Here is a 288,358-nt window from a genome sequence, read left to right as displayed (position 1 = left end):
ACTTAAATGTTGTTCCTGGTTTCGGTATAATAATAAATCAAATTATCCTCTGAGGAACCAGGGATGTGCCTTCTAGAGCAGGTAATGCTCTTATTAGGGAAAGGCAGGCAAGGAAGGGGTGAGCGTCCCTTGCGCTCGGCTGCTGTGTGAACTGCTTCTCAGTCGACCATTTCTGCTGCCACGTTGCTGATCCTGTCCATCTCCGCCACCCCTGCTCCCCTGGAAGCGGCCTTTTCTGTCGGTGGCGGTGGGACACGTTGCCTCTGAGACGCCAGAAAACCAGCACCAAGACTGTGGCAAGGTCCTCTCAGCAGCTCGGCACGTAACAGCCAGGCTGACAGAAAAAAAAAACCCTAAATATACTACTAGAATAATAATATTTGACAGGCAGCAGATACTAACCGAGACCATCATAACCGTATAAAGTCTAATATTCTTTTAAAGCATATTCTTATTTGCTAAAATATGACTCCAGCTTCCCTCTGCCACCAGGCCTGCTGGCTGCCCGCCATGGCGAGGAGGGAGCCGTGGCCCCAGGGCTCCCATCGATGATTTACCTTGTTGGGGCTGCGCAGTGGGCAAGAGGGGCAGCTGGACACTGGTTTTGGGCCCCCTGGCGGGGCAAGGCCCCAGGGCTGCAGGTGAGGCCTTCCCAGCCAGGGCTGGAGCCAGCACCACACCTGTGGCACATTTCCCCGTCAGCTTTTAATGCCAGACAGGAGGGCTCTGGCTGTTTGCTAGCCAAAACTGGGAGCTTTTTGTGAGGGTGTGTGGAGCATGGCTGTAGTCCTCTGCAGCACCTCTTCTTTTTCACCATCTCCTGTCCCCACTGAGACACAGGAAGGGCATGAGCGGGCAGTGTTTTGGAGGTAAGTGTGTGAGAAATTTTACGGTGTTTCTGAAATAAGGCTAGGGTGGGGAGGAATAAGTAAAAGTTATTTGTCAACAAATAAAATGTGGGAGCCAGATCCTGTGGCCATCTTCTTAAGTGCAAATAGCAAGGTCCACAAGGTGTTTTCTGAGACTGAGCTGTATGCAGAGCTATGGTGGCTGTTGCATGGCAGTTCTGCCTTCCCTGGTGTGCTTGGCCTCCCCTTGAGGGCAGAAAGTCTTTTCCTGAGGTGTTACTTTTATAAATGGCCTAGGAAAACAGCCTGCCTTGCAGAGCTTGATAAACCCCGTGTAAAATGTGTGTGTGTGTGGCTCAGAAGTGTTTTTTTTGTGAGTGGGAGAATGGAGTCAGTGAGTCTTAGCAGTAAGAAGAGATTAAACTTATTAAAACTCTTCTTAAAATCCTTAAAGAGGTAAAGGCTAGTCAGAAGGCGTGAATTGCACTCTCCTGAAAATGTAAGCGTTGTTGGTTTAGAAGCCAAAGGATTTTTCATAGCAGCACCTGGTTGGTGCTGTTTTCTCAGAGCTAAAACTGTTGCTTTGGGAACGAGCCAGGTAGCACTCCCTTCTCAGTTGTTACATGTTTATTTTCTGGGTTTGTTCAGGAAACAAAAACCTACGGCTCCTACAAATGGGGAGAGAAGCACTAGTTCAGCTCTTAAGAATACTGAAAATTTTAATGTGAAAATAGTTCAAAACTGTCCATACTTAGCTATGTAAGAACATAAAAACTTTAATATGGTTGGATGTAGATAAAGAACAGTACTGAATGGAAGAAAAATGCTTGTGACTAAGATAATGCATACACATTTATCCTACTTGCTTGGGCACTATTCCGGATTAAGTGGGTGGAATTAAGCTGTTGTTTAAATGTGAAGAGAGTTCCATACATTTATAGCAAAAGCAATGAGGGTTTGAACTATGTGATGAAACATCATGTATAAATAGTGTACACTTTCCCATCAGCAGCTGTCTTCAATGTCAAAAAACATCAGCAAGACCTGAACAATAACAATGGCTTTTGAACTGTGACAAAATAACTGGTATTTAGTTAACTTTTCAGATCTGAATATCCAGTGTTTGGGTAAGAACTGAAGGGCTCATACGGTATACTCATAGTGAAAGGAAGCTGAATTCAGCTCTCTGTGCTCAAATATTCTGTCAGGTTTTATGTTAGGCAGGGAGGAGACTAGGAAATGTAGCTAATGTGGAGGAAAATTGGCCACTGTAGTCACTGTTGCCAGTTTGCAGGAACTGACCTACAAAAATGTTTTGATATTTTCAAAGAAAGAATGCCAGAGCAAGTAGACTAAGAGTTGACCACCCCTACAGCTAGCTGTCAGGTGAAAAGAGTTAGGAAGCATAAAAATTTGGGCTAATTTGTAATATACTGCTGTAATTCCACCTAAGATTAAGGAACACCTTTTATTTATATCAGCTGCAACAGTGACCTCTTGAAGTTTTGCTGAAGTGCTTGCTGCAGTTTTTCCTCAAGTTTTTCTGCTTATGCTTTGCAGCATGTATCATTGCAATGTACTACAAGGCTATGCTGACTTTAGAGGGAGTAAATGCAGTAGCTATAGTTCAAGACTGAAAATCTTTTTTTCTTTTTTTAGAAGACAAAACAGTAGTTCTGCCCCATCCCACCAAAAAGATCCCTATGTAATTGTAGTGAATATAGAGCTGTATGCTTATTGTCACAAATAATTGAAATTTGTTGTTAATGTCCAGTGTTCAAATGTCATTCTGACATTATAATGGCTAAATACAAAGAAACAAATTGTGTACATGAAACACCGTACTTAAATTTTACATCAATGTTAGCTTGTATAAATTTAGTTTTGAACCGAAAAGCACATTTTAAACTTTGTTACAATTTTGCTTGAATAAGTTGGATTGTTTTTATAAGCCTGTAATTACAGAATTCTACCCAAGCAAATGATGGTGTATTTTGCTAGCACACTCCTAAAATTATTACTGTGGTCCTGTCTCTAGCATCTGCGAGTCACATTTTGAGAAGTATTGTAGCATATATCCAGGGGTCCAGCTGGCACTGGTGCTCTCCATGTGATCCCATTGGTTCTATCTGCAAGCAGACTGCAGCATGGCATGCTAAGGTTTGCTGCAGTAAAAGAAAAAATATTATTAAAAAAAGGAAATTGTTTGTGATTTTTTTGTTAAGTGAGCTACACAAACAACATGTGCTCTGGGACTTCCTTGTATTAAAATAATTGTGTTGCGTTTATGTGGTACTTGCAACTAAATTTCTAAGTTCTGAATAATAGAGAAGAAAAAGATTTAGTGCAGTCTAACAACTCGAGAAATAACACCAACGAAGAAATCCTTTTATCAACTACTCCTACACACAATACATAAAGGCTCTGAAAGCAAATGACTGTGTAAAGCAGTCCTAGTTGAATGGGCTACTGCCTCTCTAAGATATCCTACAGAGAAAGCTGCTTTTACAGCATGCTGCAAGTACAGCTTAATTGCCTCAGTTACAGTTCACTCCTGTTTCAGATGGAAAGCATCTGACATGCCAATTCCTAGTGTGGATTGCTTATGAGCTGGATGGATGTTTGGGAAGGGAAGTAGTAAGGTGTTTTGCCTCTTCTGCTGGCTGGGTCACCTGTTGTAGTGCCTGTTATTTGCTTCTCTATTTTTAATGTACATTATTAACAGAAAAGCTGTCTATAGAAGTGTGACTGCAGGCTTCTTGTGTCTTTCTCTGTATTTCAAATCAGATTTTAGCCCTGGTCTCTTGAGATTTGTCAGCAATGCTAGAAAACTTCAGCCAACAAAGAGCAGGAGACGCTGAAAGAATTGCTGCTTAAGTTCCCCACAAAAGGCCAACAGAAAGTCTGTTGTTGGTTTTGCCTCCTAGTGGGGAAAGAAATACTTTAAAAAAACTTTTATTTTAAAGTTATGGCATAATATGGTTAGTATCTGTACCTGTGGTGACACAAAGCAATGTGAGGAAGGCAGGATTCAGTGGGTCACACAGATATTTTAGTCCTCTGTGTTTAGTATGGTTATTTTTTAAAGCACAGGTTGCAGAATGTGGCCAGCATGAAACAGCCCTGGGAGTTCTTTCAGCTGGTTTTCAAGGTAATGCAAGTCTGAACGTGTGAATATTATTTAACGGTGGCCGCAAGTAGAGCATGTTGCAGCCGTATAACCTAGAGGTCACAAGCAAGGCAGTTCCAAAGTGAAGCAGTGTCACAAAATATGTTCAGAAAGACAGTCCTGAAGGCTTAAATTATCTAGTGGCTGTCCATAGCAGTGACCTCTGAAAGGAGCTATGTGTGGTAATACCATGGTAGATAGCTGTAGCCATTCAGTGAAGCACTTCTGCATCTATGATAGAGAACATCAAAGAGTTTCTTGCAGCTTTCAAGGTCTTTGTAGAGCAGATGTGAGTCTTCAGACAGTCTGTTTAGTTTAATAACCCCAGCACATCTTTCACCTAATCATTCCTTGACTGGCTTTTAGCTCCACTCAGCTAATTTAAATTGCTACAGTTTAAGGGCACAGCCTTGTAGTCTCCATTAAATAAGGCGGCTGCTAGCTGAGGATCTGGAGCTAGCAGATACATTATCCTAATTAGCAAGTGAGCAAATTTATAAAATCTAATCAACTCCACTGCATCTGCTATTGCAGATGATCAACTCACTGTAAACAAATATGTTTTTGGCAAATTGCTGTAGGCAGAAAAGGTACCAGTGTGTGTATATATACATAATATTCTTTGGGAGGGGGGGTGGTGGTGTGTGAACTGTTCCTGTGTGCTGATTCCACTTACTCTGTGGCCAGCTAGTTGATACTTGTATTACACCTTGCAGAATCTTTTTTTTTAAAAAAAGCAGCCCATTTTAGAGCCATTATTTCATTACAACTGTCATTAGTTTATAAGGTAACTTGCATATGAAGCACAGTCATGGCTGTAACTGCATTGCATACTGGAATGAAAGTGGACTGCTTCACAGTGCCGGGTCATGCATTCTGCTGCTTCTCTCTGAACATGCCATTTTTACTAAGCTTCTAGTGTGATTTTTTTTTTCTTGACAAAGAAAAACCCTTCCTAAGAGTAGTTGAGTGTGAAGTCTTAAAATGTTCTGGATTTTCTATGAACAGCTCTATTACACTTTTGGGGGGTTAGTGTGGTTAACGAGAAGGAAGAGCTTTGGTAACTAGATATCACTAAATATTTGCTGTTATTTACCCATACAAAATACATTCAAATCCCTCGGCAGTGGTGAAAATTGTTACTATGAACATAGGGTAGAAACTGTCATGAGAAGCAGAACAGGAACTAATACTTTAATGGGGAAGGGTCTAAAAGGAGACCATGCAGCCTTAGCCATATATGTTTAACCAAGTGAATGTTGTGAAGCACATGTTTTAAATCCTCAGAGTTTCCCTTTGTTATTTTAAAATGTATATATTTCCACCTACCTAGCTGTGTAGCAAATAAAACATGTTTAGGAAATATCACTCTAATTTTAGAAAAATGGTCTGGGAAAATAATGACGTGTACAATGTTCTTTTATTTAGGCCAGTGTCACAGTGGGGTGGAAAAGCATCGTAACGCAGCATACGTGCTGATAGGAAGATCAAATTTGGCAAAAATCTTTCTCCAAGGTTCTTCAGTTTTGGTAAAGTACCCTGCTTTGTGATTGCTTCAAATTATCTATCATCCAAATCTTAGTGTTAAATAAAAATATATGATTTTTGTGAGGCTTATGCCAAGTTCTTTTTGCATGGAAGGATTTCCATGTGATCCACTTCCTGGCTGTTGGAGCCGAAATAACTCTGTATTGGCATCTACAAAGAAAAAAAAGCGTATAATGTGTAAAGAAATTGTATTATATAATGCACCCTTTTAGCAAAGGTGGCTAAAAGGTATTCTAGGCTGCATCAGGAGGAGCATTGCCAGCAGGCTGAAAGAAGTGATTTTTTTCCCCTCTACTCAGACTGCAAATGCTGAGTATTATGTCTGGTTCTGGGCTCCCCAATACAGGAGACACGTGGGGCTGCTGTAGAGTCTCTAGTGAAGTGCTACCAACACGATGGAGGGACTGGAGCCTCTCTCGTATGAGGAAAGGCCCAGAGCGAGCTGGGACTGTTTAGCCTAGAGAAGAGGACGGAGTCTCATCAATGCGTACATACATGTGAAGGGAGTGCGTAAAGAAGATGGAGCTGGGTCAGTTCAACTAGAACAACTTGATAAAGCCAGTAGTTTCAGGTACAATCTAACTCTGGCTGAAAGTTCAGCAATGCCCTGAGATGAGTACTCTTCAGAGAAAGTCATAGGATCACTAATGAAAATGGCCAATACCTCTTTTTATATGAAAAAAATCTTTACTGGTAGCAGACTAATCATTAATGTCCTCTAGATAATTGGCTAATGAGTCTCAAGGGGAAGGAGAGTGAGACTTCACTGACACAAAATGCAATCTAAACTTTGATGTTTCCCACACGATTCTTAGTTTGAAAGCTGTACAGGATCATGCTGTTGCTGTGTTGCTGCAGCTGATTCTGATGCATTTTTTCTGTCCAAAATGTCTGAGAAGTTTTCCTAATACCTGAAAAATCTTTTCCCTAGACCTCAGGAATAGATGTAAACAAAACATATGAAACAAATAAAACAAGGTCATACTTGCTGGATATTTCTTGAATGTAGCTTCAGGAAGATAAAGAACATTAGCTCCTGTGAAGAGCTAAAATTTTTGCAGAGTAGACTTTCTTTTTGGAGAAAAATGAACAAGAGCAAGTGCATGGTTTCATGAAAGAATGAACTTCTGTGTTACATAGAACATTATAATACAGAATAGGATTAAAATAAAATTTAATTGGCCCACCAACATGGGATGGAAGTCAGTAAGACTTTAGTCATAGTGGCCATTCAGTGACAAGGTTTGTAGACCACTGATGCTTTGTCCTGAAGGTATGAGATTATTTTATTTTTTAGCAAGCTAAACCACAACAGGATGAAAGCCATCTTAGACTACAAAAAAGAATGCAATTGGTTGATCTAATGTTGTGGTTTAACTCAGCAGGCAGCTAAAACAACCACACAGCCATTCACTCTGCTCCCCCTCCCCCCAGTGGGATGGGGGAGAGAATCAGAAAGGAAAAGGTAAAACTTGTGGGTTGAGATAAAGACAGTTTAGTAGGTCAGAAAAGGAAGATAATAATGATAAAAGAATATAAAAGTGAAGCACAGCACGATTGCTCACTATTAAAACCTTCAGCAGCCCCACAACAGAAGAGTCCTCCAAGAGATCTGATGCGCAGCACAATTGTTCACCACCCAGAACTGATGCTGAGCTAGTTCCTGAATGATGGTGCCTCCTGGCTCACTTCCCCAGTTACATACGGAGCATGACATCATATGGTATAGAATATCCATCTGGCCAGTTTGGGTCAGCTGTCCCAGCTGTGCCCCCTCCCATCTTCTTGGGCACCCCCCCACCTTTTCGTTGGCAGGGCAGTATGAGAAGCTGAAGAGTCCTTGGCTGCTTGGCAACAACTGAAATATCAGTGTGTTATCAACATTATTCTAAATCCAAAACATGGCGCTGTACCAGCTGCTAGGAAGAAAATTAACTCTATGCCAGCCGAAACCAGGACATCTTGTGCAGAAACATTGCTAAAAATTTGTTTTCACAAGTGGCTCCTTGGCCACTGCTTGGATTGGGCCTTGGCACAACAATTGCCAGCTCTGCTGTATGAATCCCTTTTATGTTATACAGGTCAGTTTTAGTGTGAATATGAAAGTGTATGAGCCCTACCTTTTTCTCTTCTATCAGAATTACTTATGTTCACTTACCACTCAAATTATAAAGGGACAAAAGCTCAGCTAGCGTTATTTAACTGTTAAAATTTGATGAAAGGCTTGAGAAAAGTATGCTTTACTCCCAGCTCTGTGGGGAGATAAAAAGACCTGGGGCTGCTGCTGCACTGTGTTTTGCATCGAGTCTTTTGAAGTCTATGGTCTTGCTGAAGGAATAAAGCCCCTTAGCCAAAGCTGGGGCTGTCATGATTGCGAGCCCCCTCTTTTTCAGCTCCTCAGACTACTGAGCAGATGGTGCCTGGGAGGAAACCCACTGATAGGGCAGGGCTTGATCTCTAAAAGGACACTGGCGAGCTCTTACCCTGCTCCTCCTTGTGAGAGCGTATCTAAAAGCAGCTTATGGCCAAACTGAGCGAGATGGCAAGCTTCATCCTTTCAAAATTGTTACGCATGTGTACATACATACACCCCCACCCCAAGATCCAAGGATCAAAAGACAAATGGTGTTCTGTTTAGGGTTAAAAACAGGGCATGGGATATGAGTTCATGGAGAGCTAGAAAATAAGTAAATCCTTGTAACGGAAGGACTTTGTATATGTTTCTATTACTTTAAGTAGGGAGGGTGTGTAAATTTTCCTGAAGTCTCTTATGCAATACACCTATTAGTGTTATTACAGGCAATGTTCCTTTGCAGCCAGGTGCGGTGTGATTTTTTTTTTTAGGGTTAGTTCCTCCTTCTTCCAATACAGAAGAAGCACTGTGATGTTTGGATTGAACGGCTGAGTGCTCAGAGTGTCTTCCTTGCTATGCTTAAGTCTGAGTTACTTCCTAAATACGTACTGGCATGGTAAAATCAGTTACAGTTTTGACATTATGTGTGTGCCCTGTGGTACTTTATTTAGATCCTGTGAGTAGAATTATATACTTCAGTAAAATATACTGAAAATGTTTTCTTTGTTTCTTCAAGTGAAGAAAGTGCCTGTTGTTCTAGAAGGAATTAAAATACAGAGTTAAACACTTCCTCGGTGCTTAATGACAAATTGAAACTACTGCTCATAGAATCATAGAATCTGTAAGATTGGAAAAGACCTCTAAGATCATCTAGTCCAACGGTCAACCCAACACCACCATGTCTACTAAATAATGCAGCACCTATCCATTCCACTTTTGACTAGAGTTTATCAGGCATCCTTTTATTGCTATTGACTCTGATATAAATCAAAAGTGCTGTCTTTTGAGTTTTTTTGTTTCGGTTGGGTTTTTTTTCACTGGCTGACTTCAGAAGGCAAATTCTTAAACATCAAAATACCAGCATATGGAACCAAAATAAGGATGAAAATCTTTGTGCTTCTTATCAGATTAGGAAATGAGAAAATTACTATTTGTGGAACCTCCCTTATGATGAAATATCAAAATAGACAGTTTCTGAAATACAGTGCTGCTTCAGTAAGAAAAAAATATTGTTCAAGAACGCCATGTCAAAAAGCTCCATCTGCAGCCAGTTTTTTATTGAATGTAAATCAGTAAGATGGTTTTGAGATCAGGAAGTCATGCTTTTTCATGCCAGCTAAGAAAGCAGCTCAAGATGCCTTCAAAATACCATTGTATTTCATTTTGGCACCTAAATGAAATTTTCTGGGTATAGTGTGCTTATAAAGATAAGTGTACTCTGTAGTTTACAGCTTCTGCACATATCTTGAGGTTTTTTTTGTCTCTGAAAGCTGTGTTTGCCTGTGGCATGTTTGGCAAGCAGCAATGCTCCTGAAGTTGCAACTTGGTATAGAGTTCTCCCTCATTTCTTTCCCTGTAGGCATTTAGCAGTACATGACAGCACTACTGGGTGCCTGCTTAAAGGAAGCTCTGCTAAGTCTCATTGGTATAATTTTAATATAAACAGGATTAAGGGGGTTTTTTTTTTGGTATTTTAGTACTGAATATGTTTTGCAAGTTGTGAGAATTTTTTTTATAAACCGGAACTTAGCAGAAAATTTATTACATGGGACTCAGGATGGTGCTAAGTAGAACTCTGCATATATGGTGGTTTTACTTGTTGAACAACTAATGTCTGATCATGGGAAGGAGTTAACAGGATGTTTGCTATGAAGATTATATCCTTACTAGGCACCTCTTTTGTTGTACTTGCTTGTAGGATGTTGATTGTATAGCTTCTCCCTGCTCTGTAGTTGCTTGAGTAGGTAGTTTATGGTCAGTAGAATAAAATGATATAAGAAGAATGCTAAAAGTCATAATCTGTGATGCAATTTAAGCAGCAGAGTAGAAATCTTTGCTTGTGTTTTTGACATCTCAAATTTTAAGGGATCTTGTACCGAAACAAAATTCCAGGATCATTTTTCTTTCAATAGAGGTAGTGCAATAATATTGGCAAAAAAAAAAAAAATAAATAAATTGGGGTAATCAGAAATGAGCTATACAACCTTAGTTTTAAATGTTTTTGTGCACCTCTTGGTTGGGAGGTAGCTTAGGTTACTATAGAAAGAAAGATCTCGAGCCTGGAAGGAATTCCACAGCAAGAAAAGGGAACGTGACTAGATAAGCTCGTATCATCCACAAAGTTTAGGATAAAGTTCATATGACCACATAGCTATATTAGGTGAGGATGATGACTAGAATTGTTCATATCAAGTAATAACTGAGGACAACCGGAGTGTTCAGGAAGGAAAGTGGAGACAGTGGGAGTAAGAAGTGGGGAAAAACCTACTGCAGTTGGAGAGAGTGTGCTAAGGAACACCCCAGGAAGCTGAAAAGTGTATACAGTCTTTCTTGTACACTGAAGGCACATCACTTGAGCTATGATCCTATTAGTGTTCATAAACAAAGCACATCTCCAAGTATCAATTTCCTTTATTAGGCATGGGGATGCTCAAGGAATATATAAAAGTGGCTTGCAGGAAATTGAAATAGTGTTTTTCTAGATGGTGCTCCTTGACCTTGCTTTTTGTTATATGAAAGCCCTGATAGGGGATTAGGGAGTACTCTGATACCGGAGAACGCATATGATTATACTTAATCAGAGACAGGATTTTTCTTCCACTCTTTCTTTTTTCCGCATTGTCTGAATTAAGTATGAATATGTGAGTTACCAGACCTGTAATTCACATAGAAGAAGGGGGAGTTTCTCAATGGCAGAAATGGTTGCTTAAGCTTGAACTGCAAGGGACCTGAATCAAAATTGTAACATGCTAATTGGACAAGCTGGAAATTCCTGGGATGTGCAAGTGGATCAATTGAAAATGCATGGGGTGATAATTGAAGGCAAATTAACAATTTGGACACCAGGTGTTCTGAATTTGATCAACAAAGGAGAGGAGACAAACACCTTTCTGTTCAGAAAAAAGTAGTTAGAAAATGCCACACTACAAAACTCTACCACAGATGAAGTTTACTTGTGATGTGTCTTAAATTAATGAAGAAAACTTGCTCACTGGGTAGAATAGGACCTAGTGTTTGCATTGAAACAGTAGTTCTGAAAGATTTTCTTTTGTTAAGCCTTTGCGGTAGCAGCACCCATAAATACTATGCTATTGACCAACCTGCACATAAACTGCTTTTGGTTTTTAGACCACCTGCAGAAGAAATACGAACCAACATGCTTTTTCCTTGTTATTCAGTTACATGGCTATATACAAGGGCTAATACAAAAGAACCTACTTAGTTGAAGATTTTTTTTTCCACAAAATTTCTTTCTTAAAATTATGGCTGAGCTGTCTTTTGCAGAACACTGTAGCAAACAATAGAACAATGTAGTCTTAAGAGGCTCTTGCGCTCTTAACTTCTGGAAGGCCTGTTGCTTTATTCAAGTGGCTTTTATATGTCTTTGTTCAAAAGATGTATAGCTTTTGATCTTTTTCTTTTTGTGATAAAGTCAATGTTTTCGTGAAGAACAAGAGAAAGAATGGGTCATAGACCCCATAGATTTACTGGTTTGTGGGTTTTGATTATATACTAGATGCTTCAGTGTAGTTAGTTGTGGTTTAGTTCTAAACATTGTCAAGTCTCCTTCAATATACCTAAAATGTTGTTGAAGTTCTTTGATTGAGTCCCCAGATCCTGAGCTTTAACAGTCTAAGTGCATTTCCATCTGTATAATTTCGAATGCCACTTGGCATGCTTGCAAGGAATATATTAGGAGTTTGAAGAACACAAATACTTTAGTTTTATTAAATTGTTTTTGTTTGTGCCTTTATTTCCCTTCTATATAGATCAAAATGAAGTCAGTGATTGTCATGAGTTTGAATCTTATTTGGGGACTTTTTCTTAAATGTTGAGAGCCAAAACTAAGAGATATGTTGTTGGTTTTAAACTGTTTCATAACAAACCAGATGATTCTTGTAGCATTGCTTTATGAATAGCAATTGTGAATTAGGGCAAAGCATAAATCTGCTAATGTGCATTTAATTACAAAAAGATGCTGAACTGTATTCTGTAATGTTCATGTGATGGTGCCCATTGAATGCAAATTAAACAGAAGGAAGATGATCATCCGTGGAGCTCCTCTGGTTCTGGTTAAGCTAAAACCTTATTTGTGACACAGCGGCTGGCTGTCCTCTGACTGCTGCAACGCTCAAACTTTGGCTCTTCTGCTGTTCTAATATCTATTAATGGCATTCTGTTATCAGAAAAATAGCATTTGACCTTGGCTGGTTTCACAATCTGACTGTATGAACCATATGCAGTTTGATTTCTTTTAAAATATCTCAACATTTTTCTCAGATTATCTTTAAGTGGACACATTGATCGAGGAATGTGTGTTAATGCAGAACTGGCATTGCCACTGAATATTCTTTCGGTCTGTTTCTAAGCCATTTGTTAAGCAAATTGTACAAGTAGCTCATGTGCAGGAGCCCATCTCTGTGATCAGCATAGGCATTGCTTATTTCCCTCCCCACTCTAAATTTTGGTAATTTGAAAGTTTATTCATATGTTTAGGAACACCCAAGGAAAGTCAGTTAGCAAATCTTGAAACTGTTTGAAAGCAGAGGACAGCTGATTTACTTCTTGGTTTTAAATTCAATGGTCTTTGGATAGATACCTCTTGAAATCCTCTTAATATCTGTATAGCGATACTGGCAGAATGTGGTCATTGGATCTCAGAATACTACTTCTGTGTAATTTGATTCAGATTCATTGTTAATTTTGCTCCTTTCCAGACTTCAGGTGTGCTTTTTTCTTTCTTTTTTTTTTTCATCTTTTTTCTTTCTGTTTTGTTTCAACACATCTTTGTTTTACTGTCTGTCCTCTGAGGAGCGTGGTCTGTAGTTTCCTAAGCTCGGCAACATTCTTGCAGGGTGCTGTGTTTCCACGTATGTCGTGTTACGTGCCTTTGTGCCATACACATCCTGCTCATCCCGTGAAGGCATTTTTCTGAGCCTTTTTTATCAGGATTCATTTTCCAATTTTCTAAAAGTTTTCATAAAAATTGTCTGGTTTTCCTTGTTGTCTTCAAGTTATATTTCACGTTGGGTAAGCACTTTTTCTGCCTGAAAACTATCATAGACAGATCTTGCAGATTTGGGTACTTTTGAAGCTTGTATTACTACCTTCTTCAGTGGGTGTAATGGCTGTACCAATTTGTTTAGAGTAACATGGCAGTTCATAGTTTTTAATTATCTATTCATACATTTAATAGTAATTTTAATTTTCATAATCATGTCTGAAATGCCAAGAAACTTAATTCTCCTTTATTTTTGGTAATGCTTAAATCTGTTATGAATGAGATGCAACTTATATTTCCATGGATAATAAATAATAATTGGAGGGAAAATGAAGTTGGTGTTTTAACAGCAACATTTCAAAACTAAATGAAGGCAAATTAGCTTGCTTCAGATGAAAATTTTAATAGGAATTCTTGCTGATTTTTTTGTTGTTGTTGTTATCTTATCTTTTGACATTGACCGTCTAGCATTTTGGAATGAAGCTTTCTACATGTTTTGCATGAGTTTTACCCAAGATGATGTAATTTTGCAACAATTGTGTTATGAGATAATAGAGAGATGCTGAGAGGGGTGGACAGTTTGGAGGTAATTATTTCTGAGGCTCAGCATGCTTTGGGGTAATAATTATCTCTTATGTTTGTAACATGCTGAAAACTTGCTAGGCTGAGATAGGTATTCTTTCTAACTTTTGCTTGATTTCCAGCAGATACTTGGCTTGTAGAGATGGGAGAGATACAAATAGGGGAGAGGAAGAGGAGAGGGGAGGAGATGGCACAGTGTGAGTCAGATTTTTCACCTGCTCTAAAAACTTCTTAGTGAGAAGGGAAGAAAAGACTCTAGATAAGGCACTGACAGAGCAAAGTAACCTAGCTGTACAGACTGCTAACATTTATTTGTAGAATAAAAAAAAGACACTCTGACCTGGGCTTCAACTGTTTATTTAGCCCTTTGTTACTGAAGTACCTAAGGGTTTGGGCAAGCTTTGTTAAAGCGTCCATCTGAATGTGCAAATTCATCCTATTGTCTTTAGCAAGATGATTTATTGTAGGTCATTAGGGAAAACTTTTTGATTCCTCAGTAGCATATGACTACTTAGTATTGGAACTGTTACATATAAAATGAACAAGCAATAGAGTAGTAGAAATACTGACTCTCTAAACTAGAAGTCGAAAGGAAGAATAACAACATAGAAAGACCTTTTGATGTGAACATCTCTACTGTTAGGGAGTTTGAAGATGTATTTTAACTCTTGCTGTGTTTTCAGCTGGCTAGTTCTCTATGGGGGCATTCATGACAGGAGGTCAAACTGCCCTTTATGTTTGGAAGTCTGCACAGATCTAATTGTACAAGGCAGAATCGTGTAGCATAATTTTCCTAATCAAAATATTACCCCTTTCCTCCTTGAATGTATTGATGTCCAAAAAAATTTCTGATTGTCTTGCGCTTAAAGAATGACGCTACTCTTTGTATATCCTTTGAAGACTGGCTAGTTATGAAAATAACCGATGAAAATTTTGAACTTTAACCCTGTATTATGGTCTGTCTCTTTGGACTTATGGACTCATATGTGTCAATATGCAGAACTAGAGAAAGGTTGAAGTTTTAAAATTTTTTTACGTAGCCCAAAGTTTAAGCACACCTGTCTCGAACTTTTTCCAACTAGCTTTGCTCTCAGCTAAGATCAAATATTGATCGTGCTTTAGTAAAGAATTTTAGGAAAAGGCATGAAATAATCCCCAGATGGCATTTCCATTATAAATCCCTATAGCCATGTCAAGTAACAGAATTGACAGCAAATATCCTACTATAAAACAAGGAATAGTGTGCTAATGTATATGCAAGTATTTAAACTCAAACTTCAATTTAAAGGGTATATTTAAACCTCAGAAGACTTCTTTAAGTACCATTGACCCTTATGTAATAAGTGCTTCCAAAACTGGGAATGTGCTAAAATGGTCACTTTATGCATAGCTTGCATATTGCTCATTAGTTCTAGTTAATGTGCTTAAGGCATATTGGTGTGTTCACTTATTAGCTTGAATTGCTTGATCTGTTTCAAGGGCCTTTAAGCAAATAAACCTTTTATCTTGTAATAGAAATATTCATCTTCTAATGCATAAAGAATTTACCAGTCTATGAAATATGTTCACCTTTGTGATTCGAATGGTATCAAACCAGGCTTTCATAAAGTATCTTTATAGTGAACTTTCAATAAGTGTTCCTGACTATTGAAGTCAAACATCTTGCTGCAGCATTGACATCCTTTACATGGAATATACTTTTGTGAATCATAAAAGCACCATAAAAAAAAAAGTTGCTGAATTCTCAGATAATTTTTCAAATAATAAATAAAAATCAGCATACGTCATCTGAGTTCCTTGTAGCTGCAAACCGTTTTTGCAGACCAAGAATGTGCGCTCTGTGTTTTCATCAGGTATGACTGTCTGAGGAATCTAGCCTACTTGCTCTCAGCGTATTGATAAACTGCACTGTTGTACTGAAGGAATTTGCTTTGTTGGTTTGAGTGCTGCTCTAATAAATGATTGTTCCTCATTTCAATTCCTTTTTGCTTTAATTAAAAAACACCAACACCACCCTTCCCCCCCCCCCCCCCCCCCCCCCCCAAATCCAAACAGCAGAAACATTCAAGCTTAGTAATTGTATTCCATAGTAAAAGACTGAGCTGGTTATAAAAGCAGAATGCAGTATATTAATTTTTTTTGTAGTGACCATGATTGCAGCTTGTCCTGTAACAGTGAAGCTGTGTTGAATTCCCACCCTTCTACACCGTGTTTTGTCCTCTCTGCTATCATGATACAACTCTTTGTGGGCTCAGCCTTATTCACCAAAATGAACTTGATTCTCCATGATTTCTCTGAAGTAGTTTAGCTGTGCTGACACAACTAATTTCTTGAATTGTTCTACAGCTGTTACCTGCAGAACAGGGCAAGAAAGAGGGATTTCTCTAGCTTTGCTGTCAAAGAAATCACGTCATGGATCTACTGGAGTCTGTCCCTCTTAATAATTTCCACTTTATCATTAGACTTGGGAGTGAATCTATATCCATGCCCAGTTCCAAAACAAATTGGATAAATTTGACATTTTCTCATTGTCTAGATATTATACTAATTTTGTACAAATGGAGTCTCTTTGGTTACTGTGCAAAGGGAAATGTTTTTGTCCCCAGATGACAACTGGGTTAACATGCAATTTAAATGTCATTTGCAGCCGCTAATGAGATCATTTAAATTGCACTTGTGTATATAAATTGCTGCTATATCTGTGGGGAAAGAGGGGAAGTCACGGGGAAAGCTGACTAAAAGACAATATTTTTTCCTGAAGAAACTTTAACTTTTCAGTATCTCTTCACAGATCAGAATAAGAAGCTACTGTGTTATAGCTAAATGATGAGAAATTTAAAATATCACAGGAAAAAAAAAAATATTTACAAGGAAAGGAGGAAGAGTTGGAAGTGTCAAACTGTTGTGAGAAATGCTGTAGCTGCAGAGCAGCCTTTCCTAAGAGATAAGGAACAGCTGTAGGGTTAGGGCTGCCAGGGTGGAATGGGAGCCACAAAATGCCAGAAATAGACTTTCATGAAGCATCGGGTGGATTTGATGCAGTGTTTACCTGACAGCCTGTGTTTCCTTGGAGAGGATTTTCCCCTCCCCAGTCTCAAAAACTGGTATATTTTCCTGAATCCATTTTGCTTGGTGTGTTGGGTTTTGGTGTTTTGTTTTGTTGGGTGTTTTTGGAGGTGGGGTGGGTTGGGTTTTTCGTTTGTTGTTTTGTTTTTTTAATCTGCTGGGAAAGCCATTAAAGACTATTTCCACTGAATTGACATTTGGGATAGAGAGTACATGAGCTATGCAAGAGGTGTTATAGGATGCTTCCAAAAGCTGATTTCAAACACTGAAACAATCAACACTTTACAGATTTAGTAGAAAGAAATGTTCTTTATCAATGGAAGTGAGTATCTGTGTTCTCTCTTCTAAGAGAAGGTGTGTGGAGCAGGTCTTGCTGCTGCTGCTGAGAGTTCAGAAAAGGGGCTTAATGTGGTTTTTCTGCTGTGTGCACGTTCTCAGAGCTGTTCTGTGAAATGAGGCTTTCTGTTCTGTTCTACTCCTTTCCCAACTCCCCAGCCCTTTTGCTGCTGCAGTGGAGAGGGGATATAGCACACTCAGTAAGGTATTAATTCATGCTCTGACATCACATTTCGGTAACCAGGTTTGTTGTTTTGGTTTTTTTTTTTTTTACAAGAGTAGGAATTGTTAAAAGTAATTTTTGAATATTTAGAATACTTAGGTTTAAAATATTTCATTATACCACAAATCCACCAGAAAATGTTTCAGCTAATTTGAGACTAAACCTAGGTTTATGTTAAATGTGCTTGTTCTTCTTCCCACAGAACCTTTGAGTAATATGACCAGCTTGGTTGAAGATTTATGTGAAAAATAGAAATGTGTGTGCAATGTACAGATGATGTCGAAATACATACGCTTACTACAGCCCATTCTTCTAAAGCAGGATGGTTGTTTCTTGATACATAAAGAATTAAGTAGTACGAAAGCAGCCAGCTGTTGTAAACTCACTTAAAAAATTGTTGTTATACCATAGGAAACTGGGTGAGTATTTGGTTAAATCCATATTTGCACAAGGCTGATAACATTAGTGGTTGTTCAAATCTGCAGCTGTTTGTCAAGTATGATGGGTGGTTTTGTTGTTTCAAAACAGAAGATGAAAGTAAGTTGAGGCTGCTACTGAGTAGTCTAGTTTATTCCATCTGTCTTCAGACGAAAGTATGAGGTGTGTGTTATCTTGCTCAATCTATCTTTAGTTTGAAGCTACAGACCTGCAATATGTTGTTTTCAAGGCAATTAACAAGTAATTCTAGAGTATCGTAGTCTGCTTTTTGAGCATGCTTTCTATTGACAGCAAATGTCACTAGTTGTCTTAAATGTAAAGTGTTTTTTAAATGATAGCCTAAATGCCTTTACCTTAATTTCAGGGTTTGACTGCACTGTAAATCTGAAAGATTTCTGGTTTCTGTTGGACACTTTTTCAGTAATAAATGGAGAGGCAGTTTTGCAGAAAGGTGGGAGGTTGAGGGGACTGGGAAGAGGAACAGGAAAACAGGACTACTTGAATTGTGGCACTTGGTCCTTAATTTGACAGAGCCTGTATTTCAAGTTCAACAATAAGTTATAAAACACATCTTCCTCCTTTTCACCTTTTCAGTGCTGACTGAAGCGCTCACCTCAGCTTCCCTTTTGACTCTCATCAAATACACATTTGATAGCTGGATTATCTCAGAGTTGTGAGGATAACATTTCTTGTGACCCTTCTCCTTTTTTTATTAATGAGAATTTTATAGCTCCATGACATTGTTGCTGAGCTAGAAATAAGCAATGTGAATCGCAACTGGCATGGGAATGTTTTTCAGTTTAAAGACATAAATTGTTGGGTTTTGGCAATGATAATATTTTGCTGTTCTTCCCTTCTTCTGATAACAGAAAGCACAGAAGTGCAGCATCTGTATTTGTACTTTGCTTTTGCTTTAGAAGCTAATGTTTTCCTGATGTAAAAGTTTATAGGGAAGGAAGGGGCAGTGGAAGAGATTTCACTGGCTTTTCTTTTTTGTTTGCTTCAGGTTCTGTTTTCAGTTAAAGACCAAAATATACACCTTTCAGTGATACAAAAAGAATTATAGTTGTAGACATCCTATTTTCACTGCTAAGCATTCTGAGGCACGGTGCTAATTTCTGCCTTGAGTCTCAGTTACCTGGGTAGAGAGAGCAAACTCTTGTGCTGCAGCTGCTGATGCATGGCTGAGATTGTGCAAGTAGGGCTGCAAGTTCTGAGTGTCTGCTATTAGAGCTGACTTAGAACCTTTTCTAAGCTCTTGCACAGCGTATGTATACAATACCCATATTGGTGACTGAAGGGTAATGCCAAAGCAGCTAAGGATTGAGAAGCTGCCAGGGAAAGAAATTTCAGCTGAAAAGAGGTTCCCATGTGTGGATTTCCCAACAGCGAAGATTAAGATTTCCATTGCAGGGATCACACAAATCTGTGGTCAAGGATCTAGTTAAGGGTGTTCCCCAAAAAGACTTGAAACATTATCAGTTCAGCTAACTTAGTTTTACATCAGTCCTTTACAGATGACTGAGCATCAACAACTTTCACTTCTCAAAGGACTGGAAGAATGAAGAACAAGCTTCCTCTGCAGTCACAAACTAGCAGAATGGTATTATGGACACATAAACTTGACTTTCCCTTCTGTGATTTGATTACAGTTTGCCATTGTAGCATAAACTTATCTTTGAGAATCAGTTGAATGTAAAGTACCATTTAAAAAGTGAAAGTTCACCGTTTGAACAGTGAAAGACACAAGGTGTTGTGTATATTAATTTCTAGAGTCTATTTGTACTAAGACTTGTCAAGCTAATAGTTAGGCATCTGCTTGATTTACTGAGAAGACCTAGCCATGTTGTACGTGTATATCATGTAAAATTTCAAAGCAGCAAGGAAATGTGTGCACTGTCTGCAGCTTCTTACCAGGAGTAATTTGCAAGCAAATGTAGAAACACTATAGTATATTGTAGGTTTTTTATAAATAGTTTTCCAATTTTTTTAATGTATTGAAATGTAGTACCGTGCCAAAAAGCTGCTTTCACTGAATATCAGATTTAGTCTTTCTAAATATCTAGAAATGTAAATGTGCAGTTAGAAGCTTTGTTCTATGCACCTGCTTAAGTCACTTCATGTTTACTCATAAATTTTGTAGCTTCTTAATCTTGTTCATTTGCCAATGAAACTGGGATTGTTCTAGGGTATCTAACTTGCTTTTAAAACTTGAGTGTTGGCTCTTGGATTTCAACATGTGTGACAAAACTGGTTCTTTCCCTACTCTTGCCTAGGTGTGGGCAAGCTTGACTGTCTTTAAGATCTGGTTAAATCCAAGCTGAAAGAGTTTCAGCTGCAGCATAATGGTGTTTTGGCTTTCTTTTTTCCTGATTAGCCAATGATGAACACCATCCTTAGAGTTTTCCAAAGACAACATTGCATGTTCTTAAGATAGAAAGCTTCTAAATGGCTACAAAGCTATCAAATATCTACGGTAAGAAGTGATATAATAGAATAAATTTACTTGCAGGGAAGACTCCTGGAATCCTACTGCTGATGTATGCATGCAGAGCATCATAGCTCAGTTAAATACAGAAAAAAACCCAAAAAGCAACCCCTGGCACTCACACGCTTTCTAGTGTGGGACTCTAGCTGAACAAACGCTAAGATACAGGATCCACCTATAAGAACTTTTGAGTCTTTGTTAGAAGCAGGACTAAGGTAAAATAAAATGCCGAAGTTAATTACTTGCCCAAGCTATTTATGCAGTGAGGAGAGTTTCACACAAAGGTAATGAGATTTTTTTTTTAGTAGGTGTTCATTATTTTAGGAGGAGTATAAATACCAGCATTGAATAGTCTTGAGAACTGGTGGATTAGAATGCTGTTTAGCTGGAGAAAACTTCAGGTATTTGCTGCATCTTTAAACAAAAAAAACCTCCTAACATCTGTTTAGGAAAAATAAGGAAATTTTACTTGTGCTACTGATTAGATGAAGTGCTAGAAGAAGAAAACAAGGTTCTTGTATGCATCCTTTGAACCAGAGCTACAAGATGAACAAAGGAAACTCATGGATGGAAAAAAGCTGTTCAGCAAAATTAAGCAATTGACAGAAGCTATTAGCCAACTTCTGGCCTCAGTTTCAAAAAGTTTAAAACAGCATACCTGAGGTTATATAATTGAGTGCGAGGAGCGGAGTACGTTTGAGGATATGACAGATACAGGTTTTAAATCTTAAAGGTTCATTTCAGGTGCCTTTTTTTGGTAAGCCTTGTTAAGCAATGTTTGCAGTGTGTCTAACAAACGAATAGTGAGTTCTCATTGAAACTAATGGGTGGAATTTTTGCGCTTACTCTGGAAATCCAGTTTGTGATGAAGACCATTCTAAACTAGATTTGGAGCTGTGACACTGAGTGCTGTGTATCCTAACAATTCAGCCTTATATGACATAATACTCATTAGCATGACTTGGAAGTCATTGCTTGAGAACCTGACATGAGTAGACATTATTGTGTATTTCTTCAGCTTCTAGGAGTTTAGCTAATCTGTAAATACATGTTAAAATGCTCTTGCAGTATCCTTGCTTAATTTTTTAAATATTTCATAATCTTCTGGCTAAAAGTTTAGCTCTTGGCTGCTGGATTTTCTATGTATCGCCAGTTGAGTAGGAAATTACTTTTGTGGCTGAACAGCAATGCAGGTTTCCTTGATAGTCGATGAGCTAATTAAATTGGTTACTTCATAGTGACTCTCCTTTCAAATACAATGTAAAGAAAGAACGATGGTGCAGAAATCCATAAAATTTGTGCGAGTTATTGTAGGAACCAAGCCTCTCCATCAAAAAAAAAAAAAAAAAGGGATGTTCTGACTGTGCTTCTATACTACAACATCACCTCATTTGCATCAGGAAAGCATCTCTGGTTTCTGGCTTTCCTCGGTACTCGGGTCTTTTCTCAACCTGTTCGTTACTCAGCACTCTGCACTTCTCCACAGGCGATTACAGCTGCAACAACAGAGGAGCAGACTACATTGTGGGAACTTTGATCTCTGAACATGGGGTATCTTTTTTTCTATATTCCATCTTATAATTTTTTTGGTGGGGCAATATAAAGCTGTAATAAGTAAATGATATGATTAGTACCTGGTTCCCCTCCCAATCAGTTATACCATTAGTTCCCCTTTTCCATTTAGTAAGTTTGACAGTTTTCAAGGCAAACTTCTGATTATGCAAACTGTTTTCCGGTAAATATATCAAGATGTCTGAGATTAGTGGCAGTTTGATGGAGAGTCTAGACTTAAAGGAAAAAAAACAAACAAACAAAACACCACCACCCCCTCAAAACAAACAAAAATTAGCTGTGACAGAATATTTTGAGTTGATTTCATACTAATGCTTGACTTGTGAGTGAATTGGGATGAAAATAAAGGTAGCAAGGGGCGTGCAGCTGAAATCCTTCAGATATGGGAATCTTTTATTTAGCGTAGCTGGCTTATGTGCTGTCAAATGCACGCAGACCTAGAGACAGTGAACTGTATTTCAGCTTTGACCCTCAACTTCACCTTCACTGTGTGAGGGGTTTTCTAGGCTGGCAGTGCTATCCAGAGCTCTGTGATGGAGATGGAAAAATGGACGGGGAGCAAGTAGCAGGTTTCTCTCAGAAGTTGGAATTAAGGGGGAGGTATGTGAACCAAGACGCCCCTAGCACAGTTGCATTTTTCTCTTGTAGAAACCCTTTTACAGTGTACAAGGAGAACTGCTTAGATTTCCTTTTTTTGGCAGGTTTATTCTGAGCTCTTGTGAAGGTCCTGGATGCCCTCACATACTTCCTGTGCAACCATATTGATGGTTTTCCAACTGGATAGAACTTAATGAAATGCTGAAGAGGGTGTTTGGGTCAGTACATGCTGTATAACAGGAAATAATGGGAAACAAAGGAATGTTGGGTTTTTTTGACTAGAAGAAAACCTTTTTTGTGTGTGTTATAGAGCCCTCTTGAGAAATACAGGACCCATTTGGGGAATTATAAATAAGACTAAACAGTCAATAGAAGGTATTATTTAAAGAGAAGTTGGAAATGACCATCACTTAAGTACTTTCTTTGGTTAATTCTTAGATTGATTTTTTTAATTGCATTTAATTTTGACATTTAGAAGTAAATTGTACTGTTGATTTGTACATTTAGGAAAAATACTACGTTAGCTTACCATGGTTCTCAGTCTCAGTGGTGCCCCATATTTAACCAAAGAGTATGTTGTGATCTCGTATATCTGATTAATATATATCAGGTATCTGAATAAAGTTAACAAGATGGTAATTAACGTGATTAATGTGCAAGGATGAACTCTGTAACATGTCAGATGCAGATAGGGTTTACCAGATATGTAAACATACAGCAGATGTGTAACTATTTTACCGGACCTGCTCAAAATAGATTCCTCAAAAAGTAAGGTTCTTCAGTTAAAGAAATATGCAATGTCAAGCGACACAAGTTCAGTGGCGCTTCAGAGGTTTTTGAGAGGTTAAGGGTGTAGAGAAACGTGAGCATACATCTCCTGACTCTGAATCCTGAACTTGAACTACCGTCAAAGCCCTGATTCAATATAAATCTGGGCATGCATCTTCAGCAGATGAGTTAAACCTGATCCTTAATTGCCCTGTAGGCTTTTGTGAACTGACACCATATTTGCTCTTGGGTTTTTTTTTTATTTTTTAAAGTCTGGGTCCTTTCTTTTCCTTGGCTTAAGATCTTCAAGCTAGTGAGAAGAATCCAGTCAACTAAAACATGGTTGGAAAACCAAAACAAAACCCAGGAGCTTTTATACCTGGATCACCTCCTCCTTTTATCAGCTGTCTTCATGATAGCTTTATCTTTCCTGTAGAAATGATGTTTATTGTGCTCTTGTGCATTTTATGTTATGCATACCCTACTATAATCTTATTTGCAAAAATCACTTAATATACATAAACAGTGCATATTATTTCAACCTATATACTTCATTATAAAAAGTAAGAATTGAAAAACTCCCAGTGAAATATTTTTGCAGCTGTTCAAACTGTCATTTTCTCTGTAGTAACTGAAAATTTATTGCTGGAATAGCTGATTCTTGTCAGGGCAGCTGTGTGAGAGACAAAGGAAAAGAAATGCAGTTTTATCTTTTGAGGGGGAAGAGGGGTAGCTATTTTATTTCAACTTAAAACTAGTCTTGCTGTCATTATGCTAATAAGCAGGGCAATGCTAAATTACAGCTTTATTCAGTTTCTCTGAAACATTGTTGGTGTTACTTAAGTCAATATTAAAGATACATAGATGAGGTCATGTAAAATACCAGTCCTAATTCTTAAGGCCTTGACATCATTTTTTATGTCTAATTGTGTAAGATGTAAAAATGGCTTATCCTACTTGTGCTAGTTATCCGAGATTGTATTCAGGTCAGTTGCTGCCTCTCATACAGGACTGAACTCGAACCACATGTGCAGCAGATCAAAAGGTGGAGATTATAGTAGAAAGCTTTTGTATCTGTCCCAGAAATGTCTTTGCACAGTGGGTAGCTCTTGGGTGGATTGTATAAAGGTGTATCTACATAAATCGTGAAGTTTAACGTAGTTGCTGCTGCCTGGTTGTATGGTCGTTGGGGTCTCTCTTCTGTGAAAACACAAAGTACGGTAAGCTTCTAAATGCATAAAACTGACATGCTTGGCCAAGTGTTCTTTTTTTGGTTAATCAGTACTTGTCTCTGTGACCACAGCTATGAAAGCTATGGAGCTGGTCACTGCTCACAAGTTGCATCATCTGTCTATGGGGTTGTTGGGTTTTTTGATTTTATTTTTTTTTTAAACACAGGTAAGGGTGGTGGTGATAACCCCTTAAAGAAAAAGGGTGGGGCCCTCAATTCTGCTAGATTGCAGTTGAAACTTGAGGTTTGTTCTGTAACAATTTTCAGGCCTTTCTGTCTTTTGACAGTTGATACTGGAAAAATTCCGATGTTTAATATCTATTAAGTGTATAGATAATCAGTTATTTGTGTGCAAGACAAGTCCTGAATGTAACAGGGCCCAAATTAAAAAAAAAATAATAAAAAGAACCAACAGTGGAATATCATATGCAATCACCACTGAGAGAAATGTGTGCCGGTAAACTGGGACTATGAGAGCAGATTTATCTAGGAGTTGCATTGTGTAGATTAAATAGGACATAAAGGTACACTGGTATGGAAAGAAGGAATAACTGTAGAAGAAAATGATCTTGCAGAGTCATATTTTTGACAGAAATGCATCCAGATGACACAGCACACAAACATTTACCAATGAATGAGAGAACAACTATATATTGCAAAGATAGGTGACTGTTGTTGTTGATCCTGAGCTGTATAGATCTATCTGGCTGTGGTAGCTGTCTATTTTTTTCCCTATTTTTTAGCATGTTTGAGTCAAACATCATCTTACCACAACTCGTGGCAAAGGAAAATTACTTGTGTTTATCTGTGAAAAGTTAAATAAAAGAGCTGAAAATGCAATATTTTAGACTGTATGGGCAACGGCAGGCTTTGGTTTCATTACATGCGCTTTATTGCTTGTGTTTGGAAGATATTTTAGATGGCTGCATGGTTTTATGGATCTTCTCGGACCTTGTGACAGGTATACGGTTGCCAGCAACTGTGAGGGATTCCATGCAGTTGTAACTCAGACTGTTCTAGTTTTGTGCTTCTGTTCTCCTGTAGGTGACTGCCAACTTATGAACAGTGCTAATAGCTGTCAAGAAAAATAGTAGGCTTAACTATCAACAGCAGAACTGATTTTTACGTGGAAGGCTAGTGCTGTTTTCATGCTATTTCTGCATTAGAACATATTTTTGAATAATACCATAGACTGAATTCCCAATTTGTCATAGAATTTCAACTTCAATGTAAAACTTGAATGTGTCATCTTTTTGACCACAGTTTGAGGCACTAAAATGCTCTGGAGTGTGCTGTGTTGGGATGCAACAGAATTATTGAATGTAAAAGCACCCTTGACCAGAAACAAATTTCAGTTGTGATTAAAACATATTTTGCCCTTTACTCTTGGTCAGTGTATTGTTGTGCTCTGAGCTTTCAAGTTGAGCTGAGCAAGTAATAAATTATATATGTGTATGTGTGCATGTAAGGAAAAAAAAAACAAAAACAACATGTCAAAGGAATCAAATGGATGGTATAAAAGAGCAACTAAAGAGGACTTAAAAATATTGCACACTCAGAAGACTCTAAGGGAGAATAAAAATACAGAAAGCAAAGGTGAAAGATGAAAGGAAGATTGCAGAAAAGGTTATGGTAAATAATAAGAAATTTATAAGCAGCAAAAGGTCAGTGAAGGAGACAGCCAGGCCTCTGTTCAATAGCAGTAGTAATTTATTGACAAAAGAAAGAGTGCTGAGAAATTAAATGAATTCTGTTTCAGTGGTTGCAAAGGAGAATCAGAGTGAGATGCCAGAACCAGTCATAAACTCCCCCAGAGCAAAGAGGAGTAGTGAATAAAATAGGGGTTGTGCCAAAACAAGTGCTCTAGAAATTAGAGGATCTGAACCCGAGAGCTAACTAGACTGCATAGCTAAAGCTTGTGAGTCTACTTCTGAGCTGTGCTTAGCACAGCTAAGGGAACCTTTGTCTGTTTCTTGATGATTTTTATTTATTTTTCTCCCCCTCTGGAGGCAGCATCACTCTGGATGGAGAGGAGGTTCTGCAGGGTCCTCTCTGTCTCTTTGAGTGGAGCAGAGGGAAGGAATGCTTTTATTTTTTCCCCTGTTTTCTGTCAAAAGTTGATCCCCGCCCCGTCCCGAATCACTACTTATTAGTGACTAGAACAAGCCAAGTACTATCATGGAGACTAAGGATAGTTGTAGGGACAGTGATGGAAAAGTGAAAGTACGGGAAAACCTTGGCAAATGGGAAACTGAGGAACAGTCAGCATTAGGGAAGACATTTTTAGAAAATTGTACGAAATTCTGGAGATATTCTAGAAACTGCTGGGATGAAGATGTTGAAGGACAAGCATGGGCATCATCTTTGCTTAGTGTCTTGGCTGGGCTTAGCTTAGGAGAACATCAAATGGACAGTGTAAGACCATCTTGCAGAAAAAAAGGTTTGATTACAGAATGTGCAAGTTGCCCTTTTTTAAGCAATTGCCCTAATCAATGCCTTTACTGTATTTGGGGAGCCTCACAGCTGAGGGAAGGATACTTTCAGTCTATGTAGTCATTTATTTTGAGGCAGAATATGGGTAGTTCTCAACACTACTGAATAGGCTCTAATATGAGGGTATTTCATATAAAGATTATCACGTGTGGTCTTTTTACTACAGTAATTGTGACAAATGTGTTATTGCTATAGACTTGCCATACTTGGTGGGTGCTTTGGACTTTGTGTTCTTCGTGGCAGTTACAGAACAGAGTGATGTCTCCAGGGAAGTAAAGGAAATGTGAGACCCTATGTCTGAGAGAGAAATAAGGAGTGGGGAGCATGAGTCTATGTTGAATACAGAACAAGAAAGCTGGAGTAAAAATGAAGTAGAATTTCAGAGGCGGAAAATGTGTTGACAAGTTAGGGGAAGGTAAAAGAGTTTTCCAGGATAAATGGCTTTAAGAGGGAGGAAACGTGTGGAATGCTTTAAGAATGTGTTATAGGCTGCCTGCTGCAAGTTCAGATGCAGGTTCTTCGCTACCGTTAGTTTTCACCGTTCTTGTTCTTGAACTGAAATGGAACTGCTTGGGCTTAGGAAAGATTCTAGTGATCTGAAGCTGTTCATCAACAGCCTTTCCAAATCTTCTACTTTCCATGATTAGCTGTGGAGAAGTGCAACGAATCTTGCAGCATTGGCTTTAAAAGTGGTGCACTACAAACTGTGGTGGAAAGGACTTGCCAAAGGACTAAGTACACTCGTCAGCACTGGGTTTGTGGAGTAAGCCATCCTAATTCACCTTGTGTTCTTGTAGTTTTAAATTGTTTCCCACATGAGTGACAATATACAAATTTATTAATAAAACTTGTGATCAAATACGATAGCTTTGAAAAACTGCATAATTTTGACTCTGGGCCAGACACAGCTTCATCTAAATAAGTTGATTCAAGCTGTGAGAAAACATTTAGAGGGGAAAACATTATCCAAATTATTTGGCATTTGACTGCACTAAGGAGCTTCCAAAACTTATCTTATGAAATTTCAAGTTACAATTTGCTATATATGGAATTAAAATTAAATCTCTATATATCTTTGTCTGAAATTATTGGATGGCTCCCGATGCCCGACAGCTGTATTCAGTTAGGGAACTCACAAAGGAAACATAGTTAGCTTTTTGGGTGTGTAAGTGTGTGTGATGGGAAAGGGGGTGTCACTTTTTTTTTACCAAGAGACCTCTGAATTCATTGCAACATTGGAAATGTAAGCTATGGCCAGATAAAACCTCTTCCCACAGAATATTAATTAAAACATGTAAAGATGGGTGGATTTCCATTATAAGTTTTCTTTGACAAAGCAGCCTCATGGGATTGTTAAGCACTTCAAACTGTATCACTGGACAGTCTAGGGTAGTGTGCATCATTAGCACATGCATCAACGTTATCAACATCTTGTTCAAGTTTTGTGTCTTTTCACATTAGAATCACAGGGTGTGAATATTTTATATACGTAAAAAATAAAATGTGTGTACATAGATATGTCAAACCTCTCTTGTTTGGTTTTTTTTTTTTTTAACAAGAACAGTGTCAATCTCTGGTTAAACACCCTGGGCAATACTGGTTCTTGTTACCTATTATTTTGTTTGGTAATACAAACACTGTTCTTCAGTGAATTATATCTGACCTTATGTTGGAAAGCTGAACTTGATGGCAACTCAGTATTCTGTCTCGCTGATGCTGAACTGCTTTTTTTTTTTAAAGTTGCCAAAGTTTAAACTTTTGACCTCTGCAATGTGGAGAACTGTGTTCGTACCAGTCATCTAGAGTTGATTATACCTGATGCAGGGCTAGGGATACTCCAGAAAACAAAACATCTTGTCCTAAGTCAGTGTAGTATGTGCAAAATTAGGTATCCTCTATAGATGCTTATTTCCGTTGACTGTACTAATTACAAGGAGGGTTTAGACTCACCTTTAGGTGCCTAGAGTATAGATGTCTCCATTGAAATAAGATGAATCTTGCAATAATAGCTTTCCTCTTTGGAATAAGAGGAACATAGTTGACCTTGCCATTATAACTGAGACTTTCCTGATGGCTACCTCCTTTCACATTGGTAGTGTTTAATGACTGCTAAATAGATATGGAAGACTACACTGGACAAGGATTAGTAAATGGGTGGTTTTTTTCTTTATGATCAGTAGCACTTAATTTTTTTCCTCTCATTATGAAAGAAATTTTTTTCTTCATTCACTGTTCTGTTTCCTTCCTTGGATTTTTTTCATATGACTTGGTTTTCTTCCTTCATTGCTCTTTTCTGCCTTTACCCTTTCTTCTCCCCCCCCCCCCCCCCCCCCCCCCCATTTTTTTGGTTCTGCTCGCTGGAAGGTCTAAATCTGTGTTTTAATCAGTGAAGAACTGCTAGGTAAAACATGGAATTTCCTGTGCAAAATTAGGGATATGTATGCATGTTTGTGCCATGAAGGAGAATGCTGGGAAGACTGTGGTTATGTTTCAGTTGCTGTTTAATAAATGCAACTATGTGTGCAGCTCACAAATGCTCGGGTTTCCTTCTGGGCATCGAGAGGAAGGGAAGTCTATCGTGCAGCGTTTCCTTCCCCAGGAACAGCTGGAAGATCACGGTATTTAATATTTCAATTTTCCCGGCACAGATGCCTAAAAGCTCTTCTATTGGCGTTATGTTATTTTTGGACATTATTTTCTATGTAGAGAGATTTATTCCATCTCTGTTTTCTGATACTTTTTTTTTTAGTTTTGGCAACTGAGCTTGTAGCTTCAATTTTCTTTTCACAACATTGATTGGGAAGCTGCTGCCTCTACCACATACTAATGTCTGTCAAACACTTGATTCATTCTGTAGCCTGAAAAAGTTTGAACTCCACAGTCTGCCAGCATTACCAGAGTGCTGCGGACTTCCGTTCCAAGGAACTGTCACGCCGTATATCACTCGCAGCTCTTGTACATCCAGCTGCTTCCCATGTGATCCTCTCCTTAGAGAGGGCTTCCAGTTGGCAGCACCTGGTCTTTAGCACCAGAGACTCCACTGAAAGAAAGCAGGCAGTGAAACATTTGCCAAAAGTTTTAAATAAGGAAACCATAACTGAATTGAACAGTAAAGCTATGCTTGGGTAATGAATAAACTGTTTCATTCAAATGCAAAATTTTTTGCCTTTCTCTATTTGTTTATGAAGGTGATGGATGCTACTTAACTCAATTGAAATGAAGTATGGGATACGTCAGTTGAAATAGAAGAACTGGGAGCATGGCTGTAATTTTGCAGTTACATGTGAAATTGTCTGATATGTAACCAGGATATACGCTTGAGGGGGCTGAGCAGTCAGAAAGAAGAAATGACCTCAACAGCAGCCAAAATCCATGATATTGTGATGTAAACTCTTCATCGTTCGAACTGGAACTGATCCACCCAGAGGTTCCTGATGTTAATATATTTTAAATTGTCATAGGGTAGGGTATTGTTCATGTAGTACGTTGTTTTTGTGTTGCCAGATTTTTTCAGAGGTTGTATTCACTGGTGAATAGAATAATCCCTCTAGCATTTTCATCTTTAATGCATTTTTGTGAGGCTTAATTATTTTAAGGCCTGATCCCTTGCAATAATTAATATTTTGATGATTCAGGTGTTGAGCATGTTAGTGGATAATGTCCTTAGCCTTTGTGAAGACTATCTTAATAGTTTTCTCAGTAAAGACATTGCAAAAGTGTTAAAAATATTGTTGCATAATAATGGAAACATTCTTAAAATTAATTCTATATTTGAGGTCTTCAGTAAAGATATTTTCTACCTATGTAATGAGGGACTTCAAGTCCATTTATCTCTAAAATTTGCATTTTAATGACAGTAAGCAGAAGAGCAGGGAAGGAATATTAAGGAAAAATCCCAGCTTGGGACAACATAGCCAATAAAAGAGTCTTTTTAAAGCTGGTGATAGCTACTCCTTTTGTTCACTGGTGCCAAACAAGAAAATTGAGATACTGATTAACGATTTGGCAAGGTTGTACGGAGTAATGCACTGTGCTGGAATTTTATATGCATGCCAGTTCCTTTTTGAATCTGGTTAAAGAAAAAGCATTGATTAATGAACAAATATTTTTTTTTATTAATTTAATAAAGGGTTCATCCCTTCTGCCCTCTCTTCCTTTAGCAGTCATTGGCCTCAGTTTGCCTTTGATTGGCATGTTGTGAGCTGATAGCGTTGAGCGAGTACAGAAGAGAAATTTGTGGAAACCGTACATCAAAATTGTCAACAGTTTCTGGATAAGCCCTTAAGGGGACTCTTTTCCAAATTACTTTCGGTGACAAAGAGGGATATTTTGTTTCCCACAATTTATTTTCCTACTATAATGACTTAAATAAGCTGCAGAAGTCAAAATACGTAGGGCCAATCTGTCTGGTATGAATTGGTTATGTATGTCTTTCAAAAGACTTGAAATATGCCATCTCTATTTTGTTTGACATCTTGGATAAAATAGGTCTAAAAATAGTCCTTATGCTGCCAGACTATGTCTGGAAGGACATGACTCGTTTTTAAAAAAGAAAAAGTTTCCAAGGGTGTCAAGTTGAGGAAGAACTTAGTGGGTAAAAGTCAGGCATTTCAATGTCATTAGGACAGTGGGTTTTTGTCTCTGTATATGGACTTAAAGGAAGAATGTGTCCTGGGAGTCGATTTGAGCTTAGGGTGTGCTTAGCCTCTGAACATGGATGTGGCAAAAAGTCCATCTTCAGCGTTTATAGAACATAAGAGTCTAAATATGAATGTAATAAATATGATGTTCTGATGATTGTTGAGTAAAGTGCTAGATGAGCTGAGATCTTGAGAAATAGTCCTAGATTTAGGTGGCCTAATTTTCATCTTGCTGTTGACATTTGTCTCTAACTAGATCTGCCCTCCATCTATTAGAGGGCTACATCTATTAATTGGAATTAGGCCTATTTATTTCTTTGAAATAGTCTTTGAACTATCCCAAACAACTCTGAGAATATCAGTTAAATGAGAGCTTTCTTCAACTATAATTTGTACTAATCATATTATTCACACTGAAACTATATCAGTATGCAGCTGGCTGGTTGAGGGGTTTGCTAGTTGTATGTGTCAAGCTTTTCTTCTGTCGGTTAATTCTAAGAACTGTACAACAGAGAAGTACTGCATTGTTGTTCGTCCCACATAATAAAATAATAATATCTAAGAGTTATGTGCTGCCTTCCAGCATCTTTGATTTACAATCTTTTCTCAGCAGGTTTATCCCAAGTGGGCTAGGACTAGGAATACCAGTATGCTTAGGAGGCATTGTTTGATTAATGAACACCTATTCTGAGTTATGCATTAGACTTCCTGCCTTTGAGACTGTCTTAATTAGCTAAATTCAAAGGCTTCCCTATCAGTACACGGGCAGATTGTACTATTTTAAAAACAAAAATATCATAAAAAGGATGTTAATCATGCTTCATGTAGCGAAAGGATGACAGATTGTTCAGGGCGTTATTCTTTGGGGACTTTTTGTTCCACATAGCTCTGCTTTCTTGCATAGCTTATATGTAAGGGTGCTTAGACGTGGTGTATGTTTGATGTGTTTGAAGCATGTCCTAGAAGGCTGGTGGAAAAAATGTGGTGTACTTGAAATGCATGTGAGACTCCCAAAGGTGGGACCAAATCTGAAGTCCTAACCTAAGGACAGACAGGTGAATCTGATGGTGAGTATGTAGTATTACTGTATTTTTTGATATTGTCAGTAGGGTGAAGGAAATGAAAAAATCATTCTAGCTGGTAATAACTTTAACTTTATGAGAAATATCAGAGCTACTTTGGCATTAGACTTAATTTCATTAGCTAGCTTAGTTTGATTATGAATCTAGTCTCCAGTTCTCTTAAATAAAACAGAATAAAGTACCTTTTATTCTATATTAACTGCTCTGCACTCCTCATGTTGAGGGCAGAAGTTAATTGTCTTTCCTAATGCACAAGTGAAATCTGCAGGCATTTCAAAGCATCCCAGCATTTCTAGAGTTATCCTGCACAATTCTGGTGGCAAACCAAAGAGTATTTGAGCAGCAATTCATGCCAAACCACTCTCCAGGCATTCACAAGAATGGGCACATCTTCATGTAAGCCTTCATATGCTGGAACTATTGACCTTGACTCTGGGGTGGTTTTGCTTTGTTTTGTTATGCCTACCTGTATTATGAATAGTCTCTTTATTGAAGAATCTTTAGTTCACTGCAGCTCATACATTGCTTACTGCTCCTTCTGTCACACTTCATTTTTCTGATATATCAGTTTTGAGCTTCATCAAAGTGGCATGGAAATTTCAAACACATCCAGTATTTTAGTAGTTGCTAAAATTGGTACGAAGCATAAATATTCCTCTCTACTCAAATTAGGTTTCTGTCGTGAATGTAAGTATACCAGAAACTTGAATAATGCTTCTGGTAAGCTAACAATTTATAACTGCCGTTGATCGCTTTTTCTGAAATCAAAGCCTTTGAAATGATTATTGTCAGAATTGAGAGCTAAGCACTTGCTGCTTTGCTCTCATTAGACTGAAGAAGCTAATCTCCTTTTAATGACTTATGTCCTTGGTTTGATCTCTGTTTAAAGCTGGAAGACAGCTGAGCTGTTAGATTTTTGAGGTGTTATTCACCACCTTCCTACCAGTAATGTTGCAAAAATAGTATGGTTCTTGGCTATACTAAGCATGGTTAGAAGAAAAGTATTTAAATATTTAAATTGCTCGTAAAGACTGTAATATTTTTAGTTCATGACTTTTCTGGGGTACGACTTTGAGGAAGTACTTTTTTATGATGTGTTGCTTTTTCTGTTAGGTATGGCTGCTTCTTTTAGGATTATCGAAAACACAGAACAGTGGGTACAATGGGCTTATCTACGTGCAAAGCACAGTGCAGTAAATGTAGTCCAGGCTTGATTATTGGAATTTCAAGTTTGGTCTATACTGGATTTTGGGTTATCTAAATGAAAAAAAAATATTAATTGGAGTCTCTTTATCTTGTTGTGGGTTTTTTCAGCATTGAAGAACTGATGAAACAACCCAAACCCTAACCTCAGAACTCTTTTACAGAAATTTTGAATGTTTATCAGTATAATAATGCTAATTATGCGCTGCTGATAGCTGCCCTTGGTGACCACAGTAACTGTTAGGCAGTCAGGGTAAGCTGTTTTCTGGGTCTCTCACTGTGTGAGGAAAGATGACACAAATAATGAACTGCATTGCACCTTTCCTGTCTTATTTTGTAGCATGGGTTTTGATCTGCTACAGTTAAGAGCATAAAGAGTCTGTGGTGTGTTAATTTGGAAATCTAGGAATACTTCAGGTGAACAACAGTAGCTCTGAACCTTTTTTTAAAGTGTACTCTTAAAAGAGAAAACATATGTCAAGCCCTTTAAATTTTTATGTCATTCTTATTACATAATAGGGACAGAAATGTTTTGGATGGGTTATTGAATTAATCTGCTATTAAAAATCCTGATCATAAATACTTTATAATGTTCTCGCTGTTTGAGAAGTGGAAGAAAATCTTCCATTTCTGAGATTCATGATGTATTTGTACGCTTTACACTGTAATGGATCTGTTACCCTTAAGTATTAATTTGCAATCAGAAACCTGGCTACGTCTTATTTTTGTTTTCCTTTGATGCAGTACATTGCTAATGAAAATCAGATCGCTAGTTGGATTTATGGACCAACAGTCCTGTCTCTTAAGGCCAGAAATAAAACTTTTCACTTGCTCTTTTGAAACTGATTCTCTCGGAGCAATTTGAGCAACTCGGCTAACACTAGCAATGGAGATAACTGGTCATCAAGCTTCTGTTTTAATTTTGGAGGCTGTTACTGAAGTAGTTAAAACACTGATACATGAGAAACCATTTCAGTACTCTATTGCTAACACAGCAGGTAAGTAAAATTTTATGGTGGTAGCTTTCTATAAATGAATGACTCTTATGTTTTTATTTTAAGTGAATTGAAGGTCTTGTGCAAACACAAAACAAGCTTCCTTTTCTGAAACTTGTTTTCCCCATCTGTAGTTAGTCCTCGGCATGTCATGGGTAACAAACCAAAATTTTTTTACTCTTACTACAGGAGTAAAGATGCTAGTGTTTAGGAAGACTACATGCTGAAAATGAATCCTTCAAATGTGTCATAGGAAGGACCTTACTGTAAGAAGGAAAAAAATAAAATCATCTTGCCCACTTGCATGCATTTGTCAGTGGAACAGCTGAAAGAAGAGTTCATAAGGAGCTCCCCTACAAGACTGTTCTGTTCATCATTCTGGTGGGATGTTACTGAAGAGCTGCTTGTTTTAGTAGTTGTCAACAGCATAAGCTAGCCCAAAGTTGATGCAATTCTGAATAAATAGCTGCATAAATTAGGCACTGATCTAGCTGTATACAGATAGCAAAGGATACTGGAGACATGATATTTTTGCTATGGATGGTGGTTCTTGGACAATCTGGATTCACGTGCAGTCAGCCATGAAGACAAAATTAGGGTTTTCTTAATTTCTTCAACATTAAGATTGATTTTTGTATTTCTTGAAAGGCAACAGATACACATGCCAAAATAAACTTTATTTAGATGTTCTAGAGGAAATGTAGGATTGAAATGAGGTGTTGATCTGTACACAATAAGCAGCAACAGTGGTTCATGGCTTAAGCTGTCAGGGGTCATTGATCTCTCAGCTGGATTGTTAACCTCTGTGTAGCAGGATGATGATAATGCTTTTGAAATATTGTCTTTTCTACTAATAAAATGTATTGCCAACGTCAAGTTTTCCACACACAAGAATAGATAGATTTGTGCAATAATTTGGAAAAAAAAAAAAAGTAATGTTGGCCGTAGACAGACTGAAAAAGCTCCTAGTATCCTTATACATGTGATTTTTGAGGAGAATAGCAACAGTTGTCTAGGCTGTAAGAAAGTTAAGTGACTGGGGTTGTCTGTCTGCTTTTTGCTTACCGATGCATTTAAAGAAGTAACTACATGATGAAGATAATTGGATGGCATGGCAATGGTATTCATATAGACACCTAGATCAGAACACATAGTAAATCATACTGACCTGATAGTCATCATCTGGTCTGGTAAGCAGATCACTGACTCTTCTGAGCACTATTCTGATTTAACATGAGCATTACTATAAATAAGATGAGGCTAGAATTATTACCACCACCAACTTAAAAGATACATCTTGAACTATCATAGCTGTCTATGTTGTTTTGGGTTTTTTTCTATATTCTGAGTTACAGATGCTGAAAATCTTAATTTATTTCAAAATTCAGCCAAACTGAAAATATATGCTAACATCAGTCCAAGGTGTGTTAATGGACTTATATCATTGTATGTCTATAAGGAAGGCAGATATGCAGTATGATATGAGACAGAACTAAATATTAATGATGGAATTATTCTATATTAAAACCTGTTGCTTCTATCTAGACAGACTGTGTACCTGAATAAGGCAAATGACTCCCACTGACATTGCAAGAAATCTATGCCTAATCAAACATTAAAAAACCCCCTAAAACCTGGATATGCCAGTTTTGGCATGTAGAAGAGAATGGCTTTTGTAAAAAGATCTTTACAAGGTCTGAGAAATTATTAAATTACAACCTGGATGTTATAAAGGTCTATTCTCAAGGTATTAACAGTTATAATATTACACAAGGAAAATAGCCATATGCCTTATTGTATCACTTTAGTCTCTGTGTAATGCACCAGCATGTATTCTGGTGCTTCTTGCAAAATCTGGTGCAAATCCATGCAGAAGTAGTGAAAATTGGTGCAAAAATGGGAAAGTCTGTTTATTGGGTTAATTTAAAATAATGCAGGATTGATGTATAGGAGGTATAGAACTTTTTTTTTGGAAGCGAAATGCTGTTATTAATAAAATAATGGACAAAGAATGGAGGGTCCAAACAGTTGAAAGGAATTTGTGAGAACCACTATTTTGTGATGCATCTTTAATGCATGAGCATTATGAACCACATTATTGATGTGGTAACTAACAGCAAATGGCAGAAAGCTGCTTAGAGCATAAGGTGAAGTGATGTTCCGAGTAACATCAAGTGTCTCCTGAGTTCTTCAAAAACATTTTCATTGTTTCTCCAACATGTAAATAACTATGCTCCAATAAGATTGAAGGAGGAAAGCAGAACTAAGTGATGAATCCACTTCACAGATGGATAGGCAGAGCACTGAAGAGTCAGTGATGTGCCAGAGACCCCTGCACAATCTGGTACCCGGACAGATTCTTGGTAATTATGCTTGGGTTGCTAAACATGCTGCATCTCAGAACTACTTGTTCCCAGCATGGAGTGTGGGTTGGTTCTTTGCACATTTTTCTTTTAGAAGTCATACAGTCTTCCGGTCTTTTCTAAATAGTTATAGCAGGATTATATTCTCTAACTTTTCTTCACGGTGACTCATTATCTGTGTACACTAGGAATCTGGCATAGTGTAGGAACTTTAGATCTCACTATTTTTTTTCCTGTAGTAGGTAGACTTGTTGTCATGTACTGTTCTTAATATTTATTATTGACTGTCTTAAAACCTCCTGAAATTATGCTCTCATAATCTGTATTACTAAATATAAAAGACTGCATTAAAATTTGAGTGTACTAAAACCTGGCAATCTAAAATTTTCTTTCTTCAGAATTGAAATACTTTCTCAAATTATCTGTAAGAGATAAATATCATCATCTTGTTACCTCACAGTGTAGTGAGGGGGAGTAATGACCGAAACTGGGAATGTCTGAGTGTTTTTTTCCAGCACACAGTACTCATTTGCTGCAATTGTAGCTACTGCATGCAGTGTGAGGTACTTGAAAGAAACAATAAGAAATGTACTTACTATACAGTGCTGTATAAGTTTTTGCTCTCAGAAGCAACTGGATGATTCTTAGGGAACAGCACTATAAAAGTGGCTTCTGTCAAGAGAGATGAAGTGAAGGTGAGGGACAAATGTGGGCTCAAGCAAAATCGAGCAAAGGGCCTGGCTATAGCTCAAAGTAGCATAAGGTCTTGTGCCTAACTGCTGTGCTTTTCTTTTTTGATGGATAGTCATAGGTTGGTCTTGCAATAGGTGACTGCAGCAGAACTACCGTAAATGGAGGCGTGAGCAGTATCTGTCTTGTTGCAAAATTGATCCATCTAGGATGAAAGTCTGTGGGTTCAAGAAAGCCCTGGGAAAGTTGTTGAAAGAGAAATCCAGTGAGGGCTGTATAAAGACCTAGGAAGTCTGTTCTTCCCAGCTTTCAGTGGCTTGCCCTTCAACTGGGGGGAAGTTCTTAAGTGGTCCTTCTTCAGGTGTCTGTTTCGAGCTGCTGTCAGAAGCAGGGATGGGCTCTGTGTCTGTGGAACGATTCTGATGTCCTCAGGGCTTGTTTCATATGCTGGATTGCTGTGCTGCTTAACAAAAAATGAAAGCAAAACCCAGTCCCTCTAATACTGAATAGAATAAGTCATGGAAATGTAGAAGCGATTTAAATCTAAAGTTAGTCTAGCGACGGCAGTACTGAAGTAGGAGTGAGATTACCTTTGGATTTAATGGAAGGTAAACTAATATTTTTTTTTTACTCAGTGTAATGAAGTGATTTGGTAGTTGTCATCTGCTGTGTTGTACACTAAGGGTTTGTTGGGGTTTTTTTTGAAAATGAGTAAATCCTTGATAGCGTATATTTAACTACACATCAACTATGTATATTTAACTTGATTTACACTGAAAACACTCCATACAAATGTGTTGAGTAGTCATGCTCTCTATTGATAAGTTTCTTTGCTTTATCTTCATCTTTAATAAAGTGAAGTCCTCCATACATTTCTCTGACACATTTTGCCAAGTTCTGATCTTAAATGACACCGTGAGTAAATCAGACATTTCTCTATAGCAAAGAACAATTTGGCTTTTTTTGACAACAGAAAAAAATACTTCCTCTGAATTGGGGGAAAAAGTCATTAATGTTGTATCTGTGCACTATAGAATCAGCTAGGACAGATTTGATCTAGGGACACTCTAATCAGCTGACATAGTGTACAACAGATGAGTTGAACAATACAGGGGTTGATTTTTCTTTTTCTGTAGGAGGTTTTTTTTTGAACTTTTTCTTTCTTTTTTTTTATATGATTGTATATATAAGTCTTTTTGCCTTATTTTGCTGGGGTTTTAACTAAGTCAAATTTAATTAGCTTTGACTAAGAGATATGACTAGACTATTCACACTTTTAAAAAAATTGTCAATGGAGATTTATAATTTCTTTCTGGGCTAGTGGAAAATTTTTGTTATGGACTGAAATAGTGAAGGAAAGACATTTAAATTCTTCCTGTTGTATTAAGGATGGGAAATTTTTTTCCAAGCCAGCTGTACTGAAGTATTCTGTAATAATATTTCTCAGAAGTATGAGTAAAAGAATGACTGAAGTGGTAAAATTATACCACTTTTAATGCTTAGATCTCAATTTTCTATAAAGAAATCAGTTTTGAAAGAAATTAAATGTAAAGCAAAGCTTGTTCAAAGATGTACAGGAAGAAAATTCTCTGCTATTCTCAGTCTCAAGAAACCGCACCTAGGGAGTCTCTGTTGAATTAACTCTCTAAAGGACTTGATTCAGTACACAGATTCTAATTACACCAAGATACTGCCTGCTAATTTGAATTAAGCCTGATCCCTATTATATGCAAGTTTGCCACTTACACGTCTGAGTCATCTACACTACATGTAATGATGTATCTGATGATGCATGCATCTGATGACTTAGCCACATCACTTGAGTGTCTCCATTGTGCACTAGCAGTCTTCATCTGAATGCCTCCAGCTGTAGAATTTTGGAGCTGCAAATTCCCTAAGCATCCTGGTGATGATTCATGCAGTTACTGTTTGTACCCTCTTATAGAACTTAATTTCTAGTTTCTAGCTGACTAATATATTTCACGGGGGGGGGGGGGGGGGGGCGCGGATAAAAATGCAACACCTTTTTTTTTTATATCAAGTGTTCTAACATAAAGAATAGTCCTTTCTTGAAAACTTGACATATATGTAAGGAAAGTTTTTGATTTTTATGTCAATCTTGGCTCTCTCAAGGCAAGCTCATCTTTGTTTTATTTGTGGATTAGTTGGCAGAGACTTTTATTCAAGATCTGCCACCTAGTTACATTAAATAAAAGATATAAAGTGCCATAACAGAGGAAAAAATGTTCTGCTCTTCCCTTCTCTGTGGAAATTGTAAAGGCATTAAGGCTATGAGGTAAAGAGAACATACCGAAACTAGCATTTAATTTTTTCCCATTTTTTTTCTTGTGAAAAAGCTGACTACTGTACCTTTAAATTGCAGTTTGCAGAGCTTTAAGTTATAGAAAGCTTATGAGGTTTGGACAGGAAGTTAGCATTGTCACAGATGGTTCACACTGTTGTAAATTAAATAGACTTCAGGTTTGTAGTCATCAGCAATTTGATCTAGATCCTGTGGAAGGGCACGAGCAGATCTTCAAAGCATTTTTGTTGGCACTACTTCAATCTGATCCTGAATGATAACTTTAACAAAAAATAAGATACTGAAACAAAGTCTCAGGAAGTATCAGTCTGGAGTGGGTGCTCCCTTAAGCAAGGAGACTGTTTTGAACAATTCCCCATGCCCCCCACCTTTTTTAAGAAGGCAATTGAAAAATTTCAAAATGTTCGAACCCACTTTGTAGCTTTAGGTTCTCTCCTACCTTTTGGAATATAAATATCTTGAGCAGCAACCACTTCTGCAAGTCTCTAACTGCTTGTGATTTCCTTAGGCTGATTGCAGTCCAGTGATTTTTTTTTTTAATTTTATTTTTTTTTTTTTTACCTGATGACTGGGATTGCTCCCCCCCAGAAGAGGGATATGTAGATGGAGGAAGAGGAAGAGCTTACTCAGAGCAAAGAGATTTCTCTGTGGTGTTTTAGGTTACATGATAATTGAACCAGCAATGTGTATTTATTTTCAGGTGTAGTTGATCTACCAATTATCCATCCTGAATATTGGGGAACAATTCCAAGTTTGCAATACTTTCTGGCATCTTATTCAGCTTTTGTTAGCTGTTCGCAAGAGATTGACAACTGACAACAGTTGAGAGCCTGTTCCTTAATTGCTCTAGACTGCACATGAGAAAAATTCATCACTAACTTGAACAAACTGCTTTTGGAAGAGAAGCTGCTTATTTTGTCTTGTTGTGCAACAACAGAGCAGCTCTAAGAGTAATCAATAGTGAAATACACTGTTAAATAAAGCCAATTACAACCCATTAAAATATCATTTTACAAAGAAAATCCTATCAGTATTTAAGTGCTAATTGGAGGTTTCTTAACTGGAGCATTAGAATTCAGAAGGAACAGAAATGTATGAACGTTGTTCCCTTTAGAGCCTTCAACATGTGCACGCACAAAACATTCGCCTGTGTTGGAATGGAGATGTAGAGTTTTACACATTAATCTACTAAACGTTCTATTATAGAGATACCCAATAGTACCATATAAATGAACCTGTGCAAAACCAAGGAATCTAGAACGGAGACATGTTTCTAAGAGTGGTATGTGCTCCTATAGCAAGACAGATTTTTAGAGCCAGATCTTGCTTACACAGAGTGCTCTGCAGGTGGATCTGCATAGATTTGATATTGAAGCTTGTTAAAGGTGAAGTCTGTGGAAATTGTGAAATGTGATTTGTTATGTTTGTGTATGTTCTAAAAAGCAAAACTTCCCGCAGACATTAGAAGAAAATCTCAGTTTTGGGAGCGGAGTGTCTCTACTGCGATCCAAAGCTGTAATGGTCTTGTTTATCCACTCCTCAACAACATATCATTGAGAATCTTTTGGTTGCAGATAGTGTGTAGTTTGTCTTCTACTCTCTTCTCCATGAGGACATGAGTAACACATACATTTGTCACGGAGTATAATCTAGTAATTGTAGAGGCTAAGTAGCTGAATATTTTAGCCATTGACTGTTGCTTCAAGATAAGGTAACTGAGATGCATGCAATTTCCTCCTGTGGATAAAATTTAGTCAGTGTTTTTGTGATGCTATGGCTTTATTCTGAACAAATTATTTAGAAAACTGAGTACCCTTTCTAGTAAACATTAGTGATTCCATCAGACAGACATAAACACCCATCTGTAAAGAATAAAAAAAAAAAAATTAAAGAATAAATTATCCAACCTGATAATGAGAGGCAGTCATTACCTTGTTACTTATTTTTCTGTTGTTGTTGTGCCTGGGTTGTGGTTGACTGGAGGTGTAACACTTACCTGTTTTGACAGGTAGACCTGAAATTACCTTCTCAAATGGTGAAAATGAGGAATAAGAATGTATTTTTGCTCCCGAGTACTGCGAACAAATAGAGATGAGGCAAAATCCAGTGCGCTGTTACTACCACTGTAAGGCATGATGAAGCAGTAATCCCTGAAATAAAATTTGTACCTATCACATAGAATAAAATTTCTTAGATCAATATCAGAAACTATCAAAAACAGAAGACATGATCACTTATAATAATGGGGCTATTGCTCTCCTTTTATAGTGAGAAGAAGCCTTATTCTTAGTTTTTGTTGCCTTTGCCAAAATGATACCTTGGGTATTTTGTCAGTTAAATTTTAGCAAGAATCAACATGGGGACAGAATAGCCTGAGATCAGCCAATTCTGCCTCCAGAACTTCCTATCAGCAGCTGGTAACTGTGCAAGTGCTTAGTCTACCTTGTGATTGCTCTTCTAGCACAACAAATGTATTTGGCTAGTCTATTGAAAAAAAAAAAAAAAAAAAAATTGTTCCTCCTTCCATTCAAGGAGCACCAATTAGTTTTAGTCATGTTGACAATATATGCAAACTGGAGATTAAAAAAAAAGGGGGGGGTCTGGTCTTCTTTAAAAGGAAGAACAGACATGAGGAAAAAGTCATCACATCTATGTAGGTGAGAGAAATAAAAGGAGAAGGAAGAGGCATGGTGAGAGAAGGAGGATAGATGGAGAAATTGGTTCTCCAAAACACTTTTGTTAGAACGGAATAAAGTTACTTGTAAGTTTGCACTCCGAACTTGAAGGAGGTATTAGATTTGGGAGTATTGGAAGGATGAGGGCTGAGTTATCTTGCAAAAATGTCTCAAAGATACAATATAATTTACATTTCTCTCCTAATCAGAAAATGAGTCCACATGGACTTGATTAGAAGCAGACTGTAAGGTCCTTCTTTTACTTAACAATCCACAATGAGCAACAGCTCTTCTGTCACCTTTTGATGCCATCATGCATGTCTATATATGCATGCATTTCTATTTACAGATAAAAATGTAGACATATTAAGAAAAACTTGGAGATATTACCCAACTATTCTTTCTTTCAAAGTAATTCCATTTTCTTAGGGTTAAAAGGCATATGTTGCAACACCTCAAAGCAAAATACAAGCTAGAAAATGTTTTCATATACCTATAACAGATTAGTAAGTTGTTGAATTAAAGGATAGTTGCAACAGAAAGTATTTTAATAATCAGAGCAATTGTTATTACTAATTGACCTTAGAATTGTAATTTCTTAACACCATTTGGTAAAGATTTTATGAATTAACTCTTGAGCACCAGACAGATTGGTGGTCTCAGTTAACCAAAGAAATTGGAAATTATAAGTGTTTTTTTTTTTTTGCTCAAGATGTCTGAGAGTGATAAAGCACGAAGGAACAAATATATCCCTAGGTGTCAAAGGACTTAAAAATTAATGAAGATGAAATAAAAAATACAAAAATGATAATGCACTGAAACTGAAGCATGACAGCAAACCCACAATGGTTCATGTAACCATGAAAGAAATATGCTGGCTATGAGAATCCACATTTCTTTAGGGAAAAAATGTGGTATGAAATAGACCTAGCTAATAAGCTAGGAAGTTTGTAATTGTTTTCCATCTGCCTTTGTCGAGTCCACTTGGTTTCTATATAGGAATTTAGAGTAATTTCCTCTATAGAATGGATGTTGGGTTACTGTATTATTTTTGGCTGTGTAGGTATGTAATGTAGACTAAGTCAATGATATTCGCATTTATTATAATTCTGGCTCACAGTAGCTTTTCTCCCTCGGTTATCAGAGAAGCCAACGCAGTGTACACACAGGGCCTTTCAATTCTGTAAGAAAATCCAAAGTGAGGATGAATTAAATTGATGGAGTAGTATTGATGAACTTAGTCTCAAGTTTCCTACGCTTAATCTAATGAATAGGTAGCAGAAAGTATTTTTTGAGAGCAAGGACAAACGTTTGAAAACTATAGAAAAATGATCTTTGATCTCTAGAGACTTTTTCCCCTTCAAGTTCCCTTTGGGTTTTGAGCACAAGTTCTCTATTAATTTCAGTAGGCTTAGGTTCTTAGGACTGCCTTCTGTCTTCTTTTCCTTTTTAGTAGCTTCCTGGCGAAGAAATACTAGACTCATTGGTTACCATTTGCTCAAAAACACCCCTCACTTGAGATCCTGGCATTAGTAATTTATTTAAAAAGATGACTTTACTGAAAATCGTATTTAAAAAAATCTTTACAAAACATTTTGATTTGACTAAAGCTACTGAAATATTATGACGAAGAATTTTCTCCTTTCCCAGGAAATTCGTAGTTGAAAGAAATAAAGGTTCAGTATTTCAAGTGAGCTTTAAGGTACTTCCCTTAAACTTTAGTATGATCGGAGCAATGAACTCCTCTAAAGTGCTAGCAATGTCCTAGCATAAACATATAAACGATGAGACTTTTAAGCCCTCAAAGTCTGCTCTGGACTGGGACTATAGATTTTCAGGGATAGTGTGAAGCCAGCTCCTTTGACGTGAGCAACATGGAGTGCAATAGGACGGTAACAAAAAACCCACTATACCTATTTTCCTGAAATTGTTTCTTGTAAGGCCAAGCGCTATGTTGGTCCAAGCTTCCTAAATTACGGTTATTGTAAATGTGTCCTTTAAAAGCATTCACTGACTACGCATAGCAGTCTGGCTACCTTCCCAGCTGCAGGCATTCCAAAAAAATAAGTGGATGCAACAGAACCTAAACCAGAAATTTTGGTCCAAAGTATTCTACAGTGTTTGAGGGGCAGCATCCTTTCCCTTCTCTCTTTGAAATTCAAGATGAAATTTTTTCACACATAAATGGCTAGTTTCTGCTTCCTGTTATTATCTTCTCATAAGCACATAAAATGAGGCTGTCTACCAGCAGAAGATGAGAGCGATGTGGGGGTTTTTTGTTTGGTTTTTTTTTGTGGTTTTGTTTGTAATTTTTTTTTCTTCCCTTACTTTTGGCAAATCCATGGGAACAATTCACTAGCATTCCTCTTCGCAGCATGATGGTAATAGGTACAAATAAGACCTATCAAATGGTAATCTAAGTTATACTTTGAATACCTTAAATCCATAACATTCTCTGTAGTGTGCCAGTCGGTGCTTGAAAAACACATACCTAATCATTAAATGGGATAAAATATGCAATGGTTATGTTTGTATTGTGTGACAAGGATCAAACTAGCCTGTGAATGTGTGAGCCTGCCAGAAATAATAACCAACTGCCAGAAATAATAACCAATTAAATTCTCTATAAAGTCTTGTAGATGACACATGTTGAACTAATAATAAAATTAAGTTAATAAAAGAAGGCTGCCTAGTTCAAAAATGCTGGAGATCTTTCTCTGTAAACATAAGTCGTATTAACCTTGTAATTCAAATGCTGTGGATCACTGATCTTTTGTCCCTGTATCTAAGAATGGGAAAATAATTTTATTATTGGGTTTGAGAATTGCTAGAATAATGAAGAAAATACCTTTTCCCATCTCTTGATGACTTAAGGTGGACTGAGAATCAAGGTTGCAGAAATGTCAGGGACAAACTCATCCTACTCTGCTTTCACTGAGTAGCTGTGGCTCATGAATACAGATGTGACTTACACTACTGGAATCTTACCTTGTGAAGCGCAATATCCAGCACTGCTGCTAGGTACTGCAGCTTCATGAAATCCTTCTACAAAGAAGAATGCCCTTAAACACAAAGGCTGTGTTTTGAATTAATTTTCAGGGGTTTTCAGTATTGGAAAGTTAGAGATGTTCTATAATTAGGGATTTTTTCGGCTTGCATTGTAGGAAGACACTTGCAAATCCTGGTATGATAATTCATGCTGGGGTTCAAGGGTGAAACTTTGTATGGTAGTCAGTCTAGGAATTTGAAGTTGTGTCAGCTTTTGGGGGTTATTTTTCTTATGCAGTTGGAGGACCTGGATCCTTGAGGGTCCAATATAAAAGTTGAACATCTCCAGAAGCACTTTGAAGACTTAGAGGCAGATTTTTGTCTTCCTTCCAGCATCTCTTGTGGCTGATGCAGAGGACATGGCTGTGAGGGTCTGCCTCAGCTCTAGCTCTCAAGTTCCTTTAAAATAAGCTGATTGAGCCTCAGGATCAGTAAGCTGAGAAGCTGTCTTGGTACTCTCCTCCTGTCCTGGGCCATTCTGTGTATTGCTCAGCCACAGCATTAAGTGAGTATCTCTTTCAACAACAACAACAAAAAAATCCTAAAAGTGTTTGGCAAAATCCTTCTATGTGGCTTTAAGGGGGGTGGGGGGAGGGTGGCAAGAGAGAATAATTGGCATTACGTCAGTGGTAGGTAACTTTCATGGATCAAAAAGCTAAGAGAAAAAGACATTACAAAAAAATACAAATGGTTACAACATGGGAAAAAATATTTTGGAATAGGACTTAGAGCACAAAGATTTATTAATGATTTAGGAAGGTGTATTAATGGGTGGTAGAAAAAATTGTTACAGCAGGTAGGAGACCATTTGGAAAGAACAGGGAACCTATTCCAGAAGAACTCAACAGAAGCAGATGTCTGGCAGATTTAGAGTTGACAAACAGAGATCAAAATCTGCACAGTAAAACTTTATAAACTCATAACTGGTAGGTCTGAAACTAACTAGAGGAAAAGGACTTACTGCTGCTGTAAGAGGCAGTAATCATCTTGACTACCTAGCAATGCCCCCAGAAAACAACGAATGGACACAAATAATAATAAAAAATCATTTAAATCATTAAAATTGCTTTATAAGAATTATAGTGGGAGTACACCTATGCTACTCCTTGACATAGCATAAGAATAGTAAATCAAATAAATTGGAAATTAATGAGTTTGAGATGAATTTTAATAGTCATTTAATGAGACTTTTTTCTTATGCAATCTCTTTTAATGGAACCGATTTCATCAGAATGTCAGATTTTAAGAAATTGATTAGGAAAACAAAAAAGAAGTTTGAGCATGAATGAATGTAGCTGTTATTAAAACAGGTTAAGAAAAATAAATACAGGTTTTCAAGTTTGTTTTACATGGGCATAAACAGTAAGCCCCAGAAAGAAAATTAACTGTTAACTGAAATTAACCTGCCTAGGAATCCTACCTGGGGATTCCTGGATGTTCCTCTGAAATAATCCAAAGAAGCAACTGTCCAAAGATTATTCTATACCAGTCTTACTGAAACAATGTTTTTTGTTTTCATGTATTAGGAACTAGTTTCTGGCTTTAAGAATACGTATGAAAGACGAAACTTGGAAGTGAAGTGTATCGCCTCTGGGACTAGTCCGTTATTTGAGGCTAAGCATGTTTCTAAATATATGCTGCAGTGATACCTATGTTTTTAAGTTCTATTACAACAGATTATGCTCTACTACAATTTCAAGCTTGCAAAATCCTGGAATAATTGGTTCAATTTGATTTTTCATATTGCATGTTTTAATGTTTGACCATTGTGAGGTGCTGAAGCAGAAATGTGTATAGCATTAGATCTTCTAGATTTATATATGGAATATATATGCATATGCAAGTCTCACTAATGGTTACTTTCTGTGTTTTTACAAAGTAACAAAGGCTTTCTGTACATCTTACAAGATTATCAAGGAAATGTGTACTTTGCAAAAGTCTTCCTGGGAATTATTTATCTGCTGGGGAAGGGGGCATGGGTGGGTGGAACAGGATACATGGACAGAATGAATGGAAGAGGAGGAGGAAAGAAGAATTGACAGGCAATTACATTGACATTTGGAGCTGTATCTGTGTTATTACAGCCTAAGAAGGCTAAATTGGAGGTGGGAGGGAACAAAACCTGTGTGCTACCCTGATAGTCTAGTTACACTAAAACATCTGTTGCTTACTGAGATGCTATTTACAATGAGATTTTTGTGCAGATGACTAGTACAGAGCTATGCCTCTTCTGAGAAAGTTACACAGCAGTGTTTATTCATCACCACCTGCTGCTTTGTGAGTAACAAGACATAAAGCTGGTACATGGATGAGGAGAATAAATGTCTGTAAAAGAGAATGACTAAAGAAAGGTGGTGGCGGTGGGAAGCGTAAATCGCATAGACAGAATTACCTTGCCTCATCAGTAACATGTGAGTTGGATTTGGAAGGTATGCTGCAAGGCTGTATGGAAAATATAAGCAGTAACACCTTGTTCAAAATTAAGTTCTGTTAACTTTGGCAATCTTCATTTCTATAAAGAGCTAATAAGTTAAGGCAAAAACTGCCAAGGTTTTAACGTATAATTTAACAATGGTTGCATGTGGAGATCACTGTGCTTCTCCACAGATTGTTTTGTCATCTTTGTGTGTGTGTGTGTGTGTTTTGGTTTGGGTTTTTTGGGTTTTTTTTCAGATCTTACTTCCCCTTCCCCTTACTTAAATAGCTTCTGATCTTTGAAAAAGTTGATACGCTCTTATTACAAGAGAGATAGTGTTAGAATTGCTCATGAGTCTGATATATGGCATAATCCAGCCAATTGTTTTGTTTGGAATTGGTGCTGCTGCTTCAGCAGAAAAACAGTACGGTGTGGCATCCAAAAGAACATGTAGGTATGCAGCATCTAAAGCAGGTATTAAACTCTGGATAAGCAGCCCTGTCTGCTTCTAGCAAAAGCTATAAACTGAAACGCAGCCTGAGTACCTCAGGTATGACAAGGTACCCTTCCGCATAAGACTGAAAAAAGTGTTTAGAAAAATCTCAATTTGTAGAAGCTTGAGCCAAGTGGATAGATGATTTCAGAAAGGACTTTCAAACTGGGTGAAAGTATGCAGGGATATCAAATCTAAATTACAAACACTTGGGTTATAAGCAGCGTTCATCTGTGTGTTCTGTGTCACTATAGCTAGGCTTCAAAGTTACAAATAGTCGAACTACTCAGGAGATCAAAGAGCTACCCAATGGACCTTAGTTTATTGCATTTTTACATTAATTTATTTTTCTCGCATCATAAGAAAAATAGTGAGTTTAATGCAAAAAATGTCACTCTTCATTGGAGTGGAATTAAGTGCTTCTCTAAAGTAGAATAGCATAATAGCAGGGTTGAGCTGGTTTTGTTTTTAAGACATTGTAATTACCCTTAGCGTGAATATATTTTAATAGATAGAATGGAAAAATGGAATGAGTACGCTAGTTCTGTCTCCTGTTCTATAAAAGCCACCGTGGTTACCTAAGCTATCTAATATTTACTTGCCTTGGAGAGTTTCTGCAATCAGGCTCCGCAAAGCCTACGGAAATTATGGTCCTAAAGGCTTACCAAGGTTGGGGAGAAACAATAACATAGTATTGCATATTGAAGATCATATGTAACTGTAAAAATGTGGTTTGGAGGCTTTTGTGTTCAGTGTTATCAATGCTTCTGAAGCAGGCTGAGTAGTTCCTTGTGTGGAAGGATGCAGATGGGGAGAAGTCTGTGATGGCTTTGAGGAGTTTAAAGGGTCAGTGCAGTGGTATTTGGAAGACTTTTGGTAAAGGAAGGCATCTTTCCCAAAGGATGGCAAACAACAAAACAGAAGCTAACTACCCTCAATCCTATGTATTATGGTTCTCACTCATGTAGTCAGTTATCAAACTAACTTTTTGGTGGGCTTCACCTTGTCACTGAGAGTGCTACACCAGATTGTGCAATTAACATTTTTGTGTGACAGGCAGTTGCCAGACAGCTGGGGGTGGTAGGGAAAAGCAGATAATCATATGCCTGGTTTGTGACCTGCAAAACCTCTTATTTCTGTTAAAATCTATGACAGAATCAAGCTTAAATTAAGGAACCACAATAGGAAAGTCTTTAACCATCAAACAGTAAAGGTCATTCAGTACAACAGTGTAAAGGCCAAAGAAAACACAGGAAAGTTGGTTGGAGAGGATTTAACTGCTTAATGTGGAATGTTTTCAGTTTTGATTTTTCGTAGGGAAAGGAGCAAACTAAAGAACACAAAGTATTAATTTGCATTTTATATGTACATATCAATGTTTAAAGTTATTCCTAGCATTTCTAGAACTTTACATAGTTAAATATTGATTTTAAAAAATTAACACTTTTAACATTAGCTTTCACTAGCTAATGAAAAGTGATTAGCTGAAGGATTATATAAAAAAAATCTTCATAAACTAAGATGTAATTTAATAGCTTTCAGAGGGTAGCCAGGGTGAAGATTTAAAATGTCGTGGTTTGTCCTAGATTAATAACAAATCTCAGTAGAGATGCTCAAATAATGTATTGAGTGAGTTAATCTTTCAGTCACGCCTCTTCTGCTATGGGTAAAAATCACCAGCCAAGAAAGTCTCTGTATGGTATGAATTACATGCTGATAATTCTTTTACACTTCAGCAATGGTAAACAAACCCTTTCATCACTTCCTATCCCTTGGAATAGGACAATATTAAATACTAATATATTGCTACATACTTTGATTTGCATAGAGGTTAAGAGGCTTACCCTTTGGAGAGTCACAAAATAAAAATCTGTATTGATGACAGTTTAGCTATGAGTTTGGTATTTGAGAAGGGATACAAAGACTGTACTGTTTAAGACTACAGCAAGATGATACTCTCCAAGAATCTCAATCATCTCCTTCCCTAACTGCTGCTTTATGTTTTTTTTGAAAAAAGCCCAAACAAAAAAACCCCTGCTCCATTATGTCTTCCAGCATAGCATACAAGACTAGAAGATGAGCAGAAATATGTCACAATAGGTTTGTAGACAATGTGATCTTCTACTTAAAGATGTTATTTAAAAAAAAAAAAAAATTATGTTGCTATTGGAGTGTTTTTTCTACTTAATTTAATTTTCCCAGTTCAGTCCTCTTTATATAGGCCAACCTTATGCTGGGTGCCATGGCTAAAAGAAAATGAGCCCCGTTTGAAGTATGCCTCTCGCTTTACCAGTCTCAGCAGCTTATTTAAAAATATGAAACATCCTGCCTTAAATTCAGAAGGATCTGCCCTCTGAAAAAAACACAGAATACAACTTCAGAAAGATGAAGCTAGAAATGTCAGAGAAATGGTTGGCTTCTTTTGGTGTCTTTTTAGTGAAAGCACTATTAAAAAGTGAATATAACACAAATTCAGGTGAGAATATAGGAGCGGATTGTTCTGAATACATGATTTCATAATTGTATATTATGCAATTAAGATCTGCAGAAGCTGACGTGTCTTCAAGCACACCTTGAGGAAGCTCAGTATGAGTGGGTTTAGCAATGTATCGTCACCTTTGAAGTTCTGTCTGAACGTGTTTGGTCTCCATTTTGGAAATGGCTTAATGTCTCAAGTGCCCTTAATGTGTAGTTAAGGGCACTTAAGCACTATACTGCTCTATATCATGACAGGTGCTCACTGGGTTTTCTCAGCTTAGGCCAGAACGAAGACTCAGTTTTTTCTAGTGAATTACACTGTAAAGCGCTTTTTCTAGAGAGTTTTATTGAAATGCCAGTGTACTTAGGGCCAAATCATCCTACCTCATGCAGAGTTCAAATAAATGACTTTTCCACAGAACCTGTTGTGGTTAAAGAATGGGATCTGAAAGCTGCATAGTTATGTGTGTAGATGCCATGTTGCATGCTGTGCTTTAATGCCGACTTCTTTTGCGTGAGCTTTTTGTGACCCAGTTCATTGCTATGATAAAAAAAGTCATATCCTGTCTCCAACCTTTTAGCCAGTGGTTTTTCAACAAGAATAGTTGTTAGATGTATTCCCTATTGCAAGAATCCACGTTTCTTGAAAGAAAAGCAGCAACGTGCTGAGCCGTAAGGTTGATTTGTAGCTCTGTGTCCTGCGAGACAGTCCCTTGTGTTCTTTGTTTCTCCAGTTGAGTTTTCCAGCCATTAGTACTGGTACATCTTCCTTTTACTTCTGCTAGTAGACAACTAGAGAGGAGAGATGGGAATGGACAAAAGATCTATAGAGTTAAGTGTTGTTCCTGTGTTACTGTTCAGTGATTCATGCATGGCTAATTGGATAGGTATTTCTCCTAAAGTCTGAAAGCATGGCTCATGAATGAGCGAAAACTCATATTTATGAATGAAAGTAATAAAGCAAAATGTTCCTTTAGAAAGAAAATGTATCTAGCTAGGAAAAAAAATATCTACCTAGTTGGTTATCATAAGATTTACGTTGCAGTCATTTTAGCATCCACTTAAGCACAGGAATTCCAGCTGAGCTTTGGAATATATGTCTGAACTCTGCTTTTTGATATCTTGCCTGCTTTGCTTTTGTTTGAATTTTCACAAATTGAGGCTGTATGGGATGGTGCCCTTCAGGCTCCTGAATGTGTTTCCTTTCTGTCCTGCAGCAGCCTCTGTGTGGCAGGAGTGGGCTCTTCTCTTTGCCTCTTTCATTATGTTTGTCCATGTTAGTCTCAGGTTTTTTCAGCTTCCTTCAAAGCGGACTTATGAAATCTTCTTTTTAAATTAGTTTTTTGCGTTTATAACAGCTCTTGAATTTATGTGAACATAATCTTACATTCTACTCCATCTAAAGAAAAGAAATTATGGAAATCGTTGAAAAATTGCACTAGCGGAAGATTGCTAAACAGTTTTTATGTTGTTTGAAATTGAGCAATGTTAATTAATGTTATCTTTTAAAATTTTTTTGTATTAAAATTTTTTTTTGTACTAGTACTTTTTAGATATCGTTAATGCTTGCCACTGAGGTGTCTAATTTGATATACATACTGGCTTTAATTTGAAACTGCAGATCAGTAAAGAGAATATGAGATAATTCTTGAGCGTTATGAAACCTTTTTAGGCCGTATTTTGAGAAAATATAAAATAGTGGTTTCTCTGAAGTTAGTGGAACCATGAGGGTTGTCATGAGCTCAGTATCTCAGCTCTGAGCTTACTTTTTACAGCATGTTTCAGCTTTCACTGTAGACGGGATCACAGATGGCTGTGGTGAAGTACAGATGCTGTTTTCCTACTGTGATTCCCAGCACTGTATGGGGAGACAAAAGCAATGAGTTAACATCTGAAGTTTTTCAGGTAAACAGAACAAGAGTGTCCCAGTCATACATGTGTTTCCTCTGCTTGGCTGATGCTTTACTCTGTTACCATGCATTTGGGTGGACTGTATGTTTTAGACCACTAATGAGATGCGTGCTAAGTGTGTATACAATTAATCTGAAAAATAAATGTAGTGACACGGTAGTCTGACACAACTGCTTCAGACTGTAGTTACTTTGTGTTTTTTAAAAAAAAAAAAGTGCAATTGTTCCATTATAATGCAGAGATCTGCAAGATTTTTTTCACTGTGCAATTATAATATTAGTGTGACAATCTCACTGTTGATAAATGTAGCAATTTTCACTGAGTTCCCATTAATTCTGTATTAATGACATTTTGATATGATCTTGATAGCATAATCTTAATGTATGTCGTATCTAATAAATGTTGAATTAGAGCTGCACTTCTGCTTGCTTTTCAAAAATCAGGTTTTTAATAAGGTATAACAGAAAACAGTTCAAAATATTAGGAAATTTTCATTATTTCATCAAGGAAACCTAGTTAGTCTTGCATTGCTGCTGTATTAAGAGAAGTTATGCAGACTTCTTTATGCAGAGGGGCAGGCATATATATATATCACTGCTGTGAATAAGTTCTTGCAGCTTTGTAAAGAAACTGTGGCACATTCTCCTTTGCTCACGTCTCTTACGGTAACTTCTGTTTGGCCATAAAAACACTGTAACAACTTGTATATTATGAAGCAATGCAGTAAAGCAAACCAAGTATAGAATGAAGTGGAAAATATATTTATGACCATAATAAATAGCTATAGCAGTTTCAGAATGACACGATATAGGTATGGTGTATGTGCGTATCTTCTGTGTTGCTAGTCATTATATTGCATGTTATCTGAATCTCCATTTATACTTTTGGGAGACTACTTTTGATGTTATTTATCATGAAGTCAGAAATACTTATAATAAGGCAAGATTCCTTATGAGAAGTTTATCAACAGTAGCTTCTCTGTGTGATTTCCCCATATCCCCATATCTCTCAAATTATTTCGCACCATAGGTTCCCAACAGGTAAATGGTGATCAAATTGTATGTGAATTTATCAAAAATGCTTAAGTACTTTGGGTATAGGAGCCTGAGTAGCATGGATTCCAGCTCTGATATTTGGATCATCTGGATTGGGATGTTTGTGAAGTTCGAGACTGAAATATCTTAATGACTTTGTTGTAATAATTCTCTCTTGGATCACATTCAATCTCATTATAGCTGTAGAAGACCAAATTGACTTAATTGGATTTAATTTCTTTCTACACATGGCTCCTTTTTATTTTTTTTCTGTTGGGGTTTTTGGGTGGTTTTGTTTTTGGTTATTTTTGGTTTTAAAACTGATTGTCTGTTAGGATCCAAGTATCCTGTGAGAGATTATCTGCCCTACATCTAAGCATAGGTACCAGCCTACCTTTATTGTTTTAACTTAAGGAGGGGGTGGGTGGGAGGGGAAGCAGGGAACAAAGTTTTAAATAACTATAAATGTTTTGAAGAGAAACTTTTTTCAGCTTTTTCAAGGGACCTCTAATTGGTGTTTCAATTTCGAAGTGATAATTCTTGGATGCTCTAATGAATTGATGCTGAAAGAATTGGTGCTAAATATGCTATATTCTGATGAAGAGGAGACAGTTATTTAAAGACTTTTCTTCCACAATAAAAAATACTGTTACCAGACAACTTCAGCCTTATTTGATGTACAAAAAACCCTGTTAGAAAAGTCCTCTGGAACTCCAAACTGATTTAAAAATAAAAACCAGACATAATTTTAAATGGAAACAAGTCCTTAAAGCACTTTTTAGCATACTCCAAAGTCTGTTGAATCTCATACCCAGATTCAGTCCATCCATTGTGAAACCAGTAAAAATGATTCCTGACCTCTCCAGGGCTACTCAGATGTGACTGAAATTTGATATTCTTTCCTTGTTTTGTTAAAAATGTTACTAAAATACTGTTGCCTACCCTTTGCAGTTTTCAAACAGAATAGTCTCACAGTAATGGGGGAAAAAAAAAAATCTTTTCTGAGACTTTTTTTTTGGTCTGGAAGTATTATCAAGTAGCTTTTGTTTTATAGAAGTCAAATGTAGCCAACTTAACACAATAGTTATTAAATTAAACAATAAATTATTTCAGAGTTAAACAATAAATAATTTTTTAATGGACCTGCATAGAGATTGTCAAACTACCTTGGTATGCACATATTTTTATTTTTTTTTCTGTCTTCAGTTTGAATGAATGCTAACTAGACCAGAGTTGAGTTTTGGTATAAGAAGGCAGGTTTGCCCTGAGGTGTCTGCTGAATATAAGCAAACCTCAGCTCTGAGATGCTAAAAAAAGAGTTTTAATGTCAATGACTGCTGACTGAAATACTGTTTGTGAAGATGTCCTAATTCCTTTTTTTCAGTGACCTTGGTGAAACCTGGTGGTGCGTTTGATTTAAGTCTCGGTTCCTGTAACTACAAAATGAAAGAGATCTCTCTGAAACCTCGGACTCCAAGTGCTTGGTAGAATGGAGTCTAAATAAACACCACCACATGTGATAGCATCTACAAGTTATCAGGGTTGACTTGTTTTACATGTATAGAGACATTTATAACAGCTTCTGAAGCGATCACTTCAACAAAAAAAATTTGTTTCAAGCTTTCTAATACCAAGTAATATACTGCAGGTCGTTTGTAGTTGCTGAGGGTTGATCCTACTTCTTGTATTTGCAATGTTTATGCAGTAAGAAGTAGAGGAATGGATTTATCTCGTACTGTTATCTTCTCTTCCTCCCTTCCCTTTACCATGTACAATTTTAAAGGTAAATTTACGGATGAAGAGGTTCAGCACTGCTGATTCTATGGTCAACGTAGGGAAGTCCAGAAATTCTTGAGTCAGTTGATTTTGCTGTGTTTTCTGAGGTCCTAGAACTGCTTCTTACCACGTATATAGCGGTTGGATCAAGTCTTGTTGTCTCTAGCAGAATTACTGCAGTTGTAATATTACCTAAAATTTATGCTTTCGTTCCACACTGAAGGTAGGCAGTCCAGATATATTAAATATTAAATACATAATTATTGCTGGTTTGGACAGTGGAAAAAAGTGTTTCAGAGAATGAAATAAAACTTTTTTTCTGTAATCACATGCTCATGATATTGCTCATTTCTTTGTACTTAAACAGTGTGCTGCATATATTTGCTAATGGTTCAAATGATAATTTGAATTGGAAGTCCAACCTGCTAAAAGTAGGGTTAACAAGGAGGTTAAATTTACTTATTTACTAAATTTTTATTATTTTAATGAACTTCCTTCTGAATTGGCTGGTTCTGAGATTTGAAAGGGGTTACCTTGAAAATCTCTTACGAAGTTTAAATGACCTTCAAAGGGACCTTTGTAGCAGCTTTTACTCAATTCTACTTAAGCTGTAATTCCAGCAGTGTTAGCCAGGAATTTTTTTCCCCTTTTTTCATAGTACTGAAGTTGGTGAGGCACTATTCTTGGGCAGTTGCTTTTTTGGGGTGTTGAGTTTTTGGGTTTTTTTTTTTTTAGTTGAATACTGTTGTGGTTTAACCTGGAAGGCAGCTAAAACAACTGCACAGCCATTTGCTCACTCCCCTCTGCCCACTGGGGAGGTAGAACTCATGGGTTGAGATACACAGTTTAATATGACACAAAAGGAAGAGAATGATAATAAAAATGATAAAAGAACATACAAACCAAGTGATGCACAGCACAAATTTTCACCACCCGTAGACCACTGATGGCCAGCTCGTTCCTGATCTGTGGTCCCAAGCCCCAGCCGGCTTCCCCCAGGTTATATATTGAGCATGATGCCATATAGTATGGCATATCCCTTTGGCCAGTTGGGATCAGTTGTCCTGGCCGTGTGTCTCCCCAGTTTCATGTGCACCCTGAGCTTCCTTGCTGGTGGGGCAGTATGAGAAGTTGAAAAATCCTTGACTTGGTGTAAGTGTTGCCTAGCAACAACCAAAACATCAGTGTGTTATCACCATTATTCTCATCCTAAATCCAAAGCACAGCTCTATACCAGCTACTGGGAAGAAAATTAACTCTACCCCAGCTGAAACCAGGACAATACAAGTGGTGATGATGTATTAATGTGTTGGGAGCTAGTATTCTAACACTGTTTTGTTATGTCATACAGTATTTAAACATACTGCTAGAAATTTATTTTTAATACTTCAAATAATTGAGATAACTGCATGTCAGACTCCCTTCTGAGATGCTGTGAAAGCTGGATTAGCTAACTAAGTGATTCTCGTAGGATACTTGTAAGAGGTAATGATAAATATCCTGTCTCACCTTAAATACATACTTCTAAATGGAAGTGTAATACACACTCCTAAAGAAGAAACTGCTAGAAACTCTTCCACACTTCTTGCACGGTTCTGTCACTTGTGTATGTTCCTTTGCCACGCAAGCAAGTCTCCAGGGCTTCACCATTCAGAGCAAGTGGATTCCCACAGCGTTTTTAGAAGCATGTATGTTGAAGACTGAGCTGGGAATCAGTCACCCCAAACCTGTTATCTCACAAAGTGGTATTGTTAATGTCTCAGGTTTCAGTCAAGGGCAGTAATAAGCTGCATGCATTAATTATATGTAAGTGTTTATGCTGATTGTGTTTGTACATGTGGATATGAAATATTAGGCGCAGTACATTGAAATACTTCACCCTGAGATTTGTGCTTTGCCTTCTGATTTGGCAAGAATGTTTTGCCATTCGGTAGCTTAAAAGAGTTTAGTCAAATCAAGGAGCATTTCCAAGGGCAGAGAAAGTTTACACTGGGGTGGGGGGGGAAGAATGAGAAAATAGAGTGGGAAAAGGAGGAGAAAAAATGGGAAAAGTGATGCTGAATCTATTTTCAAAGTTAAACTGAAATCTTCTGTTGAGAAGAGAGAAATGTGAATGGCAGCTGAAGAAAGGAGGCTGAGCTTAAAAAAACCCAACCAACCAAAAAGAAAAAAAATCCCACAAGAATTTTCTGGCAGTGTTTTTCAGGTATAACTTTTCAAATGAGAAGAATCTCCCCACCCCTCCTTAGGCTGAATAAGTGTTATGATCTTGGTAGCTGACTACCCATAAAATCCAGAAGTTGTATTTAATTTTGGTTGAGCAAGATTAAACAATGCTTTGTTTCAATCACCTCTCTTATAAATGTTTGTAATTTTATTCTGTAATTAGGATTTCATAAATAGGACTTTGGGGTTTTTTGTTGTTATTGTTCAATTGATTTAGACTGGTTTGAATTTGCTGGCTCTTGCTCTTCCATCCTTACAGGAGGAGCAGCTCTTAGGAGCAAGCTTCGGGATCACTTAGATGCAAAGGTCAGTGCTCTTGAGATATTTTTCAAAAACATCAAAAATCTACCTACTGCAGGAGCTACTAACACAAGAGGCAGAGAGAGAAAGGCTTCTGCTGGCAACATTAGCCAACCCTTCAGTAATGTGGTGGGGGCATAGCAGAATGAGGAGACACTGGTTTAGTTTTTCAGTCTTCTGCAAAGAAGAGAAAGTGTCTCCTGCAAGTCACTTATCCTTTCTGCTCCTGCTCAGCCAGTGCTGTTGTCTCAGCAATTATACTTGCAGTCATCTTGCACCACTGAGGTCCGCAAACTTAACTAGCTCACAACAACTGTCCTTAAGAACAAAGTACTAATGTCTCTGGGTTTGTACTTCCTCCGTTATTTAAGATGCTATTTATCATACTGTATTTCAGAGATTATGTTATTACTTGGGAATTCAGTGTGTCTAGCTAGTCTTTTTAGGACATAGAAATGGAGTATGCTGTATAGAATGTAAAAAATGTATCAAGTTACTGTTCTAGTTATCTAAACTAGCGTTTCAGTTCAACCACAATATACATACATGTGCATTTGTATGTGTATCTGTATATGTGTGTACACACATGTATAAAGGTACATGAAAAAGTTGTCATTCTCTACACTGCAGCGATGATACGATATCTACATCATAATGTAGTCTGCTTCACAGAGCACTGGACATGAAATTGGGATAGTTGAGTTCTACCTGTAGCTTTGTCTCATTTGTAGGGTTTTTTGGTTTGGTTTTTGGGGTTTTTTGTATCATGGGTTTTGTTGTTGTCCGTGTCAGTTGTGTCCCTGTTTCACACACCCAACCCCACCCCCCAATAAAAATGTACCAATTGCATTTGTAAAGCACCCTGAAATGAAATGCCTTATATTTTTTCCAGTGGTTGTACCCTTATTCTGAAAGACTTTTCTGCAATCTTGAAGTCTTCAATGTTTAGAATGTTAGTATTTGACAGGAAGATACATTAATGGTCTGCTTTGTTCAAGATATTTAGAGAATTTTCTCTATTAACACATATGCATTCCAAACAACTGAATATAATACATGCCAACATTTCATGATTCTTTTTATTACCATTATTTCCAAAAAATGAAAATAAAATTAGGACCCCTGCTATAGTAGTTACTACATAAATATAGGCATAAGTGGATGTCTTTCTGTTCTGGCAAGCATGAGCTTGTGCTGTATTTTGCAAAGGGAGACAGCTGATTGATTTTCCTCTCTAAAGCAGGCAATGATATTCCTACACTATCTGTACTTAGCCAAACTTGCAAGAAACTGTGTGACAAGCAGTGTTTGAAATGCCTTGGAACTTTGCGGTAATAGTTCCATTGTTTTCTTCTTGTTTATGTTTTCTGTGTATGGTTATTTGTGAAAGAGCATATATAAACACCTTACTTATGCTTGCTAAGCTAGGGGTAATTATTTATTCAGTAAGACTGTCAATAAGTTTGAGCCAAGAAATGGAAAGCCTTTAATTATAAGAGTGAAAATAAGATATTTCTTAAGTTCCGCATTTTTAATACGTTTATATGGAATATTTCTATCCAAGGTCTTTGAAGTTGTTATACATTAATATTTGATCTTGCTTTAAGTCTACGCAGCACTAAACAAATTGACTATGCGGTCCAAGTCTAAGAAAATCTGCAAACAATTCTCTCCCAGTTTTTGGTACGAATATATTACTCTTAAGATGTACATTATGCTGTTAAAATACATCTCCTCTGAAAAACAAAACAAAATAAAAAAACCCCAAACCCTTCAAAACAATAGAAAGCTCCAGATCAAGGTCAGTTAGTTGAATATGAGAGGGGAAAAAAAGGATGCTTTTTTATGTCTTCAGGCAAACAGCTTGAACACAATGAAGTCTGACAAGAGTAGCATTTGAGATTCAGCGCTCAGCCCTTAATTATAGAAGTTTGCCTTGAAAAATGCAGGCTTTTCTTTTGTCCTACCTGCATTCACTGCTGAGCGTTTCTCTTCACGGTAACGCAGTTTTATCTGAGCATATCTCAATATTTAGGGTTGCAATTGCTGCAATCCCTGTTCAGCCACTGCTGCCATCTCCTAGGGGCCCGGCTCTGTGCAGGCTGTGCCCAAGCAGAGTGAGAGCCCCTGCTCCCATGTCCTGACCTGAGATGATGGGAAAGCTTGCCGCAAATCCTTTACGCTGAACCCTTGAGGGGTTCATAGACTGTCCCAACTCTGTTTCAGCCTATAGGATATTTGCATCAGAGCAGGGCTAAAGCAGCAATGTTGGTAAGCAGGAAGGCTTCCTAATTGTTCAATCAATTCTGTTCAGGATGGAGAAATTATGCAAAGAATGGTAATGTGATATAGCACTAGATAGCTGCAGAGAACCTGTTCTGGAGCCACTAAACCGCTTGTGGAGATGTTTTCCCGTGCAAGCATGGTAAAACCCTTGAGCTGAAACCAAGACCTAGCAGCAGGCCTCTGTATTACATCACCCACGCCTCCTGAAAAAAGAGGCAGAGCAGTAGTAGAACTAAAAAACAATTCCTCAAGTTGCAAAATTTCACAAGTTTCCTTAAACTCATTCAGCGTCATCAGGCATAATTTACTCCCCTGATGCACCAGTACCTTCCCCTCCGTTGCACCCTGCGTGTGTGCACGCATAAAGGGAAGGTGGCAGGAGTATTAGCTGCTGATACATGACTGTGAAGTGGCTGGTAGCCTGGGAAGGTGGGCTTTCTCTGGGAGAGAAAATGACAAGCTGACTGCACTTTTTATGACCTTTTTACTATTCTATCATAAGTATCCATGGTAACATGGCTGTTCTTTCATGCTGGTATGTAGCATCAAAATAACAATAAATGCTGATTTAAATTAATGTGGTTGAATGGAACTTGCTGCCAGGCATGCTGAAAAAAAGATACTAGAGTTGGGATACAAGGAAAAGGAGTCAGCAATACATTATTTTATTCCTTTTTGGCTATGTACAATTCCTTTTCTTTTTTCTCTTTTCTCTCCTTCCTTCTCAGTTTGCTACTGAAGAATGTAAACAATAATTTAATGTATTATTGCTATTTGTATGCCATGTTGAATGCCTTATTAAGGGTCAATACTAATTTCAAAAAGGCTTCCATTCATTTCAAACAGTGAATTTCTATTTGTGTTGATGGGATCCAAGATTACTCTTCGATAAACAGTTGACTGCAGTGACACGCATAGTTTAAACTATGGAAAGTTTTATTTTATGCTTGTGATGTATCACGTAGTTTCTGGATGTTTTCATATGACCGGGGAAGCACATAGCTGACCTAAAACTTCTTGTAATGATCACACTTCATTCACTTGTAGACAGGTTTGGGGTTTTTGTATTGCATAGAAAGATGATTCTTGTTTAAATGTTATACTGTCATATGATTTGCTATCGGATGAACTTCGCTTGTGTCAAGGTAGGGAAGGAAACACTTAGATACTTAAAACATCTTTATTTAAATCAAGATTAAGATCAGGTGAAATACAAGCATGGAGAGCAGGAAAAACAGTCTTAATGGCTCTGTAGCTCTTAACCAGTTGTTTCAGGTGACGAAGGGCTTTTAGAGACGACATGGGTGTTTCAAAATACCATTTTTGGAAGCTATTTCTGCTCTTACCTTGAACTTGGTGCGGTACCGGGTTGAAGGAATACCTGATTGAAGTAGTAACTTGTGATTCTTGCTCTGTAGAACTGACACCTTTCCGGAGGTAGTGGCAGGCTGCCCTCTAACTTGACACCTGCTGGAAACAATTCCTGCATCCTCTGTGTCCTCTCTCCTGTCTAGATTCACTTCAAATCAAGGCTCTAATTACAAAATATGGGCGGTGTTTTTCTTATAGTTTTCTCTTTTTTTTTGTTCTTTTTGTTTCCAGGAAGAATTTTTCAGCTATGTTCCCCCGTAACCTTAGAGCGAAGTGCCAGGCACCGAGTGCTCATCCCTCCGCGGCCGCCACTTCTGCGGCGAGTACCACCAGCACATCCTTCAGGAAGCGGCTGGAGCCGGCGGCCGGAGGGCTCGCAGGCGGCCGGAGGGCTCGCAGGCGGGCCGGGCTCTGGGCTGGCAGCGGTGGCGGCAGCTCGCCGTGCCTCGTGACATCACTCCCGGAGCTCACATCCCACTCCGAGCTCCCTTCCTTACTCCGTCTGTCTGCTCTGGCGGAGCTAGGACCCTCCCGCGGCAGGGCGGGCAGCTCTCCGGGCAAGGCGAGGCTCAGGAGCTGCTGGAGGAGAAGACGGAGAGAGGGGGAAAGAGTCCGTGCGAAGAGGGTAGAGAGGAACGGAACAAAAAGAGGAGCTCCAGCATGAAATTCATCTCTGCTTATTACTTGCTGCCTCTTTTTCCTGCACTAGTCTTCAGCACTAGGTGAGTACCGAGAGCTATTTTGCTTCGAGTTCTGTTTTGGTGGCTGTTTGCTCTTTTAGATTCAGTGCTCTCGAGAGAAATAATACAGATTTCAGCTTTTACTGAAGCAGTAAGTTTAGAGCAGATATTTTCTCTGATTCTTACCTCTCCCTTCCGATCCTCTGGAAGATACTGAGTATTGCCTTGGTCTTTCCAGGCTTTTTTAAATGATGTTAAAGCTCCTCCTGTATAAGTTGATCCACAGCTCCTGTGATGTAGCAAGACAGTAACAAATATCAGCTTTATATATACAGCAGTAATAGCAGATAGACTCTCCTTCATTGGAAATGAGGAAGCCAAACAGCTGAAACTGAGAACGTGCTAACGTTTTCCCTTCTAGAGTGCCAAAAATAAACATTTGAACAATGTCATCTCAGTTTAGGTTTCTCTATCTGAATGTAGACCTATGGCTTACCTTTTTTTTTTTTTTTTTTTACCATGAAATGCAGGTGAGATGTTGCAGTGTGATCTCAATGCCAGGAAACGTGTTAAAAAGTTGCTGCAATCTAGAAACATTCCTTTCTGTGCCAGTATAATAAATCACTGAGGAAAATATGAACAAAAGCTATTGCAGCTTAAAAATAAAACCTGTTCCGACCATGCAGTGTTCTGATAAGATAATGTGTGCTGCTCAGTTGTTCAGAGATAGTATATTCTCTATGCTGTAGACAGAACATGTTCAGCACAGCAAAGATAAAGCTGAGACACTCTATCCCGTTGTCTTGATGTGCACAGATGGAAAGTTAATGCTGGGTACAGAGCAGATCTGTTATAATGATGCTGCTCTCAGTTCACACTTCTTAACTTGCAGTTCCTTATCAGAAAATCAAGCCCAAATTCTGACTGATATTTCTCTGCTGTGTTGGAAATTTATACGGTACTTATTACTAAGTCCGTAAAGCATGTCATCAGAGGATATAATGCATGTACGTTGATCATGGAAATGTGTCTTTTCCCTTATGCTTGATCTCTTCCTGTAAAATCAGCATTGAAGCAGCTTTTTGCAGAAGTACTGCCTGTTTTAAGCCTTACTTGTTCAGTGAGACCTAAAAAAAAAAAAGTGTGTGCCTGCTAAGTACTTGATCAGGAACAGCAGGAGCACATCTTTGTATATACTCAAACACAGGCAAATGATAACTGTGAAAATCTCTGATTGGGAAAAGGCCTGAATGCAGGGAGAAATCAGGAATATCAAAATGCTTCAGTTATTCAGTTACTTCAGTCCTTTGGAGGAGGCTGTTACTGGCGAGGGAAGGGTACTTTTTTTTTGGTAACGCTTCTCATTTAGGGACTCTACAGTGCTAGTCCATACGAACCACTCCGATGCTTTTTGAAATATAAAACTTGGCAGAAAATTGAAATATATTGTGATTCAATAATTATCCCTTCTGAATTAATGAGTGATCAAAGGAAATATTCACTAGCAGTCAAATGTGAAAGTGCTTGTCAATTCAGATTAATAGTTTTACACTCGCTTGAGAGTGATACGTTCTTGGCTAAATTATGCCAGACTTAAAAAGAGGAGGAAGCACCAAGCCAGCTTTTGCAGATACAGGTTTGTATCTTGGATGAGTTTGTGCAGATTAAGCTGTAGTGAAGAGAAATGTGCAAAACTATTCTAAATTTTTGTATTTTATTGCTTTTATGAAGCGTCTTACAAACTACTTGAACTTTCAGAGAACTAAACTTGGACAAGTTATCTAGCTAGTGTAAAGCCATAAAAGTAGGTGCCTCATCTTCTGGAGAAAATACTACCTGTATGAAAAATGTACTATAGCTCATTCTTGATAACTGTAAAAAAAAAAAAAAAAAAAAAAAAAAAATTAAAGTCCCTCCCACCTTTCAAAAAATAATTGGACAGAATGTGAAGAAGTTGAAGCTGGCATGTGAATACTAATTATGAACAGTATGCCTCTGAGGAGTGGATATACTTTCATGAGAGGATAATTTTGTAGTGCATGATGATTTATGTAACTGAGGAATGAAAGTGATCAATGTGAGAGTAATTCCAGTGAAATTCCACCCAAGTACAGTATATATTGCAAAGTAAATTCTGCCTTTGATACCAGACTGGTCACCCTGTTAAAAAGGAGGCTGAAGCTCTGCTGTGGAATTGGAGAATGATAAAAGTCCTGGACGACTCTGTTCAGCGACTGCTTTCAGTCACTTGATTTTTAACTGGCTGTGTAGAACAGAAAGTAATTTTTCAACAGCACATGATGGAAGTGTAAAAAAATGATACAGTGCTATCAATATGCCATCTACTGGAAAGAGATTATGCTTTAATCTCCTTCAGCAGAAGGCATTTCTGTCTGTGGCAGTTAGTATTTCTTGTAAACGTATGGTTAATTCATTGGTTGGACCCAAACAGAGAAGGCTTGCAGGACTAGTTGTGTTTGCAAAAAGCAGGGTCTAATTTCCTGCTGTGTGAAATTGCTTAGCTAAGGCAAAGCATCAGCCATGCAGGGCAGAACATTTTCCATCATGAGGATTTATTTTTTTAGAAGTTTGTACAAAAGCACAATACCTCCATTTCATACACCGGTGCTGAAATCAGTGAGCACTGTACTTGCTGCAGCGGTGGACAGATGCTGCTTCTCATTCCTTGTCATGTGGTGATGCCATCTTCTTTGCATCGTGTCATGGTGACAGTTTTGGAAGACCTCAGCATATCTCGAAGCCTAATTGTAAACAAATATGAATTGAGGAGTTCAACTATGTTAACACAGCATATTGAGTTTTTTGTATTTTATAATATTTTTAAAAAGAGGAAAATAGATAGCTATCACTTTTAAGATTGCATTAATAACTAACTTTTGATTTTCAGAACTGTATGCAACTAACTTCTCAGCATACTCTAAAACCATATGCATGAACCAAATGCCTGTCAAATTACAGAAATGTTCATGTTTTTGAAATGAATGATCTTTTCTGTATTACCTAAACTGAGATTTGGTGCGGCTTTGAGACACGATAATTGCTCCTAATCATATTTTCAGTTGGTTGTAGTGCCGAAGAGGTAACCAGATTGAGGTATATTTGCCTGTCCAGTTACCTACGTATGTTGTAATGGAATAAGTGAAAAATACTACTCTAAAATCAGTCTCATAAAAAGTTTAGGGGAACGGATTTTTGGCAGGGAATTTAACTTGGTAAAACTATTCTGAAGTTCGTGTTTTCCTGTCCACTTTTTATATTTCCTTGGACTACTTGGTTTGGCAGATCTAATGAGATGATCATGCATCTGTTACTTTTTCATCCTTTCTGAAGAGATCTTCAGAAATGAGTCCCACTGTACCGAGTGCTCAGTGAGTGCACGTAGTGTATAATAGGCTCAGGGTCTGATTCTGCAGCTGCCTGGGTGCTTTTATGACCCCAGACACCTAAATGATCTGACTGGAAAACTATTTGTAGAAGGGGAATGCTTGCATGAAGTCAGTCATTGGCATCAGTAACTAAGATCTTCAATCCAGATTACCTTGTCTAATGCCACTTGCTGGCTTTTAGCTAAAAGGAGGGTTTTCAGAATTGTACTTCAGTGTTACTATGGAACAGCTGGATACTTTATTCTCTGCTCACTGACAAATTTTTTTTTTGGTCCAAATGACAAAAATTTGACTCCTTAGAAAAAGCTTGATGTGAAACAAAGATTTACTTTTTTTTTCCTATGATAGTGAATGCCTTTTGTGCACACATGAAATACAACGAAGATGCAAGACATGGAATAACTTGATTGAAGTAGAATACTTCATAGCTGAGACCAGGGCCATAAACCCAACAAGATACACTTTAATAACAACAATAATATTACTGCTATAGCAACTCATTAAACGGATGTACAAACAACAGGGTTGTAAAGGCAGAGTTTATATTATTTTAATGATGGAGAAACGGCTGGTGGTTGATTTTCCTAAAAGTGCAGTTCACTGGCAATCTTATGATGTTACAAAGCAATCTGTAAATCATTGGCTTCACAAGAATGCCACCTCTGTGTTGTATAGCAGAATAAAAATGGTGTGCTCATTTCCGGTAGGTGGATGTTGCCTAACGAAGGTATGGGTTTTGATCTGGTGTATGTCTGTTGTTGGAAGTGATAGAAATAAATAGAAATAAATTCATTTACCTTATTAAACATGAGAGCCTGGCTTAAGTGCTTGCTATTTCCCTGGACGTATTTTCAAGGTTGACTATTTTCTTTACATTTGTTGGGTTTGGTAATGATTTTTTTAAGGAATAAGAAAATACTAATATCTTTCCCTGCTCTGATAAAGATTTGTGAAGGGGACTCTTGTCTGAGACGTGAGGAAAGACAAAGGGAGAAAGTCTTTGATGCTATTGTACTGGGGTGAGGAGAATGTTGAACATCCTTGTTTCTAGTTCTTAAGCTCTTTCTCAACATAGAAACACTGTTTGGGCTATAATCAGATGTTGAAAGTAACTGTTTTTCACTTAGACATGTGGAAGTAGAGGGAACCCTGGTCCTTTGTAGATTTTGAGGTGGAAGAACAAGGCTCTTTGTGTGCTTATACCCTCTGCGGTGGCCACAGACACGCCAGCGGGTAGCTGATAGTGCTTCCCGCTTTTGAGCTCTCAGGCTGAGGTCCAGCAGTGTCTGTCCTTTTCCCCATGATTGAAGGTGAACTCTGCAGAGTGTTAGTAAATGACTTCTTTAGCGGAAAAGATGATGCATTTTTGCTGCAGGTTTGGCGGATAACGGAGGCTGTCTTAATATTGTGCTTTCTGAATTCTTCCAGAAATGCAGGGGCATTAACTCTATCATTTGTCTCCTGTTTAGAATTCCTTTCACACTTACTTTTGCTGTCTGGGTTTTCTGGGCCGTGAAAGCTTTCTGATTTCTATCAATGTGGATGATGATGCATGTTTGGTTAATGGCTTGTAAGGACTTATGTCTGAGGTACAGAAGTGGCATTTAGCATATGGCTTGTGACCTTACTATACCTGAAGAAGCATGCGCTTTGTTGCGGACTATGTTTAAACATAATGAGACAAATTTACCAGTGGCACAGCTCCATTATTTCAAGGAAAGTATTTAGCTTGATGGCTTTATTTTGATGACTTATAAGCAAGTGCCTAATACAGCAAACTAGACGTTACTTGAGGAAACAAACCACTTCCTTCTTCTGGGAAAAAAAGTTTTGAGCTCCAGTGATATATTTAAAAAAAACAACCAACCAACCAAATGTAAAAAAACAAAAAAAAACCCCAAAGAAACCAACAACCACCATTCCCACAAACAAACAAAAACCCTCAAAAACCAAACCAACCAACAACACAAACCCAAAAAGCCAGATGTGTGGACAGAAGGAACTGCTACTTCTCCCCCCTGCCCGAAGCCCATGGCCTCAGCGGTGCAGATGCCGGACTACGAAACCGGCAATGGCAAAACGCAACACCCTTTTCTTGGCACGAGTGCGGTCGCCAACTGTACTGCCTTAGTGTGCGCGGCCACGTCGAATCTGCAGGCTGTGGTATAGTGCAGAGATATTTCAGGGTAGTTTTTAAACAAGGTAAATCATAAAATCGTTTTGGTTGGGAAAGACTTCTAAGATCATCGAGTCCAATCATTAACCTAACACTGCCAAGTCCACCACTAAACCACATCCCTCAGCACCACATCTACGCATCTTTTAAATACCTCCAGGGATGGTGACTCAACCGCTTCCCTGGGCGTCCTGTTCCAGCACTTAGTAATCCTTTTGGTGAAGAAGTATTTCCTAATATCCAATCTAAACCTCTCCTGGCGCAACTTGAGGCAGTGTCCTCTTGTCCTATCGCTTCTTGCCTGGGAAAAGAGACCAAGCTCCACCTGGCTACAGCCTCCTGTCAGGTAGTTGTAGACAGCGATGAGGTCTCCCCTCAGCCTCCTTTTTTTCCAGGCTAAACAGAGTGTCCTCAGCCACTCCTCATCAGACTCGTGCTCTGGACTCTCTAGACGTAGCGGTAGGGTACCTCTATCTTGTGTAGAAAAGTAAACAAGAACCTGCTGTAGGTGGATGACTTTGGCATTAGAATGAGCTTGATTAAAGCTAATTTGGGAATTCCTGGACTTTAACCACACTGTATGTGTATGTAAGAATATGTGTGTGTATGTATGAGTATTTTCTTAATGCTCTCCTTATGTAATATACTTGCTTCTCCATGTTTGCAGCCCTTCTACAGTAAAGCAATCACACATTTTTTTTCTATCTATCTATTATTTCCACTGGGAGGGAAGAGTGGGATGAGAATTTGGGAGGGGTGGTCAAAATTTTTAAATTTTGTGGGATTTTCTGCTGTTATGATATGGCTAACTTTTGGTTAAGAATGGTGCCCTTGGAAGTAGTATGCTTGCGATGTTATTTTATTATCTGGGCTAAAACATTTAAAAGTGCTCCACAAAATTAAGCTTAGCAACATAAATTAGAAATGCAGAAAGTTCTCAGTTTCACCAGAAATACTAAAACTAGATTCTTTTATGATGGTTTTTCAGTTATGTTTTTGACTTCCGGAATCTATAAGGAAGAAGGAAAAAAAAAAAGGAGGGGAAGAAAGGATACTGCTAAAAACTTTTGTAACCTTCAGGAAAGACTGATTTTTAGATTTGATCTAATCTAAAATATTCTTGAAGGTCCATATGATCTCAGGTAAATCTTAAGGATCTCTAGAATTCAGTCTTAATGTAATAGAACAGTTGGAATTGTGTTACACTATGTATAATGCATTTCTGCCCAGGAGACTTGCTGTGGAGCTACTTTTGACATTTTAATGTATTTTTTGTGTTTAGAGAAATTACAATGCTGCCACATTCCTGTTTCTTTCTCATTTATTAATTTATAGCTAGGGTAGAATATAAGGATATCTTAACCTAAACTTGTAATCCCTCTTTCTGTGAGATTGTGGGTTCGACATTATTTTCTATATTTAACGAAACCTTTTCACGTGATAGTAATCCTTATGATGTACCACTCTGCAGACAAATAAATCTCATTTATGCCACTTGTCAAAAAACAGTGTTGCTTCTCATTGTCTAGTTTTGCACAGTGGGGGTGCCAGCTGTCTTGTAAGGGTCAGATCTGTAAATATTTTCTGTAGGGAAGACAAGTAATACATTTGTCAGAATAAAGATATTTCATACCATCCTTCAATCTTAATATTGTGCAAAAGTTTAAGATGTGTGGTGTTATATTTGCTATTTCAAACACATCTGAGTGGCAAGTACCTTCTAGAAATACTGAAGAATAAATATGACATTGCACCAAATAGCAGGTTTTGTGTGCTACTGTAGATTTTTCTCCCTTTCCTTCTTGTGCTATTACTTAGTCATCTTAGCCCTTACCCCATATCACTCCTGTGTTTATTAATCTTCACTTTTACTGAGTATTATCTTAGCAATACTTTTTGTAGTGTTCCCTCTGAAATCTCTGCTGTATTTGTTGAAACAAACAATACTTCAGTGAGTCACGAGAGAAATCAATGGGTAAGGCTCTTAGAAGCTGAAGAAATAGGTGTGTATGGTATTTCTCAATATCTTACTCATTGATATTGATTGATAGCCTCTCTGGGAAGAAGTAGAGAAATGTCAAAAATTCTTGTGTGTTTTGTCTCCGCATGCTATCTTAAGAAGATAAGGCTAGTGTGTTGCCAGTTGATGTATTTTACCCAAATTGTTAATTTTTCCAGCTATTTACATCTTCTTATTGTCATTTATGAATGCTTGTATTTTGGTCACAATTTGTTGTGGGAAATACAGATTTGCTCCTCGTTTGCTGAGTAGGAAAGTCGAAGCTGGATAAAAAAACGGATTTACCTGCCATCGGACAAATTGCAGCATTTAAAACTGAGCACATATTTGCTGAATCCTATCTAATTGCAGAACTAACACCTTGCCCTTTTAGTTGGAGATGGAGCTGTAGCAGAACATCCCTCTACCTTAACCGCATGAACTTTTTCCAGGCCGCCACACTTTTACCAAACAATATGTTATCACTGGCTTTGCTACTATCTTTTCACCTAGAGAGCGTCAAAACACCTTCTATGAAAGGCCAGGCAAACAGGGGTTTATGATGGGATATGGTCTCTGTTGTTTCCCTATAATATAACCCGTTAATTTCAGTATTTATTTTCAGTAGCTGTTATGGGTCTTTGTAAAACTTGGTTTGGTAGTGGGAGGGGAGGAAGACAAATTTACCTAGTGCTGTAAGTAGTAAACAAAATGTGGTTGTTTACTAGTGTCATGTAGCTGTTGGATTCTCAGTACTTGACACTGCTTTTCAGGTGTCTGTGGTTTTTGTTGACGTGAATGATTACAGGAATAGGAGCTGTGACTTTGTACCTCAGAATTGCTTGGCAAACCAGGGGGACCTAGAGTGACAATAACCCTAGTAATACACTTTATCTATCTGATGTATGCTATCCTCATCGTGTCTGAATGATTTTGCAGTCGTGTTTGTTTCAGACTAGCCTGTGGAAGCAAACAAGGGGAAAAAAAGAAGTGAGATTCTACTGAAATGTGGAAAAGAAAAAAAAATGTGCAGAAAAATTGAACTGACAAGACTGAAAAGCAGCCGTGTTCTGGGTGGCATTAGATTGTCTGTTGAGGAAGTTTCTTCCTCCTGATGCAGCGTAATGAAATGTGTGCTCAATGTACAAAGAGAGAATGTCTCTCTTGAAAATGGAGAAATAAGATCAATTTTAGTACTGCTTTGCTTATAGCGTTTTTTTGTAGAGAAATATTTTTCAGGATGGGGTGAAGCTCAGCCAGGGTGCAGATCTAACAAGTGTGTTTAGTAAGTAGCTGAACCTTTGAGCTGCTTTGCTGAAACCGATCAGTTGATGATTAATTCTTATTTTCTGTGCTGAAATATGCAATATAGCCATTGTATTCTTAGTACTTATTAGTGACTGGCAGAGTCCATCAGTCTCCCTGCAGATCTACCCTTCTATTCTACAGAGAGTACAGAAGCTCCGGGCATGCGCTCCTCTGAAAATAGGCACTGTAGCTTTTTTGTTGGTTTTGTTTTGTTTTCTTCTTCCTTCCATGAAGGGAGCCAAAGTTTGCCAAGGGACCAGACATTTTAGAAAGGCTTAATACCTATAATCTGCAGTGGATTTTCTTTAAGTGAGCCGAATGAGTCTAATCTGATGCCTTTTGAATTTCAAAAGGGGACAGCATGTTGGCTGCACTAACCTTGTGAAAATCTGAACATAAGCCAGAGCTATATGCTTTGAAAATTAGACTGTTGTTTAGCTGCTGATGTGTACGGGGGATACCAAATAGTCGTGATTGTTAGCAATCCATCGTGACCTCTTTTAGAAAGTCTAGCCTTGGAGCTTTCTTTATTTCACTCCCAGTTGAGGAATTAAGGTTATTTGGCTTAATGCAAATGGTAAGGCTTGGGAAATGAATCTGTAACCATGGTGCCTAGATGACAATGGGGTGAGCGGGGGGTGTGTGTGTCAGAAACCACGGTGGCATTTCTGCCTTCCCTTCAGTTTCCTTCATTAAACATCTCTAACTTAGCAATCAGTGCAGCCTGTGCTATTTAATTTGGTGAAAAATCACTCAGATACTGCTTTCTGCAAAATCTCTGCATTCATACATGAATGATGTATGAAAAAAAACCCCACTCCTCAAGTGCACAGATAGTGAATAGGGACTTCTCTGCAGTTGCTTTTTTATTTACTTGTAAAACAACTATCTGCTGTTCAGTATACACAGATGTGTGCTGTATTTGGCTCGGGAAAGCTTATGAAAGCAGGCATTTAATTTAATGTTTTTTCTTTAACTCATACCTCTCTCTTTGTCCCTGTTTCAAATACCCTAGTTCCTTCCCTAATTTCTACTCAGCTGGAGCTCTTTTGGCTCAAGGGAAGATTGTTATCTGTTCCTGGAAACAGAAAGAATTAAATTGCTGTAAAAACTAAATAATAAAATTTGTTTTAAAGAAATACTAATCATTTCTTCAAATGGACTCAGAAAAACTTGCATTTCTATCTGTTTTAAAATGATAGCATGTGGTATTGCCTGTTTCATACGTACCTAACTGACAAAATTTAAATAGCTTCTGAAATGGCTAGGAAGAAATACAGGACATCCATACTGGAACTAAGTGTTTAAGGAATATATGTTCCCTTTGTATGAGATGAATCCCCCATCACTGGCTTGTGCAATGTAATCTTGAAAGGCTTAACCCGCTTCCGTCAAATAGGTGATGTACAGAAGTTGGTACTGCAATCAGAGTTAAATATTATAGCTTTCACTCTACCATAGGGACATGTTTCTTTACTGCTTAAGTTTGATGTTTATATCACATATTAAAATTGTACTTTCATGGATAATGGAAAACCTTTCCCAATAACATTCAGTAATTACAGGAACATGAGGTTTTTGTCGCACGGGATTAAACCTGTAGAACAACATGTGGTTGACAGGAGTGGTTGCTATCAGAGGAAGGTGAAAAAACCTTGGAAGCAGTATGGAGTAATTTCATCTGCCTTAAATCTTTCCATGTTCTAGGGAAGGAAATGGTCCTTAAGTCAGCTTGAGCCATTCCTGTAGAAGAATATTTAGACAGGCAACAGAATCTTTGTTCTTGTGAATATTTGCAAGGACCGATCTGGAGAAATAAGTAGATGTGTTTTCAGCAATTCAGTTGGTGACTAAGCTGGAAACAAACATACATGTCCAAGCAATCCTCCCGACCTCCTGATTTGCAGGGAAAATGTTGGGAAGTTACACTATACAAAGTCAGAAGTGAGAAATCACTGTAGGCATTCTGTGACCTAATAGAATGAAATAAGATATAAAAGGGAGGGGTGGGGGGTGTGATGGGAAAAACGGGCTAATGTTGATATCTGTTAGGAGGGAGATAAAAAGAGGACATTAAGTAGTGAATGAATAATTTGGAGTATTGATACTATTCTGGAGATACTCTATTTACTTGTATCTTACCAGAGGCTAGCTGCATCCAGGTGTTACTCTTTTGATACAAAGATAAAAAAAAAAAAAAGCTATTTACAGTGCGAGAAAGCATTGGAGGAAGGAGAGTTGTTCTGCTTTGCTTGTTACTGCTCATGACTTGGAAATTATGTTATTGGTGTAGGTTTCATTCTTTAAAATAAAAGCTTAAAAAGATGATTTAAAAATCTGTCTCCTAATAAGCAAAGTAGTAAAAAACCTAGCACTTTCACCTCAATTCTAGGGCAATAGAGCAGACTCCTCTTGTGCTACAGACACGTATGCTCCATATACTTTAAACCTCATAAATGATGTACACCTAATGTTAACTTAAGGGTAAATCTTTCAGTGTTTACAGATAACACTGTTTTATAGAGAGTGTGTGTATGTGGAAATCTCCTTAGTGCTCATTATTTACCACACACTAATGAGGATGGAGAGAATTCTTACCTGTTTCTTGTTAATTTAATGAAAAAGAATGGCAGTGGGAAAGTCTTCTCATCTAGAATAGATGCCAAAACATCATTGTGGATACTGATAAAAAGAAACTAAAGATTGCAAAATTGTATCCAATTCCATTAGTGTATTTTTTGAATGTAAAAAGATACCTTTTGCTCAAGGGAAAATACACAAATATGTGTAGTGTGTGTGCCTCTCTGTAAAGGATTTCTAGTTGTAGACACATAATGAAGTATGAAAAATTGATTTTTTGGCTATCTTTTCTCAGTGGCTTGAATAGATATATATGCTTGTGCTTGTATAGAATGAAATGCTTCAGAACAGCCGAATCTTTTTTTTTTAACAGCTAAGGCATCAAATTTGGATGCACCTTTTGCAGGAAAAAAAAATAATCAAATTATTTCTACAGATAACATTGGGCTTTAATTTCTTTATATCTTGCCACTTGCTTCAAATGCAGGAAATGATCCTGGAGACAAGCATCGTTTCTGGCAAACACGTTAATCTGGAATTATTCTGTTAACTTCCACTTTTGCAGTCTTTCAGTTGGACAGTCTTGCACGTCAGTGTGAAAAAGAGAAAAACTTTCTGTAGTTCCCTGTATTTCAACAGACTCTTATATTTATTCTGGTAATGCCGTTATGACATGGGTCTCACACTACTGGAAAAGTAACTTCAGAAATGGCCATTGTGTTAAGTGCTTGCTCAGCAGTCTGCTGTCTCGGTGGGTTTTTCCTAGCTAGGCTGGGCTATCAGCGCAGTCTCCTGTTGCAGCAGCATCTGACCCATCCTGAGGGTTGTTCCAAACAACTCCCTTGGGGTGTGTGAAACAGTGGGTGCTGTTGCATATACTCTTTTCTCGACTAGCTCTGAAGCTTTCACAAAGTTTGCATGCCAGGTACCCCTCCAAATCTACTTTAGAGAAAGATCTGAGTCTTTTCAGGCCTCAAATCCTTTTATGAACTGGCAGCATTTCACATAACCTCTAAATCCATGCAAAAAATGTTAGTTGTGCTTTTGAAAATGACTAGGCTTGTAAAATTGGATTTCAAGCATCGTTGGACCAATAGATGGGATGAGCAGAATCTTGCATCTGCTTTTGAGTAAAAATAAAAAGACATAAACTGAGGCAAAAGATAAAAAGAAAAAATGCTTACGCTACTTGGGGTAGTTGGACTTCAAAGCATCTCTATTACCTGTGATAATGAAAGAAAATGTCAGGCTTCATTCATACCATTCTTACATACAGAGATGACAAGGCATTCAAAAAGTGATCTGTGATTGCAGATATGGAACTACATTGCCATGTTATTTATGGTATTATGGAAAAAGATTTATTAATAAAATTTAGGCAATCTATTCTCCTTTGGACAGATGTTAGTTGTTATAGACTGGTAGGTTTGCATTTAATCAATATGCATTACCTTACTTATTTACCATCTTGAGTGCTGCTGCTCTTACTGTACTGTAATCATACTATAATTATAGAAATAGTAGAAATAGTGACCTCCTATGATTAATATGTTTGTATTTATGCTGGTTTACAATGACTGAGGATTTAACACTGTCTTTGAATGGATGTTGTAATGATTGTTTTCTCCTTCCAGTACTTAAGCCTCTTGACCCCGTTATACTTTCTTCAAAGGAGGAAAGTAGAGGAAGCGTTCTGTCAACGATTTGGATACATACCTACAGAAACAGATGGGATTAGAAGATGCTGATTTATAAAATTCTATCAAACAATACTAGTACGAACTTCTGCAAGACAGGTGACTGGAGCCAAGATCAGTGTTCATTCTTTTACCACGATTACTTTGCCATGCAACATCATTTTCAATTAAGGTAATTTGGAATTGATGAAGTAGTCTGTGTTAGGTTTCCAAATTTTTATTTGTGTGGAGGGAGAAAGGTGGGAAGATTTCTTTTTCTATTTGCTTTCCTTGATTCTCTTCCTCCAAAAGCCTGTATGGGAATTAGGATGTAAAACCTAAGTGGAAAAATGGATGAAATCTTGCTTTTGTAAAAAGCAGCTGTGGGTGGTTTTGGACATGCTTAGGCTCACTACTGCTTCATTTGATGTGGGTTTTCAGCTTGGCACTAGTTCAAGGATCCTTCTTAATATGCTCATGTAAATACCTGTTCCTTAAAATACTCAGAAGATCCAGATTTCCGTTACACCTTCATTTGGAGTATTGGAAAAAACTCAAATACTACAAAAACAAATGAATTGGTGGTTTTGGTACATTTCTGGATAATCTAAACTGAAATTCTCCCTGGTTAAACCTGTATAATGAATGTCTGTTGCTACAACTTAGGATATGTTTAAGGAGTGGAGGTTGGTATTGGAGGTTCAGTTGTCTTCCTGATGTTGAAACAGGAATAATAGAAGAGAATAACTTTCAGTAATATATGAAAGCATATGTATGTATCTTTATACTGAACATCAAGATTAATCTTTAAAAAACAAACCAAACCCCCAAATAAAACCAAAAACCCCCAACAACTCACAAACCCTTTAAAAATGAAGTGATTACTTAAATGCATATGGCAGTGTTAGAAATGTGTTGTGCCTGACCCTTAATCTTTGTTTGCTTAACAATTGCTTAGACATTTTAAAACTTCAGGCCGTGTTCACAGCTATAGACCTCTTCCCATGTGACTATGGGATACTTCAATGAAATCGATTTCAGAGTAAATAAACTTACAGCCTTAAGTGAATCCATTTATAGACTCTCACACCGCACCAGTCCTTTGCCCACTTCTGGTTTGAATTACTATTTTTGTGATACTGAGTAAAGGACTTCCTTTTATATACAGAAACCATTTTTGGCAGCTAAAGTGCCTGTATTATAGTGTATGTGACACCAAGTTTGATATCTGGTTTCAAAATATTAGTGGAATAAACAATATAGAACTTTGTTACACGAAATAGCAACAGATTTATAAGTGCATCTTACCAATGAGGGAGGACCATGGGCTAAGATCTCTTAGCTTTAATTAAAAACAAACAAACAAATCCTTACTGTTTTGCGGTCTCTATAGGTCAAGGTCATGGAAGTTTGTGTTGTTCAGCAGACATGTAGCCCTGGGAATATTGACTGGTGAGGCAGGATTCTACGGGAGTAAAACTTGTAACAGACCGTAGCTTTAAATCAATTATTTGATCACCTTCAGTAATTACTAGCAAAAACACCCATTTGACACCTTTGGGGTCATTGTGCCATTCACCGTGTTCACTGAATCACCATGACTCTTAGAATAATATAAAGTTTCCAGTGGGATCCTCCTAGCATGTACGGAAAGAGAATAAGAAATTGGCACTCAGCTTAGCAAAGACCGAACCAAGAGAACACTCAATTTTTGGATGGAGAAATCTTCTCTTATAGATGAGATAGTTACAGATTATTTTTCAATTTGGCCTTTGATATTTAACTCTAAGTTTTCTAAAATAGAAATCTAACTGGGTTAAGGCTTCTTGTGCGAAAGATGGTTGGCTTTTTCATTCTTCTTGTTTACAATTATCCCCCAACAGAAGAATATAAGCATCAGGTTTTACTTAAATTTACTTCATGATTTAGATCCTTGAAATACTGACATACAGTGAATCCTAGTTTTTATTTCTTTCTCTAAAGCCTTTTTTTGCTAATGCGCACCTGATTTACTACTCACTTTAAAGTCTATGGAACCGCAGTAAATGCGGAATGCATAATATACAGATTTGTTTCCTTATTTGTTCAAGTTTCTTGTTTTACAGCCTGCTAGCTATTTACTTTGCCATTCTTGGTCTAGGATCTGTTCTGGGACAATGAGGAGACAAGGCAGACTCTTGATATAGGTCAGAGTGACTATCACTTGTGTTATAGGAGTAATCTTTCAGGGTTTGCCCACTCCACTTTGACTTTTGACATGCCTGGGATCCTGAAGGATACTGTTCTTCAGCAGTTTTATAACTTTCTATTTGAATATGGGAATTAACTGTGTGTTCTCAGTGTCCTAACTTTATGGCATCCTGCTGCCAAACACACGAGGGTGCTCGGGTATACTAAGCTATCTGACTTGACTTCCTTTTATCTTGCTCTGAGAGCCATCTCATTCTGTGAAATAAAAGGCATTCTGCTTTCAAGTCTGTGGTGTTTCTTTTTATTTTCTGATTGATATTTATGACTATCTGAAATTATTGCCCTTAATAGGTATTGAATGGGTATTATAGTAGTTGTGATGTGTCCCAGATACATCTTTAACAACTCTAGTTTGTTTGTCACTTGAGTATTTTAAGCCTTTGATGCTTTAAAAGTTGTTTTCCCTTTGTTTTTTTTAACATTTTCTACTGGGAATTGTTCATGGGGTATTGTTAGTCCTCTGTGAGCAGTGAAAACAATGACTGAGAGAATGTTCCAGCACTCATCAAATTAGTACCGATCAACTTAATGTGCCTTCTAATGTGCAAAAGTGAAGAATACAGGCATGGCATAGGCTGTACTTGAATTTATCTTGGAATTTAATAGGCAACTCAAAAGAAAAAAGTGTGTATCTGTAAGAAATCGGACATTGCACATCAACAGGAAGAGCTGTACATCATAGCTGAAGGATGGCTCTGTTGAAAACAGAATCTGGATATTCTAATGTTTAAATTGTGGCTGGATCTGCGCCACTCAGAAAAGAAGAAAATGCTACTCCTCGTTTAAGAGCCAGTATCTGAGGTCAGTGACTACTCTGCAATGTAAGAATCACTGTAGTCCCTTTCAATGTATAAGAAAGAAACACAGTACTGTGTTTCAGAGTGGAACTGGCTCAGATCATCAGCTGGCATCTGCAACTTTATTCCAGCTACGGATCTGGCCACTAACCAAATGGACACATCTTTTAATTGTGAGCATTGTATCTTTGCCAGTTCAATTAGCACTTTCAATGTTTTTGATCCAAATTGGTATTTAAGGCTTGATTCTTAGGCTGAGCTGTGTAAGAACAGCCAGTGTTTAACGTCAAATATGAAAAATAATAATGTTGGATGACCTCTTGTTTCCAAAACTAAACTGGCCCCTTTGATATAACTGCAGCATGCAAAACAGAGCTCCCTCCAGACTCCTCGTGCAGGAATATGTTCTAGCCTAGTGCGGAGTTTTCCACCCTTCCAGACTGTATTCATTTTGTTTGATACTGATCAGTCTAGTGCCTACCTGCCTTGTTTCTTACTCACCTGCACAGCTACTTCCAAAAAGGTCTATATTTCTTCTGTAGCAGGCAGAAGACATGGAGAGATGGAGAAGGGAAAATCGGGTGTTTATATGGGATATAATGATATCTAATACATCTCTTTCTAGTCACTCACTATCTTCCACTAATAGAGAAAATTTGTTCTAGGAGTAGGCTGTTAGTTTAAATAAACTGTAGTTTATTTACTAACAATCTACTTTGGTGGGTGATGCTTTTTTGCCTTTTTCTGCTTAAGTATTTGCAAAATATGGCAACATGATTAGGCTGTCAGTATTATTCCCTGATGTTAAATCAGTGGTGAAGATGGTGGAAGAGACCTAGGAGCAAGTATTTCTCCTGACAACTTTCAGGTGATTTGTGGCAGAAATCCATTTCAGTTTATCCCAGCAAATGGTATGAAGCCTCTGAACTAGAGTAATTTACTTAATCGTCGTCTTTTGCTGTTGCTGGTTTCAATATATTGAGCACTAAAGTATATTCTTTATTGTTTTCTGAACCTACTCTACGTGTTGTATAGAATGCTTAAGGTTTGCTAGTAATGAAGCAGTGACTAAACAAGCAGGGCTGGAGGGGTCTTCATAGTGTGAAGCTATAAGCGAGGCTGTTTTACCGCATACTGTTTTGCACCCATACTCTGGTGACCACTAAGATCTCTCTTAGATTTATAGCTTTTAGGCTTCCTGTCTTTTTTCCTTTGTGTTCACTTAGTTCCTGCTTAAAGGAGCTACTAGTGTTTCATTCTTTTTGAGTAAATTGTTGTTGTGGTTTAGCCCCAGCCAGTAACTAAGTACCATGGGGCTGCTTGCTCACTCCTTGCCCCCCTCACCCCCTTCTCCAGTAGGATGGGGAGGAGAATCAGAAGAAAAAGCTAAAACTTGTGGGTTGGGATAAGAGCAGTTTAACAGGACAGCAAAGGGAGAGGGAAATAACATCAGTACTTAGAATATACAAAGCGGATGATACACACTGTCATTAGCTGACCCCTGGATCCTATGCCCAGCCCCTCCCCAAGCAGTGATCCCTCCTCCCTGGCCAGCCCCCTGCACCACCCCCCCCCCCCCCCCCCCCCCCCCAAATATACTGAGCATGACATCATATGGTATCAAATATCCCTTTAGCTAGTTGGAGTCAGCTGTCCTGGCTGTGTCCCCTCCCAGCTTTTTGTGAACATTAACTCTGTCCCAGCTGAAAACTAGGACAATTACGCATGCTTAAGTTTATAGGTATTGTTATCAGTTGGCTTGTGCCATCTCTTTCTTTTTCTTTTTTTTTTTATTGGTAATGTTATGATTCCTGTGTTAGTTTTTAGTCTGATGTAATTGTCACTATGCCTGCCCTTTGAGCATCAGGAAAGAGAGCATACTCTTCTAACAGAAAACATTGTTTTGTGTTGCCATGTGAAAATAACAAGTCTCAGATTTCCTCTACCAGTGTTGCAGTGCATACAGATATGTTGGGTATAGTGGCATGTAGATCTAAGATGCAGCGCTTGAGGGAAAATATAAAGTAGGATGGAGGTAGCTGAGATACAGTAAAAATGTTACAGTACTGCACTACCACCTCTGTGCTACCTTGCAGTCCTTGCCCCAGCTCCATTCTATATCACTCAGGTTCATTGTACATGCCTTTACCTTCAAACCTGGCTTTGGCTGGGAGGAAAGCTTTTTTTTAATGGCTTTTTGTGTGTGTGTGTGCCCGTCTCCCCCTGCCTCCCCCAGGTAGCAGATGGTATTCTACGCTTCAAGTGTACTTTCAACTTGGAAATGTATGGGACAGAACTGTGTCATTAAATTATGTTACATTCAGGGAACAGAGTTGAAAATATTTCTGGCTTAGCTTTCATTGTAGGATGAAAGGAATAGGGATAGAAAATCAGTTCAGCTTCAGGAAAGAGGAGGAGAGATGGCAGGTAATGGAGTGAGAAAGAGAAATAAATAGACTTTCAATCTCAGTCTATGAGTGCTATGATACTTAGTGATGTCATTATGTATTAAATACTAACGTCAGGGAAGATTCGCATGATTTCACTAGATGACTAACATACGTTGGACACACTGCAGTAAGAGAGAAACAAATGTTTCTTTCTCTGAAGGCAAGACTATAACTTTGGATTTTAATTCTGGCATGAGCCGAAGCATGAATTGTTGAAGAACTTGGTAAATGAAGCACAACTGAAACAATGGGGATGCAAAGGAATGTGTCCTCTTTGTTGCTCTCCTATGGCTTAAGCTTGACGGTTTATGCAGCTCTGAAGAGAAGCAGCATGTCTAGGACCTCTGCATTTGGAGATTCTCACGGTGGCTGTGAAAGACCTGCTCAGATACTGCCTAGAGAAGGAAGTGGTGCTGAAAATGTGACTTGTAGAAATACAACTGTCTTCATTCAGTGAAATAATTTCCAAAATGTAACAGGGACAAATTGTGGTAGCACTTCTGGAGGAACTGCTAAGTGGTGAATGATAAAGAAGAACTTTGCTTGACAGAAAAATAGACAGCTGGAAACAAGTGACTTTGTAAAAGACTGAGTTATAGTATTGGAGTTTCCTTTGAGACTGACCTTAACATTTATAGAAAGAGTTGTAGAAATAAGATAGAGGAAGAATTGAAACATGAAGCTATAGAATCGTTTAGGTTGGAAAAGACCCTTAAGGTCATCACGTCCAACAATGAACCTAGCACTGCCACGTCTACCACTAAGCTATGTCCCTAAGCGCCACATCTACGCATCTTTAAAATATCTCCAGGGATGGTGACTGAACCACCTCCCTGTGCAGACTGTTCCAGTGCTTGATAACCGTTCGTTTGGTGTAGAAATTTTTTGTAATATCCAATCTAAACCTCCCCTGGTGCAACTTGAGGCCATTTCCTCTTGCCATATCACTTGTTACTTGGGAGAAGAGACTGACACCCACCTTGCTACCTGTGCACGCATTTCTCTAATTCAAATAGTGAAGGAATATAAATCCCTTGAGTCTTCCAGTAAAATGACAGAAGAGCCACTTTACTGCTTGTACCTTACCTTACTAGTGTTCAAACATTAGGTCAGAAATTTACTTGTCTTAGCTATAGAGCATTGTCTGGATGAATTTCAACCCAGGATCAGAGTAATGCAAATAGGACTCATCTAAGGGAACTGGATCTTGTACCTATACATTTGTTTTGCTGTGCTCCAGCTTGTCAGATGGTCTGAAGTTTGTCTGTCTGCACTAGAATAGCTGTTATCCTTATGACATTTAATGTCCTTCTGCTATTTTTCCCTCAAAAAAGAACTTATGGAAAGAGGATGAGAGAGAAAGATTTTTGGATGAGCAGAATGTGCGATGGAAATGGACTCTACAAAAAAAAAATGCTTAAAGGGACATGCTGATGAAAAAGAATCCTTGTTTTCTTGGATTATTCCACTGGCCTGAGGAAATGACCTTTCTAAATGTTTTCAGTAACTGCTCAGATTATTCTGTCCGCATTTTCATTAAAGCTGTGCTTTGAAGGATAATGAGCAAGGCTTGTAGAGAGCAAAGCATCAAAAGTTATGCTATTTAGAAGCAGAAAAAAAAGACAATTACACCCTTGTCTTTTGAGAGAAAAACATTAGGGAGATATGATCTGCAGAAATTAACTGAGGACCAGAAAGATGCTGTATTTTAAATGGACTGTGAATCAAACCTACACAAAATACCATTTTGGGGTGGTTGTTACTCCGTGACGCTTTCAACAGTTGGCAGTACTGTCCAAATAATGCCTGCCTGGGTGAAATTGGGAGAAGTGATTTGCTTTGTCAAAGGCGGTCAGTGTGTATTTGCCTGCCTGTTGCTTTTCTCAGCATTATGCTAAAGTCAAAACCCTTTCCAACTGTACTGGAGTCACTCCCCCTTGCCCCTCAAAAATCCAACTCCATCAGAATCCTATGGTGACAAAATGGTAAAAAAGCTATTATGCTTCAATGACTTTGTCATGAAAGCCTGTGCTATAACTGAAGGACATAGTTCTACCATGGATGCAGCCTTTTTTAGAAAGTCTTTGCACCAGTTGAATCAGCATTTTTTTTTTTTGAGAGTCTTGTAGGGGAAATGGTGTGGCTGTAATGGTGCCTTTCAGGTACTGATGTGTCTTTGTAGGACACGCTGAATATATTGAAAGCTGGAGCGGGCCTGTTTACAAGGACATATAGTGATAAGATGAGGGGTAATGGCTTTAAACTGAAGGAGGCTAGACTTAGGTTAGATATTAGGAAGAAATTCTTCACTGTGAGAGTGGTGAGGCTGGTTGCTCGGAGAAGCTGTGGGTGCCCCATCCCTGTAAGTGTTCAAGGCCAGGTTGGACGGGTCACTTTGGTGTCCCTGTCTATGTCAGGGAGGTTGGAACTAGATGGTCTTTAACGTCCTTTCCAACCCAAACTATTCTGATTTCCGTGAAAACCTGTTTCTCCATCTTTATAATGCCTTAACTATGCTCAACTGAAGTTATAGAATCATCTAGTTCCAACCCCGAAATAATGGAAAGTGTTGCTGTTGACACTGATGGAAGTACAATCGGTTACCAGATGCTTAAGAGCTTTCCTGTTGAAGGCCTGAGCATGTTGAAGTTAATACTTGTATCATATAAAGTAAAAAAATTGCAGACTCTATTGGTTGCAGACCAGTTTCTTTTCAAAGTTTTAAATACTAGACAGTTAAAACTTATTCTAGGAGGGAGAAGTCTTACTATTACTATTTTAGAAATTTTAACAGTATTAGCAATCTTTTGTTTTGCAAGTATAGAATGTAGTATGACTATAGTCATTAGCTATTCCTTAAAAGCAGCATTCCTCAAGGACTGTTTCCTTTGAGTTACAACAGAGAATCATAGGAGAGAACTGAAATATGTCTTAAGTTGTCCTTGTTCTTCCTGAAGAACGTTAGTAGACTTTAAATTGAAGGTATGTGGATCTTTCTGAAATACACTCCTTACCTCATCTTTGTCTCTTTATGTCACTTTAAATATACACAAGATAGTGTAGGACTTGAAGCTTTGGATCATAATTTATGTTGCAGGGTTATGATGTTTAACTCTGAGTAACCAGAGGGTTTTTTAAAATGAAAAAACAATGGCTGGCTTTTCCAAATTTTGATAATCTGATTCTACTGTGTAGGTGACAATGCGAGAGCAGCTAATTTACATTTCAAAATAAAAAGCTTTTTTCCTTCAGCCCTAAGGGGTTTTGGTTTTTTTTTTTTTTCTCTAGAGGTATTTCTTTTTAGAGATTCAATAGGAAGTTGAGGCATGAAGACATACAGAGATTTGCAGCCTGGTGGAAAAAAATGACACCTCTTCTTCTAATCAATCACAGATGTTTTGATTGTTCACTTGTTCGTTCCTGCAGATGAATGAAAAGGTAAATATTTCTTACAGAGGAAGTAATTTTGCATCATTTAACATGCGATGACATCGTGTAAGTTTTCTGTACCTCATCACTTGGAATTTAGAGACTTTTTAAATTTAGCATTTCCTTTTTAGGACAAAAAATATCGTGTTAGAAAGAATCCTGTTGTGAGTGAAAATTACATAATTATTTTTACTTAGCTGGTGTATTTGTAGAAATTGGTAAAGTATTAGCTACTGCTTAAATTACTTCAAAATTATCTCTAGAGTTTTGTAGTTCAAAATCATATTTCTTTTAAGCTGTTATGAGTCTGTTAAAAAAATCTTCTTGTCAAACTATGGTACTGAATTGCTAACTATTCAATATTTCATTAAACAAGAGATATATAGAATTATTTCATGCACTTTATAGCAGAAAATGTTTGAAAAGTTCATAGGTGGGGTCTCAAATAATTATGTAGTAGAAAATTGGAAATAAAAAATAAAGGTGGTTAAGAAAGTCTAAGAAAAAGTGGGACCTGATCCTGTATTGAGCATGGCTTTGTTCTTCTTAGTTTGTTGAAGATAATCCTTTGGACTTTAAAGCAGGTGTTGCAGTTGCGGTACACCTTTTTATTTTCTCTTTATAGGCCCTATGGTGAAACATTTATGTTGCTACTACAGAAACAGAAGATCATGAAGTAGTAAACTACTGCATTGGTACATCTTCTAAGACTTCATTGCTTGTTTCTTTTCTGTCGTACAATTACTTGAGTCGGTAGCAGTGGGCACAGTACTTCCTGAAAAAATGAAAACCTAAACAAACTCTCACCCCACCCCCATCCCCACCCCCCACCCCCCCCAAAAAAAAAAAAACAAACCAAAACAACAACGAAACAAAAACCCCAAAACCCAAACTGAAAACTTTGGAAGAGCAATAACCAGTAATGTTTTGAATTTGGCAGATTAATATTTTTAGAGAGATTTTTAAGCCTCTGATATAAGCCTCCATATATACATAAGTAAAAAATAGCAAAACTACACTATTACAGTAATACTTAGTTTTTATGTTTTGTGGACTGAATGTTGGTCTTGCTTGAAATCTGAAAGCCACCATGCTATTTGCTTGACTGAAAGCAAAACTTGTTTCTGTTATTAAGAACTGTGGGTAAACACTTATTGGATGAATCCTTCCTGACAACAGTTGAGAGTAATAGCAAAGTAGAAGTGTGTTTCTTGTTTTATTGAAGACAAAACAAGGTTTCAGTTTCTGTGATCGAGTTGCATTTCAGACAGTGAAATTAGACTTCTCCATTACATCCAGATGTGAACTAACATCCAGATGTTTTCCAGGTGTTTAACATCCAGGTATTTTCTACATAAGTTATCTCTAAGGGAATGTTCAAATATGTTTTAAAATGTGCTTTCAAAAACAGAAGTAGGGTTATGTTTGATGTTAACAGAAAATCAAGCATCTATGTAAGAAGCAGAAGTACCACTATGCAAATTAATGTTATCTGTGTTCTGATGCAAGTCAGGAGGAAAGTTGAAATGTAAACTTTATCATACTTAAGAGTCCTGATGCAGGAAAACAGAGCGATGATAGTAGAGTTCAAAACTGAAGAGGATTTGCAACTAGTCCTAGTGAAAATGCTCTGTGTGTGGAAATCTTTACCCATTATTGGTAGTTCAAGTAGCCCGGCGACCCTTGAGCGCAAGCATTAGAAAGGTGCCATCAGCCTTGATAACCCTCGACATGAGGTGCGAGTGTTACCTACAAAGTGTGAGCATCTCTGATTCAGACAGAGAATCAGCCAACTGACTCAAAAAGAGAGGTACAGCAGGCTGCCTAATTCAACTTGTTTGAATAACTTGTACCTTAAACAGCAGTAGGCTTAGATCGAAGGTCCGTACTGACTATTATTGTCTCATAAGATAGCTCATGAGATGTTTTCTGAAGGTGATGGCATCAAGAGAAATAGCAGCTCTTTGGAGTCTTGCTGGGTTTTTTTGGCTACTAGTTGTATGTAGTCTCTGAACAGGCCGAGATGTAAATAAAGGCCTATTTTAATTCACGGTATTGAGAAAATGGTGATGTTTCTGAACTGGCGAAAGTTATCCAGGCTCCTTTGTCTGTTCTGTCTGTAGGATGTAGCAACCTCTGATTGTTTCCAGGCTTATCTGAGTAATCCTCTGCTAAAAAAACCCAACCAAACTTAATTTTTCCTTTTTAAGATATTCCATCTATGACTGTGGGCAAATTTAGCTGCTCTGTTACTCTGTTTTCAGACAGTAAAATGATGGTAGGAAGTCCCTCACTTTCTTTGTATCTTTTAAATAATAAAATCTGTGCCTAGTAAACTCTTTGGAAACTGGTGTTTATTCTGGTTGGATAGGGGAGAGATCAAGAACTTTCATATTGCATGTAGTTCTGTGTACTGTAGAATGATGTCAAATATGTTTGTAAAGTGTTGCTTAGAATGCTTACAGTTAAAAAAAAAAAAACACAAATCTTTTTTTCACTATAATTTGATACTATGAAGATAAGCCAAATGGTTGATGGTCACGTAGCGTAGCCTTTGTGACTTAATACATACCTCCCTCTGGTAGAAGTACAACATTTATTTTAGTCTTTTATAACTGTAATCTCTACCATGTTGTAGTTTGGCTACAAATCTTTTACAGTTATTTCTTTAAAAAAAAAAAAAAACACCAGTGAATATACTTCAGAAATCAGTGTTAGATGAGAGACCTTACTGTTTGAAAGAATAAAAAATAATTGACAACATACTAGCAAAGTCTGCAGATGCAATTGTCAAAAGTCTGCCTTTTAAACTCAAGAATCCAACAATTTTTAAGTAGCACACTGTCCTGGTTGATTTTAATGCAGATACATTGCAGCAAAATAGCCAGCAGTCAGAAAGGATAAATTTTCAAGCTCAATTACTATTAATATTACATATGCAACAGCACACATTAAACAGCTTCTCCTACAACAAGTAAATGGAAAGACCGAGTGACAAAAGCAGAATTATGCACTGTGAATTTTCAGGCTGCTATCAATCGGAAGAATAGTTCAGAGCTGCTTTTTCAGGTTTTCAGCATTAATTAGGAGCCCTTTGGTTTTGGACATGGCGTATGGTTAATGATCTTTGATGTTAGCAAATTAGCTTTGGATCTACTATGTGCAGCACAAGTAATTGGAAATTTTTTCTAATGAGTGGAATAATTCCTTTTCTTACAAATTTAAAATTATGACATAGATGTCTGTCCAATGGAAATAAAGGAACGACTAAATATGAGTCATTTGTTCCCTCTGTTACTTTCTAATATAACTTCAAAGCTATTTTTCATCCCTTTTTTTCCAGATGTAAGTCAGAGCTGTAGTTAAATTCGGCTTGAAAGAACCATTAAGGAAAATGTATTTGTACTTTCTTGAGTAAAATGCCATTAGATCGATGAGTTATATTTGTTCAGTAGAAATATATAGTTACTATTTAAAGGACTGTATGAATCAGCCTTTGTTGTTTCTTTCCATGTCTGTGCAGACTTAAATGATACTGTACGATATAGTATGTGTTACAGACAAACCTCTTTGGTCACGAGGCTATCCAGATGATAATTGGGCAAAGGTTTGGCTCTAAAATTGAAGTTAAATTGAAGTAAGACTTCAGGTTAAGAATTCATGGTGAAGAAAAGTGTTTGATTGTTGTTTCGACTTTCTTTTCTGATAGAAAATAAAATACAGCAGAATACTCTGTTTTGTTATTTTTACTTGGTATTTTAAAAGTCTGTGCCCAAATTTATTATATCCACCTGTATGATTATAACAAATTGGTTTGTTTTCTCCTTTTTAGAAACAGCATTCCCATTTTGGGGAAAAAAATTGTTTAGACCAATTGAAAGTAATAACTTTTCTGTGCTGATTGAGATTGTAAAGTATGTCTATTGTGAATGGTCTAATATGAATGTTTAGTGAATTAGGAAACATAAAACAATTAAAGCTAGTATAGATTGTTCCTACGTCTTTTAAAATTTGCACAGTTCTTATTTTTAAAAATAATGTTTTGGATGCAAGTATACTAGATGACAGTTCTAAAAGGATTGCTTCTTATTGATTGCCTGGAACACTAGGAAGTAAAACAAATAGTAAGCCCAATTTTATTGGCCTTTTTTACTTCTATGAAACCCCATTATTGTAGCTTTAGAAAACAGGTTAGACACTGATAGTAACATCCCATACCAGTGACAGTTTGCTTGGTTTTATCTACTGAAAAACACTAACTTCAAGGAAGACTAATTTTAGTGAGTGATAAATGACCTTAAAAATAAACTTTCTGCTTGGGACCTCACCACAGTCTTCTGTGTCTGCTCTTTAGGAATTTAGTCGCATGTAACAGCTTTAGTGGCTCGTGCAGTTAAAGAAGAAAAGATTGCTTTCTCTTTCTTTCAGTGCATTATTCTCTGTGGCCTCTTCTACTGTCAGTTGAAGCATTTGAAAGGACGTTTCCTAGCTGCAATTGCAAAGTCACCTATATTGTGATCAAAGGTGTTCAAACCATGTCATTGAGACTGATTTGGCCTCACACGCTTCTGTCCAAGATTCATAATAGGCTTTGGGGAACACTGGGAGGAAGATCTAACTTGATTTCAGCTCCCGCCAGGAGAACTTGATTGGTGCCTGAAATATATCAAATAAGAATACTCCTCCTTCACATCAGTAAGAAAGGATAAATGATAAATACAGAAATTTGCAATGTGACTTTTACTTCCTTGGTCACAATTACTGATGATGTCCTTCTTATTTTTTTTTTAATTATTTTTACTAGTACTATTGCTTTAAAACCAAATTCACAGAGGAAGTAAATATAAAAGGTATTCTCTGTGAGCATTTGCAACAGAGAATAAGAGTAAGAATTATTCTAATGTGGTCAGAAGGAAAAAAGCCGTAACATGATTGAGTTTTCTCTTGTCTGAACTGTAAATATACTTGTGCATTTACTGCATGGAGAGAAGTGGAGTGATGGTGGTGTGTTAAATAAACGGGTCTGACTACCTCTGCGAAATAAATGGACATTGTGGAAACAAGCTTTCAGCTCTCCCTGAGGGTCCTCTCATGTGCCTATGACCGTGAAGGAGAAGGTAAAAGTGAGAAAAGTGAGAGATGGTTGGAGCACGCAGGACTGCTCTAGACAGCGCTGGAGGTTGTTGGTGTGAAAGTGTGCATTACGAGGGATCCCAAGAGATCTGAATTAGGCTGGAGACTTGTAGTTTGTGGAAGATGACTAATTAGGGAACGTAGGAAAACAGCTTTGGCGCATGGTACCTTCCCTCCCACAGCCCGTGATTCTTAAAATTGCAGCACAGACATGTTTAAATCATTTATGTTGTTCAAACACATTTCAGTACCAGGCTTCAAATCATATAATGTAGAATTTAGCGTATATACAAGTACGAAACAAAGCAAGCTAACTTTTATTAATGAAAGGAATGATGATAAGATTGCTTTTTTCCACAGAAGAACAGAATAGTCACTAAAAAAAAAAAAAAAAATTATGCATAGAGATTTAGGTCGGGTTCCTGTATTCTAAACTATAATGAATATTCTCATGATGTGAGTATTGATGGGATTCTGTGATACCTCAGAGAGATACTGGTGCTTGTGTGCTGCTGATGTCTAATGATGGTTGTCTTTTGTTGCTACTTTTTATATCAGATAAAGGTTTGTTCAGTCTCTTGTTATTTTCACTGCATGTTTCTTTTTCCTAAAAACCTAACTGCTTTCCCCTTCTTCCACTTGTCTGCTTCATTTGCAATGCCTCTGTTAAGTTATTCACTAGACAGGCATAATAAGGAAAGCCTGCTTTTGAAATCTTAGTCAACTCCTTTGAAGGACTCATAAAAGACATAAGACAGAGGTCCAGGCAGGACCAAAGTTACATGTAGGAAAAAAACTTAGCACAGATAAAGCAACTGGCAGATTGGATAGTTTTGATAAAAATAATTCATAAGATCATTAATCAAAATGATTAATCATAAAACATCAATTAGATGGTTTTTTGGTTTTTTTTTTCCCTGGGCTTGGCCTTGCATAGTTGATTTGGACTTTTATAGAGAGCAAGAGGTTTGCTTCTGTAGAAACTATGGCAGGAATTAACATCCTTCTGTTTTTCTAATGTCTAAGTTGTCTTGTAAACCATAATTCCAGAATCATAAAATGTGTTACAAGCTATTTATATGGTCTTAGGTGACTTGATAAGCTGCAGTGGAGATCAAATTAATTAGAACTTTTTTCTACAACTATTTCAACATCAACTGAGTTTTGTTTGACTCTTGTTCTATTCATGCTCTTGCATAGGAATGTTATGTGATGTACACTTGCAGTTCCTCTAGACTGCTGAAAGTAAATATAACCAATAAAAGATATGAAAAAGCAAAGTGCAAAAATATGTTCCTTATGCTTCATAAGACTCCCTTGCATTAAGGACGCTTTAAGAGTACTATCAATATTATCTGAGAATCAGGAAATTATTAAAAGTGTTATTAGTGTGCATTTTATTACGATCTAGATAAGATTTTAAGATCTAGACTTATTAAGTTCTATCTAGAACAGCTTTATGTAGATCCATTCTCACACAAATATGTATTTACCATAAACATCTGCCTGGAGCTGTGGTATCTTTCTTCAGCCCTGCTCTGTACTGCCTCGCACCTACTAGTATTATGTACTGTGAGTACTGGTAGGTCACATAAATGTTACATGAGGGTTGCAAATGAACGTGCCTAAATGTGTCGCTACTTTTTCTACTCGAACTGTTAACTGCCCGAGAGCCAGGGAGAACAAATCTTCAGAACATTTATATGCATTTATCATTGTGCCATTTAATATAGATCACCGTGCTTTTAGCTTGTGTGCACAAGGATAAATGAAGCCTCGGGTTTAAAGTCACGTCACTGCCATACTATATTTAGCATTGACTGAGCAGTTACATTGCCTGCCTCTTCAGCATCAAGCAAAACCAACATGCTAGACTTAAATGTCTGTATCTCAGTGAATTTTTGTTTAATAATTTTTGATTATTAAGCAATTATCAAGATTGTAGTCTTTGAAGTCTACCATGAGAGCGTGCTTTACTTTGAAATTTGATTTAGACTGGTAAGCAAGGCCAGGTTGGATGGGGCTTTGATCAACCTGGTCTAGTGGAGAGTGTCCACTAGTAGACTCCTATCTTCAAGCCTTTGTGTCAGAGGCAACAGAACAACGGATGATTTTTGTCACTTCTAGGAATGTTTTGCTAAATGTATTTGTATCTAGAGGAGAAAGGATTAAATACGTGCAAATTCTTGAAGAGAAATCATGGAGAACGCTTAAAAGTTGGAGAGAGAAAACACGAAAGTAGTACTGCGTAAAGGTTTGCAGTTCTATTTGTTGCTGTTGAATGCAACATTATTTTGTGCCCCACTTGTCTCAAGTCAAAACGTTGCTCTTTCTGCTCTGAGGTGTATTTGGCTGCCGCCTTTTAATAATCACTTCTGAGGGGGTTTTATTAATTTTTCTCCTACTGTGGAATAAAAATTTATTTTTTTCTATAAAAAAATGTCCATATGAAAACATTTGTGTTGAGAATTTAAAAAAAAGTAATATATGACCTATTTGAACAGTTGACAACTATATTGATTAGCTCCCCTTGCCAGGCTTTGTTAATGCTCTTGTCGTTAACGGGAGTAGAGATACTGACCTAAAAGCAAGAATACATGTGCAGCAGTTTTGTATGCATTAAAAAGCATTTTTATTATTCATATATTAATAAGACTATTAACTTTCAATGGGTACTTGATATTCTTTGTGTTCTTTCATAAGTAGGTAATGCAGATTATGGTTGCCATGGTGTAGAAATGTATCAGTGCTGCTTTCCTTCATTGCAAAAATGGGTCAGCTCTAATCCTTTTCCCGTCAAAGTTGTAGAACAGATTGACTCTTGCAAATAACATGCATCATATTATTCTGTTCCTATGTTTCTTAAATAATCAACCAGTTTTGGAGGAGAGGGCTCAATTGTCAAAGTAGCTGTGTCCAGATATATTCTATGAGGCTAATAAAAGTTTAAATGGGAATTCTGACTTGGCATGAGAGGCATGCTGTAGATAAACAGCTTTTTGCAGGACATCTTCCTCCATTCCACTTAGTGCTTAGTCATTTGTTTGAATAAGTCTTGCTTCTTTTCACAAAAGTGTTTCCTAGTTACAATTAAGGTATTTTTTCCTAAACAAAGGAAGGGACTATTTGCTGGGTTAATGAACTTTCTTGGAATGAAAATGCAATCACTTCAGAATAGGGACACCCCCCCCCCAACAAAACTCCAAAAGAAAACCACCCCCCCACACACACTCCCCTCTCCCCCAAACTTGGCAAAATCTTATTTTATGGTGGCTGAGTGAGGTTATTTTTTGGCAGGTTTGCAGGGAGCATTTTTTTGTTTGGTTTGGTAGTAGTTTGAATTTTTTTTTTTTTGAGGGGGGAGTTTGGGGTTTTATTGTTTTGGGTTTGGGGGGGGGGGGGGTAGTTTTCCTCTTCTCCCCCCCCCTCCCCCCCCCCCCTCCCCCCCGGAGGATGATTGTGTTTTTTCCAGCGCTTTTGGGTTTCTGTGGAGGGAAGAAAGATGGATCCTTGCAAACTGAATGTTGTTTGTGGGGTTTGGTTTTTTTCTTCCTTCCTTTTCAAAGGTATTAATACAAGTGGTTTCTGCAAGTAATGTAGTTCTCTGAAAGTATGTTTGTGAGTTAGTAAAGGCCCAGTATAATTAGAGCCATCGCTGAAACCTTAAGCAACTTGACTCTCTTGGGTCAGTGAAATTGAGCTAGAAGATTGAATTGGAACGGTTCAGGTACTTGTTTTGGTATGCTGGAAGTACTGGAAGTGCTCAGCAGTATGTCTGCTGGGATTCTCTGGTGGCACCTCCTGTTTCTTTGGCTTTCCATGTGTGATTTCATCCTGTTTGTCTTCCACGTTAGCTTTAATTATACTGAAATAATACTCTATTGATGTAAAATGTGCTAAGGCTTTCAAATTCATATATGAGAAATAATAGAAGGCCAGCCAGTCAGTTTTGCTTTTATCTGTTTCATTCTGGCTGCTTTTCTGTACTTCCTTTCAGAAAACCACCCTGGATAAAATTAACTTCATACAGGACTGCAGGCATTTTAATGTCTTGAGAGAATAATACAGTACAGGAAAAATATCAAATAGTACACAAAACAAGAATTCAAACAATGCAGGATTTATTCCCTATTCTACAGGGTTTTTCTAAGATCTTAGTAATGTCACTTTTGTTTATGTTGTATTTCTGCTCTCCTTTCTTCAATCCTTTAGACTATATTTCTGAAAAATGCTTGAGGGATCAATAGTATTAATAAACTAGACAAAGTGCTTCACAGAGCATCACAGGACATCTGTGTTTTTGAGGTAAAATGTGAGCTTAGCAGGTCAGTTGAAAATTGAACTGTAAAACTACCTGAAAGATAGTAGGCTAATCGCAGATCTAGAATCAAGTTGCTCTTTAGGTCGAGGTTAATCTGAAATCTCTATATTCTAAATAGTGAAGAATAGTAGTTTCTGGTCCAGATTCCGTTCCCGGTCCTTCTAGGTTATGTTTGGATTGAAATAATAGTGAGAACATAGTGCACTTGAGCAGAATGATCAGTTGTTCTCTTCATACAGAATAAAGTAAGAAAGCAAATGCCAAGAGGCTTGATGGTGATTTCTATGCACAATTACCTTGCACAAAGCTCCCAATTATGGTAGCACTTTATTTTAAAGATGAGTCCTATAGTATTTTTCATACAAATGTGTTTTAAATACCTTCATAAAAACAGTTTGCTGAGTAGGTAGAATTATTGCTCAACACTGTATTGAGACTTAAAATTTAGACGTAATTTTATACTCGAGAAACTTCAAAAATTCAGTTCTGAAACCCAAAGTGATTTTGGTTAAACATGCAAAGTGAAGTTTTACTTTTTTTTATAATGAATGTTAGTAGGCAAATTACTTATGCTTTCTTAGGGAAGTACTCAAAGCCATACCACAATTGCTTTACTTTGTATATGTATATTTTATACATCTCTGATAAATGAAAACATCAAGTCTCCAGAAACATTTCACTCTGTCCATAACAGCTGGTGCAATGTTTTTTACGTGAATAGAAATACATGACAAATCCAAATTTAAAACCTGAAATGAGAAAGACTTTGGATTTTTTTGTTTGAAAATTTGCATATGGAGTACAAATTTGATTGTGGAAGCCAGTGAAAAGAGTTGAGTCAAAAAACCCCAAACCAAACAAAAATAAAAAATCCCAGAAAAAAACTCTTATGCTTTACCATCAGCTTAGAAGAAAAAGAAATTCCTAAAAATGATGTATCCAAGAACGAGATTTTCTGTCAGACTGAAGGTTTCGCCAAAGCAGTCATAGCTGATGTGTGCTAGCAGGGATTTATCTTGGCACTGTCCCCAATCAGTGCACGTGGTCAAGAGATTAAGGCAGAATGAGGAGACATGAAGATCATCAATGCAGGCAGCAGAAGAGTAGTAAGTATGTCCTCAGTCTCAAGGTGAAGCATGCATTAATTTGACTAGTAAAAGCTATTTCTGGCTCTAGACAAGCCAGTTCCATTTCCTGGTCTTTATTTGTTGAAACTGCATAGTGAAGCTGTTAGAAATCTTTAGAATATGGAACGGTACTGCTGTCAAAACTAATGGATATCACCAAACCATCCCATGAAATATGCACATTGCAAGCTTTCTTCCACAGTTCTACCGGCTGAAGGATATTCGGTTAGTTTATATGTCATATGAATAATGTATCCCCCCTGTGTTAGAAAAAACGTTAAAGCATAGCAAAATTGGTTAATTATAAGTGACAGTGCAGCAATCAAAGTAGAAATAGCTTCTTGCGCAGTTGTTGCTGTTGACAGCAGGACGTCTTGATGAAATAGAGCAGACTGCTTTCTAAACTCCTCTTGAATAGTATAAATTCTGTAGTAGAGTCAAACAAGTATGTTGGACAATACAAGAATAAGATTTATGTGGCAATATTTGGCAATGACTCTCTGAAGTGCAAAAAATATAAAGTGTAAAACTATGACAGTTTCAGGGAGAAAAAAGTAATCAACTATCTAAAATCAATAATGCAACGGATAGTTTCATTTATTGATGAGTGCATCAAGCCAGATGGCATGAGTAATGACTACAAATGTAAGTGTGTTGGTCAGAGAAGCTAAATTAGCAACATTCACCTTGAATATTTTGTTTGATTATGATTTCAAAAAGTGAAAAGCCAGTGATGTTTAAGATTCAGTGTACACTCGAGATTTTTGAGAAAAGAAATCAGCAGATGAAGCTAAAAGTACTTAGCAAGACTAAAAATCTTGAGGATGTGTACTGTAGAACATAGTAACTTGTTGAATGTTTATACTTGGATGATTAATGCAAAGTAAAAACAAAACCCCAATGCTCCTCAAAAGTCCAAATCCATTAATTGTTTTAATCGTTGAATTGCTGTTGCAATTCAATTTAATTGTTGAATTTCAAGTTGCATTCTGAAATCTTCACTTTATGAAACCTCAGCTAATGCAGAAAACTAATTAGAAATGTGATTCGTGTAAGTGTGCAAAAGCCCTGCTTTAGTCTGATCATTGCTCTTCAAGCAGAAATTTTGTACCTGTACATTTTATAAATGTTTAGTGTAGACAAATGTTAAGTTTCAACTTTTACTTTCTGGAACTAGACGTGAATGACTGAAGATGAATTTGAAAGGTGATTTTGACAGGTTAATCAGTGTGTATTTGTAAGAAATTGAAAAAAGAATTTTGGAAATACAGAGATTTTTTGTAATAACTTGATTCTATACATGAAATGGACTGGATTTGCTCTGATTTATGTATATACGGTCAGTGGGCCTACAGCTTTTTGAAATGGACTATTTGGCTCTAAAAAAAAAATTGAAGCATGCTGTATATTGTAGCAATGTACTTCTAAAGTGATGTTTAAGCTTTAATGTGCAAATGGATTACATTATAAACTGGTTTCCTGAAAGGCAGAAATCACTTGGTTTGCTGCACGATGACCTGTCTATGTGCATGATACCTGTCTCGGTGGTACAGTTGACTATCGCTTCTGCTGATATCTCTCCAATAAGAAAGTATACTTACTTACAAGATGCACAAATACTTTCTGTCTCTCTTTCCCCTTTCTCCTCAATAAGCAATTAAAAAAACTATATGTGTACGTTAAATGGAGCAAACGTTTTAGAGAAATGTGCTCTGGGTCACAGGTCTGTACGCTGCAGAAAGCATTTATTCGAGCCTTTCAGCCAGCTTATCTAGAAGCTGCAGCCAGTCCAGAATCTGGAAAATAGCCAGGATTTTGTGCTTTGGTCTGAGCTAAAACAGTAACTTCATTTTTTTTTTTTTTTTTTTTTTTTTTTGTCTAGCATAGTTTTTAGTTAGAACTTCTGAAAAGTGCAAGTTACTTTCTGATTTAGAGATCTACAGCGAGGGCATGTTTGACCCTTGAGCAATTGTTGTTCATAAACTATTCAGGCGGGGGGAAAACAACAAGAACAAACCTGTACAAAACCTAACTCAAAACAAACAAAAAAAGCAGAGGACTTAATAAAAAGTAGACTTTTTTTTCCTCTCCTGGAGGAAACTAAACTTGTCTGTTAATTTTAAGATATAAGCTTGTTTTTCAAGTGCAATATTAAAAATATTGTGGTCTGACTCGTGATTTCAAACATCTCATCTTTTGGAAAGGCATCTTTTATATACCTTACTGTTAATTCTTTAATTTTCTTTTTCTACCCAGAAGATGTCAGATGTCATGATTGTACTTTAGTAGCAGCTTAATTAGGACCACACACATATATATATGTACTAGATGAGTTTTTGATTACATGTATTGGTTTCCAGCTCTTTATGGCTTCTGTGGTTCATTTTACTGGTAAATCATATTGCTTGGTCTAGCCAATAAGGAGGATTTTTTTTTTCATGTGTTACCAATTTTTCTGACAATGGAAAGTCGCGAATGAGAAGGATGTACTGATTGGAGAAATCATTAGGAAAATGACTTGAGGACCTTATCTACTTGTGGAATTTCCTGTGCTCGTGCTTTTGATTCCTGTATGAGGGTGCCAGAGATTAGTGAACAGTGAAGAATTCAAAGTAAATTATATGCAAATGCTTGCCTGGTGAGCCACTCTATAACCCTATTTTGGGGACCAGTACCTTCAGATTGTGAGACCCTGTACAAAACATGCAACTGTGGCAGATTTTTTAGCAGAATTATTTTATATCTATGCAGTAGCTGCACAGGTATTATCTTTGTCTACCAATGTAAGTAGACCTTTAAACTAAGTTGAGCACAACTCATCAGGAAAGAACTGGGTGTGGACGGCCTGTGGAGTGACTGAACTAGAAAAGTCCTATGCTAGCTATTTCTGCAGCGAGGTGGAGGAGTAGAAATATCTTGTATCTTTAGAGCGCACGTGTAGTAAGATTGTGTAGCTGTAAGCAAATGTGTATCGTAAACACACACAAAAATCGCAACCTGCTCGTCTACAAGCACATATCAAATGATGGGGTTTTTTTTTTGGTCTTCGTGCTGACAGAGGCTGCCAGGGGTTACAAGAATTGTACTCTGTATTTTAATAATAATAGTAAAAAAAGTATTCTGGTTCTAATAGTGCTACTTAAAGAAGTGAAAGTGCTTTGCATCCAAATGACTCTCTAGCACACAGGTAAGCGAGCATCACTGAAACGGGCAGACAAATGGTAGAAAAAGCTACACGAGCAGTCTGCCTATTCAGTGCTGCTCTGTTAAAAGGAATGAATAATGATTGATTATTTGGCATAATCAAGTAGGTTCCTAAATCATGTGCTATTTAGGAAAGCAGACAAAATAAGAACTCTAGAGGAGAAATATAATTTTAAGAAAAAAACAGTAGTTGTGTGAGTTGAGACTAAGGGGGTTTACTTTAAAGAAGTCTGCACTGGCTTTGTAAGCGATTGAGTTTTTTAAAATTTGCTCTTTCCTGACAGGCATTCTCAAAGGAAAAGATAATCTGTTATTTCATCAATTACAGTGAGAAATCTGGGTGGTGTGATTTAACAAACATGAACCTGTAATTAAGTAGAAGAGAAAATACTTTTCATGGTAGAATAAGATAGGAAATAAAGAATGGTCTGACTCTGCCTTCCTTTGCTCAAGTTTGCTCTTATTGACGTCAGCAGAATTGTCCTCATCTACCGGGATCTGCATCTGTCTCTCTCTAGTACCTGCGTTATAGACATGACGTACCATGTGAAGAAACATCAGAGTAGGACTTTTAATTTTTTTATTCGAGGCTCAGTGAAGTGGAGGGAGGAATACCTTTACAAGTACAAATAACAATTAAGAGAATGTAATGTAAAAACCTATACATAATGTTTGCACATCCATTTTTCACTTTGTTTCAACCTTTGTTGGGGGAATAGATTCTAGGTAGTGCTACAAATCAAACAAGGGCTAGGGAAGAACATTCTCAGAAATGGTCAAAATTTCAGAATCTATTTTGAGATGACTCTAAAGCAGTTGTCAAGACATCCCTTACTCCTAGATTATATAGCTTCTACACATAAAAGCTCAGTGTTTTGCGCAAAGGGCGTTTAGGTATCCGTATAGGCGGACAACAAAATCTCTTTTTGGGTAGGTGTTGAGACTTGTAAAGGTACAGCTTATCCCACTATAGAAATGTGTCCTCTTAACTATGAAGTTGGCTGCGTCATACATAAATTACAATTTTGTGCTAGTGTAGAGGATTTCTCTAAGTACCTTACACTGGTAAAACTGCTGAGCAAGCAGCTATGCTGGCTGAGACACAATACCTAATTTCACCTGAATATCTTCTAGTAGAACAGCAATATAGGTAATACGGGCTTCAGAGAGCTTGCCCAGATTATCTTTATCTTCTTTCTCCATGTTTGCCTCAACTGTCCTGTCTCAGATAAAACCTGAGTAACAATCAATACAAATATTAGCTTTCAGGCAGGCAGTACAACTGTACAGCTGAGGTAATTTCTTCTTCTGTTTTTAGCCTGTGATCTCAATGGAGTAGCAATATTCTTAGGCACTAGTACAACATCTGGGGAAACCCTGATCCTGGGTATAACAGCATGCAAGATTTCCGTAAATAATAGTAGTAAGATGTGGGGTTGAGAGAGAGAAAAAAATAGTTGTGGATGGAACTTGACTTTTATAGATAATTATATTTTTTTGTTTAGAATTGACACGCACTCAAAGAGGTCAATTTAACTTCCCTTTATAACACTAAGGTCTAATTCATACAAATCCTCCAAATAAAACATTTGGTTCAGAACAGAATACTAATTTCCTTAGCAAGACATTTTCTTTGAAGACTACTAATAGAGATGGGACAGCCCCACGTTTTCATAACCCTCTATATTTCTTTGGGATAGAACTTCAGTTGTAGCTATATGTTATGTACACTATGTAGGAAAGAAAAGTACTTTGTAGGTCTAAATCCTCTAATGGAGAGCAATTGGGGCCAATCTTTTTGAAAACAGAAGCGCAGCACGCTGTATTCTGAGGTGGAATACGCTTCACAGTGGTAAGATAAAACCATAGCACAAAATGTGTATGTGTGTGTATAACTGTAATGCAAATCAAAATTTCCTTATGCAGCTGTAAACCTGCAAGTCTCTTTAGAATCTGTTCTAGTCTGATAATTTTAAATGAGAATACCCCAGTTGTTTGACAGCTCATAATTTCTGTTAGAGGGTTCTCAATGATTTCTCATGGCTGTGGTTTACAAGGCTTGTTGTTGTGGTTTTGGTTGTTTGGGGGTTTTTTTGTTTGTTTGTTTTTGTTGTTTGTTTTTTTTAAAAAAAAAAACCTAACACCTAACAAAAATGAAGGCCGCTTTTATGTTTTGAATTGTTATTATACTGAGGTAACATCCTCTACTGAAAAGTACTAGAAATGTTAGTTTATCAAAACAGTGTCCCCTATAACACTGGCATACAGGAAGATATAAAGCCTGAGAATTTAGGAGTGCCATTCAGTAAGAACAATGCATGGTTTCTTGGTGGCCAAAGTTACAAATTAGTCATCTTCCTCACTGAAATTATGTTAGAAGTCAATGGCCTTTCCTATGCAAGGGAACTGTAATTTTTATACCTGCTTTATGAATAAGACTTCTTATCTAGCGGAGCTGCTGTTGTGCCATCAGCTTTCAAATGCTGCAGAAAGAATGATTACTAATCATAAATATACTGTTGAAATGTTTATCTACTTATTAATAATTTCATTGTAAAAAGAACACATCCTTTTTATCACATTTGATCAGTTTATTTTAGGAAATAGGCTATTCCAGTTGATATCAAGAGGCCTGATTTCTATTCTTGGCTCTACTATGGACCTGCTATCTGACCTTGAGCAAGTCGCTGCGCTTGTGTATGCCTCTCTTGCCCTGCTTTTAATTTGTCTGTTAAGCAATGTAGGGTAGAAATAGTTATTTTTCATAATATTTGGATTGTGCCTTTCACATAGGAGCCTCAATATCAGTGTCAGTATTTCAGTCCTCTGGGCACTACTGTTTATCTGCACGCCATGATTATAGGAAAAACAAAATCAGAAATTAATAGCTGTAATCTCTAAGGCTTTGAAACAACAGTACATTTATCAATGGGACATCTTATTCCATTGATGATTGCGCTGCATTTGTCCGATTAAATTTTGCTTATCTTCTGAAACAGTATAAACTTTGCTTATCTTAAATCATAGACTAGACAGGCTCAGCCATAGTTATAACTGCTGCTTTTTCTCAGCTTTATGAAACACAAACTCATTAACAGAGAGTAAAACTCAGAATATCTTTTCAGCATACACTCAATGTTTTCTTGCTCTATGTGTCTTCAACAGAGTATCTTGAAAACTCTTTGACTTACTTCCAGCAAGTGCTCATTTTCAATACAAAATGTTTGGTTGGTAAGAGTAATGCAATAACAGTAGTGTGAAGTAGTTAACCATGGTATTTCTTTAGTAACAAATTTGAATAGCCTTACATAGCTTACAAATTAAATGTGGTTTCTTTGTGGATTTGTCCCGATTAAGTTCCACCCCTATTTTTCTGGTATCTAAAAGTCTGAGTGTTACTACAGGTGATGCTGTTGTCCAAACAGTAGAATAACACTGATTCAGTCACAGTTATAAAAATATATTTAGTTCTACAGGTGTAGATTAATTCAGAATAATTCAGAATTATACTGTAAAGTCTTCTTAAACTCAAGGCCTGTCCTATTTCCTGTTCATTCTACTGCATGTTCTACACTGCCTGCATCGTATTATTCATTCAAAAATTTCTTGGAAAAAGCAATTGGTGAGTGACAGAAGGTTCTTGGTTACTTTGAGGTGCTCTCTGATGTGTATTGTCTCTCTGCAGGATATCATTAGACACTGCCTGCATGAGCACACCAAGACTGTGAAGTCTTTGATGTTCTTGAGTGAGAACAGAAGGAAATAACATGAACTAAATACAACATGGTGCTGAAGAGTCTAAGTTTGTGCTACCTGTCACATAGGTGACAGAAAACTTCAGGTGAATCTAGTTGAAGCAAAACCCATGCAACACAAAGAAAAGATTTTCTTTCATGATCTTAATAGATGAATGAGAATGCTGTATGGTTTTTGTCCAGCATGGACTTTAAAATGAGGGGGGGGAAAAAAAAAACAGAAAGGCAGAAAGTAAAAGTTATGCTATTGCATCCTGAGTCCCAGGCCTGAAACACTGCAAACATCAATAAAGTTCGGAAGTTAAGACCGATGCTCTCAGTAGCAGAGGTGAAAAAAAAGAGATGAAGATGAGAGCTCAGACTGCAGTGTTTCATGACCAGTAAGCAATTAATGAGCCTGATGGGCTTTTAAGAAAAAAAGCTACCTGAAAAAGTCATGAGGATGTCAGAATAGCGCTTCCGGGACTAGACACTGCCAGAAGTGACGAATGCAGGAGATTAACTGCGTTAGCCATCTGAAGAAGGTGTGTCGAAAGAGAAATTACAGTTCTTATACCATCAACTTCTAATGGAAGAGAGAAGGCATCAGTTTATTACTGTTAAAGGGAACTACAGATCTGTTGTGTATTATTTAATAGAGGTAATATATTTAGTTAGGCATAATAACGGGAAATCCCTGAAAGGTGGTCACTTGCTGAAAGTCAGACAATCTGGATTTAAAAGCATATTGCTTTTTTCTTTTTTTTCTGAAGGATAACAAAATTAAATTTGAGCAAAAGTTAGTAGTACACTAACATTATTAGTGTCTTAATTTATCTTTGTTTAAGAATATTTAAAGTGAATAACATGAGGAGAGGAAAAAAACAAAGTGAAAGGAGAAGTCTGTTCTAGTAATAATCAGGCACTTCTGTAAACAAGGATCAGGAAAATTGATATTGTGGAAAGAGAGGATAAAACTGTAAGTGTAAATGCATGGTGGTGAAGAACTATAAAAAAAGTGCAAAGATTACTAGGGAATTTATACCAAGCTACTGAGTAGATATCATAGTGGGTTTTCCTTTCAGTCTGAAGACTTCTGTGTTGTGGATGTCTGATTTTTTTTGTTCGTTTGTTTTGTTTGTTTGCTCTTTTGCCTTCGTAGGTTAAGGTCCCCTATGTGGGATTTTGTCTGATGCCAGTCTTTGTGCATGCCCATATTTTCAAAACTTTAATGATTATGTCATGTGTTGTTTCATTTGGCATGATAAACCTTTAAGATTTCTTCAAGGGAGAAATTTTCTCTAAACTTCCAGCAGAAGAATGACATATAGGGATAGTGCCAGTTTTAGCCTATGTAGTATCAAATTTGAAAATTTTGCATGAATGTTTACTAATCTCTGAAAAACACCACTTATTAGGTGAAATCCAACAATAACATTTGAATCACTTTGCAAATTATAACGGGTTGTCAGCTTTCTGTACATGCGTACCGCAAAATGCAGCTTACGGTGAGTAGGCAAATCAGAACTTGTGAACTATTTCTGTAAATGCTGGGTCTCTTCCAAAGGTCCAATTAATTTAATTTCAAGGCATGTTTGAGGATCTCTTCTTACAGGAATGCCTTAGCATCCTCTAAAAGTTATTCTAAGAAAAGGTTTGGACACCCTATCCAACCATGTATGATGTATGATAAACTATTTCTGTGGCTGGTGTAAAAGGGAGAGGAAGCTTTGGGAGATTTTCCAGGCTAACAACATTTTCCCAAGGCCTAGTGTTTTGCTCCTACTCCATTTGAAAGCTGGAATCGCTGTCGTCTTGTAGCGAGTTTGCACAAAGCCCACAAAATCTTAATAATTTTGTCGTTTCATGTAGAGGGGGTGTGTGAGAGAAAGACAGTAAGTGCATTCATGTGCAATTAACATTTAGCTGATATTGAGTTAGTTTATTTTGAAAGGAGGGGAGGACTGATCTGGTTGGGAGATATTTTCATTAGTGAGGTTGGCTTTGAAGTATTGTCCAGCTGATAGCAATAACAATGAATTATTGCTAGATGAATCAATTAACCAAGACACTAGTTGTAAGTATTTATAAACCTGAAAACCAGGCAAGCAGCAGTTCATCCCTGGGTATTAGAGTTTCAGGAAGCATAAATTCTCAAGTTTAGCACAATAATATATTTTTATTTTAATCATGAGTCTTGTTTTGAAAAGGTCTCTGACCTTTCTTGAAAATCTATACTGCATTCTTAGCCAAATAACCTTTTTTTTTCCTTGCTTATAAGCAAACATGCAATTATTTTACCTTCTGCTGCTAACTCTCCTTGGAGTATATTGGTATATTGGCAGCAGCTCATCTTTAACTATGGAAGCTTAATAATTCAGAAGTATGCAGGCCTTCTGTATTGACTACATATGTAGTTGATTGAGCAAATGTATATGAGATTACACTTGGCATCAGTATCATAAAATGTAGGCAAAAATTAAGTATTATTCATTTCAGATCCAGTTTCTTAGCTAATTTTTAGACTTAATTATATGATATTGATATCCTTACTAATCTGTATTGTCAATCGAAGAGCACTGATGGGCTTTTGCTCTCCTTTTCCTTCCAGTCATTTGGGAGGAGACTGAGGAGAGGAACAGATTTTATTATACAAAAACTTCACCATTTTTTATATATTGATGGCTCTTGTTTTATCTGATTTATTTTTTTTTTTGGTGAGAGGAGGAGTTGATTTCTCAAGTGGAAGGACAGCTATTTGAAATTACTTAGGTAGGAGCAGTGCTACTCTTTTGAGTCAGCAATTTTGTGAGCAGCCAGCACTTAATCTGATATCAAAATACTGTCATGCTTCTCCTGTTTTCAGATGTGCATTTCCTTCTATGCATTAGTGTACTTGCTTCGGCGGTGTATTGAGGAAGTGATCATGCTGAAGTGTTATCCAAACGTGATCCTCTCTCTGTGTGACTGTGCATAACCACTGGTGCTGGCATGAACAAAAGAGAGGGTCACGTGGTGACAGTCTGTCTTAAACTTCCTACAGGGCAAAAAGGAAAGGATAAGATGCTCCTTGATTTAATTCATGAAGCTAACCAATTTGACATTAAGGTCCATGTATGGACCTGGCAAATCAATTCCAACTATATTTCCCGTGCTATGTGTTGTGAAGTATTTTATCTCAACTGAGAGGGGCAAAAACTTTTGAGATATGTTTAGTGTGTTGTAGCTAGTGGGGCATGCTTGTGAGTAGTATGACCTTCCTCTCTTCTGCACCTGCTGCCGTGTTCATATGTGGGATCACTGTGTGCGGCAGTACAATGCCTGCTGCTCTCCGAGTCTTACGGAGTTACCCCTTTGCATCTGTGCACGTGATTCAGTCTGAAACCAGGTCTGTGCTGTTGGCTACCGCTCCACGTGGCCATAGCTAAACTGTGGTGTTGGGGTGGTTCCTGCTGGTGTGATGATCATGAGCGTCTCCGGTGGCTCTGCTCAATGACAATAAAGGGTGTTGGCAATGTGCGCTGATGAAGAAGTCTTACTGGATATCTCTGTATTTGGGATTTGGAGTTCCAGTGGAGAAATCTCAGTAGAATTTCTAGACCTATATTATTAATTCACTTCAGAATTATTTTTTTTTATTGATAACTTTGAAAACAGTGTGATATGGCCATTTGGCGGTGCCAAGAATCTTTGAAAACTAAAGGAACTTGCAACTGAGTTCATGAAACTTGTACACTTCACGCTAACTGAATACCACTATCTAGATGATAATGCCCAGATAATAAAGATTCATGTAGAGAAGATACTATACAGCCAATTTCTTTAGTTTTATTAAGACTCTCCAGTCCAAGGTTTCTAAACCTAAATGGATTTTTCTGAGGTTTCTTACTCACAGCTTATCAAAACTGATATATGTTCATATCGTTGGACTGATACAGTCACATAAGCGAAGTGTTACTGAGGGATTTTATTCTCATTTCAAACAGAAAGCAACATTATTAAAATTCTTTTTAATTGTTCAGAAACCTGTAAAGCTACAATTAGTAGTAAAAGAGCTGTGTATCTATTACACACAATAGTGTAAAGATTCATTTTCCTACTCCATTATCTGTCAGCTCAAATTAACAACCTGTTAGCTTATCTGTGATAAATGCACTATATTTAATGCAATGGGACAGTCCCTTAATTTGAGCACCTAGCATGGTGTCAGCCTACATCTCCTTCAGCTGATTTAATTAACAAAGCTCCATGTTAATCAATTTGCAATTAAACTTTCAGACTTGTGCTAGGAAAAGAGAATCCCTTCACAAAACAAAAAATTAGAATTAGGCCAGTGATAAAAGTAACTTACATGGGGTTTTTTAGTAAATGTGTTAAACAGTTGATGAATTATTCAACACTAGGTGTCTGTAACAGATTTGCAGATTTTAATGAGCTTTTCTAATTTGACTTCCCATACTGAATTGTACTATTTCTTGCATATTTATTAATTGAAAAGGGTTCATTAGCAAAATATATTCATCGATATATTATCTCTTACTAATAATGGTACTATTTTTTTCCATATTCAATGATTTATTACCTCAGTTATGCAGAAAACCCCCCCCTTTTTTTTTCTGCGGGCCAAAAGTATTGAACTAGTTTGCTGATTTCTTTGTGAGGAGTAAAAATGGGATTAGTTTGACTCCTGTTTTCAAAGTTCTCATCTGGATGTGTGTAGTGTTCAGGAATATGGGAGCCAGTTGGAAGGGCTTCCTCTTGGTTGCTGCTCTTCCAGCTTGAAAATCCCAAGTTCCTCATATTGCTGCATTGAATGATAAATTTATTAGGGGACAGAAGTCCTTTGCTGCAATGCTACCTCCCCAACGTAGCAGAAGCTCCCCATTTTCTCAAAATCTGCCTTGACTTTCTCAGCAAGATGCTCTGGGCCCTTATTGTAGCATGTAATATCTAGGGACTACAAAGTGTGTGTTCACAGGGTGGATTTATGTTCCTGCACAATATTCAGCCGAGTTGGTGCTTTATTCTGCCCCAGGCAAGTTCCCTGGCAGACTGGAAATGGTATTTGCTGGCTTATTGCCTTTTTTCTCTTTATTCTCTTTGCAAATTCCTCCACAGGGTGGGGGGTTTGTTGCTTTTTGTTTTGGGGGTGGTGGCGGGGGGGTGGACGTTGATGCCTAGTGACTGACTTGAGTTTTTCTTGGCTTAAGTGTGTAAAGGAAACTCACTACATTGTTTTCACAGAGCTTCTTTTCTTTTGCTCTTCAGAGATATAGTGTGTAAGTCATATATGTTCCTATATAGTCCACATTGGAAAGTGGCCATTTTAAAATGTAAATTATTTGGAACGTTGGAAAAGTTACTGTTACTTTAATCCTAAAGTGAATCTACCTTTTATGCTTCTATCAGCTTCACTAGAACTTAATTCGAGAAACCTGCTCCAACTACTACCTCTAAAAGACGACAAACTGCAAAGTCCTTGTGTTGCATGTAGTTATACTTGTTCGTGGAAAGATGAAATATCAAACTTATTTTAATAATATAATGTAGCTTTTCCAAGTTCCACTTTGATGTTCCATTTAAAGTGAACATCTGAAATAATCCAGCCCATATATTATTGCATAAATTTGTCTCGGTAAATTAGTTAGATTTTGTAAACACTCCATATATTTGTAAATGATAGGAAAGGACGTAAGAAAATAACTCATAGGAAAAAATATAAAGAGGTGGGAGCAGAACTCCATTTCCTCTGACTGTTCCACATACTCTATCTGATGTAGCCTGTCTTTCAAGCGTATGTTTCTCTAACATAAGGGCAGTCGTAATTACTAGGATGCGCTACACAGGACATGTGAGTTAAGGCAAGCTTGTTGTGTGTAAAGAGCCCTGATATTTGGAAAGAGTAGAACTAAGCATGTGCTAAACTGGGATGTTATGACAGATTAGCCATATGTTTATTCTTTTGCTGATCTGAGATTTAGTGTGAATTGTTTAATTGGGAATTTGAACATAACTTAGTTTACAGTCAAAATAAATCCACTCTTGTTGAAGAACTACCTGAGATTTTTTTATTTCCATAAAGGATGACTGTCTATATTTATTTGAACTGTGAACAACTAGGGTAAGTGTGTACAGGTGTGGAAAAAATAAGATAATTTGTGTAGCTCATACAGCTGTACTTGCTCAGATTGCTTTCATTGGGTGTATGCAAATCAAACTAGGAGCTTGCTTGTGAATCAGTACTGAGAATCACAATCCAATTAAACTACTACTAAGACTTCCTGTTATCTCACATTTCATTGCATCACTCAGGCAGAATATTTCCACATTTAGGGTTTATTTTTCTGTTTTCTGGTTATTCTAGGTGCAGGGTTCTCTGTATGGTGAACAGTCTTTCCTTGTGAGTTTCCATTATCCTTGTCCCCTTCCACAGATTTTTTTTATTTTCTTGTTCTTTTTTCTTTTTCCATTTTGTCAGGGGAGGTCTTAGGTACACAAATATCCTGGTAATATTAAGCAATGCCTTCAAAATAGCTTATTCATACAAATTTAGGGCGAAAGAAGAGGAGGTCAATGTTTTTCTGAAGAGTAGAGACCCTGTTTAGAAACACCTTTCTAGCCTTTTGTAGCCACATAGGTATTTCAGGGGCATCTTTCCTCCTCCCATTCGCCCTCCGCCCCGCTTCTTTCTGTCGATTGTCTCATAACTGTTATCACAACTGAGGATTTTCTCAATTTGCAAAATACTTAAGATTCTTCCTTTTTCTGCAACTTAATGGTTTTACTCAATAGCATGGGTGGATGGGGAAGGGGAACGGTAGGCTAAACATGGATTTTAAAAATTGAAGCACTGTGGGTGCAGATTCCTAAAAATTCCATCCCGTATTCTTTCTGTATTGAATTTAATCATTATCTGAAGTTATTGTTCCTTCTTATACATTTCTTAAAGACTACCAGGGCTGTTTAAATTTTTTTATTCTGTTTGTATGGCATTGAGATTCGATGTTTTCTTCACTGAACACCTAACTTCAAGCTTTGTTGTAAGAACCAATGATTTCCTGTCTTTTTTTTTTTAAATAAAATTCAAAAGATCCAAACATCTCCTACAATATTCTCATCAAGGTGACTTGCTTCATTCTATTCCCAGTATTGTGCCTGTAGTTCAAGAAGTTTTGTTCATTAGAATTACAGCTGCTTCTGAAATACTCCCAAACCAGTTCCAGTTCTTGTCTGTGAAGAGATGTTATGTATTCACAGAATTATTCACATATTTTTTATGTGAAATGCACATCAACAGTCCCAGTGCTACATTTACAATGCTCAAACTGTAATGCTTTATTAGTTTGAGCACTTGTCTTTCCAAGAAGTGCATCTACTTGCTGATTCTAAAAGGACCTGAGAAGTTAGGACTTCCTATGTTCTTTGTGTTGTCTATTTTTTTCCATTTATGTGACCGTTTATTTAAACCGTATTGGTTTTGTTCCCAGATGGCACGGCATTTTCAGGGTCAAGATTAGAATAATTAACTGTGACTAACAAATGACAGAATTTTCTATACAAATTTTGAAATACATGATGATCTGTTTCCAAATAGTGCTTCATTTCAGAAAACTTTGTTCTTCAAAAATATTTATACCTGTAGGCTCCAGATAAACAGGTGTTTAGAAAAGGAAATTATATAAGCTTTAGCAAGAGATTAAATATACCATCTTAAAATGGGAAATGAATGAAATCCCCCAAATCATTGTGTAGCAAAACAATCAAAACATGTCTCCCTTTCTTCAGCTGAATATATACTACTTTTCCTTTCTTGAAAATATACTCCAGTGCTTTGAAACTCTATTTTGTTAACATAAGTCCTTCTACATAGAACAGTAGTAGTTTTCAAGGCCACTTGCCTGTGGTTTGGTAGGAAACTTTAGACAACCTGAGCCTGTTTTCAAAGCTCAGCTTTTTTTTTTTTAAGCTAACAGATGAATGATGCACTCTTACACCAAGAGAAAACCTCTTACTACACCTCAGTGCAGTCCTTCAAAGAAGGAGATGGATGCTTGAATGTACTGCGGAGTGTGGTGGGTTGACCCTGGCTGAGGCCCAGGTGCCCACCAGAGCTGCTCTATCACTCCCCTCTTTCATTAGACAGGGGAGAAAAGGTACAATGAAAAAAAAACAAAACAAAAAACTTACGGGTCGAGATAAGGACAGGGAGAGATCATTCTCTAATTATCATCACGAGCAAAACAGACTGAACTTAGAGAGGGAATTCATCTTATTTATTACTAAGCAAAACAGAGTAGAGGAATGAGAAATAAAACCAAATCTTAAAACACCTCCCCCCACCCCTCCCATCTTCCCGGGCTCAACTTCACTCTTGGCTTCAACCTCCGCCCCCCCAGCGGCACAGGGGGATGGGGATGGGGGTTATGGTCAGTTCATCACGCGGTGTTTCTGCTGCTTCTTCATCCTCAGGGGGAGGACTCATTGTTCCCCCGCTCCAGCGTGGGGTCCCTCTCACAGGAGACAGTCCTTCACGAACTTCTCCAACGTGAGTCTCCTCCACGGGGTGCAGACCTTCAGGAGCAAACTGCTCCAGTGTGGGTCCCCCACGGGGTCACAAGTCCTGTCAGCAAACCTGCTCTGGCGTGGGCTCCTCTCTCCACGGATCCACAGGTCCTGCCAGGAGCTTGCTCCAGCGCGGGCTTCCCACGGGGCCACAGCCTCCTTCAGGTGTCTCCACCTGCTCTGGCATGGGGTCCTCCATGGGCTGCAGGTGGAATCGCTACACCCCCTCATCCTCCCTCCATGGGTTGCAGGGGGACAGCCTGCTTCACCATGGTCTTCACCACGGGCTGCAGGGGAATCTCTGCTCCGGTGTCTGGAGCACCTCCTGCCCTTCCTTCTGCACTGACCTTGGTGTCTGCAGAGTTTCTTACATCTTCTCACTCCTCTCTCTGGCTGCAAAAGCGCTCTCTAACTGTTTTTCTCTTTCTTAAATATGTTATCACAGAGGCGCTGATTGGCTTGGCCTTGGCCAGCGTTGGGTCCGTCTTGGAGCTGGCTGGCATTGGCTCTATCAGACACAGGGGAAGCTTCTAGCAGCTTCTCACAGAAGCCACCCCTGTAGCCCCCCCGCTACCAAAACCTTGCCACGCAAAACAAACACAGGAGGATCTGCTTTCATGTTTTCTTGAAAGTTATGGGGCAATCAACTTCACAAAAGCATATAGAAGATAATATTTAGGAGAAGGAACACTTTTCCCTGGACTTAATCACTTGGAAAGGATAAAATCCAAGCTGAATATAGAGCTGTACCTACTTCAGCAAAACTTGAAGTTCTACTGGGTGTTCTGGAACACCTGAGATAAATACACAGGTTCAAAGCATTGAGTGAAAATAGTGCAGGCCATTTCTCTTTAATGCAGACCCATTGTCCTGTTCAGAGGGCATCATTATTTCCTTTTCCTCCTTGAATTTACTCTCACTTTTCCATGTTTCATTCACTTGCATGCCATCAGACAAAAAATGAAAGCAAAATTCTGAAACCAAAACTCCTATAAAAATTGCTTTTTCCTGAGATTAAAAGCACTAACTTTTGAGTAAGCTTGCTCTTATGCAGTTCACAGAATGGAAAAAAAAAATTTATGAAAAATAAATGCCTGGGAATCAGAATGTAACTAGTTCTTGCATAATCATAATGAATCCTGTTCAGTTCTGAGCACAGCGGTGGCCTGACTGTGCAGAATTTGCATTGAGGACACAGGGAACTTCCAGTCCTGTCTTTGTTCTCCTCAGAATTCAGAGCACACGCTGAGGCATCTCTTATTTCTAATGCTCTTTAGATAGTAGCTATATAGGAGAAGCCTGTGGATTTGCTTCGAGTCATCACAGTTTGCTGGTTAATATAATTTTTTTTGCCCACACTGTGTATTACTTGGATGAGAAAATGATACAGTTTAGTCACCAATGTGTTTTCCAGTCTTTTTCACACAGTTCAGTTTCCTCAGAGTCAGTTTTTCAGAGGAGCACAGACCTATCTGTCTGTTCAGTAATGCTCAGTAGGCAGCAGCTACAGTTCTATAGGAAAAAAGCTGTTGGATGTTGAAAAATAAAACGGGAGGAAAAAAAGATTCCAAATATTGATTCTGAGACTCCTCTTGCAGTGGGTAGGAAGGTATGCTTTCTCCTATAGTAGGCTTGCACGGTGAACTAAAAGCATTGACCATACTCTGTTGTTTGCACCTATCTAGTAATACATATCACACATTGCTGGAACTTTATTACAAAGTCATCACTAAACCCAGATGATAAAGGCTGGAAACACCATAAGTGACCTTTTTGGTTATTTATCTGTCATGCTCGTAGAAATATTGACTTTCATGGATGTTTGTATGTTAGAGGCTAATATTCTGACCAGGTTCTTCTAGATACTCCAAGTGTATTGTAGATAGTCCAAGGGTGTATTGTTTAATATTACTTGTGCCAAGATATGTCTGGTTTAGCAGAGCGATACAGCAATATTCTGAGATCCCAAGGCAGATATAAGTTATACTTAGTAAAATACAGCAATTCCAATATACAGATTAATCACAATATCGGCATAATCTCTATTACTACTCTTTATAATATGCTCTCTGTCACAATGCTGGGCATCCCCAGTCGCCATGAAGGAATATGTCAGTCGAAACCAGCTCAAGCCCATTGCACTCTGAAATTTTATTTGCTTAGTTTTTATACTGTGTGTTGGGCTGAGCCACGTATTTGTTCCCCCTGTGCTGGTCTGGTTAACTCAGGGAGGCACACTCTTTTAATGAACTCAGGGAGAAACATTTATAGCACCAGCTATCCACTCAACTGTGCTACGGTCAGCTGGTCCATTCAACTGTTGATAGCTCTTTATCTAAAACAAAAGGCCACTCTCTGGTCCCCTTTAGCTATGATAGCTCTCCTTGTAACAGCTGTGGTCAGTCATACCCTGTATTATTCCCTGGGCTCCAGGGGTGCATCACCCTTTCCCATCTCCTCTGGGCCTTCTCTCATTGTGGGGGTTTACTGGCCAGTCATGCTGGGTCAAGAACTATTTTCAACCTGCGCTCTTAAACCTTATTAATGACAAGTAGTACATATTTTCCTCTGCTTGTTTGTTTTATCTATAGTGGGTTTAATGAATGCTAATGATCGAAGAAGTTGATTCCATGTTTTACATAGTGTTTCTGTTGTTCTCTAGCAGAAAAGGGAAATTCTACTTTCATTTATATGGTTGGTAATATAGGTGAGATTGAGCTCTGTTGGTAAAACTTGATTTGAAATTTCCCTAGACTGTAACTTCTCATTTAAATAAATTGAGCCCTGAAAAGCCACAGCCCTTTGCTCCTCTAAATTATATTAATGTAACTGAAGAAAAGGCATTCATTTTCTCAAAAGGTTTTAAAACCTATCTTCCTTTGTACTTTATACACTTAATGTACTTTAATTATTTGTTATTACTGTTTTAAATTCACTTAGAATTTTCAAAATGACCTAGGTATTGTGTAATTGCGTTACTTTTCCATCTCTTTGAAGAAGGTTATACTTAGATGATAATACAATTTTTTCCAAACTGTTCAGGAAAAAAAGCTCCTTAAATAGTACAATGAAACGTAGGTTAGCGTGTAAAGTTTACAACACTGATGCACTATTCAATTTTTTCCCGCTCGTGGTAAATGGCACTGGGAGAACATTAAAGGAGGTGCCTAAAGTCATTGTAGCTTTCATGCTGCAAAGTGTCTTTGGGACTTCTTTGTGCGGAGGGAAGTAGACCTGTTCCATCCAAGTGGCTTCTGCAGATGAAAAGACTTTGAATCTCCTGGAGTTTTGGGCGGGGGGGGGGGGGGGGGGGGGGAGGAGTTTACTAATAGTACCTAGAGACTAATTACATCAAGTGAGCCAATGCTTCTGAGCACATTTTCCCATTCTTATTCACTTGTACACTGTTGACTGGCCTTAGATGATATCAAAATTAATTAGATTTTTATTTATCTGCACTTTAACTTGAATAGCTTGCAAATGTTAATGGAAACATGCCATGTTGGAGTAAAGGCTACATGCAAATTACTATCACTGATAAAGCACTTGCTATAGAACAGTAAGTTGCCAAAGTAGTATACCAGTAGAGACTCTTCTTCAGTTTGGTTTGTTTTTTTTTTTCCTGTCTTTATTTTTGAACACATCTTTCATTAAGATTTGACCTTTTTTAATCATTCCTCTCTTTCTGTAATTTTTTCCTGTTTCATTTTGAGTCAGTTATATTTGTATCATCATAATCTGTTTTGGTAGCCAACCAAAAAAAGGGGTGTGATTAGTAAGAGAGGAGTGTTGCACAATTGCTGCCTGGAAGAAAGAATAATATTCAGTAATTTCAGGGTGCTCAGGACCTTTTCTGAGCTGCTTTTCTTCTATGCTTCTCTTCCTTTATGTTTTTTTTTTTCCACATAGTTTAGTATCTATAGCAGAAATTAACCAACTAATGTCCATTGTTCATGCCTATTTTCACTGTAAAAATGTGTAGAAATGAGAATAACTCTTCATTTTGGCTTATGCAGTAGCTTTTCTTCTTTCATTCTTTTTGTAGTGTTCCTACTGTTTCTTTACCTCTCAGTCTTTTCTCCAGGGACATGTAGGTCATGTTACCATCCAACACCATGCTCTGTGTTCCTAGCATCAGGGCCGTATCCTTTTGGCATACCTGGGTATCGTGTGTTCTGTGTCCGAGGACTCATGGGAGCGTTGTTACTGGTTTAGAGACAGGTACCCGAGGAGGTACCCAGCTCATAGGTCTAAAGGCTTGGACAATCCCATTCCAGAGCAATATAATCAAATTACTTTTTCTTTGATCAAGTAGCTGATAACTGGCATGTATATATTTGCATCTTGATGCTTACAGGAACTATTATATAAACATTGAGGGGACACCCTGTCTGAGTTTGAGAGGAACACTGAGTTGCTTCCTACTTTAAATATTTTTATTCATGTCAATCAAACACAAGCCATTTAAATCTGGAAATTTGCCAGAAACTGCACACGAGAGTACTTGTTAAATGCAGGAGCATGAACAAATCAAACCTCCCTCCCTCATTTTGTTCATTTGACTCTAAAACATATGAAGATCCATCACTCATGTAAATCAAAAAGTGTCTTTAAAACCTATGATTTGCATACACTGGGCAGCTCTGTATTTGTTTTAGCTTTGTCACCATTTCTGGAACAAAAATGAATCAAACTATACTAATTGTACTAAAGTGTCACAAAATGCTGAATCAGAAATGCAAAAAATTTTACTTTAGTATTTTTGATCAAAATTAAACGCTTCATTCAGGTGAGATTAATGTTTAATATGTGCGGCTTTGAGAAATGAGGTTTTGGAGTTTTTTTCTTTTAAGCGCTATTTTCCTGTTAGCTCATTTAGCTACTCACCCAGAACTATTAATTCGGGGATAGTTGAGGGCAGCAGAGTGCATGAGATGTCTCATTTCATCTGTTGATGCTGGTATTACACTTTAGCTGTTGTTTTCTGGAGGAAACTGCAGTTATTGGTTTAGTTTTAAATGAATTGGAGAAAAATGTCCATTATCTCTAGCATCTCTGCTACTATATGTTGCTCCAAGGCCCTGCCTGCATTAATTTTATATGAAAAGGGTCAAACACACATACACCCACCCAAACAAAAAAGCCCCAAACCCCACACAAACCAGAAAAATCTACTCCACAGGTCATATGTAAGGTTGATAGCTAATATGTTGGAAGAAAGGCAATACTGCTATGCTTGGACAAATATTACTCTTGCTATGCTTCTAGTCTGAGATAAAACAGTAGTTATGAGCTCCTCAGATAAAAAATTTTAAGTGAAGATCTTATCTAGATGATAGATTATTGTAATAATTATTTTCCCCCCACTTTTTTTATGGTGCTGCTTATTGAAACGAGTAATGATAAAGTTGTAAAGAAAAAGAACAAGTAATTCAGGAAAGCATTTTTTTTTTTACTTGCACGATGCAATGAAGTAAAGAATATCATGGAGAGAAAATGTCTGTATCTTCAGTTACTTGGAAAACTTGGATCTTTGATTTTATGTTGATTTTTTTTTTTCCTGGGGTTTGTTTTCATTGTATTCCCTTGATTAAAATGAAAGATGGATTCAAGACAAAGTGAACCTGTGGAAGAGGGAGACTTTTTTGCATCTGTGGCTTTATATATAATAACGTTAGCCACAGTTCTTGAGTTTTGTGTCAACTCAAAATAAGTATAAATACAGGCTGATTAAAAATAATTTAAGTTCTCCTTGTACAGGTGTGTAACTGTTTACAGAAAGTAGACAACAGTGTGGAGATTGTCTTCCTTCTCACTTCTTTCCTAGTGATTTATTCAGACCTTTTTAGTAACCTTTTCTGTTTCCAATATGGCATCCCAGTTCTGCAGAAGAGATGCCTATCTGCAAAAGACATGTAAGCTGTTTCAGACTCATAACCAAGGAACTTTTCCTGAGTCTCTTCAGAAGATAAAAGGCACAGCGCTGTGCATTCCTATCACTTAGCTTTGAAAAGCATGGCCAAGTATGCCTTCTGTTAAAGTTCACGTTGAGGCTATATACCTTCAGAGTGGGAGCAAATTATTACAAACCAAAAAGCCTTTCATGAAGCATTTAAGCAGAGTTAAAATGTCTACCAATTTTCAGTGATGTGTTGTATTGGGTTTGTGTGGCAAGATTTTGGTAGCGGGGGGGGTTACAGGGGCAGCTTCTATGAGAAGCTGCCAGAAGCTTCCCCTGTGTCTGATAGAGCCAATGCCAGCCGGCTCCAAGACGGACCCGCCACCGGCCAAGGCCAAGCCAACGAGTGCCTCTGTGATAACATATTTAAGAAGGGAAAAAAGACAAGTTAGAGCTTTTGCAGCCAGAGAGAGGAGTGAGAAGATGTAAGAAACTCTGCAGACACCAAGGTCAGTGCAGAAGGAGGGGCAGGAGATGCTCCAGGCGCGGGAGCAGAGATCGCCCTGCAGCCTGTGGTGAAGACCATGGTGAAGCAGGCTGTCCCCCTGCAGCCCATGGAGGGAGGATGAGGGGGTGTAGAGGTTCCACCTGCACCCTGTGGAGGACCCCATGCCGGAGCAGGTGGAGGCACCTGGAGGAGGCTGTGGCCCTGTGGGAAGCCCGCGCTGGAGCAAGCTCCTGGCAGGACCTGTGGATCCGTGGAGAGAGGAGCCCATGCCAGAGCAGGTTTTCTGACAGGACTTGTGACCCCGTGGGGGACCCATGCTGGAGCAGTTTGGTCCTGAAGGTCTGCACCCCGTGGAGGAGACTCATGTTGGAGAAGGTCATGAAGGACTGTCTCCTGTGAGAGGGACTCCATGCTGGAGCAGGGGAACGATGAGAGGAGTCCTCCCCCTGAGGATGAAGAAGCAGCAGAAACACCGCGTGATGAACTGACCATAACCCCCACTCCCCGTCCCCCTGTGCCGCTGGGGGGGGCGGAGGTTGCAGCTGGGAGTGAAGTTGAGCCCGGGAAGATGGGAGGGGTGGGGGGAGGTGTTTTAAAATTTGATTTTATTTCTCATTCCTCTACTGTGTTTTGCTTAGTAATAAATTAGATGAATTTCCTCTCTAAGTTCAGTCTGTTTTGCTAGTGATGATTAGTGAGTGATCTCTCCCTGTCCTTATCTTGATCCATAAGTTTTTTGTTATACTCTTTCTCCCCTGTCTAGTGAGCGAGGGGAGTGATAGAGCAGCTCTGGTGGGCACCTGACCCCCAGCTAGGGTCAACCCACCACATAGGTGAAAACAAATTCATTGTCAGTCTGTTTACTTCCAGTGTTTTCCTTTTTTATCCTGTTCTGTGGAAAGGTTTCTCAGAAGGAAGCTCAGAGATGTGAGTGTTCTCTGAGAGGAGAAATAAAAATACAGCACTATGGAATATTTTCAAAGCTTTCCATTTGAATCAGGAACATTGTTTTCTTGATTTATTTTCCTATCCCAGTATTCGGACTTGTGTATTTTCTGGAATGACTAAATGTCAAAGATGGCTATTTTTGAGCCAAGCTCTATACTGTAGTCATAAAACCAAGCCTTTTAAAGTTCCAAGGTATTTAATGACTAAAATCAATTCAAGTGACTTGCAATTCTTTTCCACTCTAGTTGATAGGTTATTTCTCAATTCTACTGCAAATTCTGGAAAATGCTGATCAACAGGACAGTAAATGAAATATTTGTTTCCCGAGGTATTACTTTCCCATTTCTAAATTGATGAGAGATACGTGCTTGCATAGGACAATAGGTTTCAAGCCCCTAAAAATCACCAGAACCCTCAGATGTGTCCTCTAGAATGGAGCACAATGCCTGTGTCTGTGTTCTTACCCTCCTCTAGCACTCTTTGGCATTGCTGTACTGCTCGATCTGTTACCGTATCTGTATTGACTCACTGGCTGTCTTTTAACTTTTAAATGGCAATCCTAATCAAAGACGAGGTTGAATTTTTATAGCTTCTGAAAGGTACGATGTCTGTTTTTGTGGAGGTGAGGTCTGTACTTATAGACTCACCTTCTTTTATACTTCTGGTTACAGACTGGTCAAGTCTATCAGTGTATTTAACTTCTACTTATTTGTGTACCAAACATCTGGTTCTTTACAGCTCTGACCTACATTTTTGATACTGGGTCATGGATTGTTGCTGCAACTGTGCAGCTCATGCATATGTATGATCTAAATATAGTTGTGAGATATTGCCAGTTATGTCATTTTCTTGCACTGGGAAGAATAGCGTTCCCCACGTGTTATTGTTGTTCATTAACTTGGGTGTAGAAGATCTTTATCTGACAGACAAAGAATGTCAAAGATCTCCTCTGTTTCTCCAGGTGATCATTTGACACGGTTTTTATTTTCCTGTATGTATATTAATTTCAACAGTAATTTAATAAATATTGTTATGAAGTTGTCAATTATGATTAAAAAGTTAAATAACCAATTACAACAAAAGAAACCCAGGAAGCTTTTTTCTTTTCTTTTTTAAAGGTAATTCTGTGGGTATATATATATATATATATTTTTTTTTTTGCATGTAGGAAGATTACTGGTATTTTCAATATGGTCCTGGAACTTAAAAAAAGACAGGACAGCATTGTGTTTCTATTTTATTTAGTATAACCACAGATATTCTGACTCTAGTTCTTCATAAAATGTATCAAAGTGTTTGAATTCCACTGTACTGCTTTCTATTGCACGTACTCCTAGATGGTGCTATTTTTAATTCCTTTTAAAAATAATATGAAAATATGCAACCATCACCATTGGCTGAAGGACATCTGTATACATGTATCTGAATACTTACAAAGTCAATATCCAGCTTTTAATTTAACAAACCTTATAAAAGCTCTTCACGTAGCAGACTTTTCATTATTCTGTTTCTCAGATGCCCACCAATATGCAAATAACGTGCAGGGCAATTCCTGTTTTGGCCAATAGACTTATTTTTATTAGGAGTAACTTCTAATTAATATTCAGGGTAGGCATGCCACTAGAAGTGAAAACACTGTCCTCTGTAAGGTGGTATTTTGCTCTGCTGTTATTGAAGCTCTGTCGAGACCAACATGAGAAGACTATGATGTGTCAGAGCAGTAATTGATTACATTAGTACTTCTGAAATCATATCATGTACAACCTGACATAAATCTGGCAGGACTAGATGCAGAGTTAGACCTTAAGTTACAGAAATTCAGAGATGTAGGCATTAATCTAGACATTTTCACTATACCATCACTGAGCAGCTCACTATAGGTCTTTACTGAAGTGATGAGAGTAATTCCATACAGCGATCTCGTGTGTCTAGAGAGAGCAAATAGATTCAGTTCACGGGATTTCACAGTAACCAGAGCTTTACAATTTAATACTTCCTTTAAAATGGATGCTCAGGTTAAAAACAAGGAAAATTTAAACAAAAAAAATCCAATGCTTGTGATACTTAGTGATATTTTCCTAAAAGCTGTGCTGCTGATGTGAAGCTTAGAACAACACTGTTGTGATAACATTGTCCATTTACACAATTAAAGAGCTTCAAAAAAGGGATCTGTTAGGCTGTCAAGTGCACTAAACTAGTAGCAGCAAAACATTCTTTAACGTACTTTCATTTTATTTCATTTAAATGTTACATATACAGGGGTTTTTTTACAGAAATTTCTTTTGAAACAAAATATTGTGTGAAAGCCAAAATCATTTAATCATTACTAAAGTCACAGACTTGGAACACTTGCATTTTGTTTTTATTGTAAATAGTGTTTACTGTTAAAAATGTATATGTAACTTGATTACGTATATGTTGTTATACATGTTTTCTTTGCTGCAGTTTGTATTTAAAGTGATGGCAAATACGCTCTAATGCTGGTACTTCAGTTATGTATGTGGGATGCTTCATGTACTTTTTAATACATGCAAATCCACAGCAGTGAAATCTAAGTAGGGTTTTGTGGCTGTTTGGGAATGCCGTTAAAAAACAAAAGGAATTAATTCCGTTCTATTCTTGAAGTTTTATCTGTGCCATTACTTCCATCTTTGCTCTTCTGTTGACCCATTGAACTTTTATTAAAATGGGAGGAACATAATTTCTGTCTTAACATAGCCTACAGAGTCACTATTCTTTTATGTCTGTAACAGTTTTTGATGGAAATTCCTCAGAGCATAACCTTATTTCCTGGTAGTGTCAAATATTTTCACTACTTTTGCATTGTACAAATAATAAATAGCTTGATGCTGCGCTTGAACATGAAAGGAAACCGACTTAGAGCCTGTTTTGTGCTTCAATAGCCCTGACTATGCTCCCCAATTGCATTGTCACTGCTAATAGAGCAGCACTAAGATATGTAAAATTAGAGTCACAAGTTGTAACTGCTTAGAGTAATATTTTCATATAGGAATTTACTCTCACAAGAGTTAAAGATTTTCACCTACTTTTTTATTTAAATGGAAAAGGGTTATTTTTTCAGAGGTTATTAATTTTCATGAACTTATGGGTGAATGCATCTAACCTAATGGGATAATATCACAGATTGAAAATAACCAGCCAGAATGTTAAAGTAATTACTTTGGTTTATAAGGAATTTAAATAAATGTCTGGAGTGTAGCATTCTCTGGACTTGTTACATAGTAAATTTATATTTTGCAATACAGTTTACGTGATGTTCTCAAGCATTTTGACAGATCTTTACCCCAGAGTGTTACAAGCTACGTAGGATGTTGTACACCGAGTGGCATGCATTGAGATCATCTATAAGCTTAGCAAGGTTAAAGTCTGATCAAATGCCTGCTAAAAGTCTGAAAAGTAACCCACTGAGCACTGAAACCCTGGCTAGTCTACTGTGTGGCTTGAAGTATCTTAATAATTAACAAAGAATATAATTTAAACTTTTCTTGAGTGTTAAAAGGAAAACTATCAAAGCATTCTCACTTCAGGCGACTCTTTTTGTTTGCTTTATCCAGCATGTGTTCAAACGTGTATTGCTGATTTCAGAAGCAGCATTAAGAAATGAATAGTGCCAACTAGCAAATGATGCAGTTTTGGGTTTGTGCTGTGGCAGTTCATAGTGCAGGAGTGAGACAGGAGCCAAAATGATTAACTTTCAAAGCAGACGTGGCTTTCTACTGACTATGTTTGTGTAATGGAAATAATGAAATCCTAGCTAACAGATGAAGTAGCTGCATTTTAGATAAAATGTTAAGTACAGCAGGAAATATGTCTACTATTGACTTCCACACTTCTGGAAGAATATGGACTTGAGCCTAATACACAGTACTAGTTCTCTTTTTAATTTATGAAAAGGTGGACATTATGATTGCTTAGATTTGTGTATCTGGGAAAAATGTAAAATACTCCATTAAATATGGAGGTGTAGCGAGGACTTAAGTGCATGTTAGCAGACCTTGTAAATGTGAAAACTATAGGGACTTGAGAAGCTCCAAAGTTTGCAACCTTTATGGGTATTCATTGTGTTGATATTTGGAAATGTTTGTTTAAAACTAAGAAAAATATCTAAGTTCTTAACAGGAGACAAAAAAAGGAAGCTGATGAAACTTCCATTTGAAAGATAATCTACTCTGTATCTGTTGCATTTCATTATAAGAGTAAAAGAAGTTTAACTTTGCAGAGGACTTGCCAGTTATGAAAGCAATGTCATTAAGCTGTTGAGAGCCATCTGCCATTTAACAAAAAACAGCAGAAACTTCTTGAGGAATCATCTGCATCATATTTTTAGAGAAAGTCTATTTTTCAGAGTGAGACAAGACTAGGAAATTGGAGACAAGCTTACAGGCTGTAGGGTCTGTATGTGGAAAAGTGTGCATTTAGGTATGTACAAGCTCTAAGATAATCAAATGACCTGAGTGAAATTCTCAATGCACTTTGCCTCTTGGTCATTTAGGTATTTTTTTAAATAATAAAAGTATCCTTTCCTCTTTTATGATAAAGTTGCTCTAAGAATTAGTCTGAATTCATACAACTCTTTAATTTGTCAGACCACGCTAGATCTTTATTTGCTTAAAATGAGTCATTGACTTTTAGGGTGTCAGGATGTTCTGGCTGACTTTGGTTGTTTCCTGAGTAACAGGCACCAGCAAGCTCGAATATGACCTTGGCAAGGAGCTTGAGAGCATGCTACAGCTCGGTAATGTGCTTGATGAGCATTCTAGGAAAGAATCACAGTTTATAAATAGTTCCAGATATATTCAGCACACCTTTGCTTCCCTAAGAGGAGGGAGTAGAAGCAGCGTGAAGTCATCTTGTTGGTTGTGTGGTCTAAGGCTTGGTCTGTTGAAGTTGCCACTGGCCAAAGTGTCAAAGAAAAATATTGGAATCATATAAAAGTTGTCCTATATATCCTACCTTTTGAGACTTATGAGGAGTATTAGGTTGGACAGCTGTACTGAAACATGTGTGAGGATGTAGACTATTATCTCTAGGAAAAAAAAAAACCACCACCACCCCCAAAAAACAACCCAACAAAACAACCAAAACAAAACACAAGAAACCAATTACACCACCTTTTGGGAGCTCTTAGTTTAGTTCCTGGTTTTGGTTTAGTCCCTTTATTCTCTTTTCTTTCATTTCTATTTATCTTTTGGACAAATAATTTTCTTATTGAGGTTTTCATGATACAGAGCTTGGCTGAACTGTAGTAATGTTGTTAAAAGTAATTCACAGGCCTTTCTCTTTTACTTGCCCTTAGTGAGTCCTTTAAAACTTAGAAAGTATGAATTCCCGTCTGATCAAATCTGAAATGTCATGTGCAACTTCATAAATCATGCTTCTAAAAGACTATAAAGGGGACAAAACCTTGAAGAAATCAAAATCAGTAACTCTAGTTATACGTATTTGCAATTTGTTTCTCTACATACATGTCAGAATTGTTTGAGGATTTAAGAGGCGGCTATAAATAGTTGCAAATGCTCTGTGCAAGGAAGTCTGTCTTTCTCATAGTCGCATTATTTATTAATTGCTATTGAAGAGACTAAGGAGTAATGTGCATCTGGAGAAAGACTGGATCCAGCACAAAACGTCTTATTTGGAAATAGTTGTAGCTTTGCTTAGCTGGCTTGAAGGGTTTGAATAGTGAGGATGATATTTCCAATGAACAGTACGATTTTCTTAGACCCTTTTTGAAAGAGGCATACTGAGCCAAAGCAGACCTTTGTCAAAGTTACCTTAATGTATTTGATGGTGGTTTTATCTGAGGAGTAAGCAAAGTCAATTAAAACACACATGAAATTTCTGACTTCGTAAAAGTCAATGATCTGTTTAAATAGCTGAAAATGCAGTGCACTAGGACAATTTCTCTGAAGAATTATGTAAATGTAATACTTATTGTGACTGTATCATGAAGGAAGAAAAGATATTGTCATTATTGTTTGAATAGTATGGAATAAATTAGTACATTGATTTATAACAGTGTGTGTATTATAGGTGATAACTGCAGGCAATTATACGAACATGATTGGCTTATAGTTGCAGTAAAGTCAGTTATTGATGGAAAATCACTTTCAAATGACCAAGGACTAGCATTTCTGTATATTTTAATTACGCCAAGTGTTTCAGGAAGATTAATGTATCCTCTATTAACTAAATTGTCATATTTAAGAAAGTGTCATATTTTTTTCTTCTCCAAATGAGGAAAATTGCCAAGGATTTTTTCAACATTTTCTGCGAAATTAATTTTGTTCCTTTAGGTCAGGAAAGTGTTTCTTTACTTTTTTTGTTTTGTTTTAGGTTGGTTTTTTTCTCTTCTTCCTTAAGTATCTAATTGCTTTCTCTGTATTTTGTGTTTCATGCCCTGGCTCTGGGTTTGGTGTTGTTTTGGGGTTTCTTTTTTGTTTGGTGTGTTTTTTAATATACAAGTAAAAAATCAAGAAATGAAGTGTGGATCTCCTAGTATCAATAAATTCCATCAAAGTTAGTTGTGTGAGAAACTGGTTTCCCACTGCAGTAGAAATACATTTTTCATCAAGTGCCTTAAGCCTGTTTCACTTGTCTTTTGTGAAAGTATGTCTGCTTAGTGAAACTATGCATAAAAATGAAATGAGTGTGGGAGCCCTCAAAGACAGACGCTGGGCATTGAAATTTATGGAGGAGGGAACGTAGTCTGTGAGCACTATTTTAAACTCTGCACCTGTGGAGAAAAAAAAAACCCACAGAAGGTGCATGGAGGTAGAAAATCCCTTGAATTTGTCTGATGAGATGCTGTGATGAATTCTATTACATCTTATAAAAGCTAATAAAATCTTGGTCTCTTCTTGAGAGTATTTACAGAATCACAGAGTGGCTGAGGTTGGAAGGGACCTCTGGTGATGGCCTTAGTCCAGCCTCCTGCTTAAAGCAAGGGCAACTGGTGGAGCAGGTTGCTCAGTGCTGGTGTGAATATCTCCAAGGATGGAGACTTCACAAGCTCTCTGGCAGACTGATCTCTCCCTTACTTAAAAAGCCTTTACTTATGTTCAGTTGGAATTTTGTGTATTTCGATCTGTTCGTGTAGCCACTTGTCCTGTCACAGGATACCAATGAGAAAAATGTGGCTCTGTCTTCCTTACGCCCTTCCATCAGGTATTTACACGTTGGTCAGATGAGCCTTCTCCAGGCTAGACAGTCCAGCTCTCAGCTTCTCCTTCTATGAAAGATGCTCCAACCCAGCGGAACCGTTCTGTGGATGTTCTTTAGCATGTCCATGTCACTCCCGTACTGGGGAGCCCAGAATTGGGCCCAGCACTCCAGTTGCATCTCACCAGTGCAGAGTAGCATCATCCTGCTGGCGTGACGCTCTTCCTAACGCTGCCCAGGACACTGTTAGCCATCTTTGCCTCAAGGGCACGTTGCTGGCTTGTGATCAGCTCGGTGTCCATCAGGACCCCCAGGTCTTGTTCTGCAAAGCTGCTTTCCAGCTGGCTACTTTTCAACATTCTTCATAAAAGACAGAAAATTCTAAATTTTGATGTTCCCTCTTCATGTAACTTTTTCCCTCCCTTTGTTTTTTTAAGGATGAATTGAATGTGCTATGAGATTATTAAAGTGCTGCGTATCAAATCTTGAGGAGGCTGTTTCTCTAGTCAGAGCCACACAGGCCCAGGTTCTTCAGCAGATTCCTTTGCAGAACTGATGACATTTGCTTTGAGTTAACCTTAGCTGGCAGTTCTGCAGATCAGACTTTTCAGAAGAGCAGTACAAATGTTAAAATTATCAGCAAGTCTTAGGAGGAGTCAGGAATTGTGAAAGGAAGTTGAAGTTTTATTACATAATTTCCAACATTAAGTACAATGGCTGAATTTCTAGATTATTATGTATAACAAATCCAGTTGATTATTGCATTATTTGAAATGTGTTTAGAAAACATTTGAAATGTTTTCTAAAATCTGTCCTCAAAATAATTAATTTTTATCCATTTTCTTGTTATAATTGACATATAGTTGCTGATCTGCATTCTTCTGAGTGAAAAATAATTCCTGCAAAAGGGCTTAAATAATACCAAGTCTCATTTTAGTCAGCATTAATAAACATGCCTTGTATGCTGTATACTTGTCAGAGGTGCACCTTTTAATACAGCAGCTGATGACTGTCAATTATGATTACCTCCTCAAGAGAGTCATATGTAAGTCACGTAAGTGGTGACTCTGAATCCTGAAGTACTTGCCTTCAGAGTTTTAGACCTGCCCCTGGTATGTGTGCTCTACTAGGTCTTGTGGTAGTGTTTCCTATTTTCAGCTCTTTATGTAGAGAATCAAAGAAGATCCCATCCAAAGTTTGTTCACAGATATCTAACCACCTCTTTTTCTGAATATCATTTGTACATGATTATGCATCCTTGAATTTAAGGTTATATTTAAAAAAAATAATCATGATTATTATCCAGATATCTCGATTACATTTGGATACTTTGTTGATAATTTATAGCGCTTTATTTAGGGAATGCAAGTATTAAATGCACTTCCATTCTTAATTCAATATAAGCAAGAAATTAAATCAGATGCCGGTAAATCAGTTGTTTGAAAAAACAGCTAAGCATGTTCTATAAATTCTTGACCTGTTGTGCCCTTGCTGCAACTCTTGCTAAGTTATAACTGCAGTGACACAGATAATGCGTGTTATGTATTGACATATTAGGAAATGTTAATTGCTAATTTTTAATTGATTTAATTTTTAATCAGTGGAATAATTATACCCTCAATCTGGAGCTGATCATCATTAAGTGAATATACCTATAGGAAATACAAAACAATTACGGACCTAAGCATCTGCTCGAGTGTCACCTTGCAGTCTCCTCTACAATTCTGGCCAGAAGTCCCAGATGCTTCTGAATTCTTCTCTAGCACAAGAAGGTAGAAATTGCCATCCTGTCACGATGCAGAGACATGTCTAGTCCTATGTTCTTGGTTGCGGCCACTTCAGACGAAGGACTATCTGTGCAAATAAGGAGAATAAAATAATTGTAATCATCACTATTATTTTGAATTCAGATGTTCTAATCCATTTATTTATCTGCTTTTTTGCCATTCACCGACCTTTTAGGAACATCATAAAATGTGAGATAAAGAATATGACAAAAATGCACGTAAGGGATGTTGAGATGAGGTGCAGGGGAAGGAAGGTGTTTGCTGTAGGATTGATGTGGGGCAGAGGAAGGAAGAGTATTTACTGAAGTAGTTCATATTTTTCATGCTCCCCTCTTTTCCCAATACCCAAATCAGTGATCAGAAGTTGGTGCTGATTAGCAATAAATTAAATTAAGTAAAAATTTCCTAAGCTGAGACAGTTTTGTTCATGACAACCCCTAGCAAAAGAAATAGCAACTCTCCGATTACTTCAGAAGTAGAGTTTCCAGATTCTCTGCTGAATGTGCAGATATTCCTGACTTAAACTTATATCTAAGCAAGAAAATTATTGATAGTATGGAATCTTTGAGAGCTGTAGAAAAGCCAACTTCAAGGTTAAGCTTTCAGTTCACTTTCTGATTCAATTTATTTATTTAACCTGAAGAAAACTCATGAGATGTAAAACATTTGACTTGTAACATGATTCTTGAAAGAGGTAATACATTTATACATGTACAAAAATATTCAATATAAAGGGCAGCTGTCAAAAAACTATTATATAATGAAACCAGGTTTAAAAGGAAAATCATGAGTTCAAATCCAAGATTCCAGTCCAGTTAAATGATAAATACCCTTGAAATCAATGTGGGTTTTTTCAGTTAAGTTGCCTTTCTGGAAGTTCTTAATTCCATGATGAAACACAAATGTGTGAAGTGATGCTCAAAAGTACAAAACAATTTTGCGTAATTAAATTTTTTTCCATTCAATGTATGTAATATTTTTTTCATTGTGCATGCATTTTTATTCTTGTGTTATGGCAAGTGTCTTTTCAGAAGTGGTAGATCAATAAAAACACTGGAGTTTTTTCCAATTTTTTTTCTATATTGAAAGGGAGGCTGTTTGCAGGAATTTGCCTTTCATTTCAGAATTGCAAACAGAACAGCTGAAAGAAGTGTTTGCAGCTAATAGGAAAATCAGTCACATTCAGGTCTCTCAAAATATTTATTTTTGGAAGTAAAACTCTATTGGCTATATTCAGTCTAGATGCTTGTTAAGTTGTTTACCACATCATTTTAAGGCAAATATTTAAGAAACAGATTTCACTCAAATAGGTAACATCAGTGGAAAATCTGGTCCATTGCTTGTTTCCACCCTTCCTAGAAGTTTCATGAACAAGGTAATGTTTTATAAATTGTGATTTCAAGGAAGGAGCGAGCCATCAGAGCTTGTGAGAGCATTTTCTTGTGCACGAGGAGGTTCATATATGTCTGAAAGTAAGTGCACAGAAATAACTGTTTAATGTAAGCAAATGCTGAATGGTCTGAAATTGCCTGAATTGCTGAATTGCCTGAAACTGTCGATGTGGTAGATTCTCTATATATTTTTTTAAACTGTAAATATATGTAAAGGTATAATAGGGTTATAGAAAACCCATTAGCAGTGCCTGATCTTCTCTGGCAGAAGATGGGGAACTAATTTTTCTGATATCTGCAGGTACACAGCTAAAATGTTTCTACTTTGACTTGTTTCTGCTTTAAAGACTATGGAATGCTTCCTCAAATACTGTAGTGTGTTTTCTTCTTTTTTTTTTTTTTTTTTTTAAATGCAGAATGAGTGTTTAAAATCCAGGTCTTGTATTCCTGTCAGCAAAATATGAACTAAGAATACTCATGAGGTGAGTAGCAGGGTAGTAACTGAAACCATCAAAACTTTATAAAAACTGATTTAGTAAAAATGCAAAAAGCTCTGAGGGGTTCTGTGATGTACCTAAAAATCAATGCAGATAAAAGACAAATATTTAAGACAGCTGGATGGGAAGTATGTGATAGCAACGATGACACTTCAAAAACACTTAAATATCTTTTGACATAAACGTACATGTACAGTGTGTGGTTTTGTCTGTATGTATACACATACATATATATATTATATGTGTCCCTTGGTAGGGGAAAAAATTAGGAATTATAGGAAACATGAGTGTTTTTAAAGAGGCTATGTGAAATACCATGCGTTAGATGTTCAGAAAATGTACTAGCTGATGTATGGATGAGCCAGTTCAGAATAAAAATAAGTTGGATTTTTTTTTGTATATATCTTTATGAGCAAACCCCAATCATCTGCTATTTATGGAACACTTGGAAACACTTTTTGTGTTCACTTCCAGATATTGTTCGAGGCCAGCTTTTCGGCTTGTGAAGACGATTATCTTTTTTTTTTTTTTTTTTTTTTTTTTGGTGCCATATTGAAGTTTAGTCCCTTGAAATTATTATTCAAGGTTTTGAGTGATCACTTATTTATGAGAGTTTGATCTTTAAACCCTTCAAAAGTTTGCCCAATGTAGGTTTTTGTTATTGAATTTCAAAGAGGGCTTAAAGGTGGGATTACAGCATTCGAAGGGAATGCTGGCATGACTGTAGGGTCACACTGGGGCTATTTTAGTGACTCCAGGGGGGCACAGGATTTTATAGCACGCAACAATTTTCTGAGATTCTATGGCAGAAAAAAGCTTATTAATTTTTTTTTTTTATTATGTCCTTGACACTCAATAAATTTGAGTGGTGTCATTTTATATTTTTGGGTTTTACTGGGAAAGCATTTCCTACTTTCAGAAAATAGGTATCACTTTTACATTTTGTAAGAAATAAGTGTGTCCTAGCAAAAATGTAAGTGTCGTAAATACATACCAGTGCCTGATCGTTTATTAGTCTTAGTAGCCATATGGAATTCAGTGAAGGTAAGTCACAGCTATATATATATATCAGATGAAATTTTGGTGGTGGTGAACTCAGTCAACGCTTGATATCAGCAAATTTTAGCATCCACCGTGTGAAAGAAAAGTTATTCCAATCAGAATTACGGGATATTTATAACAGTGTAACTAACATTTATGGCACGCTGCCTTCTGTTAACTGTGGTGACATGGTTCCAGGAGTTTGAGAGATGGATGAGAGTCCCTGTTGTAAAGTGTTTGCCTTTTATGCAACCCTATCAGGTAATGGCCGAGTGTCAGGGCAGCCTTTCTAAAGCCTTGTTTAAGAAAAAGTATTTTGTTAACATTTGTAATTGATGATGTCTGACTGACTTCATCTTGTTTTGTTTCTGTGCTAGATTGTGTAAGTGTTCTTAAGTAGGGGTGGAAGATGCTGTTCCTTTATGTGGCGGTGATGAGAGCGGAAGTCCACAAGACAAATGGAACTTTTGAGGGGCGAAGACAGACACACATGTAATTTGGTATTTAGTGACAGCTTTTTTCCCCTCATTGGTTAATTGAGAGCAACCAGGAATATAGGTGATCTCATATGGGTATTATAAGCATCCAATTGATTTTCAGTGATAAATGTTAGGAAAATAAATTATTAGTGTTTTGGGGAGAATTTTCAAACAAAAACATTTTCAATAAGCGAAAGGTGAAAAATACAGTAGTGGGAGGGGGAAATTAATAGAGTTCGTTAGAATTCATGAAGTGAAACTTTGTGTATGTCTGCTCTGTAAAATTCCTGGACCAATTGAATTTAGAAGCTAACAAAAATCTGTTCATTTGGTCTAACGGTTCTAGTGTGCAGTCCATGAGGGTTGGGGCAGCGTATAGTGCTGGATGTCAAACTTGGTACACCTCGTCTGATTCTTTTTGAGGTTTATCGTATCATTGATAATAAGACCTACTCATTAGGATTGGAAAAAGTAGGTAGTATTTGAAAGACATTGATAAAATCTTGTGTTTGTAAAGGCAACTTCTTACTGTGGCATCTGACAAGTCCTTGAAAAGATTGACAAGTTAAGTTGCTTCATCTAATTCTAATGAACTTCTTGAGTTGACTAATCAAACCTGAGTGTGCTCTATGTTGTGGGTTTTGGGGTTTTGGGTTGGGTGTTTTTCAGTTTCTATTTTAGATTTTCTGTCCTTTCTTCTGCATGTGAATTCCTGCCATAGGAATTTTAGTGTCTCGTTAGAGGTTGGAGAGCGTGCAAGGAAAGCCTGACAGCAGGCAGCAGAGTGCTCTTGAACAGAGTTTGCCGTAACACTGCCAGTAGTCTCCTTAGGTATTTTAGTAAACAAGGCTTTCCTGGGTCTTGCTCAAATACGAGGATGAAAGTACTATAAATAAGGGGGATATTTGTACTCTACTTTACAAATATTCTTTAGTTAGGAGACTTTGCAATAAATTGGAATGTTTGGGGGAGGAGATGAAACACTTTTCCTTTTAACTAGGTGTTAAACCTGTTGTTCTGCTCCTGCTTCTCTCTTCTTTTAGTTTGCTTTCTTTTATTTGACTACATGACAGATGCTGCTCCTCTTTCCAGTTAATAAGTACTATGTGTATTCAGTGTGGAGTAGAAAATAAAAGTTAGATTGGAGGATAGCAGGTACTTAGAATAAATGCTTCTAGGTCAGTACTGGGAAGGAGATGGTTTTTGTTACAGGTTATGGATCTATAACAGAGTAATTGACAAATCTACTCTCTCCTTAGTTCAGAGTTTAGGTGTGCCTTAGAAATCTGCTCTATTTCAGTAAAATTTGTGTTTTCCTTGATCAGTGCAAGTGCTGAGTATGACTGTCATTTTAGTGGTGCTTGCCATTGTCTGTGTTAGATCTTGCTTCATTTTTATTTGGAAACAAACAGGTTACACCATTGTTTTTTGAGACTGAAATAATACTGCCTACATTTCTTCCTGCTGCCAATCTACAGTTTTCTAAGTTTAAAAAAAAAAAAAAAGAGATTGCGAACGATACAGATTTATGTCATACCTTTGTCCCAACCATAATCGTTTGATCTTAAAGCAGGCTTATAGATTCATAATTTGCATAGTGTCATATTAGTCTCCTCAATTATGTTTGATATTTCTCTGAAGGTATGATTCATTACCATGGAAATGACAACATAGTCTGTTTTCAGGCTAATTGTTGTATAGAACATAAAAATAAGTTCCTTGAGGTTTAAAGTGCTCATACAATTAATATCGGATGTCAATCTATGTTTGCCCAGTGTATCTGGAATACTAATCATAACAGTAATAAAAACGGTCTCCTGTACCTTAGGAGACAAGCTGCTTGACTACTAAGAACCTACAGGCTGAGAACGTCTGGAGTAGGTTTACATACAAAATACTAGACAACCAGGGTCTGGATAATGAGATAACACCTTATAGCATCAAATTAGTCTTTGAGCCTTTCAGCATAAAGCTAATGATAATAAATTCCTAGCTCCTGGGTAGAGCATATTTGTATTTTCTGTTCAACTGCTGGAACCCTGAGGACGACTAATTTCTGTATACATTCCTTGATAGTGTTTAGTACCTTCATGAGTGGGCTGTGGGCAGCAGAGCACGTGTATGAACTGAGTACAACAAAAAGAAAGTACAGAAAACCTGCTTAGCATAATACTAGATCATCTATCAGTCTTTAAACGTATCTTTCGGATTGACAGCAGCATTGCACTCTGGGGATTATAGAAGTAAAATGGACCACGTTTGCTAAAAAGAGCCAGACATTGCATTGTTTTTTTAAATCAGGGTTCATTTTTCTGTTTCTTCCATGGTGTTTACATCAGGGATTTGCCTGGGTACTCCTAGTTCTGCTCCACTGGTGTGTAAAGAGAGTAGCTGCAGAAAAGGCCCCCAGGCCTTAGAATTCCACTTTCTGTATGTATCCTCCTTCTGTGCACTTTAAATATGATGCTTTCCCTATCACTTGGCAGTTTTGAACAACCAGAGAAAGCATTTGAAAAGGAGAGCACAGGAAAGCACCGTGGATGGACTTAGTTGGCACAGGCTGCTTCACTGGATTTGGACTACTGTGCAGGTCCTGTGAGTTAAATTTTGTAGGAAAAAAATGTATCTTGTAAGCTTAACAAGAGATTATAGGACCGGGGATAGGTTCTGTCTTGCATTGAATATCTATATATGACAGAGCAAAGGAAGCTCACTCTGAGTTTGTTTCACTAAACAAAAACAACTTCCTTGAAAGAGATTCCATGTTAAGATTTCACTATTAAAGTAATCAGATCCAGATGCTTCTTTTTTCCACTCAGTTTTGTCTGCTTAATGTAAATATTTTTCATTCTCTTTTAATTAAAACCTACACTCCATAAGGTAAATATACAGCTTTGCCAAAGATAGCTTAAGCATAAGTTGTAAACAGGCTTTACAGGGCAAAGCTTAAAGATGTAGAGGAGGATACTGCAGTCACCAGGGAGACTTTCAGTTAACGAGACAACTAGACTGGGTTTTGCTAGGAACAATTTAAAATGTAGCTCCCCACCTCTCCCCACCAAAAAAAAAAAAAGAACTATGCAAATACTGTTTTTCCCTTTCCCTTTCCCCTGAACTATGTTTGCTGAAGAGCCTTGGCTTCACAGGTTATTTCAGAGTATGCACTAGAAAATGATGAATTAGACATCAGGTTTTGAACACCAAGGGTCTGGTAATCATATTTTTTTCAGTTTGGCTGTATTTAAAATAGTAGCATAAAAATACTTCAACTAGGCTGTATGAACTTCATACTGGACTTTAAAAACTCACTTTAATGTGAATGATAATGGATGAGAATTTAATATATCCTTGGAAACTGGCAGGAGGGAACTATTCAAAGCTCTCTCAGGGAACTATATAAGCTTTCTGAATACAGCATTAAAGCAAAGGTGATAAGACTTGGAAAAAATACACATAAAGCTAAAATAGAAATTAACTCCTTTACAGCTGTCTTCCTCTTAAAAACAAGACGCTCTCCTGCACCCCTTCCCTAATTCTGAGCTGTGTGATAGTAGCCGAAGATACCTTGGAAGTGCTAACCTATGAAAATTTGATAATAGCGCACCCCCTTTGTACAATCTTTATTTAAAAATGCTAGTATATCACTGGGAGCAGGGTGCTTATGACAGTTAGTGTCAGCCCTTCTTTCCCCAAAGAAATCTGTATGCTGTATAAATTACGTTGGAGGAGCTATCTAAGAAAACACATGTGAGGGACTCATTCAGAATCTTTTACAGAAGGTGAAGGTTACTGTTTTATGGCCAATTCTGAACTGTACCAAAATCCAGATTGCAGATTTTATGACAGACATCAGCTTCAAATATTGCTCTCCTGTAGCTGTTAATTAATGAAACATAGCAATTTGCTTGTTGGTTGTAGATCTGAGTATAGAATAGTGCCTTTTGAGCCTAAACAGTTTCTTTCCTGATGTAGGGGAGAACTGTATTTCACGGGGAACCTTAGCAGAAGCTGGAGGTGTTGCACAATTGAAATCCAGACATAAAGAATACTGGTTTGCATTTGGTTTATTCTCAGGATCCCCTTGTGTGTTAGGGGTAAATGCATACCTGGAACATCTTCACTATGGAGCTCTTCAGTGCCTCCAACTGTTGGGCATAAAATACTAATTAACATTGAAGAGAAGATGGTCAGAAAAATAATTTTTATTAATTTTCTTTTAAATTTGTTATCAATATTTGATTGTTTTGCAAAGGTTTGTCATAGTAATGATGGGTAATTAGAAATCTTTGCAAGTGACCCCAGAAAAGCAGTGCGTACCAAGAGATCAGCTGAAGTTAGGGAAGAATTCTTGCTTCAGGCTCATGAGCATAGATAGACATTAGGCTGCAAACACAAAATAATTGACCGCTCCCAGTCCACCTGTCCTATAGCTAAGCAGCAAAGGGGAACTCACTTGAAAATAACCTGAAAAAAGATTTATCTTCGACAAAGAACTTTTAACCAAATTAAAAATGTGCCTGCAGACGAGCAGATATGCTGCGTGCCAAATGCGTTGCCTTCAACAGAACTGTGCCATCTTATGCCAGTGGACAGTCAAGCCTTAGGGCTGATGTAAAACACGAGCACAAAATGCCCCAACTGTCGTTCTCCCAGTGGTATGCCTAGTGAGGTTCCTGAGGAGGAATTAGTATTACTACTACACGTGTTTCTCAAAGCAATGTCAGCGGGGCCTTGCGTGCCAATACTGACTGCCATTGTAGCAAGTCTGGTTTCCGGGAGATAAGATTTCTTTGTCCTTTCCTCAGAAGTATTGTGCAGAGTCTATTGTGAATTGGCTGTTGATTTCATAAAACTTTTTTCCCAGTCTTACTTGCCTAAAGAGAGAAAAGTAATTGAACCCAATTATTTATCAACCAAAAAGTGACATTCATTTTTCTTACCCTAAAGGTATATTGGACTCTTCACATTATCACATGCAATGAAATGAATGTGTCAAAACAAAGTAAACAGTCTCAAGAGCCAGAAAGGAAACTCTTCCTCCTTTCTAGGGTTAGTTTTTTATACAACTAATAAGCTGTATTAAATATCTCCCTTTCCCTTCCAAAAATTCATCACAAAAAAGCGTAAACATAAGAATTCCAAAGTTTTATTATAATACATACAAAAGATAGTAAGATAAGCAGCAGAGTTGTGTAATGCCTATGTGACTTTGCTACCAAGTTTATATTGTAAACACTAAATGTTATGCTACCAAACATTTGAATCTGTTTCCTTGATGTAGATTTCAAAAGGTACTGTCCTTTCAAGTCTACAAGATGTGTATATAAAGTTCAATTTGTCTGATTTTGTAACTGGAGAGTTTGCTACTGGAGAAATACAGGCTTTTATATATAGTCTATTAAATATTTAGAATCCTGTTGCTCATATTGTGCTGAATTATCTGAGACTTCTTACGAGAATGGAAGCTCTTGACTCATATCAAAGAGTTTCTGTTACAATGATTGCCACAACATATTTATTATGAGAGTGTAGTGCCTGAGCAACTTTGACTTGTGTTGTGGTTTAGCCCCAGCCAGCAGCTCAGCCCCACACAGCCACTTACTCCCGGGTCGGAGAGACAACCTAAAGAGTAAAAGTGAGAAAACTCGTGGGCTGAGATAAAGGCAGTCTAATAGGTAAAGCAAAAGCCGCGCACGCAAGCAAATCAAAACAAGGAATTCATTCACCGCTTCCCATGGGCAGGCAGGTGTTCAGCCATCTCCAGGAAAGCAGGGCTCCAACACACCTAACGGTTACTTGGGAAGACAAATGCCATCACTCCGAATGTCCCTCCCTTCCTTCCTGTTCCCCTAGCCCCTTTATGCTAGGCATGATGTCATGTGGTACAGAATATCCCTTTGGGCAGTCTGGGTCAGCTGTCCCGGCTGTGTCCCCTCCCAACTCCTTGTGCACACCCAGCTTTTTTGCTGGTGGGGTGGTGCGAGGAGCAGAAAAGGCCTTGGCTCTGTGCAAGCCCTGCTCAGCAGGAATGAAACCATCCCTGTGTTATCAACGCTGTTTTCAGCACAAATCCAAACCATGGCCCCATACCAGCTACTATGGAGAAAATTAACTCTATCCCAGCCAAAACCAGCACGACTTTAAAGCCTTACTTTCGATATTAATTGATGACTACTTTTGATATTAAGTGAGCTTGAATTTTTGACGTGTAAGTATTCATCCAGACGGAAAGACATAGATCGTTTTATGGCTTCTACTGAGGTCAATGCCAACCACTTGGTTGACGTAATAGTCAAGTTGGCCTCTTTGCTGTAATTGATGTGCTGCTACTCCCTCTCCTAGTTTCACATTTGCATAGCCTGACATATGGATAAGGATGTACTGCATGCAAATAAAAATAATCTCTGTTTGTCCAGAGAATAGTCTTGCTGGGCCGAGACGGTCTGCCACCTCTTTTTGCTACTGTTGTGCTTCAGTCATTTGATCTTAATAACGGTCTCAGTAATTGAACTGCATGCCATAAATACTCTCTGGCAGACAAGCATGATGATTACTTCCTGAAAAATGTGGGTGTTGGCCAAGTCTTGCAACAAGCACTGGGAACAAAAAAATACAGGGGAAAGATGTGTTGGGGCTGTGAGCAAGCCTGTAAGAATTGGATTTGTCAAGTTTGGATCTTAATAATGCTTTTGAGTTCATGGCTCCTAACTGGCATTTTTGTGCATGAGGACACGATTGTGCTGGTTGTAGCTTGTAGCATAAATGGATGTGTGAAGGCATAGGAGTTGGAAGTATGACTATCCAAAGTCTTTTATCAGAAATATCGATTTTGATTTTTAAGCTACATAGGAATGTGTAATTTTGTATGTGCAGGCATTTTTTGCTCAATTCTCCCAACCAGGAGTATGTAAATGTATCATCAAGGCTCTACATCACCTCTGCTTCTCCTAAGTTACTGAAATAAATACAAGATTCTTCCCATTATAATGAATAGTACATGTAAGTAGCAAAACATGTTTTCGTAAGATTTCAAGTGTTTTCAATTTGGTCTCCAAGAAAAAGAAATATAGAGGAAAATACGTTATATTTTGGCTCAGTCCATTTTTAGATATAAATCTGTACATACAAAGGCTTTTTTCCTGTGTACAATTCCTTTCGTGGTTTTGTGTAAGAATGTGCACCAGGTGGAAGGAGCAATTGGTCTGAAATTGCAGCTGTTACCTTCTGGGTTTGTTTTTTTTTTTTTTTTTTTTTTTTGAATAGTGAACTGTTCACTGAGGGAGGGAGCAAACGATGATAGAATTATCAGAAAGCCAATACCCAGATTTTGTAGTCAGCACAAATCACAAAATGGATATGTTAAATACAACTTTCACCCCGTAAGCAACTAATCCTTTCTCATATCTAATAATACCATAATTCAGTATAATTAAAATCCTTCATGCATATTAGCTTTAGTTAAATATCTGGATATAAATACTACAAGGCAAAATATATCACTATGAAAGAGTGGACTTGTCCTTGATAAGTGATCTCATATTGTAATTCCCCTTGAGAAAACCATTCTACAGTTCAGGTACAAGCTAAATCAATAAACGCTTTAAATTGCTGTTGGGTTATATAGGTTACACTCATTTTTGAACGTTCTTGGAACGTGTAGTGGTAAATAGAAGTGTCTCCTTTACAGCCTCCTGAAAGACTGACTACTGTTCACTTTGATTGTGGGAATTTGTAACTAATCTCTGCTAAAGCTTGGATTGTTTCTCACGGTCAGGCTGTTCTTCAGCGATACTTCCAAGTGCAGTAGGAAAGGTTTTTCTAAACCAGGTGCTTATACTGGGGGACAGGATCTTCCCCAGGACTCTGTCTGCATTATTTGAGGTCCAGCAGCAGCAAAAAAAGCTCAGTTTTTTTAAGTTCGCAGTGTTTCCAGAAAAGTGATTGTTTTTATCTCCCTCAAGACTAAGTCATTATCAGGGAGAAGTTGAGTATAGGTTCAAACTAACAGATTTAAGTTATTTAGGTTACTTAACTGACAAGAGATATTCAAGTGCAGTTTGACCTTCACCTTTTTTTCCTAATGTTGGTAAATCCTTGCACCCTTACTGCACTTGGTAAATCTCTAGCACGCTTAGTGCTAGAGACTACTCTTTCCAATTTTGCTGTGGTTGTTTTTGAGATCGCTTGCATGTGGATCACAAAAGACAATACCAAACTTACCAAAATGTGTGGAAGTCATGCTAAGAAGAATTACAAATATAGACAATTTCATAAAGTTGTATCTGGCTCAGTTCTGATCTAGTAAAAATGGGCTGAATACAGAATGGAGGAAGAAGCTCTTCTGTTTCTGGAGAGAAATGCTACCCAATACACTGAACCGTCCTCCTTGGTTGGCATACGTGAGGAATTTCAGGCATGTGCATGTACGATTCTTGGAAAGAAACTGTTGATCTCACAAAGTGTATTGATGAAGAAGTTAGCTATGTAGCATTTTCTTCCGTTGAATCTGCGATGGAGATGTCATTCAAAGCAGAGATGGAACGAAAGGAAAAAACAAATGTATGGTCACAGCTGTTCTATGTCAATTAGACATTCTCTGAGCAGCTTTAGCTCACCTAGTTCTTGATGCAGCTGAAGAAGTGCTTATATCCTGGGAACCTGATAAAAATAAAAACTTTGTGGAGTGAAGTTAGGAGGTACATTTTGTTCCATCTACAAGACATACCAGGTGCTGGCTGCTGATGCGGGCATATGCTGAGGGAAGAGTTAGTGTTTGAGAAAAGGAAAGTCTGTAGGAAGTGAGATGGACATTTGTTTTAAGCATTTGCTTTTTTTATCTGCTTATTAACATAGCTGCATTTCAGCAATCCAGAAGGATTTTCTCAAGAGCAAATGCAAATTTGCATGAAACTTAATAAGAACGTTGTTCCTTACCACTTGATTTGCATTCTGTATGCGGTAAATTTAGCTGTTTCTTCTCTCCTCATGTAATTGTCAATATGATGTATTCAGAAAATAAGTATTTTCAATGAATTAAAAAGTTTCTAGTGGGAAGAGATAGAAACATTTATATTTGCACTTGATAATACTTTCTATTATGTATATCTTTCTATATATCACTATGCTGTGACCTTTGAAAATCTTCTCGAATATCTCTAGTTCCCACGGAGTCTCTAAAAAGCAAAGGGAAAAGTTGTAAAGTTAGTGATATTTTTTTGCTGTTCCAAGTCAATTAAAGATTAATCTGCTATGGAATCAGCATCCAATTGAAAGTATCGTCATTCCCCTGTAGTTTCTTTAGATTTTTTTCCTTCCTCCTCGTCACGTGAGCATCGTGACCTTTTCTTGATCAAGAGTTGAGTAACTGAGTGTAGTAAGCCCTGGCAATCAAGAACTGAGTGTGGTGAGCCTTGGCATGCTCTGTGGATCAACAAACGACAGCAGGTGATACCTGAAACTGCTGGAAGGTATACTCACAGTACCATCCAGGCCTGATGTGACTGTAGGCTTGTACTGACACCTGGTTATAAAACCACCCAGTAGCGGAGATTGCAGGGACAGGCAATTTAAAAAGGAGGGGGGAGCCATCGTGCGATGGTGCCTATCTGCCCTTTGGAGAAAGTGCTGCGTTTCCCCCGGTTTGACTGTGCCAACTCGTTGGAGTGGCAGTTGGGGTGCATCTCAGGCACATGCATGGGGCATAGGTGGGGCTGTGAGCGTGAAGCTTGTCCTGACGCAGTCGGTCTCTTGCTTAGTCCATTTTATAAATTGAGTTTAGCGGAGGCTCATTACCTGGTGTTCGTTTTCTTCCCGTGTCATTCTTGCCTGTTCACTAAGGATGCTTACTCCCGTGAAAAAAATGACCCAGTTATGATTCTGGATCATTTGGATACTAAAATGATAGATGAAAGTCCACCAAAATCAAATTGCGTTTTTGAAGTGCTTTAGGCACTGGACAAGTAAATGCAGTGGGAACACTGATGGAAAGAAGGGAGAAAATGGCCTGAATGCTTTCTGAGAGAGAGATGTTAAATGAAAACCACCAAAGATTTTATTAAGAATTGATTCAAATCTCATCAAAGTCCTCCACGCTCGTAAGCCATGTTTTAGAATGGATGGGCGACAAGATGATTAATAAGTGTAATTCCTACTAACCTAAAATTTCTATTAAACATAAAATTTTATATCCAAGTTTTTGGAAATACAAATTTTTCTTAGAAAAAAATCTATAAATAAACCTAATGTAAAAAAGTAAAACATGCGTGTTTTGCTGATCTATTCTATTATGATATCCATTGGAGTCCATCCATTCCCCCATTATTCTGTTTTTTTCAGATATATTACTGGTGAATCGTCAAGCTATAAATATCACAGGCAGTTTTTATTAGACAATTACATTTTATTAAGCTTAATTGTATGAAGACTAACTTCATACTGACTTTATAAAGAGAAAAAATCAATATGGTTTTAGGTATTGGTCCAATGGGAATAGCAGCTGTTACTTAACTTTTTATGTATCGCTTTTTTTTTTCAACTTGAGTTTCCATGCATTTTTGAGGGAAACAGAAAAGCATTTCACAGGATAAAGAAGCGTTAAAAAAAATTTGCATTTCTCTGTATATCATCTGTTGGCAGGAGAGCCACAAAGTAGATAGATATTGTGATATATTGCAATGTTTTCTGCATAAAGCTATTTCTGGATAACTTTCTGTGGCTGAATTTGATAGGACTATATCTCTATTGTACAAATGTGCAATATTTTGGCAAGCATTAGACAGAGAAATAATTTTGGTTTTATGTCCCTTTTATTTTGCATTTCTTGTTCTTTAAAATCTACCTGATTTCTTTGTTTGTTTGTTTGTTTTCAGCTTTCTCTTTAACGTTTTGGAAGTTAACATCTTTTTTAAATTGGCAGTTCTTTTGCTTCCCAGGTACTTGTGTCTATTCCTCATAATTTCTGTTCACTGATTGTTTTACATATTGGTACTCCAAATCTCCCTGATGTAAATTATGCTGACAGCAGCATTTTTTTGTTAAGGAGTCAGAGACACTGCAGTGGACCTCCAGTTCTTTATTTAGCCATTGTAATTGCTTACCCAGGGCTTGCCAGTTCTTTTGAGCTGTTCACATATTTCTGACTCTCATTTAGGTTTCAGTTTGCTCCTGAGAACTTCATATTTATTTTCTGCTGCTTCTATATCTTCTTTTCCACTTGATGACTTTTGTCCTGTTTCTGTCTTTCTGCAATCCATGTTCTCTCCCATGGGACTGTACCTTGATCCTTAGCAGATACAGCTGTGTTTTTCTCTTCAGCTTGCCTTTTTTCTTTACTTTCTTTTTTACCTGATGATCATATCACATTGAGAAACACAAATGAAGTGACATTATGGCTAAAGTCAAGAAAACTGTTTTGGTTGGTTGGCCAATATATGACCCTAACAAACAATGCATTTTGGAGCTACTATTGAATTCTATTAAAAATAGAAATGTAGTACATCTGTACAATTCAAGAAAAATGCCTAATATAGTAGCAACAAAACCAAATTCAATTGTTCTCAATAGACTAGGGGCCTCCAGTTAAGTACAGCGTATAAGAACATGAATTTTTATCCAGACCAGCACTTATGTATAACTATGCTTTTTGAGTGTTTTAGGCAAGCGTTGGAAGTCTAGTGAGGACACAGTTCAGGATGTGGAAAATAATTTTTATGAATTATTTAATCAGAAGTGGAGAAAACATTCTGGATGAGTCAGTGGAACTTCATGGTTGTGCCAGTACAAACAAAAAAGTAGCGGAGTAATTTCCATTATTTTTGGATATATCAAAGAGCCAGAAGAAATGAGTTGCAGAATGCATGGCCCTGTGTTTTGTACAAGCACAGGATACTAGTATCTTGAGATAATCTGTTTTCACAGTGGAGTGAGCAAAGTGAAAGGTGGTTTGACACCATGAAGACAAATGTAATGGCAAATTGTTCAAAGTTGTCCTCGCTGGCCAAAAATTAACTATGCAATTGCTTTTGTCTATTCTGCTTATTGTTCCGATGCCACTATAAAGGGGTGAAGGGCAGGTGCAAGAACAGAGCTGCTAAGAGAGTTCCTGAGCAGGTGACTTACGCATTATAAGGAGCTTGGGTTTCACTTTTTTCATTTCATGCCAGATTCAGTAAAACCAGTGCCTAGAAATCTTCCGCCTGGGTAGAACAAAGTATTCCTACTGTGTTTCCTTTAAAAACTAGTCTTCTGAAGTGATTTGCATTATTTTTCTTTTGTATAATTACCTAGCAGATGGATTGAAAAAAAAAAAAAAAAAAAGAAAAAGAGGAGGTTTACTGCAGGCATGCTACCCCCAGATAGTTTTGAAAAGTTTACCAAAAGTCCAAGACAGATTCTGTTATTCCCTTGGTTGAGGCTTTAATATTGTAAGACCAAGGATGCAATGTCAGAAGAGTCACCTAAAACTGACAAATTTTCTACTGATGTCTAGGAGACAGCATAAGAACTTTTATATATTTCTTATATTATGTGGCTTTTGTAACAATTTCTATACGGAAAGAAAAAGTTGTTTTTATCAGGTTATCGATATTGCCTTTTTCAGACAGACATGTGCTTGCTCTGCTACCATTCTAAGCTAGTCAGAAGACAATTTAACATAGTGCTGACTGCCAGGGAATATGAGAAGAGCTTGGGCTCAATGCTGTACTATGATGCCTTTTTTATTTTTTTTTATTTGCCGATGTGTTGATAATATCTACGCTAATTTTATCCTTTATTTTATCCTGTTAATTTAGTAGCGCTATAATATGTGACAAGTTCACCTCATGTTCTTGAGGCTTATTTTCTATTTAATTTTTTTTTTACTACTTTCTATTACAGTTGTGGGACATCTACAATGTAGCACATTTTACGCCCTATCATTTGGGAATCATATAATCAATATGCAATTATTTAGTTAATGTCTTGTGGTAATAATAGTTTGGCTTGGTGATATATTGATATATTGAAGTAGTATGTTGGAGTGAGATGTCCCAATTGATCTGAAAATTGCATGAAAAGTAAGAAGTATTTATCCTCAAAGAAGCAATATGCAGACTTACCATTCTCTCATTATAACTGAATACGCTCAGTCATTCAAGGTCAGCCAAGTTCAGTAGCAGATAGCACTGTGGTACTGGTGATGTTCCTTAATCTCAGACATCAAAGTGCATAAATGAAAATCTAGGTATTAGACTAGAAAATAAGTTGCTTACATTTGATGCCTTTCCAGCCATGAGGTTGTCCTTACTCTTTACGTGCCTAGGATATTTTAATTCATAGCACCATGAGGGGAAAAAAAAGGAGACAGTAAAATTGGATGCAATAGATTTGTTGGCAAGTTTCCATGATTCATGGAATAAAAAGTTAAAAAAGAGAAAAAATAGGCTGAATTTTTTTTAGTATTCTGATTTTGGTAGACTGTGGAAATACCTCCCAGACATGACGGCAGAAGTTCCAAGGCTTTGAGCTATTTTGAAACTTAAAAGGGCTGTACAACAGAGAACAGTAAGGTCTTAGCAGAAGATGATTGAATATTCAATAAATTTTTTTCATTTTTGAATTTCTAAGTTTCTGTAAGAATATCTGGAAGAATTTTAATCAAATGGAGGGGGGTTTAATTTCTTCAGCTGAAAAATATTAATGTTTGGTTTTTGTAATGATCATGGGTGAATCACATTAACACCAGAGCATGTGAAAGGAGAGAGGAAGAATTATAGTGAACAGACTGTTTTCTTCACTTTTGAGCAGAACTAATGTAAAAATTGGGATACAACAGCAGTTTTAAGTACTCAGAAATTGGAAAATTAAAATAATTTGGAAATTGGGAATATTTGGGGAAAAAAAAAAAAGAAATTTGTTAATGCAGTGTAAACCTAATATATTTTTGTAATGGTAGGACTTTAAACAGCAAGGATATTTCTTTCTTCCAGCACTAACATATACATCTCTGTTGCTAGTAACCTGATTATTTAGTTAGTACCTGCTATCTCAAACATGCGAGACAGATGAACTAGAAATGGAGATATGGATACATCTCAAAATTCTTAAGCGGAGTAAAGATTTTGGAAATCTCTAACTAAAGTTATGTCCGAAGGCGATGCCTTTTTAACAAGTCACTAGGGTTTGGCAGGGGAGACTGCTGTGTTGGCAGCCCTGGTGTGAGTGGGCAGCCTGCCAGTCTTTATCAGGATCGCTGCTTTCAGCTAGACAACAGTGTTTGTTGGTTTACTGTTGTAACCTGGTAGTAAATTAAGGGTCGGTCAAGCACCGGAGTTCCCTAACTACTTGTATAACCTTTATCCTGACTTCTTAAGATGCTAATTTTAAAAATTATTTACTCATATATTTAAAAATACCTCATATATATTAAAAGATTAACATGATTTACTCATGTATTTATAAAAACCATGGTATGGTTTAGTAATGCAATAAATCTAACTTAGTAGTATTAGATTTTTGAGAAGTGCCACATGACACAAGGTGGGTAGCTTATCACTAGGACAAGTCATGTTTATTTTCAGAAATAGAAGGAAGTTAAATTAACTAGCTAACCTTATACAGTGTTGTTTGCCTTTCCAAAGCCAGTAGAAAGCCAGAGTGGACTTTGGCAAATCTGGATCATACTGCCAGCTGATCTCACTATGCACGTTCTTAGCGTGGTTATAGGATTCCAGCTGGAATTTAAATGGAATACCTCCGTGGCACGTCTCTGCCCTATGTTTATACATCTCATTTGTGTGCATATTTATATGTGTATACCTTGTGTGTGTGCGTCCATGGTAATGTATATAGAATCAAATGATCTGGGATTAATTTCTCATCTCGTTGCCTCTGGGTTATTAAAAAGAAGTTTTACAAGTTCCATTTCCAAGACTTGATTATAGCTGATCAGTGAACTTTACTAAAATAAGTTATTAAGCAGGGAAATAGACTTTCAGAGGATACCCATTGACAGTTTTGTCAGGTAAGGTAGAAATATTTCGAATTTATATCAACTGAGGTAACAGCTTAGAGAGAGTGACATTTCCTATAGATGTCATGATGTTGGTAGGTTTTTTTTACTAAACAGCAGAATTTAAATGTAAAATACCAAAACAATTGCGAGATTACATTATACAGCTAGCTGAGACAGAAATGTTAACCTGACTGTATTGTGAGAGATGTTGGAAAAAACATTGCTGGTTGTCTGAGGGGACTGATGTAACAGTACTATATTTAAGGGTAATAACATTGAGGTTGTAGTCAAAAGTTTTAGATGTGCAGTAGAAAGTCAGACCAAAGGCAGTATTATGGATGTGAATGAGGAAGAATATCAGAACTGAAAAGGGTCTTTTCAGCTATCAGAAAAAGAACGGGTTTGGTGTGAACAGATTACCTATTAAAGACTAAATCCTGTAGAACTGATGTGAAAAGTCAAGTCTACGTACAGAGGACAAGTCCATATTTATGCAGCCTATATTTGAATAGCTGTAAAGCCTTTATTAACTTCCTTTTCAGAATATGTCTGTTGTGTATTACAACTGTATAAATCCAGCAAGGATTCATTGCTGTAGGAAAAGTGCCTACTGAATGACAGCTTGAAAGGAAAAAAGGCTCAACCCATGCATCTGTATGTTTCGGAGGAGGAGTTCTTTTTTCGGTGGGGTCAGTCACACAGTTCTGTGCAGTCCTTCCTCAGGATGTTAACTCTGCTTTTGTGGCCTGTGCGCTTTTCAGTGGATGAATACGAGATGGTTTTTTCTTTGGCTCATTATTTTCAGTATCACGTTATTCACGATGATTCAACTCGCTGTGTCGTTTCCTGGGGCCAGGTATCTACGCCAGCTGTGAGTTCTCAGAAATCTCCTTTTGCTCCTTTACTCATTGATGGGGACTGGCAGTTGCATCTTTTCCCTGATGAGTCATTGATTCTACACAGCCAAGAGTCTGCCAAAAAGATGCTAGATTGTTTTGGTTTATTTATGATGAATGCGTTAAAAAATAAGAAGAAAGAGATGCAAAGGGCCTGATTCTGTAGCTGCTAGATGTGTAGAAACCAAATAAAATGCACCAGAACTGTTACTATTTTTGGGGCTATTAAAGTTAGAATAGGTCAGGCACTTAAGTCTCCTTAAGCTGTCATAACCTGCTATAAGTACTGACAATAGGATTTTTATTTGAACTGTTAATAAATCAAGCCTGGACCACAGGATCATACATTATTATAGTAAGTAGGTTTGAAACATTCCAACCAAATATTTTGCACAAATTATGAAGGTCAGATAAATAGAAGTTTTCCTTGGCTCATCCTAAATCCCCAGGTGGTTGTGCTCATGTTTCTTCCTTCTCCCTGCCCCCAAGTCTGAAACACAGTGTTTAGATAATGCCCAAATAGAAAACATATAACGTAAATGCTGTTTGAGTATGGAGAACAGTTGTATCTGACAAAGGCTGGATTTCCCCAAGAGATTATCTGCTGATCAACTTAATGCTTATTAATTCAGAGTTGACTGAAAAGTAAGATAAAAGTAGGTTAGATGCTATTATAGTATATTTTATATATATACACACTGTAATTAGATATAGTGTATATAGCATACTTTATTTAGATATCCTGCTTATTCTGTTTGTTGATCATTAATAAATGACTTCCCTCCCACTGAATTTCTAGATAAAAAATGCTCATATTTAGAGAGAGAGAAAAAGGAGCATTGCAGTGCTCTGTTATCGGTATCAACAATTTATGTCTCATTTGCCTATTTTAAAATTTTAAAGATTATTAACTTCAAGATATGTTGATTAAGAATTGTGATGAATATAGACCACATTCATGTGTACACATCTGCTACCAAGAATATCTTTAACAGATTGTGTTAGAAACACCTGGGCAATCATGCACTTTGCAAGTGTACTTTGTAAGCAGTATTTACCTTTTATGATGCATGAAAAGGAATACAGTCTACTCTTTCTTAACTATTGCTGCTTTAAAAAATATAGCCAAACCCATGAGGCTGTGACCTTCTCATCATCTCACCTGATTTTCTTGGAATTTACAGTAGGATGCCCTAATATATTAACTGCAATTATAGAAGGAAAGCTTTAAAAAAAAAAAAAAAAAAAGAGTGGATTGAGGAATATAACAAATTTGCCAAAAAAGACATCTATCTAAGTTTGTCTTAAGCTGCAGACTGTATTTCAATTTTCTCTTCTGTTTTAAGGGTTGAGTTTTTTTCAGTTAGGGACATTTATGTACCATAAATAATACAAAACTTTATAAAAGTTTTATTTCCAAGACAGGCTTTGTAAACCTAGTGGGAAAACAAAATCAATTTTACTTTGGCCTGACATAGTGCATATTATTCAGTGAGAAATAAACTCAATCCTTATTTTGAAGACTAAAAGCTTAACTTCTAATATTTAAGGAAATAACAGTCAGAGGTGACGTGATCTCTGGGGCGCCAGTCTTTGTAGTGACTAGGCATTTGTCTCTGTTGCATACTGAAAATTAAAATCTGTTGAAATGTTTACCATAATCTATTAAATCATGTCAGTAAGAATAATAGAAGAGTCAAACCAGCTGACTAAGCTTAAAACTATAAATGAATATAATTCCCTGAAAACAAATTGGATTGGAATTTACACTGACACTACATCAATAGGCTGATGGTAAAAGCAAAACCAGTTGCAACTAGAGTACTACAGATGACCTTAACATGCAGAGTATTGCTATATTGTTCTGTTTCATAATGAATGTTTTCTAAAAGCACATTCGGGTGCTAAAATTATAAATATACACTTTAATCTGAGGTGGATATGCTGATAATGACACTTTATTTCGCAGACTGGTGTAACTGGTGTAACCTAATATTTGAAGAACAGATTTAATCTGTGTATAATTACTTAGCGGAGTTTTCTAGGAATGGCTTTAACTTATATTGGCCACATATAATTATACTGCAAAATGAGCAGAGAACCCTGACGGTTTTTGAGGATTGGAAGATTTGAGAAAGTCACTGGGATTTCAGGGTGTTTGTGGCAGGGTGGTACAGTGGTGACACATCGCGTTCACTGAGTCAACTTCTTCCAGAATTGTACTGTAGTACAGCACTGGCATTCAGAGTAAATTGTTCAGTTTAGAGCTTATTTTTCTGGCTGCAAGAATCCACTCTCTTTCCACACCCACGTAATCTGTCATGCAGTTCAACATTTCACTGTTTTCCTACTAAAATTCCTTCTCTTACTTTCTCCTACATGGTAAGGGATGATGGCATCCTTTTTAAACAGCCATATCTTTCATTCAGATACCTAGATATAGATTAGGTGTTCCTTCAGTTTAAATCTTCTCTGAATTCAGAGGAATTATGCTGATTAAGTCTTGTTGATATCTGGTCCAATTGCTTTACATCTTGCAGTTTTTTCTTAATTAGATGAATAATCTCCTTGTTAGCTAATCAAATTCAGAGGAGTTTGCTGACATTCACCAGGACAAAATTCTGTATTTGTGATTATATATATTGTGATTGCTGTGTTTTCAAATAGGAAAGAAATGTTATTAAGTTATGGCAGAAATATTTTTTTTTAACCTAACATTAACTTCAGGAAAAAACCACTATACTTTTCACATAATAGCACAGCTGCAGGGTATGGGCATGCTGGTGTGAAAAGTGAATTTACTTCCTCTAGAATGGCCTGCCTATCCATACTTAGAGTTATGTTGCATATATGTGTGTGAAACCTTCCAAAGAGTGCTTATTAAATATGTGGGAGACTAAAATTTGGTTATTTGAAATTCAAGAAGGGAAGAATAAGAAAACCAGTTGACCATGGATCTTCACTTAAACCCAATCCTGAGAATTTTGTTAATATTAAAGAAGTGTAAAAGGGAAGGTCTATTCAGTTTTGTGGAAGAATATAGAAATTCTTGAATAATCAAAATGATTAATGATTAGACCACTCTATTTACAAATTTACCTATTTTCACTTGAATTGCCCTTCGTTGGTCTAAATGACACAAGTTTGCAATGTAGAAATTGGAGCCATCAAAATAGATGGGCTAACCTGAGGGTTTGTTGGCTATCACACAGGTGCAGAGTTGAATTTTACTGTCTTCAGATACATGGGCACTGTTCTTGGGCACAATGCTAAGAGTAGAAGCTTGGTATCAGAGATAATTTTGTCCAGAATTTAAAACCTTTGAGGATCTAATAGTCAGTAGGTCTGATAGGTATGTCTTGTATCTTCACTCTTCCTTCCTTTTTTAAAATTATTTTCTAAGAATTCTGAAGGTTTAGTTTGTTTTGTAACTCACTGTGGTAAGTTGTTGGCTTTTGGTTTCCTCCTCCCTTCCTAGTGTGTCATAAAAGGAAGGAAAATATAAATGCATGCATAGTTTATATTAAATATAATTTTAAAATTTGTAAAATGTTTTAGTTTATGCAAATTGGTATGTGTCAGTATATACAAGACAATAGAGTGCAACCTGTGCCCATGGGGCAGTGTAATTGGCTGCTAGGGACAGACGGCCTTCAAATGCTCAAGCTAAACTAGAATTAGGGATGGTGGTGGTACTTTAAAGTGATCCTTAAGACAGTGTTACCACTTGCAGGTCATTTTTTTTAACTGCGGGGTTTAACTTTAAACAAAAATACCACATTTCAAGGGCAAAAGAGACCATCAAGCCTAATGCACTTTTTGTGATGCATAAAGGAATGGAAGTGATGACCTTATTGAAACTACTTGATTACTTTAGCAGGAGGAAAGTCCTCCTTGATCTCTGTTCAGCAAATTAAAATGGGAGCATTCGCTGAAGCTTGTCAGGCTGATTACACATAATGTTGTTACAGCTAAGGGGAGCCAGCTCTTTTACTAATGATGTATACCTTGTATAAAATCACACGTAGCCAGAGCGGTAACAAAAAAACCCTATAGGTGTTTCCATATAAAACTTGATGCAGAAGGTTTTATTTACATTGCTTGTAAAGACTAGAATATTAATATTTAGCAGGCATTCTAGAACTAGCTAGATGTAATTCATGCAGATTCTTTCATTCAATTTGATAGAAAAATTTGAACCGAGCCCTCCATCTAAATGATGCTAAATTCTGGAAGGTTCATAATCTTGGCATATAGATTTTCCTGTAAACCCATGATGCGTTTGACTCTGTGACTTCTATTTGAGATAATTTGTTTTTGATAACATTTGTTATCTGTGTCAAGGACAACCAGATTACTTATGAGTGCTGTTTGGTTAGAAGTAGTTAAGCATAGCTGAGTCTTGGCGTTGTCTTACTACACTGACTGAAATGAACACCGTGTGTTCGCAGAGGTACTTCTTGTTGCCCCACTAGATCTGCAGTTTTTCCTTTCCTCTGGTAGACGAACATACTCGAAATGATCTGAAACCACAGTTTCTTGAAATAAAGTTTATCCAGATATTAAAAGAAAAAGTGAACTTATCAAGAGAATAAAACATTTTACTGACAGCTGGGCTTTTTATCTACCAGCTATGGTACGTATTAGAAAGATTGTAGCTTCTATTTTACCATCCTGTGAAAACTTAACAATTTTTCTTGGGGGTGTAGGGGAAGGAAGAGAATCTCTTCCCTCTTTTGTATTTCAACTCTCCTGAAAAAGAGAACTTCTACTGTAAAATTAAACAGTTGACCTAGCAATTCTGCTAAAGATCTTCACTGAAAGTGTTGAGTGCTACGTTGCAGACCAAAACATATCTCAGTTCTTATTTTGCAGCAGTAAGCAGAAATTGGAGATGTTTTTGTGTTTCGTTAGTGATCATACTCAAAGAACTCTATGCTTTTTAATTGGCAACATTCTGTCAAAGCCAAATATGATTATTGCTGAAACTTCAATATACTGTTAAGATTCTTTGCCTAAAGTCTCGTGTTGATGAAAGAGATGTTTTATTCACTTTCATCTCTTCTAGGTATCCACAGTATCATTTAATATAAAATAATTTTCTTTTTTCATAAATCTGTTCTATTTCGTGAGCTGTCTATTCCTGAAATTAATAAGACTGATATTAGATAGTATATTTAATTTGCTTTACTGAGTTTCATTGCTAAAATGTGTATTCGAAATCCATTAAAGGAGCATTAAGATTCCTGTTTAACTTCAAGGTCTTGGATCTGATAATAAAATAGTATTGATGTGTTGCCCAGCTGAGGTGGTTCTTTTCCCCTTCTTAGAAAAAGAGGTACAGCAAGGAGGAAAAATATAAAATAAAAATTAAGTTGTGGAAGGAATGGATGTTTCAGTTCAGTCATCAGCCTTCCTCAAAACAACAATTTTAAATGAAAAACTATGGGGTTTTAGAATTAACTGTAATGTTTGCTTTATCCTGAAATGGAGTATGAGAGTTGGATCTGTATTTCATTCAACCTAAAACAATATGCATTGGATTTATTTCTTTGTGGATTTTATAAACACTTTAAAATTTACAGTTACATTCCAAGTAAAAATTACCATTTGTAAAAGGGTAGATTATTCTGTTTATCCATTAATTAATAATTAGGTTTGACTCCGCTTAGCATATTAGTCAGTTCTAGTTTATACTGTAAGGAGGTTTAAGTAAGGAGAAATTGTGGAATGAAATAAATTTTACAGAGTTAAAATAGATCTGAATCATCCTTCCCTCAAATTACCAGGTGTCACAAAACTTCGTACTAGAAAGTTTTGCTTGGTTTCTTGCATGGAATATCTTTTAAAACAAAAATCTCACGCTACATACCATCACTCATGTTAAATACATCCTTTCTGTCTCCTCTTCATCACAGACGATACACTATTTGCAGTGTTTCGGTCTGATAATTTGCACACTCAGATGTGGCACATCGTTTTGATGTATAAAACATCTATGTTAGGAGAAATCAAGTTGTTATATAGGTGAACAGGGGTACACACCCCAATTTGAAATCTATAAAGAATGTTGGAATTAATTCAATTTGGATGAACTAAGACTGTTTTCAAATGCATTGAGTAATGTTTTGAGAAGATCTCATGCTTTTCTTTTCTGCGTTAGACAGGGCTATGAAGAACTGGAAAGACAGCTGAAAGAAGTCTTTAAGGAAAGGAGCAATATCCTTCGTCAACTGTCGAAGACTTCTAAAGAACTTGAGGGAATTAAAGTAAACCTCCAGGTTAGGTTCCATCTTGGTCTCTGTAGGATTATTTACATTGACTTTTTTTATATTGGTATCTCTTTATTACAAAAAAATCTGGGGTTTTTTGGTGGTTTGTTTTTTGGGTTTTTTTTAAATGTGAATAATTATTATTTTGTGGTTTTGTACTTAACGTAAACCCAATGTTTTTATGGAACACGTACTACTACTGTGTAATGCTACTCATTTGGGCCCTTTCCACTTACTGGGGGAAAAAAAAAAAAAAAAAAGAAAATATGAAAATAGAGCATGGTAGAACAAAAAAGGGAGGAAAGGAAAAGAATAAGCTCTCTTAGTGGAGTTATCACGCATTTGTCCTGGCAGCTACTATAAAAGGATTTCCTTTGCTGTTGCAGGTTGCATCTTTGCTGATAGATACTCAGCCTAGTTTAGTTGCTTGCTTTACCTTCCTGACATGCCCTCTACATGAGCTGACCAGCTTTACCACAGGGCGTTACTTCACAAGTTTAGCTGACAAATTGTACTAGATGAGGCTGCTGCTAGAGCTGAGACACCTCTGCATTTAACTTGGGAGGTTTTGGGGTATCACGGGTAGACCAAAGGGCCAATAGTCACATTAACTCTGGAGTCAAATCAGGTCCTCAGAGTGGAAAGTAAATGAAAAATCCTGCTCTGGATTTGAGATCCTGAAATCACCAGATGGTCACTTAAGAGCATGCCTGTCTTTTCCAGATATAGTCTGTTGGTCTGGTAAAAACCTTCAGACTCATTATCAGTTGAGATTTGTCTCTATATGCTGTACTGTTTTAAAGGATAGTCTTTTCCTGACATTGTATTTTGATCGTCAGGTTGATGTAAGCTAGATGGGAAATATATAAGGAATAGAATCCCTATATCTGTTAACAGGAGAATGCTGGTGCTGTGTCTCAATACTGTGCTATATGATATTGTATTTCAGACTTCTCTGATTCTAATTAATCTCAACTATGGCCTATTGAACCTTTTCTTTCTTCTTTTTTTTTTTTTTTTAAGTGGTTTAGCATTTTATTATTTAGGTGTCGTCTTGTTTTTAGAGAAATATGCTTCTCCTTGTAACAAAGTTATTTGAGAATGGGATTTCTCATGCGGTGTGGTTGACGGTAGTACTCGACAAAATGTTATGAGATATTTTAGACTCACTGCAGAGACCTTGGATATAGGCAAAGAGCTGTTAGTATTATCTTCTGTATTTGCACACTTATCTTTGTCATACAATTCTAATGCTTTTAGTCATTTGTTTGTTTCTAAATCTAATTATTTTATTTGATCAGCTGTCATTTAATATTTGAAAAACAGCTGCGTACAGTTAGCTGTGCTGAGTTACGGTAAAAGAAAAGTCAGACCGTTCCTTCGTTTCTCACAAGTGGTAATATTTGTAATTTACCGGGAGCATTTTATGAAAGAAGACCAAATTAATAATTTCACAGATGAATAATGTTGAAGATCTCTTTGGTAATAGAGTTCTTCCTTTGCTATCAGTCTTTGAAAAATGATGAAGCATCGGCCAAAAGTGATGTGCAGAAACTTCTGGAACTGGGTCAAAAGCAAAGGTAAGGCCCCACCTTCTCCCCTTCTCTTTCCGTTTCCAGACCGAAAACTGTCAGATTAGGAAATTCCACCTTTCCTTTTACTTTATAAATACTACTGTATTCCACAGCCTGCTGATTGTAACAGTAAAATAAGGGCAGGGAATGCTATTTTGAGAAGTTTTTAAAACAAATGAGGTATGACCTGATATTGGACCTAGGTTGGGAAAAGGTATTAAAATGCTATAGTGAGATATCTGCTAAAGAAAGGGATTTTGAATTTCTCAGGACGGTTTAGTCATGCAATGTTCTCTTAAAAAGAGTAAAATTAGAAGTTTTAGAAAATTACTAGTGGATGGTAATGCCCAGTTAATGAAATTATTAAAGTATCTCAATCTCTGAATTTGGAGTTGATGATATATATTTATTCAGGCCTCTTAAATATTCATGCATGTCGACACTCAAAATCACTAGTCACTGTGCAAATGTAGGAATACTGGCACTGGGTATCTATGAGGAAGGCAGCTAGGAGAGAGAAGTACTCACTTCAAATTATTCATTGAGCGCTTAAGAAATAATGAGCTTCCATGGCTGGGAATGCAAGTTCCCAGCCTAGTCCTTAGTTTCAAGTCCCCTAGTGCTTTATCTCAAGCAACTCTCGTCATTCTACTTATCTTAATTCTTGGAATTCAGACCAACAAATAACATCATCAGTACAGTTTTAATAATAAGAAAATGTAACTAATATAGCGATCACTTTCACTGAAACAGTATCATACAATAAAGGCATCTATAATTTATCTTTTTCCTTAGGAAAAAAAATATAATAATGAAGTTTGTACTCCTTTAATTGTTAGAAATGCAATACTTAAATCCCATGGCTATCTTATTGCTGATATTGTATTTAGTAGAAGTACATATGAAATTGCATTGCTATAGAGAAGGCTTGTGATAAAATGAGTTCCACTTCTTCGATAGACAACAAATAAGATCCATAATACAATAGCCATAGAAGTTCTCATTTTTAATTTGATAGAGAAGAATCAGATATGTAAAAATGTTTCAGGTATTCCGGACAAATCTATGAAATGACAAAAGCAAGACTTCAGCTGATGTCCTATTTAAACACTTACATGTTATGTGGCTTGCTTGGTGCAACTGAAGGTATACATCTCAGCATCATAGCTGTCCTCGTCATGGACTCCATCCTTCATACGTGAATGTATTTTTCCAGTGGTTTGATCGTTGTGCAGTTTTTATGAAACAAGGAGATTAGTTGATTGAAAGTATTAATGGACTATTTAGTAAATAGATCTTAGTTGCAAATGGGAAAATTGAGTCTGCAAAGGAAAAATTTTACTACATACTACAAGTGTTTTTCTTAATCTCCTTCTAAATCACCCCTTAAAGTCTCTCAAGGTCCACCCAAAAGTACATGTTGACTTTTGCTTTTAAGAGATTGAGCTATTGAGTATACTGCACAACAGCAGTTGCCAGGAATAGACCCTGGATCCTGCAATGGTGCAATATGCTGCTAGGCAGCCCTCACCCTCTTTCAGAAAATAAAAGGCTTTTACAATATACTCCAAGAAAATGCCTTGGAGCTACTGTGGGTACTTGACAGCTGTTTACAGGCTTACTGGATTTCACTTCCAGAGAGGTGTAGAAGTTCAGCGTAAGAAGCAGGTGTTAAAAATGTGCCAGGGAATCTCCCTCATAGAATTTCGCTAAGGAAGGGTCACAGTTTATTTGCCAAGAGCATCAGGCTGTACTTCATCTGGAGTAACTGAAAAACCGTGAACATACGGATCTGCTTAAATCTATTGTATTTGAACCAAAATTCAAAATATAACCCAATATTAATCTTATGATCTACTTTCTTTGGACAAATGTGAGCTGCATCTGGTCTGTGAGGACTGCTTTGATTATTGTCTGCAATGATGATGATGCAGTAAAGTTTAGAGTGCTAGAATCTCAGCTTGTGTAAGTAGATGTAGTTCTGCTGACTTCAATTTAGATTTATTTTTTTATCCCTTTTGTGTGAATTCTTCAGTACTTCCCAAGTTGCAAGTTGGTCACTTACTATGAAGGCTCAAGTTTTATTCTTTCTATGCACCATCAGCACTTTGAAATGATCGCATCTGTCTATACCATAAGGAAGTTGTATTATGCTGATGACTCATTCATTTCATGTTGCTCAATCACTATTTCAATTAAATCTGTTCTGTACTAGTGTTCCCAAAATTCCCAAAAGTAGTAGAGTTATCTGCTAACAAGAAAGACGATCCAGTGGCTCAAAAGTTCTGTTCTTGTATGAACTATGGTTTTCAGTTTAGTTTTCACTGGGCTAAATTATTATCTGTGTGTAAACCCAGTTTTGTGTTGGTCTTCTGTTGAGGTTTATCCATGCAAGCAATAGCCCTGGAAAAGCTCTGCAGCTGAAACGTCATTCTTCTACTTTGCCACAGCTCTGAAGTGTGTCGTATCCTGTGGGTAGAAAGACATGGCCAGCAAAGGATCTCTCAGCCCATTGCAATTTAGGGAAATTCTTACTGCATCAGCAAGGCAAAGGTTTTTTGATTCAAATAAAACAAATTCCAAACAATTAATCTCTTGTTTTTTTTCTTGTATGCTAGAATCTTCTACTGAATTTTGTGTTGCTTATCTCTAGAAAGAGCCAGGTGACAGCTGAATTTTATCAGAGCATTATTTATTTAGCTATTGATTCCAAAATTGGTGTAAACAAGTTCTTATTGATAATAGCGTAGTTCCATTTGGGTGTGTTTTCAGTAGCCCACTTTGCTCACTCTTTTGGTGCCAATCCTTTTTGCTAGAAATTATACACTGGCAGATGTTTTCCACAGCAGGCTACTCAGTACATGTAAAAGGTGGCCAATTTCCATCACAGATAATTTTTGTCTTGTGTTGGCACTATAGTTCATGGGGTCGTCATGATTTTATTAGCGAGAGACATAGACACAATGCATCTGTTTGTTACTCTGAATAATTAAAGGTGCCTTTTCTTGAGTCTGAAGAATTATTTCTAACGGACACTTGTGATGAAGTTTGTGTTCTGTGTTTTCAACAAACTAGGGAAGAAATGAAATCTCTCCAGGAGGCCTTTCAAAAGCAGCTTAATGAGGCAGCTGAGAAAGCAGAAAAGCAGCAGGCTACTGTGAGTGATTCCCTGTCCCTCTTTCATTATTTTTGTTTGTTTCTTCTGTCTTTTTTTTTTTAATCCTCATGCCTTGAGAATTTGTTTTTATCTTAAATAACTTTGCATGTAAAAAAAAAAAGTATGTGTTAGTACTCTACAATCTTCAGAAGAAAGGAGCTGAAAAAAGTTTGTATGTTCAAAAGTGCTGAGATCCCAGTCTTCACTAATTTACGTGGGATTTAGGTTTGCGTGTACACTTTTGGAGATTTGGGCCTGGAGACTTGGGCCTAAGTCCTTTTCCTGATGAGGTTATCTTTATGGACCCTCATGTCTCATCTATACCAAAGTATGCTGTCATACGTTCATTGACTTTTTTGGAATCGCTAGCAATTTTCAGCAACAAAATAGGTAGTAGTGTGTCCAATTTTGACCATAGTAGATCTAAGTATCACTAATAGGAAGGTATTAAGTCCCATTAAGATTTAATGCTTTAGTGAAATTCTGCTTCTGGATAAATTGCACAATTGGTTGGATTTTTGTGTGGCACTGTAATGTTGTGGGGCATAAATAGCCCATTTTGCTATTTCAGAAGAAAAAAGTAGAATCATGTTTTCTGTTTAATTCTAAGATATAAGAAGGAAATTTTTCCTATATTGGTTAGTAGTATTCCTCTGAGTATAAGTTGACTTAGATGATCTGCAGAGGTCCCTTCAAACTCGAAGTGTTCTGTGATTCTAACTCTGGACTGGAAAGCATGCTGCTAGAAGGGCTTATAGATCTATTTTTAGTTTCATATTGGATAACTACTGGTTTATTTAGTAAGATTTTACCGTCATCCAGACTCACAAAACCAGGGTTCCTCCAAGAAAGAGGTTTAAAATTAATTATTAAATTGAGCAAATATTTACAAATGCCTTCTTTTGTAATAATGTGATTTTTATGTGGCTTTATGCCCTCGGTGAACAAGATGTGAGAGTGTATGTTTTACATGCTACCTTCTGATTAGAAACAGTGTAGATTTTAAACTAAAGTATGGCTTTTTCGGGTTTCTTTCAATTAACGTGATTTTTGAAAACACTTTTTTTCCCCCTCTTTGTTGCTCAAAAGTCTGAAGGGTGAAGATACTGTTTTACCTATTCTTGAGTCCCTCACAATGTATACTTAGTGGATTTTTGGTACTTGTATTTTTCTATAGAGAACAAAAATCTTCTTTTGTTCTTAGGGGAGAAAAGAAGTAAACAATGTTGTATTGAAATGGAAAAGAATAACATATTTTTCGGTTCTTTCTCAATAGCCAGGGCAGCATACACCCAGGAAAAAAAAAAAAAAAATCTGTACTTCTTTTAAGATGGTTTTGTACTGATGCAAGATATATAGTCCTGAAATAAGAAAATGAGAACCTAGTTGTTTCTGCTAAGTACTCAGAACATGCAGGTAAAAAGTTGTGTTTTTTTCAGGTGCAGGACACATTCCCTCTAGCTTTATCAGCACAGTGAATTCTAGTCCTACAAATTAAAGGTAGAAAACATATTTTGTTATTTAATCTCTATATTAGATTTTGATATTGAAGGCTAATTCGGCTGTAGGTTAAATAAATCTCAGAGGTAGCGAATGGATTATTTGCTCTGTTGTTCTTTGCGATATAGTGCTTTTTTAACTTGAGTAACCATGCCTGTGTAAGTGAAGTCCGCAGCCTAGCACTGGGGAAGAGTACAAGATTTGTTCTATACAAGTGAAACAAAATCTACTGTAAACTTTAAGCAAAAATATTACCTCATGCAGAAACCGGGGAAAAAACCATTTGAGTTCATAACAGAACTTGACTTGGAGTGTTGTCAGCTGGTTAGAAAAACTGAGTTCTTGAGCTGTATTCTAAAACTTGCTAATAATAGAATATTAAATTTGCCACTGATTTTAAGGAAAGCAGAACTGTGTCCTTGGTTTGTGACATTTATTACTTTATGCCTCGGGGTACAATGTACATAATGAAGCTCGCCAATACAGTGAGACTGAATTAATATTCAAAAAGTGCTTCAGGATCCCCAGATGAAAGCTGCAATAGAAATGGAAATAAATATTATTACTGTCACACAGGGTTACTTTGCACCTGGTTTCTCCATGTGTTTGGCGTTTTTCTGAAAGCAATATGAATGCTATGAAAGAAGGTCTAGGTACTTTGAGGCAAGCTTAGCTAGAGGATGGGAGCTTGAATTTAATTCTAATTTAATGAATTGTGAGTCTTGTTTCGAATCCAATTTAAGCACGTTTTATTCTACAGGATTTGGCGAAGTAAATCTTGATTTTCATCAGAGTAAATAAGAATAGAATTACATTTCTCAAAGCCACATGAATAAAACACTGGAAGGGGGTTGGAAATACATATTTCTTTTCTGCACTTGCCAAGGGGCATAGTACAATCCCTAGTGTATGTTAATTTGCTCTATATATTCAACTGGGAACATGTGCCTGAAGGTGTTGTTTATTAGGTAAACGCAAAAGTGTAAGTAAGACTTTACGAGAATTAAGTCAAATTACATGAAAAATAACCTGGAAAGTATTCAAGGACTCTGACCAAACCAAAAGAGCAAAAGAGTCGCCACAGCAATACATTACACTTTGCAACCAAGTCTTCTGCAATATATGGCAAGACTCTTCACTATCAGTTGCATAAATGATTAATCAGAAACCACGTGATCAAAGTTGTTATGCATGCTTATCCATTTTTTGGGAGGGGCTTTAATGTAGGGCAGCTAAAAGGTTGCCATTCGGAGGATCTGCTGAAGTGTTGGAGTACAGTCTCTCAGAGGGCAGCCCACAGAGCTGCTGCTAGGTAATAGCAACTTTCTCAGGATAGAAGCAGCAACTCAGGCTTGAGGAAACAAAAATGAGGTGTGAAGACATTCCTGTCCTTCAGAGTACTAATCACACTGAGGATTGACCTGGGGGCCCTCAGCAGAAGTGAGCGCTCCCTTTCTGGGTCCTTTGTCTTCTGCATCTGTAGCACTAACATGTGAAGAATGGCAGTAGTCCCTCTTGGGACAGGTCTTTTCTAGAAAATATATGGCAGACCTCAGATAAATTTATGCCTCTTGTCTCAGCTGTCCTATCCAGGACAGTAAAATGTGCCAAGGAAGGCTAGTTATGATAAGGGTGGTTTAAAGTTTAGAGTAGTCCTATGTTGCAAGTTTCAAGGTCAAATACAGTCTTCCAGCAAGACTTGGCTTGTGAGGGAGCTTCTCTACAGACCGTCTTACACTAGAACTAGGGATTATTTGTAGGTCAAAAAGCATTTCTCAATTAGAGAAATCTTGTTAGTCAGAAGCACCATAGTGGGTTTAGTCATACAACACGCATATAAAATGTGTAAGATGTCATTCCGAATAACCTGTTGTCCTCTTTAACAATTGATGAAGGTCACCAGAGCTTTTCAGTCTGCATTTGATATCAAATACCTAAGTAATTTATAATAAGTTGTTATGCAGTGAAAACATTTATTAATAACGTCAAGCTATATCTCTAAATGTGAAGTGGAACCATTTCTTCCACAAACAGGATTAGGGATCATAGACTAATTTTCACGTTTGTTAGCAAAAAGTCAGAGGGCAAATGGCATTTGTGTAACTTGAAAGTGGGGGGGGGTTTCCAGTGAATCTGAATAAGTAGGGTAAGTAGTGATTCTGTATCTCCGTGATAGGTTAACAGGCTCTTAGGTATTTTTGGAGAAGAGCTCTTCACTTTACTGTGTTTCAGGCTAACTGCTTGCATCTTAAGAAACAGTTATTTTTTTAGGAAGTGACCTTGAGGTTTGCAAAGTTTTTTCCCATTAGCTGCAATTAAAGTGTACGAAAAGAGATGGGTAACTCTGGATGCGGGGAGAAAATAAAGAATGAAACAGGGAAATATTCAAAAATAGTTTGGCTAAGTAGAATAAGCTTAGTCTGCCTTTTATACTTTGTTCCTCTTGGTCTTTTATATCATGCTAACAATTTTTAAAAAGACATGGTGATGGAATTGTTTGACAATACAATTATTGTACTGTCTGTCAAAATAAAAGGAGAAAATATGTCTGTGTAAATTCCTTTTTCCCAGTTGCTCAGTGTTCACTATGAAAAATAACATTTAAGTAACACATTATCATGACTTATAAAAACAAACAATAAACAATATGGTTATTTTGAAATCAGTAGGGTTTTTCTTAGTCATAAAAAACTAAAAGAATATGGGGAATTTAATTCAGAGATATCCACCACCAAACAAGAATCTTAAGAACCATCACAAAGTCATGCCTGCAATATTTTTACTAAAAAGATCAGGTGTTCGTGCCACTTCAAAATTATTTATTTTTTCAGTAACAGCCCTTATGACAGGTCCAAAAGCCCTAACTGTGTCTGACAGAAAACTGTTTCATTAATTAAAATGTAACTAAGAGCTTAAAAGTTGCATTTATCTAAGAAAACCTAGTAGGTAAAAATATATTTATCTTTGCTTTTAGAAGTATTTAACACTTTGTAGAACATTTTTTTCCCAAAGGAAATAATGTTTCCTGGTTTATATAATAGCCTGAACAGTTCCCTGTGGCTTTTGGAGTCAATTCCTACACTATAACTTGAGAATTAGACCATGAAAACTAATATTGAGCACGTTAGGATTTCCAGATATTGCCAAAATAGTTAGGTGTTAATGAATGTATTCCAATCCCATCTTAATTGCTCATGTCTTAGTCCTGAGCAAGATACAAGAAGTCTGGCGGTAAGCAAATAAGCGTACAGCTGAGCTTTGACTGTGTGGTAATGATGCTATATTGGTATTCTTCCATCCTTCGTCTGTAGTGAATAACTAACTATTGTCTGACTCTTAGAATTAGATCACTGCCATCTGCTAAAGCATTCTGTATTTCGATGGGGGAAAATTTAATTTGAGCATTTCAAGGTCACAAACTGCTGTGAGTAAAGGCCACTGGATGGAAGCTGTTGCCTTTAATAAACGTAATGAGCTCTGAAACGCACAAAGCTCTGAGTACCTTGGATGTCTGTCTCCAGGAGACAGAAGCAGCGTCCTTGCTTAATATTGCAAAGTTCAGCCTTACAACACCAATGTATTTCATTATGTATTGTCATAACTGCATCGAGATAGTAATTAAAGGCAGTCATCATTTGGAAAGAGGTGAATGTCAAACAAGAACAAAGAGTGGGTAGAAAGGAGGAAAAGATGTAGAAAGTTTCTTAGTTACAATTTTTCAGTTTCTGTGTCTTAATTTAGAGCGAAGTATAAATGTTTATTATGCACTCCCGATCTGGTGACTGAAAGTAGAATTTTTACATCTCTTCTGGAAAATGGTATTATGCCTTGTCCTTGGGACTGACTAAAAGCGTCATGCAAATGGTCTGATACAGACTGATGTGCCTTAAAACATGAAATTATAGACATAAATGTACTTAAATGGATAGGGTTATCTCTATTAGCTCCAGTAGCCAAGCTGTATAAATCCCTCCTTTGCAGCTCTCTATAGCTATGCTTTATGACTAAATGACTTTTCAGCTGTTAGAGATTTAGTAGAAGAGCCTTAAAAATGCTTTTATAATATGAAAGCAAAAATGAATTACTTTCTAATTAATACTGGTATCATTTAAAAAAAAAAAAATCATAGAATTATAGAATTGTTTAGGTTGGAAAAGACTCTTAAGATCATCAAATCCAACCGTTAACCCAGCATTGCCAAGTCCATCACTAAATCATGTCCCTGGGCACCACATCTGCATGTCTTTTAAATGCCTGCATGGACGGTGACTCAGCCACTTGCCTGGGCAAACTGTTCCAGTGCTTGATAACTCTTTTGGTGAAGAAATTCTTCCTAATATCCAATCTAAACCTCCCCAGGTGCAACTTGAGGCTGTTTCATCTTGTCCTATTGCTTGTTACTTAGGAGAAGAGACCGACTCCCATCTGGCTACAACCTCCTTTGAGGTAGTTGTAGGGAGCAATAAGGTCTCCCCTCAGCCTCCTTTGCTCCAGGCTAAACAACCCCAGTTACCTCAGCCACTTGCTCTCCAGACTCTTCACCAGCTTCGTTGCCCTTCTCTGGACATGCTCCAGCACCTCAGGGTTTGTCTTGTAGTGAGAGGCCCCAAACTGAACACAGCACTCAAGATGTGGCCTCACCAGTGCTGAGTACAGGGGGACGATCACTGCCCTGGTCCTGCTGGCCACACTATTTCTGATACAAGCCAAGATGCTGTTGGCTGCCTTGGGCACCTGGGTACACTGCTGGGTCATATTCAGCCAGCTGTCAACCAACACCCCCAGGTCCTTTTCTGCCAGGCAGCTTTCCAGCCACTCTTCCCCAAGCCTGTAGCATTTCATGGGCTTGTTGTGACCCAAGTGCAGGACCTGGCACTTGGCCCTGTTGAACCTCATGCAGTTGGCCTTGGCCATTGATCCAGCCTGTCTAGATCCCTCTGCAGAGCCTTCCTACCCTCAAGCAGATCAACGCTCCTGCCCAACTTGCTGTCATCTGTGAGCTCACTGAGGGTGCACTAGATACCCTTGTCCAGATCATTAAGATATTAAACAGAACTGGCCCCAGTACTGAGCCCTGGGGAACACCGCTTGTGACTGGCAGCCAACTGGATTTAACTCCATTCACCACAACTCTTTGGGCCTGGCCACCAGCTGTTTTTTCTACCCAGCGAAGAGTATGTCCATCCAAGCCATGAGCAGCCAGTTTCTCCAGGAGAATGCTGTGGGAAACAGTGTCAAAGGCTTTACTATAGTCCAGGCAGATAACATCCACAGCCTTTCCCTCATCCACTAAGTGGGTCACCCTGTCATAGAAGATGATCAGGTTATTCAAGCAGGACCTGCCTTTCATAAACAGACAGTGACTGGGCCTGTTCACCTGGTTGTCCTGTACGTGCTGTGTGATGGCACTCAAGATGATCTGCTCCATAAACTTCCCTGGCACTGAGGTCAGGCTGACAAGCCTGTAGTTCCTGGTATCCTCCTCTGACCCTTCCATAAACCTTTGCTCTTTTCTGCCGCGTGGATCTCCATCCCTTACCTCCGCTGAGACGACAGGCCGAAGGACCTCACTAGGGCACCATCCCTCGAACATTGGTGTGCTTCCCCCAGGCTTATCTCTGGTGAGCCTGACTTTAACCCTTTCCCCCTGAAAATCTAGTTTAAAACTCTTTAAATGAGCCCTGCTAACTCCTGTGCAAAGATCCTTTTCCCCCTCTGAGATATAGGTGTACTCCGTCTGTTGCCAGGGGGCCTAGTGTCGCATAAACCACTCCATGATCAAAAACCCCCAAATTCTGCCCGTGATGCTCAGGATTTTTTTTTTTTTTTTTAATTATTCAGATAAGCTAAACCAGTAAGTTTGCACTATTTAAGATATCCCAATCGGTGATATCAGATACGTGTGTATGTGAATAGCAATTAACAAAAATTACTGGTTCAACTAACTGAGATTGGTGGTTAAATTAGCAGTACTGCGGTGTCTTAAATGTCTCTCCATTAGAAGATCCAAGCTGATACTTACAGGCTATGTATAGCGAGCACGCAGACAATAATTTTGGTATCACATCTCTTTAATTATTTCATATGTGTTCAGATTTTTGAAGTGAAGTGCTTTGAAGGAATATTAATATTCTCTTGAGTTACGACTAAGAAAGGGAACACTGTTGAATGGAGGTCAGTATACTATTTTTGTCAGTATTCAATGGTAGGTGACAAATCTTTTAAACAGCTGAAAACCTAAACCCCACCATTTGAATAGTTATTTTTTTCCCCTGATCTTATGTTTTGGTTGTGACCTGTACTGTTGTGCAAAATCTTCATATTTTTGACACAATATACATAGACTAAATTTCACTATTTGTGGATAGGATTGCTAGGCAAGTACTGAATATATTAATCTTCTGTTAGGACATCACCCTCAGTGGTAGGTGGACGCGGAATTAGTATTTCCACAACCAAACCACTTAGACAAAATTTTGGAAGAGTTTGCAAAAGAAGTTCCGTTTATGTCTGTCAGTTGGCACTAGTCTCATGAATCCTTACCTACTTCTCTCTCTGCAGTGATGATAGTGTTCTCTGACTTCTCTTTTGATACAGATCAGTGTGATGTCAAGCCCAGTGATGGTTTTTAAATTACTGGCATCTGTCTACTTGAGTGTGGACATGATTCTAAGAACAGCTGTCATCTCATATGCAGATTCACTGTCATTTTTTATCTGCATGATATCCAAACCATTAATCTCTAGGTCAATGTTGCTATCATCTAAATCTGCTTTCTCACAGAGGTTTTGTTTTTCTTACCAAGTCTGCTGCAGCAGCAGCTGAACTGGCATGAGGCATTGGGTATGTTAGGGATAAGGATTTTGCGAATTTTGAAGGAAGAGCACCCTCCTTCAAAGTTCATTTAATCCTAGTTATTATAATTACATCCTCCTTTCTCCCATTATTTTTCACAATCCAGGAGGAAAGCTCAATCCTGAAAGAAACCTAGACTGATTTGTAGAAACAATTTTTTGATTAAATTCAATCTTAAAACTAAGACTGGATTTTTTACTTTCCAAGGCAGGTCGTTGAATTAAATAGGAACTAAAGACCATATTTGAATGCTTTTGCATATAATATGTTTTATTCCACAGACGAGTCTGATCAGAATCAACGGGTTTATTCAGTTAGGACCAGTACCGTAGCATTCAAATCCAATAAGCGTATTAGAAGCCTACTATGATAGGTGTTGAGGATTAAAAAAATTCTGGATCATAAAAGCAGTTAATATTGTTGTAAAAATCCTTAGTTCTCTGAAGATCACGTGGGACTTCATTGCAAAAAATAAACACTATATTTCCTGGTGCAAAAGTAAAGTTTATGTACAACAATTTTCTTCTCTTGATTGTAAGTTTTCTAGTAAGTGTCATGCTAAATGTTTGCAGATTTAGCAAATACCGAACTGTGGCCTATACCGATTTCGTATATAAGCAGAAGGGTTTTTTTAAGATAACTTATTGCTAGAAACAGAGGCAAGGTGGGGTTTTGATTTTTGTGTTTTTCAAAGCTATGAGTAGAGTAAAAAATAGTTAATGATTAAACTGCTATTTAGGTACGTTTCAAAAGCTCACACTCAACATTTCTTTAAACTTGTAGATTAACTTTTTGAAGACTGAAATGGAAAGGAAGAGTAAAATGATCCGTGACCTCCAAAATGAGGTAAGAGGAACATTTGATTGTCATTTCCATTCAGAGTTTACGCTGAAAGAGATTATCGTTTGGCTTCATATTTAACACACTTGTTGTAGTAGAAAGATAAAGCTCCAGTGAAATACTTTAAACACGAAAGCAAACAAAAAAGTTGGTGTGTATTTAGAAATAGTATTTTATTGAATGCAACTGGTCCATAGGTCCATAGTACACCTCTAACTTTTACTGTACTTATGAGTTGTGCTTTTTCAGAAAGGAATACTTCATTCAGTTCTATAGATTATTGATACGCAGTGAAACTTTATCCATGGTGTTATTACCTGCTTTAAAAATAAACAGCAAGAGGAGGAGAAAGGAAATACAACCTCAGAATGGAGATTCTTAGTAAAAATTTTTAAAGAAAAGCACATTCCTGAAGTGTTTTCTTAAGCTTTATATGTCATGAATATTGATCCCAAATTGATCCCAAAGTCCCAAATAAAACATAAAATGTGTTTTTATTTAGTTTTTGTTAGTATTAAACTGAATTTATTTTGAAATTTGATCTTGGAAAAGAAACTTAAAACATTTGAGCAGCATCATATTTTTTTCCTCCTTATCTTTTTCTCCCCAAACAATTTGTCTAAATCAGGATATAGTTTGCCTTTCCATTGCTTCATTTTGCAAAGAACTTTGCACCTGAAAATAGTATATTCAGATGATGTATTGTTCTTTTACCAACTGGACTCCTTGTCTTTGTTCTGTTGAATTTTTATGCTTTGCTCTTCTAAACTCTTCTTAGTTTGTGTATGAAAACTTGATCTCCTTAAAGCACTCATTCAAACAGTGATCTCTGATGTTTTTGGTCTATAACTATGTATATTTACAGTCAATTTAAAAAAAAAAATTGCACATTACGTTTTAACTCACAGAGGAAATACTTGTTTCTCATGTTAAGTCACTTTCTCAGTAGGCTTCATCTACAGTCACAACCGCCTTGCTTTCTTTTCCCACCTGTGATCATTGGATGCTTTGCAATTGAGCCTGTTAATTCTAATAAATCATATCAGTCCAATCCTATCGACCAGCTGTAAAAAATCCTGTCTCTTATTGCACACAAATAAATACTTCATTAGTCAACATTCAAACCCTCTGACTGCTAATGATTTTCTTAGGTAGGTCAGTAGACTTCTGTAATATTGAGTATATTTATAGCATATATTAGAAAACCTGCTTTGAAAAGAATCTTTCTTTTGGAACCAAAAGTATTTGTTTCTCAATTTGAAGAGTGAGTGATTCAGCAACATTTTATTTCCTGCTACCCTCCTTTCTGAAGTTGCAAGAGTTGACTGGGTAAACTGGATGTACCAATGTTGCAAGCATTTTAAGCCCATCACAGGGCCTTTCAGAGAAATATCTGATTTGCGTACCTACAATTGTATGTTTCCAATAGTGCATCAGTCTATAAATAGTGAATAAACATTTCCATCACTACCTAAAATGAATCGGCAATTAAGAACGCTCAACAGTTCTTTGATTCGAAACATAGATGCCACGGATATACCAATTCACACACATTTTAGATCTGTGTTTCTCTCTTCTTAGGGGGAAAAAAAAAACTAAACGGGAAGCCAGGTGAAATTCTGGGATACATCACAAATCAATTCAGGCCAGTGGCACGCCCCAGGAGTCACTGTGATCTGGTGGATGGCACTCTGGGTGTGGCACAGTAGCGTGACTCCTTCCATCTTCTGAGTTACAGGAACATAAGAAATGCCCAACGGTCCATCAGTCTCAGTATCTTGTCTGTGACGGTGGCAATGGCAAACGCTGTTAGGGCAGAGCAGTGAGCCTGCCTCGCTTCCCACAGCATCTGCAGTCACTGGGTTTGGGATGTTAGAAGATGTATCCCTGCCTGTTTAAAGTAGCGTATATTTATGAAGCTGCTATCCATTATATCTAAATAATGTTTTTGATACCTCCACAACTTATACTGTCAAATTCCCTCTTACTTAACTGTTTATGTTTAACTTGAAATTTTTTTATGTCCTTTCCTGTTCTCCTCCCTTGAGCAAGTTTTTCTATTTTCTGAGTTGTTCCCAATGTAGCCTTCTCAGCGTTATAGAGTCATTAAAAGTTTTGGGGGCCTCTAATACACCGTTTTTGAACAGCTTCTAGGCAGTTTGTATGTTTTTTGATCATTTGACTTCTGCTTTCAGAATTTGTTATTCTTTGCCTTATTTTTACCTAATACTCTTTCATGAGATTGAACGTCTGCATGCTGGATTTATGCATGTTGCTGTTCTGCCACAGTAGTATCCCTTATTGCACTTTGCTGGCAGTCGCAAACAGTCTGCCATTAGTTCCTATTCAACTCACCCCAAGGAAACCCTTGAAAACAAACCAGAATAATGTTGTTTTTCTTGGGGGCTGCAGGGCTGGCTGCATTAATTTACTGTGTAGCTTCTTTCAGTGACATTGCAAATGTCTGGCACTAAATGAAGCTTCAGGCTGGTTGGGGTCTCTACACTACATGGAGAACGAAAAAGATTATGATTTCTCTTCAATATCTTGTCAAATTCTTGGACAATAGATAAACACACAGGGGAAAAGTATATATGTAAACCAAGTGGCTGACATTTATAAGACCATAAATATTTAAGGCGTATTTTTCATGTATATCTCTATTATCCTGCCACACCTGGTTGTGGCTTTGAGTTTTTAGGGAAGTGTTTTGACTACAAAACAGCAGAGAAGATGGACAGGGGTTTTGTAAGTCACTGAGTGAATGGTTTCTGTTCTGTATGAATGTTATTTGGGGCATCTGTGATTGGGGCTTCTCAAAAAGCAAAAAAAAATAAAATATTGAAAAATGGTAGTTAACCGTAGAGGTAGAGCAATGATTAAATTAGAGATAATGGTTTAGATGAGAAGGAGAACATACCAGGCAAATAAAAAAAACTTTCAGTTTCCTGAAGTCTTCAGTGATGTATTTTCTGCTCTAGCTTACCTGCTGCTTCTTCCTCCATGTGTCCAAGTTACATAGGATTTAACTATCGTTCAGCTGGAGTTATTCAGAAAGATCAGTCTGATTTGTATTACTCGTCTCTTTTACGTCATAAAATTAAAAAGGAGGGGGGAAAAAAGCTTTACTGAAGAGAAGAAAAAAGCCACGTTCTCTAGGGAAATAGTGAATTAATGTCTAGATGCTCTAAATGGAACTACAGAACCTGTACTTTCTACAAATGTTTTGAATTAGATGGGGGAATAAAGGGATTAAGTCTTGCAGCAAGAGTATAACAACAAAGACGTGGCTGAGGGAAAGAGACAATATCGTATGAAGCAAAGAGGAAATGAGGTGTAGAAAAAAAGGCAATAAAGATTTGGTCTTCTAGGTTTTCAAGATTGCATGAGGATTAACTGCCTGTCCCTCCACACCCTCTATGTATTTAAGAGCAGCAATGATACGTAGAGAAAAAAAAAAGTAAGTTTGATGCAAGTACTGACAGTGCTTCCACTCAAATGATGTATCCGACATTCTTTTATTGTTACCCTATCCAAACACATTCACATAGATAAATACTGGAAAAGTCTCTTGTTTCCCATTTAATGAAATTACCTGAAATATTTCCATTTTTTATGTTCTCATCTTGCAATATGTTCCAAGAGCTGTAGGAAAAGCTTGTGGGCACTGTTTATTTTGCACTTACTTTAGGAGGAAACGCAGAATAGTACTTGTGATTAAAGAAGCAATGTGGTCCTAGCGTGCCCTGGAAATCAGAAGCTCCATCATTCTGTTCTTGGCTCAGTCAACTAAACTTGCCTTGAGAGAAATTTGATTTGAGAGCACCGCTTAGTCCTTCTGTGCATCAGCTACTGTGTTGGAAAGCAAACAGTAGCCATACCTGCCTAATGGCTTTCTATTGAGCTTCTATACTACGTCTGCCACTTCCCTAAAAGTAAGTCCACTGATATAAATTTTTCTGGAATTTCAATAGTTATTTTTGAGGGTTTTGATAAGGACTTCATGTTTTGACAAAGATTTGACTGAATTTAAATGATGTGACTTCAAGGAAACATTGTTATCTAGGTCCTGCCTCCATTCACTGAATATACATTATGGTTTTAAAAATCTTATTTTTAAGATTGGATATGCTATATATTTGAATAATTGATAGCATTTTATACATATTTTTTTAAAAAATGCTATCTGCATACAGATATATAGAGATAGATAATGAAAATGGAATTCCTTTCATAGCTACTTTTGTCCCTTCAAATATTACATTCACCCTCAGTTTGTATTGGCAAATTGTGAATTTTGCAATCTCAGACTCTTTCATAAGTGCAAAAATAATTCCCTATTTAGTTCTGTTCTTTCAGTGCATGCCCTACTGCCATTCAACTTTGCAATTTGGAGATAGGAATAGACAACAGCAGCCTTCCAACTGAATGCAGCAGCTGTGATTAGCGTATGAAGAGAGGACATTGTACAGAAAGGCAATTTTCAGGCTATTCAAGGCTTTGGGGGGAAAAAAAAAGTTAACAACAAAAATCGTCCCTGGTGTGGAGGGAAAAAAGTGCCAAATATAGAGCATAGGGTTTATGTCTCTAAAAGTCCTTTTTTAGAGGTCTCTAAGTGCTTCCTGCAATACCAGAAAGAAATCTGTCAGGCTTCCAGCTGTAACATCGTGTGGGTTGTGTTAATGTAGTCTAATAAAGGATTGACATGTAAAGAGATAAGCCCTTATTTTGAGAAGTTTCGTATCTCGACAAAGAAACCAAAATCACTGGTGGAGCTAAAAAAGCTTGGCAAAAATGTAGACTAAAATAGATTATGTATAAAATACTTTGAAAATTTTCAGGTTTGGAGATGACTTGTTACAGAGTGAGCAGTTCACTTCTACTATGTCAGTCATGTATCTTTTGTGGAAAATGATGCCAAAACTGCTCTAAAAATGAAGCTAAAGCAGGATGCTGTGTTAACCCTTGTTTATATTAGAAGAATTAGGGGTCTTAGGAATTGCTATTTGACATTCAGAACTGATTGTTTTGGGTTGCATTCTGAACACGCATATTCATGATTGATTAATTTCTTAAATGAGTGTCTTTTCTGCATTGACGTGTTGTGTGCATTTTGTTAGTTTGTCATTCATTTCCTACTGGTACACCTACAAAAGCCATCTTCAGTTAAAGGAAGTGTCCTAGCTGATGTGCACTTACATGCGATATCCTTGAGAGAAATGAGTCGGGAATTTTCCCTGAAAGTTAATAAAGAGTGTATATTCTCTATTGAAAGGTAGCGAAATGTTTTTCAACTTTGTCACAGGGATGTTATAGCTGCCTCACATTAGACTTAGAAGTGTGTATATTGAAAAAAAAAAAAGTTTGCTCTTGGTTTAAACCGTTTTAATTACATTTGATGAGATAGGAAAGGACAGTCTAGCTTGTCATATTATCTTTGGGGAAAGTGGTTTACAATATCTCTGTGTATACCTACGTTAAGGTATGTTAATACCTTTACAGATTATTTTTACAACAATCCCATGTTGATCCATTGGTTTGTATCAGGCAATGTATTTCTTTGCTGTTTAGGCTGTGGCAGAACTTTGAAAAACACAAATTACATAAAAGATGTATAGTAGTACAGGCAATACAAAGTAAACCAGGAGTGGAAAATTAATTTGACTGTAGCTCTCGGTAATATGTGTTATTTTTGCTAAGAAGCATAGTTTTAAATAACTACCTTGTAAACAATACTTTTGCTCTATTCATGTATAAATTGTGGTTATAACTTTAGTGTTAAGTAAATCATCCTAAACCAGAATTTTCTCCAATCTCTCTGTGCTTAGCTGCACTAATAAAAGGTAAAGCCACAGCAGTTTAAAGTCTCACCTGATCTATTGGGAATCTCATGCCCTGCAGGGTGAATTCAATCCAATTGCTTTGAATTATGGTGGGGAAAAAAAAACCAACAGTACTCCCTTAGTGAAGCAGAAATGAAATTTTAAGGCTTTGAGACTGTATGCTGATGCTATTCTACAAAGTAGTTCTTCACTCTCCATACTCTGCAGATAAAACTAACCTCTGTTCTGTGATTTTTTTTTTTTTTTTTTCCTAAATATGAAAGCCTATCCCCTTAAGAAGAAAATTGGGTAAAGTCCTGTTCCCTCTTTGTTTTTTCAATTCAGAGAACATCCACAAGTGTCAGAGGCAGGGGTACTGCCCAAGGAAAGGTGAACGAGTAGGAAGAGTACAGAAGCACCTTCAGATATTGTTCTGCTAAAGGGCTTTGAATTCAGTATTGTTTCTTGGTTGATCACACCTTCTTTTGAAGTAAAAAAAAGTCCTATTTAAAAAAAAAAAAATTGCTTAAAATGGCTCTATGAGGTTTTTATTGAATCTGATAAGGAATAGGTGGAAATGCAGTTTAGTCAGTTGAAAATGGCTCTTGGGGGACAGTATATGAGATCATACAGAAAACACATCCTACTGCATCAAGCTTGTCAGTGAGATGTATTTATAGTGACACAGTAGCAACTGCAGTGAATGTTGGAATAAGCTTTTATTTTTAAGTTTTGTTTTCCCGACCTTGTCGACCCAAGAGTGTAGAACACATTTTGTCAGTTGCTGTAGAATGACAATCAGAATCAGAGCATCAATTAAGGGAATATGATGGATCTGCTATGTCCGGACCCCTCTCTCCTAGGCACCATGATATTTTTGGATTCTTCATTCATTCTTTAAATCTAGATCCAGGGTTTGAAGAATCTGATTCACAGCTATGAACTACTAGACAGTGAAGGAGCTAATCAAATAAGCATGTTTAGGTAAAATGTATCCTTAATGAAGGAGAAGATTAAAAGTGAGGTGTATACCTACTAGGGCTCACTTTTAGTCCTTACTTAGCCACAATGTTTAGAAAACTCTGTTTGGATTTTGCCCAATATTCTTTGTCTGCCAGCTTTTCAATTAAATGCAACGTTGAAAATCATAGCAGTGTTCTTCTGTAATCTTGCTGAAGTCATTCTGTCTTTACTCAGTTTTCCCATGCTGCCCAGGATGCTTTATTAAATTCTTATTTCTGATATCCTCATTCACTGAGTCCAAAATTCGAAAATGGGTCTGAATTCCTTATATTTCTTACTCATCTAGTCTCAAATCTGTGTAACAGGCTTTTTATCCCTGAAGCTTAGTCTTTTCCAATGGTCATTTGTAGCAAAATACCATCCGTGGAGAAAAGAAAGAGTAATTTCCAATCTGTGCCTTCATTTCTTTACACAGGAAATTGCTATTGGTAATTAGTGCTCCTGGATACTGATGCTACATAATGTGGTGGTGTCTAAGCTAAACTTCTGTGAACATTTCAAAGATCAGATTTTACAGGCCTTTGGGATAAAGGGGATGCTAGAGTTCTCTGATGATCCACTTCATCTTGTTTTTATGCAAGTGTGACCAGTATGTTTGAAACTAAGGGTTAAGAACAGAAAGTCCTAGTAGTTCCTTCACTACATCTTATTTCAAAAAGGCAGCAAAACCTGAAGTAGATGATCTTGGATAGTAAAGCTTAAAAGAGCTGTACGCTGTCCTTTGCACACCCAACTCTCAATGACATCTGTTGCAGCTTCACCAAGCAACAGGGGCAGCATGAAACCTAATTAAAATCTTTGATCTTTGAACTTGTACAGAGAGTTTTGTGAATCTTGGTGTTATCCAAATCGGTGTTTTCCAGCATTACGGATCTCAAGGGCAAGGCGGCTCAGAGCCAAGCTCCAGAGAACTTTAAGCGTAGCTGAATTTTTTTAATTAATGTAAAACTTTTCCTGAAGCTAGTGTAAAATTTGCCAAACAGGAAAATGAAAGTACTGATCTGATTTCTTCATGTTCTGCACACAAATCGAAATGTTTGCTTTTAGTACCAAGATGTTAAAATTACCTAGTGGGAAGACCGCTTAAAAGGAAGTAACAGCGACCTGTGTGGTTAAAAGAAGAATATAAATTGATAGTTCAAAATTTTGGGTAGACACTATTGATTTTTATCCTTAGATGAAATAATAAAGGAGCACTTAATTATCAAATTGCCATAGTTCATTAGGAAAGAGATGATAAGCTGTTAATTTTGTCGTAACAAATAATGCTATCAGTTACTGATGTTTGTCATTCAGGATCAGAAAAGAAGGATCACTCTTGAGGAGCTCTGAGTCATCCAAATTCAGTATTGGAGTATTCTTTACATCTGAAAACACCACATAGGATTTAATAGCATATATGTGACATAAAAATGCTCTCGACTTATTAATTTAAAATGTTCCTTGATAAGGTTATGTTGTACCTGGGATGCTGCTGTCCTGGGCTGAGAACTCTCCGGAGGCTATGAAGGGCAGACTACTGGATTAGTTGGCAGGGACATGCCTCTCGTGCTTATAACTAGATTTCCATGGAAGTCAATAAGAATTTAGAGAAAAAAGACTGGTGAACCCCAAATTGATCATGTTGTGATACACCATACAAAACTTCCATTGATTTCAAGGGAGAAGGCTTGGAGCGTTTGCATTTTCTTTGGGATCATACTGTTGAATACAGATGGTTATTTGCTAAGTTCAGTGGGAGCAGAAAGTGACTTATGAAATATTTTTTGCTGTTCAGAAATTTAAATTAAACTGGACTGCTGTTGTTTTGTACTTTTTTAATCAAGATGAGCTGTAGCTGGAAAATGTCAACTATATATAGTGAAGTATTTTCAACTGAGGGTTGATAGCCTGTGACTTTATAAAAATTATAGTTGTCTCCTGAGACTCATTATCCTCTAGTCATGATTTGATCAAACTAAATAAAATATTTGGAATGATAATTCCAATTATGTATGGATATTCAAAGAGGATAAAAAGATAATAACACAATAATTAATTGAAATTAATGTTAGAATTATTCTAGAAAAATGCCTCATAAAAAATTTCTAAGGTGTCGGCTATGTTACTACCTGAGCTAAGGTGTCTGTACAAGCTGTTCGGCTGTAATGTAACCCCACCGTGTTGCTCTAAAAGAAGTAGAATCGCATGAAACTGTTTTTTCTTGACAGAAAAAAGGGATTGATTCTCATTTACTTTGCACCTATTTCAGCCCGAAATCCTGGAATATTTTCAAATGCAGACATTTTTGTCCCTGCAAAAAAATTCAGCGGACTTAGGAGGGATGTTCGGAGTTTGTTCAACTCAAATGCTTATGTATCACTTTTCCTAATGAATATCTCAGCCTTGCTAGGGAACTGCTTGCCTTAAAAATGTGAAAACATTGATTGTGGAGTACCGTGGGAACAAAACACTCTCAAATTTGACCGGACTCTTTCTGTAAAATCACTGCAGCAATTCACTGTATATTACTCTAGTGATAGGAAATAGTTCACCCTCAGTGTCCAGTGAACCTCGTACTGAGTCTTAAATGTAGAAATTGTGCTATTCTGGGCAAAAGTTGCCAGTTTTCTGTTACCCAGAAACATTTTAAACCACTTAGTTCTGGAGTCTTCTCTCCCACACTCCCTTCTGAAGACTGTTCAACCATATTTTGGGGCTGCAGATGTTATTGGAGAAGGAAATATTAAATAGATCAATCGACTCGTCGCTAATTATAGGCATAACAACTCGAGTGAGTTGCATTGATTTTATTTAGTTGTTGTTGAAGTACTGTATTGATCTTAAGAAAGCTGGTTTTATAGCTATGCTATAATTTTAAAATACAGTTTTCATTAGACTGCCTCAAATTAGCTTTGCCATATCTGCCCCAATGATTTTGCCCATTTGTCAGGTTTAAATATAAAAGCCTTCCCATGGAATGAGTCTTCTGTTCTTCAGAATTTGATTACACAGTTTTTACAACCAAAAATGTTTAAAATAACCACAATAATGGTTGAATTATTCCCTTTTTAAAATGATCTCTGTCTTGTAAACAGTATAAAACATGCAGAGTTAAATAGATGTGGAAATGTTTAAGTGAATTTATAAGGATATAATCAAGGAGGTGCTGCTTAAAGTATCATGGAAGGTGATGTCTTCTGTCAATTTTCTTTCGTGCATAAGGATCCAAGTAGTATTTTATCAAATAGCTATATGAACTCAGGAAAGGTCTGCATGGATTAAAAAAAAATCTTGTAAATATGTCAGATTCATATGGTTCATCTACAAGCTGTTCTGTCTTTTGATATATTATGATTGCTTGCTTTCAAATTTAAAATAGTTATTCTATTTCAGACTACAAACGTAATGCTGTGTGTGTCAGGTATCCACTGCCTGGTCATGCGCGTGTGTATTTGTGCATGTATTTTTATGTATGTATTTGCACGTACATTTAAATCAAAGCCGCTCTTATACATATAGATTCAGATACATATTTATGTGTGTACAGGAATATAATGTGATGTTAAAAAATAACTTAGAAGTACTAAAATGCCAGCAGTTGATTCACTGAAAACTGTAATGGCTCAATTTCTCTGGATGTGCCCAGGAAACTTTTCTCTTTCTGGTATTGATTTGCTGATCTTATTTCTTGTATTAAAACTTCAAATCTTCCCATGTCACTCTTAAATTGTTCTGTTTGTGGCAGATTTTTTGGTCTTTATGTAAGGTTATTTTTCTGTTGATTTCAGTGGAGTTTTGCTCATTTACTGAAGGAGATAATTTGATCTTAAATTTAGAGTACTTCAGACAGCACTGAGCTAGAAAATTCACATTTTCTAAATTAGACTCAGCAATTGTCTCAAGTACTCATTTATGGAAATATATCCATTTAGTTGTATCAGCCTGCCATCCTTAATTTTGACAATGGATAGCTGATATTCTGCAGGAACAAGTACCTTCAAACATGAAGGATTTTATTCCAGGGCCCGTATTGAGAAGCAGGTTACTGGGATGGGTCTACTTGCGCATAAAATTAGTGTTTCAGTGGAAGAAGGTGGGACGTGCCATGCAACGGTGGGCATGGGATGCTTCAGCTCTATGGCTTTGGGTGCTGTGCCGCTGGGAGGCATCAAAAGGGATTTGGGGAGTTTTTCCTGTGTAGAAAAATCCCCGAACACCATAAAAAGCCCAGAATTGAAGTATCTTTGTAAGAAATAGAATATCCATTAACAACTTCCTTCTATTTGGATATGTGTTCTTTTTGACTGTTTACTGGTGTTTTAAAGGTCAAAGCAAGATGGTAGAGAAATTGTGGTGAAAACGAGGATGTTTTGCTGTTGGGGTGAATGCAGATGGCAGGATTATCTTTTGTTGATTTCAAATTTTTTGATTTCTAATAAGAAACTGCTTTCCATCTAAAATGATGTACAGGGACAGCAAAAAATATTGGATATTAGAAATAGTAAAAGAGTTGTGTAAAACAAAATTCCCAGGAGAAATTTGATGATGCCTCATCCGATGGCTAGCTCTTGCTTCTGCTTTGCCTAAATGAACGAGTAGGAGTGAATGGTCGATCAGTCAGCCTCTCTGCTTGCACTTGGCTGCATCTCTTCTTTAGTCACAGAGGCCAGATGAACCCAATTAAGTTTCTGAGGTAATTCCCACATCTTGTCTGTATTAAATCAAATGCTTGCTACGCTGTAAATTTCTCATTTTTTCTGCTGCGTAGAGTCTGTAGGCAGATTAAATTTAATGGATTTTTTTTTTCCCTCTGGAATTCACAATAGCATAATTTGTGCTTTTAAAAAAAAATAAATCTTTTCTTGCTGTGCATTTATGCATTGCAACCACAAGCTTTAGTGTATTTGGTCTGGCTGATGCTAGGCTCTCAGCATTTAAACTGTAGATTTTACGCTGATGAACTTTAAGTCTTAGGAGAAAAGAAGTGGAAATCTGGAACCTGACAATTAGGATCTCCTCCTTCATTTGCCAAAAATGGGCCTGACTAGATCAAGGAAGTATTAGCACTCGGGCGTGAAATTCATATCCTGTAGCTGTTGAACGCATGCTGGTTAGGTTTGGGTAAAAGGTGTAACCTGCTCTTTACCAATGCTTCCTTCCTAGAGTGATGTCTGTCTCTTGTTGAATTGGGATGGGGATTCACTAAGATACCTGATGGGGCAGCAATTAATTATTATGAAATATTTTTTTTTGCTCTCTTTTTACAATGCTGTCACCTTATTTTAATTTCACAAAAAGATAAAATATGGCTTAGAAATTCATTGTGAAGAGCACATTCTTTTTAGCAATAATGTAAATATGACATAGCAAAGAACCAGTCAAACCCAGAACTGCTGAGACACATATAAGGATGCAGCAATTCAATACTCTTCATACTGCTTCTGCAAAGTCCCCCTACCTATGCAGTACCCCTCCTTAGTATAGACTACAGAATCTGGGGGGTTTTAAGCTTCACGCTGCTCCTTTAAGCTTCATTTCAACAACGCACAAGAACTGGCTCACTCCATTGACTCATATGATTATAGTTAATTGCATCCTTTTCTGGGTCAGAGGATGACTGTTTTTGTGTGGCTGCAAAAGGAAAAAAATAAAATTTCTTGAACTTTCTATTGTTGCAAAAATCAAAAGCAGATCTAGTTTGATTGCTAAAATATACACAGCTAAATTAGAAGCAATATTATGGCATTGTATTTCACCAAAACATTTGCTTAGGTGGAAAACCCATTGTAAATATTTTTCTTTTCATTGATGTAGATTCCCAGTGGCTGTTGCCAACTCTTGTTTTTATCATTTGGGTAAAGCCCCAGCTTATTTACATTTGAAAGAGGCAAGTGCGTATGCACAGTTCATAGTAATCTTTGCACTGCATTGCTTACTACCACGTACATCCTCTGCACAGAGCGAGTACTATGTAGAAAACCATCAGTTGGGTATTACTTTGTGTGGTTACTGTGCGTTCTTTAAAATTGTAAAATAATACCCAATTGTTACGGTGCTTTAAGCTCAATGAATGGTACAGAAATCAGTAATTTTAAGTGAATTATTTTTAATAATTAAAAAGTCCCCATTTTTTCCTTTGGAAATGTTTGAGTTTTCTTTAGTCATTCTGGTCTTTCTACTGGTAGTAGTAGTAGTCCTGCAAGTGTTAAAAGGAAAGAAATTAAAATGTCACTTTGCCCTAACCTGTGGGAGTTTTCTTCTATTGTTAGTGATGCTTGAAAGTGTATATTTCTAGATCTAATTCAGATTTCTTTTAAAGTTTGATTATGTATACTTTTAATGCAGCCCAAATGATATCACTTTGTTCCATTCAATTAAGGCTGACTTTAAAATAGCCTTCTATGTTTTTCATGCTGTAACTCTCTTACTTGCAAAGGTGAGTGGAGGAGCCAGACAGGACAGTCAACACTGTTATGGGAAACACTGTTAGTCTTTGCAAGCATATAAGCTATATATTTATGGCGAGAATTCAAGACCATTTGCTTGAAAGAAAGAGGCTGCTTGGTGGGTGGTTCAGAGTGAGAAATGTGTATCTTTTATAGGAGCTGCAGCCTTTTTGTTTTGTAGAAATCTTAAGGAAAGTTTTTTTAAGCACAAAAATGCATTCATTTTGTGATTCCTAAATGAAATGTTTAGCTTCCACTGTATCTTTTTTATTTTATTTATTTATTTCAGTAACTGGGCTTTGTACTGATCATTTTAACAAACCACTAATCATATCAGCTACTTTCAGGCCTCAGCAGAGGTGATTCGATGATTCAGCCATCTCAAAGTTCTAACTGAAGTTTGTATTTGGACAGTTAGACCGATTTCATCTGTTGAGCCTTTGCATCTGGATCCCTAAAGTACACAAGTGTTTGCTGATTCTCTTATCTGCTTAAGCCATGGTATCAGCATCACCTCTGAGATGGATGCCTGTGCTGCAGCGTGGGTGATGACGGCTCAATTGGCTATTCTTCTTCACTGGCCCCTAATCAGGATGCTGATTGTTCTGTGCCTTGTTTTTCCCTTTCCTTACTTGCCAAATACCTTATTTCTCTCGTTAACCAACTATTCCAAGGAACAATCAGTAGGAGGACCACTTCTTAAACAAAGTAAAATGAGACATTATCAGTTGTGTTAAATATAATAATTGGGAATAGAACCACATGCCTGCCTGGCTTGGTAGATTTAAAGTCTACATCGTGATTATGTCGTGTTTTGGCTGTTACTCACATTTGCTAGAAATTTGAGTCTACAAGTCTATAAATTTAAATCCTGAACTTGGGTGCATTTGGAATGACACAGCTTTTTCATCGATGTGGAATTTGAATTTTGAGAAATAATTATGGATTCCAAGATACACAGCTGTTGAGCAGTAAGTTCATTAAAAGATTGTTCCTCTGAAAATCCAGTTGCATTCAGAAATACTGAAATATATTTTGCAGATGAAAACATATTACTTTTAAATATTATGCAGTCAGCTATAGCTTTAAGAATTCATGAGAAGTACACCTTCTGTGACCTACAGCCAGATCCCTAAGATATTTCTGAAAAGTATATGAGCATAAAAGTTATTAAATTTGCTCAGCAGATGCATTACTTAGATTGCCTGCCTATGACTGACAGACCAATATTCTATTTGATATCATCGGATTGGGTAAATTACATTTTTACATCCTTTCTTTTCCAAGACAAGTATTAATGTGAAATCTGCTGACTGAGTGTCAAATTTGCTTTCTTGTCTAAAACTATTAACGCTTAGTTTCAACTAAACTAAAAAGGAAAAATCTAATAGGTATTGAAATATAAAGTACAGTTGAATTAAAAAAAAATAAAATTAAACCTGCACAGATTTTTGTGGGTAGTCTCTTGGGAATAAGTGCCCTGAATGTTACTGCATTTTGTGCAAAGTGGAAAAACTTTTATAGAGGGGATTAAAATTCCTATACATTTTCTCCCATGACCCTAAAATACCAAAAATTCCAGGATTAGAGCACCCCTTAGAAAAGATGGATATGTGGGTATTGGATCTGCCCTCATTAAGAAAGAAGCCACGCTTTGGTCTTCCACAGTCTTGGTGAGAAGCAACACGACAACTCTCATTTTGTGAGCCCGTGAGGTAGAGGTGAGCTGCTGAACGCCGGCGAGGCTGAGACCTGCCCTGACGCACAGTAGTAGTCATACGAGGCTTTAATACTGCGGAATGAAGGACTAGGGAGCAGAGGGAGAAGATGAACAAGCATTTGAAGTATTTAAAGTATTTATCCATGTGGTTACAGATGCAACTTGGGTTTTATACGGTGTTGAAAAAAAACCAAACCCCAGTAGGACCTGTAGTCTGACACTTGCTTAGCATTTAATCAGTGTAATTCAGTTAAGTAATTTCAGTTAAGCTACCTGACTTCACAGCAGCTGACTGTTTGGATCCATATTGAAGGTAATATGGATCTCTTGCACTGGTTTTGTGCTTATTATTTTTTCTCGACTCTTACTAGCTTATGTCACACTTGTCATGTCACTCCAGAATCTGCACCTAATGAACACATAGTTGACACGCTTGGCCTTTTGCTTTCTGTGCAAGCATCTTCCTCTTATGGGAGCAGTAAACAGTACCGGGCTGTTCTACATCATTTACCGCTCCCTGCCTTTGTAGAGGAGGTACCACTCATATCTTTTGCTTCTGTGTGTGTACATGGCTTTTCTTAATGTATTGTAACGATAAATAATGTGTATTTTGCTTTGACGCATTTCCTGGTACTTTATTCAGATAGCAGACCTCTTAAGGACCGTGAAGCCTTTGATGTTAGACAAATGCTACAACAATGTTCTCCATGGTTATAGCTGCATTTGCCAGCTCCCAGAGTTGAAATCTCGGGCTGAGTCATAAATTTCATGCAGCTGGATGTACATGCAGTGTTCATTAATTCACGGGCTCTACACGGCAATGATGGACCTGGTGCGTAGTCATCTCAAATCACCAGACAGGCAAATTAATTATTTCCCCTCTCATCCTTTTGGTCTTACAGTTTTGTTTTGTTTTATACATAGCTTTGACATCACTTACCGGGTCAGCGTGTACTTGATGTGGTTAGCAAGCACTGCTAACTGATGTCTGGGGGCAGGGGATGTGTTCAACTCAGGACCGACATTGCACATACTGATGCAGTCCTCAAAGGACAGAATGCCTGGCTGAGTCTCTTCTGGTCTTACGTAGGATAGATTTGCCTTCCTCTTTTTTATTTTGGGATGTGCAATATTTCAGTCCCAACCAAATGAGGTTTTTAAAGCAGTTGGATAGTTCTCTAGATGCATAAACTTTCAATTTTTCCAATCCATCAGTATGTAGTGCTTTCCTATCTTAGTTCTGAATCCTGAAGGAATCTGGAGAAAGTGCAGCTAGGCATTAATTCTGATGTGATTTTATGCATCAGTTAGCACATTCAGCAAAATATTTTGCATCATGATAATCTCAAGCAGGAACATAAACGTTCCTTATGTACATTCATAGTCCTCTGAATATTTTAATGGCTTTGGTGTTGAGAGATGGGAGAAGTGAAGAGCAATCTCTCTTCCTTCACAGATTTTTTTTTTTTTTTCGGTTCTGTTTTTAGCATGAAAGGTCCTGTGAAGGTTTCGTTGAATCAATATCACAATAATTACTATTATGATTCATATGCCTATGTTCTATGCAGCAAATGACAAAAATCATAAATCTAGAAAATGGCAAGTCTCTGTTTCTCATAAAGCATGTTTCTACTCCTAAAAATACCTTGCCAACGTACATAGACTGCACTGAAGCCACAGAAAACACAGCCAAACAGATTTTGTAAATACCATCTATCAAACTATTGAGTTAAATACAATTTTGAGTGGTAACGTATTGACGGTTGATACTGATTTTTTTTTTTTTTTTTTGAAATTATTAAAGTAAGAAACAACAGACTTGTAGAAAGCTTGTATCTGTAAACCGCTCTCCTGTGCTTAAAAGACAGAGCAGGGTCTAGCCTGGAAGGTAAGAGAGAGAATAGCATCGTTTTAATGACTGCATTTTTTACCAAAGTATGCTTTGTGTGCTAAATATTGTAAATTGTGATGCCATTCAAGGACAGATGTAAAATAACGCAGTTCCTTTCAAACTTCTTCAGAGAAGATTTTTAAATGCTTTGCTAACACCGCTTTCAAAGTCAGGCCTTGAAAGCAAGGTCTTTTCATTGCTCCCTGACGTAGAAGGAATGATTCCTTAGTCCTACTTTACAGATACTGGCTGTCGTCAGGAGGTGAGCACTCAGTAAATCCCACAATTGCCATCGACATGCATGTTCTGTTCTCTGTTATTAGGTTTTGCCATGCTTTCCAAATGGCTTTCATTTGGAGATATGAAGCCAGGGCCGGGGGGGGGACGTGACTAACGGTATTCTCAGGGGAAAGTCTAGACTCCTTTTCATGGCCACCACGAGCAGCTGCCTATATGGGCCGTCATGGGTAGATAAAGTGTCTGGGAATGTTCAGCAGTCCATTTGACTAAGTGGTGGCTCCCGTGCGAAATATCTGAGTCTTCTGTTGTTGAAATTATAGCGTAGAAATGACGTGTGATTTATATAACCTGTACAACATAACTATGTAATTGCAAGATTGCAGATTCAACTTCAGATTATTCGTGGGTGTGTTTGCTTTCTATTTAAAAACATGTTTTGTCTTGACATGTTTTGCCTGTACGGAACTTTGTATCTGTCAGATGACTAACACATGGTCTGTGAGGTTAAGACCGGCAAAGCTTTTCCCATCTAGCCTCTCCTGTGTGTGTGTATGGAGTTGAAGGCATACAGTTTATCATTGATATCACAAGCTTGTTCCTTCTTCTATTTCATCATTTGTCTTTATTACACCATTTGCAGCGTAACTACACACATTACTATTTACGAAATGCAATCTGTACATTGACACTTAACGTCACTGAAATAAAGCTAGTCTAGTAGGCTGGCAGAAACATTGTATTTTTATTTTGGAAATGTCTCTAAAACTTTAAGGTTTTTGCTCTTAGTAGGACGCATCAAAGATGATCAAAGGACAGTTAAAATAGATCAGAATTAAATATATTCTGCCATTTCTCCTCTGCTTTTGGAAGGTGAAAGTGTGGCAAAGGCAAGATGCTGGTTTAGGGATGCCTATTCAATGTGCTAAGCATTGCAGAATAGCTAGACTCATGGCTGAGGTTCTGACATCTAATGCAAATAGTAACTTGAACTGAATGGATTATGACGTAATCTATGAAAATAGGTTTAGAGGAAGTTTTGTTATCAAGCAATCTGAAACTTGTTTTGTTGCAGAAACGATATGGAACAAAACATGAGGTTAATCAAGAATTATGGAATATATTTTTGACATTTAAATACAGTAAATGGCCCCAGTACTTTAAGGCAAATTACTTTTTGCAGCTTGCACATCAATGCAGCTGTTCAGAGAACATTATCAATAATAGATGACATTTGGAATGTGCACAAAAACAGGATGCCAGGAGATAATGGTAAAGACTGACAGTCTGGTTACAGAGGAAAAGACGTCTGTTGAATACTGCCTTCTTTTCAGTGTATATTGAAAGATATAGCAAAGTACTAACAATAGATTTTTCTGAAAAAGGAAGCACGTGCTTTCTTTTGTAGGCACAGTTCACCATTTGCCAAATTATAGAGATGTGTCGTTGCCAAATGTTATAGCCTATTGGGCAGAGTTTCAGAGTGGAAAACACCACATGTGCTTTGATACCTTTTAATATGTCAGAATTACGATCTGTATAATTTCACAGTTACACAGTACAACCTCAATCATTTCATTGTATATTATCTGAGGTAAATGATGAACAAATTCCCTTTGACTTTTGCTGAACATCAATACTGAATTGATCCGTCAACATGAAAAAAATGTAATACGTTTTGTGGGAATAATTTCAAAGAACTTTGCATTATCACAAAAAATAGTTCTAAAAGTGGCTGTTCTATTAGAGTTGTCCTAAGAAAATGTGTATTTTGGAATATTAAATTGTTACCGTTTTAGGACATGACCCCAAGTGTCACTGAGACCCTCCCTTCAGATATTCACTCAAGTCCGTATTCATGGCAGCATTAATGAAAAGGAGATAGTCATCTCAGGAATATGAATTCATTAGCAGATGACCAAGCAAATCACCTTGTATTCCAGGTGTTCTTAGAGAAAGGATGTTCCATGTCCTCTTGATTGATTAGACTCTTTTATAAGTACTAAGAAATATAGTCTTCAATGTGGTTTTTCACTGAAATAGTATTTATTGGGTTTTATTTTTTCTGAAAATAGTTAGTTTATAGATATGTTATTTACTCTCAGAAACCAAAGAAGTTTAAGCTGTACTCAGAGTCTTGCCCCCCCCCCCCCCCCCCCCCCATAAGAATCCTTAGTGACCCAACATGAAATATCTGTATCTTTTGTTGCTGTGCTGAACTTAAATAGGGGGAAGCACTTTTCAGTAACATGGAAAAATAGCTCAGTTTAAGCTTAGGATATGCTCCTTTCCTCCTCTCTTCTCAAGAGGAGGGATTCTGGCATTAAAAATTCTGTCACGGGTAGGCCAATGATTCCTGCAGAAATATTGTTAAATGCTAAAAAAATGTGTCAGGTCCTCTGAATTACATCCTACTCCTGATTTCTCTTCATCTTACTGAATGACTTTTAGGAAATAATTAAAGATTAATGAAGATTTGATTAGACTTCCATGCCAGTAGAGTAAGAATGCCCCTAATTGCCTATGCAAAATGTCCTGTGTGTATATTTGTATTAAATGAGCTATTTACTGATTTACTCCACGCTGCCTATAGACAACACGGTCTCCTTGCTAATGCAGCTGGGCTACTTGAAGGCTGAAGATATCTCATGTCCTACCAGCTTCAAACATAGGTAGGGCTTGTGTTGTTGCCTTCACCTGATATAGTAGGACAGTGGATGGTGTTTAGGTTAAGTTTCTGATGTTTTGAGACAAATGGGTGTGGCATATGGTTTTACTATACTGGTAAATTGCTACCGTGATGTGCTTATCAAGATAGAAGAGAATGTGAACTCATTTCTACTTCATCTATTCCAAAGATGAAGCATTGCCTCCTGATATGAACTCTGCCCTTACAAAAGTCCCACCTTCCAAACTTTGTAGCACTGGTCATACTGCCTGTGTAGAATTTGTGATTTAAAAATAATATTTTAGAGAGTGCTGAAATAGCCTAACATGAAAATTATCATTCTTCTGGAAGTCACTTTGTATTCTATAAGTGGGGAAAGACCATACCAGGACAGAGGCACGAAGAAGCTATTATCTACCACCTATTATGTAGGTACTTATCTCTCAGTATATTGAATGAGCACAGCGTGGTGGAAATATGTTCAATATGTGAATCAATCCAGTAAAGCTGCCTCAGGGATATCTATTTCCTGACTGAAAGATATTGTAGTAGCTTCTTCAAAACAGCCGATGTATATTTTAGATGTCTGCAGATTGTACTTGCAAAACTTCTTCTTTGAAAAGTTACATAGATTGGCCAAAAAGTTCTGTAAAAACAAATACTCAGGGCACTGCTACTGAGAGATTTTAGGAGACAGAACCTATTAATATTAAAGTGAACCTGAGTGATATGACTCCACAGAGAGCTGCATAAATGTTTTCCTTTGTAATTTCCTGCCCTTCTCCTTACATAACTACGCCATTTACGTTTTAGGGCAGATGTTGACAATTCTGGGATGCAAATGTTGCAAGGATCTAAAATATGCTTAATGCAGCATTTCAGCCCCTGCTGCTGGTACAGCAGAAAAAGTGAAGCTGTAGAGCAGAATGTAACCAGTGTGACTCTTCACTCTTCTAGTGATAGAGGAGCTCGGGTTTTTGAAAGTCAGAAATGTGTTTTATATTTATATTATTATTTACATATTTGGTCACATTCAGCATGCTCTTTTCATTTCTGTCAGCTTGCCTTAATAGAGCTCTCACTGAGAATTTTTTTTTTTAAGCTTAACCTGCAGCTTGCAGCAGCACCAGCTTCTTTTCACCATTCTGTTCACAAATGTCGAACAAATGAAAAGAAGAAGCTTCAGGCTAACATCTACCTAACTAGCTGTTCTGCTTTATTGATCCCACAAACCATCCCCGGGGCACTCGGCCACCTCTACCAAAGGGAAAGATCAAAGAGTTGTCAGGTTTCTTCTCTAGATAATCCTGCCTGGCATAGGCAATTACCCTTCCTTTCAGATATAAATTCTGTAAAATGGGATTCTGTATTTAATATGCCGCTATGTTTTTAATTAGAATATCTGACACAGAAAGAATTAGAAATGGCATTTGCTTTCCCATAACAAAGTCCCATTGAAATGGCTGATATGTGTAGCGGAAAATTAAATCAGTGCAATAAATATTTTTGTGTATCATTTTCCCCATCATGAGCTATCTTTACTCAGAGATAAGGAAAATAAATGGCCCTGAGCCCTTGCAATACAGAAGCAAAAAACACCCTGGGGAAAAAAAAAAAAAAGAATACTTGGTCCAGTACACTGATTCAATGCTGTTACTTAAAAATCCACTGTTTCTGAGTGACGAGACATTGAACTATTTAAATCTGAACTATTTAAAACATGCATAGAAAGGATTGCATGTACCAACAGTTGATACTGCATCGCAACATTATAAACAATTATAGCAATTCAGGAACTTGCTTTATTTAAAAAAAAAAATTTTTTTTGTCTGTGGATACATATTTGCAAACTCTGGCAGGATGTTAATATTCAGGTGCATGCTTTAACAAGTGTGAAAAGTTGCTAAATTTCAGTTATTTCAGATAAAAAGAAAAGCCTTGGATTAAGAAAGTGAAGCAAATTCCTAAGTATTAGAGAAGTATCAGTGTACTATAATTTCCCTTTTACAGCACAGGTCTGTCTCCAGTGCTCTTTTAAAAAAAAAAAAAAAAAAAAATTATTTACATTTACTTTATTTTGTGGAAATGGAATGAAGCTGTATCGGGGAAGTTCAGATTGGACATTGGGAAAAGGTTCTTCACCGAGAGGGTGGTCGGTCACAGGAACAGGTTCCCAGGGAAGCGGTCACAGCGCCAGGCCTGTCAGATGTCAAGGAGCATCTGGAGGATGCTCTTAGTTATGTAGTTTAGGTAGTCCTGCGAGGGGCACGGAGCTGGACTCGGTGATCCTTATCGATCCCTTCCAAGTCGAGATGTGCTATGATTCTATGATTTAGTTTATTGGCATGTATTGGTGATAGCAGGGAGAGACAAGCTGCTTACAGGTCACAGTGAAGAGTCTAAACTCCACCTGGCAAAGAAAAGGAATGAGGATAACTCCCTGTGAATGAATTGCGGCGGTCTGAGCAGGCCTCATTCTCCAAGTGATTCTAATTGTCAGGACTGGGCAGGAAATAAAACTTACCTGAGATGAGAGCTGTAGAGCAAAACCTATTGTGACTTGGAGACACGCAATTCAAAATACAGGCTGAAAGGGATGAAAAACAACCCCCATGTCTTTAAATGTAGTGCAAATAGTTTAAATATGGTTTAAATGTAGTAGTCATTACTAAAATTAGTGTCTCTAATTAGAATTTTTAAAGAGCTTTTCAGCTATTTTTTATCTGAAGAAGAGCTAGTCCCAGAGCCTGCCAGATAGCTGGTGACTGAGTAGCGGCATTATGAATTTCTCAAATTCAGAGCACAATATTTCTAATTACAATCATGAATGATTGAGCCCTAAAGTGACTCAATTCCTTAGATCCCATCACACATTTTTAATGTAAAAGACTGCTGTGGAAAATCAGCATCTTAACTCGTTCTATAAAAATGTAAGAGTGTTAAAACACAGCAGCAGTTCTCTCCTCCTGCTCAGAATGCTGATGGTTTGTCCGTGGATAACAAGGGAGGAGGACATCTTAACTCTAACTGCCTTTGAAGAGCACTTAAACACTTCATCTTGGGCAGGGAAGGATGGTCTCATGCTACTCTGATACTCTTGTGTTCTAAAGGAAGTCTCAGACACAAGGAGAGCTACAAATCCACGGATGACTGGGATTTGGTCTGCAACTAGCTGTCTAGGCAATTGCTAGTAGGCAAATACTAATACTTGTGGCAACTAGCCTGTGAATTAAACCTTCTTGTTAGGTTATGAAATGATCATTTGTAATGCAGTCTAGTGATAATATGTGCTTTAGAGACATAAATCCCACTTAAACCATTAAGTTTTGTAGGAATGAGCTTTTATGGAGAAACCAGTGTTTAGACTTTCTGTGTGGAAACATTAAAAAGTTGAAAGATATGAAGAGATTCTGAGAAAAGAGCACGTGCGTGAGGAAGGCTAGATCAAAGACAAGTTACCCTGGGTTTGCATAACAATATTGTAAGGCTACAGGTGAAATGCATTTTTTAGATACAGAGAAACTTCTAACTGCCTCTAAGCTGCTGTTTCTTTTTGAGCGGCAGGAAGACTCACATTTGCATGCTGATCTGTTCCATGGTGAGGATGGAATCAAATCTCAACATGTGCTACAATTTCTTCATGTGTTAAACTTCCAAGGGGTTGTTTTTTTCATGATCAGGTGGGAATGTGATTAAAAATTTACTGTCTGTAGTGAATCCAATACAAGATGCTGCAATGTGTTATCTTGCTATGACTTTATATATATATATATGGATTTATCTTCTCATGTTTACATTTAGATAGATAGAGATTAAAAAAACCCCACAAACCAATTAGTCAAAATGTATACTTTTCACTATTGATATTATTATTATGTATCTCCTTACTCTGGTTCTTTTAACATTGTGCTGCCATTGTTAGAGCAACTGTTTTATGATGCAGCAAAACCATGGTTGTAGCCATGGCTAAAAGATGAGAGGGAGTGTAGTGACAGGACAAGGGGTAATGGGTTTAAGCTGAAGGAGGGTCGATTTAGATTAGATGTTAGAAAGAAATTATTGATTATGAGGGTAGTGAGGCACTGGAACAGGTTGCCCAGAGAGGTTGTGGAGGCCCCATCCCTGGAAGTGTTTAAAGCCAGGTTGGATGGGGCTTTGGGCAATGTGGTCTAGTGGAGGGTGTCCCTGCCCATGGCAGGGTGGTTGGAACTAGGTGATCTTTAAGGTCCCTTCCAACCCAAACCATTCTATGATTCTATGTCTTCAGACAGCCTCGTGCTGTTTCACTAGTGCAAACCAGACAAAACTTCCTTAACGGGGAGATTTGGAGGTGACGCACAGCAATAGTAGAGGCCACCCACAACAAACTTCGTGTAAGGCAGGACTCAAGTAGCAGTGGTGCGTGTGGAAGGAGTTGCCTGAAGTTACCAGTGTTGTCATCTGGCAAATGTTAGATAGCCGATAAAGTACAGATAGAGTATAGTGGCCTTGCGTTTCAGTTTTACACAGTGGGATTACATAGGGCACAAACGCAAGATGTACGTACTGTGCCTCAGGCGTAAGGAATCGCTTATTTGGTAGAGCGGAGAATTTCATATAAAGTTAGGCTATCACTATGCATAATTGTCATATGTGCACAAAAACGAAGGTATACAAACAAAATCTGCTTGTCTCAGGAGAGACCTCTTATGTATCTGGGTATATATCCTGACTCTGCTCCTCCTTTTGTCTGTGTGCTTCCCTGGAGCACAAGTTATTCCAGATTAACGTTGGGAAGAAATTGTGGACACAGCACTTCTCAGCTAAACAGCAAAACTCTGTGCTCACTTCACTAGAAGACTGTGTTGTCACTTCCCCTGCATGCCTGAGGATTCATGGAAATAGCGTGCTTCTAAACAGTTGTACCTGTGGCACCCAGTACAAAACTCTTGCTAAACGCTTAACTAGAAGATTTTTGTGTGTTGCTTATCAACTCCTTCAGCTCAGCTGGACTAACTCAAATTCAGGAGAAAAACCAGCAGCCTCTAGTATTAATAGGGATAGATATGCAAAGGAAAAGAAACGTCTACAGTTTGGGGAAGCTTGCTCTGATGTCCCTTTCTCTGTACCGTAAGGGTATAAGGCAGGGGGATGGGTTACAGAAAAAAACCCAACAAACAAAGAAAGAGGACAATAAAAGTCCAGATAACAACGTGACGTGTTTGCCAGGGTTACCCAGTTTGGCTGTCAGCTTCCGGGTGTTGCATGTGCCTGCTAAATACAGCGCAGGGAGAGGTGTTGGAGGGCATTTCTGGGCACGGAGAGGCTGGCCGTGGTTCAAGTGGATTTTTCTCAGGATTCAGAGCTAGGACAGTGGTGCTTTCATGATTTAGATCCAGAAAAATCTGAAAAATGTGCCATTCATGTATGCATCATCAGTACTAGAATACACTGATGGGGCAGAGTTGTTCAGCTGTCTAACACACTTGACCACTGAAAAACTGTGGGCAAAAGAGACTCAAACGTCCTCAAGAATATCAAGGCAAATTCCTCCTCTTATAAAAAGTCACAATGTCTTCACTGGCTGTAAAGGAAAGGTAGAACTGCAGTTCTTAAGGTGTTATCTGAAAAACCTCCCATAGTACAGTGCAGGAAACTCAATTTATCTGTCTCGGAAAGATGAAGGGCTGAGCCAGCCCTGCTGGGATTAAAGCAGTTGCACTGTTTCATGCTATATAAAACATTTTTCATCGTTGTGAAATACAAAGCTAATATCCAAAGCAAAAGCGGTACCAACACATTGTGATATCGGATAAGCCCAGATATTTGATTTTGGTCTGTTGCTGTCTTCTGATTTCCCTCCTAAGGGCGCAGTGAACCGCTTTGGTTTCACAGGAGATGGAAACAGTTCATCTTGGCAATTGGCCCTGACACTCCTCCTGAGCAGAGTCCAGCTTTTTTTGTTATTCTTGGGTGTGGGATTTTTTTTTTTTTTTTAATAGGATGCCCATAAGAGAGAAATGTTCCAGTGATGAGCAGAGGCTCAGCATGGTTTGATTTGCACTATTTATCAAGGGGAGGCAGAGCTAAATTTATCTTGTATACAACTGCTGTCAGACCTCAGATAAAGTGTCTGAACTGAAGTTGATTTTTGGGAATAATTTTCTGAGAGAGAAAGTGATTTTCTTTCCTTGAACATAGTTTGTGTCCTCATGCTTTCAAAGGCTTAGTAGGCAAACTAAATTTGTTTTGTACTGATATCTCCATGATATAGTTTGTTCATCCTGGGTTTAGATCCTGATGCTGTTTCAAAGTGGTAATATGCCCGTTTTGAATTATGAAACATAAATATAAGAGTATTAAAGCACTCACCTCTGTGGTCAAAAGTCAATATAACCTATCTTAAGATATGACAACTGACAATTTGTGTCTCTTCAATCAGTGGCATAATTTTACTCTTCTGTAAGTAGAATATATGACACATCAGATAAATGTTAATCCTCATAATTTCAGATTTACAATCATAATAAACCCCTTTACACTGGACCAAGGGGTAGTTTGTCACATTTAACAATGGCTATGTACCGTGATTCTTGCCTCATGAGGTGTTTATTGTATACGCTAAATGAGGAGAAGATATTATGAGGAATACAATATGTAGCTATGTAATTAATGATTTTAATATAATGATTTTGCAGAGAAGGCAGGGACTAAAACTGACGCCGTAAAAGTGCTTCTTTGGAGCTTTTAAGTGTTTAGTTTGTGCTTTTCTTTTTAGGCCTTTGTCCAAGTGTTTTAATAGGGAGATGTGAATTAAAAATAATACTAAAAAACCCCCTGTCACACCATTTCCCCATTATGTATTTATGATATTATGATATTGTGGGGAGGAGGAGATAGAGGGAAATAGACCTGAATTTTATTGAGATAAAAGTAAAATGCTTTAACAATATGCAAAAAAAGGACCATTGGGCACCATGGTTATTGTTTTCTAAGAACATGAAGGTAATCCTCTGTCTGTATTTTCCTTCCCTCTTCCCCTTCCACGGAGAGGTGATGTGCTCAGTCCGTCACGGTAAGGAATGCTGCTTTTGTAATAACAGGCGTGCGTCTCTTCAGATGTTTGGTGATTAGTTTGGCCAGCTACTGGCCTTTGAGGAGAATAAATGACAGATGAAGGGATTATTTTCAAAAGTTAGGAATAGAAAGGAATATATACCCCCTCTGGCCAGCAAGCATGGGGTGGTTTTTTCCTTGCAGGTTCCAAAGGCACACAGGCAAAGCAGCTGGGATGCTACAGCTTCTTCTATGTGCTTTTATATCAGTGGGAGATCCTTTGGCAACCTAAATATAGGAGTACTGTCAATATTCATATAGTGAATTCAGCTTCTGTTAGGCCTGATCTCACATACTGAAAATAAAATCAGAACTCAACCAAAATATGCGAATGTTATGTTAGGATAAGAGGAAAGGCAAAAAAATGCCCAGGGACTGACTGACAAATCTATTTAGGAATGAGGCAGAAAGCTTTTTATTTTCAATATGGAAGCTCTTTGAAGAATATGTATCAAATCTGACCAGTTGTCATTGAGAGCTCTCACTGTTTTGGAGGACATTGATAGAGACTGTACTCACGTGTGGTATTAATTCTTGAGTGTAGGTACCGGGACGGTAAGAATCGACTGCATGGGAAGAGCCAAGAGGGTTCCTGTGCACGCAGCAGCTGCTGACAGCAGTTTTCTGTACCTGAATTTAGGGATGTACTAAAACTACTGGCGCAAACAAGTTAAAAGATTTAGTAAATTAAGAATTAGATACTACAGTAACTTGGCTCAATGATATGATTACATGCGAACACTCCACCTAACAGTTTGGGCTATAAGCTTTCCAACATGTTCAAATACGTTAAAATACCTATTTAATTTTAATATAATGGTGTCCTTTCTCTAAATCTAAAATGCCATGTCTAATTAAAATCATTATTCTATATAATTTTAAAAGAGGCTATTAAAGACATGTTTACAGATACTTAATTCATTCTTTTAACTTTTATTGGGTTTTAAACTTGAAATGTCCAAGACCTTTTGCATTCAAGTACCTGATAACAAATAAAACATTTAAAATAAAAACTGTGTAAAATTCTAGTTAGTTTAACTTCTTGCTTGTTGTTCTTTGAAGGATGCTTAATAGGAAAATAAGCAGCATTGTCTTGAATCCTTATCGAAGACATAGAAGTCGGAACTTCTGTCCTGGCTCAACAAGCATTTATAACCTAAAAATCTCATTGATTAGTTGATCTGATTTTGAATAATTCCTTTCTGGCAAACTTGAAGAGTCTGATCAGCTACGTATTCTTTATTTTGCAACATTTAATTTAAAGTCTCGATCAAATCAGACTGTGTTATACTTGACATGTTTTTACTGATGTACTTCACATTCTGCTATAGAAAATTAATTGGGATGCAAAGCTGTATTTGACAGTGACATGTGATTTGCTAAGTACCATCACTCAGATTGCAAGCAGGAAGTTGTCTTCCACCTCTGACAAGCTCCTACCTATTATGGTCTTGATAATTGTAACCTTTAATGCTTGCTCTCATTTCTAAAAACATTATTAAGTGCAGATTAAATCATGACTGATTTGCCTGCACTCTGGTAACCCTGGTTTTTGTTTTGTTGCTAATAGACTGGATAATGAGACAGGACTGGTAAATCCTGTTAAACTGAGATAGATCTCCAAAACAGAGTCCATCCCCTAACTTAAAATATTTTCGTCAAGTTTTGGTTTTGAACTATTTTTTTTTTTTCCCCAGACTACTTTGGCACACAATGTGGACATTGTGCCTCTGATGCAATGTGTATCCTTTCGAGGTGGTAGGCATTCAGTTCTTCACGTACTGGGTTACTACAGAGCCTTCTCAAAACAGCACGTGTAGAAGCTACTTGAAAAATGTTAATGTATTAATAGAAGTATTTCTTACAGTAGATTATACTTGGCAAAATGCAGATAAATGAGTAAAAACGTAAGGATTACAACTCATTCGTTCTTTGGTTCTGAAATATGGATAGAGTCTGTTACCTAAACCAATCACCGTCAGGCTGTAGGGGGACTGGAGGATAATGAAGCTGGTTAGTCAAAACAAAATGATGACTTGACTTCCTGGGTTAATTAAGTGCCGTTCCCCAATGAAGCAGTGCCTTTGGCCCATCTGTTTGGCCATCATCCCAAGAGGTGAATGCTGATCATGTATGTGAAACCAGTCACATGTCCTGTCTGATCACAGCACAACATAGCTCGTTAGATGTACCCTGGTGAGCAATAGATGTGCTGGATGTGCTTCGTCTCTTTGGTTTCTATTTGGTTTATCTTTGTTCATCTTGTATCTGCTACCCAATTTCCTTTGGACAGAGCCAGTTGTGTTGTTCTGTATTTCTATGGTGGTTAGTACAATAGGGTGCTGCTCTGTGATGAGCTTACATCATCATTTTCAAATCAAGAGCAAAGAGTAATTGACTGTGAGACTTATGAGAACAATATTTGTTCTCCCTCCCCACACACCCAGGCCTTTGCAAATCATATTTTATGAGGCAGAATCTGAGTTGTCTTGTTCAAAGTGACATCCCAATTCCTTTTTGTTGCGTTACAGAACGGTGGGTGCCCGTGTCAGCTGGAAAAGATTTATTGTTTCTGCAGCAGTGTGTATTGGTGCTTGGTAGATAGCAACAGTGAAACATGTGAAACAAGTTGTCATGTGTTCTCATTGCTTGGGAATTGTGCAAAGGAGATTTCAAATGGAACTTTAGTTTCCTTGTCTTCACTTTAATAAAGTTTTTTCAGGAAAGACTCCCAAGACTGTAATTCTGGCAATAAAGCTTCCAGTATTTCAGTGGGATGTGGATCTCAATTTGAGCTGATGTCCTGGATGGAATTACCATTTCTTATCTAATGCTAATTTGTTCTTATACACAATATTCAAGAAAGATATCGCTATTTGGTAATAAATATACATTCCTGAAATGTGGTGGGCTACTGCATGTTTTTGCAGTAGGTTTCTGCATGTTTATTTACAGTTTGTTAGCACAGAAGTTGGTTTTGATGTTCTTTTAATTTCTTTTTGGTGTAAGCATGTTATGTCCAGCACTTGAAGACCTGCTTATTGAATACTTAGGTTTCTGAACAGTTTTGAAAGATGTCCGCACTGCAGAGAAATCTTTACTCTTGCCTCTCAATTATGGGACGAGTGAGGAGTGCGGAAAGAATAACCGGGCTATTGAAAACTCATTTTATCAGGGTTTATTATTTTCCCTGAAAATGAGAAGAAACACCTTTAAAACTCCTACATGAAAAAGCATATTGATTTGGCAAAATGCTATCAGGTAGCTAACCTTCTAAAGTTTTTGAGTACTTGCAGTTTTAAATTAAGAAATTTAGCAAAAAGACCCCACAAATTTGATCATCAAGGTAGAGTGATGACATCTTGGCCCTATTACTCAGTTGTTATAGTGATTCACTGAAAATTATATTGCGCTTTGCAGTTGACACCAGGTAAGGATTACAGAGTTTTTTCTTTAATTTTTACCTCAGCGTATCCAATCTAAATTGCTTTCAGTTGCTAGAGTGTTTTGGAAGGTTTTTATGTGCAGTCCTGTTCCTGTGAAAGCAGATTTTAATGCAAAGTCACAGCCTTTTAGAATTCTGTAAGAGAGGATATTGTGCCATGATACTTCTATCTTCTCTTCTTATCTGTGTCTTTGCTGGTGACTTGAAGGTGTTATCCATGTATAAAATAAACCCAGTATGATCAAATATTTAAAGGGTCCCTTAATATTTCAGTAACTCTCAGTAATAAAATTGTATTTTTTTCTTTTTCCTCTTTCAGAACAAAAGCCTCAAAAACAAGCTCCTGTCAGGAAACAAGCTTTGTGGTATTCATGCAGAAGAAGTAAGTAAAGTTCCTCTCTATTCTAAATCTACCATACCTAAAAGAAGCTTGTGTCAAAGTCTTTGGTACTGAGGTTCTGGTATAGATTACATACTATGCATGTATGGTGAGTGTTCCTAAAGCATTCTCAACTTACTTCAGTGACTTCACTAGCAGCATCTCAAATGTATTAGAAAGCAAGCTGCAAACTTGCGTTTTAGACAAATAAAATAAATTTTGGGCACGCTTATGAAAAGTATATATAGCTCTGTAAATGTATATTATACATCTACAACATATATAAAACTGATTTCCTTTCCATGATCTCCATGCCTAGAATAAGACAGGACTAGCTAAATTCCTTTTAAAAAATAATTTATAGAGACAGGAAAGATTTATTAGTATTATTGATTCCTAGAATGTTTAATTACTTCAAGGAAAAAAGGGTCACTTAATAAAATAAAGGGAAGGAAATCTCCCCTCTACTGAAGAGCAAGCTAGCGAAGACAGTTGATGATTCAAAAGCCTTATTTTTTTGCAAATACATAAATGTACAAGTAACTGCATTCATGCGAGCAGTGCCTTTAGCTATTTAACTTTTCATGAAAGAGGATATTACTATATATGAATCTGATTTACTCATTTGCATGATTTTGGTCACGGTTTTTTGCATATGTATCTTCTGTGAAAGTCATTGCACATTGCCGGAATGAAACAGAAGCATAACACTTTTCTTCTTAACTAAAATTTTCATAATTATGGTTGAACATGTTTTCTTCATTAAAGGTTCTACTATTTAACTTAGAGGTCAAAACTTACAAAGTCAAAGTATTGATTTCTAGTTATATTAGCTATTTAGCCTAAATCAAATCTGCTGCAACCACTGTTTCTGAGAAATCCTCAACGGTAGGAAATAATAGCGATTTGGGTTTGTTTGGTTTTTTGCTAGCTTGTCAAAATCTGCATTATGTTCCTATATCACCATTGTTTCTTTCAAACATGCCACAGTATATGAATACAAATATATTTTCTTCCCTTGTTTATTGGTTAAAAAATTGGCAGTGTGCGCAACATAGCTTTCTGTTTTCCCCTCTTTTTCAAATTTGTTTTTCCTAACTGCATAACATCTTGAATGTTTGGTAATTAACTTGAAGATCTTTTCACTGATTATGTCTCCTTTAATATTTGCAACATAAATGTCTTTAAATCGAAGGATGAAGCCTAAGATTAAATTAAATTTAGTGTAGCGTGACAAGCCTTGCTGTCAGAGAATTTCAGAAAACTAAACATAAACTAGCTCACTCTCAAGGCAGCAGATCGTGAGTGTATTTTAAACCTTTAGAATCTCAGACTTTATGAATCATCCTGGCAAATTTGTGGCTTTTAAGTGGGTTAGTGCAATTAGAACAAGCAAAGATGCTACAGGAACATCCTTTTTTGTTGTTGTTTTGCCAGTTAGCTGGTGTCCGCCAGAGAAACACAGTGTATTTTTTTCTGCTCTTTAATTAAGTACTATGCTCACCAAGCATGACAACTGTGTGGAATCAATATCCTTTTAGTTATTGGACCAAATACCCTTCATCTACCAGGAAGTTCCTGCTTCGTTCTGCCCTCTCAGGCTGTATGCAAAGAGTTTTAGTGAGTCCTGTGACTCCTTGTTGGCCAGTTGCGTAGACAGGAGCATGCTTGGGATCCTATACAGTTTCTATGGCTGGCTTTTCTTCTCCAGGAATTCAGAGCCCTGGAGAGAGGAAGGCAGAGTGGTGCAAACCTCAGGCTTCCCAGGAAGCAAAAGGGCATGTGCCAGCGAAATATTCCCAGATGCTGTGTTTTAGACATTGTTATCAGCCTGTGTCTAATGATGATCTTATCTGGCTGACTGCACTAAAAGATTTTGTGTGTCCTTTCTCTAGAAGTGCATAAAAACCACAAAACAACCAAATTTTATCAAAAAGAATTACAGGTCATATACATTACACACTGAATACATTTGGCTCCATAAGTCTTAATTTCATCGCAGGTTTGTGATTTAGCAAATGAGTGAGTGATACCTTAATTGTAACTCTTAGATTCCTCCGTAGTCGTTTTGGATACCCTGTATGTCACAGACACTGTATAGTTTCTTAAGCACAGCTCCTAGAACAATTAAAGTTGGTTAAGGTTTTTCTCTTTGGGCTTTAGCTGATGTGGAATATATTCCATGGCTCTACCGATTGCATTGCCCAGATCAGAGGACAGGGCTATCGAGTGTAGGCAATTTGCACTTTCTGCTGTGCAGATCAAATAACAGCAGATACAGTTACAGAAGAAAGAAGTGAACCGAACAGATCTTGGCTATTTGTTTCAGATTTTACGGAAAACAATAACCAATTTGGCTTTGCTTCTTGAATATTTAAAGCAAGTTCTAAAATTTTAGCCTTAGATTCATTCATCCTTCCCAAAAGTCTGTCACTGAATTTGACTGCACCAATTGGAAAGACATCAAATCTTTCTAAAAGCTCTAATTTACGACAGATATACTACCATCTGTATTATGTTTATGGGTGTGCTGTTTCAGTAAACGTGGAATAGACTTCTAATCCATTCCAAGGAGTTCTAAACATTTGGTATTAACTAACGTGAGAAAAGTTATTGAATATGGTTTGAGACTGGATTTTATTAAACAGAAATTATCGTTTTGACAGAAGTCTTGGATAAAGGGTGAAATAGTTGGGTGTAGGATAAAAGAACCCCAACATTTCTATTATATTTAGTTTAAATAAACAAAAAATGTATAGGCTATTACTTAAAATAATTTTAAGAATAAATTTAACAATATTTAAAATAAATATCATCCTAAACTGATATAAACCAGCATGACTATACCTATTTTAGAGGATATGGTCACAAACTAAAAACCTAGTTCATTTGCATACTGTCTGGAACTCCCTCATCCACTATGGAAGCTATGGACACTTTAGGAAACTTTTTCCCTCTCAGAAAAAGAAGATTCTTTACTTTGAAGGTGCTGCCTTCAATTGTGCTTCGTGGAAAGTATTGTGTAAGCCAAACGGTTATTTACAATACTACTAACTCAGGTATGTTCTTTAGGTGAGTGCCATTTTACGTTTTCCTTGATACGTTTGCCTGATTTAGGCATGCTACCCTGGAAAAGCAACTGACTTTGATTTCGATTTATTTTTCTGCATTTTAAAGCTGATCTAGTTTTTGCTGTTGTCAGAACTTGCTGGGTTTTTTTTTTTTTTTCTGATCTTAAAAGTAAATATTTAAAATAACAAACCCCTGATTTTATTATCCTTACTTTCAGTCAAAAAAGATCCAAGCCCAGCTGAAAGAGCTTCGTTATGGGAAAAAGGATTTGATTTTTAAGGTAAGTTTCATTTCACTATAGTTAGCTAAATTATTAGAGTTAATATAGCATTGAAATTATGTAGGGCTGTGATAACTGCCTTTATTTCTGTAGTTCTAAGGAATCACTTCCTTCTCACCACACCAAAAAGAGCTCAAAACACCAAAGACAGACAATACCATAATGCAGTCTCAGAAATGTCCTCTATTTCGGTTGCTTTCTTTTTGCAAGGCACTATAACAGGGACAGTGCTTTTTATTAAATTGCTTTCTGAGGCAAGGAAGAGAAGATTCAAAGCCTAAAAAGTTGTCTGGTGACTTTGTTTTTAAATAAACAAAAGCAGTGGAAAGTATTTAGTTTATTAATATCTGTATTTATATGCTCACATAAAGCAATTTTCTAGTTTCCCGCCGGTGACCAAAATCTGTTGCCCTATTCCATAGATTCTGTAACACATTTTTCGTCTTTCTAGCTGAATAATAGAATATTTCACAGATGGGTCTTGGTTTTCCTTCGATTAGCAGCCCTCCTTCATCATGCAAGAAAGGCATGGACCTGTTGGAGTGGGTCCAGAGGAGGCCACAAAGACGATCAGAGGGCTGGAGCACCTCTCCTATGAGGACAGGCTGAGAGAGTTGGGGTTGTTCAGCCTGGGGAAGAGAAGGCTCTGGGGCCTTTCAATACTTAGAGGGGGCTTATAAGAAAGATGGGAACAGACTTCTTAGTGGGGCCTGGTGTGATAGGACAAGGGGTGGCGATTGTTTTAAACTAAAAGAGGATAGATTCAGACTAGATTTAAGGAAGAATTTTTTTTTTATTATGATGAGTTTGGTGGAACACTGGCACAGGTTGCACAGAGAGGTGGTGGATGCACCATCCCTGGAAACATTCAAGGTCGGGTTGGACAGGGCTCTGAGCAACCTGATCTAGTTGAAACTGTCCGTGCTTATTGCAGGGGGTTTAGATTAGATGACCTCTAAATGTCCCTTCCAAACCAAACCATTCTGTGATTCTATGATTGTCGACACTTAAAGCAAATTTTTGTGTTTGTGATAAGCTTGAGCAATGGAATGTTTCTTAGGTCCTTGGATCCAAATTCCTGCTATATGCTGAAACATCTTTACCAAAACTGAAGCTTCTAGAGGAAAAAGAGGTCTGTGGCTTATACCATCCAAATGAATAGCCAGTCTAGCTAGTATATAAAAAAAAAAAAAAAAAAAAAAGAGGGGAGGAGGGGAATGGGACAGGATAAAAACAGAACATACAGACATTTTGCTGAAGGGCATTAAGTCCTTGTTAACACGGGGAGAAGTTAATCCCTGTTAAAGGAGGAGGAGGGAGATTCAGGTCACCTGACTGGAGCCTGCTAATTGAGAGTGCTTTTATTCCCAGCATAAAGGATGAAGATAAGTAGTCATCTTCAAAGTGACTAGAGCTAGAATTACTTACAAAGTAATTCATCTCAATATGAGGTCCAAATTGCCTTCTGGAAGTATTTAACTCTCTCTACTGTCTCTCTATTGTATGCATGGTATTGTAAAGATGGAATAACGTAGGCCATTTAAAATAAGCGCTGTGATTTGTGTGATTTTTTTTCTTTTTCTTTTTTTTTTTTTTTTTGCATGCAAAGGTTGATTCCAAGGTTTTTCAGGAACATTTATTTCTGATCATCATAAGACCCAAACCAAGGGAATAGATTTAGATGTAAAACCTAGGCATATTATACATCTAGGCAGTTAAATTTTACTACCAGCAAGCATTAACGAAAACAACACATAGTTCAGCTAAAATTGAAAGGAAAATTATAGCTTCTAAACTCGCCTGGGTGTGAAAGCTTGTTTCCTTTGGCCGAGGCAGAAGGATTGTTCAGTACTACTGTCTACTTGTTGTTTTCATTATGCTAATATGCAGTGATCCCCAAAATGGATCTGAATTATGCTAGGTTGTGTAGTAATGCTTAGCAAGGGAACCTCCTATCCTAAGCTGCCCACCTGAAAACAATTTACAGAAGCAGAGAAGGAAAACATGAGCATGAGGAAGTGAACAAATGGGAAAGGCTATCTGGCAAGTCACTGGCATAAGTGAAATCAACCTTCTCCTGATCCTAGTTCAGTAAACTATGACAATTTGGTGGTTAAGGTACAGATGTAAAGATCAGAGTTTTGTGGTGTGGAAGGGAGGGAGTTTACTGCATTGTTACGGAGGCAACGCGTCTGGTGTGAATGTGCACAGAAGTGGGTGGATATGGATGTCTGTGCTGTAGCCTTCATTTCTAATCCTTGGAGAGTCTGGGAAATACATCTTCTCCTAAAGGCTATGTCTACGTTTGACCATGTGAATTATGCCTTAAACTCCTTGACATGCACTGAATAGACATAGTTCTTGATTAGGAAGGAATACTGGGGTGCCCAGCTCAGATGTAGGTCCCAAGTTACGTAGGATCGGTTCTGCTCTGAATGCACTTAATTCCAAAATATGCAAAATATTATCTGCCTCTTAGGGAAATTATGATCTAATGTAATTAAAAACGCTTTGAGAACTTTAGATGGATGATGTTAATGGATTGTGAAGTGGATTACAAAGTCCCACGTACTGAGAACTGCACGTGCAAATACCTGAAATATCTCTTGACTGTGTGCAATTCTGTATGTGTCTGCCTGATTTCCTAATTTGATATATCCTTTATGTGCAGTCAGAAATATTTTTGTCAGGTTTAACTGTTGGTCTTTTTCCTAACTAAAGGAAATTCGATTTATGAAGAAAAGGGAACGGCAAACTTAATGCTATCCTCCAAAATAATCATGTGAGATGTGGGAAAGGGCAGGTTCAGTGTGCTGTTTTGTGTGTGTGTGTTTCAGGTCTGAAGAAATCCTGAATAGAGTAGAAGCCATTTGGTATAGGGTGGAAAGGTTTTTAAAAATCTGTCTGATCAGAGAGAGGCTGCTAGGTTTGGGCAAGAACGGGTGGTATTTCATTGCTTGTTGCTTTGAGACTAGAAACTAAGCAGATTTCATGTTATCGTTGCTGGTGAGGCTGTTTTGTGAAGCTTGGATTCTTCCTGATAAAAGATCAAAGCAGTGGATGGATGGTCTTCTGCCAGCACAGAGCACGAATGGTGTGTGTGCTCATCTCCTGGCTGCTAGTTACTGTCATGTTACAGATCGTCTACCCTTTCCCCCTTCCACCACATTCCCACCCCGTGAAACCTTACATTTTCGGTGTGCCTTGCTGAGGACTTTAGGGATTTCTGTTCTCTGCGTAGCTCTGAATGTCGCAAGCTTCTCATAGCAGTTCACCAGAAGGATGTAAACTTCATCTTGGATTTCTAAAGGGCATGAGGGAATTCTTCTGCCTGTGCCCATTAACCTATTGCTTTCTGTGGTGCAATTCACTGTGAAGATACATGTGAAGTAAGTAGGAAGTTTTGTTTGCTTTTTGTTTTGCATAATCAACATTGAGAAGCTAGTTCTTAAGTTCTGGTAACTATTATTGTCAATGCCTCTGGACTGACCAGAGCTGTGATGATTAAGTGGGAGAGGAAGATGAAGGGGGGGGGGGGGGGGGGAAGACAGCTTTCTCCTTCAATACTCCAGTGCATTGGTAAATTACATCTACTTTTAACAATATGTGGCAGTAACTTAACAAGTGGTAGTAAATGAAACATGAGTTCATCATATTTGGTATGTATTTACTCTTCTTATGTTTTCAAAGTGTTTTGTAATCTAGCTGATTAATTATGTGGCATGTCTGTATGTATATCTATATTTTTCTGTCTCTCTACGTGATATAAAGCCATATGATGGACAAGCAGTGAGTCACAGAAGGTAAGTGATGTGCTCAAGGCTATAGAAGTTGTCAATATCTCTGCTGAGATTAGAATTTGAGCTCCTGTCTTTCAGTCAGAGTTCAGTCCCTTAAACCATGCAGTGTAGTATCCTTAAAGAGTTGCTAAAAGTTGCAATTTGCTTTGTATTATGATGAGAGAAATAAGGAATTATTAATAAAAAATTTCAATCAAGCTCCTTAGTTTTATAGCTGCCTTTGTAAGTAGGTACTTACTAGTTCTGAATGAGTCCACTCTTAATTACAGTGATTTGATTATGGTCCTAAAACCCCAATTCAGTGAAGTACTCTTAAGTACTTTGCTAAATTGAGTTCTACATGTGTTTCAGGCATTCATAACCACTTGTTTTCAAATTAGCCTTCCTTCGTTAACTGTCTTCTCATTGTTTGGCTGGACTGTCCTAGAAGTCATCACTTTTACTAAATTAGAAAATAATTTTTTAAAAATTGGTTTTTTGTTCATGAAACACAAACATATGTGTGTGTCTGATAGGAATATGAGATGAAGAAAAATAAATCCAGCAATAACTTTCATTATCATTTTATACAAGTATCTTGTATTTTTTAAATCATTGTTCTTTTAAATGTACAAGGTGAGAATGGTTCATTGTTATGGCTTGAGTATATCTTTGTTTACTTTTTTGTGATGAATTTCTAAAGATTCTGCTTCAGAATTTCAAAATTATAAATTTCATCTACTGCTTAATCTGTTTTCCCTTTTGTCGTTTAAAGTCTGAGACAAATTATATTGATAAACAGTCCTAAAAAAACCCCTCAAAGTTTAAATGTGAGCAACAGCTAACTATGCCTAGCCTACCAATGCACTTAATCTTTGTTCTGTAGTAGAATTTAAATTTAAATAAGCAAGTAAATAGCATCTGCCTTACAACAAATTAGGTAATTTCAAATAAGTATTCCGTACGTGGTCTTACCATGAGCGAGATGGTTTATAATGGTGTACCTTCTTCTGAAGAGCAAACCACGTTTGGTCCAGTTGGGTACACAGACGTGGCTGCTGAAGTGGGGATTTACACTGACTAACTGCTTGCCTGTGGCCCTGGGGGGTCCTTAGACCTCTCCACATCCTCAGAGCCACCAGGTGCCCAGGCAATAGTGTCAAACTAGAGGATATCTGAGAAGGCAAACGCAGGTCTGGGAGATGAGGGAGCAGCAAAGATGGAGACGCTCAAATAGAGAGGGAAAGGAGAAGGCAGGTGGGGAGGTTAGTGGAGCTGACTGGGAGAGAGGAACAGGGTGGGGAACAACCTTGGTCCCAATGCTTGACAACCTCTACTGCTCCTCACGGTGGTCTAGCTTGTTTCCGTGGTGGTACTCTTGTACCCACACGTTTCTGTGAAGTGCGGTATCACAAATTAAGAGCAGGATTGTCATTTACCTTCAGTTCTCTTTTATTATCCTAAATAGTGTTTCAGGTATAAGCGGTACCATACCAACATCTCAGATTTAGGCTTGTCTTATAACTGTTTACCCAGACTTATATAAGAAAGAGAAGGCAAGTTTAAAAAAAAAGTTTTGTTTTTTTCTTTCAAGGACTTGTTTCAAGGAAGTATTTTTGTCTGGGGAACACCTGAATTGCCTTTATATATAAGGGGCAAAGGACACGTACCTAAAAGTCTGACATTCATAGTCAAAACCATTTTGCAAATTCTTTGAAAAACCTAGTGCTACACCAATAAATTCATTATTTGGATGTGTGAAAATCATTTTAAACCATGCATTTGATATGGTAAATAGAGTCAAAGAAAAGCAAAGTTATGTGAAATTGTTTTCACATCGTACTGATTGGATGTGGTAAATATTTATACCATTTCTCCCTCTAAAGTAAAATTGATGCCACCATATGCGTTTTCCTCCTTATTAGCAGTAGTTAATTACATGCCACAGTAAACCTGTTTCCCGGAGTTGCAAAGTAGTATTTATTTCTGTGATGCAGACTATGAGATTCTGTATTCCCTACAGAGAAGGAAGTGAAATGATTCAAGAAAACCAAACAAAAAACCCCACAAAACCACTGAAGACCTGACTTAGCAAAGAACTTGTGTTAAAGGTAGATATAAATGACCTTACTTTCTGGGCTTGAAACAATTGATTGCATAATTTTAAATCTTTGATAACGTTTTACAGAAGGTTTGTGTGCTTGCACATGTGTGAAGATGCAAAAGTTTCTGGTTTTCCAATACAATTCTGCTATTTGTACGCAGCTGGCGGTCAGGCTTGACCCAAGTCCGGCCATTTCATAACTGTACGTTCACTTTGCCCATGATTTGCACCTGCCTGTATTAAAATTGTTATCAACTGCAGAATTCAGCGGACCTTGCATGTCTGAAAAACGAAGCTATTTAACGCATTTTAAAAGATTCTTCATTACGTTTAAAGTACCATAAAATACCTTCTTTCCTCGCAGAAAGCTTTCCAAAAAAGCAATATTGTTTTCCTTACACTTTTTTATACATTGATTTGTTTAACAGAAGAAGAATGCTCTTATCTTTGTTGTTGCTTTTACATTGCCCTGTAATGCTGAATGTAACTTCTGTAGCTCAGTGTTAAAGGGAGGCGATAAGAAAACTGAGGACAGTTTCCTCTGGGCCTGTCTTATCAACTTCCCTGCGAGAGTGCTACAAGCCATCTCGCTTTCAGACAGGATCTCTGGCCTGTAGTGCGTTTATTCATCCCGCGTGTTTCCTCAGCATCTGGATCTTTTGTGACCTCCCTTGGGAAATTTAACCATGCTGCTTAGGAAAAACAACAACAAAAAAGCTAACTGTAAAACGTCGGTTATAAACATAAATGTAATGCAAAATGTTTGAATTTGGTGGGGTTGTTTTGCTGAGATCGTCAACCAGTGACTTTATTAGGGATAAGAAGTTCTATAAGCTACAGGCTGACTTCAGCACGTTGCATGACAACTGCATAGAGTCTGGAAGAGGAGAATTACTGCTTATTATGCATTTAATGTATAGCTTTTTTAAGCATATTGTTTTGAGACAATAACCATCAAAGGCTTGAGATAGGAATATGTTCTTTAAAATGTTTCCCTGGACTGTGTCGGAAATGACATGATGAATGAGTAGAAAGTAGCAAACTGAACCTCCTTATAGCTATATTTTTATTTATTTTATGATGTTTTCTATTTGATAAATTTAATCTCATTGGCCTACTGTGGCTTGTATGTTATTATGTGATGATTTTATTAGCAAGAAAGAAGTTGTTTTTCTTTGGATTGAGTTTATTTTTTCTAAAAGCCTTTGCTTTTCTTCCAAAACATGAAATGAAAAGTGCCCACAATACTAGCAGAGTCTGACAGACAATGAAATAGTCTGAAAATATTTTTACAGAATTTTCCTTTTAAATACATAAATAAGAAAAGTTACTTTGTATTCACTGAGATAAAAAATTCTTATACATATGTGGCAATCCCATCAGGACTGGTTCAATTCTGGCAAAAGCTGTTTGCTTAGGAGGCTGTGGAAAATAGAAAGGATGGTCCACATTCTCTGACTCCAAAGAAGGTTCAATTAGATACGTGTTATTCTTTCAAAATGCTTACCTTTTTTTTTTTTTTTTCCAGAAACCTGCAGCAGTTCAAACTCCGTATTTCTGCTCCTTTCGTCTATTCTAGTCTATTAACCTTAGTAGTGGAAAATTTTCTTACACGTCTTAAATTTTTCTTACTGAAATTGAAGCCATTTCGTCATAATGGTATCTCCCATAGACTTGGGAAGTAGATTTTTTTTTTCATTTTGCATATTTTGAGATTTGTTATCCTGTGACTCTCACAGTATTCTTGTTTTTTAGATTAACACATGTAGAATTTTTTTGCCAGTCTTACTTCGGTCCGTGTTTGTATACCATTAATGCTTTGTGTTAGTCATATCTGAACTTGTTTTCTTTGGTCTCCATCCATTTGCAGTGCCCTAAATGGACACTGAAGTCCAGCCGGACGTTTCACTCATGCTGAGCAGAGCAAAGAACTGTGTCTGTACTCACAGTATTCTTTGCCTTTTCTACAAAAGCATGACATACTCAGTGGTGATATCATCTTGAGTCATTCATCCCTACTGTTCTAGATTCTCTATTTGTTTTATTGATTATTCCTGTCTGTATTTAGTGTCTTATATTTGTCTTTAGTGAATGTCATCTTATTTTTTTCCAGTTTGTCACAATAAGTTTAGATAAATCCCATCTTTTATGACACATAGAGTTCTGGTTTGATGTCACCACGATATTTAATGAGTATATGTTTAGTTCAGTGTTCAGTTCGTGAATGATACATATGCCAAAGAAAGCTCTGTCCCTTAGAGAGGTAGTCTGACTATTCTTTCCAGTACTTTTCCAAAAATGAATGTCATACTAATGGATCTATAAGTCATGACTTCTTCCATTTCTGTCTTTCTGAAGATGTGTATCACACTTCTTATTTTTCCAGTCTTAAGGTTCTTCATCCATTCTGCTGAGTCTGTAAGGAACTGAGATCTCAGAGCCTAATACCACTTCCTAAAGCAATAGAAGGATGATGCACAGCCACGACCAAAAGAAAACAATCAAGTGAAAACTCTTATCAATCTGTAATTGTACAGAGTCATATTAGAGAGAAAAATGATCTTTTGCCTAAAAAAATTAGTCTAAAAATTTAGGGCTACTCCTAAAAAAAGGTACTGTGTACCGTAGCATTCAAATTTGGCGGAAAAGGGGTGGAGATGGTGGTGGAAATAAATCATATGTCAACCCACCAAAAAAAAATTTAAAATAATTTGGGGCAGAAAGGCTTAAGTAATACTTTGGGTCAATGACATCACATGCCATTTACTCCAGACTTTGAGAGATGACCTCAGTAGTATTATTTTGAGTAATTATTTCAAACTACGATTTGTTCTTTTGTAGAAAAGATCTCTGAGCATAGGAGACGATATCATGGCTGCAAGTATTGCAAAATGCTTTTCTTTATCTTTAGCTCAGGAATTATGATCTTTGTGCTGATATTACTAAACGTTTGTGAGTAACAGATCCAGGATTTGGTGGTTACACATGCAGATCAGGTTGTCTACAAGCCTAGAACTTATGGAGTGGTTTGCATTTCGTGCTCTGGTTCCATTTGTGTACATTGGTTTGTGCAAAGCCAGATAGTAAGATTGATAGTATTTTTCTTTTAAAGCATTTGCAAAACAAGGTAATTACATGTTTAATAGCTTAATCAGTATTTAGGGCTCTTTCACAGAAGTTGCTGTGTCTGGTGATGTATGACAGCGAGAAGCACGTTGCTAGGGAGAGCTGAATTTTCACGTTGCAGTGTGATCATGTACAGCTATTATTTTGATGACTTGCTTGAAAATAGGTGTGTTTTCTTCAAGGACTATCCTTGTTTGTTGAAAGTCATCTTGATGACAGGAAGAAAATTGTAAGGATATTCCTGAAAGCAATTGCATTGATGGCTGAAGAAATGGAAGTGTATTGTAGATTTTTTTTTTATTATTAATTTTCGAAGTTGCTGTTATATGAAGATTATTCTATTTATCTGTGGATTTCTAGAATGCAATAATTTTACAGAATTCAATTTTCTGCTGTTTTGAGAATAATGGAATTGAATATGAACTTTGTGCCAGGGTTTTTTTGCTGATGAAGCTGGCAGGCTGCATTCTGAGGTGGATGACTGATGGGCTAGGCTGTGCAGGGTTTTATGGGTTAAAGTCATGAGTGAGAATTGATGTTTTCTTTGAGTTCTAAGATAAGAGATTGTGGGATCTTCCTTGAGGTATTTCTACTCTGTAGTATTACGAGCATTGGATTTAGTCTTCATGGTTTAGGAACCCTATAACTCTTGCTGCACGTGGTAATTCAGTCTTAGAAACGGCTAGATTTTGTTTTTTCTCTCCAAGTGAGGATGTTTATGATGGGTTTTGTTGGTTTTTATAATGCTTTTGTTGATTATTCACTTTGGGATTTTTTTTTCTTGATTGAGTCAATATGTTTGTACACTTTTAGATATGTATTTGGATGTTGCCTACTGTTGGATTTGTAATTTTGGTTTTCAGGTTTTCAATTATTTGTGAGTAGATCTGGCTACTTAGTGGATGTAGAAAAATGCTTTAAGACAGGGAATTGTTGAGTTGTTTCTCTCAGTAGCAGCTGAGGTCCCTGGGAGAGACAGGAAATTGAAATTTGCTTAATTGATTTTTGTAAAATGTATTAGGGCTGTTGCATAGATACCTGTGGTTGATGTTCGGGTGGTAGGAGATGGCATGATTACTTTTCAGATAGCTATCTTGCTGAGATAACATAGTATAGCGAATATTTCCTCATCTTCTGTTACGTGGTCTTTTATCGCTGTGGGGTGAGTAAGTACTACTTCTTTTCATGAAGTACAAGATTTCTTTTGGGTTTGTTTTGTTGTTGTGTTTGTTGGGTTTTTTTAATTTGGTTTCTTTTGTAGTAGGTAAATTTTTTTCCCCTGAATGGTGGTATAGTCTATTTTCACAACATTGACAAAAATGCATGTAGACTAGATTATGTGTGTGTTGCTTAGGAAGTAGGTGTCACTGTTTACCTTGGCATCTTTTTGCTGGTGCCTAGTTTCCATTTTGAATGCCATATTTTAGCATTTTGTATATTGTTGTTATGACTTTATAATCATTAGTAATGTGTTAATGCGTAATATGTTAGCAACACAGGAGGGGCCTGAAGATCTAGACGTAATTGGCTGCTCAAAAATGCTTACAAGCTGTTTGCAGACACGGGAATTCTTTAATATAAAGAGATAAGTGTCATACAAGAACGTGGAGGGATGTCATTGTATATATTTCCCAGTAAGGACATTGGATTATGTATTAACATAATTCATTGGTCTCTCTATTGAAACAAATCTCTTTTGACTATTTTTTTAATGGGTTTCATGCAGTTTTGGAAATCACAGATTTGCAAAATCTGAATATCGTTCCAGTAGGTAGTAATTCTGGTCTATTAGTTTATTGTCAGTACACTTTTTACAACACAGTTTTGAGCATGAAAAATTGTTGTAGCTTTTTTTAATGAACTGCAAAATTCAATTTTAAGTTTCCTTTAAGCCCTGAGGATGCGACCTTAAGGATATGGACTTGCATTAGAAGGTAATGTAGTCTTAAATAGCTAGTCTGAGCTACTGCGTGAGACAAGGCCAGCCAATAACCAGCATGAGACAAGGTTACTTAAATCTAGCAGCAGCAGCAGCTCCACGTTTAACTGGCAGCATACTGCTACTCAATCAACTTACAGACCTGATCCAGCACCCGCTAAAACGAGGAGAGGTTTACTATTGTTATCAAATTGAAATTGATTGGAACTTTGACTGATATTTTCCAAATGGTTTAATTATAATAATGATTTTGAGTGTGCCCAGTAGGGTTGAAAAAATTTCAAAAATTTGTCACATATTGAAAAATTCCAAACTTCTCAAACGTCAGAGAAAAGAGTAGAACTGAGGGAAAGACATAGGAGAAGCTGAAAGAGGAGTCACAGCCTCATCTTCTGTAAAAATGTAGCAGGAAAAAGAGAGAATGTTTTCTATTAAAACTAGGGATCTGGATCCATGAGTGCTCTATGTCAAAAGGGGGCAAGATGTTGTATGAGTAATGCTGATGCCAGAAGTACACTTTGTGACCAGCTGTTTTGGAACAATCAATTTTTTTTCAACATTTAAGCTTCTGCAGCAGTAAGCACTGTAGAAATTGCCAAGACAAATGTCTTTTTCTGAAATATTAGACCTGAAAACTTTTTATGCTGAGGATATTGAGACAAGATGTGCTGTCAGCCTCTGTGCAGTAAGGGAAGGAATGGTGTGTTGGTTTTGCGTGGCAAGGTTTTGGTAGCGGGGGGGCTACAGGGGTGGCTTCTGTGAGAAGCTGCTAGAATCTTCCCCTGTGTCTGACAGAGCCAATGCCAGCCGGCTCCAAGACGGACCCACCGCTGGCCAAGGCCAAGCCAATCAGCGCCTCTGTGATAACATATTTAAGAAGGGGAAAAAACAGTTAGAGAGCGCTTTTGCAGCCAGAGAGAGGAGTGAGAAGATGTAAGAACATCTGCAGACACCAAGGTCAGTGCAGAAGGAGGGGCAGGAGGTGCTCCAGACACCGGAGCAGAGATTCCCCTGCAGCCCGTGGTGAAGACCATGGTGAAGCAGGCTGTCCCCCTGCAGCCCATGGAGGGAGGATGAGGGGGTGTAGCGATTCCACCTGCAGCCCGTGGAGGACCCCACACCGGAGCAGGTGGAGGCACCTGAAGGAGGCTGTGGCCCCGTGGGAAGCCCGCGCTGGAGCAAGCTCCTGGCAGGACCTGTGGATCCATGGAGAGAGGAGCCCACGCCAGAGCAGGTTTGCTGGCAGGACTTGTGACCCCGTGGGGGACCCACGCTGGAGCAGTCTGCTCCTGAAGGTCTGCACCCCATGGGAGAGACTCACGTTGGAGAAGGCCGTGAAGGACTGTCTCCTGTGAGAGGGACCCCACGCTGGAGCGGGGGAACGATGAGTCCTCCCCCTGAGGATGAAGAAGCGGCCTGTTTTACTCGTGATGATAATTAGAGAATGATCTCTCCCTGTCCTTATCTCGACCCGTAAGTTTTTTTTTTTTCATTGTACCTTTTCTCCCCTGTCTAATGAAAGAGGGGAGTGATAGAGCGGCTCTGGTGGGCACCTGGCCCTCAGCCAGGGTCAACCCACCACAAATGGCCAGGCACGAACACGAAAAATTGTGAAAAGGAAGAGCAGGCACCAGCCATCGGCCCCATGCACGTTGACTTTCCTTGGAACCAGAGAGGCTGGAGGAGCAGCAGCCAAGGTGGCGCCTTGGGCACCAGATCCTCGGTGGCACCTGGCACACGTTGAAATCCAGAATGTGCTGAACGTGTTAGGTTTTACTTTATTCATCAGCTGAATAGGAGGTAATGTTTTCAAAATGGGAAGTTTTAAGATAGTTATCTCTTGACAAACACTGATTCTCACTCAAGAAAAGTAGTAGTAAATGTTTCCAACACACTACTGACAGAGGTGTGGAGCATTCTGGTATGCCTAAAATGAGTTTTAAAATGCTTATCCCCTTAGCGTTTGTTCTCTTACTGCTAAAATAAGCAATACAACCATTTAAAGACGACTGACTCAGAAGAGAAAGACCAGCAGGTTGCTGTAATCATGTGGATTGGTTATCCATCGGACATAACAACTGGTGCTAAAACCAAAGGTTCTGTCTTACTTTTTTAAATGTACATCCAGAACAGTCACAAATGAGAGAGAAAAGCATTGTGGTAGTAATGAGCATTAAGAAAACGTAAAAGCTGTGAGTCTTTGCAAAAATTATGTTTTTAACTGACGTTTTTTCTTGTTGTATGTGCTTGAAATGTAATTCAGACGTTGCTGAACGTCTGGGTTTTGCTGCACATCTGATTAAATGGAATAGCTGCCAAAACCTGTTGTTCTCGGTTGCATTTAACACCTTGTGCTACAGTAAACAGTACAATTTAGAAGCATAAGTCTCTTTTTCTAAGATACAAATAATGCTTGTAGGATAAGCACAGTAGAATTGTGTTTACCAGATAATTTATTCGAATTTCTAGTGAAGTGGTTTACAATTAAAAAGTTGTCCTAGTTAGAAAATATAATCAATTATAAAATAAAAATTTGTACAGTAAATATTTTCTCTTTCTTCATACACATTTATTTAAGGACTATGCAGGGGAAAATAGAGTTCAGAATATCCAATCTATTTAACGTGTGATTAAACATCACTTAGTCAATCATGTTTTCTAATTAAGCAGAATGTGTGATTCTTTTGTCCTCAATAAACAGCAGTACATCCTTAAAAGTTTTGTAAAAAACAAATAAAATCCCAATTTATTATGTGTTGAAGTGAAGAAAATGCAGTCATGACTAAGTTTATCTCTGCACGTGTGAGTAATCCTTCTAATGTGAAGCCATAACCTAGCCTTTTCTGGAAAAACAAAACAAAAAACCCCCAACCCTTTGAAAATATTTGTATAAGGAAAAGAAAGGGAATGGAAGTGTTTTGTTTCTTTTTGTTTTTTTCCCCTGAGTATTTTACACAGTTACAAGTTTAAAAAAAAGGCAAACCACAAACAAAACAAAGAAACCAGCAGCAGCAAAAGCCATCACTATATACTTTATATTCCACATTGACATGCTGTACAAAGTTTCTGGGAAAGAAATGCTAGAAAGCCTTTTATAAAAACATTTTTTGGCTGTGCTAACAAGCGTGCAGTATTTGTAATAGCTATACAGCCGGGCAGCCCCGTCACCCGCCTGACCTGGACCATAACCCTTGCTTATTCTGGGGGTGGAATTCGTATCCCGCTATTAACCTGGAATAGATCTGGGATCAAATAAGACCGAAATGTTAAGGTGGGCACCCCTCCCTCTGTCCTCCTTCTGACTCCAGGCAGCACATGCAGTGTTTGATCATACTAAGGGGTCCTGTTTCTGGGATTTTTTCAGAAGGAAATAGGATTTTTCTTTTTTTCAACGAGTCATTGTGTTATTGGGTTTGTTAGATTGTACACAGAAATAGGATCACAGCCTGGTTTTGCTGACCTGTACCTTCAGGAAAAGTCTAGTAATTCACCTCCTGCGTGAGAAGCTTTAGGTTTTGCCTGACTCCTGAGAAGAAACGGGAGGCCTTGGAGGAGGAGATGTCTCTGGAAAAGCCTATGGACTAGTCAGGTTTGGGAGAAAGTTCAGATCTACCATTTCAGGGTAAAATACCAACAAGAACATTTAAAGGAGCCATATTTGGAGCTTATTTGTAAAGTACCACGTTATTATCAACAATACATAATCCAACAGTAATTTACTCATTGTATTTATGTGGGTTTGTTTGTCGCAAGAAAGATCATTGAAAGGATTAATTTTTTAGAACAGGCAAAAGTTATAACTTCTCCAAAGGTACACAAAAGACCACTAGTGAATGTTTTTCTCCTTCTAACATGACTAAAGAAGTGTGAGAAGTGTAAAGCTTCTAGCCACTGTTTTTTAGAGTGCAAACCTTCTCTCTCATCCCTGTTTTATTGCTTTTGTGTGACTTTGAGGAACATGAACATCCCAACTACCTAGATTGTATTGATATGATATTTATAAATTCTTGAACAAGTCATCATCCTAAAGGCATGTAGGCATTTCCTTCTATTTTTTTTTTTTTTTTTTTTATTTATATGCAGAAATTCTGTCTGGTTTGAATTACTCATTAAAAAAAACCAACCAACCCTGTCAATTTAGATTTCTCTCTATCTATTTGAAATCAGACTAGATTTTCTTTTTGCTTTTTATATTTATGCCTGGAAGAATTTAAATGTGGGCATTTTGTGTAATGTAATTCACAATGAGTAAAGGTAAGTACAGTGAGTTAGAAAAGTGTACTTCACTGACAGTAATTGCTCAGTGCAGTCTTTCCAAGAATGAAAAAAATGATTTATCTCACTGTTTTCTCTGTAAGACCTGATTCTACAAGAATGCTGAAGAGAAACTTAATATTTTTAAGTTTTTCCAGGCTATGCTTTTTAAAGGCACTTTCCTCCTTATCAGTATTGGGCTTATGTAGTTCTACTGGTATGTTGTCCTTTTTCTTTATTCAGTATCCAAGCCACATCAATTGAATTAGGCTCCCTAAAAAAACTTCTAAATTAAAAGGGTAGTGAAACTATTACAATATGAATTCAGCCTTGAGAGAGAAAAAAAAATAAAATCAGGAAAAAAAATTGATTGTTCTGCAGTTTTGGGTCACTACGCTCAAATGGTTCATCAAAAATGCATTTTTAGTGCCAGGATTTTATTCCCACTTGATGTCAGTTGGATTGATATCACTGGCCTATTATCTTAGTAATCTGTGAAAGTTACAGAAAAAGTCCATCAAAATACGATGATATTACCAAAAATAAGAATAAGATTCAATACGTGATACATTCAGAAAGACTTTGTGAATACGTGTGAGCCTGTCCTTTGGACAAATACCTTTTCACCACAGACGGAAAAATGTTTTACTCGATATGAGCAGTGTTAGGACAATGCGTTAGATTAATGAATTCTTTCTAATGGTAGGCAGCAATTAACAAAATTAAACACTTTTCCTCCAACTTGATTTTTGATATGGCTGCACTTTGACTGAGCACAAGGTGTTACATAGCACCAGGCATTCCCCTGCAAGGAAAGCGGCAGGAGTCACCTGTAATCGCCGTTACCTGCTTCCTATCAACTACCCGGATTTTCAGATGCTACATAACGCACGTGTTGAAGAAAACCAGGCATCCTGAAATTCATAACTTCCGCTCTGCTATTCCACTGATTTAAACCATAAAGCAGATGGTGCTGAATGGAGACATTTCCTAGTTGTCTGGCCCACGCCACGCAGCAATGCGTCACTATCCGTGTGATTCTAATCCTTTAGCAATGCACACCATCAGAGATGCCACCCTGGCCTTTCGTTTATCATGCAAACCTTATTTTGTGTCAGTTCCTTTTTAATGGCAATGCAAATGATTTAATTATATATACTGTTTTTCAAATCTTGGTTCTCATTAATTGAAAATGTATTAATTTGTATAACTGTCCTGTAAAAATAGTTTAATAAGTAGCAATAATTAAAATGTTAATCATATGAGTAATTACTTGGTCTAGTTCTAGTATCTAATGAGAACTGTCTCTGCGTCGGATAGAGCCAACCTTAACGATCAGTCTTTCAAACATTGACTGGGACCATGTTTATTGTAAGTGATACTATGTACTGTATTTAGTAATAAATGCAAATGTTGCTGAACTCTAGAAAAATTCTTATATATCTGTTAGGTTTTGCTCTAATAAGACAATGATAAGTGCAGTTAAATTTTGCAAATTCTAATGAAATGGAAGTATTCTTTCTGTATTGGATTGGATGCTCTGTTGCCAGACTGGGGAGCCAAACCAGTGCTCTAATCTGTGGTGTGTGTGTGACAGCGACTGGTATCAGGTGTGGAAATTGGGGACTGCATTCACAAGAGACTTCCCTGCATCTGAGCAAACAGTTGTCTTCGGCTTTAAGCAGGATTGCCTAATCATGTGTGATTTTGACTAATGAAACTGTGGCTGCTCTGATAAATCTGCAGATAAATGCCTAATCCTGTTTCAAAATGCTACTAAGTAGTTCTTTACATGAGCAGGGAACTGAAAATGCCAGGCTTTTGTCATTTTATCAGCCTGTGCCTAATCCTCATAGTTGTTTTATGCCTAATGCTAATAAATGTCACTTGAAGTATCTGATGAGGACTACAGGCTTCTCTAAGCTAATGCACATCAGCTATGATATGTGCTGGAAGCGCTGTCATTGCCCCCACACAGAGACCAAGTTAACCATGTTTTGTGGGGTTTATGCTAAGCAGCATTTATGTTGTATGGCTATACATTAAGCTATGCTACAGTCAGCGGAGTGCATGTGGTCTTGAAAAGTCCGGCAAGAAAATAGTATCTGGCTGGGGATGAACTTCAGAAAACCTGGTGAGCATGGGGTGCTTGCAGATGTTGGGTCAAAATGAAAAAGTGTTGCTCTTTAACTGAGAAATGAGAACTTGATCCAATTATTTTGTATGCACCAAATGTGCATTACCTAATCAGAATTTCAGAGAGAAAGGATAACTGGGTAGCCCAGTGTCTTTCTCTACGGTTCCCTTCATAAACAGGGAAAACAACTAGTGGGCAGTTTTTGCAAATACAACAGTAAAATATAACTGCCTTATTCCCTTTGCTTGCATGGTAATGTGCTATTGATGACGGGGCAGAGAACTGCAGGAATCTGGGAGCTCCTGCTTCCCTAAAATGGGAAGTTTTTGCAGATAATGTATTTCCCTAAAGCGAGCAGTCTGTTAGAGGTGTATCTAGCTCCTAGGAAAGAGGAGAGAAATTTATTGTCTTTTTTTTGCTGAGGATTTAAAAGCATCTCCTGAACGCCTGTGCTCAATACATTGCATCTGTGTTGTAAAAAGCCCGATCTCCTCCTGAAGGACTATGCAGGAAAATAATGTTACAGCATATAAAATGCCAACAGTCCATTCGCGCAGGGCGCAGGCTGCTTGCCTGACCCTGACTTCAAACACAAATCTCCCCAAATGCTTTCCCTATGGTTTCATAACTTGCTATTATTGTGAATTTTCCTTTTATATTTCCAGGGAAGGAGATGGAGAAACAAATCTGGAGTTAACTCCTTGTATACCAGCAGCTAGTAGCATTTGATAAGGTGTCTACATGCATGAACGTTCAGGGGTTTTCTAATTTCTGTTTATGCCAAGTTATGTTAATGTTAGCGTCTCAGTGTATAAAACTACAAAATAGTGTTTCAGATTACAAACAGAAGTCAAATAAATGAACAAAATAATAAAAACTGTTTGAATACTTTGCATTTTCCGGAAGGATATTATGGCATAATTCTAAATACTTTATGGAATTACTTTGGCTGCTGACATTGAAATTAGAGTAAACTTGCATTCACATAAATGGAGCGGATTTGAGCCCAGTTCTTACATAAAAATACACTTGTTCTCAGGGAAAAATGTATCCCTTGAGGCCTGGTCTTTTCGCAAGCAATTCTGACCCAATTCATATATATTACTTTTCTGACCCAATTCATATATATTACTTGTAGAATTTATATCCTTTCCTCTCTCACAGGCACTGCATAGAAAAATTACAGGGGAAAAACCGCATTGTAGATTGCATCAGCTTTTTCTTCTTTATTCCCACAGGCACAACAGCTAACAGATCTGGAGCAAAAACTAGCAGTTGCAAAAGATGAATTGGAAAAGGCAGCCCTTGACAAAGTAAGAAGTGTAACGTAATGTAAGCGTGTTTATCTCTATCGGCTCTGAATGTTCCAGTGTAATTTGACAAAAACAAATGGAAGTCTCGCAATGATTTAGATGCATACTTAATTGCCTGTACCTGGGAGTAATGCTACTGAAATCAGTGGAACAAATTATGATGCATGAAGTTAAGTACAGCTGCAAAGTTATTTAAGACGGCAATCAAATTAGAAAGAAACGTCTCCAAACCCCACAGAAAGCCGAATGCTACAGTTCTTTATGTGCAAAAGTACATTAATGAGAACGTGCCTGTAACGATACGTTTTTGTCTGAGGTTTCGTTCTAGTTCCGAGTAGGATGCAGTACAGCAATGGGTCAGTCTCTCGTTAGGTGGGACTGATGTGACAGAGCTCTCTGTCCTGTGGGCAGAGGTGCCCACTCACGTCAGGGAGGGGACAAAGCAGGACACGTTCCTCCTGTCAGCTGTGCCACAGGGGAACTTTCCTCTACATTTAGGGCAGCTGGGAAGAAAATCTCATGCAATAGGGAAGCAGTGAATCAGAAAGGAAAAAAAAGTCAATACGCTATCAAAAAATACTTTTTTGGTTTAGTTTTCTAGTATTTTCAGGTTCCATTAGACATCTAAAAAAAAGTATGCATCTTGCACTAAAAGCATTTTTCTTTAATCTATGATATTGCAATCACAGAAATCATCCTCTGGAGTGAGGATTTGCATCCAGCATTGCAAAATGTCATCTATGTAAGCAATGCTCACAGTAGCATTATTCAAACCTGTGTGCGCGTCATCTGGTGATCTGTCACGTGTTTCTTGTTAGCACACTGAACTGAACTGCTCCACGTATTACTTTAAAAATTAAGTATGTTTCTCCTTTGCACGTATAACACTCACAGACGTGGTCTCTCGTTAGTGCCAATATACCGTCTGTGGCAATGGCAAGAGAGCAATGCTTGCCGTAGATGTCTTCTAAATGCAGTTATTCATTATCATGCAGACAGTTGTGAAGGAGAAAGCAAAGAACGTTTGACATCAGGAACTTTTAATGAGAACGCTATTAAGGGATTCTGTCTGCAAATTAAAAGGGGATTTGCAGCACACCCAACTGACTCCTCTGACCCTCTGTTTCTTTCCTATTAAATATTATAGAATTTTAATTTAGGACTCAGTTATGGTTCTCCAGGTTTACCAGAAGCCCAGTGTCATCATCTTGCAAATCATCGAGAGAGTCATTGGATATTGGATGGCATCATTGCTTACGTGCTGTGAAAGTGCAGTGGAAATGGCAAGCGGAAAAAAAAAAAAAAAAAAGCAGTGTAAATAAAGGAAAAAACCCAAGTTCATGCCAGTGAGAATTGTGAGACAGTTTTATGAGACTAAAAATACCCGTGTTTGACTAGTTCTAACTGCAGGGTAAGACCATTTAAGTTGTAGGTACCTTTTCCCCCTCGTTAAGAGCTTTTTTATGTGAACTATGAGCTGGAAAGTTAGAGATGGCCAATGGTCCATCCACGTCTTCAGAAAAGACTTGGCCTTAACTGTTTGGACAGTGTTAGCATACGTAGTTTCAGCTAAAGGAATGGAAGCAATGTGCAGAGCAATGTGCATTTTTGGAACATGAGCTGTATTTGAAATGAATATTTGAGTGAGTGAATCTCAAGCTGTGCCTATAAATAGGCATTAATTTGTATTTTTCTTTTGGGAGGTTATCAGACTTTCTTATTAAATATTATTTTGTGCTGACAGTGGGCTTAGTGTCTCTCAAGTCTATTTACACTACAGCACTTTTCTAGTTCCAGTGATGGACCCTTGGAAGACTGACAAATTGTGCATTACCACAACCTAAATTATTCTATATTGAATCCAACCACATGACAAGAGTATGAACAGATCTGGGAAATCTGAAGGCATGCATTATGTGTTGACAGTATTTTGAGCAGCGAGCAGCCTATTTTGACCACAATCGCATCTGTGCAAGGTTACCGAGAACTTTGTCAAATGACATCCCTGGTTCCAATAGTGCTTCCTTAAGTTGTACTCTTGTGCTGCCCATTTATACGTCTCCTATCACGAGATCCACAGGATGAAAACAATATGATCTATTCTGATTTTACCTTTGGAATGGCAAAATGGCTGGCTGTAGCCAAGGGAGAACAAGCACTGGATGGCAGGGGCGGGAGATGAGAGGATGAGAAATTATCCAGCAGGATTTCCAGATGGGAGGAGCATGGTTTCGGATCAGCGTGATTTTCAGGGAGCATTAGGGTCATATAGTGCTATAATGGCCGAGTCCATGTCTTCAAGCAAAATTAGACAGTCTGCTACCTTTGCCAGTTTGGTGTCTGAGCTTATTTTGACTATGTCAAATGGTGATTTATGTTCTCTGTGCAGTCACTTGAAAAGGTAGGGGAAAAGACATATTACACGAAAAGATGTACGCTAAGATCTTCTGTTGTCAATTAGAAATTAAAAGATCCCTGAGTCAGATGGATAAAGTAATCCTTTCCCTTTTACGTTGCCATTAGGTCAGAGACTATCAGCCTGACTCAGGGTTCATACATGTTAATAAGTAATTCATACAAAGTGCTGTCCTCTTTGATGGTAAACTAGCATTCCTCCTCACTGCACACGTCTGAAGGGAAAGACATTCAATTTTGTCTGTTTGCAAACAAATGAAACTCTATCTCCTCTTGCTTTGATTTTTCCTTACCATTCTGTGCATTAATAATCTTTTTATGGTTGTCTTTGATCCTGCCATTGAAATGTACCCTACTCACTGGGTTGGTTTGTTTTTTTTAAAGGAACGTTCAGATTTTCCCGGTTATGAGATACATTCCCTGGTTCCAGTTCAGGGGAAGCTTATCTAATGTAAAACATAGAATATTTCTCAGGTTCTAAAAAATACCTGTTTAGCAAATAAACTAAAACAAGGTGGTGGATGCCAAATGCCATTGCTTAGGATTTGAATAACTGAAATATTTTTATATTATACAAGTAATATTTCACATACGTAGTATATAGTGTGTAATGTTACTTATACATGTATTTTCCATCAACTTTTGCCACGGTATACCTTGATTTATGTATCCTCAAAAAAATATTTGAAGGTTGAAATGTGCTGATGTAGCCTGTATTTATAGGCACGTTCTGTGTCTTTGCAATATTTATGAACATTTACTTTTCTGTAACTATTAACGGAAAAGTTTGGACGCTGTATGATATTTGGTAGATTATATTTTTGGTTCTTTTCAGGTAAAATAATATTTAATAATTATTTGCAGTATTGTGGATAAAACCACATGGGGGAAAGGGAAAAGTGCAATAACTTTCTAGGGAGTTTGTTGTGTAATGCACGGTAACCTAATCATATTTAAAAAACTGCTTTAAACAGCCTTAATTTCTTCCGTTAATAAGAAAAAGCAGCAGCAGCTGCTCATAAATACTTGGTTTAATGCAGAGAGAGAAAGCAAGCAATTCTGTTCATAATAACACGTCTTAGAGAGCTGATGATTTCTTATTTTCCGCAGGAGTCACAGCTGAAAGCTCTGAAGGAGACCGTGCAGCTTTGCCTGTCTTCTGTTCTGCACAATCAGCCTCCCGCTACGAATCTAATCCCTTCAAAACCAGCTGAGAAGCTGACATCCCCAGTTACAAAGGGCTCAAAAGTTCCATTTCAAGTGACGAGCACCAAGGTATGGTTTCTCTCTCGTTTTATTTTTTTGAATGTCTGTGAAAGTTTGTCCTGTAAAAGCATCCAACTGGAACTAAGGAGGGTTTTGAATTCATTGAAAGATTAGGATGAATTTTGAGGATAATTCTAAGTGTGTTTTTGATGTCGATAAACTTTTTTTTTTTTTTTTTAAAGTTGGGAAGCAGCTACTTTTTTTGTTGGGGAGCAAAGTTCTGTCTATCACTTGCTAAATGGACCATGTCTGCATAACAAATCTACAAGGAAGATGCATTTGCATCTAAAACAAGTGAAGATGCTAATTTATAGGATTATTTACCTGTCGGGCACTGATAGTGACTTTGTGGTAATATATTACAAAACAGTAAGACAGGTTTTGCTTATCGTGGGGTTTTTTAGTGAAAAAGACTGATATAAAAATATAAAATAGTCTGGGACACCCAAATCAAAATTTGCCAGAAGGGATTTATGGAATTGATAATGGGCCGTAGGTGATATTCCAGTCATGCAAGATGGGAAGGGCAGTTTCGGAGAAAGCATGAGAAAGAAAAAAATCCATCAAAAATTTTTTGATTCAATAGATTGAAGCATTTTAATACAGTTGAGATTTACAGTGATTAACAACTGTCCTGATAATTTTAATCTCCAGTGTTACATTTTGCTCATGTATTCAACTGATTCAATAGACCTAGAAGAAATCTGTGATTTCAATTAAAAAGGAAATTTTACAGAAAAATGACTGAAGGACACTTTAATGTTCTCCTTATATTCCAAAAGTCTTTCCTGAAATATAAGTAGGAATTGCTAACTCATAGCCAATTTGTAATTTTTATATGGCAGCTGTTGTTACTCAGTACAGAGGCTGAATCCAAAAATTAGCAATCTTTCTGTATGTAATTAAAATTGAAATATAATTTCAGAAAACAGAATATAGTTATAAAATTGGATCTCACATTGCTACTCTTCGAATAATGATTGTCGGTTCCTTGATAACTGTTTTATAGGAGGAAACCTTCTTCCCCAAAATTATTACCTCTGGAAACAAAGCACTGAATTAATAGCAGCACATGGCGATAGTAGTGCTCATTAAGACTAAGATCACTAGTTCTGTGTTCTGCAGGAGAGTGGACTCTACTTTTTTAAGTCAGGAAGATTGAGCTTCACTCTGGGATCTCAGGAGCACATTTTTCCTACTTAATGTGGCTGTAGAATTGTCTATCTTGTTCTTACTGTCCTTCTCTTCAGGCTGGAAGTGTTTGTGCCTCTGTCATGAAAGCTTAGATGTACTGAGGGATAAGGCCCTGTATTTCAGATTGGTATAGAGCCTTTGAAGCATTTGAGGTCTTCTTGGTTTTACAGGTATTACTGCAATAAAGGAACCAGGCATAAAGTGTAGAGATGAGAATTAGATTTTTTTTTTTTAGTATTTGACTGAAACACAGAATACTTTTCTTTCCTTTCTCTGTGATCATATAGATTTTGCGTTTAATGTTCCTGTTTGTAAAATGTATCAGTATTTCCGTGCTCCAGCCTTGTGAGAACCAGTATTTTGTCCTCTGTACCCAAAAGTGCTTGGATAAGTTATACTGCCTCTTTAATCGACATCGCTCACATTTCTCTGCACTTGGCATATGCCATGAAAATGTCTGAGAAAATAATGGTCTGCAATCCTCTTCTTCCACACATTGACACCTCCTTATTATAAAACTGTGCATTATCTGTGATTATAAAACCACTGAAATCTGCTACTGTGAAACAGGTTGTCAAAGAATCATAGTCAGTCCAGAATTATACCCTCTGTGCTTGAGCTGTATTATAGAAGGCTTTTTTATGATGACATCCATTCTTATGTATCTTTTCCTTGGCTTTTCCTTCCTCTTACAAACCAACTAACTCTAACTAGAGATACATAGCTTTTTCTTTTTTTTTTTTTTTTTTTAAATTAGATTTGCAGAAACATTTTGATGTAGCAGTCTAGTATTTTTAGGTGAATATAAATGTGTGTGATAACTTAAATATGTTTTTGTATGTAAAAATGGGACCTTCAGATGAGCAGCACTTATGCATCTTGTCGTGTCTGATGAGCAGCAGTTTCACCTCAGGAAAGAAATGATGATTTGTCTGGTAAATCTCTTATTTCAAAGATATTTTCATCCAGCCTAAAAATTGCTTCCTAAAACCGTCAAACTTATTTTAAATCCATTGAAGGGCACGTCATATGCTGTATGATACCGTATGTATCACTCGGGGACAATTATCCCTGGGATTAGGGTGCTTTCTGCTTCTAAAAAAAAAAAAAAAAAAAAAAAGGAAATAAGTAGGTTGTATATTTGTATTCATAATTGGTAGCTATAGTGCCTGAGTGCTTGTTAGAGATGATATTTAACACAAGAACATGGTGTAGAAAGGATAATTAGGAAAGCAAATTGCCAAATATCTTGTGAAGGTTCATTTTAAAAATTGATTTCCTAGGGAGGTATTTTGTTTTTTCCTAGAGATTGTGATATAAAGAAACATAAAACAGTGCATAGAAGTGCCTGAAATTGTGCAAAACAGTTGTTGTTCTGGATAGCTCCGTGATTTGGAAGAGTGGGTAGTAATGGGAAATTCTTATGATTTAAATCATAGACCGAGTTCCCTTAAAGTCACCAAAAGCAGTACCAGTCTGAGGTGCGTTTTGTGGCACGTCTTAAATGAGTTAATATTTACAATATACAAGAACGTAAAGTACAGAATTTACCATTTGAATTGGCACTAATATTTGAGACCCATTTTCAAACCCGTTTTACCTGTCATGGACCTGTCGTAACACCGATACCGGTGGTGAAAGCATTGACTTTTACAAATGGATTTAAGGCTCTGTGCATACAAGTGCAATGACACTAATGTCTAAAAGCAAGCATATCCAGCAGGCTGGTCATTAATCCGGAACTAGGAGGTCTGTAACTTTCTGGATTGTTGACAATTATTTTTATTATATAGTTCTGCACTGTAATGTCACAGCAATAACCATTCTTTGATCTGCCGGTGGAAAATGCTTCCAAACTAGGTTAGAGTTGTCGGCTCTGCCTTGTGGTGTAGCAGTTTCCTTGCCTCCTTCCCATTACAGAGGTCACGAGGAAAGAGAAAAATGAAGAGAAAGGAGGAGGACGGAAACTCCACTTTTCCTTTTTGATCTCCAGATGAGTGCCTAAGGGCCTGGGTACTTATAAAGTATTGTTAATGGATGGAAACCGTAACATTGACTAGGCTCCCTGCTTTGGAAACGTGGGTTGGTGTAATCCGTGAATCAGAGCGCTGGTACTGCCTTCCTACGGAGGCATTTTCCGCGCTTACTGCATCTTGGCATAACAAACAACTCTGTGAATATATATGGAGTTAATAGGTGGAATGCATTCTTACTCCGTATTTTTTCAGTGCCTCTTTCTAAAAAATGTTAATATACCTTATAGAAAAAAAAAGTTATCATTCAACTATCTTTGGCTCTGCAGTGTAAAGATACCTGTGCTTCGAATGCAATATAATGAGCTATAGTAACCCTGTGGAAAATTAATGGCAAACCGAAATCAGAAGTGAAACAGAAGAAAAGTCTATTTCCAGTAGCGAGGTTGAATACATAAATGATGGTGAATACAGTGACACAGATACCAGAATAATAGTGACTGGTTTGTTCTGTAGTGGTGTTGCTTAATGCAAAAACATTGTTTTATGTATTCCCCAAACGAATTCCCTCACTTGTAAATACCCTGTGGTTTTTGTGTATTTTGTGAACTGCATCTTAAGAGAGGAAGTACACATGAATTTCAAGCTGTGGAGATTAACACCCCCTCCCGTATTGTAGATAGCGTAGGTGGAAAGAACACCTACAAATGCCACTTCAGTGTCCTAGTCTTGCTGGAGGAAATACAGGCTGAATAAGAATGAGAATTATCCTTCCGTAGAAGGGTATAGTTCAGACTGAAAAGGGAACTACCACTCCATTGTTAACAGATTTAAAGATCTCACCAAAAAATGCATTACTTTGTGGTAAGAACTCCTGCAAGGAGCCATTGCCTCTGCCTCACATATATTGTGAATATTGCGGACTCCAGTATACACTAATCAGTGTAAAAATTCAGAAAAGTTAAAGTACTCTGGGCCATCCTCCTTTTATCTGGAAATAGAAATACTTCATTCACCATCAGGAAGTAGTCAACAATAAAGAACAACTCCGAAGTGCTTTTCTTATCTGGGGGCAATGTTAATAAAAACTTGTTAGCCTTTGCCAGCCAAAAAAAAAAAAAAAAAAAAACAACAAAAAACCACACCAAAAAACTCCCAACAACAACAAAAATCAGTTGTAGAAAACAAGAATTATTTAAAATTTTACTTTATCAGCCTAAATCATAGGAACTTTTGGGGAACTTTTTTTATTATGCATAAGAAAGGTTTTTTGTTGGAGCAGGAATGAGGAAAGCTTCTGAGACTGTTCAAAGAAGGTATGAGTCTGGAAAGCTGGTCAAGAAACAAGGTAGACTCTGAAAAGCATTTTGAAATGTCCATATAGTAAATTAAGAGGGTGAGTTTTCCGTGTTGGTACAGAAATCATGTATTTAGGTTAAATTTAAGCTCACTCACTCTATGAGTGTAGAGATACTGAGCATCTACTACAGATACAGAGCAAGGCTGCTGAAAAAATATGATTGTCGTGCCAAGAGTCTTAGCTTCTTCACTAATTTAATTGGGGGGTTTGATTTTTTAAAAAAGAACATTTATCAAGGTTCTATGATTTATCTGGGAAGGTACAATATTTCTTAGGCTATAGACCTTATCCATTTCATTCTACAAAAGTAGAAATGATTGATATAAATATTTATATGTAAAATAATATAATAATTATTTATTTGTACTAAATATCAGTTATACAATTATTATCATATTACTGGTAATACTATAGTATATTATAATTATCTAATTGACTAGAAATTTAAAAAACATAGTTGTATGTGTCCATTTCTACATTGCACTCAATCCATATTTATGAAGACTGAACAAACTTTTTAAACTGTCTTTTAAGAGTTTTTGTAGATCCTAGAAAATTAGCAAAATAGCTTCAGATTAATGGAAAATTAACCAGCTGAATGTAGCAATATATCAGCTCATCTCCCTCTGTGGGTCAAGAAAGAAACCTAAATCAGAACAAATTACTTAAGGAAATAATTTCTGTTTTCTAAAATCAGAGCTATTACTGTTCATGTAATTTATCATGATATTCCAGTGTAAATGAAGGTTGTGACCCTTTGAACAAAGCAATTGCAAATTCTTTGCTCAAGAATCTATGAGACAACACAAAAAGATTAAGACGTTGAAAGCTTTTCTAATGTGTCTGATTATATTGAAAGCTGGCGAAGGACTATTTACAAGGGCATGTAGTGATAGAACAAAGGGTAATGGCTTTAAACTGTAAGAAGATAGGTTTAGATGAGATATTGGGAAGAAATTCTTCCCTGTGAGGGTGGTGACGCCCTGGCACAGGTTGCCCAGAGAAGCTGTGGATGCCCCATCCCTGGAAGTGTTCAAGGCCAGGTGGGATGGGGCTTTGGGCAACCTGGGCGAGTGGACGGTGTCCCTGCCCATGGCAGGGAGGTGGAACTAGATGAGCTTTAAGGTCCCTTCCAACCTCAACCATTCTGTGATTATCTTTACTCAGCATGACCTCTGTTTAACATGCTGAAAACGTAACTTGGAAGTTATTTCTCTCTAGGCATTACATTGCAAACTGACATTATGGCATTATGTTAGGAAGCACCCCAAATCTTGTGTGTAATAACCCCATTCCAGAGACCAGAAGATGGGCAAATGGACTTCTGGAAAATAACAGATGCTAAGCTGATTTTAAAAAGATATTAGTGAAATTAATTGGATATTCACAATATGTATATGTCTTTAGGTAACATAGTCTCTGTTTTGTGGATTTGGACAACCAAGGCTTTAAAACATAAAATATTTGTGACTGTTCTTTTCCAATTTTCCATTGCTGCATACTTCCTTGCTGTTCCCCGAATCATTCTCTGCATCTGTCTGGTACTTCAGACCATGAGGGTAGAGAAAGGATTTAGTAGTCGGGGGTTTTTTTCCTCTTTTTCCCTGCTTTCTTGCATTCTCCTGTCCTTTGTCACTAGATACTCCTCATAATTTCTACTCTAACTTACTACTTTTCAGCATTATTGTCTCATTCTGTCTAGCTAAGTATTGCCTTCTGACATCTATTCCTTCCTTAAAGTTAAGAATAATAAATCTCATTAGGCTATTTCTTTTCCTATGAAATAAGCATTCAGATCTCAGAGAGCAGTCGGTCCAGTGTTGTCTGGGGCAGCTTTGTTGAAAGGGTCTGTTTCTAAAAGATCGTAAAATATAAAGTTAGCCTTGAAACAACGACGAATTTTAAACAAAAATTACGTCTGTTTTGCTTCCTGTGATGGTAAAGGAAAATTCTATGTAATTGTGAAAAACACATAGAGGAAAACTTTTCATTTAATTGAACTCCAGGATAATACAAATCAATACAGATATAGCATGGCATGCTTGGATTTATTTGGAAATTGTGTGCTCATAATTGAGGGGAAAAAAAGTGTGCATCCTCACAACTTTATCAGAGGTAACAGAGGTTGACCCTAAGGGCAAAAAATATAGTATCTGTGGTCAGCTGTAAGTAAACAGCAAGAGCACTGAGGGCAGTGAATAGACTGATGCTTCATTAAAGCCTTAGGAACTCTGCCTCTGTGGTACCTCAGTGCTCTTCTACTGTTGTTGCCTCAAACTTTGCTTCTGCCAGAGTTAATGAGATACCACCGCCACCTTGCAGTTTCAGTGACCTGTAGATCATTGCATTCAGCACAGGGATTGGAAAACTGTAATTAAAAAAAGAAAAAGGTAATTACCAAATGCAGAGTCACCTAGGTTTTGTAATACACAGTAATGACATACAATCATATAACCCTTTCCTGACACATTAGCATTATGAGAATAAAATAGCATTGAAAAATGACACTATCCATTGTTTTAGAATTTAATTTCAAAAAGAGTAAGGAATACATGTCTCCTTCCAAGGCACTTAGCATAGAAATCTCAGGTACTATGAGTATCCGTAAGGCTAATGTAGTAAGAAATTTGTTTTTAAAAAGATAAAAGGTAAGTTAATTGCAGAAGCATGACTACCATGACCTATTTCTTCATGTAAGTCTCTCCTGTTCTGCTTTTTATAGCTCTCTCTGGGCTTATAGACTTTTATTCTCATTATGATTAACTAGATGCCAACCATAGTCTTGTATTATTGATAATGATGATTCATAAGACTATGGCAACTTTTATTTTCAGAATTTGCTTCGGATTCAGTATGGTTTTGCTGTTGCCTCAGAAAACTTCCATGGAACTTTTTCTACAGCCCTTTTTCTTCAGTGACTAATTTTTAATAAAATTTTATTACATGCTGGAAAACGTTTAACACCAGAGATCATTAAATTGAAAGCTGAAGCTCTTTGCTTTTATTACTTACTTTAAAGAAGTCTTCATTATTAGCGCATTATCTTGATAGTAAATTAGTTTTAGAGGGTTTTTTTCAACTGACTGCAATCAAGGGAAATTGGGGAAAAAAGCACCTGGCATCTCTTAGGCTATAACCCAAAAACAATATCATTCTCCTTCAAGTTTTAGTGACACTATCTTTATAATTGTCTTCATTTCATTAACTATTTGATCTCACTCCTCTCTGTTACGGAGTATTAGTAGCTGGACTGGCCCATTACCCCAGGGTTCCACTCTGAAATTAGCAATGGGCTAATGGGCTGAAAAGCTAACTGGTAACCATTTATTACTGCACTTTTTGTAGGTGTTAACTGCAGGTCAGTTTGCCTGTGTATGAAAAATACTCCAAAGTCTCACTCCAAATATTCTCTTTTTTTAATTAGTGTCTTCTCAGATGTTTTTAAAAAGTGTCCCACAATCTAACACAGAATATGTCTCAAAAGCACTGTGGGTTACCGCTTGACAGTGGTTGAAAAGGGATATGAGTATATCAGATTTAAATTTCTTAATGGATGTTTTCAAGAACATCAGAAAAACAGATTGTTAGGCATGGCTAATGGTCTCACGTGAACCTGGGGATTAGCACGGGCATCTTACATCCATCTTCTCAAATTCTGCTTCAGTCTAAAACCAGGCCTCCGTTCTAGAGCAGCCTAAGGCTTGCTGTGAGGTTCAGCAGCTTTCTGGACAGGCTTACTTGTCTTTTTCTCTATCAAAAGGGAGAAAGAGAAGATCCCCTTACTTACTTTTCAGATCTTGTTATTTTAGAGATAACTTTCCTCACATAATCATATCTCATTTCAAGAGATGGTCTTTTTAAACCTCTCGCCCTCCCACCCTCCCAGTGACAGTGGGGATGATTGGGAAACAGTATTTCTAATTTTAGTTAAAGTTGTGTTTTACAGAAAAAAATAATGCATTGTTTAATAATGCATCTTCCAGCTTTCCTAGCCAATGTGTGTGTTATGTGTTCTATTAAAAAATACGGGTATGGGAGAAGGCTGGCTATTGCAGCACTCCATTTTTTGATGAGAGCAATGAAAATGAAACTGAATTTATGTGCCTTTGCAGTTGCACATTAGTAAGCTTATTTTAAGATTTGTTAATGGGTTTTTTCTACCGATGTTGGGTGTAAAAGACGACACAAAATGTACAGAGTATCTAATTAATAATGTTAAGCGACTTACAAACTTGAATGTAATTGTGAAAGTACTCCCAAGGGAATTTGGCTACTCAAGGATACACTGAAAATTTATATGACAATTATTAATGCTGCTACCCTGTATACAATATGTATTATTAATCTTCTGTTACGAAGTTTCACTTGATATGGGCATATGGAGCCAAGTGGGAAACTAATACTAAAGATAGTTAACTGATCTTTGATTTGAGCAAAACTATGATTTGGAGCATAGTCACAAAGAAAGTATCATTGATTCACTTGAGAACTGGGTATTTTGGCCATTAGTGAACATGGAATTTTCTAGCAATTTTTTTTCAAAATATTGCGTTGAACCGTAAAGCGTAAGAATTACAGAATGGACTGGTGATAAACCCGAGACAATCAAGTTCAATTTAGTCTTGAGCAATTTAAGAAATTTCCTACTGGCCTACACCTGAAGTCTTCCAGAATTGCTAAGCTCCCCTTTATTCTACATTTATTATTTTATAAATCTAAAATGTTATTTATTTTATTGTCAATAAGAAAGCAACATAGTTGGAGGGAATGTGCTCTCATATAATGGAAAAGCAAACATTCAATTAAAACAAAATACCTTTTAGTGCCAAGCCTAAATTTGTTCAAGTCCTTAAAAGTTAAATGGATGGTGCTTAAACTGAATGTTTGAAGTTATTAAAAACGGAGTCATAATAAAAATGACTATTGAATCTTTTGTATTACTAAATATTTTGAGATCATTTACAGATTATTTATAGAATTCTATTTTCTCATATGTTTTGAAAAATAAGAGTCCTCATCTCCGTCAATAAAACTGTAGTCGTGATGGTAATCGCATTGTCAGGTATTTTTTTAATAAGAACAACTGTCTTTAAAAGAAGGGACTTAAAGAACGAGACAATTGGAAACCGTTTATTTTGGAAAAGTTTCCTCCACTAGGATTCCTGTGTGTTCTTAAATCAATAAGAAAGCCTCTTTTAAAGAATGATTGGGGGAAAAAAATAAAGTATCGAAAGGGAAAGCATTTCTCAAAGTGACCTCATTTCTGACACTCAGCTCATGCTTCAGAAGGTTTCCGGCATCACCCAGTCGGTCTTCCGGGGGTCTGTAACTCTTCTGGGGTTGGGCATCTTGGTCTTCCTGAAAATACAGATGTTCATGTCTCTGTGCTTCAGTACCTGCTTTGTTCATCTGGGAAAACTGTAATTGCCTATAAAGCATACTCTGATGGCGTGTATTATTGTCTGCTCTGAAGTGTAAGAAGTGTTACACAATGTTCATTATCCCACAGCTAATTGCTTTTTCCGTTGTGATGGCTGTAGAAAATCAAGACTGTTATTAAAAGACCATATTTATTCGCTTGTTTTGGTTTCTTAAGTATCATAATGTCAGAAAAAGTCCCACCTTAAGATGCTTAAGATTTTTATAAAAGAAAGTTTTGATATTTTCTCCTCTGCAGTGAAGTATAGCAGGGTTTTAAACTTTAGAAATGGTAGGAGAATGAAGAGGAGTAAAAGCTGTGTTTCTACATGAAGTAGCTGTGTTTATCATGAAGTAGAAGGTGTATTTATACATGTAGATGTACCCTTGAGTATATACCCATCTCTCTATCAATCCTTGAACTTTGCATGCTACAAAATATTAGGTATTTGAACTTGCCCACTCTGTAAGAAAAAATGATGGTAAAACTTAGCTATTATTAAGGGAATGTGAAATTATAGGTTTAAATATAATGTAATATAGGTAATTGACTTGTATAAACATATTAACAAGTTTTTCTCGAATAATACTTATTATAGGTATGATGATGCAACAAAAACTTCTGTTCTTCAAACCTAATTAATTCTATTTCCTTTTCTTGTTGTTTTAGCTACAGATACATTTACAACAGACATCTAGAGTTACTGCTAAAGAAATGGTTGTTAGAAGAATATTGAAGTGAAATGATCCATATCAAGTGAGCTAATTGCATTCTGGCATTAGACATAAGTGTTCATGAGTAACTAGATCACTCAAAAAAATAGACTTCTACTGTCTACCCCCAGTCACTGGTACCATATTGGAGTAATATTTTGGCATCAGTGAACGTTGCTTTCCACTGTAAATTTATTGTATCATCGTACAGGCTAAGGACAGAATAAACGCTTGTGGACATCTAATCTCACCTGGCATAATACTTGCCACAAAGGTTTTTTTAATGAAAATTTTGATGTGCCCTTTGAAAAATTTATTCTACCCGTTTACCACTTGTACAAAAACACTTTAATAATGCTTTCATTCATGTCCTCAGCACCAGAAATTCAGCAAACAGGAATCATAAACACATAACTCAGACCTTTCCTGTCTTGCGTGTTGTGATCCAGTGTAACTGAGGTCCAGATTCTGCCTGTTCTTACACTGATATTCATTAGAAGAAAAAAAACTAGGTAACTCTCCCTCTCCATCTGTAATCTATAGTTCAGCTAAGTAGAATTATCACCACCCCTTATTCTTTATTACCCTTAAGCGTATTTTGGGTTTTTAGATATTAGGTAGAAGAGCCGAACAGACATAATCTAGACCAGGACAGTAAATTTCATTATACAATAATTTAGCATCTGACATATTGTATCATCATTGCTGAGTGCCCCTAGAAGCATTCTACTGCTCTGAGGAAAATGCCACCTTAGGCTCAAGGACTTCGCTGTCCAGTCCATTATTATTTATTATTTAAATTGGACTAATGTGAGTTAAGCTCTTTCCAAACACATGGAATGATGCGTTTTGTACTTCTAAAAGCCTGCATGAAAATGTCTTTCCCTGTCAAGCCAATATATCATGACTGACTCCGGTGCACCCCTGGCAAATTACATACTGGCATGTAATCCGGGCAGCAGCCCAAAATGATGAAGAAAAAGGACGCAGATAAGCACATGACGTACTGCTAAGTCAAAAGTTACTAAGAAAAAATGTGATTAAAAAAATGATGTGGAAAGAAATCCATGCATTAGCAAACAGCATGTCCAACAGCTGCCTCTTTCCCTTGTGAATCCTGCTTGGTCTCTGCTATGAAGATTGCTGCTATCTTGATGAAACTTGGATTTGGATTACCTTTCGTTAGTCTAAATTATTTCCTATAGGAATCATTAGGCAAAGGATGAAGAACTATGGAAAACTTTGAAAAGTAGAGATGTCAAAGTTTAAGCTCTTCTAATTATAGTCCTTTTTAAATTTATTTTATATTTTAATTTCATATGTTACAATGAGAACTACCTGCTTAATATTTCACCAATCACTTTATACAGAGGGTCCTAGGAGTATTAGGTGATTATGTGTATGTTGTAGACTTGCTTTAAAACACTTTGCATTTATGGGAATGCAAGCGTACATCTCAAGTGTTTATAATTTGTCAGAAAACACACTTCCCCTCCAGAACACAAGTGCTGTAAGCTACAGATAATAGCATTCATCATGGCTGAATTTATGTACAAGTACGACTGTGCTGTTTATTTAGGCATCATAATACTACCATGACCGTGTAACAGGTTGGAAATATGGAACAGCATTCTAGCAGGAATGCGATTTCTGCAGTTTTAGTACCCTTCAAATATTGACGAGAAGGTGACTGAAATGTATAATCCTTAGTACACTGGCATAACTGTAGAGAATAGTAATGAGTTCACAATTTTTATTTTTCTCTTCATAAATTTATGTTCCCATTACAGTAATAAAGTGCAAACAATAACCCCAGCTGCCTTCAGTGCAGCTCTCCTGAGCATCCAGAGCAGTCCAGCTTCGGCTGACAGAAAAGGCAGCAGAAACAGCTGAAGCCAGAACTAGCAACCTTGCTGGTTTAAAGCAAGCTCTGTCTAGTCCCAGGGACACGCTGCTCAGTATTTTCTGGTTCTCCTTGCTTTGTAGGCAGATTCTGCAGCCTTTGCCACCTTTTTTTTTTTTTTTCCCCCTTAAGGATTATTTTAGACTTTTCTAGTAGTTAGTTACTTGATGAAAAAAACCTCTCAACAGGAATGGAGATGAGGGTTCGTGCTATCAGCAGACCTGTGAGGGACATATGGGCACGCGTGCCAGGAGCGGATGATAAACTATGCTTGTAAGTACAACCAATAGCTCACAGGCAGTAAAAGGATGAATTTCTTTTAGATAGGAAAGCTTCCTTATATTTTAATTAAACAGGGCAATAACAAACTTGATGCTTTTCTAAAATGCACATTCTTTGATAGAAGCACATGTGTATCAAGCAGACCTGGGAGTTAAAATGCAAACAACAGTCTAACAGCTTTTTCCTCTGTTTTCCCCACTAAATTTGCCATTGCTTCCATCTCCCCTGGTATTGCCAACATTGGTGTTCGTGCTTCTACTTTCTTTAAAGAACTCAAAAATAGAACTGCAAAGTGCATCTACAACCTCTACACCCATCCCCATCTCTAAACATCTGTGGAGCACTTAAAAGATTTTTGCTAATACCTTTAGTTCCTTTACTGCATTTTACTGTGAGGTTACTTCAAGTGCATGAAGTATGGGCTTGTTTAATTATTTGAACTTTTTATTTATAATCTCTCCTGTATTATAGCCTCTGATATGAAGTCTATAAGAATTTATCATATTTCTTTCCTGTTTAATCTTGAAAATATATAACTACTGCTTCAATTTCTTTTTGGAAATTCTTCTACCGTAAAGGAACATCTGTAATTGGAATTTCAGCCACTAGGTTTAACTGAAATTATTCTGACTTTGAATATGATGCTCATTCTGTATTTTTGAATTGCAAGGTCATATTCTTGGTCCAAAGTAAAGGGGTTTTTTATTCGTCAGGTTAAGTAGATCTGCCACTCATTAAGTACAATTAGAATGAAAATATCAATGGTTATACGTATGTTTATGCAGAGATAAGTTTGTTACTAGATGCATTTATCTGTAGGGATTTTTGTATTATTTTCTTTTTTCTAAACAAATAGTCTGCCTTTCACTAACCACTGAAAGTTCACAATCCGTTCCTCTGTGCTGGTATACGAACGGGTGGTTCTGTGCCTATAGAGTAAGCAACGTCAGCGATTCACGCACACCGTGAAGAAAATCTGTCCCACTGCCAACAACAAATTTGTCATGAGTTTTTGGTCAGAGCTTATCTGGGAGAGAAAGTTAATGAGAGGAAAATTTATTCAGTTATTATTATGAATACTCATATTGTGTAACTGGTTTAATTGATGAATGTTAGAGATGCCTCATGTCTGGGTCAGAATTCCATTAGCTGCTCATTGAATCCAACACAGAAGAGCAACAAAATGTATTTGCAAATGGGATTGTGATTGCTTACACAGGCAATTGCTCAAATTTATTCAGTTACCTGAAGAAAATCTACATTCTTATTTAGCAGATAGTCTAGTCACAAGAAAAAAAGTGATAACTACAAACAGAACAAATTGTATTTCATCTGACTCGTCTCCAAATCTAAACTTTGCTTTAAACTTGGTTTACTGTGAAAAGCTTGCGCTGAATGATGAAGGGATGGGTGGTTCAGGGAATTTTAAAAAAAAAAAACAACAAAAGCATGTGTAGAGTGTGGAAAGAGGTGAAATGATAATTTAACACTGGGAGAGAAACCTTTTAGCTTTTAGGATGCCTTTGAATTCAGATGGTTAAGAATTGTGTGTAATTCAGAAGCAAGCTGATAGAAAAGCTTGGGTTTATTATTTGTAAGCTATTTAGCGTATGAAATGATCAATGTGGGGCTATAGAATGCTTCATCACTGAAGAAATGTGAATAGGATAAGGGATAAACCCTTTGTGATTGCAAGGCAGCACATTTGTACTAGCTGACAACTTGGCCTAAATTGTCACTGACAATATGATGTGGGTCTATTACCTGGAGCGAGAACAGAGCTGTTCTCTCGCTGTGCGTTGTGCTGTACGTGGTGTCATTGCTCCTGCCATTCGGTGCTTCTAAGGGAGGGCCAAGAACCAAAGGAAACAAGGGTAGGAAAATAAAAATGGAAGGTAGTCCTTTCTCACGCTTAGCAGTTTTATTCTATCAAATATTGGCAGAACTTTCACGGAGAAGCACTGAAGTAGACATTTATCTGTGTATCATGTACCTTTCCAATGTGCTTTCTTTAACCAGTGCCCCTCTGTCTTTTGCACCTTTGGGTCTATGGCACCGGTATGATGAAATAAAAAAAACCTTTTGGATTAAATCTAGTTTCACCACACAGGATTCTGATGGTTTGCACCACATCCATACACATCTAGAAATGCTTTTCCTACGGAAAGAAGTGAAACCAAAATCCACCACACCTGTTCTTAAATTTTGACAATGCTACTCTTTATTGACAAGTTTTCCCATGGAGGAAGGTTATATATGACTGTTACGTGTTTCTAGAAGTACAAGTCTTGACCTTGTGCTCATTATTTACTGAGCAAACCTGTTAAAAATTGATTACAGCCCTCGAGATTTTTTTTTCCCATTGAGAACACAATTTGCAATGTTCCTTTTCCCATGTACGCCACAGCCCTTTGAATGTAAGGCATTCCTTCAACGGTTTACACTGAAACCAGAAATAGTCTGACAGCATTTGGAAGCATCTTCTGTACGATCAAAATTACAGGTGTGGTTTATCTATGTGGAAGTTTTACCTTTCTGACATTTTATTCCTTTATTTTAAAAATTCAGTGAGATTTCCAGTTGTGTTAAAACAGCTACAATTGATTGGGTCTTTTTGGATAATTCTCTGATTTTAGACTCATTCTGAAGATGCGTTAGAACCGCACAGTCCTTGAACATAGTCCTTTCTTGATAGCACATCTTAAACACAGTCAAGCTTCTCTGCTGATTTGTATCGATATCTATGCCAATTCATATAAATATTCCTCTGTTTAGATGACCGGTTAATTCTTTATTCATACTAAAGATCTGAGTCAGAATAACTCATGATTCTTCCAGCTCTCGTCATGGAGCATGTTCAGGTCTCACTGAGAACAGAGTGGAACAGCTGTTGCATTTCTGACACTGATCAACTGCAGTGTGGGTACAGAAGCAGCAACTCGATTTGTCTGTACTAAGATGATTTTATAGCTGCTGTAGTTTTCCCTTTGAAGGTTTGAAAGGCGATATTTAGTATCTTTAGTAGCATGCCACACTGATCAATTTTTGCAGAATTGATCCAATTGTTTTCCATTGTATATTCATTTTAAATTGTTGTACTATTGACTGAATACCAAAGGCACGCAGGATGATACAGTGACTATAGTGTACCTTACAAATTGATTATTTACATGTTGGCATCCTCTGCTGTCCAGAAAATTACAGACTCTGGAGTACAGAGAAGTGCTCTGAGCTGGAGTAGTTCTAGCTCAGTACTTGGGTACTTGGTACAGTTCTAAGCTCAGTCACGCACATGTTAACCTTGAGGCAACCAATTGCCTTCCTCTCCGTTTCCAGTTGTGAATGTAATATCATAGTTTGGACTATCATGAAGTTTAGCATAGCTGTAGTTCTAAATTATGAGACATTTGAAAAAAATATACGTGATTTGGTGGTACCGTGGTTCGTCTCCCTTCGTGTTTCTGTCACAATGTGGCAGAGCACTGGCCTAGAGAACTGCAAAGGTAGAAAGAAAAGGATAATATCTAACTGAGACTGTAAATCAAGAGGGAGAAAAAAGTGAAAGAAAAAGTCTCAAGTGCATGATTTTAAGATTAGACTAGCCTCAGTAGAGTTGCATAAAATTGTTTCAATATTAATTTAGAGCCAAAATAGCAGAAGCACATCAGCTAGCTTTTGTTTGAAAACAAAAAAAAAGTTACTGACTTGCATAAAAATTCTGTTGAAATGCAGTAAAGTGCTTACATAAGTGCCAAAAGCAGTTAAACTTGGTCAAGGTGACCCTTAATCCTCAAGCTGTAACATTCTGCCTAGATATTTACAGTATGTTCAGTGTATTATATCACACATGCTGATTAGAGATCTCCAATCACAGCAAGCAAGCCTAAATCTCTGTTAGGAAGGCATTAAAAGAAAAACAGCTTATCTCCACATACATCGTTTAGAAATTAAAATGTATATGTTATTTATTGAAGAAGTTTTGATGGTTGGTTGGTTGTTTCATTTTTTCTCAAAGTGCATATTAAAAGATCACTAGGAGCTCTAGAGAAATGTGGAATACTCATGTGGGAGATATCTTAGCACATAATACAAATGAAAGTCCAGACCCACCCTGCTAATAGTACTTGTAAAATTACGTAAAACCTGTGCTCTGCAGTTGGATATTTTTAATTTTTTAACCTTTTAGTATAGCGTATTTGTAAAGTTTTCATATTCCTATGCAGAATGTAAACTGCAGTTTACTTGCCATCCTGATTTATATCTGTTCACATGTTTAAGGACTTAAAAGAATATTTGCATTTGTTTGGAGATGGAATTATTTCTGTATTTTACCATAATATTCTTAATATTGAAGGACTCCTATTTCACTTATTGTCCCTCTGTGTGGCCTAAGCCGTGTAAAATGGAGCATGGCCAACTGAACAAAATGAAGTTCTGTTCCTATTATTTCCACTCATTTAGTGATCCCGCAGTTGGCCATGCTGTACTTCTGTTTTCTTGTCTATGAAATAAGGGGCACTGTCTGTAGCAAAACACGCTAGAAGAGCTATTTTGAGCATGCTGATTGCTATCAGATCCACAATTTTTCATTGTTCCAAATAAGTTTCAATTTCATATGTGACAAGCAAGAATTAGAAATAGGGAGATGAGATGGAGACAACCTCGCGTGAGTAACTCTGTTGTTGTCATGTCATACAGATACATTACAAAAATATACTATATTTGCTCTTTTTTACTTATTTGTCTCTAATACCTTTTTTTTTTTTTTAACTATATATATATGACACTGGTTGCCTTTTTCCCTATTTGCTTTCTGATATCTTGTCCTTTATTTCTGGGGTTTGGGGGGAGGCGGTTTGTTTGGTTTTTGGTTTTTTAATGAGCAGCACTAGCTAGGTGAGGGATTTTCAGCTACCCTAAGGATCTGATTTTCATAGGTCGGTCAGATAGCACTCCGTATCTCTATCTTTGTAATCCTTCAGCTACTCTGACTGCTAAATTGCTTATGAATCTGGGTTGGTCTTTGCAGGTGACAATACAAGTAGGTAGAAAGTATAATACCAAGAAACGGATCGAGTGTTGTGGCGGTGCTGAGAGGAGCTGCAGGGGATGCTGCGCTCTCAAGTTAGGTACTCAGGACTATTGTCTTCAAAGTGCACTGAGGAAAAGTATTTTAAAATGTGTCGTTTATACATAGAAAGATCTCCTGGAAAGAACGTTCACGTAATACGTTGCCAGCCAGTCATAGAAGACCCTGAAAGCCATGCTGAAGTTTACTCTCTCTTTCTTGGATTTGAAAAACGTACTCGGAAATAAGATTTGAAGGACACTTTTGTTAGTGTAAGGCAGCGAAATGTAGTAGAGCTAAAATTGTGCCTTTTAAAAAATTATTAGTTATCTGAGTGCTTTGTATCAGGTCTGTAGCATAGATAATATTCTGCGTAACTGATTATTTGAATAGTTACAGGATATGAAAAGTTGATATAGCTTTTACTATGTCCAAACCCAGTTATTGCTCAAGTTGCCCCCAATTCTTTTGTTTGACTTGGAGAAACAACAAATTAAAAATTTATAATTGACATACAAATGATTAATTGTGCAGATGCCACAAGTCTGTTACTAAGTCCTTTAATAGCACAAGAATTTAAGAATGCTTTGATGTGCTCCGTGGCAAATCCAGTGATATTTCCAGGCCAACTACATAGAGCCTTCAGTAATAAATGTAATTCTTTCCTTGGCCATTTTAGAGGTTATTCTACTTTTCCTTTTATCTAGGTAATATAGGTTTAGGTGTATTGGGTGCAATAAAGTGCCTTGAAAGCAGTTTAGCTATGATATTTTTATGCTCTTAAATATATCCAACGACGTATACACGCCTATATGATTTAAATAAAGGGTTTAGGATCCACTTCTCTTGGGATATTTATGCAATGGCTGGCTGTGGACCTCAACAACACGCTATTGGATGAATTATAAAAATGTCTGCAGCATAACTTTACGGTAACCCAGTGACCTACCTGTAGTGCCGTGAGATCTGAATTCAGGACGGAAATCCTGTAATACTACACAAACATTTTGTGTAAAATCTGTGACAGAATAGGAAGTTAATCAAAGGGAAATCTCAGAACAGAAAGGTCATAGAAAAAGGCTGCATTTGAGAATTTAAAAAAATAGAGGCAAAGGATGCCTTATAGGAATCCCAGCCTTTTTTGTAAGGCGCTGAGCCTGCTCAGCTTCCACTGAAACTGGTGGTGCCTCGGGGGTTTGCAGGACCAAACCCTTACCGCATTATCAGCAGCTTTCCCAGAGCAGTCAGCTGTCCTCAAAATACGTAATGTGTATGCAGCTCACACTTCACGACATCATTAGAGGCAGCACCAGCCTTCAGAAAATATTTGTATCATTAGCTCAGTTGACTTCAAAGACAGCAAATTATATAGGAATAGAGCATTTCTTTCCCCTATAAAAGTCAGAATTAACACAAGCTATGCCTACAGATGAAGTAGAAGAGATCTAATAGGACTTGTTAAATTTCCTAACTGGATTATATGATGTGTAATTTAGGTTTTGTTCCTTAATGCACACGCTTTCATATGTTAGTATGCATTCATAAAATAGATGTCTTTCAAAAGATATTTTTCTCTTCTCTACATACCAGCCAAATGATTAAAGTGAGACAGAAGCTGTAGACAGCTGTGGGAACACCTACCTGGTTACAGACAAAATCCCAACAGATAATCATGCAAAGCAAATATTTTACCATTTCCACTGGCTTCTTTTATGGAAAGCAGTGTCACTTGCTGATGATAATACTGAAATCTTGTATTGCTTTTTACTGACAAGGTGTGATTTCCATTTCCATGGGCTCATTTTATAGGTTCTTACATCTATACAAATTTTAGCCTGAGAGTTAAGTTAGTCTATTTTGTTTAAGTTTGCAATGTAAATAACAAGTTTGGATATCTTGAGCAAAGAGAGACCTCTTTGGTTTTTGGCAGAATGTAAGCCAAGTGTCCTTTAAACTCATTTTGCAATTATGTTCTCCGCTAAAATAGAGCGGGTAAACAATAGGCTAACTTACTATAGGTAATAAATGAGAAATTATGTGGACTCATGATGCTAAATATGTTGCGTTTTTCATTGGATTAGTATAAAATTACTGGGCACAGGTGCTTTTGTAATTGGGACTCATTTGGAAAATGTTAGTGTTCAGTGACCCTCAAAGTTGAATAGCTGGCTTTTGTGGTGCTGGTATGATGCAGTGCCATTTCGAGTACTGTCGGAATGCCATCTGTCCTTACATTTCAGTAGGTTTTCTTACATTACAGAAGACTTCTGTATGGATGTAGCTGCAGATCTCAGTTCTGTTATCTGCATAAAATTACAAATGTCTTTTTGATTAAGAATCTTTCTTGTACCTGCACAAATTCCCATCGCCCAAAAGTGTATGGCAGTGGAAGAATTGCCCTGTACACAGAACTCGCTTGAATATCCTCCATAGTAAACTTTTAATAAATTTCAGACTTGTACAGGTTATTTCTCTTATCATTGCAATCAAGCTGCACTGTAAATGATTTTTTTTTTTTTTTTTAGCTTGGTTTTAAGTCATAAGGAGGCACACTGAAAATGATCTTACAGAGCACAGTTAACTTGTCAGAATGTACCCAAATTGATTTTTTTCTGGGTTATTATTAAGTCTTATATAGATCTAATGGGAGTGATTAAAGATTTCTATGGCTGTAAGAGCCTTAAGGAAATGCTGTCTGATTAGTTCTGGACTTTGGGCTGTTCCTCGGCCAGCTGTGATTTTCTCCACCCTGTTGATGTGAAAGAGAAGTAAAGTTACTGTAAGCATAAGCTGTTTCGAACCAACAATGTTTTTGGGGGACATGATATACGGAGGTGTTCACAGCTTTAGAGATAGTAACAGATGTAAACTGCAATATACCATTTTATTGAAGGTTAAAATATCTTTATTGTTTTAACTTTCTAATTTTTTTCGTACCAAAGATTCTATAATAGAACAGCAAAGCATAAAACAGGAGAAAGTCGAATTGGTACTGTGAACCAGTAAAGACTAAAAAAGTTGTGGGTAATCAAATAGCCTTTAACGCTCTGCTCTCAGATTATTATGCATTTGTACAAACTCAAAAAGTATTGGCGTCAATTCTATTGTTCCACCCTCTGCAAAGAGAGGAGGAGAATTGTCATTCTTTTCTCTGTTTTATTTATAATTAGAGCAGTTGATAGCCCGGGCATTATAAACATGTACTTTGTAAACCACTGGATAGGCTATTTCAGACATGTACAACTTTAGAATGCAACAAGTGCTTCACCTGTTTGATTAATTTTTCTGTTTTTTCCTGTAAGCCATCATAAGCCATCCACAAGTAGTTTTTTTCTTGCTACTATTATTATTATTAGGAAATATTCTAAGACATAAGGGCCACTCAACTCCTGTTAAAAATAAAAAAAAACCCAAAACATAGGAAGTTGCTTCCTTACTGTCCTTTGTGCAAGTGAATGTCTACTCTGCTAACCACAGAGTATTTGAAAATATAAAATGGGTACTGTTAAAGAAACCCCAAAGGCAACACAAAAGAAAAATGCATGCACTAGAGAACTTGCAGTGACCTTTGAATCTAAACAAGTGTCATAACAGTTTGTTCAACATTAACTGTGTCTTCTGGAAGAAAACAAGGAAATGCATACAAAAAAGAACAAATCCATCACTTTAACTCTCATGAAATTGTCACCTTGTGCGACTTGTAAAATGATCGGGTTGTTTTTTCCTTAAATACTGGAAACATACCTTTTAATATCATACTTGATTGAATTTTCTTTTTATCTTGTCAGTTAGGAAGAATCAGAATTAGGCCATTAGCATGACCTGATTAAAAAATGAATTTTGTAATTAGACTGGTGATATTTAATCTCAGGCTTGTGCTATCTCTTTCTTCTCTCACGCTTGTGCACACACATACACACACGCAATTATATCTTATATATTATTTATATTAGGGTTATATATCATGCTATATATTAGATATTATAAATTATATATACTTATATATGCACACATGTGGGGTATGTGTGCACTAAGCACTACTTAGAACTACTTAGATTCTTTTATGGTGGTCATTATAGATTAAAATATAATTTGGGCTGTAAATGTTTAGCCTCACTAGGTTCCAAAATTGTGTGATATATGAGGTTCTCTTCAATGTTTAATTTTCCTGAACAGCCTACCTAACAGCTGACTCCAATAATTTCAGTTTTCCGTTGTGTCATATGGTTTATGCAAACATATGCACGCCCGCTATGTGACAAGGAGATGGCGATGTTTTGTCGACAGCTTAATGTAGATTATTTATTTATACGTTTCATAAGGTCAGTACAAGGAAAAGTATTTTTAAGGTTTGTTTTCAGTTAATTTAGGTAATTTTAGCTCATTCTCTTGTCTAATCTTACTAGAATTTTGTTTTGGTTGCTTTTGCTTAATCTTCTCAAAGCATGTGACATCCTCTATCTTGTTTGTAGTTAAATATAAGTAAATACATAATTTTGACTCTGTTGAAAACTGAGGTACAATGAATCGTCAAGGAGCTGCTCTTACTGATGCTGAGAAAACTGATTGCATACATTTTCATGAGGTTTTTACCCCCTCAGCTGCATGCAAGTATAAATAAGAAGCTGCAGCTGTTATGAGGAAGTGAGGTTGGTTTAAGGTTCTACTAGAAAACATGTATTTAAATTATGTGAAGCATGCAATGCTTTCTAGATAAGCTATGATAGAAAAAAACAGCAGAATTCAGAGCGCAGTGATAAACAGATGTGGCTTCTTTTTGTTTGTGCATAGCTAGGTATTTGGGGAATTGCCTTAAATTGGCATCCATTGCCTGTTTAGATGCCCTAGAATAGCTCTCCAGCCCTTTCTGCAGAAGGGCACCGCTCTCCTGCAGGTCCTGTCTCCTTTACCAGCCCCTTAGGGCTCTCTTGGAAGCATTTGGGTAACAACTTAAACACTGGATGCCTCAACATCTTTAATGGAGTTGCACTCCGTACTGAAAATGCAAATACGTTTTGTATATTGCCAGAGGAAAGTGACCTATTTGACCTATTTTTATTTTCATCATCCATTTCTGTGCTGCTTTCTTATCATTAAGCACATTTGTGAGTTTGCTACACGTGGTGCTGGACTCCCCTGGAGAGGGTGCTTTGCTCTGGTCTCTGACAGCAAGCTATCATCCTCCGGCTCTCTGGAGTTCAGAGAGCATCGTACTGGCCCTCCTGTAGAAAGGATGTTCGATTAGAGATGAGTTCCACAGGTTTCAAGTGGTTAGTAACTAGTGTTTTTCCCAAGGAGAGTGACTAACTGGAAGAATTATGTAGTATGAAATAGAACAAACAGTACTTGAAAACTTCAAGATACCTTCCTAGCTCTTGACAAATGAGACTTTTTGAATTCTTTTTCTTTTAGAGTAGTTTGTGGGGTGGTTTGGGTTTTTTTGTTTGGGTTTTCCCTCCCCCCCCCCCCCCCCCCCCCCCCCCCCCCCGCCAAGAGAGGAAGGACCCCAGAACACTTAACAAAGAAAAATTTTAAACCAAAAATTTACATATTATGTCCAACATAATAGACTGCTGGGAGGCAGCTGCATGTGTGAGGGAAAATTCTGCACTCGTAGTAATGTTATGAAAAGGATGATTCAGGAAATTAACATCTAAATATGTCATCTATCATCCCAAATGATCTATTTGAAGGAACAAATCCTTTCCCTCTGATTGATGTTCAGCCATTTGAAGTTATTGTGAGTGTTCATCTCCGAGAAACTCCATTGCAACCAACATAAATGCATGTGAAATGTGAAGAAAAGAAAATGTGGTCTTTTGGTATCCGTGTTAAAGATGTCCTAGCAATTTTCACTATTTTAACAATTCGGGACTGACGTTGTCTTAGATTACTTGGAAAACTTCTGATTGTTGTGCTCACTGCTCAGTGTTGGCATAAGGTATATCAGTAAGCAGCTATTTTCCACCTTAAAGATATTTGAATATAGTGCAAATAAAAAATAATAAATAAAGGCAATTCTGTTTACTTAAGAAGCAGTATGTGGAAGTTTAAAGATCCGGTACTTTGTAGAATTTGCAGTCCTTTGAGAAGAAAAATGTAACTCTGTAGATGAGCATTAAATAGAAATAAAAACTGAGCTATGTCTCTCCCACTTATTGTTGAATAATATTGACTGTGCAATAGAGAAAAGCGAGTTACCTCTACTGTAAACACAGAAAAATATATGTATATACCTATACAATGACCATCAATGTCATAGAAATATATAGGGTGATTACTTTTAGTAGAATTGGAATTTATTTCTGCATGTGAGTTAGGCGGAAGATTTTAAAGTGTGGATGTAAAGAAGTGCAATACAATGATTTCCTTTATACTACAGGTAGATATTAATACATATTTATCTGTAATTTCTTTTGTGGAAAGATATAATAGATACTTATTTACTTTAAAACATCTGAAATTTTTAGGGCTTGGATGGCGAGTCGAAAGTCTATCATATAATCCGAAATACTGCTGTCAGCTTCTGCAATTGTAAATGGTACTACTCAAAAAGGAGGGGGGAAGGAAAAGCTGATAGGATTGCTACCTTTTTCTTGACCAAAATAAACATGTGAGGCATTACGTGGCAGTTGGCCGGTGCGCGCGCGTGATATACAGACAAAGTCCCTGGATTCCGGGAGCGATCAGACAGAACTGCCTTTGGAAAGGAGATATTTCTGGCTCTTGCACTACTCACCTTGTCCAGAAAAGCTCTGACAACTTCATCCACCTGCTACATATAAAATGCTCTAGTTTTTCACGGTAAATGCTACAAATCCTTGCGCAATTTTGGATTTCCTAGACATGACAATTTCCAAGCCATTTCCACCCCAAAGGAATAAGACATCTCCCAGAAGAATATAGGCTATTTGACTGTGCCGAGAAGCGGGGATGACTCAGGCTTTGGTGGTTTCCGCTTTGTAGCCCCTTTGCAGACCATCTGTTTAGCAGCCTCACTGGAGGCAGGTGAACAGACGCACCCCCCAGCCCCGGGAGGTCTCTGAGGTTGGCCTCACTCAACATGCCAGACGGATGTCACGAAGTGCAGCCAGGTGCGGCAGGCACGCTTAAAGACAGGCCAGCAAGTCTTTGCTGTAGGTAGTTTTTCAGTGTTTGTAGATGGGGCCAGTGAAACCTTCAGTAGCAAAAAAAGTGTTTCTGGGCAAACTCCAATGATTTCTGCATTTAAAGTTTGTCAAAAAGTGCTATGAATATCCATATCAGGACATTGCCCATCATTAGAGAGAAATCATCATGGCTTTCATAGAAATGATTTTTTTTTTTTTTTTTTTTTTGGTCCTTGGGTATCATGAACTTGGACTTTGCCAGCAACTGCTTAGTTTGTTTGCTTACATTCAAAATGCCATGCAATCTTCCTGTTAGATCAGTACGAGTGTCCTTAATTATTATTTTTTTTAACATGGAAATTGAATACCACTAGAAACCCTTAGTGTAGAAAAGAGTAATCTGTGAGAGTCTAAGTAATGGGAAATAAATGTGTTGATGGAACCCATATTTGTGATGGCAAGTCATCTGGCAAGCGGTCCTGTCAATACCACTCTGGCATCTCACATGAACAAATGCTGACTAGAGAGGGTACAAGTTGTGCAGTCATGCCAAAAAGCCATGTAGGAAGAAGAAAGACCTGATAAGACTATTTCTAGTATAAGGAAGAATTGAACTACATATCAAACTCAAAACGCATTATGAAAGATGGAATTCAGTTCACCTAGCTTTGCAGTTTTATTTAGCAGTTAAGATGAGGATATTATAATAACAATGCACGCTTTGAGAAGAAAATTTGTATGATGTTAGAAATGAAAAATATATAAAGCATAACTGAAGGAAATTTCAAAGGTGCGAGGCAGAATTGGGCCCTTTTCGTTTATTCCAGTCCAGACTTTGGAAGAGAACTCAAAGAAATAATGACTTTGGTTTGCTTCTCTGTCATAAGTGTTCTGGAAGTTTTGCTGCAAGCAAAGCGCACCCTAACGGAGTCTAGTTTCACCTGCAAGCATATATGTTAAATGCATTGTAAGCAATTTTGGTTGTTCCAAGTATCTGAGATGTAAAGCTTGGGGTTTAGTCAAGCTTGTAAAGTCTCACCAGGAAGATGCTGTAATTTCTAAATTATTGCAAAGAAAAAAGATAAAAGAGTTGATGATCCTTGAAAAAAATGTTTGCATGTGAAATCCTGTATTGGAAAGCTTTGAGGAGGGTTCAGAAAGCTTTAAGCAAATTGGGAAGGAGTTCAGAAACTCTTTCCAAACCGTTTCACTCTGGAACACTTGATGGCATTTTTATTAGGTAAGCTGTCAGTCTAGTAAATAGGCTTCATTCAGACAAATAATAACATTCATTTTTTATTAGGAGAGATTATTTTTAATAACAAAGGATCTTGTTTGCAAAGCCTACCTCAGACTCCCACACCATGAATAAACAGATAAGCCTTCAAAACCACATTTCTTTTTTTTTTCATGTAAGGAGTCAGTCTTAGTCTCAAAATGTTATAGATTAAAAGTACCTACATAAGATGCAAGAGTGCCCTGTGGTGGTGTGAGCAGAAGGACAGAACTCAAATGTACAGGACCCAGCCAGGGCCTGGCAAGACACCTTCTTGCCCTCTGTTCTTCTGTCCTCCTTTGGCCGCTCCGAGAAGCGTGGTGGTGTTTTAAACTAGAACTCAGGCCACGCAGATCAATGGCAGCTTAGGGTAACAATATGAAAAATAATTGGAGATGATGGTTATGCAGTAGCTGAAGTGATGCGATCGATGGTTATCAATTAGAAACCAGACGGGGAAGAAGCAGACCTGTCGCTGCTCCCTAGCTTGGCTGGTGTCTGAGCGGTGCAGATGCGGCAAGTGATTTTTAAAGGCTGTTACAGGATCTGGTCCTACTGGTTAAGACGATCGTATGAAAACTGAAACACCTTGAGAATTTTATATTTTGTTTTGGGAGAGAAAAAAGGGGAAGACTTCTAGGATATAATATTGCATTCAACTATTTTGAAAATTAATTAAGAATGAGAATTGGAAATTTTCCTGTTTTCTGTTTTCCTAGAGGCAGGAAATGCTGTAAGCATTTGAAAATGGGACACTGGGAAAGTGCTTTCTTGATGACAGCCTCACCTGAATAACCCAAACTTCCCCTTTTTTCTGTAGAAATGAGTACATCATGCTGAGAAATTTGGTATATATGCTGCGTTTATAATTTGCTAAGGTACAATCTTGAGCAGGAATCAAATTCTGAAACTGGAGATGCTATGCACAGACATTTATTCTCCTGAGTTAATAAGGCTTCAAGCTGGCTGCTTTTCTTGGCATCCCATGTGGATTTACTGGTTCAAGCAGTCAAGAAATCAGGTGAATGTGTGTACCTTCATTCACTGTACCTATGCCTCTCATTCCATGGGAAGACATTTAAGTTTGCAGAAGTGTAATAATTCTTTCAGTGCAAACAGGCAAATCACTCAATAAAGGTATGAAATGACATTCATTATTTAAAAAAAAATAAAAGAAATATATTTATCTTTTTAATCAGTTCCCTTCCTCATCCCTTTTTCTAGTAACTACCTGCTCTAAAACTAACAGTTCTTCACTGCAGAGCTGTTAAACAGGGACTACATTGCAAATGGTAACCAACCAGGTTTATTTTCTGCTGTTTTCCATCATTTTTGAAAACGTTATATTTGTTAGTAATTCAATGCAGTCTAAGTGACATGAGGAAAGGATGACTCAAGCTTTCAAAACTGGTGCCTGAAGTTCCAACTTTTCTTTGCAGATAAATTAGTTTTATTTGTTCCCTGTCCCCATTCCCCTGAAGAGTTTTGAGATGACTTACAATTTGATGGAAGGAAAATCCCTAGGGATGGTTACAAGCTCTTCATGATCTGAAACCTAGAACAAAAAGAGAGGCTATTTTTTAAATGTTATTATTTTCTTGGAATATCAGAGTAAGAATAAGTCATTGCGTTTTGATTTGAGTTTGAGGGTGGTGTGGGTTTTTTGTATTGTTTTTGTTGGTTGGTCGGTTGGGGTTTTTTAAGCAAAGGGTATTTCGGAAACACTAAATCTTACGTAATTTACATTCTTTCCATGAATTTCAGTGGGCTTTCAATTAGACACTGGAGATGAATGCATTTTAAACAAATAATTCTGCAGAACTAGGAATAACAAGGTGGTCATAACAATCATTTCATGACTGTCAGCAAATTATGGTGCATCCAGCTGGTTTAGTTCCTTTATGTGTCAGCAGAGTATGCAGTTGCGGTGTACAGGCAATGATATATGTATCAGGATATAAAGTTAATTTAGTAATACAGTCTCCAGATTTTATGGATCATTTCTTTTTGGAATAATTTCTTGTCATGTTATGCCATGGTCTAGTATTTAAGGCTGCAAAATTGTGACATTATCAGGCTAAATGAAAAAATACTGAGGTATAAATACAGGGCAAGCTCTATATAAAAAAGCAGCGCATATTCTTCCTGTTCATGTCCCTTTGAATCTTAAAAGTTGCGGGAAATATGGAAAAACACGCCTAAATTGGCCAATATTTAACTGGAAGGAAATTCATTGGTTGTATAAAGAGATCGCCGGGATAGTAGAGTAACAGTCCATTTTGAGTGCAAGGAGGTAAGTGAAAGGCATGAACTGACCACGTTTTGCCAGCTCACGATGACATGAGGTCCCGGCAGAAGTAGACAGCTGAAGGAAGCTAAAGCAGTTCATGAATGGCTTCAACTCAGCGCCTAAATCTTTCCCAGAATCCACAAGAGCCAGGGAAATACGAGTTTTGAAAATGCTTTTTTCCCCCTCCTTTTCCCTGCCATCCAAATGTTAGCCCAAAAGTTTAATTTGTGCTTCATTTGATTTGGATTAACATACAAAAAAATATAGCATCAAGTTACTTTTGTGTGGTCAGTTGTCAGGTATAAAGCTTTGATGACTTGTACGGAAGCAATCCTTTACAAGGGAGTGCTTTAATGAGAATGAATATTAAAACAGTCCCTCTACAAAATTTGCTGAAAATGCAGTATATAAAGCCGTTAACAGCAATATCTGACCTCTTGGTTTCTTGTCATTAGTCTGATTCTTCAAATGTGACTTTTCTGAAATTTTATCTAGCTTAACTGTTTATTTTATTTTCTTTTTTCATTTCCCATGTTCAGCGAAATGCCTCAGCAGAGAAAGAGAATCTCCACGTGGCCTCAAGAAAGGAAGAAAATCAGAGCGTCCAGGAGTGTGATTCTCATGATGTAAGCTTAGCTCACCTAGATGTAAGCTTATCTCACCTAGAAATCAAGGTTTAATCTAGATTGTATGAAAACGTTAATGCCTTAGTTGATTATCGATGTGACTTACTTTGCCTAGTCAAGCTGGTACGTATATTTTATAAGCCAGCTATAGTCTGCATTAAAGGGCTGAGGAGCAAATGCTCTTTGCTGTCAGTCTGTGCAGGTATTCTCTCTGGGTTTCTTTTAAAGACTGCTTAATAGGACTTGTAGAGCTGTTGCAGGAAGAGCAGCGGTAGAAAAGATGTGATTTGATGTTTAACCATTTCCAGAATTGGCTTCTTCCCGGTTGAAGAGTTGCTGCATTACAGCGAGATGCAGAACCTTGTTTACATATTGTTGCTGCTAATAATCAGGCACAGCTGTCACAGATGCTTCAGTTGATAAAACAAAACCTTCAGGGAGATGCAAGAGGTGACAGTGTAATAGTTGAAAGTATGTAATCTCATCCACTGCCAGTCTAGGAAAGCCGCAAGCTGTGGTTTTCTTCTGACATGTCTGACAGAAAGCTAAATCTGCTGCTTTTACTGAGGCAAAACTCGCATTCAGACGGCATGGTGGGAGCTGTTAACAGAAATCCCAGATGCCTGGATTATGGCTGCAATTATAACGATACAAATAAAGCAGGAGAAAACAGAAAGAATGAGACACGCAAAATTTGTGGAAAGAGTGTACTGTCTGCTTGATAGTCCAAAAAGTATACTGTTACCCTGACTAATTTGCGGGTAAAATATAGAAGACAGCAGGAAAGAGCCTGTCACAACGGCTCTCGAATGAACTGAACGTGTTGCCTTCCTCCAGATATAACACACTCCTGTGGACGCAACTGGGGAGCTTGCCGGTACCAATCATAGCAATGTGAAGAAAAGTTTGAAAAACACATCTTAGATAATTCAGTATCCAACCAATTGTAAAAAGCTGTATATATTATCCATTTATTGCAAACATGTTACGAGTCTAAGCAATTATAAGTGACTTCCCCTATGCTGCATCCTCTAGAGAGGGGCAGAGGCAAGGAGAAATTGTGTACCCAGGAGAAGAGTGCATAATTTGCTGATTCACCTTTCTTAATCTAAAGAGGACCGAAACTTCATTTCTTATTAATAAAAATTGAAGAAGGAGAAGAAAGAATAAGATGTAGAATTCTGAAGTCGGAGTGAACTCCATTTAGGTTATGACTAGATGTTGATTATCATCTAGGGAAGCTATGAAAAGTTTGATGGAATATAGGTTAATTTAGGTAGAGGCTGAATATTTGTGGAAAGAGGTTCAAGCAGCTATTTATTACAGCAGTGAATACCTTAAAGCAGAGAGAGAAAGACAAAAAAAGTTGTTAATGCATTTCACAAATCAAGAAAGTATTTAATTTCTGTATCAAGTAATGCAATGAAAGACACCTAAAAGATGCACTTCTCTGTAAAACCAGGGATTTAGTTATTTTCATTAGGGGGTGGTGATGGCTTTTTCTTTTTCTAGGAACCAGTGTTTTTAGCCATTCAGTCAGCATGGCATGCTGCTTGGTATGAAAAATTTGTCTGAGAAGGCAGAAGACATCTCTAACTGGAGTTAGAAGTCTTGAGGAGTTAAACTATTTTTCATGGTTCAAGTTAAATTAAAATCTAATCCTGTTCCCTGCCTTCCTCTAAGTAGCATTATAATTCAAAGAAAAACAAATTAGGCTATACATCTAAATTTGAGTAATAGGATTAGGTTTTATATCATTTAATCTCTCAATTTTCATATATTGAGACTAGTTCTGTATTCTGTGGAACTCACATTTCCTTTAAATTTTAAATCTTTAAGGTTTGTTAAATTTGCATTTGACAAAACCTCCTGTATGGAGGAAAAAGTAGTAATATTAGAGAAAGCATACCATAGAGGTGTTCAAATTCGCTGTGCCTTGCTAGATAATGTTCCTTACTGGAAAATTAACCAGGCAATAGTTTTATCAGTCTTATCTTATTTTTAAACATCTTCCTAGAAATTCGTTTTCCAACTGAAAAATGGGTATATTATGGGCTAGTCATAGTTGTATTCTGTTTGCATAAAAAAAAAAAAAAAAAAAAAAAGGAAAATCAATCTAGGATTCACACTAATACACAAAAAGGTGTCTATGAAATTTCATTGTGCTGTGCTTGCCGTGTCTATTGAAGGAATGGTTTTGAGAGCCACGTTACAAAAAAAGATTGTTAGAACAGCCGCATATCTAAGCAAGAAAGCCATAAATCCCGCGGTATTTACCCCAATTAGAAACAGAATCCCCAACGTAATTAAAAACTTACAGATACAGGAAGATGTGTTCTCTTTACATTAAGTGGGACGTTGAAGGTATATCTTTTTCTATATACAAAAATTGTTCTGTTCACCTTTTTTTTAAAAAAAATAAACACAATTGGTTGGTATGACTCCACGAGAATTCCAGGAGTTAGTTCTTTGTGCAGGTAGCTGCTAAGCAGCAGGCAGCCAGGAGCTGTTTTGAAGAGCAGTAACGTGGAGAGTGCAGCGGCGTGGCCTCTGCCATGCAGGACAAACTGCAACGGTCCTGTCCTAAAAGTGAAAGAGTAGCTGTGCAAATATAGCTCAGGCAATACACAATATACATCATATTTTTGAGAGATACTTATTTTCAAATTGTGGCTGCACTGAAAGTACTAGATTTTCTTGCCAGAGGGGCAATAAATAATTCTTTTCTCAAGAGAATTTTCTCTGTTTCTATGCTACTACCCCCCCAATGACCCATTAAGTTTGATGAGAAATCTGTCCACACTTGCAGGATTCCACACTTGAATTTTCACCAATGCCTCATTTGGAGCCCATCAGGGGAGAATGAAACATCCTGGTTTGTCAGAATCCCCTGGTTTCATGTTAAATACCACAGAAACTTCAATTATGAAAATGGGGAAATTTTTTATAAACCCAAGGATTGATTAAAGAAAAGCATTAAAATTTTCAGAGAGAACTAGAGCATTAAAATATGTTTTTCACAACTGTTCCAACTATTTTACAAGTCTAAGGACTTACCTTGACCAATTTTTATCCTATGGGTTGCTCACACTGATGAGTAAAGTAATTTTCCTGCTTGTTAAGTCAAAACTTTTTTTCTTTCTCTTACATGTACCATCCGTCTGAACATGGGCTGCATGGGACATAAAAATACTGCAGATGACGACATTGAGTTAACAACCTCTTCCCACCTTTTGTTAAGATTTTTTTATATCTTATGTTAACATATATATATATTTAGAGACAAGGAAGAATTCAAAGTAATTAGTTTGGAGAAATGGACTAAAAATGTCTCTTTCCACAATTAACCCTCTTATGATGACTTTAGAGATACCACCTTAAATCCTGAAAGAACTGGAAGCAATTTATTTTCCTAAACAATCATATTATTTCAGTAATACAAAGCTGTAAATTGTACCTGTGAACACTATCGCTTTGAGAAAATTCCAGACTTGGGAATACACTAGAGTTTTTTTCTCATATTTTTATCATTACTCACTTGTGTGTGTGGTTTTATCTGAAGTTTTTACAGCTGCTAAATTCCCAATAAGGGAAGTATAGGCTGAATGGTTGAGAACTTATGACAGGTTCTCATGCGCTATGTGTTAAAGAAGAATAAATGAAGGTTGAGGCCAAGATAAAAAGACCAGGACCTTAATGAATATGCTTGAAATTCTGTTGCTTAGAAACCTGATATTTCAGCAACACTTCTCAGAACTTTGCAAAGATCCTCTGACTGTGTCTTTGATAAACAGAATGTGATTTACATTCTGGAATAATTACTCTAGTAAAGACTAACTAAACAAGAACATGTAATGTTTCATTTGTTAAGGGAAAAAAAAAGGGGAAATAGCTAGTTGCTGGTCTCAATCGGTATTTTTTAGTCTGTATGGCTAAGTATCCTTTTCTCTGTCTCAAATCTGTAATCCTACTGCAATTTCTTTTTTATGGTTTTATGCCTATTCATAATAGTTAATGTAGTTTACATTAGAATGAATGCAAATGAAGATTTGTTTACAAATGGGATGCAGGCAGGCCAAATTATATTAGCAAATTTTGAAATTAAATACTGCTGATACCTTACTTGTTGTGAAATTTGACGTGGGACCTGCAGTAGCCAGAAGTAGGTAGGATATCCTGTAATACGTCATCCTGATTATTTCAAATAATCTGAAATTTGTCGAAGACCAGAAAAAAAAAAAAATATCTTAACTTCAGTTTGCTTTTTTAAAAGTCTCCATTATTTAGATTACTATTTTATTAGAGGAATCTTGTCAATACTGTTTTTTTCTTAGTCTTGTCCAGATAGGTTTTCGCTATGACTAGTTCCTGAAAGTCTCTGTGCAGAACCAGAATTCTGCAGAGCTCTTTTCCCTCTTCCCAAAAGCTTTTGAGAACTTTTTTGGCTTTTACACCAGAATGTACTTTGTCCATTTTTCATATCAAATAATTCTTATGCATGTAACACATTTAAAATTAATTCTTATGCGTCATTTAAAACCACCTATTTGAAGGTACTAAAACATCGAACAATTTATAAAGTGATTCTTTGTTCTCTGTTTTCATCTTAGATTTCATGCTCTTTGTCCTTGTAGAGTCTTCTCTGATAAATAAAAGTGATAGTGCTTTTATTTACTGCCTTAATTTCCTGCAGTAAACAAATACTGCATGTTCATTAATCATTCAGTGACAAAGGACACTGAGTATTGGAGCAAAACTTGTACATGTTTCTAAGCAACCACAGCATTTTGCTTCATTTTTCTCTATCAGTTTCAATTGCAGATCTTTGATCACATTGTACTCGCCCATTGCTTTCCCAAGGGAGTAATGAGAGAAAAAAGAAATCATCATTGTGACAAAATTTCCACCTGATACAATTCTTAAAGTGTATTCAGTAATTCTGTTCCCTAAATGAAGACTACGAAGCTCATAAGAAGTTTCATCACCTTAGTATAGCCATCCACTCAGTACACTGTGCTCTAAAATAGGAGAAGGATATGAAGAACTGCAGAGGTGTCTTATCAAAACACACATAGATCTTGCTCCATAGCTTTCCTCTAAACAATGAGGGTGAAAGGAGATCGAAATACAGATCTGTAATATAAATTCACGAGCAAATCTGATAAAACCTGTCCCTGAATAAACTGTGGACATAACTTGGCTAACGATGACTAAGATACCTAGTTTGTCAGTTGACCTAACCATGCCATCCTTTTTTCTCGTACCTGGTTTAGTTTCTTCAGAACTAGCTCAGTACTTTCTCCTCCATTGTACTCTACAAACATCCCGCATACCTGCTTTAGTGCCCGCTGAAGCCAAAAGGAGGTCTGTAGTGATGCAAAGGAATGCTGACGCTGCAATGTTTGGTCTACTAAATCTGTATGGTACCCTTTAGCAGCAGTGGAATTATTTTCTAACTGTACAAGCTGAATATAATATCACTTATTTCAACTTCTTGATTTCCTGTCCACTTGTGATACGTTGGATGATTATTTGAGCAATAAAGCCAGTTCTTCTTTGCTGCGTTGTTGCAGTGGAATACCCTTCTAGTTACATTGTTCAGTAGTTTGCAGATCAAATTGCATAGTTTAATAGTCAAGGGATATGCTGAATTTTAACTGACTTTTTGAAAATTCTTTTTAAATGAAGATGCACACTTGGCTGATCCACCTTTATAATTTATACATCCAGCTGTGAACCTCTCCAGCTCTGCTGTATAATTCACTAGGTGAACTGACTACTGTAACTTCTGAAATTTTGCATACTTTACTGATCAAGCTGCATATTTTATAACCAGCATTTCATACAGAAATACTTTGTTAATCAAACTGCACACTAAATTGATCAAGGTGGCACAGTATTTCAAGACATAAGCCCCGCCTCGATTTTTCTGTCTTGTTAAATGTCTTGCTGACTGTTCCCAATATTTTCTTCCTCTTGTATATACAAACTGTATTGCTTAAGGCAAAATGCACTTGTATGAAAATTTTATTTTACAAACAGAAATAGATCATTAATGTGTTTCTTAAAATGTACGTAAAGCAAGTAACAAGCATTCAACATCAATAAATTTGATTTAACTGATTCTCTACCATGTAGAAGATAATTATAATTAAGACTTCCATTGTGCTTAGTCATGAAGATTGTACATGTCAGCCAAACTACATTTTAAGGTGATATTAAGAAGAAACCATGCAATTTGAAAAGCGTTAATAACAATGAAAACAGTGAAATGGCAAAATTGAATAAAATTTTCCAGAATTTCTTTTTCCTGAAGCCTTTTCCTTAGAAGGGTTTAGCTTTCACTGCTTGGAATTCTGACTGCATGTTAGAGCTTTTAAAGTTCAGTGTTCAAACATTAGAGCCTTCTTGATGTTTTACGATAAAAATACATCATATGTAATTTAATGAATACAATGTTTGTCTTGCGAATATGCCAATAATTACAAAATACATGGCAGACATAGTGGAAATAGTCAGAACAACTTAATGGTAAGGTTAAAGAATGCTTCTGCACATAAAATCTGGAGTTTATTCTGTAAAATTAATTCATTCATGGGTGAAATTCTGGGATCTATCACTAATGGTTAGATACAACATGTTAAATTATAACTCTTGTTAAAATAAGGAAATATTGGGGAAGGGGGGAAAAAAGAGGAGGCAAGACGATAAGCTTCAGAGAAATCCATCTTTCTGAGTTGTTTCACTGCTCTGAGTCATAAAACTACTTCAAGGACTAGTCATCATTTACTTAATAACCATGTACGTGGATAAATACTGGCTGTGATTATAAGTATTGAAGGTTTGCTTTCTTAATCTGGAAGGAGGAAGTTGCCTGTGCGGGCACATGCTAATGGACCTGGGACAAAATGTACTTGATTGGTAAGCCTTTAGGAACAGAAGAATCCCTCTTCATCTCTGATAAACCTACAAATGTGACAGTTGCAGTTCAAGCTTTAGTAATTGTTACGCTTAGCTGGGTGAGGAAAACAATGAAATGGTCCAAATGTTCCTTCCAGCCTGGTGAGGCCAATTGTTTGTGGCCAATGAACGGAGCAAATACTAACTGAATCTCCAAACCATCAGTTTAAAGCATAATGAGAAACTGGAGAATTGAGAATTTAGTGTAAAAATGCATTTAGCTTGTGCTGTGTTTTAAATGCCTGTAGGCCACATTTGGTTTTTGTCAAATATTGGGCATTGCAGTAGTGTACTGATACAGGGAACATGGGGATTGTGCTTCTGAATGGGACTGGGAGTTAGTCTACCATCCCCCTTCCCTTTGAAACCGCCACCTTCAGGGTCCTTAAAGGAAGGCAGAAGAAAGCACAGAACGTAGTTAAGGATAAACTGCCCATTTTGTTCAAGAGCCAGGGGCAGGAAATAGACTTTGGTAATGAAGTTAGAATTTTAGAATATTGTTAGCTGCTTGGCTGTCAGTTCCGTTAAATGCAAAACAGTATGCTGAAGTATTTTTATCATGATCTTGCCTTAAAAGACATCTTTTTACCATGCTAACAATAATTTGCACTGGTTTTAATGTTGCAATATTTTGCTCATCAATAATTTTCAGCTAGACCAAAGCATGCATGTTGAATTATCTTCTCCTTACTTTATAGCTTCCCAGGTATTTAGTCTTGTTGGCCTCTGCCATGTCCTCTGCCTTTTGATCTGCATTCTTTACCCACCTGTCACTTGATCTGTATTCTTTCTTCACCTGTCACTCTCGGCACAAACAAGAAAATAACCAACACTATTATGTTGTATAATTCTGTTGACCCTAGAGCCACATACTACACTTCTGGATCCCGGGAAAGACACCAGCTAAGGGACAAAGGGCAGTCATCGTATGCTGCCTTCATTTTCCCCTGGCTATTAGAAATTTTTCCATTTTAAAAAAAATTTTGATGAGTAGCTTAAGACCCTGGATGAACTTCTGTGGAGCGCTAAGGAGGGGCACTCACAAGAAACGGTTTCATATTTATTCCAAACTTTAAATCATTACACCGAGGTTGAGATATATGAGACTGTTGCTGAGTTACCTGGGACTTGTTCAGATGGTGACAGAACAGTAGTGCCTGTTCCCTGTCCTCCGTGAAGCCAGCACAGATGTAAAACTTACCTGTGACCAATAGAGATTATGTGCAGACAAAACTCTGTCATCTTCTGTGCGATGTTCCCACTCCTCTCCATATAGCTTTCTGCACAACAGCCGGGGAAACAGTTCCTATCGTGAAATGTCGTGTTATGCTTGGCATGAAAACCAGAGCATCTTTGAAGTATTGCTCACAAGATTTTAAATTACAACCTGCTTCATTATGACGGTACAAGAGAAGTCAATGGAGTCGCATTAAGCTAAGACGACTGACTTGTGACCTTTTTTTGTTTTGTTGTTTTCCTGGCACTTAATGCCTTCCTTTTTTTTTTTTTTTTTTACCTTCTGAACATTATTTCTACTTGAATGTTTTTAGTCTTTTCTTATCGTCTTAGCATTGTATTAGCTTTCCTAATAATAATCTTTCTAAAAAAATATTAATTCTTTGGAAGAACAGCGACTGATCTTCTCTGAGAGAAATGGGGAAGCTACTTTTTGCCCAGATGTATGTATGTCTGTACAAGCATACATTGAGGGGGGTACCATTTCGTACTGGGCTTCCTCCTCATTGGCGGTGCAGGGAGTGAAGACAGCAAGTTAGGAGGTGTAAAGGTGCGATCTGCTTTATTTCGTGGCATTAGAGGGTTTGTGCATGAGCTGGAAATGTAAGTGTCCTGCATAGAGGCTTCCAGAGGTGGCATCTGCCCATTCCTCTCCCCTTCCTCACGTCTCCAGACAGTGGCAGCTGGAGTGCCTGCTCTCGTGGGAGAAACACAGAGGTACGAGTTTGCCGTCGAGTCCCTGACATGCTGAAATCTCGATTCAAAACTTGGCAAAATCCCAGTGTCTTTTCCAGCAGGCACTTCTAAAATCTCATCTTCATAAAATAGAAAAACCACGCTGATGTTTCAACCCCTTTATTTTCCAAAAGCAATTATTTTTGTTTTTTGCTGGTCTCCACCATGTCAAGCCATCATTCTGTAGTTTTGTAATTAGGGTACGTCTCACAGGAGTGAATCTGACAGAAAGACACACTCACACAGAAGAGCACACAAAGCAATCTTTCCACCACTTGGCACAGAGGGAACTAGAAAAAAAAAAAAAAGGTCCATATTTGGCTTTTTTTGTCAGTATGTCACTCATGGCTGTGAAAGCTATCGTAGTGCATTGGTTTTATATGTTCCCATTTGTTTGAGGTGGTCTTTAGCTGAGGTAAAGGGGATGTTTGTATATTTATGTGCTAATATATACATATACGTGCACAAATACCTACACATTTGTGGGTGTATATGTATGCATATGCACATAAATATACATGTAGGTGTATATAGATGCATGTGTTTGTAAATACGCGTGAGGGTCTATATGTAAGGGATTGAGTTTAGGTTGTGTGAAAGCAGCTTGCAGTTACGGCAGAAGATGCTGTTCTTCCCATATGTCTCAGCTTTAGGAACTGACCTGACTTAAAGCCAGAGGCCAGTGGACGCCGCAGCTCACCCGCAGCCGCTGGTTACAGTTCTGGCTATCGAACTGCTGTTGACTGACGGCATATTGCAAGTCATCGCCGTTGCTCAATCTGTAATTTATTTGTTAATGATATACAGGATTTCACTGTGACAAGGAATCAATAATGAATGCTTTACACTTTAACAACATAAAGACATAGGAGTTGCTTTGTTTAGAAGAATGTCCCATTCTACTATTGTTCTCCAGCAGTGATTCGTATGGTGTGTTACTAAAAAGGAAAACAACTGTGAGTGAAAAAATATGAAATACTACAGACGCAAGTCTTCACTTCTCTTTTCCTACCAAGATGGCCTTTGTTATCTGGTCTATGGAAAGAGCATGAAAGCTTAGTCACTTACAAAACATTGTTTTTATCATTAGCTTTTATTTTCTCTAAGGCAACTTTTTTTTGTTTTCATTTTTCTTTTGTATATGTCTTATAGTTGACCTATATTTTTATTAATTTCAATTAATATTTTTGGATTCCTATCTCCTGTGGTTTGTCTTGGGGAAACAGGTTACCTGAATTTTTTCAGTGTATAGAGTGAATTATGGATTTGTAAATGATCTTATATTTCATTAGCGTTATTTCTGTCCTCTTCATTGCACAACCTGAGATGCTGTTCTGTCTTTTGACCCATAACATCTTTTGTCCTCAAGCTTCTCTCCTAGAATCCTCAAATTTTTCTAAACGTGACTAAGCTGAAAACATTTTTTTAATCTAGCTCACTAGTAAATACATTAAATACGAGTTCTGCCAGGACCACACTTTTAAGCTTTTGAAGTATTAAAATTTTATTAAGAATTCCTTATCTTTGCAAGGAGGAGTAGGTGCTTTATAAATAGATTATTTTTTTATCAATACTATGCTGATTATTCCCTTTTACGTAATATTAATCCAACCTTTCTTAGCTATTGTGTGTAGTGGGAAGAACTTGAAAAAGAGTCCCCGCCATCGATCACTTCAATTGCACCACCTCGGAGGCTCACTTCGGTAGCTTAAACATGACTAAAACCCCCCTGAGGTACCATAAAATCCTTGGCAGTACCACCATCTCTCCAGAAGCTTTCAGGAGGGAGGCAGCCGTCTCCTCTCCGAGTAGTTTTCTTAATAACATGTTTCATTTTCGTATTCACACCTGTTCATAGATCAACTTTCTTACAGGCAAGGGACTGTCAGAATTTCTCAAGTGCAAAAACTTAATGAATTTTCTTCCCCCTTGTCAATCTCTTACTATTTAATTAACTCCAATCTAATGTCATTTCTACTGAAAGGACATTTATAAAATTTCTTGATATTTAATTTTGACCTTAGGGTGTTTATTTTCAGTGTTCTCTACTGAGCGAGATAATTTTTATCATGTCATGATTTAAGCTGCTATAGGATGAATTCGGATTTACTTTCTGTTTTCTTAAGTCTTTTCAAAAAATGCCTCAAAACATACCGTGTAGAATTGTTTTTCTCTTTTTGGTCATGATTCCTTTGCTCTCCTAGACACGAATAGCTTATTCTGTCCTAGACCAATGTTATCAACCATAAGGTTAAAAAAAAAAAAAAAAAAAAAAGTTGCAGAAATGCCAGCAAACCTTGTAGTGGATATTATTGGGAGTTTCTGTTCACAGCACATTTCCATTCATATTTCTATCAGCAAAGCTCATGTCCACATACTAATGATTTCTTCACCTTATTTAATTAGTATGTTGGATTATGTCTGATGTGTAAAACATACTCTATCGAGGCTTGACTCAGCTTGAAAAATCTTCAAGGGCTTATGCTAAACAGGAAACTTTTCAGAGGAAGAGTTATGTTAAAATTTAAAATAAACAAAATTACTGTTATGTTGGAAAGAGTCTTGATGACTTAAAACTTAAAAATCCCTCATTTTTTTTCACTCCATTTATATGTATCAGTTTTAATAGCAAAACAGGTAGAGACATTCCAATGTGAACACATTTTAAAGTAATGACTAAAGATTATCAATATTTTACTGTATTTCACCTTTTAATTTCTTTGCCTATGGCATCATTAGTCCCACTCCTGAACGGACTTTAATGACAGCAGAAATTTCAGTGCTGGGTAAATCTGTACTTCAGACTCATAACATAAGATCTCTTTGGTTCTAAAATCAACTGTGTAATTAATTTTATTTACGCTGTTCAACTCTCTTTTCCCCAATATTAAAAAGCATATTGGCAAATAAAATGACGTTATTGCTGGAATAAAATAGCAGCAATGAATCTAACAAGCTTTTCCATACCTTTAGAGTCATCTGACTTCCCCATTCAGGGAATTATTATACATATCCCCACTCAGGGATTATTATACCTAAGAGATCTAGCAGTTTAGACAAGAGAATAGTAATAGAGAAGTCTTAACTGTAATGCCAGTTTTAAGCTGTTTGTTACTATTTCCTCACCCACAACAGACAATTATAGTTACTTATCTGTGCCATGGGACCACTGTAGGAATAAACTTCACTGTTTGTGATGAGATTTAAATGTGAGGGGAAAAAAAAGCTAGATAAATGTTAAGTTGTTAAACTTGCAGCCACATTAGTCTACTACAGGGATGATGAGAGTGTGGGGTTCACTTAGCTATGAAATTTTATTTTGTTCCATTTCATCAACTAGGCCAAAAAAAACCTGTGTGATTTTTTTTTTTTTTTTTTAGGAAAACCAGTAATATTTTAGGAAAAAATACAAAGTAATTATCTCTGACGTTTCTATTGACAGGTTGGCAAGACATGTTTGGGGAATCGCAATAATTCAACATCTCATTTGAAGACAGCAGAAAGAGAGACAAGCTTTCAGGTATTCTGTTTCTGAGTAATTCTTGGGCTTTTATTGAAAGGTCTTGTAAAGCGTGCAATTACTTGAACTATATTTACGCATTCTACGTTAATGCTTTTGAAACAGGACTGCTTACTCAGTTCAGGTTTTGACTGTACCTGATTGCATTTCATCTGTTCAAAATGGCTTCTGGTTGCAAAACTATTTAATACTTGAAGAACTGGACTATCCTTGTAGTCAAATGACTGAATTTAATAACGAGATATCCATAGCCCTGGGAACAGGAGAAGGGAGAGATTTCCAAAACAATTCTATATCTGCAATTATGTGAAGCTGAATGCAGCCGTGTTACCAACAGAAAAGTTTTAAGCAAGTTGTACGTCTGAGCTCTTCATTTGATAGACCAAGAGAAAAATCACCAGGATTATAAAGCGGCATCAGACTTTTATGGTTTTGCACTGTCAAAAATTGTTAAATATGGGGTTTTTTAAGTAGAGATCAGAATCCTTCTCTAGACACAGTTGACAAATAGCATATTCTGTTATAGTAGTTTAAGACCGGTACATCAATTTAACAGAAATACAGTTCTGTGTGAACTATTGCCGTGGATTTTTAAGATACTTTTTTTATTTGTACGCAATGCTTACACTGATGCTATTTTCACCTTCAACAGAAGTTGCACAGCCCTCCGTGGACCAAACCCGAAGATAAAATATCACCTGAAAGAAATGAGAAAAAAATGGAAAAGTCTGTTAGTACAAAAGGAAAAAACCTCTAAGCGCTACTAATCTACGTTAAAAATGCCCATCGCTTGCTTTCATCTTCATATTCTTCTTAGTCCAGAGGCATGAAATGTACCAGGTTTCTAAAGCATGCATTTTTCACTGTTTTATCAATGTTTGTAAATTAGTCTAGAATAGACCGATTAGTACTTTTCAGCAATAATCCAAAATGGATGTTTGAAGAAATGCTTTGTAATACAGTCCCGTTTTTGAACTCTTGTTCTACCTGATCAGTAACTGCATACTATAAATTCGTTTCCTGGTAAACAACAGCCATTCTCAAGTATTTTCTCAGTCTGTTGTATTTCATGTACATTTATGGCAGTTTAGGTTTTAAATCAAGTTAAGAATTAAGGGGCAGTTAACGTGGGGAAAAAATATTTGTGTACACATAGTTGAAGTACAATAGGACTTGTAAGAGCAACTGTAAAAACGGAACAGTGGGGGCCATGTATACTTACCTTTCAGTAATACCATTGCAAATCTGCTTACCCAAACAATAAAAGATGTTTGGTTGGGGTTTTTTTTTTTCTAACTGCTATTACAACTAGTCCATTTTTGAGCACTGAAGCGTTGACAGAAATGCAGTTAAAGGGATGGAGATAGAGTGAGTTATGGCTTTTGGGATTCCAGCTAAAATGTTTGCAGGTGGAACGGAGTTAAAATTTTATAGCGTGGGTACCAGTCATGGGAAGTCAGTTCCACCCCTTATATTTGTGCTGATCTCATCAGGATAAATATCATTTAAATGGCAAAAACCCCCGTTTGTCCACTGCAGATGGCCCTTGGTCACTCCAGCAGAGAGGAACATTTTGGTTGGGGTAAGCTCTGTGACTCCCAGGGTTCTTCCAGTTTCTCACGGGTCACATACTGTATGACAAGAAAGCAGAAAGGAAGGGAGGAGAAGGAAGAGAGAATGCTTTTGCTGCTTAGTGTCTATGTCATTATTGGTCTAATTTAGGAATTCATATGCCTCATCTTGTTGAGAACTAGTTCTTTCAAGAACTAGTGCCTTAGGAACAGTTAATTGCGTGCTGCAATTCTTTTATGCTTTCCTCTCCCATTAAGTGTTTTAAGCAGTTGTAACTCGTAAACTCCCACCTTCCTCTTACTACACGCAGCCACACGTTACAACTTTTACTAGATTGAAAGTAATTTACTTATATTGGTTTTCTTTTCCTTGCTTTTGAATCAGTTTAAAAAGCAAATAGACAAATTTTTGTTTCGTTTAGTGGTGCTCTCTGCTCCAGTTTTAGCTTTTAAGATTTTACTTATCCTTCGACAGTCTCATCCAATAGCTATGTGTTCCTTACCGCTGTGAGTAATATTTCACACTGGCATTTTGTATATGCTCCTCCGCTCAAAGGTAGCTATTGCAGAATGGTAGGTTGCTCTGCCTGGAGAAATTTCAATGACTTTAAAAAGAAAAGAAACTCATAAGCTGACCAAATGATGGTGAAGTGCTACTCAGCAAAGTTGCACACTGTCAAAGAAAATATTATCCCTGATAAATGTTAAAAGAAGTGAAATCCTGGCCACAAAAGTAATCAGAAGAGAGGTGGCTTTTCCCAATTGATCCTAAACTCAATCATCATCAAATTGTACCTATCAAATACAATATGACTTTGTTTCAGGCAAATGCGGGCCACGGTTTCAGTGAGCAAGAGGCTTGTGATTGTGTCATATGTACAGCTGGCGCTACTTTCTTGTTATGTCAAACCCAACATTTCTTTGCATATGGTTGAAATATCTGAGGTATGGGCTGAAAAGGTCACTGAAACTGTTTCAGTCATCTGTCTTTAAAGGACATGGATCTTCACGTATGTGTCCCAGAGGAATGAGGTAAGCCGTCTACCTGGTGTTCGTTTCACCTTTCTAAAGAATTCAGCAGTGCTGACAGCATATCTACGGCTGTTATAACTGCTTATTACTGCTGTGTCAGGGGATGGCTTGGGGTTCATGTCCACAACGTGAAAAACCTGTACCTTCTAAGTCAGTAACAATCTAGCTTGCTTTTATTTATTAACTTATTTTTTAACATACGTGGAACCAGTGAATGGTTGAGCAGCCCTCTGCTTTCTGGGAATGTGGATCATTTAATTGGTATTTCACTACCAGATAATTAATTTAATAAATCTGTTTACCATCAGAAAAACAACACAAAATATTGGGGTAAGTGGGGTGTTGTGAGGTTATGTTTTGTTTTGTTTCCAAAAGGTTTATTGTTAGACGCTTTTCTCTAGTCGTGGGATCGTGATCTGGGGTATGTTTGTGTGCGTGTATGCTTTCACTTCTGTATGTCCCTTTTCCTAGGTGACGGTAAAGATCAGGTGAGACAGAACTGAATAAAACCACATTGATGGGGAGAAGTAATCCTCTTGCTTTGATTAAAGCTGTAGAAATCAATTATGTCTAGTCTGAGAATTACTTGACTATCTTCGGATGGGACAGTCTTTGCCACTGATTTTCAGTGTGATTAACAGTTTCACTTCTTGAAGATGATGACTGGGGGTATTCCTGCGTATCTTCATACCTGCTATTTTTAGAATAACCCACATAATGATACCAAATTAAGAAAAATAATGATGGATAAATTAATCTTTTATCTGTATATGGTGTAGGTATATCGGATATATTTTGTAGGTATAGCTTAACAAATATTGTTATTCTGAAGATTCCAGTCGTGTATCGAGAGGTTGGCACAAATCTGAAGTTAAAGCTATCCTTGATGGTTGTATCTCGGAGGAAGGCAGTTCAAAACCATATTAACATCTCTTCAGTTTGAAAGGAAACTTCTTTTCAATTCATACATTAAAAAAAAAATATTTTAGAGAGGACATTGGAATGTATAAGAGTTTGTGTGGTAAATATCAAGGATTTTGAAAAGTAATAATAAAAAAAAATCCCCTCACAATAATGCCTCCAAGTATTAGCATTGCACATCACTAGCAAAGGTGTGTCTCTTTTCCCTCAGCGGCTCAATAACCATTCTTTCTAGTTTCACATCCCAGCGCTGGGACGCAGCTAAGCAGACCTACCTTGCTATTTCCTCTGATTTGTAGCTACTCAACATTATAAAGAACATGGACATAAAGGAACTTCAGCCTATGCAATTTACGTCACCGTCACACTTGGTTTCTCTAGAAGCTAAAACTCTTTTCTGATCAGGTTCAGAGGGAACCGTGTCGCTGGGTCTGTGTCCCTGCGCAGACTCCCCACACCACAGGGCAGCACATCTTAGGAAAATGTTGGTAATTCCGGGCAGTTGCCTGGCAACCAGGTCATGAACCGTATCCTTCTCTTTGCAAATAAGGATTGCACGTAAGGAGACAAAACGCTTTTCTATTAGATATTGCAAAGTTTAGCAGTTAAAAACAATTTAATTTCCAGTTTAAGAGTAGGCCAAACGTACTCTCTTTTGTAAGAGAATGAGATGGAGTTTAGATAATTTCCAACCTTCTATGCCTGTATATAAAAACAGAAGACTGAATTCCTCTACTTTTCTTGTTGAAATCTTGTTTAAGCCTCTTTGTATTTAAAATGGATCATTTTCTGCAGTAGAACATAGTAGATCATCTCGCTAGAGTGAACATATGCATTCGATTAGATTTGATTTGTGTTTTAATCGTCAGGATGCACGAAAATAAGTCTCAGTGCTGCCCTGGTTAAGAATGAAGAATGTGAAATCCAGTTCATTTTTCACCTTTTGTGCTGAATTTTATATACAGAGAGCGTTTTTCATTTACTTACACAATGACCTGTGAAGTTTGTGGGGTTTTTTTCCAGAAAAAATGGGCTTTGAAAAGCCAAAAATTACAGTGGCGGTCCAGTTCAGATACATGTGTTACAAAGTGGTCGGAAGGACTGACTTCTCCATTTAAATACAATTTTCTTTCAATGTGAGGGGGAGGAGGCTCTCACTAAGTCTTAGAACATTAAACTTAAGATACATTGAGTTCTATGCCTCCGCCTGTCCTTGTGGCTTTGGGGAAGCTGTCTCACTCTCACTTCTGCACTTCAGTACGAGTGATATGATACTTTACTTCCTATAATGCGAAGATATCAATATGGGACAAGATAGTTTAATTTTTTTAAGACAGATCCTTAGATTAAAAAAATGTTATAAAAGCATATGAAATATTAGCACATTTTCTTTGCTTCTTGAAAAAAAAAAATCAAATATGAATTCCTAAAGGGAAGCTCCAGAAATGGCTGGATTTCTGGAAAAATCTCAAACCAGTTAATAATAGCTAGAAAATACCTATTTTATTTGTCTGTCTTCTATTTTATGTAGTTTGAGCATTCATTTTTTCTATATATTTTGACAAGCTGTCTATAAGAAAAATTCCTATTTTGACTCTACTTAAAAAGACAAAAGAAAACTATTTCATGACAAAAATAGATAGCAAAGTCTGCATTTGCAATCCTACTTGGTAGCTGCCATTTTATTTTACTTTTAGTCTTTCTTTTTAGAGTTGACCAAGCAGTCAACTGCAGTCGACACACTTGTGATTAAATATATATTAAAATGCACTGCTACGCAAGAATTATTGATTTATTTAAATGAATAATTAAAAAACCTCAAACAAACCTTAAATGTTAGCCATACCCAGAGACCACTAACTTGTTCTTCCAAAATATTCTTAATGGTGCTGTGATTCAAGACTATGCAAATTAATGACCTATAAAACACTAACTTGATTGTACTGCAATATTTTAACTTCATAATTTTTACCTTCATTCAAGACATGAAACAACTCATGGCTAAAGTAAATCACATACGTAATTACCAGACACACAAAACTTTCCTGACAGTCATTAACTGTGTTCTCTAACTGAGCATATTTTTTTCCTGAAATTTCTGGGAGTTGTTTTCAAGTACAATATGCTTTCACCTTGATTTACACAGTAAAACAATAGTGTCCAAAATTCTTTATTCTTCTTCTGATCCAGAAAAGCAAGAGAGATAATGAGTATTTTATTTTTCCACAGCACGTTCAACCTTGTACTACAGCAATGATGTAGTGATCTCTTTGTACTTTATCATGATTAATAGTTCAATTTTTTAGATTCGCATACTGTAATTAACGCTAATTGCAAGAGATTAGAATTATGTATTGGTACGTAGTGACCAAGCTATGCGGAACTAAATGAAAGTAAACAGAAGTGACCGTTCATTTGAAATTACTGTCAGAAATGGATGTAGTGGCGGGGGGAAAGCCTGCTGATTATGTACAGATACAGGACGCTTCACAGATGTTCAAAACAAACCATAGACCAAAATTAGCAAAACCAGCGGTTAAGTCTGTATTTAGGTACCTACATGAACTGTAGGTGCTAGCATCTCCTAAATGTATGCATTTACAGCAGCCTTGCTCAGACAGGAGCTTAAGCCGTATCTGCCTGCACCCGTTCCTTAATAGTACAGCCAAAAATCTAGGTTTTGTTACTTAATAGTACGGCCAAAAATCTAGGTTTTGTTACTTAATAGTACAGCCAAAAATCTAGAGCTGTGCCTGAAAACAGATGAGCAAGGTTCTGGATATAATGATGCCTGTAGGCGTACGCACACGCATCTTGCTAACATACTGCCTGGCTCTATACAATGCTCAGTTGGTGAGTATTTAAATAAAACAATATAATAGTAAATACAGGGAAACCTGGCTATTTGTCACGTATATGTCTCACTTTGTAGCTGTAACTTAATAGGAATACTTTTGATTAACGCAATGACAAGCAAATAATATTTTGGCGTATCAACAGACGCTTGGTTAAGCATCTGTCTTTGTCACATATTGACCTGTAGTGTAAAGCGATGTAATCTTCAGAAGGATTTCATTTTATGCATCAGATAATAACCTCTCACTTTCTTCTTCCCATCTTTCACTCTTTTCCACTGTCAACCTGTCTGCTGAAGTCTCGGCTTCAAGGATTATGTTGCTATTAAATCTTGTGACAGTAGGCGCTAACACAATACAGCGGTCACGTCCCATTGACAAAAGACATTTTCTGCAGGTACGTTTATTCATAGTCCTCAGGTCGCTGAACCTGGACAACTGATTTGGCGCAGACGGTGCTGGAGGAGCGGCTGACATCCCGCCTGAGGTATCATGTCAAACTACTAGCGTTGAACCCCAGTGTTATCTCGGGTGCCGTGGCAGGCATGCGGCTGAGCAAATACTGCTGTGACACTTGTTCCGTAATTAAAGACAAGGTTAAGTGGAATTGGATATGGTGAGCAGTTGTTTCCATGTTGCTTTTTTCTATGAAAGCCTTTAAAATTACACCAAGCATAACTACCTGTTTCAGAGTTGTAAGCCTTGGCAAAGTTAAGAAAAAGTGTTCAATGCACTTTGTTTAGTGCCTATTAAACAAGAAGAACTAATTTACATCTTTCCTGTGATACGGGAAAACATGCTGTTTAAAAAGTGTTATTTTATTACTCTTGGTTTTATGAATTTGTAATTCGTCGCAGCCTCGGTTGACGTTCAAGCCGGTGAACTTTTGAGAAATGCAGTGGAAGATACCACTAATAATAAAATTATTTTGGAGATTTGTACGTACTTGGAGCCCTTCCTCATTTCTGTCTCTTTCTTCATCATGGGTCATGGAAGATGGAACAGGATTTCCTGGGTGAGTATTTTTCTGTCTTACTAATATGAGCAACAGAATTTAAAATCTGAACACCGAGTAACTCAAAAATTCAAAGTGAATTTGGCAGGTAGAATTTACCTCCTGTTAATCAGGTTTCTAATTTAGGTTCCTAAATTTAAAGCCAAACAAATGCGAGATTCCCACTTTGGCTATAATTCTCTATTAACTCTGATTTCTAAGGCAGAATTTCTTAAATACAGTTGATTAATAGAATTAATTAATACTTACGAAATAATCCCCAAACTGACCCCTTTTCATCTTAATGCCATTATATCACTAATGAAGGAGACCAGAATTTTGGTAGCTTTAATTAAAAATGCTTTTTAATCAATGAACAGAGCTAAGCTAAATAATGGCTTTACAGCTCTGATAACATTTGTGATTGCTAATAATAAAACATCCATTACTTCTACAAAGTTAACACGCTCAAATATATGGGCTTTAGCTGCTGATAAACTGACCCATTTCTGAAGTTATTCACATGCAGAGTGAAGCCATTATAAGTTTTTTGAGCAAAATCTAACACTTTAAGAAAATCTTCTTGTGGTGTCATTGCTCTGCAGATGTGACAGGCAAAGGCTCACTCCAAGTAATGAAATTATATTGCTTTTACCTTTTCCAGTGCAGATGAGATGACTGCCATCTGTAAGAAATTCCCACACGGCCTAATGTTCAGCTAAATTTAGTGGTGCCAGCTGGGTCTTGTTCTCAGGCTATAATAACCTTAATGTCATAGGACTGTCTTTGATGGGGCAAATGGTACTGCATCAGAAATGAATTTTTCATTGCCAGTCCTTGGTGCGCATATGACAACTCCGTATTACAAAGTCTGTTGAAATCAGCCTGGGTTTTTAGTTTGGCTGTTGCTCTGCATTTGCATCCTGCAGTACCCCGAAGGTGCTTTCTTACGCTTTTCCACCCTTCTCCTCTCCTGATGGACCTGGGCGATCAAAAAGGAGGTTGTAGCTGGATTTATTTCATGCATAATATGTGAGATCTAATTTCTTATTATTCCTGAATCAGGACATAATGTATTTGTTGGAAATAATGTAGTCAGTGCTCTTTAAAACTGTTCAGTGATTGATACATCTGTCTCATTCCTTTCCTCATTTCCTTCTCCCTCTTTCAAATACCATTTTAACTAGGAAAAAAATGTGCTTAAAAAAAGAAATGAACATCCTCCGGGAAACGTACTGGTTTGAATTATTATGTAGAGAAAAATAATTCACTAACTCAGAAAAGCCTGCCAGAGCAAAAGCAAAAAAAAAAGGCTGAGAAAATCTTTTTATTTCCATGGGTTTGCAAAACTTTTAGAGATCCAAATTTTAATGGCTGAATGAAGAACAGTAAAGGAGAGAAGATGTGAAGAGTAACTCAGTGATCCTATTTTTTTAATGACTGAAATGCAAAATAATGAGCTTGGATTCATTTTATGGACTTGGTTTGCTTTTTGTTTTCACAGCTGAAAGCAAGGAATATAATTTGGGCAGTGACTTTTGAGAAAAAGGATTTGTTTTGTCAATTGATATGGGTCTAGTCCTTCTAGCATGCATCCGGGTAAGGAGGATGCTACATCATGGCAACGAGGGAAAAAAGGTGCGTGTTGCTTTTCTCGTAGCAGTTGGTAACGGTGTCGTTGGCAGTTCAACACCCTTTTCAGAACACGCAGTTCTTAACATAACAAGAACATTTTCCTTTAAGTTTCTAAAGCGGTTTATTCACTTGGGAGTCAGATGTAGTTTTTATAGCAAGCAAAAAAGATTCAGCTGCTCCTATAATTAGATGCCTATAAGGACAGATTAATTCATGGTGCCAAAGAGAAGGGTTTTGTACATGACATCTTTCAGTGTTAATGGATTTACCATATTCCGTGAAGCTAGAAGGACTGTAGAAAAGACCTTTGAAACCTAAGTGTAAATACAAGTTATTAAACATGTCTTTTATACTTTTAGTCTATTTTTAATTCCTAAATACATTTGTTGAGTCATGTGCACACACCCACCCACCAACCCTTCCACACTTCATACAGTAGAGAAAGCGCAAGTAGTGCAATAATACAGACTTAAAAAGGCAATCATAGCCTGAGTGATAGGATTTTTATCTCTCAAAAATCGGCTTTTAAAGTTGGATTTGAAATATTTTATATGATAAGCATACCTTAGTGATCTTGGAGGAAAACAACCAACCAACCAGACACCACAGTAGAATATGGTCTTGCCAGGCTGCAAATTCAATCAACTACTATTACAGGAGCACTCGAAGGCTTTTCTCTAGTCCAAATTTTTTTACTGACACTATTTTCCCCTCCCCAGGTTCTTGTACAGTGACATATTTGTACCTAACCTTTACTCTGTGAAAACATCACTGTACTGTGCTCTGATGCTCATCGGAAGTCTCCTGGCCTTCCAGTTTTGCAGGCTTGGACCTCTCGTGTTGGCTGCACCCCCTATCAGTAAAAGATCATGGATTCACTTCAAAATTAAACTATTTTCTTCCTCCAAAAAGGTAAAGCTAAAATGCACCAAAACTTATGTGATGTCTGCACTTTTATTCTGCCTCCTTTTTGTCAGAGCTTAGCTGAAATCAAGAGAACCAGGCTTCAAAACATGTAAAATGTTACTCAGCCGAGGCTAGGAGCATGTTGCTACGGGTGTGTATATATAGCGATATGCTAATGGACAGCTGGTTCACTTCCGTGGACAATATTTCTTATTTCCCAGTGTAGGATGCAGGAGCCTTAGCCATATTCTGGAGATTTATTTTGCTGCAGGTAGGACCAGAATACAAAAGGGCTGTCCCCAACACTATCTGTGACATAGGTTTTGCAAGATGATGTTTGTTGCATGTGTGTTGCAATGTTTGTAGAGAGAATTAGACCTTTCAGCAGTCTTGTGAAGTCCAAATGAAAAGGAAAAAGGAGAACGATTTTTTTTTTTTCCCTGATCCTTTTTTCTTAATTATTTAAAGAAGAGGTGGAGGGGAAGAGGAAAAAAAAACAAACAACCAAACAAAAAAACCCAAACACAACCCCAAAACAACCCCCCAAAAAACAATAGTGTGATTAGTTTGAGAGAGGAATCAGCTCGTGTGCTTTCTGTTTTGTTTTTTTTATTCCAAGGATTTTCACTGTTTTCAGCTGTGAACGTTGGAAGCCTTACAAAATGTCTTGAGCAGATTACACTTGGGATATGTTAGTCAGGAAGCAATAGATTTGGCCTGCCATAGTAATAGGCTTGTTGTCAGTTGGACAGTGAAAGGTAAATCTTGGGGAGCATGCTGTATAAGGGCAGAATGTAGAGAAGACAAGAAAAAAAATGAAAACCAAAAAATCTATCTCCGCATGGTAAAAAGAATGCCTTGGTTTTCTAGTCTGATACTTATTGTTATTGTTCAATGAGACATTTAAACCAGGTGTCAAATGATGGGCAATGTCTCTCTTCATATTCACTCTGCATGTTTGAAGAACCTGTTTTATTCTTTTGTCATGTTTCTCAATCCGCAGAAGAAGCACAAGGTGACTCACCCTGTCATTTCCCAGTATGTACGTACATCAGAGGCAGCTCCCCTGTCATTTTTCAAGGTGGTTTTAGGCACACCCTGCTTCTGTTTTATCTTTCATCATCTGTTGCAGTCGGGAAGAGCTGTTTTAAATTGGTTGCTGTCCTAGCATGTATCTCTCCAAATTAAAGGATGGCTCAGCTGGCGGGATGCTGCTGCCCAGCACGCACGGGGCACCGGCTTTCTTCTGCTTTCCACCAGCCCCGCACTGGGAAAGAGGGGAGAGACTACCTGTGAAACCAGCCGTATGTTTTGGAGGGAGTTGAGACACGATGTGGAAGGCAGCTTGTGACTGATGGTACAATGAAATGTATTACAAAGTCAAACCTGGTAATTTTGAGCGCCGACTTTCTCCTGTCACCTCCGATTGCATTGCTAGGCAAACATCCTTCCTGTCATCTTGAGCAGGAAAAGGGAAAAAACACGAAATGATAGGTTAATGGAGAAGGAATAAAAGAAAAGCTTTCCTCTCCGCTCAATCTGTTTCTTTTAATTTAAAATGGTTTTAATGTAAGCAGAAGAAAGCAGACATTGTCTCCCTGCTATTGTTCTAGCTGGCAAGGTTGAACAGCTCTAATCCATAATATCTGTAATATCTCATTAATTTAGAACTCATATTTCTTGTTTTTCTCTTTTCTTGCAGACTCGTTAATTACAGTCTCATCTATAGAAGCAAAGAATATTCGCAAATAATGGAAATGAACATCTTTTTCATATTAATTAGGCAAAGGAAAGGGGAAAGAATGGGCAATTGCCATGTATTGCACATACCAGCAAGGAGGAAATCATGCAGTTGACGAGGATACAAGCTGAGCGGTAATTCATGCGCTCTTCCCTTTCTGATACAACAACTTTTATGTTTTGTAGCAGTTAAAGGACCTGGAATTTGTTCTTTCTGCTCCCCAAAATGTCACGTTAGGAGGGCTGAGCTTGTCTTGGTTTGCATGGGAGTTCTGCAACATTAATAAAGAAGCTTTATGCTGTCAGCACTTCAGAGCCTAGAGTGCTTGGGACTGAATGTGAAATGTTTTTAAAGAGAATCTGACAATTGTAACAGCAGCCCATCGTGATTATATACTGGGAAACAAGCGTTACATCTCTTATATTTCCCTGTCTTCCTCTGAGCTCTAGATATAAAAATAGCTGTATTTCTATAGTACAAATGTTAACAAAAGGATGACAGCACATTATCAGAGAGAACATGCACAGCTGTGGAGATATTCTATACAACTTCCCAATGCACATATCAAACATTTCACAACAATTAATGTCTTGGCCAGACTTGCTGGGCCAGCAGCACTGGCAGGATGAGGAATTATGTAAAGATACCTTCGATCTTTTCAAGGTTATATTTCCTGGACCCACTGCAGGGAGGGAAATGAAATTTGAAGGAACAGAGAGCTACTATGGATTATCTTTCCAGCATCCTTTATTACCACAAACTACTGTCACTGACAAAAGATCATAATAAGATGCTTCAAAGAACAGGGCAACAGATTTTTAGATAGTATTTCTCTGTGGCAATTTGTACATTTTTAGATAATCCTCTGGTACCAGTTGTCAAAGATTTGCTTGAACCTCGAAGTAAGAGTTAATGCTGTATCAACAGACATTTTAATTTGAACTAAATTCTTAGGGGAAAAGAGGATTTTCTATTACAACTATGAGTATTTTGATTTTACTTAGCAGTTTAATTGAATGATATTGAATATTTAAAAGAATATCTGTTTGTAAATACCAGAATAAATCTTGGTTCAACCCTATTAAACATTTTTACCTCACAGATAGTCTATAAACTTTAAACATATTTAATTTACTTGTTTAAGTTTTAAATTGTCTGTGTTTCCTTTTCATTAAACATTTGTTCTCCTATTTTATGAAATAAGTAGTGCAAAGCTGTTTTCTTTGAGCACACCTGTGTTACTTGGTAATTTCTTAAGATTCACAAAATAAAAAGGAAGGTGAAGAAATTAGAGGCTTTTTCAATATTCTTACTTTTCAGCTAAAGCATTTAAAAACATGAAAGTATTTATTTTCTTTCTTTTTTTTTTTTTTAAAAAAAGGCTTTTTAGACAAGATAAGCAAGAAGTATTCAGTTGCCAGGTGTTTAGCTGGTTCTTGTGAAGTACGCTTTTTTTTGTCTCTATCTATCCATATATCTGCTGAAGATATTTTTGGTCCTGTTGGCCCATTTCGGCCAAATTTGTTGGAGGAGTCAAGGACTCGGATATTCAAAGACTCTCTAAGTGTTAGGAAAATAAACAGTTGATGAGGGAGAGAAAGTCTAAAACTGTTCAGAGGTCCTTGATGTGCCTCTCTCTCCCAAAATCTCTGCAGAATTGGTCTAAGTGCCCCAAAAGAAGAAGAGGTTAGATGGGAGTTTGCACCTTCTTGTACTCAGAGGTCAGCAAGCTTTCAAATTCAGACCCTGAGGCAACCAGGCTTTCTTGGGTTTAATGCTATAATGAATAATGTTTTTGTTCCTTTGAGCTGAGTTCTAGGTGTGCAAAGGGAAAGGAACATACAGAGAAGAGGAGAGAAGGCATGTGGAAGTCTAGAATGTACACATAAGAAGCAAAAATGGTTTCTTTTTGATAATGCAAAACCAAGTAGCCAAACTTGAGAGCTTGCAGTAGAAAGTGATTTCTTACACAGGGGGAAAAAATATTTGTGCATTATTTCAAAACTACGTCTGTTGTTTGGATGCTCCCACTACAATTAAACACCTTTGAATATTCTGGCCACGTTGCCGTAATTTGTTTGAATATTTCTTTATGTCAGTTTGGGTTTGAACTGAAATAAAGTTTTGGGGTTTCTCTTGCCAGGGTGAAATTAAGTTGGAAATATGAATGCAATATGTTGTTTCCATTTGATATTTCTAGCAAGCGAAAGAGGGTGAGAGCTGGGGATCAGTTGCATCATGGATTGTTTTTACTTCAGTGGCCAGGAAAGTCAGATGCTTTAGTTCAAATCCCTCAATTCTCACCCTGCTGTTCTCACCATCTTGACCCTAATCATTCTGCCACCTTTTAGACACTCTTCTCTTTGGTAATGGAACCATGGGCATCAAGCAGTTTGCCAGAGTATGGTCTGCAGATCCAAATTCATAACCACAGCAGAGTCCTAAGGAAAGGATTTCAGAGGGTGGTGTATCACTGTACTGTCAAATCAATTACATATTAAATGTTAACAGTGTAGTTCAAATGACAACTAAGTTTCTTCAAGCCATTTACTTTTTTTTCTTTTTATTGAATTGCATTTTAAAACCAGAAGATGTACATTTACTTGTCAGCTACCATGTTATTACAGATTTTTATTCACTGCATAACTTTTTTTTTTTTATCTGAGCAAGTTTATAGTCATCAATGAACAAAGGAAGAGGATTCATTTCTTTTATCCTACATTTCACTGGCTTATTATCAAATTATTATGGTCTATTAATGACTCAGTGCTTGTGGAAAAAAAGCCCCGCTATATTTTTCACATTTATGTAGATGCCTTGCTATTCACAGTCAGCTTTTGTAAGAAGTTAATCATCAAAGGAAAATAATGAATGTTTACATTACCTCACAAATTCTTCCCAATTTCCAAGCTTCGTTGTACTTTCCGATCATCTTGTTCTAAATTAGAAAGTAAATTCTTTGCTTCGAACTTGTCTAAATATACCTCCCACAGCCAGCTCTTCTCTTACGCTAGGAAACATGCAACTCATTCATTGCTTATCTTCTGTGATCCTGAGCTCCTACGGGCACTTTCCTTCAATTAGAGAGTTGTTAAAACTAGGAACAAATATTCCTCCTCCTTTTTCCATGCAAAAATGTTACCTATTTCACCCGAAATTGTGGGGTGTACTAATGCTGGAAAAACGCACGCACTGGTACCCTCTCCTCTCGCTGCTCTGTCCATTAACGGGTGCGGTGCCCTTGGGTGTAGAAGCTGTCATTAGGGAACGTCACAGTCACGGGCAGGTCCGTGCCTACAATAAGAGACTTTGGATGGATCATTCCTGGGGTCGTGTGAAAGTCCTCATGTGCCCTCTGAAGTTTCGGTACAAGCACCTGTCAAAGACAAAAGTACAGATTATTACGCCAACATTGGCATGACTTCATCCACTCTCGATGCATTTCAGGGACTGTATTTTGGATTATCTTTACCTGGTCCTGTGGAATGAATTCCCATCAGCAGTTGGGCCACAGTAGGTGCATCCTTTGGAGAAATACCATGATTTACTTTCATCCAAAATGAATCCGACTGTTGTGTTTGGACATGACACTGCTCTGTGAACTACACAGCATGAGGGCGGATGATCCGGAGATTAACAGTATAGTCCTGATGTGAACTGAAATGCTGATGTAGATGCATCTAATGAGACGCATCATTGGCCTCCTGCAGGAGGAGGCTTGCTAAGTTCTTCAGATAGTAATAGAGGATGAAAGCATAAAAGGTGAAACTTAAACCAGACTTTTTGAAAATTCCTTCCCTAGAATCCAAGGAATTTTCTTCATCCAGTGAAGTAAATCTTTCTGTTTAATGAGAAAGTTAAGCTGTGAACATTCTGTCAGCTGGATGTAGGTTCTGTTTTTAAGATTTGCATCTACAATTAAGCAATATTTGTGGTGATTAAAAAAGGAGCATATTTATGCCTTTGACTTATCTTTGCCAGCCAATGAAATTAGTTTATGAGCAGGTTCAATCCTATCAAATTTGGCATGTCATCAGCATTATAATAGCCTGATTTAGAGCTTCAAAGAGACTTGAAATAACATTTCTTATTTTGAAAGGGAATGAATTAGGTTGAACAAGAACTATTTTTTGGCTGAAATGCTGAGTTTAGGAATAACGTAAAAGGGGAGTTTGAATTGTATGAAAACGATTGTGCAAAATTTAAGGGCTGCATGCATAATTAGTGTCTATATTTCATAGCTGCTTTCTTTTTAATGCTCTGTACATTTTTATATTTGCAAATTCTTCATCCAGTTACATGAAGGTTTATGATGTATTAAAATTATTAGCAGAGCTCTGTCCCTTATCACCTTCTGGAAGAACCATAATTTGCTAAACGCGTTCAGTGAAAATGCTTTTGCAACCTAACACAAGGGAAAGGATGCAGGCAGGTAGCATGAAGTTATTTTTGTTGAACTCTCATTTTAAGACATCTAAACTACTTCTATTTTCATAATATTATGAAGGCTTTCTTAAAGGTGATCTATTTTTTATTTTTTTTTATTATGGAACTATTTCCTTTTAACTTGTACATTTTAAAAAGTAACACACAGTTTAAATGTAAAATTCAGTATTGTTTACTCTGCTTTGAAAACAGAACAGACAGGTCTTTTGATCTGCCAAACAATGGTGCAGAACAAGTAGTCTAACCTGAAATGATAATAAAGAAATGATCCGGTTTCAGGTCTTATTCAATAGAGATTTCCACTGAAACGGCTGCAGCTGTTTCCATGAGAATCTGAAATAAATAACCTACCTTCTGTTGCTGCTGAGCAGCATACAAAGCAAATATTCTGGTAAGTCAGAACCCATATTGTAACTTAAGATTCACATAGCTAAACTAATGGACAATATCCGTTACAGTAAGTTGTATCCCCATGCGTGAAAGTGGATGAGAATTATACAACTGAAAATGATTCAGAGAAGCAGAAAATACCGTAGACAAGAAAAACTGACGCAAAACACAATGGACCAATTTTGATATGATTGTTCATGATCAGAAGTAACTTCTTGGAATTTAATTATTCCTCAGAGCAGTCCCAAATACATTCTGCATGCCTTCACAAACACCTGAGGTAAGCTCACATCCAACCTTTGTATGTCTTTGGAAAACCTGTGCGTATTGGTTCTAGGGCTGGGTAATCCTAGCAGCCTCTCGCAAAATGAGAGAGAAAGGAGAGAGGTGGAGCGAGCCAGGAACTCAAATGGTCTGTGCAGCTCCTCTGCAAAGCCAAGCAGCGCACGAGCAGCTCCGGGCCTGATGAGCTATAAGTGACTAAGGATTATTATGTCTTCTGTGTGACCTGCAGAGCACTGTAAGAGACATGAAAATGTTGTGAAAGACATGATAAACTGGCAGGCATCTGCTAAACAAAGAATAGAAGAAAAGGGTTTTCAGAGGGGATTTCTTCTCCAGGGCAGTCCAGCCTTGTGTGAGCATGTGTTGTAGACTCACAAATCAGTATGAAGGGATCAACTACAGAGAGGGAGGTCTGTATATAGTATAGGAGGGCTCGCTGTGGGGTAGTGATCAAACCCCAAACTGTTGCTGTGTGAGCTGTTCCCTTTCCTAACTGCGTTGCATACTTGTGACCCACAGTAAGTAGTAAGAAGCTGGAAGGTGCCTTCAGATGAGGTGGTGGAAGGCACTGTGTGGAAGTGAGGTGATAAGTGCTGAAAAACAGTTTCTTTTCACAGGAAAATATGAAATGGGGGGGCAGAGGGGAGCTATGGTGAAATTCTTGAAGCCTTGCATAAAACTAATTTTTTATAAAGACAATCTTCCACCTAAAGGAAGTGGGATTCCAATTGGAGTTACCCTTTCAGCAGCCACCATATGTTTTCAAGTTTGCAGAACAATCTTTTTTTTTAATGTGAGACATGATGTGATGGCATCTAAATCCAGCCAGCCAGCATCAGCAGCTTTTAGGTCCAGGTGCCTCCTGACAGTCCAGCCCTGCTCTCACTGCCGCACGCCCAGGTGCCCCCCACCTCTCTGTACCCCCTGGCAGGTCTCTCGTCGTGGTTAATTGGGTCTGCACATCTCTGTTTCAGGCTCAGGTTCTGAGTGCTCTGCAAACCTAAAGGTCATTGTTTGTCTGATCTTTCTTTTCTTGGTGTACCTTCTCCAAACAGTCTGAGACGACAAATATAAACGCCTTTTGTCAGTTAATTTGTCCTAGAAATCAATCCAGAAATATAAATTGCAGGGAATGTTGTACAAAGTTCTGCTGAAGTCAAACATTGACTATGATTATATACAGCAAATTATAAACTGATTTTGGACTACAAAATTAATATGAAAAGTGTGCTATGTTAGTTAGAGTGTAAAAAACCTTGTGAAACTAATTTAGTAATAACTAGGTTTTTAGTGTTTTCATTTCGAATTATATCTCACTGGAAAGTCTTAAAAACAAACTGGAAAATATATGGAGTGCTTTCAAAATGTGTATGTGGACAACATGGAGATATATGAAGACCCAATGATGGAAAAATGTGCTTATGCAACATATGCAGCCACAAGGCTTCTGCATAGACACTCTTTTCAAAATAGTTAATTTTCATATAGTTCAGCTTAAATTCCAGTTTAAAACTAGTTAATTAAATATTTATTTTCGAAACTTGGGGTTTATTTTCTTTGCTTTAATAAACCAGAAGCTCTACTATGCTCTGTAATGACCATTCAATGCTTGCAAGCCCGTCACAACTGCAGCAAGAAAGAAGTTTCTACGGAAAAAACGTAAGAAGTTTCTTGCTCAGAAATTTTTATGCATCTACTTTGAGAGCAGGAAAGTCATGTTTTTAGCAACAGTTTTATTTGTGAATGAGACAATTTCCTTCATAGTTTATACTATGTTTTTTGACTTTTTGACTGTTTAAACATGCAAAGAAATTATATCATGCCAGGTATTTTTTAAGCTTTTATTTTCAATAGCTGACCTGGGCTGGGCCATACCAGTTTACTGTACGGATATTTTGAAGGTACTATCAGTCACTGCAGTGATCAACACGCTCTGCGGGCCAACCTCCAGCCTTAACATTAAAGGTAAATACCGCTAAAACTGTGTGTGCTTCTTCCATAACATAGAAATGGAAAATATCCCTTTGCTTATTAGCAGTAATGCCCCTCAAATTTTCACTGAAATAACTTTTTATACTTACATTAACAATCTAAACGTAATCCAACATTTACAGAGTATACGTACAGTGCAATATTTCTCACATCACTGCTCAGAACTGCAGGCAAGTTGAGTCTTTCCCACTGTTAAAGTCACACTTTTTCCCGTTTCGCGTTTCTGAAATGCCAATGCTTTATGCTTATTTAATTTCTAACCAAACCTGAATTTTTTGATCCAGGTGCAAAATCGTAAAGGATCAATGTGAGGGGACGATTCTGTCCCCAATAAGCATGCGGGTTCCTAGGGGCAGAGCAGAGCTCGGCAGGGACACACGGGCACTCCTCTTGGTGCATGGAGATGCTGACTCTCGTTTTGAAGATTTTGCCCGGGAAACTTCTACTTCACTGAAAAAAAGGGAGCAGGTTTCTAAAGACCTAAAAGTAGCTGGATAATTGCCATGTATGTTCATTCTAGAAAGGAAAGGGGCAAGATGTGTTATTTATAAGACTTTCCAGATGCCTTGTGTTACTAGAGTCAGGCAAAGGTTTGAAACAGTCTATTTTATGACCTCTTACGACTCTCAGACTTTTATTTCTGGGCGCTTTTACAAAGTCAGTTAGGCTGAGCTAGCCTAAGGAGTTGAGAGCTGTGAGCTGCTGACTTCAAAGGCAGATAGGGTGAGACTAAAATTTCGGGCCAAGGGGGAGAGGGAACAGAAAAAGAGGAAGCAGTAGAAAGGAGCTTGAGAAGAGGCAGAAAATGGATATAGAGGTCACTGGGATAAAAATTATGTATTTGGAGGATTTGTAAAAGAGAGTTGAGGGAAAAAGATATTCACAATATGTTTATGAAAGCCATAAGGAGATTTCTTATCCCCTAGTAACTGCCTAACAATTTCCACTGACTGCCATGTGCTGTTTCCTCTGCCCATGGGATGAAAACTCACATGTAAATTTGGTGTAAATTTAAACTGTTTATCATATGGGGGACCCCTTGGCTTTTCCCATGAATGCACAAAACCCAAATTGACTTTTCACCTGCTGTAGGGTCTCCAGCACTGCCGAGAGATACGCGGCATCGTGACAGAGCACCTTAGTGTCCCCCTCCTTGTTCTGTCTCATTAAATAAGTGCAAACTGGAAATAAGAAGGAAAGGAAAGGCAAGAAGTGTGTCTCTTTTTCAAAGACTGTACCATATGAATGGACAAAATACTCAGTGACCAGAACACGGTAGTACAGACATGTTTTGAAAGCAGATTTATGCAGATCCAGGTAGACCCTTTCCTTGAAACACAAGAAAAGAGAAGAAAAGAACACCCACCCACCCACACACTGCTCTTTGTGCCTCATCCAGAGCCTAAGCTTTTGTCAGGTCTCGGTAGAGCAGAGAATACTTAAAACCAGGAAATGCATAGAGCTGTCCTTTGCAGTAGATGGTTGGTGATAAATTGTCCTGTCACTGGCTGGAGGTTCTCCAGGCAAAATTGTTCCGGAAGACACCCTAACTGCAGAAGATGTGGCACTTCACTCTATGTATTGTACTCTGCTTTGCAGCACTGTCCAGTGCGTTTTGTTCATGTACTCTTCCCCTGGAGAACAGCTAGTGGAATTATTCATGAATTTATTTGGTCGAATAGATTCAGTCTTCCCCTATTAGAGTCTGGCCTACAATCTTTACAAAGCATTGCTTAGGAGCTGAAGAACGTTTTAATTCAAACTTTATTTAAAGAAAATTGTAAAACTAGCTTAAAAAATAAACTAGATGATAAAAAATAAACTAGATTATAAAACTAACCTGGTAAATCTGCAGGGGTTCTCACACAGCCCATCCTTGGCAAAATCTCCTGGGTCCCAACTGCTGCTAAGAGAGGACCATGAATGGGACAGCCAGCTGTCTGAGAAGGTGTTTGCCCAAGTCATCCTTTACAAAGAGGAAGAAGAATGTCAGCCAGGTTAAATGGGCACGAGGGACCTGCAGTTTGCTGAGTTTGACACTGTGTTGGTTTTGCGTGGCAAGGTTTTGGTAGCGGGGGGGCTACAGGGGTGGCTTCTGTGAGAAGCTGCTAGAAGCTTCCCCTGTGTCTGACAGAGCCAATGCCAGCCGGCTCCAAGACGGACCCTCCGCTGGCCAAGGCCAAGCCAATCAGCGCCTCTGGGATAACATATTTAAGAAAGAGAAAAACAGTTAGAGAGCGCTTTTGCAGCCAGAGAGAGGAGGGAGAAGATGTAAGAACATCTGCAGACACCAAGGTCAGTGAAGAAGGAGGGGGAGGAGGTGCTCCAGACGCCGGAGCAAGATTCCCCTGCAGCCCGTGGTGAAGACCATGGTGAAGCAGGCTGTCCCCCTGCAGCCCATGGAGGGAGGATGAGGGGGTGTAGCGATTCCACCTGCAGCCTGTGGAGGACCCCATGCTGGAGCAGGTGGAGACACCTGAAGGAGGCTGTGGCCCCGTGGGAAGCCCGCGCTGGAGCAAGCTCCTGGCAGGACCTGTGGATCCGTGGAGAGAGGAGCCCACGCCAGAGCAGGTTTGCTGACAGGACTTGTGACCCCGTGGGGGACCCACGCTGGAGCAGTTTGCTCCCGAAGGTCTGCACCCCGTGGAGGAGACTCACGTTGGAGAAGGCCGTGAAGGACTGTCTCCTGTGAGAGGGACCCCACGCTGGAGCGGGGGAACAATGAGTCCTCCCCCTGAGGATGAAGAAGCGGCAGAAACACCGTGTGCTGAACTGACCGTAGCCCCCACTCCCCGTCCCCCTGTGCCGCTGGGGGGGGGCGGAGGTTGAAGCCGGGAGTGAAGTTGAGCCCGGGAAGATGGGAGGGGTGGGGGGAGGTGTTTTTAAGATTTGGTTTTATTTCTCATTCCTCTACTCTGTTTTGCTTAGTAATAAATAAGATGAATTCCCTCTCTAAGTCCGGTCTGTTTTGCTCGTGATGATAATTAGAGAATGATCTCTCCCTGTCCTTATCTCGACCCGTAAGGTTTTTTTCCATTGTACCTTTTCTCCCCTGTCTAATGAAAGAGGGGAGTGATAGAGCGGCTCTGGTGGGCACCTGGCCCTCAGCCAGAGGTGTGGGTCAGGGGGCCGTTGGCAGTGGGACGGGCACATGCAATGCCATGTCCCCCATCCGCAGCCCGAGGGACGCAGCGCTGCTGGCAGGGTTGCTGGTACCCCCCCAGGTTCTGGGGCACGTCTGCCAGCGTAGCATCTCAAAGGAGGTGCTGAGAGGCACCGAGAAACTGGCAGGTGCATATAAACTTTTTATAAAAAGTCCATTTGTTATGGATTATCTGTTGTGTTGCTGATATGGATTGTGAATGCTTGGTTTACGGTTAATTATGTCATTAATAAAGTGCTTTGGGATTGTCCCAGTTTAAACTACAGGAACTGAGCAGATTTAACCTGTGATATAAATCCACACATCAGTCTTTCACTTTTGAGTTACAAGACACCGTTTCATAGATTTCGATTTGCATACCTGTGTAAGAAATCATTCGCAAGTACCACCAAACATGCTAAGGTGGACAACAAGAACATTCCTGAATTACTATTTCTTTTTGAAGCTGATGTGAAATTAATTCAGAGCTTGAAGGAAGGAGGGGGGGGGGGGGGAAAAAAATGATCTGTTCAATAGGTTTAAAAAAAGAAATTCTCGTCTCACATCCTGACTGAGGCTCTGAACATCAGCCTGCCTTTCTTGGTGACCAGAGGAAGACCATTCAAATTCCGCAAAACACTGTCAAGATTTTTTTGGTAGAAAATTTGGGTTTACATATATGAAAACACAATTCTCTGGTGAAGTTGTGTTGGAGTATGGGAGGCAATGGACATTGTTGATGAATGTGCACTAAATGGGAAAATTAAATTATCCTCTCTCATAAGCTCCTGGACTCTGACTTCTGTAGAATACAACAACTCTCAGGTTATGAATGAAAGGGAATTGCTTTCTGACATTTGCACACAGAACCACAGGTCCAGTGGGTGGTAAAATCTGCAACACTGAATGTCTGATACTGGCCTTAGGAAAACTCTAAATCAAATGTTTCAGATATTTGCTCTGCTTTTGTTGAGAAGTAAATGGGTTTTGTGTTTTAACTGGGTAGCGTACAAGGCGAGGCACATGAGGAAGATTAGTCTTCAGTGGAACAATGAGATCTCGCCACCTTTTTTCGTGTTGAATCAGGCCGTCCTAGAGAAGGGAAGTCAGTGTCAGACCTTCATCTCAAAGGTAATGTATGGAGAGGAAATTTACTTGAATTGCATAGGAGAACACAGCGCAGCAGTGAGGTTGAAATCAGGAAAAAAAGGGAAGGTCATTAGATCAGAAAGAGTAAACGTGGAAATTTGATATATAGTGTAAACCTGTTAGAAAATCAATTGTAAAGTGCTTCCAACAAGGAACAAAATGATGCTCCTGCTGGTTTTAGTGACTTCCCTCTTTTCAAAACGTGATGCCTCTGCACTGCCGTGGAGGTTGGGAATTCCCAGTGGCAGGGTACGTCGCTGCCTTCCTCTTACCCAGCACTTGCCCACTGTGAGGCAGCTTGTCAGATGTCGGTGGGGAAAGTCCTGGAGCCAAATGACACTTCAGCAAAAC

The 288,358-nt window shown here is 37.4% G+C and overlaps 1 protein-coding gene across 1 annotated transcript; it reads left to right on the top strand.

Moving 5' to 3' along the window:
* The first annotated feature begins 62,051 nt into the window (after positions 1–62,051).
* Positions 62,052–266,244, top strand: LOC104633488 (leucine zipper protein 2). Its single transcript, XM_075755336.1, has 12 exons — positions 62,052–62,965; positions 152,857–152,974; positions 154,475–154,545; positions 157,615–157,696; positions 166,835–166,897; positions 197,540–197,602; positions 200,889–200,951; positions 219,529–219,603; positions 223,129–223,293; positions 252,411–252,497; positions 264,871–264,948; positions 265,601–266,244. Exons 1-12 carry the CDS (start codon positions 62,904–62,906, stop codon positions 265,703–265,705), a joined length of 1,032 nt encoding a protein of 343 aa, XP_075611451.1. The 5' UTR covers positions 62,052–62,903; the 3' UTR covers positions 265,706–266,244.
* The last annotated feature ends 22,114 nt before the right edge of the window (positions 266,245–288,358 follow it).

The sequence above is a fragment of the Balearica regulorum genome, chromosome 5 (genome assembly GCF_011004875.1).
Source record: "Balearica regulorum gibbericeps isolate bBalReg1 chromosome 5, bBalReg1.pri, whole genome shotgun sequence".
Lineage (NCBI taxonomy): Eukaryota > Metazoa > Chordata > Aves > Gruiformes > Gruidae > Balearica > Balearica regulorum.
This window is presented reverse-complemented; position numbering and strand designations above follow the sequence as displayed.

Bases quoted from the DNA above. Each gene is read 5' to 3' on its own strand.
- LOC104633488 (XM_075755336.1), top strand. From the start codon at position 62,904: ATGAAATTCATCTCTGCTTATTACTTGCTGCCTCTTTTTCCTGCACTA. The intron at 219,604-223,128 runs GTAAGAAGTGTA...TATTTTCCGCAG, and splicing joins AAAAGGCAGCCCTTGACAAA to GAGTCACAGCTGAAAGCTCT. The intron at 252,498-264,870 runs GTAAGCTTAGCT...TTCTATTGACAG, and splicing joins AGGAGTGTGATTCTCATGAT to GTTGGCAAGACATGTTTGGG.